General features: G+C 46.9%; 2 protein-coding genes and 1 pseudogene across 3 annotated transcripts; 2 read left to right on the top strand and 1 right to left on the bottom strand.

Moving 5' to 3' along the window:
* Positions 1-43,913: 43,913 nt before the first annotated feature.
* On the bottom strand, positions 43,914-204,342 carry Eogt (EGF-domain O-GlcNAc transferase). 2 transcript variants are annotated; one of them, XM_077641228.1, is made up of 16 exons: positions 204,159-204,342; positions 120,116-120,279; positions 115,891-115,988; positions 111,802-111,910; positions 107,236-107,336; positions 102,349-102,453; positions 100,728-100,834; positions 98,341-98,444; positions 92,169-92,255; positions 88,902-88,973; positions 85,580-85,663; positions 72,388-72,456; positions 57,739-57,825; positions 57,038-57,129; positions 47,224-47,326; positions 43,914-46,098 (listed from the first exon to the last, which is right to left on the bottom strand). In XM_077641228.1, exons 1-16 carry the CDS (start codon positions 204,172-204,174, stop codon positions 45,922-45,924), a joined length of 1,575 nt encoding a protein of 524 aa, XP_077497354.1. In that variant the 5' UTR covers positions 204,175-204,342; the 3' UTR covers positions 43,914-45,921. The 2 variants fall into 2 exon arrangements, with proteins under 2 accessions (XP_077497354.1, XP_077497353.1); XM_077641227.1 differs by lacking the exon at positions 204,159-204,342 and adding an exon at positions 121,027-121,156 and having other exon boundaries at positions 45,785-46,098.
* Positions 145,916-147,044, top strand: LOC144108011 (kelch domain-containing protein 3 pseudogene; annotated as a pseudogene).
* Positions 158,974-181,838, top strand: LOC144106877 (uncharacterized). The gene is made up of 2 exons (XM_077639819.1): positions 158,974-159,317; positions 180,458-181,838. The coding sequence occupies exons 1-2, from the start codon at positions 159,027-159,029 to the stop codon at positions 181,598-181,600; spliced, it is 1,434 nt and encodes a 477-aa protein (XP_077495945.1). The 5' UTR covers positions 158,974-159,026; the 3' UTR covers positions 181,601-181,838.
* Positions 204,343-224,290: the final 19,948 nt, after the last annotated feature.

The raw sequence follows: 224,290 nt of genomic DNA, 5'->3' as shown, positions 1-224,290 counted from the left end.
CTATATGATATATTGTCATGTAGTGGCGACAGCAATCCAGGCAGTAAGAAAGACAGAAATTAGAATGGGAGAGTAAAATAAATAAAAATAATATTGCTCAGCCCGCACCGGTTGTCCACCAGTTGTCGAGCTTGATCCAACTTATGGGACTCGCTTCTTCGGAAGTGGTCTGGCCCGGCCTACTCCGTGTATGGCCGGGAGGGGGGGGGGGGATTTCTTGGCGGACCGAAAAATTCTTCACACTTGCTGCGATGAATCAGCGATAAGTTGAGTCGTCAACAATGTTAAATCCGCCCCATGGGTTAGAAGCCCATTTGTGGCCATTTTTTCACAAGGTGGGGTCAAAGACCCATTTACCAAGTATTTCACTCTAGGAAGCCGAGCACCAGGAAGGGGAAAGCTTGTGCCCATTGTATCCCCGGTGGGTACCCGGCGACAGTTGGGATCGAACGCCGCACCTGCCCCATGAGAGGCGGATGCTCAAACCACTAGGCCACCGCTGCGGTTGTGAAAAGAGTGAAAGCTTTTTTTTTATAGAAAACTGCTTATTCGGCTGACCTGTGCCCACTATTAATTTCATTTACTTATTTGGAATGTCCTCAGGGTATCAATACATTATAGACAGAAAGGTCGAAAGGAAAAAAATCAAAGGCACAGAGTAATAACACCATATTGCAGCGAATATTTGCAGTGTGTTCGTTTTTCAAATCTGCCGCCACATCACTTTATCGCTTTGTTTGCTACGCAAGACGCGACTAGATTTATCTCGATTGATCGCAGCCAGGCAGAGCTGATTCTACGTTGTTCCGGAATGTTCTAGTAACTTTGCGCTCTTTATCTCGAAAGTTCTCTATCAGCTTTAAATTGAGCACGGCCGACAGCGGCCGGCATTCTGTTCGACGACCGCCGAGCACGCTTGTCGCTTCGCCGCCGCCGAGTGATTCAGTCCATTTTGGGTGAAAGTCAGCCCAATAAACAGTTTTCTTTTAGAAGACCCTTTCGTCCGTCTTCATCGCTGCTTCGACTGCCGTCACCACTACGTGACAATATATACATGCAATATGGCCGTAGCGGATGGAAAGGTGACACAACACCAAAAAGTGCGATTGACACTAACAGGAAAAAAACTCAAAAGAATAAAAAATGAAAGTGTATGGCTAAGAACAGCAAAGAAAACGAAAACGACAGTATTAAAAAAAAAGCTCAACATATTGGTTAGAGCAGTTTGAAGAGGACGGTGTCATTAATGTTTGCCAACGATACAGGCAATTTTTTTCATTCAGATGAAGTTTTGGGGAGAAATGAATTGGAGGTATTGGTGGTCATGTCGAACAGTGAAAAATGGCGCTACCTGAATCCAAAGTGACCGGAGTGACGCTTTATGACAATAGATTTTGTGAAAAAAACTGATGCGTGATACCTTCCTGCGGGTAGCGAGTGCTTGGATGTTTAGAGCGCCCTTCATTTGAGTGACACTTTAAGTGCGGTTATAGTTAGCTAAGATAAAACGGACTGACCGATTTTGTATTGCTTTAGTACTTGAGATAAGGTTGTGTGATGCGGATCCCATATTGACGAGGCATATCTAACTCTGGCCGAACAAAGGTTGTGTATAGCTGTAATTTCAGTGAGCATGGTGCAAGATAAAAGTTACGTTTCAGATAACCCAGAGTTCTATTCGCTTTGGATGTTATGAATTCTGTGTGTGATATCCAGGAGTGCGTGTTAGCTATCAGAACACCAAGGTAGCGATATGATGCGATGGATTCTGAAGGCTTGTTGTTTAGTATGTATGTGAGACGCAATGTGTTAGAATGGGAAAAAGCATATCGAGTTACATTTTTTTAACGTTAAGCTCCATTTGCCATGTACAGCACCACTTAATCACGTAATTCAGGTCGGATTGGAGGAAATAAACATCATTTTTCGGTATATAACACAGTCGTCAGCAAACAAGCACATCTTTGAGGAGCCTGCATTAGGTAAACCGTTAATATAAATGAGGAACAGGGCCAAGAACCGATCCTTGCGGTACCCCCCATTTGACAGATCCTAGTGGGGAGTCAGTGTTATTAGCAGTAACAAATTGTGCTCGGTTAGTAAGGAAAGCGTGAATCCAGTCAAGCACTGTTGGGTCAATGTTTAATGAGCAGAGTTATGGAGAAGAAGAGAGCGGTTAACTTTTTCAAATGCTTTTGAGAAGTCAAGAAAGATGCAATCAATTAGAAAACCTGAATCCAAATGCATGTGCATGCTGTGAGTAAATGAGAAAGGTTGTTTCACATGAGAATTATTTGCGAAAGCCACGTGGAAATGAGGAAAGAAAGTTCATATCTTCTAGAAAGTTAACAAGGTGGGTGAATATATATATTCCATTATTTTGCGCGGGACTGACGTAAGTGATACGGGTCTGTAGTAGAGCGTTCATGCTTTCACCAGATTTATAAATAGGAATTACCTTTCCGGTCTTCCGATCGTTGAGCTATGATGGCGAATTCAGAGACTGGGAGAAAATACGTTGAAGAATGATAGAACAGTACACACTGGTATATTTTAAAAACTTTGTATTCATTACATCCACTCTGCAGAAAGAACTCAGTTTTAGTTTGGCGATAACAGATTTGAGGCCAGCAATTTTGACTACAATGGAGTTCATTTCATAGTAATTAGGATGTGGTTTACAATAGGTAGACCACTTAATGAAGACAATGAAAACGATTGAATGAAAGCGGCATTGAGTAGAGAAGCGCATTGTTGCCTGGGAATTGCATCACCTGATGTTGACTTTAGTGATATTTGCGTCTCTTGCTTCTGTATTGAGTTCCAAAAGCCTTTGCGGTTAGTTTTTAACACATTTGGAACACTAGTATTGATAAAGAAAAGTTTAGAAGTTTTAAGAGCCGATGAATAGGAAGAGGAACCCGTCTTGTATGCTAACCAGCTTGTACGTTTTAAAGTGCGTTTGGCTGCTCAAAAAAGTCGGTTTTTTTTTCTTAGATATTCTATTGAGGTGTCTGGCATGCCACGGGGTATTATGGTTGTGAAAAACACGGCTAGTTGGAATGCATTTATTAGTTAGGCATGCAATTTTGTTTTTATTAAAGTTTCAGTTTTCATGCACTGATCCTTCATAAAAAGTTGGGATGTAAGCATCAACAAATGGTGCTATTTCTTTAATGATTTCCGTGAAGTTGCCTTTGCCTTAATTCCTAGTGGTTTTACAGTGGTTATGTGAAGAGAAACTTGGAAACATTAGGGTGTAATGTAAAACATCATGATCCCTCAGCCGAGGCAAATGCGTCACTGTTGATACATTCAGTGGTGATGCATAAAAACAAGATCTATAAGCCCTGTCACGGACGGATAGAGGCATAACGGTAAAGTGTCCGTGTTCCGTTTGATGTCAGTGCATGTTAAAGATCCTCAGGTGGTCGAAGTTATTCTGGAACCCTCCGCTACGGCACCTCTTTCTTCATTTTGTCTCTCAGCCCCGCCTTCATCCCTCCCCTTACGGTGCGGCTCAGGTGTCCGCCGATATGTGAGACAGATACTGCGCCGTCAGTGGTTATAGGGCGCTCGGCTGCTGATCCGAAGTTCCCGGGTTCGAACCCGACCGCAACGGCTGCGTTTTTATGGAGGCAAAACGCTAAGGCGCCCGTGTGCTGTGCGATGTCAGTGCACGTTAAAGATGCCCAGGTGGTCGGAATTATTCCGGAGCCCTCCACTACAGCACCTCTCTTTTTCTTTCTTTTTTCACTCCCTCCTTTATCCCTTCGCTTAAGGCGCGGTTCAGGTGTCCAACAATATGTGAGACCATTCTGCGCCATTTCCTTCCCCCAAAAACCAATTATTATTATTTCCTTTCCCCCGAACCAATTTGACTGCCCGATAAAGATCCCCGGGTGGCCGAAATTATTCCAGAGCCCTCCACTACGGCACCTCTTTCTTCATTCACTCCGTCCTTTATACCCTCCCCTACGGCGCGGTTCAGGTGTCCAACGATATGAGACAGATTCTGCGCCATATCCTTTCCCCGAAAAACCAATTATTATTATAACCAATTTAAGAGGGATGACGAATGATCCGTGTTGGTGATGTTACAATTTGGGACAGGCCAAAGTCTGCGCAGGTGTGGATGAAAAGATAGGACTCGCTTGATGATGAAGTGTTTCTAGATGGGTACGCATGGGACCAGGAAATACTAGGAAAGTTACTATCCCTCAACAGTAGTATTGGTGTCGAAGGAAAGTGGACAGTTACTTCATTCATAAATTCATGTAAATTGTTGCAAAAAGATACCTGGCATGATGGTGAGCGGTAGCAGACACCTATGATAACTTTTTCTAAATGTACGGTAAGGCAACACCACACTGATTGAATCTCGTCACTAACTGCCACAGAAACACGATCAGAACACTCATTTATGGCTAACAAGACAGCATCTCCTATTACGCTTTCACGATCGTTACGAAAATGTATTTTTTATTACAATGAAATGATTAATTGTTCGTTTTTTTGCGTGTTAACCATGCTTCAGTTAGTGCTATCGCATCAGCGTTACTATCAGTATATTAGCCTACACAGTTCGTCTCTCTTGGGTACAATTCTACGAATGTTAGTAAACATAACGGGAAGCATAGTCCCGGCATCTTTAGGCCCCCTTCCCCCCGTTATCCTCTATAGGCGAGTTGGGCGAGACCTCAGAGGTCGAGGAGAACTGGCTGTCTGCACGTGTGCTTGTCGAAGGACCAGTTTCGTAAACTTCGTTCGTAACTGTGTTGAGACCATAGCACTTCTCGTCCGTGAGAAGTTTGCTGTGCCGTAATTTAGATTTCATAGGAAGTCTATTTCCGCGCTCGGTAAGTTTTCTCCTAGCATGACGCGTTGCTGCACAGAAGTCCTCGCTCATTGCCACACCGCTATCTTTGAGCACGGGACGCTTAGGAAAGGTGACGAAATAAGAAGGCGCCGACCAAAAGAAAAGATAGGATGACGTTTCGGCTCCCCCACGGGAGCCTTGTTCACAATGAGGCATAACGTAGCTTCGTCCTTTATTTATACACGGCGCATGAGTGACCCCAGACACCTGGCGTAGATTGGGGGCAAGTTCCCGTCATTTCGATTGAGCGTGTGCGCTGTCGTCTGAATAATCAGTGATTCCAGATAGAGCCGTGACTTGCTGTCCTTTTCTTTTGCAATCACACGTGCCTCGGCCCAGTCTATGTTGTGTGCGGCGGAAACCGAGTGCTCGGCAAGCGCATTTTGACCTGCGCGCCGGTTTCTGACGTCACAGTGGTGATCCCGTATTCTTCGTTCAAAGTTTCCCGACTCGCCGATATACACAGATGGGCAGTCCGCACAGGGTATCGAATACACGACACCTGGGAACTTTTCTTTCTTTAGCTTGTCTTTGACGTGCACAAGCTGACTCCTCAGTTTTCGAGCTGGCACATGCGCGGTCTTAACCTCGTAGGACCGTAATATGCGCGCCAAAGGTTCGCTGATGCCAGGAACATAGGGAATCGCGGCTCGTTTCTGGGTAGCGGGACAAGCTTTCAGCCTAGGACGTTCCATTTGGCGCTGTACGGAGTCCATGACGTGTACAGGATAGCCACATGTGGACAAGTCACGCCGTACACGCACATCTTCAGCAATCTGGTCTTCTCCTCTGGAACACATTTCTTTTCGTCGGAGGAGCGATGACACCACAGAACGTTTCTGGCAATCAGAGTGAACGGACTTAAAATGTAGGTACCGGCCGGTGTGCGTGGGTTTTCTGTAAATGGTGAAATTTAGACGTGAGGACTGTCTGGAAACGAGTATATCTAAAAATGGGAGGCGGCCGCTGATTTCCTCTTCAACGGTGAACGGTATGCTAGGCTCCAAACTGTTGAGGTGAGTAGTAAAGTCATGCAATGCTTCTTTCTTCAGGATGCAAAAGCAGTCGTCCACGTATCTCAGGAATACTTTTGGGGCAGGCGTGAAGGACGCAAGAGCACGGCCTTCGATTTCTTCCATGGCCAAGTTCGCAACTGTCACAGAAATCGATGCACCCATGGCGGCTCCGTGAATCTGCCTGAACGGGACATCCTCAAAAGTGAAGTACGTGTTTGGCAGGCAAAATCTCAGAAGGCGGGTCAGGTCATGCACATCTATCGGGGTTCTTTCTGGCAGTGATGGGTCTGATTCAAGGGCAGCGGTGCATGCTTCCACGGCAAGGTCAATCGGCACACTTGTGAAGAGTGACTACGTCGAATGAAACCATGATTTCTCCGGCGTTGATTTCAAGGTTTTGAACCTTTTCGATGAAGTGCTGGGTGTTGCGCAGGTGCGTAGGGCTCCTGCCTACGAGAGGAGAGATAACTCTGTGCAGAAACTTGGACAGATTCTGAAGCGGCGAGCGTGTAAAATCCACTATAGGGCGCAGAGGGATGTCAGGTTTGTGAATCTTTTGTAGGCCATAGATCGCCGGGGCTGAACCATTGTGGCACAGTAGGTAGAAATACAGCGACCTGTGCTGCGGGGGCACCACTCGAAAAACGTTGGCCGGCAATTTTTGTAGTTCTCTCTGCACCTTGGCCGTCGGATCTCGAGCGAGACAAGAGTAAGTATTAGCGTCTTCCAAGAGGATCAGCATTTTCTCTTTGTAATCGCACTTATCTAAAAGTACAGTGGCATTCCCCTTGTCGGCCGGAAGTATCGCAATGTCTGGATTGGTGCGGAGGCTGGTAATAGCTTCTTTTTCTTGGCGCGTAAGGTGAGTTCCCTAGTTTTATACCTATTAAAATAGACTATTAACTGACGTGTTTTTCCTGCCGAGAAATGGCAGAGTCTATGCGCTCTTTCTATGCTTTCAGGCGCTATTTGAAGTGACAAGTCAGCTAGGGTATCCAGCAGATTTTCTTTTGAGTCTTGGTTGTTTTCGGAGGCATCATCTGTTATACCATAAAAAATGAGAACGGACTTCCGCATGATCAAACCATATGCGTAATACAGAGGTGTCTTCTTCAATGCGAGCGACCCCTTCATGAAGTTCGTTTATTTCACCGTGTCAGTTAGCGATGTGATCTCCAGCCTTTTCTAATCTTTCCTGAATATCAGGTACTGCCTCGAAAACCGACTGTTGTTCTGCTTTTGAGTCCGAAATAGTGCTAGACGTTGTATTCTGAACCTCTTCCACGCGTATAGAGAGCATTCAGATCTTTAAACATTTCGGCGAGAACATCCGAGGGTTGACTGTTCGCACGGCCAAGGTTGTTTTCAACATCCCCGCCCAAAAGGAGCAGGAAAGAACAGGAAGGCTTATGACGGCTTTTGGGCTCGGAAGCATGATCAGGAAAGCATTAATTGTCGTGATGCTGTTCTGACTAAGCATCGCGAGAATCGACCAAACTGCCGGTCAGCGCCTTATAACGGCGATAAGCGTGCAACGTGGCGAGAGTTCGCGCACGCGCACCAAGGGAGAACGTCGTCTGCTACACTGTTCCGATCACAAGGACACACGCCCTGCCGCAATACCTGTTCGCAAAAACCGGCGGGCAGACTAGCACAAGTGTATGACTAATGGTGACTTCCAATCGCAGAGTTGGAGCACTTCTGGAGCAACGTTTCCTGCTCTTTTCGGAGCAACTGTATTCCAAACGCAGATCTGAGGCACAGATCGAGTCTTCCAATCGTAGACAGGGAACGGTTGCCTAGCCGAGACTGCTCCGTGGAGCAGTCGGGACTGCTCTGCCGAAACCGGCGGATCCGACCGGAAGTTTGCGTGACGTTCTTTTTCAGCGGCGATAGCGGCGCCCTACATGCTCTGGCCAGAGCAAGTGTACTCCAATCGCAATTTCAGGTCGCGCGCTCTGCGCCGGATTCAGGCGCTCTGTCACAGAGCGTGCAGACCGCCCCGGGCCTGCGATTGCAATTCGCCGTAATATGCGACACTGACACGTGCTTTCCCTCTTTTTTTCGCTCTATTATTGGAGGCGGCGCTGGCGAAGCAGAGTTAAAATAAGAAAAAATAAAAGGAAGGAAATACAGCAGCACGTGGAAATCACTGTCTGGAATGCGAACGATCTGATTTCGATAAGCAGTTTTATTCCGTCCAGACGCTGAAAGACTGATTAAACTGGTGGTTGATGCACCTTTTATTGTGTTCCCACCTTTCAGAGGGCTTATCAAATCAGTGGGTTCGCATTCCAGGCATGCAGTTGTTTCCACGTGCTGCTTTATTTCCTTCCCGTTTTACTTTTTCTTAACTCTGCTTCACCAACGCGGCCTCCTGTAATAGGAAAAAAAGAGGGAAGCTCGTCTCAGTGTCACATCTTAGTCATGCACATGTGCTGTACTGCCCGCCTCTTCTTTGTGAACAGATATTGCGGCAGGGCGTGTATCCTCGTGATCGGAACAGCGTAGCAGACGAAGCCCTCCCTTTGTGCGCGTGCGCGAACTCTCGCCACGTTGCATGCTCATTGCCATCATAAGGCGCTGACCAGTAGTTTGGTCGACGCTCGCGCTATATTATTAAAAATCATGAAGGCTGTACGTGACTGCCTCATTCCGCCCGTGCCCCCGAGCCCACTGAAGACCCTTGGCGATGGGCACTCCTTTAAGTATCGTGTTGTCGATGCGTCTGATTGCGTAACGCCTGCGCAGTGGTGCGCAGGCCGCCAACATTCACCAGGGTGCCAGATCGGATGAACAGGTTCGCTGCGGACGAGGTGGGCGGTGCGTGAACATCGCCGCTGCTTGAAGTGTTGCTGAGGACGTGCGGCCGGAGGTCATCGAATGGCAAAGTGAAACGCATGTGGTCCGTTGAAGAAGGAGACGCCGGGACCATGGCGTCCCGACCGTAGGCGTCCGTTGTCCGAGCAGCACGGGAAGTGATTTGTAGGCCAGCAACCGGACAGTGGAGCCACCCATCGACCAAAGCGCCGAGAAGTTGTGAAAAGATGAAAAAGGTACGTGACTGCCTCATTACGTTCATTCGAAAGCAACAAGCGTGCTCGGCGGTCGTCGAACAGAATGTCTACACTTATTAGCCACGCTCATTTTAAAGCTGGCAAGGAACCTTCGAGATAAGTAAGCAACCACAACAATCTGGAAAAATGTGGAAGCCGTTGTCGGTTGCCATGAACATTTGAAATAAATCTGGTCGCATCTCGCGTCACAATCATAAAGCCGCCTACCTGCTGCATTCAGCATGAACGAACAAACTACAAATATGCGCGGCAATATCTGAGGGCCGAGCTCTGAAACAGTGTACAAAGTATGATGTAGGCGGCTTATCATTTACTGCGAGTGCTTCTGCTGTGAGCAGTTAGAACAGGAGGCTCATTGTACAAAATTATTTAGGCCACTCGATTACAGTAAAACCTAAAATCTCCCCGTTGAGGGGGGTTCGCGAGCCAAGGTGTCAGCCGGCCAGTGAAATACCACACGCAGCGGACAACAGCGTTTATTGCAGGCCAGCGAAAGAACACAGTAATAAACAAGCAAACTGGCGCACCCACACCGTGGTCAAAGCAAAGGGGAAGCGCCTACACAAGCGGACCTCGGCAGCGTCCGAGCTCAGCAACGGAGGGACGGTTCTAAAATCTGCGCACGGATTAAACAATAAGACCCTCCAACCACGCGGCGACAGCCCAGCCTCCACGCTACACAAATGACACGGCCGCCAGTGTCGCACGCACTCACGCTGCCGGCAGCACGCGGCGGAGGAGCCGGGAAGGACGCCGCTCCCGCCCAACGCGAACCGTGAACGTCTCGCCGGCGACTGATATCCGCGCCGCCGGGACCATGAAGTGTGCGCGCTATCTCCCCCAGTGCGCGGCTCGCTCCGCCTTGATCTAGCTGCTGGCCAGATCCCACGCATGCTCACCGCGCTGACGGCGAACAACTTGCCGGACATGCGCGGTGGTATAGAACTCGAGCGCACCCATTCGCACCCGAAAGACGCAGATTGGCGAGGGAGCTTGGCACGCACAATCTGTTGCGTCGAGCCATCGGGGACCGTAGGCCCCACGAACCTCACAGATATCTACAATAGTAAGTTACTGATGCGAAAGCATTACTACGCTTTATCGGCCCTAGAAGCGTCCGCAAAATGTGTCGCCGGATGAGACGTCATCAGTCATTATCTGAAGAGTGGTGTGGTGAAGTCTAAAGTCAATGATTAAACAATACATAGTCATAGCCATTAGGCATCAACATTAGTCATTAATTAACGGTCATGATTGTTAGCACTAATTACCTCATGTAATTTACTGGGCTAATTAATGAGGCGTCGAGAGGTAGCATGGGAGTGGGTATGTATATAGGTGTAGAAAGGCATCGACTATAGAGCCACCAACGTCGCGGAAAACGCTTTCGCATTTCTCCAATGCAGTCTCTGCAGTGATATCGAAGTTTTTGTTTGTTTTTTTAAACAGCACACGGCAACAAGAAAAAAATCACTCAGGTTCAATTCATATCGGACAGGAAGAGATTTTAGCGCCGGCGCAAAGAAGGAATCCGCAAACACAACCCGAGAAGTACGGAAACGGGTTCAGATTAAACGCGGTCTCAGCCTCGACAGGTCGACGGGTGCATCTATAGACACTGCAAGACTGTCAGAAATGGCTCAACATCCGCATTACGACTACCGTGCGCTACCGCTTAGCCCATTTTGACCAGCCGAAATAAACCTTTTTAATGTGCTTTGGCAATGTGCACGAAAGGGGTCCTGTGACGACCACACGGCAAATGTAGCAGCTAAGTGCCCCAAGAAACCAAGAGCAGCCTATCGTGGAAGGTGTAAATAAGCATCTACGTTCGAGCAAACAAATTTAAGTATGCGGCAAATGCAAATAGAACTAAATAAATATTGGAGAAGCGCAAAAAACAAAGCCGTACATTCAAGCTCAATGATACGTGGCTTGGCCCCTTTAATTGTAATCATACTGCACTATTTCAATTTTGGCTTTTCTGATGGACTGAAAAAACATGTCGACAAGAAATCTGTATTTTTTGCAGGATCAATTTCCGTGAAATGCAGACCTGCTGCGGTTACAACTGTTCTTACATATACCATACTTCTGGGGATGTCATCTTTTTGTCGGGTATTTGGATTCTTATATGACAGGAGTGTGCTAAGATATGAAACATTTAATGCCTGCATAATCCAGACACATAAGCTCATTACACAAATGAATAGATAAGTGTCTTTTGCAATAACAGATAAATGGAGAGACAGCAAGGAGGCCTATTTACGTGAGTGACAACCAGCGTTTATAGATGAACACTGTGCATGGATTAATGAAAAAGCTACAAAATAAAGGCGATTAAATGCACGTAGAAAGACTGGAGTCTGCTAGTTGGAATAACTGATGATTTAACCTATTTGAGAAATGAATGAGAATTTGCCGGTTTTAATTACAAACGATTGCATATGTACTGCTAACCTAGTTTGTTCTAGTCCCGTGTGCTTGGCTCCGAGAATTCCCGATACGAATCGCGTCGCCGATCTGAAATTGTTATTGCACGCTTGGAGATAGCCGAGCTTTCAACAGGGCACTCCTCAAATATTATGGGGCAAATATCTTAAACTGCATTGAAAACGGTTGCATATATGGGCGGTTTTTAGTGGAGAATAGCCGACTAGTGATCGAAAGAGAAGTTGTAAAAAAAAGGCATCGCGGTGTGATGTCTTTTTTCACTTTCTAGATTATAAATAGCGCCAACGTTAATCGTTTCCCGCGACGCTGTTTCAGATAAACCTCGCCTGCGGTGTTGCAAAGTTTGTTGCGACTTCATTCGCGGACGTCAGGGTCGGCCGCGCCGAGATCCGTGGCCGTATACACAGCCGATCGCGGTTTTACCTTCTATGAAAAATCTCACAGCTAAACGTGTCCCGAATGAGCCACAGTCAATGTGGGTATTCGTACCTTAAGATATCATGTTTTGCCACGGCACATGCCTGTGCCGCCACACGGGCGGCCGTGAAGGGCACGTCAATCAGAACGCTGGAGTCGTCCGATCTGTCGCATGCAGCAAACCTGATCGTACGCCTCATCCGCCCGTGCGCACAACCACAGGGACGCGTCCACATGCGACCAAAAAACGATCGTACAGCGGCCTTAAACATACCGACGAAAAATGCGTCAGCCGCCCATCTGTCGAACCCGCCGCGGTGGCTCAGTGGTTTGGGCGCTCGGCTACTGATCCGGAGTTCCCGGGTTCGAACACCACCGCGGCGGCTGCGCTTTTATGGAGGCAAAACGCTAAGGCTCCCGTGTGCTGTGTGATGTCAGTGCATGTTAAAGATCCCCAGGTGATCGAAATTATTCCGGAGCCCTCCGCTACGGCACCCCTTTCTTCTTTCACTCCCTCCTTTATCCCTTATCTTACGGCGCGGTTCAGTGCCCGCCGATATGTGAGACAGATACTACGCCATTTCCTTTCACACACACACAAAAAAAAAACAATGTTCATTTCCCATCTGTCGCATTAACCTGTTACGAAGTCGGTACCTTTTGTATCGGTATTGCCTTGATCATTTAGCTGCTTGCTTCTTTCTTCACTCACTCAAATGATGTCTTTTTCTTTCGAAATAAGAAATTAGCAACGTTCGGAAAAGGTCACGATCGAGCCTGAGCCAGTCCGCGTCATGATTTGCGAGTGGGCGGAAGCCGCTGCTTCCAGTGACGACTGCATTAGATACAAAAGCATGGCGGAATACCAGCAACTCCAGTGCGCATTATTCGAACTGACACTTCGCTCCAGTCGGCGCACAGCGCCAGGCTCCCGTTAGCAGGAACTGTGCTTTACTGAACAAGCTTTTCGTTTGTTTAGACTTCGGTCATTTCGAAATTTTACTGCACACAATTGAAGGAGCAGCTGCAATATTTTTCCCTTGCCGGCTGCTACTTCTCAGCTGCGGGAATACTGGGCTAAAAAAATTGTCTGTGGTTTAGCTCTGGTTAACCCAAGTAGAATTGCGAAAGCTTCGTTTCCTCGGCACGTCGTCTACGCAGCGTCTCTTTCCGACGCTCTCGAGAATTCAATGCGGTCTCTTCCGCAGTTGAAGAGTCACTAAGGGAGGTGTCACTTCTTCTAGCCGCATCTGCGTTACGACGCTTCTCGAGTCTTGTAGCGCGTTCTGCTGGCGTCTCTTGAGCGCGTTGTCTCTTGCTCGCTTCGTTCCGTCCTTGTTGCGTCTCTTTCACGCTCTCCATGACGACCACAATATGCACGCCGTTTAGCTAAACGTTGTACCCGCTCTTCATCCGTTTCTTCCGCACGCCGCCGCTTCTCAGCTGCAGCACATCGTTGCAGCTTCACCTTATACACAGCATCCGACATACCGTGGAGGATTCGCTGGGACGACTGCGACGAGCCGAGTTGGGGGCCGCTTTTCCACAGCTGGCATGACGTCACGTAGAGCGAGCGCCTCCCCCACGGCAGCGGCGCGTGGAGGATTCGCTGGGACGATCGCGACGAGCCGAGTTGGGGCCCTTTTCCACAGCTGGCATGACGTCACCAACAGCGAGCGCCCCTCGCGGCAGCGGCGCGCAGCTGCAGCACGGAGGATTCGCTGGGACGATCGCGACGAGCCGAGTTGGGGCCCCGCTTTTCCACAGCTGGTATGACGTCAGACATAGGTCACGCTAAAGGTCAATGGTGGATTCTCCGGGACGACGGCCAAGAGCGGAAACCTCGAGCAGTACTGCTTTCGCAATAAAAAGACAAGGCTCAAAGATTCACCCTCTCGAGATCTCGCGCAACGCCACGCACTGTCTCCGTTATTTCCGGCCGACAGCTGTTTGATGAAACATGAACCACCGCCACAAGCGCACTTGCCTTCGGTGGTCGTCGGCGTAAGAAGCCTTGTTTTCTTTTCTTGATAAACTTTTTTCGGCTGATCTCGAGGTTCAACCCTAGTTTTTCTTACGCGTCTTAGCTTACGGCAAAGTTCGTAGTTAGGTGAGACAATCGAATCAAACGTCCCAGCTCCCAACTTTTTTTTAACTCACCTAAGAAAGTAGTAGGAGTCAATTAACGCGTGGAGTGACTCTCAGCCAGTGGCCTTCGCTTTTATTCCGTTTATGTTTTCGCGAATAAATAGTCACAGACAACATAGCCGCAAATTAGGCCCACTGATATAAAAATACGGGTGGGCTCTTTGCTTTACGTATCCCTCCGCCGATGGCAGGGCGGCAAGCCGCCACAGGACAGAGAGGCACTCCACGCGATGGTTGACTTCCCCTACTTTCGTCGCAGAGCTGAATAAAAAAAAGAAAAGCCGGGATGTTTAATTCGACTGAATAGAGAAAGCGGCCACACAGGACAATAATTTGAGGTTTCTAAGAATGCTCGGAGCGTGTAGATCGAGTTCCCGCAGTAAAAAGACGAGCCCAGAATCCTTTTTAGTGCGCCTTTAAGAACAAGCGCTTTCTATCTCTCTACAGGAAACTTCTCGCTGAAAGTAGACAGGGGATGGGGTAGAGCCCAGTAATCCACCCTAAATAAAAATATATTGAAATACAACTCAGGTGTGACGCAAAAGCTTTTGAAAAAAATTAATTCTGAACAATTCGCGTAAAATAACCACCGCATTGCACCATCAACTTCACGATACTCGGTTTCTTTCGCGAGTAATACTGTTTTTAAATCTGGTTTTAATGCTAGCCTGATATGCAAATGATTACTTACTCCTTCACTAGGCCCTCTTTCCTATTTTCCCCTATGTTACCCTCCCCATGTGTAGGGTAGCCTACCGGGCATCGATTGGTTAACCTCCCTGCCTTTCCGTCCTGTTTCTTTCTCTCTTGACACCTTTGGACCATCATTTTTCCAGTTTTTCATTTCTTTAATTAATCAGTTAATTACAAAGATTTCATTAACTCGTCATCGCCTATGACACACCAATCAATCATCGATGACTATAACCACAAATTACCATGACACAATGTTTTCACGCAGCGGTTGGCATGACGTAATTTTTTTTTACTCGACCTCCGAATATTTCCGGCACGCGGTGCCGACTCTGCCGACGGCTTTTCGACCGAACGAGCTGTATGCGCTATAGCGCGTAAATGCCCTATACACGTGACATTGAATGTTCTAGCACTTACGCTTGAATCTAAATTAAAGTACTTATAGCGAAATTATCCAGCCCTCATTTCTGAGCCGTCTTTTCCCGCCCGCATACAGAAAGCGGCAGAAACGCGCATTACAGACGCGATACATTCTCAGTAACCTCATCCACACTGTATCGCTTCCTGCACCTCCTGGGTACGTGTGTAGTTAAGAGGTTGGTTTATTTCCTGTTGATGGATGAGGCGCGATAGATACGAAAGAGTCCTAAGTCTGAAATTTCTCAATGAAACTTCGTATACTCGCTTGATAAAATTTTATTGCTGATCTTCTTCTCACTGCATTGAACAATAGATCCACAGTGACCACGTAGGTTTTCTTCCTACTGCCATCCTGGTCTTGCCAAAATCTAATTAGGAGCTTGGCACATTTTTCAGAGCGGGCATGTGCCATTGGATGCATGGATATTAGAAGCTGCGTAAACTTAGTGGGCACCTCAAGTTCGCCGCTAGCTAGCCGGTTGAAAATGACGAAGAAATGTCGTTAAATCTTCGCTGCACGAAAGAGGCTCTGAAGACTGCACGCTTACCACCTAATCGCACCTTCTCGGCCCCTGTTTTAAACAGAGGGATGGCAGTCGGCCCCCTTCAGTTAAGCGATTGTTTTGTGATGCTTTAACTGCAGAAGGAATAGCCTTTTATGGGGCAAGACATATAGGGTTGTACACTACATATGCAGGAAAATAAAGGAATGGGTGCTACTGAGCTTCGCCTCCATCGAAATGGAGCTGCCGAAAGGACAGTCGGAACACACTACGTTGGAGTGCGGAGCCGAACGCAGCAGCCATTCAGCCACCACAGCGGGCTACCGCTAAATGGCGTCGTGCTGATGGTAACTGTGACGTCTCCATTGCAGGCAGCAAGGCGATGTGTTAGATCCTGCGTTCGTCACGAATGAGAACGTGAACTCACTTGGCTTCTACAACAGGCGCTTCGAAACTCTCCTCCTCCCACACCCACAAAAACACACAAAAAGAACAAAGCATGACTGTGAGCACTGCGGCGAGTCAGATTGTTTGTGCCGAATTAAAATATTACCTCACATCAAGACAGAACATTGTCATTAAGCTTTAATTAAAAGCTATAAACAAAACATATACGGGGTAGAAACATAGATAGTAACGAAAAGGGTTCAGCTTAAATTAAGGAAAACGCAGCGAGCCATGAGAAGGAAAGCGATAGGTGTGACGTTTTAAGACCAGAAGAGGGTAGGTGAATGAATGAGGTTAAGAGATTTGCAGGCGCAGGGTGGCCGCAGCTGGCACAGGACAGGGTTAATTGGAGACACATGGGAGAAGCCTTTTCCGTGCAGTGGGCGTAGTCAGGCTGATGATGAAGTCTCATATTTCGGCGAATTAAGAGCAGAAGCCAGAGACTGCTCTCGCGGGTTGTGAAGCGCAGAATCCAGGGGCGGGCTGCGCTAGCTTTTCATTCACTGTAGTGCATTGTAATCCCTGACGCATCACTCATTCGCACGAATGCGTTCGCGTACTGTTGAAGGTGTGGATCGGGGTCGCTGCTCTACGCAACCTCGGTCAAGACCCGCTCCAACCAGGACATGAGTGACGCTGAGTGAAGGGGTTCGTTAGAGAAGAAAAAAGACTTGGTTTTAATTACATATTCACAGGCGTCAAGAACAAAAGCGAGCAGCGACCCCGCCCACACCTTCAACTGGTTGGCAGCGGTGTGATGAACCGGGTGTCATGGTGCTGCATCTGCGGGTGAGTACTTGGTCTTTGCTTTGGATTCTCCAGGCTACAAATTCTTGGTTAACAATTGGAACTGCTGGTTGATCAGGTGTATGCCTGTAGCACAGGGGTAGTTGCTCAGAATCACCATGAGAGTAAAGCCAATAAAAACAAAACAAGTAATGCTGCCCATACGATGACACGATGACTTGCAAAACTTGATGATACGATGACTTGCAAAACTTTACACAACATACCAGCTCCAGCCACCAGACGGATGCGAATGCGACCAAGGCGCTAAAGGCAGCGACCGTGGTTCCGTCAGAGTGCGACTCCAAGCCCCACACATCAAACAGTATACACAGAGCACCGTTGGTTTGGCCTATTTCAGCTGTCACCTAGCACACGTTGTCTGATCGACCAAAAGGCGCTCCGCATCTGCTAGATATTGCGTTGCTGCTCGTGACCGGTCATTTGAAGCCTCATAAGGACCACCGAGGAAGGACCTTCACGCGATTTTTCGACAGAAAGCCGTCTGTTCAAAGATTGTCTTCGATTGGGTGCCTGTATACCTCCTCAAACCATGCCTCATCGCTGTGAGAAACGCCGTTGGCGAAGAGCATGTTGATTTAAGGCATTCATTCAATAATGAATAAAGTGGCACTTTTGCATTTTGCCTTCATTGAAACACCAGCAAGAGTTTAACGGGCGAAACCATGCCCATTAAAATGAAATGTCAAAGCTACGCACGGCTGGGAGGTCTTTCGTTTTAATATCTAGACATCAAGCGGCGTGCAAAATGACTGATTCAAAATCTAGATCCAACACAACTTCTCTACTCGTGTATGCTATCCTTTTTCTTCAGAGCTTCTTATAGACTGTCAACAAAGCCGAGCGGGCGTTCCCGCCTTATCTTCTTTCTTGGGCTTACACAAGCAATTTTTTCAAGCGCTATAGCGATTAGAGCGCCGTTGGTGGTCACTTTCCCAGTTGTTTCGAGTTTGCACGCAACGATTCACGTCTAGAGCTGATCCGGAAACGGGCCTCGCCCAGGACTGTGCCGGGCCTCGCAACAACCTTGGCTGGGCCTGTCCGGGATCAGTACAGTGATAATGTGGCGGGCCAAGGGCCGGACCAAAATTTAAGCCACGAGCCTTATTCGGGCTGAAGCCTCAGCAGTGGTCACAGCGATATCTTTTTCATATGTTGTCTTGTGATATCGCGAAACTCCGCCCACGCAAGCTACCGCAGCGTCTGTGAAAAAAAATATCCGGTCCACGTGCCCATTCCATGCCCCCCGCGGCGGTCGAATTTCTATGGAGGCGAAATTCTAGAAGTTCGTGTGCTGTGCGATGTCAGTGCACGTTAAAGAACCCCAGGTGGTCGAAATTTCTGGAGCCGTTCACTACGGCGTCTCTCATAGCGTGAGTCACTTTGGGACGTTAAACCCCCATAAACCAAACCAAACCATTCTGCAAAGCCCCAACTTGAGCATCACGGACAGAAATCAATGATCTGAGCGGCGGCGCCCTGGGATAAAAAGCGGCCTTGTGACATTTCGGGAACATATTGGCGGCGGCAGTGGTCACGGCGACATCTCTTTAACACGTTTTCCTATACTATCGCAGGTTGGCGCTCCCCCTATTATTTTTCTTCGCATGCCTAATTTTAGCGAGCTGTTTAACCGCTGCTGCTGCTGCCGAGTTTTTTGCAATGTCTGATGATGAAGACTGTTCGGAGTGTCAGTCAGTGGTGGAAGATCGAAATGACATGCCTTGCAGCGTATGCCACACTGTTGCATGTAGACAGATGTGCAGGCGAGTCTGAAGCAACACTGAAATCTAAAAAAAAAACTTTCGGAAAAATTGGAAGCGTCCTAAATGCAGAGGGCCAAAATCCAATACGCAGCTACCTGAGAAAGCAGAACTAAACTTAGAGCATGTGGCATATGCTGATAGCGATTGCCTAAAACTTAGAATGCCACTGAAACATACCGTTGATGATTTGGAAACAACTGTGCAATTCATATCTGATGAACTATAGAACTAGTTCAGTCGAACGACCGCAGCGGTGGCCTTGTGGTCTGAGCATCCGCATCGCAAGCGGGAGGTGCGGGGTTCGATCCCCATTGCCGCCGGGTACCCACCGGTGATACAATGGGTACAAGCTTTCCCCTCGTCTGGTGCTCGGTTTCTTTAGGGCGAAATGCTTGGGAAATGGTTCTTTAACCCCACTTTGAGAAATGGAAAATACCTTGTGCCATGGCGCTCTTTGGCCGTAGGTGCCCTTGAGCCATAAAAATCCATAATCATCATCATCAGCTTAGGCGAAGGTGTACAAGAAAGTAGAAAATAGTGGAAATCGGAAGGAGAATTGAAATACCAGAAGGAAGTGAACGTACTGAATTACTCATAGCCCAGCATGAATTGAAATGGCGGAATAGGCGAGCGAACCTAGAGTTTCATGATATATACCTCAATCTGAAAAAGAACACCTCTTGGAAAAAGTTAATGCAATCGCTGCTAATAAGATTCAGCTGCCGCAACCGTCCTGCGATGACGTGGACGTCATGCATCGGCTGTCTTTGAAACCGGGTAAAAATTTCCTGCTGTTATCTCCCGGTTCGCAAAATGAAAAACCCGGGATCTGAGGTGGGCATACTGAAAAAAAGATAGCGAATGAAGATTGCGAAATCCACGTTTGAGAATGTGACCAAAAGGAAGCGCGAACTGTTGAAAAAAAAAAGCAATGGGCAAAACAATTCGACTTCAAATATATGTCTGGCAAAGAAAGGGGAAGTATTAGTGAGGAAATCTGATAGCATGTCAGCGATAGTCGTTTCAAAAGAAAATGAACTTGTTGCACTGCTTCAGCGGCTAGGCACTTTCTAAGAAACGCATTTTCTCGCACACCTAATGAAACCGCCTACCCCCTTCTCAACCAAACTAAGTCTCTTCATGCTACCTGTCATCTGCCCTAAACACTGCGTCTGCTCAGAAAAACAGTGGCATGTCTTTTTTTTTTTCAGATCAACGCACAATCATTGCGCCACAAAGGTAACAAGCTCAAAACATTTGCTTCTGCACATGACTTCCGTTTCAGCATAATAATGAGTACTGAAACCTGGTACCAAATTAGCGATGAAGCTCTTTTAGAGGTGACAAACTGCAACACATATGCGCAAAATAGCATTGATAAACGATGTGGAAATGAGCGATAGAAAAAAAATTAATGCAGCTTTCTTGCCGGTTTCACTCACGTGCACTCATGATGACTATGAAATTCTCAACTGGCAAAGTGGTAGAAGCGCCTTTTCTGTATTCCACCGGCCTCGAAAAAGCAGCTTCTCGAATTTTGCCTCCTTCCTCGATGAATACCTCCAATGGGTCACGGAGAACAACCTAAACCTTTTTTAGAGGGTGACAAAATGTGATTTTTGTTCACGTTCAGATAATAAACTAGAGGCTGAATCGATACTAGAGATAAATGGGTTTATGAACGTCATAAATGTCCCCACACGATTACAAGCAGCGACAGCAGTCGACGTCCTTATTACTAACTCTTCAGCTAATCGTCTGCATTCTGATGTAATTAATAGCCACAAAAGTTACCATCTTCAATATGCCTGGTTGATGAAAGTGCCCCCTCTCCTCAAAATTGCATATTTCCAGGTACTACATACCGACGCATTAAAAATGGCACATAGAATTACTTTAGGGCAGCCCTATCAAATGTTGACCGGAATGTTGCGTAAAACAAAACGGACCCAGAAGATGCTTGCAATGCCTTTATTACCATATTTAAATCCATATGTAAACAAAGGCAAAACTTTTCTCTTGTAGCTTCCAAGAATCTACTAAAAGTTCGCAAACCGTGGATAACCACCGATTGTCCCAAAATGATCAAAATAAAAACATACGTTTACAACCACTTTATCCAATCCAGATCACCGGATGACCTTACATGATTTAAAACATGTCGGAACAAAGTTACGCCTCTTTGCCAGGCGAAGAAAGAGTACATGGAAAATCTGTTCAACCAAGATTTAGTAAAAAGGAGCGATCTTAATTGTGTGGCAAAGCGTCAACCGAATTTTAAATCGAGGTGCAGCTAGCACGCTTGGAATTTTAGTCGACAACGAAACAGTGAGAGAAGACTAGCAGATGATCTCAATATTTATTTAGTATCTCAAGCAGATGTGTCACGATATTATGAACGTGAAGTGTCTTGACTCGCGGGTTGTTTCCAGTGCTTTCTTGTTTCCAACCGATGCGATCGAAATCATAAATTGTCTCCACGCTTTGCATAGTAGCAAATCACCTGACATTGATGACCTCAAAATTTCTCCAGTAAAACACGTAGCTGGTGCAATTACTCCAGTGTTAGTTTATTTTAATAGCTGTATTGAACACGCCGTGTTCCCCAAGCGAATGCAGTTTGCCAAAGTCAGTTATTCATAAAGGTGCACACAAAAACAGTGTCAAATTGTCGTCCAGCGTCTATTCTACCCGTTTTTTTTTTCACAGTGTCTTGAAACGGTCTTGTTCAAACAGATGTACAGTTTTTGTGACAACTGTAACATAAGGCCTAATCAGCATGGTTTTAGAACGAGTTTTCCGTCCGAAACTGCGCTGCTAACACAAAAAGAGCTCATTTTAGAGTTCTTTCTATGAGCAAGAACTTCACTCCTGCTATATTCATTGACTTCTGAAAACCGTTTGACAGCATCCACCACAAAAAAAAGATAGCTAAGCTCAAGCACTACGGATTCTCTCGACAGTTGCTTGATATTGTCTTATTTCAGTTCTCGATCGCAACAAGTAAAAATAAGCAGTGATTCATGATATTAGGCACATCGTTTCAAGTGTTCCGAAAGGTAGTACCTTGGGACCATTGCTGTTTCTTAGTTTGAGTGAACGATATCGTCTGTATGAGTATTCTTCCAATTTCTGCTATTTACGCTGACGACACCATTTTATTCTTTAGAGCTCCACAGTCGGCTGACCTTGAGGAACACGCTACCAAATGTTTACAGTCACTCCCAGAATGCTATCAGAATAATTAATTAAACATAAACAGCAAAACGAGGAAGCCGCCGCGGTGGCTCAGTGGTTAGGGCGCTCGGCTACTGATCCGGAGTTCCCGGGTTCGAACCCTAAAGCGGCGGCTGCGTTTTTATGGAGGAAAAACGCTAAGGCGCCCGTGTGCTGTGCGATGTCAGTGGTGGTGGTAGTGGTTTTATTAAAATAATAGTAAAAAGGAAGCAAAAGATTTTTGCTAGCCCCGGCATCTGCCATCGATACTGAAGCACCTGAGCTGGGGCAGCAGAATTAAGGATAGCAGGCAGAATGGAAAAATTAAATGAAAGAGGTGAGGGGACAGGAAGAGAGGATAGGGGGAGAAGTAATATGTACAAACTATTTACACAATAAGAAATGTGTCCAGGTTGTGCGCGTGATTAGTTCATTTTAGAGGAATTAAATCACACACGCGCACAGCACTGTGTTGGCTACAACTGGAGTGGGGCGTCCAGTTATTAATCGTTCAAGGTAGAAATCTCGGAGCGTTCGGTCACTGCGTGTAACTACCTGATGGATAACAGACGGGACGTCAAGCCCGTGTGTTCGAGGAATGCACAGAGGCTCACCAAAGTTCGCTCACGAGTGCGCGCACTGCCCTGCGGCCACAATAGCGTCTTGATGGAGTCTAGTAGTATGCCCTGCGTCCTTTGTTGGTGTGCTGGTGTCCCGTGCGTCAGGGGGCTGGCCATGAGATGCCAGTGTACGTTAAAGATCCTCAGGTGGTCGAAATTATTCCGGAGCCCTCCACTACGGCACCTCTTTCTTCCTTTCTTCTTTCACTCCCTCCTTCATCCCTTCCCTTACGGCGTGGTTCAGGTGTCCAACGATATATGAGACAGCTACTGCGCCCTTTCCCTTCAACAAAAAAAACAATTATATTATAAAACGAGGACCGTGCTCTTCAGGCCTCGTGACAGGTTGACAAATTTGCCACCATGCACTGTTTAAGAATCGGTACGTCACTCATCCAAACGGTTCCTGCGCTAGAAAATTTAGGCACTATTTTAATGAGCAATTTGAGTTTGAATGATCGCGTCGAAATTAACAGACGGTAAAAGGTTGCCAGTATTTTGTGTCGACTCAGATATTTCATGTCGAAGCGTATTAAGGAAATGTTGCATAATGTACTGTTTTCTTCTGTTGTAAATAATGGCTTTTTTGTGAAGGGTACCACGTCTTTTACTAATCTAAACCACTTGTATCCCGCCTTCAAAATAAAGCTGTTCGATTACAGACACACCGAACCGATTTTCAATGAACTTCGAATCAACCGCTTTCCACAGTTGTACGAAGCTTTACTCTTACCGCGGCAAAAAGCCAGTGTTAATAAAAATTGCTGCTTGTTTAGATCTGGTTAACCCTGGTCAAAAGCGAAAGGCTGCATCTCCCTGGTCAAGGAACTGGTGGTTTCCATAGATAGCCATACTGACACACACACACACAGTAGTAGGCATTTTTTATTTGTTGAACGTTTTGCTTTCTTCGAAACGACATTAAAGGCGCTCACACAAGACTATATATTTAATGTAGCTTCGGTGATATTTACAACTGTATTATTGCTCGCTGCATGCGGAGGTATGGAACCAAATCCTGTTCCAAACGACGCCCAAACCCTGCAGATAATTTCAAGAAGCCAAATTGAAAAAAAAAATTGTTTTAGGGGAAAGGAAAAGGCGCAGTGTGAGACAGGCATTTCTTTTTCTTAAAACCAACTTTCATTTTCGAACCCGACCGCGGCGGCTGCGTTTTTGTGGAGGCGAGACGCCGAGGCGCCAGTGTGCTGTGCGATGTCAGCGCACTTTAAAAAATCCCTAATTAGCGATTCACGACCACGCCACGGCAAACTGCGGCTGCGGGGCGGTCGAAATTATTCCGGAGCCCCCCCCCCCCCCCCCCCTCCCCCTACGGCACCTTTCTCTTCCTTCTTTCACTCCCTCCTTTATCCCTTTCCTCACGGCGTGGTTCAGATGTCGAACGATATATGAGACAGATACTGTGCCATTTCCTTTTCCCAAAAACCAATAATTATTAAATTTTTTCCTTCCGTTAGGCGTCGTTCGTCCACCCAGATATGTGAGACAGGCGTCACTTCTTTTCCTTAAAACCAACTTTCATTTCACTTTCTTCCCTTACGGCGGGGTTCGGGTGTCCACCGAGATATGTGAGACAGGCGTAATTTGCTTTCCTTAAAACCAATTTTCATTTCATTTTTCTTCCCTTGCAGGCGCGGTTCGGGTGTCCACCTAGATATGTGAGACACGCGTCATTTGCTTGTTTGACCTCGGGCTGCATTCAAGGCCAAACTTGCGGCCCCGCAGACGGCTCGAAAAGCTGGCGTAGTGGAGCTCTTCGCTTCAAAACAATATCCCTATGGAAAACCTGTCAGGATTATAATGTAAGTAGCCAAAGTACGTAACCAACTACAAACAGTGGCGTAAATCGCTGGCGGAGGGGAGGGGGCGGGGGGTCCTGACCCCCGTTCGCTTATGGTCAGGGGACACATCATGCAAGCGTCCCCCCCCCCCCTCCCTGTGATTCATCCAAGGGCTACTCCCAGTCCCTTTACCGGCAATTGTACCTGATACCCAGATATGTTCCTTGCAAGTTGACTTCATTGTTTGCCCATTTGTTCCCCGATGTGTTAGCATACCTACTCCTCCTCCCTTTCTCTCCGTTGGTCCCTTCCCAGACGTAGCCATCAATAAACGGTGGGTCTTCTAGACCCCTGAGATGTCTCGCATAGCTTGTATACACCTACTTCTTCGTCCTTTAACTGCTGTTCTATTTCTAACCACTTCGCTCTCTACCGCCTTGCATGTTTATGTACCTGATCTTGGTGTTAAATTTCTTTTTTTGTAGTTTTCTTCCTGGACCTCCTAGTGGCAATTTTGTTGGGGTCAGACACCATTGTTACTTTTTCTACTTTGCTTCTACCTACCCCTACGCCCTGAGCCGCAGTGGACCCCCTAAAAAAGCTACTGCCCGGCCTGACAGGCGCCAGCCGATATCGGCTCCTAGCCTTCCATTAAAATGAATGCCATCTCGTGTAAAGCCTCCGCCAAAGCCTGCTCTATGCACTTCTCTGTTTATGTCTGCCACTTCAAACCCTTTCTCTTGGCCTAACTTCCTTATCTCTGGATTAACAGCCACAACGTACTTGGAAATTTCTCCGTTCCATCCTTGCACTTCCGGCACCACGGTCTGGAGTTGCTGCGCTATCGCCCTTAAAGGGGCCCCCGAAACACATTTTCAGTGCATCGGTTCAGGTGTCCAACGATATATGAGACAGATACTGCGCCATTTCCTTTCCACCAAAAACCAATTATTATTATTATTATTATTGTTTTGCCTGTTGGTTGCATAGAATGAGTTATAGTGATGCTATTATGATCGATCGCACCGCGTATACTGCGGTTTTTAATATTTTAATTAGCTCTCAGCTGCCGCGGTGGCTGAGTGGTTACGGCGCTCGGCTGCCGGCCCAAAATACGCGGGTTCGATCCCAGCCGCGGCGGTCGAATTTCGATGGAGGCGAAATTCTAGGGGCCCGTGTACTTTGCGATGTCAGTGCACATTAAAGAACCCCAGGTTCCGCCGCGGTGGCTCAGTGGTTAGGGCGCTCGACTACTGATCCGGAGTTCCCGGGTTCGAACCCAACCGCGGCGGCTGCGTTTTTATGGAGGAAAAACGCTAAGGCGCCCGTGTGCTGTGCGATTTCAGTGCACGTTAAAGATCCCCAGGTGGTCGAAATTATTCCGGAGCCCTCCACTACGGACCTATTTGTTCCTCTCTTCTTTCACTCCCTCCTTTATCCCTTCCCTTACGGCGCGGTTCAGGTGTCCAACGATATATGAGACAGATACTGCGCCATTTCCTTTCCACCAAAAGCCAATTATTAAAGAACCCCAGGTGGTCGAAATTTCCGGAGCACTTCACTACGGCGTCTCTCATAGCCCGAGTCGCTTTGGGACGTTAAACCCCCATAAACCAACCAATTAGCTCTCAAAAACAAATTCGTGGCGCTGATGATGTCACCATACAGTGGCGGTTTTTAGCAGCGGATATGAGATCACTTAGTGCGAGCTTGATGATTGGACAAAGAGTAAATATACTGCAAATTGTGTTAATAACTAGAGATACGCTTTGTCAAGTTTTTGTTTTATATAACATTAACAAAACCAACTTGTTTGCCCCAGATAAAAGCACTGTAAATAAAGTAAAACAAAAATGCACCACCAGAGGTTCTGGCTACTTTTTGCATCGAAGGACTTTGCGCCTCTCTGTAAACATCCTATACGACCTAGCACTCATCACTTACGGCTACTCTCTATGTATCCGAGAGCAGTTTTGCGGAATCGATCCGATCTAGCCATTGCACTCTATAAGCGTTCGTTTCGGTTCCAAGGAAGGATGCGTTCGTTTCACATTTAGCAAGCAGAGCGCATCGTCAGCTTGTGGAGGATTACCGGGCGGCGGCGCCCGTGCTATGCTAGATGTGTCTGATATTTTTCGCAGGCTGCCACACCGTCGCAGTATCTTGCGCTAGAGTTCGGATCCATAAGTAAGGGAATGTCACTTACCAGTGTTCCCTTCTGCGCTGTCGACGTGACGGTGAATCATCATTGGACGTTCACATGGTTGTTGTAACCATGCAAACGGCGCTGCCAGCCTTGGCATGAACGAGTTACAGAGAACAGGCAACCATGGAGTGGAAACTTGCGCCACGTGCTCAGATAGGCTGTTTTGATTGGTCGCATTAACTGTCGTCATTGGGAGAGTGAAATGGGATTGGGAAACTGCGCGAAAATCGAGTTGAGGGAAGCATTTTGTTTGCTTGTATTTTGAAATTTATTTATTGAATAACTCCCGTTCCTATGCCTCCATTCTCGTAATTCTTTTTGAGTCAGCATCTGTGTGACATAAAGAATCCATCTGAAGCGTAATCGGCATCCGTTCAAGTGGTGTTTCGCAGCCCTTTTAAATCGTCAACTCCCTCCGCCAATCTTTCCACTACTTTTGCGGCTTCACCATTCAGGACATCATTTAGCCCCGCCGCCACCAGTACCAAATTGCGCTCTGCAACATTCTCAGAAAGTTCGCTTTTTGTCTCTCTCAGTACTGCGTCCATTGTCCTGCCTGGGAATGCCTCGACTGCTACCCGCTTATCACCCTTTACACACTACATTATAGTTCTTTTGCACTTGCTCATATTTGAGTCACAACCGATAAGCACCAGGGTATTCTCTTCCTCCCTCCTAACTTCCGAATTATGCTGCCTCTTATCATTGACTGTGACCTCATTCCTTGGCGTTAGCTTGTTCCGCTCCTCTCCATCGCCTCCACGCTTCCTAGCTGCCACGTGTGCGTAGCTGTTCCTGTCTGATCGAGCCTGCCTGACCTACTTCCTTATCGCGGTCCATGCCAGCGCAGGCCCCATCCACGTGGCTGGCGCTGGTATGTCCGCCAATGTGGCTTCGCTTGGCGGTGTCAGCCATTTTCGCCTCAAACAATTGACTAGGCTGTGCTTTAAGTTTGCGCTTCTCTGCCCTCTCTACCTGTAGCTCTCTTTCTAGAACATCGGTACGTAACGCTAAGTTGGTGTTCGCTTCGTCAGCCCTGTCCAGGCGTGCACTTAATACGCGCCGACAGTGGCGACTGGTGTCGAGTAGTGTTCCTATATAATGCCGCGAATATTTGCAGTGTGTTCGTTTTTCAAATCTGCCGCCACATCACTTTATCGCTTTGTTTGCTCATTAAGGAAATCCATACCCAAGATCACTTCGCGGGAGCATTGCGGTAGCACAACAAAGGTCGCAGGATAGGTATGTCCTTTGACAGTCACTCGCGCTGTGCATCGTCCTGATGGCGTAATGAGGTGGCCCCCTGCGGTGCGAATTTGCGGGCCGTCCCAAGCCGTTGTGACTTTTCTCAGCTGCGCAGCGAATGTTCCATTCATCACCGAGTAATCGGCTCCTGTGTCGACTAGAGCGGTAACTTTCCGGCCGTCGATAGTCACTTCTATGTCAGAGGTCCTGGCTCTTGCATTGCACGTCGTTCTTGGCGTCGGGTCACGGCTTCGTCGCGTATGCGAGTCGCGGGTGGGGCGTGTGGTCGAAGCTCTTCTAGGTGCCGACGTCATTTTCAAGGCAGCCTGCGTCGTGGTCGGGGTTCTCATTGTGTGCGGCGTCGGTGCAGCGAGTGCCGGTTCTTCATGCAGCGTCTTCATGGGGCGTGGTCGGTGGAGGATCTTCGGCGTTTCCCTCTTGAGCAACCTCACCTCCAGAGGTTGCTGCCTTTAGTTTCCCCTACGGGGGCTGGGAGACCTTCTTCGTACCGCGGCTGCGAAGCTGCGGCGTGGTGACGCAAAGCGCGAGGTTGACGGCGATGGTGAGCGCGAAAAGCGGTTCGGCGTGTACAAGGTTCTTCGTCGGCTGGGTGAACTGGATTATGAAATCATCCCTGACGCAATGACTGCATCCCAGCGTTGTCCCAGAAGTTGTCCATGTAGTCCGTTTGAAGCCGTATTATGCGCGCTAAAGGCCGCTGCATTTCCATGCTCTGTTTTCGCAAGATCCGTTTTTTTTCCTTACTAGTCGCATTATTTGTTTTAATGCATCGGGTCGATGCTTATTTGAGAGGGGAGTAATGCCGCGAATATTTGCAGTGTGTTCGTTTTTCAAGTCTGCCGCCACATCACTTTATCGCATTGTTTGCTGCGCAAGACGCGACTAGATTTATCTCGATTGATCGCAGCCAGGCAGAGCTGATTCTACGTTGTTCCTGAATGTTCTAGTAACTTTGCGCTCTTTATCTCGAAAGTTCGCTATCAGCTTTAAATTGAGCACGGCCGACATCGGCCGGCATTCTGTTCGACGACCGCCGAGCACGCTTGTCGCTTCGCCGCCGCCGAGTGATTCAGTCCATTTTGGGCGCCCAATGAACAGTTCTCTTTAGAAGACCCTTTCGTCCGTCTTCATCGCTGCTTCGACTGCCGTCACCACTACGTGACAATATGTCCCTGCGGGAGCATATACAGGAACACTAGTGTCGAGAACAGGAGCGCGCCCACTGCCGGCGTGCGAGGGTAAAAGAATGTTTGTAAACAAATGTGGCGCTGCGGTCGGCAGCGACGCGGAGTATAGCACAGCGCCAAGCGACGCTGCCTTCAAAACCAACAGGTGTATGCGAATATTTCAAAGCGTGCGCGTCGCTTGTGGTTAGAAGCATTTTTGTTGATGCTCGGAGAGTAGTTCTGCGCTTTTTCAGCCTGCTCGCCAGAAGGAATTAGGCGGAGCTCTGTATGGGGTGCTTCTTCGCTCCTACGTGGCGACAAGTAAAAGCGCAGCGCTACGGCTGGTGAATGCGCGGGCTATGGGGAAGACTAATCGTCCACAGTTCTCACTTACGGGCCGATAAAGCATATCCTATTGCTAGTGCAAGATAGGACGACGTGATGCACGACGCGAATCAGCTTTCTCACACGAAGAACCTTGTAATATGGGCTTCCTATCTGCACCGAGCCGCTTAACTCTGGAGACCTTGGAAATTAATGAACTAAGGCAAATGCGATCCGAGAGCTTCACGAGCGCATGCATAGACGCTTTCCTCGATCTCCAAATGAAATTTAAGCTCACTCCGCTAAGCTATAAAATTTTGCTTCTGATTTTAGAATTTATCAATGTGTGCATACCGCTTGATCGGAGTGGCTTTTGGCGTGGAGTCGGCTGTGTTCGCCAGGTTGTGATCGGCCTACAATGTGAAAATTCAAATAATTTGGGAAATAACACTGCGCTACTTTGTCGAGATCCTAGCGTCGTTGGAACGGTGTTGAAACGACACACTTGTTGAAATTCGTGACAATGAAAACAGAGAAAAAACAGTCGTGCGTGCAACTACCCAAGTCCGGTGGTTCTTCAAGCGCGGCACGGTGGGAACGCTGAAAGGCGACTGGCGGCAACTTTTTGTCGTTTTTTTTTGCGCAAAGTGATGCTCGGGACGTTGTCGTACGGGTGATAAGCATCTGAAAATGGTCCCCTGTGTTCAACTTACGACTCCAAGCATACGGATATCGGCGCGCCTAAACTTCTGCTGAGAGCACGACAGATTGAGGAGTTGCTGGCATTGATTTTTGCGCACTTCACCACGCGACCGAATAGCAACGATGCAAAGTCAGAGACACGAACCAACTTAATAGATTTGAATGCAGAAACGCAATATAATAGCCCAACGGGCGAAACGAGCTCGGCGGTAATAAATAGCCGCAAAGCTGATCCGTCGCCGAACTTGTATTGCTCCTGGGCCCATGCCCGTCGCCTTTGCGCCTATCTGACTGCAATAAACTTGTGGAAACTTATGCCACTTCCTTTCTTCTACATTGCGGCTCAACCAACCGCGCCACAATTTGTCGGCACGCCGTGAATTGTGCCCAAAAACACGCAAACGTGGCACACCCAATGCGGAACTAAGGTCCCATTTTTGCCTACACAAGTGGATGGATGGATGGATATGGCTGAAACTTTTAAATCGGTCGGTGGCTCAAGCCACCTAGCCATGCTTTATGAAATTTTATTCTCTTGATTTTAGCCACCAATCAGATAACCTTCGCTCGGTTATTTCTACCCGCTTAAAATCTACTTTCCCTTCACTGTCCTTAAACCTCAATGCCTTGGATAAGTCTCTGCTGACGTTAGCGCCACCGCATCTTTTTGAAGTCACGGCCTGACGCTGGCCTATAAAAGGCGTCGAAGTAGGCACTGCTTTATTCCTCTCTTCTCCCGACTCCACTGGTTCCGAAGAATGGCTGCCTGCATGATGAAGTTGTTGTCCGTGTCTGATGAGAAACTCCGCCAGCTAGGTAACCCCCGGCGCAGCCTCGACCTACGTCGCCTCCTGATGGTCACGAATATGATCAGCAACATAGAGGAAGAGGTCAGGGCGCGGTTGCTTGCGCAGCAAGAAGGCTGTCCCCGAAGAAGACCCTGTCCCCGAAGGAGACCCTGACAACTGAAGCCCCGCCTGAAGCTCCGGCTGATTTTGTCAGCTTCTAACCAAGACAAAGACAAAGGCCCTTTTCAGGGCCAACCACGTGGTGCATTGGCAGAGCTTCGCAGTGCGTGCCGAGCCCCTATCATTCGGCAATGCGTCAGTTTCCGAAAAGTCTGAATAGTGCCTGCCATGTCCATGGGTGTGCTCAACACGTCGGATTTTTTTTTCTTTTTCAAGGACGTGATCACTTTGGTTAGGGAGAATGTTATTTCTCCGTCGAAGCCAGAGCACAGGGGTCGAAAACTCGCCCGCTTTTCGTGTTTACGCTGGGCACGCCGTTAGGGTTACTATTTTCCGCCAAGCCGATATTTCTCGAAGCTCTTTTTCTAACAATTTTCTGCCAAGCCTAATTCAGAGCTGAGGATTTGCTCTCAGAGCGAACCAAAATATTTCAAGTTCGTGGACGTAAGCATCGATGGGACATTTCGAAACTGGAGTGGAGACGTTGAAACGCGGTTAATGTCTCCGCGAAATATATTGGCCACGTCCCCGCAAAACCTACAGAAACTCTAAGCCTATCTGGTTCTCTTTGTCTCGACGCTGCCATGTCTAGTACTCGCAGGCAATGACAATGCTATGGACAAAGCTGCCTCCATACCAGGTGAAGGCCGGGCCAGAATTCGGAGGTGTATAGTTTTTCGCGATTCGTATGGATTTGCTTAGAATGGCGTGCGACATATGCATGTCGCGTTCCCATCCAAACAAACCGTGACGCGAGTTAACGTGATGAACGTTCCCCGCCAGTCCCAGATGAATGTGAAAAAAGATTGTAAAATCTTTGGCGTGCACTGATATTCCTTTAATCTCGGGTTATCTCGCTGCTGTGTAACGTACGCATTTAAGTGGTTAAAGATGGCTATCTTTGTTAAGTATAAGCGGATTGTGAAACATGTCTCCAAACAAAGTGAGATGAAAAAATTTGCGACGTGATGGAAGAGGCCATGCCATGCTGCTTTTGATGGCAGTAATACAGCATCAAATGAATTGTAGGACGTAAAACTCATGGCTCAGTTATGCATCATTCCAGATTTGTACCACAGAACTTACATATATGGATCCATACCATGCATGCATATGCTACAATAGAGTGGATACAACAGTTCTCTGACGTCCTGTGAACCAAGTTTGAAGCTTCTCTTCATATCGTTCAAAGAGCAACCAGCCTTCAGAGTTAAGCCATATAGCTTAATTCTGGAGGCTCATTACTCTAAATATCAGTTCCATGACAAGTATAAGCTAAATGCTAAAACAAAGCATTTTGCCCCGCTTACTTTGGAAATAATTTTGTTGTGTAAATAGTACTGCATATTTATCAGCATACTATTTCCGAGTATAGTGACTAAGCTTGCATTCAGACATGCTTAAATTTAAAAGCCAGGTGTGACACCAAATAAACTACTGATGAAGGTATATTGAAGTTCTAATCTGCCAGAACCACATACTTGGTGCAAGATGCTATCATCAGCATACAATCGAATTTTGTAAGTTATACTATGCCCAATGTCATTTATATATATCAGGAACAGTAGTGGGCCAAGCACTGACCTCTGGGACAGAAATGATAGTACAGAAATGTCTGCCGATTGCGAACCATTAATCAAGACCTCTTAAAAGCAGCTTGTTAATTTTGAATCCAGCAAAGTATGTAATACGGCAAGCTAAAAGAGAATAACTTGTGCAGAAAGGTGTGGGGAGCGGTATCGAATGCCTTTCAGAAATCTAATAATATGCAATCCATTTGTAGGCCCTGATCACAGAAAGAGAAAATGTCATGCAAAAATTTGGTTAAGTGCATAACACAAGACTGGCCAGAACAAAAACGAAGGAAGTAGTCTGCAAGAAAGTTATTATTATTATTATTGTGGTTGAATAGATTTGAGTAGATAGTACGTTCAAAGCTCTCTCAACAAAAACTAGCTGGAGGTGTTGGTCTAAAGTAAATCACCTGGTTCCAAAGCTCAACCTTAGAAACAGGTACAGAGGGACCAATATTCCAATCTTCCGGTAAATCACAAATACTAAGCGACATGCTGATTATGGCAAGATAAATATAGAAACCTGACCCACCCAATCCTAGAACATGGCTGCATTGCTTGGAGTCCCTACAAGCTTGTGGATGTGACCAAATTGGAATCAGTTGAAGAAAAGGCTGTTACTTATTTCACGAACACGACAGAAATTTTTCACTCTTCACACCTATCTGATCTTGGGCTCACTCCATTTTTCTCATGGCACAAGAGTGAATGTTTAAAGTTCTTACACACATTAACCCTCTGTGATTTGAGTCACACAGCAATTATTTCAATGTTTCTAGACCACCATCAATAAGAAGATGTTATAAAGTAAACATATCGCCTTGCCGACCTTATACTGGCTTGTTTAAGGTGAAAATTGCAGCGCTTGAAAGACATGGACATATACAAAGTAGACAACAGGTTGTCGTCCATGCGTTTTTTGTGCTGCAAATTTTCCTTTTTCTGTGGTGAACCAGCAAGCCCAAATTACCACTCTTCATCAGTTCAAGATGACACATGCTTACCTGTCGATAACAGAGCGCATGTGTTGTTTACTTCGTATCTTTTGTGTGTTTTTCAAGTGCTACAAGTTTCAACATGACAAGCCAATTCACCCGAACAGCCATCCTGACTTGTTCAGGTAGCCTTTTTACATGCACTATTAATGTGATAGTGTTAAGGGTCCCATTCAGCTGCAAACCCCAATGTTGTTGGCAAGCCCACCTGCCACTTATGTCATGAGACCTTCTGATGTCATCGCAACCTGCTCACTATGGCAGGTGGCAACCTGCCCGCAGGTTTGTAAGCAAACTGCCCACCACGGCAGGTGGCAGTTAATGACTGGTCACAAGAGGTTGCTCGAGGAGAAGAGCAACATGGGTCTAACAAGCACCGCCGGTGGCCGTGTTTGAAACAGTCACCTGCCAGGACATATATTAGGTTGGGGCAACCTAAAAAGATTGAAAAATAATAAGCCCCTGTCTGCACCACTGACATGCAACAGGTTTAATCCAATTTGAAAATAAAAGAAACGGCCCGAGGGCAATAGTAATTTTGCCACATGTAGGTGGGGAAAATGGAAAAAAATTAGGGGGGGGGGGGGGGGGGGGGGGGGGAAGCTACATAGCGACCCAAAGCCGGGGGGAACGGGCCCGGGGAGACTCCCCTGGGATGAAACGGAGAAGATGGGCAAAATGGATAGATTGTAAGGTTGTCGGGAAAGGGGTTATGGGCATGGGGACAGCGAGTTTTTGTAGCAAAATCTACATTGGCTACGAGCTCGCAGTTTCGCCAGGCTCGCATTCCCACCATGGTCACACCGCACCACATGACTAACCGCGTGACGAACCACGTGACAACTAGCCAGACAACCAGACTAACCTGGACTTGCAATCAAGATGAACGCTTAACCGCTGCATCACTGCGCCGGAAGTGACATGGGGACTCCCAGCAATCTATGAATACAAAATAGAGAATGGCCGATTCTGCATATATGGGCATGTAGGCAGAGCCTAGGTGGCAGAGAAGGAGTACTTGTGGGAAGGGATCTCTAATGCTATCGCATTCCACTCTTAAGGGTAAGTTGAGCGCTGCGTGATAGTGAAAGAAAGAACAGTGCCCATGTATGCGAAGTGATATTGCATCATCACTTCGCATACACTTCGCAACACTATTGCATCGTACCCTTGAGATGAAGCTACAAGTTTTTCAAAATTTGGAACTACCTTTCTGGCCCTACTTGTGCTTTGCCTTTGAAACAATTTCAGATTCTGCGATCTGTAGCTGACACGTTTTTACCATGTATATTCTAGCACTTTCATAGTATCTCATATGCTGCAGACTGTTACGATTTTTTTACGCATTTTTATCTCCTCCTGCTATAACCACATGCAAGAATGGTGAATGTGAAAATTATAACAATATGATACAGTAGTACTATGTAGCTTTAACCTTTTCTGTAACATGCCTGACCACATTATTCACTGTAATATATATTTTCACTGACAAACAGTTGATGTACACAGGACAGGTTTATTAGACGTGCTGGGATGTGCAAGACAGCCGGGAGCTCAATAGAGGAAGACGACAAACCTCTAGCCCCTAGATTGCCCAAGGCTTGCCAAGTGATACAGTTGGGCCATGGTCCGTATGGCACCACTGGAGGGGTTAGTACTGTGGCATTGCATCCCCTCTCTGAAGGGCATCGACTCGGTGCCACAGAAATGGGAAGCAAGACAAAAAGGGACGTTACATGTGTCGGACGTCTGGTGTAGACAAGCTTGAGGAGCTAGCCGGCATGGTACGGCTTAATCCAGGTGATGTATACAACTTCGAAAGTTCGGCCATCTAGAGGAGCAAACTGTTCAGTGAGGGAGAACTTCGTAGGTGACCTCACTGAGCTGGTGGAGCACCTCGTAGGGGCCAAAGTATCGGCGTAGAAGCTTTTCAGAGCGCCCTCGCATGCGGATTGGGCTCCAAACCCAGACTTATTTGCCAGGCTGGTAACTCACATCTCTGTGGCGGAGGTTATAGTGGCAAGCGTTGTGGGCTTGCTGGTGCCGGTTCTTGATTTCTGTATTCCCCCCCCCCCCCCCCCCCCCCCCCCCCCCCCCCCTTCAAAGCAATTGGCAGTGGCTAAACTCGTCTATGCCAGGATATACGTAGCGAAAGCTAAGGCATAGCTTGGTTAGCCTTGGTTTATCTTGATTGCAAGTCCAGGTTAGTATGGTTGTCTGGCTAGTTGTTGTCACGTGGTTCGTGACGCGGTTGGTCACGTGACCAGTCACGTGGTTGATCACGTGGTGCAGTGCGACCAAGGTGGGAATGTCAGCATGGCAAAACTGCGAGTTTCTGGCCAATAGTTCTTTCGCACTAAAAAATTCTTCCACAATTACCATCTAGGTACCCCACAAAACATTGATAAAAGGGCAAAATCTAATCGCTAAAATGCTCAACAGAAAAGTATAAACACTTTTCTGGCTGTTTGCACAGAGAAATGCTACAGCCAATGTATCCATCGTTACGAATTATTTCATTGCTGAGGCTCAGGTGAAAGTGCCTTTGCTGTTAACAGATGTGAAAAAAATTTCACCCAGCACGGACCGCTTACGGGAAGAACTCGGCAGCACCAGTGGCAGAAAAAGCAGCATGTACCATCCATGGTAAAACAACGCCGAAATACACGAGGACGGAACACATGTGCGTAATAAATCACCAGTTGAAAGTCAGCGCTCGTGTCGTCGTGTTTGTTCCATCCTCGTGTTTTTGCGCGCTGTTTTACCATGGATAGTAGTAACCAACTTGCCCAGCTTCCCGCACTTCTAAGCAGCATATACAAAGCAGCATATACATGGAGCGTCGAAGTGAGAATGGCCATTGCTCTCGGCTGCACGCAATTTACAGAAACTGGTGAACTTTCGAGACAATCTTGAATACAGGCAATGGTTTTGAATGATGTATAAATGACTGTGGGGGCTGATACCAATTCCATAGTACTCTGGCTCTGTCTCACGTGGCCAACAAAGTGAGAACAATGTCTGCCTGCTATGATACACAATGAACAAAGAAAAACAAACACAACAATGCTTTGTGGCACTATTTATCAAGACAAGGTAAAGTGCCAGTGGTGCAAAAAAGATGCAGCATGTGTGCTGGAAGACAATTCGCTGCAAAGCTTAATGCTAACGGCAATATGGTTAAAATTCCTATTCTACTGCTCTACTGGTAGGTAAATGAAGTTTTGCTTTAATAATTATTTTATTTATACAACAGTGCATATAGTAAACAGTCCATGCAATGGCAACCAGCACAAGCAGCAGCTCACTGTTTTTAGAAATATAACTTGCTGCATTTGCTACCCACCGTGAAAACGCACCCCCAATGCATCATGGAGAGCTAAATTCACATGAAATAAAGAAATCACTGCTGGCAGTAGCGCACTTGCCAAAAAAGCTGCACATGGCGAATGAAAAGGTTGACCAGAGGCACATTGAACACCTGGGATGTAGTTGACGAGCTAACAACATAGCTTTCTTTGACCTGTCGGCAATTGCATCAGCGTTAAGGCCTCCCCAGACAATGGAAGCTGCCTCTCTGAGGCAACATAACTGATGGTACGAATAGACCGATTTCACAAAGTCCGCTGCGAATGTGCGTGCTTACCAGAAGCAGCCAAGCCACCATCTTAGTTGCAGTCCTTCAAGACGTCGCTAGCACGATAGGCCTCTTTGCTTGGTACAATGATCGGAATTAGATCCACTTGCAGTAGCTTTCTGCAGTGGCATCTGTCAAAGATTTGCACCTGGCACTAGAAACCAAAGAGGAAGATGAGGGCGCGAGCGTGGCTTGTGAACAACACGTATGCCGCATTGGCAACCGGAATAAAGGCTTTTTTCAGACGCGGCTGGTATGCTTTCTTTCTACAATTGTGGTGCCAAAACCTGAGAGGTTAGCAGGAGGTCCACCACCGAATCCACCAGGAGAAGAGGAATGCTTTTTTGATGCAAGATGGACCGTACCAAAGGCAGGCAGACCGCCCAGTGCGCCTTGCACACCCGGCTGTGGAACAAAACTGGTCAACTCATCGAATCAGGTGCTGGCATTATGCCCACCTTGAAGCCAATTCATGAATGCTTTGGAGCTTGCAATGACAGCTTGCACTCTCTGACTGAACGGATGGAGGCATTTGTTTCTGACGAGGAGGTAGCTGGGGATTTTGCATCGAAGACTTCGCTGCAGAGACCTTGGCGCTACTCTGCCACTACACTGAAGTTCTTCAGGCAACCTTTCCTGCTGTGCATGTGCCTTAGCCATTCTGCTGATCAACTACCGAGCTCTCTGCTGCAGGTTGCCCACCTTCCGAGAGCACAACCGCTTGACGACCGGGCCACATGGGTTCACGGATTTGGCGACACTTGTAAAATCTACGGCATGAAAGGTACCTTTGCCCAGATCATGATATGACCTGTTAACCGTCAGTGGCAATGAGCACGTAAACCACAATTAATATTTTTAATTTGGATTTGCTTTGCATAGATGGCAACATGTCCCATAGGCTGGCCTTCTGGGACAAGTGCCATCACTGTCCACACATCGTTGTCCATACTAACTGAACCTGAGCACCACTGATTGGTTCTATTACTTAAAAGACTGCTCAGTGGACCGGCGGCAAAAGCTATAGAAGGTATTCAGTTCTTGGAAACATCATACAGCAATCTCATCGATGTCTTGAAGACACACTTTGGCAACCAGCAAGTCATTGTACAGCGTTACTTTGCTAACCTCCGGACGCTCAAGCCCATCAACTTGCCTAGCGAGGTTACTGTTTTATGCAGTCTCTCAGACTACGTGCACATCAACATCAGAGGGCTGCAGAAACTCATGTGCCAGAGCTGTTATACGCTGCGATGCTTGTACTGATCGTCAAACAAGGTTATACCAGCTGATATTATCAAAGATTACCACAAGTGGTGGAGCTTCCAGGCAAACGCTGCTGAACATCCGTCAGCAGAAATAGAGCTTGAATGGCTGTTGGTCCACTGTCAGACTGAGGTGGCAGCTCAAAAGATGACTGTTTGCTGCACGCACTGGTTGAAGCGGTCACCAGGAGCGACACGGCTGTTATGCCACAACTGCCCGTAGTGGGAAAGTCAAGGCACATTCTCGCTAGAGCTTCCAGCCTTTCACACCTGTTGTGCACAATGACACAGCCAAGCAAGGCAAATGTTTCTTCTGGCAGTCGTTTAAGCATGAGATTGCTGCATGTTTGACGTCAGCCTCGAGGACAAGTATGCCTAACACACTACGGCAGGCATTTCAAGTGCACAGCCAATGGTCATCGATCGAAAGGCTGCCACTGTAACGTGCACTGTTTGCAGCGTGAAGGCAGGCACACCCACTCCATGTGCAACATGACCTACAGTTTAAACCAAATATGTACCGAACAGAAGCTCAACAGCACCGCTGTCTCTATCGACAAGGTGCTGAAGAAAGCTGCTGAGATGGTGCCCAAAGAGCAACATATCGAAGAATCCTTGTTAGCCTGCCGTAATGAGTGCTGCCAACATCAAGCAACAGTCCACACGCTTGAAAGAAAGCTGGCAGTCCAAGAGGGTAAAGTATATATATATATACCACCACCTGCACGACTGCTGCCTCATCGAGTGGGTGCTCCCAATGTGCGGCCTCAAAGGCAGAGCTCAAACGCCTCGGCGAGGATCAAGCAAGGATTCAAATTGAAGTATGGTCTCAGCAGCAGCTTATTTCAGAGTTCTGGGAAACACAAGATAGTTTGATCCAGGAAATAAAAGTGAAACTGCAGAAAAGAAGCTTCACTTTGGGACAAAACAGTGCTCACTTTATGCACAAGACTGGAAGCGAGCACCTGAACATGAGCACCATGATCTCCTTCAAAAGGTGCGATAACTGCAGACGCAGACTGAAGACCTCACAGCTTCTGCAACACAACTGGAGTTGTCGCTTTCACTCAACAAGAATGAGGTCACCCTTGCTATGGTTACCCACGCATCAATGCGGGATATAGAAGGCAAGAGCATTTTAAAGGCTGGCGAGTGTAGTGAAATAAAATACAAAACTGAATCAAAGTGCCAAGGTGAAGTCCGCACGTGAAAAACGAACCTAATGGAGTTCGAAGAACAGAAGTGAATGGGAGTGGAAGTACCGGCAGGTTGGTTATTCAAGATAACACGGTCGCAGGGCAAAAACGTCATCACAAAAGGGAGATCAGAATACGCACAGCGCTATCAACTCACGAGTTTATCCAAGCAAATGGTGAATATATGCAGAAAGTAAGGCACCACAGGGAAAAAGAGATCATGTGACCAAAAAAGGGTAGATTTAAAACCTACGGGATAGGTATTCGATTTCTTTCATGGTTAACGAAACAGACGGGTCACTGACACATAGAGCATGGTGCGCCGCAATGTGATAAGCTTCTATAATCTCCCTTGTTAGCTGGGATCTGTCCTGGGCCAAAAATTTAACAGGGTCCGTATCTCGGCCAACATTTTTCCTTTGCGACAGGCTCGACAGTGGGCCGCCAGGTTTCCTGATACAAGGTAGATAACTGCCTTGTTTTTGTGTTCTAGTAGACGTACATTCAAGGATCTACCTGTCTAGCCGACATAAAAGCCACCACACGTGAAAGGCAAAGAATACGTGACTTGTTCTGAACATGATGGGACAAAAGGGCTTTAATGATTGGTGCGGCAAGCATTTCTATGAGCCTTCAGTGATCTTGCCAAATTTACAAGCCCAACCATTTTGACAAGTTTATTAGGAGCAGAAAATAAGACTCACTTGTGATCTTGCCAAATTTACAAGTCCAACAATTTTGGTAAGTTTATTAGGAGCAGAAAATAAGACTGACTTGTTACAGATTACCTATTTTCTTTAGCTAATGGGAAAAGTCGTGCAGATATGAAACCACCGTTGTCTTACTTTTGTTGCAAGCGTTTGGTGAAATGTTATCACCTAAGCTTTTAATTGCCATTTTTTTGCTGTTTTTTCCGCTACTGAAATCAAAACATGGTGAGAAAAGCCAGCTGTTGTCAGCTTTAGAAACCTTGCTTGTACACAGTGTCCGTAAGATTTCTGCATGGCGTTGAGCATAAATAAGTTTGCTACCGCCCTTGTAATACCACTCATCAAAACGGCTTCGTCGCTTGTTCAAAAGAAGTCATCTTTCTTTTCCCCTCATGTGTGGCGGCTTTTATGTTGGCTGGACGGGTAGGTGCTTGAATGTTTACTAGAACACAAGAGCAAGGTAGAAAGTATAGCCATATTTGGGGACCTAGCGGCCGACTGTCGAGCCTGCAGCGAAGAAAAATGTCAGCCTAGGTACGAAGCATGCCAAATTTTGGCCAAGGGCAGATTTCAGCTAACAAGGAAGATTATAGAAGCTTACCACATTGCACAGTACCATGCTCCATGTGTCAGTGACCCATCTGTTTCGTTAACCATGAAAGAAATCCAATACCTATGCCATTGGTTGTAAATTTACCCTTTTTAGTCACATGGTCTCTTTTTTCCTGGGGAATCTTGCTTTCTTTTCTGTATATATTAACCATTTCCTTGAACAAACTCGTTGGTTGATAGCCAGTGCTGTGTGTGTCCTGTTCTCCCTTTCGTCATGTCGTTTCCGCACTCTGACCATGTTACCTTGACTGTGCCCCATATGACCAATTACTGAAGACCGGAGACACAGTAATTGCTGACAAGGACAGTGTGCCTAATCTCTTTTGGATGACCATGTCACAAATGACTGCACCAAGTGCAAAGATGTGATAGCGCACACATGAAGAGTATGCTTACCCCTAGAACCAGGAACCTTCCAGGCGACTGCAACACCTGTATCCTTACAAGTTCTCACCTCAGGGCCTGCAGCATGTTGAAGATTCACATCTGGCATTAAAAATCAAGGAGGAAGAAGAGGGCGTGAGGTGAACAAAGCGCATGCCACATAGGCAGAAGAGATAAAGGCTGCCCGACGCGGCTGGTTTGCCTTCCTTCCTTTAAAGCATCCACTGAATTCAGCTAAAGGAACCAGAGGCTAATGGAGTTGCAGGCTATGCAAGTTGCACCAGATGCAACACCGCCATGCAGATGCAGTGCAGTTGGGGTGACCGCGGCTGAAACGTTAAACTTCTCACTTGAACCTTCATGCTTAAAATGCTCAAGCGACAATGAAAGCATGCCTATCAGTATCATGCATTTCGTCAGCCATATGTTTCTATGCCTATCCATATGCACGTCGATCACATTCCCAGACAATGTTTGCATGTCCTGCTACTTTATTTTCCCTCCTAATTTTCTGTGCCCAGCCAAGCATTCACCTGAATCAAAATGTTTGTAGTCTTTATTTCTTCATTGTCCTCTTTGTTTAAAAAAGGCACCAGCTTGTTTTTTGTTTCTTCTTACAGAAATAAATATATAAATATAGCCACTAAGTGTTTAGTGGCTCACCGGCAAGAATTCTCTGCCATATGAACGAGCTGTGACATTTTCAGAATATAAAGCTATGACAAACTAGTGCAAATTGTAATTTGGGGGGTTAACGTCCTGCAGCAGCACAGAGGGCTCTAAGGGATGCTGTAGTGGAGGGCTCCAGATTAATTTAGGCCGCCTAGGGTTCTTCAATGCGCGCTGATATCGCACAGCACACGGGCACCTTTTTGTGTTTGGCTTCGTTTGAAACTCGTCCATTCTTCAACCTGGGTCCTCCAGCTCAGTAATTGAGCACCCTAACCACTCACTTCACACATCGCAGCTCTTCAGTGTAAAATGCGAAAGAAGTGAATCAAGGAGGTCTTGAAAGCTCAATGTCCGGGATGAATGATTATTAGCTTTGGAACTCTTAAGGTGGTTTTTGAGTGGACTGCTGCAACACAGATTTTGTTTGTTCATTTCAGGATAATATAATTATAGTAGCCAAGGGGTCTAATGTGCCACTTGCTATTTTCTCAGTTCTAGCCTGAACTGATCGCTAAACATCGATGCTACTACAAGCCAACTTGCTGGCTTTGTTTCTTATCATTGTTGTAAATACACCCGGCAAGACTTAGGCAATCATCATCACCAGCCTGGCTGCACCTAATGCAGGATAAAGGCCTCTCAAATAACTCTCCAATTAACCCTGTCCTGTGCCAGCTATGGCCGCCCTATCCCTGCAAACCTCTTAATCTCCTCCACCTACCTAACTTTCTGCCGCCCCCTGCTTTGCTTGCCTTCTCTTGGAAGGACCAGCGGTTATGTTGCGTTCGCATTACATGCCCTGCCCAAGCCCATTTCTTCCTCTTGATTTCAGCTAGGATGTCATTAATCCGCATTTGTTCCATCACCCACTCTGCCCGCTTCCAGTCTCTTAACGTTACACCTATAATTTTTCTTTCTATAGCTCAGTGCGTTCTCAACTCAAGTCAAACCCTTTCGTTAGCCTCCACGTTTCTGCCCCATAGGTGAGTACCGGAAAGATGCAGCTGTTACATACTTTTTTCTTGAGGTATATTGGTAAACTGCCATTCGTGATCTGAGAGAACCTGGCATATGCGTTCCACCCCATTCTTATTCTTCTAGTTATTTCCCTCTCATGGTTCAGATCTGCAGTCACTACCTGCCCTAAGTAGACATATTCTCTAAACACTTCCAGTACTTCTCTGCCAATTCTGAACTGTTGCCCTCTTCAGTAGGCGATGATCCGATGTAAATGGCTCGTTGCTAACAGGTAAATATTACATATGATTACAGACCAATGTGCAATAAATTATCAGGAGGTATTCTATGTTTGCATGCCTTTGTAGCCATGCGCTTTCTTATTCCGCGAAGCAATAAAGGCACTGTCTATGACAGCATGAGGTATGAACAGTGAATGCACACATAGAGCACTCACGCACTGTAGAATCTTCAATATCACACTAAAATTTCGCACAGTTCTTCATACACAGCCTTAAATCATATAGAAATCATTATAAAGACGGCTTGACGAAGCAATGGAAAGGTAAAACTGACCAAGTCCTTGCTGGCAATTTGAGTGCCACCTGGAGAGCTTAACAGTGCATAAAAAGCATTTGTGGCACTTAGGATCTTGAGAAATTTACACACTGTACCCTGATTACAGGTAGAATATGGGTAAATACCCTGAATAGCTGTCTCAGCTGCCTCTCTAATGATCTTCTACACGCCATTTTTAGGACTTTTCTTCTTTTCGAGAAAATGCGAAATCCGGGGAACCCTCTGGTTGGTGCTGGTCTCTCCAGCCTATGGCGCAATTAAGTGAAGCCACCTGCCCCACAGACCCAGAATACATGAAGTGAAAAGCTGTGTGGTGATGCAGACAGGGCTGCTTCTCTCCCATACATCACTTGCCATGCCGACACGGCTGCCAGCCAGAGCACCACAACTTCCATGGTATATTGCAGAGGCAGCAGTTTAGCACAACTCCTTGTGAAATCGGTCTATTCCTCACTTGCACCCTTTGATGACTCTGATGACACACAAGCATCACTTTGACACACACAACATCCCTGATGACATACAAGCATCCGTTTGAGACGGGCTGGTGGCGGTAGCCACCAGCCTATGTATTTTTCAGAGTGAAAGCAATGCTAGTGTCGCCCCCTCTCCCCGATAATTGGTAATCCACCTTCACCTTCTTGAAGCCCCCACCCACCACCAACCCGCCTGCCTACACTCTCAAGAAGGACTAGGTCCAACAGAAACCCCTGCAGCAGCAAAACAAAAAAGCGGCGGCCAAATCGAATTCAAAGATGCAGGGGAAAGCCAGCTGCCCTTCAGAAGCACCACCCACAAGCCACCTCACTACTCCATGCCCCTAGCTGGAGGATTGCCCACTCACCGAGCACCAATCTCAACCCACCTTCGCCCACCAGATAAATCCCGTCATGCATGTGAAGCCTTGGCTTAGAGTAAAAGCATTCACCGAATAAAAAAAAAAGGCATCAAATTGTCCTGTAATTATTTTTCTTCTTAGCTCTAAAATCAATCACACAAAATTAAAAGCACTGTCTAGAAATTCACCCTTTTTAAACACAAACTGCATTAACTTTAATGGAACAATACGTCTCTATCACGGAGTAGTGCTTCCATCTGTAGGGTGCATGCTATGTTGTCAAAAATCTAGAGAGCATCTCCATACTGGGATAGTGCGACGTGGAAGCCACGAACACATTTCTCCATAGAAGCTGAGCCTCACTCTGTGCCTGGCACCCGTTCTTGTCTCAGCAGCCAAGCACTGGGCCCTCGTGGCGGATCTCTTCTTGGGCATGTCTTTTTCTTCCGCAGCCCCAAGTGGCTCATGCCACTGGTCTGGCCAAGTAGTGTTCCCCCTCTCGGATGTGATGGGAAAGCTGGAGATAACCGACCATGGTGCTGCAGCCTCAGCAAGCTGATGTGGTATGTTGATGAACAAGCTGATGAGGCAAGGAGGCTTCATCGCCGAGGCCCCATAGTGCACGGCACACAAACTGAAGCAAGGTGGAATCGAGGGCAAGCAATCGCCAAAGGAGTGACAAAGGCGTTTCAAAATTCCCCTATGGGATTACAAGTTCTCTCTCTGTGGCCTTCTGTGGTTCTGCAACAGGCTCATGGGATTAGCATTGGCTTGCCTGTCTATGCTGCAAAAGCCGCTTCTGAGAGCTGAACTCAGTGCATAGTCCAGTGGTGCACAAGGTGTCGCTTAATTTCATGTTACATTGCCGTAATGTGGCGAGAATTTTTGTCACCTTGCGCCAGTCCGCCTCCACAGTAGAACACATTAACGCTATTTTGGTAATGCAGCTGATAACGACTGCGCGAAACACATGTTCTCGCTTCAGCCTGAGCATGGCCCAATAAAGCTTGTCTGCAGAGTGAAATTAGGCATCGACAACAGCACCATGCAAGCTGTAGCCAGTTTGTAATGAGCTTAGCCAGAGAGCATACTAAGACTTAACATATCTCCACCCCAATATGCTCCCCACCCCTACCCTTTCTTTCCCCTACAGTCTGCGTGCCTTCCCTGCATGTCCCTATTGCTCTGAACCCTATGCCGATCTGGAACAACATTCCCTTTTCTCCTACTCCATTGCCATTCAATCCTCTCATTATCCACACCCCTTTACCTCAATGTGGCAGGCCTGGCTAGCCTTGGAGCTGACGGACCACTTGACTTTGGCGACACTCGCAGAGGATATCCTAGACGCTTACTCCTGGATTGGAGAAGTTCTCTCTCTCTCTCGCTCACTCAACTGGTTCCACCACCATGTATACTAAGGCTTTTGGAAGCACCGATAGGAAAGGCCCCATGTGTCACCACCACTGGGAACAGCCACAGAGCTGCAGTGGCTTGAGTCCTGCTCCTCACTAGCCAATTGTTATATAAATCGAATCATCAGTACGTCGAAGTAGTGTTTTGCTTGTAACTTCGGCTTCAGTACCCCTAAGTTCGACTGTATCACATTTCGTCATGAGTGTGCTCCTCCCTGCTGCTGCCACTGGGAGCTTCGCTGACAGCCAGTGGGCGCGCCTTCCTGACGTGGTTGATGGCCTTGCTCAGCAGGCGAATAAACTCGTCACTGTCGAAGTGATAGTTCGTGAACTTGGCGTGAGCTCCGAGGGTTGGGTGGTGTCCCTGGAAAAGCACCGAGAGAGAAAGGAAAAAGAATAAATCTTGCACATCCACGGCAAGTACTTTATTCCAGTGTGACTTGGAAAAGGGGAAGGCTGCAATGCAAGACCTGTATGCCTCACAGTAATGAAAGCCACCATGAGGCGACATATACTTCACATAAAAAAAAAAAAATGTCAGGTGTCCCACTTAAGTAAGGCCCCAGCTAAATGCAATCAGACATATGTACGTATGCCCAATTTCGGGCATGCGTACGTACGTCCCTAAAGCCTGCTTTGAGGAAGGCGGCTCCCACCTGCCCACTAGGTTGTGGGCACCCTGCCAGATGTGTACACCTGGCACGCTTTCACCTGGGTGAAGGATACACTTGGGTGAACGCCTTCAAGGTAAATGCCTTCAGCATAAAGGCCTTTAGGTCAAAGGATTTTATGCCAAATGCCTTTAGGGTAAAGACCTTATGGTAAAGGCTTTTAGGGTGAAGGGTCTTCATGGCAAACTTCTTTCTGGGTAAAGTCCTTTAGGTAGAAAGCCTTTATGGTGAAGTACTTTAGGTCAAAAGCTTTTATCACGTAAAGGCTTAAGTGCCCACCGTAACAAGTGTTACTGCACGATATTCCGCACTTAAGCCATGCTAAACCGCTTGCTAGTTTTTTGGAAAAAAACGAAGAGCCGTGGACGACTAAAACCCACTCATTGCTGTTCAAAGTCAAGTGGCTTAATCTTTAGTACTTATTCTATTCTGAGAAGTTAGCTCATTGGTTAAGACAAACTATCTAACTTCTTAAATATTGCCTCCAGGAAAAGTGTGAATTCCAAAGTTGTAGACTACATCAAAGACAGCCAACTGAAATGTCTACAAAAAGGTACTGTTTACATAGCTTTCTTTAACGGCCCTGAAAGAAAGTGTGCGAAATTCAAAATCTACCACCTTACAGCGGTGCTGCTTGTGTGTCCCAGATGCGGTTTGAGAGAGAAAAAACTCATTATCCCGCTCCAAATATAAATGCAAAGCCTTGTTAGAGACAGAATTCTGAAGATAAGCTTATTTTTTCCTCTGACAGCCAACCAGACAATAAGGAGCGACTTACTGGGCGAAGGCTTTCGGAAATGAATTCCAGCTGCACCCACCTCGTCTTCAGGTCGAAGTTTCGCGTCGTCCTCCCAAGTGATGTACTTGACCCCACGTAGTCGTGCCAGGTCCTTGTAGCACACCGGGTCCTCACAGTTGAAGCTGAAAGAACTTTTCACCTCAGAATGAACACTATCTTGGTCCTTTGAATTCCTCTTTCTTAGTACAACGCAAGAAAAGAAAATGTTAGGAACGCATGCGATTGTGATATTCTGCACATAAAAAAATATCAGTGATAAAAATGAGGGCATCAGGAACCTGTCACTACTCTTCTCTTCGAGCTATCATATACAGCACTACAGTGATAATAAAAAGAGGATAAATACCTGTCCTGGTGAATGCTGATTGATATACAGTCAAAACTCGATTTAACGAAACTCGATTTAACGAAAATCTCGATTTAACGAAGGTATCCTAATTCCCCCTCAGACGCCCATAGGGTTCAATGCTTTGACTAACCCGAAATAACGAAACCGATTCCGTGATCTGTCCCGATTTAACGAACCTTTTTTCGAGAAATAAAGGTGAAAAAGTGTTAATTTTTGGTCTATTTTGTAGACAGCACCCCAAAATTTATTGATTGTGAGTCAGCGGTAACAGCGCGCAGCATCTTCATCCCGTCGCTTTTTTCAAACTGCGCGGCGCAAAACGAGTTTTAATTTTGAGTCGAGCTCACGAGATGGCGCCAGCAGTAAAAGTTTCGTGCCACATTTCATAGATGGCGCTGTTGCAGTTCGCTGTTCGCTGTTGCAGAACAGTTAAGACAGGAGGAATTAATGGTATATGGTTTAGCGGAAACACATCTTAGAGACATGGAGCAACCACCCTGTAACCCAGACTACGCATGGGAATATTGCAATAGAACAGAGGGCAGCAGAAAGGGAGGTGGAATTGGGGCATTCATTCATAAAAGTATGAATTTTCAAAGGGTTAGACTGGGATGCAGGGAACATTTATGGCTAACAGGAACAGTGGCAGGCAAGCAAACACTCCTTGGCTTTGTATACCTGTGGACAGGGGTTAATGCCAAAGAGGAAAACAGGAAAATGTTAGAATGTATTGCAAGCGACATTGATGAGCTAGGAGGACAGGGCGAGATAATTATATTAGGCGACATGAATGCACACATAGAAGACCTGGATGGGTACACGGATTCGACAGAAAGCATGCTGCAGGACATGTGTGACAGGCATGATTTAGTTGTATGCAACAGCACCGAGAAGTGTGAAGGGCTCATAACATGGGAGGCGGGGAGTCTGCACTCGACGATAGATTATGCACTAATGTCACAGAGGACGTATAACAGATTAGGGGTAATGAGCATAGATGAAGATGGTTCCAGAAGTCTAGGTAGTGACCACAAGCGTATCAAGTTGAGCTTCAGAAGAAAAAGCAATGTAGGACTGAATCAAGATAAACAATCAGGGGGAAATTTTTACTCAGAAAAGCAATTGGAAGTAGCAGCCAAACAAATCGAGAAAGTAATTTTTGAGGATAGTGAAACAGAATGGACTTATACCAAATTAACTCGATTACTGGAGCTAGAGCTAGCCAAGGTGCGAGTAAAGCTAAAAGGGAAAAGATGCAAACCCAAGAGTTGGTGGGATGAGGAGGTCAAGAGGGCAATAGAAAAGTGCAAGGAAGCATCCAGGGAACACAGATATTCCAAGAAGAGGGGGGAACCAAAACCCGAAGTAGACAGAAAATGGGACACCTTCATAAAGTGTAGAAGGGACGCATCCTATTTGATTAATGAGAAAATTAGAAGAAAGGGTGCCCAATGGATGTCAAAAGTAAATAAAAAGGATAGAAAAGCAGCCCAAAAATTCTGGAAACATCTAAATGCAATGAGTAATAAAACTAGGCTAGAACAAAGGTTTATTGTTACAGATGAGGGTATTCGACTAGAAGGGGATGAAGCAATAAAACACATAGGAACAAGGATGACGGAAAAATTTTCAGCAAAGCACGTGGTACATAATTTATCGAAGGAGGATAGACCGGTTACAGCAATAGCTTCACTTGAGCAAGGAGAGTGGGAAAGGGCAGAGAAGAAGGTTCCTAGTGGCACATCAACAGGACCAGATGGTATCCCGATTATGTTGATAAAGAAGTTAGGACCAAAATCCAAGCAAACATTAATACAGGTAGTGAACAAAATGATAGTGGATGAGAAAGTTCCCGAAGAATGGCAATTAAGTAGAATGAACATGATATATAAGGGAAAGGGGGACAAAGCAGACGTAAGTAACTATCGCCCCATAACAGTGACATCTGTGGTTTACAGGGTGGTGATGCAAATTATAAAGGATAGACTGCAGGCTTGGGTGGAGAACGAGGGGGTGTTAGGGGAACTACAGAATGGGTTCCGGAAACAAAGGAGGTTGGAGGACAATCTATTTTCATTGACACGGTGTATAGAAATTGCGGAAAAGGAACATAGGCCCTTATTGCTAGCATTTCTGGATATTAGGGGAGCCTATGACAACGTTACTCAGGAGCATTTGTGGGACATATTGGGCACATTGGATGTGGAAAATGGAGTAATTAATCTTTTAAAAGATATATATAGAGGTAACAGACTGCTCATAAAATGGGAAAAAAATGTATCAGGGCCTGTAGAGATACAGCGGGGGCTTAGACAAGGATGTCCTCTGTCACCTTTGTTGTTCATGTTGTACCTGCAAGGTTTGGAGGCCAAGCTAGAGGGGAGCGGACTAGGTTTCAACCTATCTTTTTTCAAGCAAGGGGAATTGATTAAACAGACATTACCGGGACTAATATATGCGGACGATATAGTGATAATGGCTGACAACAAGGAAGACCTGCAGAAGTTGTTAGACATATGCAGTACAGAGGGAGATAGATTAGGCTTCAAGTATAGTAAGGAAAAATCTGCAGTCATGACATTTAATGAAGAGGGCGGCGAGCATAGAATACAGGAGTTCGTGCTAAAAGTAGTGAATGAGTACAAGTATCTTGGGGTGTGGATAAATAACAGTGTTGAGTATCTGACAGAGCATGAAAAATATGTAATGAATAAAGCTAGTAGGAATGCAGCTGTCATGAAAAATAGAGCACTGTGGAATTACAATAGGTATGAGGTGGTAAGAGGGATCTGGAAAGGGGTGATGGTCCCTAGCCTGACCTTCGGGAATGCGGTCCTGTGTATGAGGCCAGATGTTCAAGCAAGGCTGGAAATTAGGCAACGGGGAGTAGGGAGGTTAGCTTTGGGAGCACATGGCAATACACCAAATCAGGGGGTACAGGGTGATATGGGATGGGCGTCTTTCGAGAGCAGAGAGGCTAGCAGTAAGATAGCATTTGAGGAACGATTGAGAAGGATGGAGGAAAAGCGGTGGGCTAGGAAAGTTTTCAGATACCTGTATATAAAGAATGTCGACACGAAATGGAGAAAGTGAACTAGAAAATTGACAAGCAAATATCTGGACAGCAGTAAGGGGGCAAATCAGCAATTATCGGTTAAGAAAAAGGTTAAAGGAACAGAGAGAGCTTTGTGGAAAACAGGGATGCTGACGAAATCGGCACTAGAAACATACCGGACCTTTAAACAGGAAATTGTCAAAGAAAATATCTATGATAATTGTAGGGGAAGTTCTTTGTTGTTTGAGGCCAGGACTGGAGTTTTGCGGACTAAGACGTATAGAGTCAGGTACCAGGAGATAGACACTTTGTGCATTGCGTGCGGAGAGGAGGAGGAAACAGCTGAACACTTGATACTTTTCTGTAAAGGGCTTCACCCTACAGTGGAAGGCAGCGAGGCTGACTTACCCAAGGCATTGGGGTTTAGGGATAGTGAAGGGAAAGTGGATTTTAAGAGGTTAGAAGTAACCAAGCGAAGGTTATCTGATTGGTGGCTAAAAGCAAGACAGGAGTAAAATTTCACAAGACATGGCTAGGTGGCTTGAGCCACCGCCCGATGTAAACGGTTCAGCCGTATCCATCCACCCATCCATCCATCCATCCATCCATGTTTTTTTTGTGTGTGTGTTTGTGTGTTGCGCTCTGTGTTCGCTCTTGTGCGGATTTCCCCGTGCCTTTGAACGCACGTCTTTGTCAAGCTAAGCTTGTTAGGCCTCCATCAGTCTAGCCTTGCTATCGTGAACGCGGACGTGGTGTGTGCGAGCAAGCGCGCCGCTAACCCTCCTGACTAGCAGATGGAGCCCTGCAAGAAACGAAAAAGGCTTACCCTGGACGAGAAAGCGGACATAATTCGTGCTGTGACAAGTGGACAGAAGAAATGTGACATGGCTGCATCACATGGCATTCCAGCGAGGACTGCCGGTTTCGGTACACTAGGCCCTGAAACTGCCGAAGCTGGTCCGGACTGCGCGAGCGCCGTGCACGAGGATGAAGATGCCTGGGAACACCTTCGCTCAGTGGATGAAGTGCCCACAGGCATAAGTTTCTCAGACTATGTGAACACCGACGCAAACGCAGTCACAACGGAAGTTTTGACTGATGCCGATATGTTGCGGCTTGTAGGAAGCGTGGAGGGAGTGACGGCTGAAGACGCTGCCGACGACCCTGCAGGTGCCGAAGCTAGCTCCCGTGCCGACACCAGGTCAGGTGATGGATGCTCTCGATCTGCTGCGACATTTTGCCGGCGCACACGAGGGGACGGAAGACGCGCTGGACGCACTTCAGACCTACGAGAAATCGGTGCGGCCGTTGCTCACAAAGCGCACGCAGGCAAAGATCACCGACTTCTTTGGCGGAAAATAAATTTGTAGGCCCCTCGGGCCTTTCTTGTCGAGTAAGAATTTTTGTTGTTTCTTTTCATACGCGCTAGCGGCGCCGGTCATGGTGTTGGCGCTACCCACTCGAAAGTAGCGCGGGGGGTCATGACGATGACCATACGGACCCCCAAAGATTGCGCTAGTTGTACGATTACCAACTTTGGCGCCTATTTGTCATTAGCTGTGCGGCTTGCCGTCCCGTCGGCGGTATTTAGGGAAGATTGTTGCGCCGCTAGCCGAACCGTCCTTTGGGTCGGTGCTACCGGCGTGAATTCGTCACGCGCGAGTGTGACGAAAAGTGAAAATGGTACGTGCTAACCGATACGACCGCGATAAGCTGGTACGGTTTATGCGGATGCAAAATGCATTATGTTCAATGGGTGCTCAGTCGGGGACTTGACTTTACTACTTTTAAAACGAAAGTACTGTTTAAGCGGGTACGTTTTAACGAGGTTTTACTGTAATCGAATGTACTGAATTATGTGCCCAAGAAATGCCTCATTCAATTTAATGAAGTTCTCGAATTAACGAAATAATTCACGGCTCCCCTCAACTTCGTTAAATCGAGTTTTAACTGTATTCTGAAACCTTATAAGGCTCACTGCTGCGGAGCATTGGCCTCCGCCGTCACATGCAGCATACTTTTCGCTGTGTCTAACCTGCGCTGTGCTTCCTCCTGCATAGCACAGCCTCCGCTCCTCTTCGGCCACCTGCTATAAGTTGTCGTCGCCACGTGGTAGAGCGTCTACCATGGTAGGTGCTCTACCACGTGGCGACGTGGTAGAGCACCTACCAATTACGCATTCAGTACGCCACTAGTGACCGTACTAAATGGATAGACAGATGCTAGGAACGTTGCCTTTGGGATGACAGCAGATAATGCGATGCTCGGTACTTTTTACTTACTTTAAATTTTTTAAGCAATCCACTACACTTCAAGGTACTGCATAGAATCTCTACATTTTTTTAAAGTTCCATAGCCTTCCACACTATGCCAGTACTGAGTCCTGAACTTGCATATTCAGGTCACTGCCCTGATTTTAAACCATCAATACTTCAATCGTCTTTTACTAATGCCTACTGCAGATTAATTCATAATTCATGTGTTATCTATCAACCCTAAGGTCTTGGGGAGTTGTACAAAGAACTGTATGACTCAACGACGGCGAAACCAAGAAACGTGCTCTGTAGTCATCTGTGAACAGAATCTCCACTGCTTAAACTTGCACTCAATTCAGACCTGACCAAGAACTTTTGAGCTAAGGTGAGGAAATTGCCTAAGACAATTAAGAATAATGCAGAACCAAATGCGTGCGGTTACAAACATTCCAGATTAATCTGATAGCATCTATAGTTAGAAATCAAGTGATAAAGCCACGTGCTGTTGGCTTTGAGCATGAACAAGGATATGTTACAAAGCTTTGCAGCAATATGTTCAATTATTTCTACAGATTTTCCACAAACCAAATGTGTCATTATCTTGATTATATTAACTTATTTTTGTAGCTTTGCATTCTAAGACACCTTGACCTCTCTTTAAACAGGACACTGCCTCTTGAATTATCACAGAACAATTCCTTCCTGATTTGCCTTTTCTGTTTTTTATACAGGTGCAGAGTCTGCCTTTTTTCCACTGAATTAATCCAGTTCTCACCCTTTGCAATTTTGATCTGACCATTAAACTTTACACTTTGTCATTCTGGTTTCCTTTAAATTTCTAATTAGTTTCCTATCCCTTTTTCACAACTTCGAATCAATGCCCTTTCTGTACAAGTACTTAAATAGTTTAACTGCCCATCTCCTCTCCTCCAGTTTCCCCCTGCGTTTTTCATACAATATTTTACTTTGTGCTTCCTGCACTTCAAATGGTCCTCAGCCCATGTCCCCCTGCAGTGTCTCATTTGCGCATTTTACCGTGAGCACCTTGCCAATCAATCTTTGTACTATTTCTAGGCCAAACTCAACCTCTGCCCTTGGGCACAATAAAGCATTCCCAAAAGTGAGCACTAGAATTAATGCGAAAGCATTAGATGGCTTCACATGAAAAACGTGGTGTTGCATAAAAAGTGGCAGCACTACAGAAACTTGAGATTGGTCAAAATGGTGTGAAGTAATCAAAGGAAGGAAAATAGGAGAAGTTAACCAGTACTAGTCAGTACTAGCGTTCACAACTGCACCAACTACAAAGAAATAATATAAAATTAGTATAGCACTGAAATACAATTAGAAAAAAATTATAATAAAATTGGAATGGAATTGGAATAATGTAATGCTTTCACATTACTCACAAGTCAGTTGCTTAAGTGCTCCCTATAATATTTCCTTTCCAAATGTCTCCCAGAACTTCACACCTAGAGCACCCTTGTATTGCCCTATGCTTCATCATCGTGGCACCTTTTTTTTCATCTATTCTGTTCATGCCTTACCACCTATAGCTCGTTCACCCGTACCTCGAGATACTTGTATTCTGCCACCCTAATGGCTTTGTAATGGGGGCGCCTGTTCAGTGGTATCGTTGAATATCATCAAACTAGATTTATTTCACTAAAGTAAAGCCCACAGCATCTCCTTTGATCGTCTCTATAAATACTTGCAATGCACTATAAACCTCCTTGCTTATCAGCTTATAGAAAATACGGCAGCAGAGGTGCTCGCTCTCAACAAGAGTGTGAAACACCAATTTAAGAAAAAAAATAGAAAAGGTGTTGAAAAGTTATCTTTCACACTGACAGGAGACAAAGCCTGTTAGAATACTTATGTTCTGGAGGACCTTATATGGCACTGCCACATAAAAGCACATCACCTTTTTTATACATGGAAACAAGGTACATAACCTGCTAAGGCACTGAACACAGCTCACCATAAAGTAACATGTGCTTATTAATGTAAATGCATTGCATGGCTCATCGACATGCAAACCCAGCGTAGCCCAGAGTGTCACCGTTACAAAACTCGCGATTGGTCGGAACACTGCAGCGACATCAAAGGCGGGAAAATACGAAATGTTAACCAGTAAGAGCCAGTGCTACTAGTACTTATAACTGTACTAACTACAAAGGAATAGAACAAAATTAGAATAGGATTTGAATAGAATTAGAATACAATTAAAAATGGGATTGGAATAGAAATGGAATACTTATCCGTTACTCGCACGTAAGTTCTTAAGTGCACACGGGAAATTTTTGTTTACCAAAATTCGTTATCGTTTATCAGAATTCATTAGTACTCGTCATCAGAATTTTTATGCACCAGCCGCCGTGATGGCTGAGTGGCTATGGCGCCCGGCTGTTGGACTGAAAGACGCGGGTTCGACCCTGGCCACAGTGGTCGAATTTCGATGGAGGTGAAATTCTAGAGGACCGTGTGCTGTGCGATGTCAGTGCATGTTAAAGAACCCCAGGTTGTCGAAATTTCCGGAGCCCTTAACTGCGGCGTCCCTCATAGCCTGAGTCGCTTTGGGACGTTAAACCCCATAAACCAACCAATTTTTATGCACCACTCAGAAAGCAGGCAAAATAGTTCAACATGTAAATATTGCAGCAAAGTGTGCCAAACATGCAGAGCTTGACTGAATGAGTTGAACTTTTCCCTGTTACGAAAAAGGTAAAAATGTTCCAAGATTCTTCATCCGCCTTTGGTGTAGAGCAGTGACAACTGCACTGAAGGTGATAAGAAATATGTACCAAAATTACCTAACTCAAACGCACAACTAATTTTTCTTCATAAAACCAAGGAACTCAAAATTTGTGCATAAGTTTCAAAGACTAAAGACACCAAATTTTTGGCTGCGTGTTATTTTTTTGGAATGGTTCTCAAAACAGTAGTGTACATAAGTGACGCTGTGGAATTCACCGCCTACACCAACTCAATAATTTATAACTTAATTTTTTGTCATGATGTTCTGGTTTCAAAGACCAAACGACGGCTCCGACGTAACAGATGATTTGAGGTCACATGAGCCATGCAAAAACTGCGGTGTAATTGGTGCTTGTTCATTTTTTGTGATTCCAATTTTTGAGCAGGCTTGCGTAAGAGCTGGTGTGAATTAAACTGAAGAAAGCAGCAACCATACTGCAGTTTTTGTGCACCTCATGTGACCTCAAATCGTCTGTTACGTCACGGCTGTCGTTTGGCCATTGAAACCAAAACAGCATGAGAGAAAAAGTTCAATTATATATTATTTACCGCTTGCTGGTGCTATCAATGCACCTCTTCATGCTTTCTAATGTGCTGCGCATCACTGCAAAGACAGAACATGCACGTAAAATTTGGCATCTTTTCAGGTCCACATGCTGCAACGAATCATCCTCCATGTGGTGTATCGCATATGAACTGCAACCATTTTTGAATCCTCATTAAACATTGGGTGGTGCCTCACGCACTCACCAGCCATGCTGTCACCTCATTCATCAAAGTGCCCTTCAGCATGTTGGACGAGAAAAATTCATGAGAGACATCATTCAACCACTATCCATAGAGCACCCTCGTGCAACATTTGACTCGCTTGTCCAGGCAGCCATCCAGTGGCTGCAGTTTGGATGTCACGCACCCGGATACTACGACCAAGTTGGTGCTTACGTACAGGGAGTTCAGCTTTAATTAACGGTAGAGATGAACAGAGCTGTCATATCGGCTTGGGTGTACATCATACATGCTGTTTATTGGTTTTAGGGGAAAGAAAATGGCGCATTATCTGTCTCATATCTGGGCGGATACCTGAACCACGCCATAAGGGAAGGAATAAAGGAGGGAGTGAGAGAAGAAAGGAAGAAAGAGGTGCCGCAGTGGAAGGCTTTGGAATAATTTCAACCATCTGGGGACCTTTAACGTGCACTGTGCTGGCGCCTTAGCGTTTTGTCTCCATAAAAATGCAGCCGCCGCGGTTGGGTTCGAACTCGGGAACTCCGGATCAGTAGCCGAGCGCCCTAACCACTGAGCCACCGCGGTTTTTATGGTCAAAAAGTGGGTGATAGAGTAAGGCAAATATAGTGACCAATAGGCTCACTTGCGCACACGCACCCGCCCACTTATACGCATCACATGGATTACTCACATCTCAAAGAGTACGGCCCAGTCCGGCTGAAAGAGCACATGTGTCAGCCCAGCACCATGCATTCCGATGAGCACGTCAGTGTTTGCCATCACCTGCAGGTGGGAGGAAAGTGAGGGCAGGTTGCTGCAGTGCAAGAGGTAGCGGTGACTGAATTCACATGCCCCTTTCCTTTGTGCCTTTGGTACATGCTACAAACATCAAAGCAACTTAAGGGGGACGCAGCTTTTAGCAAAACTGTTATTTCTTGATGCATTTACGTCAAATTTTTCGAGCACATTAGAAATAACTTTATGACTACTCTCACCAAATTTCACTGTTCTAACTCCAAAAAATTGCTTTCTAATATATATCTTTTTTCCTGAATCTCATGAAAAAGCTATACAGTTACGAAAACATGGCAGAAGGTTGGTTCAACATTCAATGCTTTTCTACTGGCATGCTACAGGTCAAGACATTCTTAAATTTTTCTTTTGCAAAGCACAAATTTTCGTTTTGAATTTTTGCAATGCAGTGTCCACTGGCATATCTCGAGTGAGAAGAAATTTTCTAAGAAATTTAAAATTCGCAATTGAAAAACAAATAACCCCTTGACCTGCACTATGGTCCTGGGGGTGCAACAAATCAATTTTTTGGCCATTTTTTGGGGTTCCACAGCAGCACCCTCCCCAAATAAATACACATACACAACTCTGTGAACAAACCTCGATCTGGTGACGGAATTCGATTGCATGGTTGAACTGCACCCTCTGCACAGTCACCCCCGGGAGCTTCCTCGCTGCAGCAAGGAGCTGGATTTGTCAAGAGAGAAAAAGAGACACCCACTAGACTTTGTAGACACAAGATTTATTTTGGGGAGTGAAATCACTGTTGTCTCCTGAAAGCGCCCCTAACTTTGCCTGTCCTCACTACGAAGAACTGGAAACATCAAGCTAGCCTTGTAGCTGGCATTCATGTTCCAGTGTTAAAGTCACTTGGGACTGCGACAGCGGAGTACACTGCAGGACTCAATCCCCCCATGTTATCAGATATGTAAAATATTGACAGCCTTATTAGGTGCATCAGTGGTAACCTGCTGTTCAGTCTTGAATGATTTTGCACATCTACTTCACAAGCAGAACAGGGAGATAATATGCAGCATTTGTGAAACGCACAGCTGCAACAGCTACCCAAGGGGCTAGCACATAAACGGGGCGCTCAAACATTAAAGTTAAAAAAAACGTAAATGTAGTGGCAGACAGACCACAGACAGAGTCTTTGTCTATATTTCTCAACACCAATACATGACTGCATCATAAACTATAGGTTTGTGCGAATATTTGATAATTTAGAATATTCAGCCGAGCAATAAGGAATTCAGTACACAATACGATCCGAATTTTTGGTATTTAAAGTCTTGGAAGTACCGTATAGACATGTGTAAGGGCCTCACTCTTTAATGCGAAAGCATTTCTAGGCTATGTCAATGGGGTCTTGTCCGCAAAGCGTGTCATCAAAACGTGTTCGTAGCAGTTGTGATGTTTTCGAAGAGGTAGCGCCAAATGAGCGGTTGTAATCGAAAGAAGATGTGAGGATGATGCCCCCAAAAAGTTATGTCAAAAGGATGATTAGTTAATTATATAGAGCCAAAAATGTCGAATTAGCGCGGACAAGAAAACAGCAGTGGACTGTAAAATAGTAGAAAATTGTAAAAAAGAGCGAAATAAAAGTTTGAAATGAATTGAGACGTGTTTGAAAGAAATAAAATAAAAGGTTTGATGTGGAGTGATTAGGGAATTATAAGAAAAAATCAATGGACGTCTGAATAGGCTGGACGGATATATAGTAAGTGGGCGGGAATGAAAAGTGGCGCCAAGTTTGAAAACTAATGGTGGCGGCGCCAAATTTGAAAAATGAGTGATTGCAATGAAAAGAGGGTATAACCAGAGTAAAACTAGTTCATTAAGGTGAGTAATTACTGAAATGGGAAAAACAACCATGACGCCAAATTTGAAAGGCGACGAGTGTCAAGGAGGCATCAACGTTTTTGCATTCCTCCAGTGCGGGTAGCAGCAGTGACCTCTAATTTTCTTTTCAGATTAGAGCGCCAGTTTTCAGGGTGCAGCCCGTACACACTATTTGAGAAAAAAAAATTAAGCAAAAGCACACCAATCGTGTGCAATCAGGGAACGAGTGGCATTCATTCTACGTTCAATCGCCACCCATGAAGTCTTGCGACTGCGACCTGGTGCTGCACTCTGGTGCACGCTCATCCCAGAATAAGTAGCGCAGGCCGTCCGCGGTCAACGCATAGCCGTTGTCCCGCAGTTCCATCACATAGCAGGGCAGCATTTCTTGAAAAATTGTTTTTTTGGGGAAAGGAAGCAGTGCGGTATCTGTCTCACCTGAGCCACGCTATAAGAGACGGAATAAAGCAGGGTCAGAGAAGAAAGGAAGAAAGAGGTGCCGTAGTAGAGGGCTCTGGAATAATTTCGACCACCTGGGGAGCTTTAACCTTCACCAACATCGCACAGCACACGGGTGCCTTCATTTCATCTATAAACATTGGGCGCCTTAGCATTTCGCCTCTACTCAAACGCGGCCGCCGTGTTCGGGTTCGAACCCGGGTGCTCCGGATCAGTAGCAGAGTGCCCTAACCACTGAGCCACCACGGAGGGTGCAGCTCTTCTTCCAGCTCAGGAAACTTGCACGGCTTGCATCGGAAAGCGTGCTTTTTGCAGCTTGTGTTCCTCAATGCATCCTTTTGGTTGCACCATCGTCGGACGCACTTCTTGGCCAAAACAAATTTCCTGCCCGCCGCACGCTTGCCGTGTTCAACAGCAAACTCCCAGCCGTGTACATATTAAGGTGCTTGCCCATCGTGCTAAATTGCAATGCTCGGCGGCAGTACAAGAAAGCCATAACTACGGTAAAATAACCTGCCACCACAACTCCCGTGCCTTTGACAGCCACAATAGCTCACAACAGCCACAAAAAGCTGGAGCTGGTGATACTGAACCCGCCGCGATGGCTCAGTGGTTAAGACGCTCGTCTACCGAGTCTGAGCACCCGGGTTCGAACCCAACACCGGTGGCCGCGTCTCGTCTCGATGCAGGCGAAACGCAAAGGCGCCCATGTGCTGTAATATGTCAGTGCACGTTAAAGATCCCCAGGTGGTCGAAATTATTCTGGAGCCCTCCACTATGGCACTTCTTTCTTCCTTTCTTCTCTCAGTCCCTCCTTTATCCCTTCCCTTACAGCACCACTGAGGTGTCCGCCGAGATGTGAGACAGATACTGCACCATTTCCTTTCCCCAACAACCAATTTCAATTTCGATTTTGATTCACACTGATGCGGATACGGATAGCGGGAGCTCATGGCAGGGGAAAGAGATGATGATGATGATGATGAGCCGTGGCCTCGGGCGCCAACCGTGGCCGGCACGCAGAACCTCCTGTGCGTGTGCGCAGCCTCTGCGATCAAGCACACGACTGCTCGCACCTGGAGCTGATTGCAGAAGCCACGGCGCGAGCATTTCAATGGCTATTCACAGTGGGTCACAGAAAGTTCGGGTGGGGCCCTTACCAAGATCTTTTTTATTTTAATATTTCCTTCTGGAAAACAGGATGCGGCCCGTCATGGGTGCGGTACTTACACGCGTTTATATGGTATTCATCTCAAGTGAATAACATTTCTGGAACTCTCGCTTCGTGCGGTTTCGGTTCGAAGTGCTCCCTGTGGTATGGCCTCCTGGTGCGTGCAGAAGTAAAAGCAGCAGCTATATAAAGATGCGGTCGTGATTAAGACCAGCAGTCGGAGGCATATGGTGACCAGAGGCAATAAAATGGCGCAGCTTCCCTGCCTTCCACTTGTGTGTGGCCCAGTTGAGTAAGTAGCATGCCGAAATGCCACCCGTCTTGTAGTCTTGGACTCTGGCACAATACATGCTTTGGATGTTACCAGAAGGACCGGAAATTTGCCCTCGCGGTACCCTCGCAGTTCATTACCAAATGTGCATGAGCATTTCATTCAATAGCGCCGAAATGTCCTTCATGCAAGTGACGCGACAGTTCTCTGCAAAGGATCCTTGGCATTATCACTCTGCAACCTCATGGAAGAAATCAATCGGTGCAGGATAGTTCAGATGCGAATGGGGCAAGCTTCCCTTCAACTAAATTTCCTACTTCCAATGGCATCACCACTTTCATCAAGTGTGGGTCATTCAATGTAGCTGGACGCAACTGTTCCTTTAGTTTGTCGCCAACAAGGCAGGTTAGCCAACCCATGACATGAATGGCCACATCTTCTGTGTCCAGCTTGTCCGCGTGAACCCCTTGGACTCTGGACAAAGCATAGGTTTGGTCTGGTTTATCGGGTTGGGGCTGGGGTTTAACATTCCAAAGCGACTCAGGCTATGAGGGATGCCGTAGTGAAGGGCTCCGAAAATTTCGACCACCTGGGATTCTTTAACGTGCAGTGCCATCGAAGAATTTCGCCTCCATCAAAATTTGACCGCCGCCGCCGGGATCAAACCCGCATTTTTCAGGTCAGCAGCCGAATGCCATAACCACTGAGCCACCGCGGCGGCCGGACAAAGCATCGGCCAATACCAACTCCTTTCCCTCCTTTCCCTGGACATACTGAAAAATGACATCGAATGCACTGCATCAGCCTTGGGAAAAATCGCTGTAGTCTTGGAGGCATTTCACTCATACTCTTGTCTTCAACGACCACAAGTGGCTTGCAATCTTTGAATAATGACGCTGTAACAAAAAATAAACTCACAAAATTGTTCACATGCAAAAGCTGCAGCTGAAGCTTCCTTTTCAATCTGTTTACACTTAGGTTAAACAGTTGACAGTACTTGTGATTCACAAACCACAGGTCCTCAGTTTGGAACAGTGTGGCCACAGCAGAACTCGATGCGTCAGCCAACACCTTTATTGGTTTCCAAGGGCCCAAGATCCAGGGGCAGAGTCAGTGTTCAGACTAAGGCTTCCCATTCCTTGCTGTGCACTTTCCCCCATAAAGAAGGCCGCCGCCGTCTGGAAGACGTCGAAGTAACAAGAGTTAGCGCAGAGGCCGAGGCGCATGTCGACATTCGCACTTGATGAGAACGCACGAGTTCACTGTTCTTGGCCAAAGTTTTGGACGCCGGAGACGGAACCGCTGAGATCGCAGTGGGCGCGGCTCATTACGGATGGATGGAACATAAGAGCGTCCCTTTTGAAACGGGGTGGATTGCCACCATGCTCGGCTACGAATGCATGCACACCACCTAGCGGAGCGATCGACGCCTAGCTCCATCAGACAAATTATGATGCACATCTACCCGTTGCAGAGTTACACCCCCTCAAGGCACGTCCCAAACGGAACCTGCTTCGTTTGGAGGGTCAAGGTGGGCCTGGAATTCGGCTTGCGGTGCGATATGGTAGTGCTTCAATTAGTAATTGCATGTATACATTGTTTACCTATTATTTAATTGTGGTTTTATTCGCCTACCAAATTTGGTACACAACTGTCCCCAGATGGCTCCCCTTGTTGTCAGTGTATATAGTGTCATCATTGGCATGCGGCAGGTGGTTGTTTCTACAATGCTATTGTAGATAGCGCTACAAGTCTCAATCCGAGATGTTCTGTTTTCTAGTTGCTTCCACAGATGACGCTTTGATCTCAGGGTGGTAGCAGACCCCATGAAATCCCGAAACGTGATGAGCAAGAGCTAACACTCTTAAAATGCATTGTCCTGCTTTACCAAGGACCTGAGGGCTTCAGTTTTTCATGAAAGGTTGGTTAGATATGCACTTTCCGAAGTCGTTTACACACCAAGGAATCTCTGAACTTCTTGTCTACAAGATGGGCGAGGCATGCAAGATGTACTTAACAAGATCTGCATCTCGATGTATTCCATGCTTGAAGAGAGTCACTCAGAACTTAGAAACCGAACCTCTCCAGCCGAAAAAAATACACTTAGCTCTGTTCAAAGTCAAATCAGCATTGTGTGTTGCAGTTAGTGCAGCGCATAGGAACTCTGCGTGTTCTTCCTCCGATTTGCCCCAAACCAAGGACATCACCAATATAAACATTGTCAAGGCGTTTATTTGAAGCACAGGTCGGTTGGTCTTGGTTGACCGGCGACACGACGGGCACACTCACAGGCGTCGTTCGAAAAACCCAGCTGCACTTCGTCTGCTTCTTCGTTGTCCCGCTTGAACTCGTCCGCTTCTTCGCTGCGCTGCGCCTGTCGGTCCCATTACAATTACTCTCCCTCCGAAAAAGGAGCCATCCTGGCGACTTACGGAGAGGAGAGGATGGGCGGGTCATAGTAAGGCTTGAGGCGCTCAACGTGCACAGTTTCGCGCCCCCGGCGACGGTGGTCCGAAGAGGGAACGAGCGGCTCAACGATATAAGTCACCGGAGAAGTTTGGTGGACAACCCGGTAAGGTCCGTGAAAGCGAGACAGTAATTTCGTGGCGAGGCCGGGAGTGGAGGAAGGCACCCAGAGCCAAACGAGGGCGCCAGATGGGTATGACGCTGGAGGGTCCGGGGAATCCCGACGGTGCTTCTGATCCCATTGTTGCTGTATGGTGAAAGAGCGGGCAAGTTGCCGGCATTCTTCGGCATACAGGTGAGCTTCGGAGTGTAAGGTGGTCTCAAAAGGGTCAGGGTGATAAGGAAGGATGGTGTCCATGGTGGATGTAGGCTACCGGCCATATAAGAGGAAGAAAGGAGAGAACCCCGTTGTTGTCTGAGTAGCTGTGTTATACGCGTACGTGACAAACGGGAGCACTTGATCCCAGTTGGAGTGGGCGGTGTCAACGTACATGGCGAGCATGTCACTCAGAGTGCGGTTGAACCGCTCAGTCATGCCGTTGGTCTGGGGGTGATAGGCGCTGGTGTAGCGATGAACGATTTGGCATTGCTTGAGCAGGGCCTCGACGGCGTCCGAGAGAAAAACACGGCCGCGGTCACTTAGAAGTTCTTTCGGGGCGCCGTGACGAAGAACAAGACTGTGTAGAATGAAGTGAGCGACATCGTTTGCGGTAGCAGATTTGAGAGCCGACGTTTCGACGTAACGGGTGAGATGGTCAACGGCAACGATGATCCACCGATTATTAGCCGAAGTAGTTGGAAGCGGGCCATAAAGATCAATGCCGACGCGGTCAAAGGGACGGCCAGGGCAAGGTAACGGCTGCAAAGGAGCGGCGGCGGAGTGGGGAGGTTTCTTGCGACGTTGGCAGGCGGTGCATGACCGAATGTACTGACGTATGTAGCGGTACATACCTCGCCAGCAGAATCGCTGACGAAGGCGAGCATATGTTTTCAGTACACCGGCGTGGCCGCATTGTGGAGCGGCGTGAAAAGAGGCACAGATTGTAGCACGGAGGTGTCAAGGGATGACCAACAGCCACTTCCGGCCGTCGGGGAGGTAATTACGGCGGTATAAGAGGCCATCACGAACGGCGAAGTGGTGGGCTTGGCGGCGAAGGGTCCGGGTCGAATGATGCGGCGAGGGAGTGTTCAGGAAGTTTAGCAGCGAGGTGATCCAAGGATCCTTCAGTTGTTCGGAGAGCATATCAGGGATGTTGAACGAAGAGAATTCGTAGGCACAGACGAGGGCAGAGGTTGACTCGCATGGGAGTGGTGAACGAGAAAGGGCGTCGGCGTCCGAGTGCTTGCGGCCGGAGCGATAAATGACGTGTATATCAAACTCCTGGAGATGTAAAGCCCAGCGGGCGAGTCGGCCAGAAGGATCTTTGAGGGAGGATAGCCAGCATAGGGCGTGGTGGTCTGTGACGACATAGAAGGGCCGGCCGTAAATGTAAGGGCGGAACTTGGCAACTGCCCAAATGATGGCGAGACATTCTTTTTCTGTGACAGAATAGTTTGATTCCGCCTTGGTGAGGGCGCGGCTGGCGTAAGCGACGACGTATTCCGGATACCCAGGCTTTCGCTGGGCAAGAACTGCGCCCAAGCCCACACCGCTCGCATCAGTGTAAACTTCTGTCGGACAGGCGGGATCAAAATGGCGAAGGATGGGGGGAGAGACCAGCAGGCGGCGTAAAGTGCTGAACGCGGTATCGCAGGCGGGGGACCAAGACGAAAGGTTCGGGCTGCCGGCAAGAAGCTGCGTTAAAGGGGCGATGATACTGGCGAAATTTCGGAAGAAGCGGCGAAAATATGAGCATAAGCCTATAAAACTGCGAAGTTCTTTTAAGGTGGTTGGTTTGGGGAAGTCAGCGACGGCGCGAAGTTTGGCAGGGTCAGGAAGAACGCCGTCTTTGGAGATGACATGGCCTAATATTGTGAGTAAGGCTAGTGAGTACGCGCTGAAGGCGGTGCAGATGGGAAGGAAAATCTTTGGAAAAAACGACAATGTCATCTAGGTAACACAGACAAGTTTCCCATTTGAGGCCACTGAGAATAGTGTCCATCATCCTTTCGAATGTGGCTGGAGCATTGCAGAGGCCGAATGGCATCACATTGAACTCATACAAGCCGTCTGGGGTGACGAAAGCGGTTTTCGGCCTGTCGTTCGCTGCCATCGGGACCTGCCAGTAGCCGGAGCGTAAGTCGAGGGATGAAAAATACTCCGCTCCCTGCAAGCAATCCAGTACGTCGTCGATTCGGGGTAGAGGATAAACATCCTTGCGTGTGATCTTGTTGAGACGGCGGTAGTCCACACAGAACCTGATGGAGCCATCTTCTTTCGTCACCAAGACAACAGGAGAGGCCCAAGGGCTGTGAGAAGGCTGTATTATGCCGCGCCAAAGCATGTCGTCAACATTGTCATGGATGACGCGGCGCTCGCTCGGCGAGACTCGGTACGGTCGCTGACGCAAGGGAGCGTGGGTACCAGTGTCAATTGTGTGAGAGACGGCCAATGCGCGCCCCAAGGAGGGCTGGGAAAGGTCGAAAGAGTTGCGGAAGCGGCAGAGAAGTTCCAAGATTTGGTCACGGTAAGCGGACGGAAGGTCGGGAGCGATGTTATGACGAAAGACGTCGATGGAAATCGGATCGGGCGCTGTCGCACAACAGGCTAAGGCAGTAACTGGGGAACACGCACGGGTATCGGAGAACTCGGAAGCAAGAGCAGGGTCCAGTTCTTCAATAGAGCCGAGGCATTCGCCGCGAAGAACAAACGACGGGCAAGAAAATGGGTTGGTGACATAGATGGCGCAGTGGCCATCGGAAATCGAGACAACGGCGAATGGAATGAGGAGGCGCTGATGGCGAGTGGCTGCTGCGGTAGGTGTGAAAAGAACAGGGCCGCTGAGGAAAGAGTCGGGGCGGAGCGGAACGAGGGCTGAAGAGGAGGAAGGTATGTCGGTGTCGGCAGCTACAAGAAGCTTAGCGGAGCGCACAGGTAGGTCACACAACGAAACATCACACAGGGGAGAAAGCTCAAGTTCCGCACGGGCACAATCAATCACTGCACGGTGGGTCGAGAGGAAATCGCAGCCGAGGATGACATCGTGAGAGCAGGCGGTCAGCACAACAAACTCGATGGTATAGGCGACGTCGTTGATAGAAACGCGGACCGTGCAGGCTGCGATGGGGTGGATGCGCTGAGAGGTGGCCGTACGTAATGAAAAGTCAGACAGCGGCGTTGTCACCTTATGAAGTTTGCGGCGAAGAGCATCACTAATTACTGACACTGCAGCACCCGTGTCAACGAGCGCGAGAACGGGGACGCCTTCAACAGACACCTCAATCACGTTAGCAGGAGAACACGGAGGACTTAAAAAGTTGGCAAAACACGCAGTTCTTGCCTCCTGAACTGCGGCAGTCAGTTTTCCTCTGGGAGAGGGTCCGGGCGGCGGAGCATCGGAGAAATGGAACGTCGATGAGGGGAAGGCGAGCGGCGAGTAGGGTATTGGGAGCGATGTGTAGAGGAGGCAGAAGAGACATTAGGCAAGGGCGGCCCGGAATCGTAGCGGAAATTGCGCATGAAATTGCCAGAACGAGGAGATCGCTGACGGCAAAAGCGTGCGACATGGCCCGGAAGACCGCAGGAATAGCATATCGGTCGATTGTCCTCGGTACGCCAGGGGTTCGTAGGGTTTCGGCGGGGTCGACGAACCGGGACCTGCGGCGGGGGTATAGACAGCGGTGGAGCATAAAAGGCCGGGCTGCTAGGGTAGGCGGCAGAGGTAGGCGAGCGCCGTGTACCGGTGACTGCTTCAGCATAGGTGGGCGGCGCTGCCACAGGAGGAGGTGGGGGACTGGATGGCAGAACTGCAGCGACCTGCTCCTGAATAGCACGACGGATAGTGGGCGTGAGAGATGGCGCCAGGTCGTGAGGAGGGCAGACGGGGTCGGGAATGTGATGCAGCAGAGAAAGCTGGCGAGCGATCTCTTCGCGGATGAAGTCTTTAACCTGCTGCATGAACAGGGACTGCTCAGCAGACGAGCCACCAAGGGCCAAGCCAGCAAGACCCCCCGCAGGTGCGCCGGACTGCCGCGTAGATGCGCGTTGCTTGCGGAGTTCGTCGAAGCTTTGGCACAGCTGGATGACGGTAGCGACGGAGGTGGGGTTTTTCGCCAGCAGCATCTGGAAAGCGTCATCGGCTATGCCTTTAAGTATGTGGTTGACTTTATCCCCTTCGGACATGGAGGGGTTGACACGCTTGCACAGGTCAACGATGTCCTCGATGTAGCTTGTGAACGTCTCGGAAGGGAGCTGAGATCGAGCACGAAGACGTTGCTCGGCGCGAAGCTTCCGGACGGCGGGGCGGCCGAAAACGTCGGCGAAGCTCGTTTTAAAGGACGACCAGGTGGGAAGATCGGCCTCATGGTTGCGAAACCATAGGTTGGCAACGTCCGTGAGGTAGAAGAGGACGTTGATAAGTTTCACGGAATCGTCCCACCGATTGTAAGTGCTGATGCGCTCATAGGAGGCCAGCCAATCGTCGACGTCTTGGTCATCGGTGCCACTGAATGGAGAAGGGTCACGCTGGCGCTGCACCCCGTGACAGAGTACGGTGGCAGGGATGGGCTGCGATGGTTCACTTGGACCTTCCGGCATGGTGGCGGAGACGAGGAGCGTTCCACTTCAAAGTTCCAGGATGAGGACCGGGACGGGAACCCAGCACCTCCACCAAGTGTCAAGGCGTTTATTTGAAGCACAGGTCGGTTGGTCTTGGTTGACCAGCGACACGACGGGCACACTCACAGGCGTCGTTCGAAAAACCCAGCTGCACTTCGTCTGCTTCTTCGTTGTCCCGCTTGAACTCGTCCGCTTCTTCGCTGCGCTGCGCCTGTCGGTCCCATTACAACATGCATGCCTGGTAAACTGGGAAAATTTTCACCTACAGCCTTTTGAAAGACTTCGGGTGCTGAGGCAATTCCACAGAGCAGGCACAGAAATCCACACCTCCCAAATGAGGTGCTAAGGTACATATTCTGGAGGTTTTTTTCATCTAATGGTATCTAATGGATACCATACCAGCAACCTGCATCTAACCTGCTTCAATCCAACAGCTCCAGCTAATGCTGCTTCTATTTCTTCTCGGTGCAGATGTTTGTAGTGCTCTCTTTTCAAGCAGCAGTTAGCTTGTCTGGGATCCACGCAGACTCTCAATCGTTTTTCTTTTTGACAATTACTAGGAGATTACCCCTGTCCAATGCCTCAATCACTTTGATGACACCCTCTGACTGTATTCGGAATAGTTCCTTACATAGGGGCACTCAAAGTACATGAGGTACCTTTCTTGATGGCATAGCAACGGGCCGCTGTCATCCTTGCACATCATGCTGCAGTATTGACAAATGCAACCAGTTCCCCGAAAGAGCGCAGGAAATTCAGTAACAGCAACTTGCTCAGTGGCCCCAGAAGAAGAAATTTCGTGAACGCGAAAAATCACTCCAAATGACTCGCTTGATTCAATCCCAGCAAAACATGCCCCCCGTTTTTGACCATAAAGAACAGCCCTTTTGCTTCCTTGCTTCTGAGGCGCAGTGGCAGAATCATCCTACTGAGTGAGGTGCTGCATCCGGTTATCTTCGTTAGTTTGTTGGCATCGTTTTCGACGGAGCCAAGACAAGCCACACAGCCATTTTGCGGAAGTAGCTGAGGGGTAGCATGTTAGCCTATGCACTGCTGTCCACCTTTATCTCTGTCAAAAACCCTGCCAGTTTCCCGGTCATTGTACAATCCTGTTTCCTGGTAACGCTATTGATTTTCACTGCAAGAATCTGTCGTCAGAGTCTGCTGGAGGTTGTTCTATGCCACCTCCCTTTGTCACTCCTACTTCACTGACACTACTGCTTCTTCAACAGGCCACGAAGTGGTTCCTTCTTCTGCAGAAAGTGTAAGTCATGCCCCAAGCGGGGGGCACTGCCTCAGCTCGTGGCATCTCCCATAGCAGCCGCACTGCCGCTGTTGACCAAAGAACAACCATTGGCCAAAGTAAGCCATTTACACTGCAGCTTCAGGCTTTTTGTGCTTCATTCTCTAGAGTGTATGCCTGAGTTGCTGTAAACTCCACAGCCTCACAAAACTCGATGGCCTTGTTCAGCATGAGCTACTTGTCTCTTAGCAGCTTGTGCATAGCATAGCATGCTGCTCACAGTGTCAAACACAAGCTGGTCCCTGATCATTGGCTCACCATCTTGTTGCATTCAAGCCTGAAACACATAATGTTCCAGAGCTTCATTGCATTTCAGGCTGCAGTAATCTTCAAAAGCAGTGATGACAGAACCATAGTACTCACGTTAAACCTGGATCATCATAAACGTGTTGAACATGTCTTATGCATCTGGACACATGGGAAGCAAAATATGGCTGTCTTTTTCCACCCAGATTCGCGTGGGTTCCTGCTTGGCTGCCTTGAGGAAGAGCGCAATGTGGTGCTGCCGGAACTTTCTCCAGATGGTCTGAGGGCAGTAGCTGCGCCTCGCTTCCATGCTTCCAAATTCTCCTTTACGAAACAAGATCCAAGACTTCTGACATTGTTCAAGAGGACGCACACACCCGAGATGGATGAGCACACGAGTAGGCATTTTATGTTGGCTTGCCTTTTTAAAGGCAACGCCCCAAGAGTTGCCAGCCACCAAGCTTTAACGACAGGGCCCCTGGCGGTAGAGATAAAATGAATGGTCATTTACTACTTCCACAACCGCGAGCTCCACACCTGCCTATATGGGATGCCTGGCTCTTTATCTTATCTTTTTGCCCTTGTTTTGCCACTGAGATTACAGCATAGCTTATGGTCCCACCCACATGTCATACAAGGTTGCTATCAAAGAGAAGATGAGCCTGCCCACATCAAAAAGAAAAGTCATCTTTCCTCACCAATGATCATGATGATTTTTTACGCTGCAAGGGCATCTGTGACCAAAGTGCCATGGCACAAGGTTTGTATGTCCACCCAAGGAGGAGTCAAAGACCCATTTCCCAAGCATAGCACCCTAAAGAAGCCGAGCACCAGGACACGGGAAAGCTTTTATCTAGGGGTGTGCGAATATTGAAATTTTCGAATACGAATATGAAAAAAAAATGGCTTCGAATATCAAATATCTGTTCAGTACAAAAAAATTTCAGAAAATGATGAGCAAGCAAACGTTGTTGCCCTTATTTTTTTCAAAATAGTGTATGGTCTTTGCAACTAAAATAAACAAAACTAGACTGCCTCAGTACCATATAAAGAAACATGATGTGCACAGAAATGTATACTACTTGATTAGAGAGCATAACAGTATCCAAACTACAATGAGGCCATACAAAACAAAATCCATAAAATGACAAGACTGGCCACAAAAAAGTAACATGATGACTATTAAACCTCATTCATTTGGAGTTCAAGGGACCGGAAGAAATGCCCGGTTCATCCGAAGGCCCCTGTTAATAAAATTGCCCGTGGCCCCCGAAAAAAAAAAATGCTGCCGAAAATGCTGCAGATGCAGTAGGGCCTTATGAGGCGGCTCCATCACACTAACGCCACTAAGCCTGTGAAGAGCCACCCGTTTTGGAGTGCTGGAAGAACAACACAAATGCAAGCAAGGGGCCGGGGAGCACACACACTGGCGTCAGAGCAGCGAGGCAGTTTCTAAAAAGGAAAAATAAATAAGCTGCGCGGAGCTGGAATTACTCTATCGGCGAATGCGCAGGCTGACATTTGAAGTTGCCGCGGGGCAGCGGTGAAGCTCAGAAACCGAAACTACGCAGCCAGGCTATTTTTTTGTCCTAGCGACAGAGACCTTCCGATTGTTGCCACTCCTACCGTTACGCCCACTAAAGAGGTGTGCAGGTTAGAATGCACCATGCAATAGGGAAGATTTTATCAGGATCGCTTGCCCTATTGTGACTACTCGACGCGTCCCTTCAGGAGGCTCCCGCGGCATTCCGCAAGTAGGCTTTCCCGCATAGCGTAGTTTACAAAACGGGATGGCGGAAGTCACGCTTGGAGAGTTATGAAGGCGACAGGACGCATTCTTCGGATGTGGGCATTAAATATGTAACGTATTACCGAAGGATTAAAAAAAAAGCGCGATTTCGCGTTGCGATTGCTCGAAGCGGGCCGTCGGCCATCTTGTTCGCAGCACGGGTGATATGTGGGAAAGCCCACTTGGGAAAATTCTCACGAGGTGAAGCCTTGCGGCGTCGGGATGCGGTCGGTCCTCGTGATAAACGGCGGAGAAGGAAGCGGACAGGACCTCTGTATTGTTTTACTGGAATTTTTAACTCGATTATCGGCTAATTTGCCCAGATGCTGTGGTTTTTCCAAAGTCGAATTTATGAAAGTATGCGCAGTATACGATCGCTGGCGAGTATTCGGGAATTTTCGAATATACGGAAATTCACGAATATAAATTTTCGAACACAAATACGAATCGAATATCAAACATATTCGATCCGTATTCGAAATTTCGAGTATTCGCACCCCCCAATTTTTGTCCATTGTATTGCTGGTGTGTACAAGGTGGCATTCTGGATTGCACCCTGCACCTCTCACATGCAAGGTGGATGTTCAAGCCATTAGGCCACTGCTGTGGTAACTCTTCCTTTCATTTTTCGCATATAGATACCAGTGACATAAGATAGACTGGAACTTCAAGGAATGCATTTGGAAACAAGTGAATTCCAGTTAAATGAAAATGTGCTTTCAGAGCTCCGAGGCTTTCAGGAATGGCCAAGCACAGAAGGCAGAAATCTAACCTCAAAAAAGTTTACACAACAAAACCATCACATAAAAGAAAAAAAAAGAACACTTGGAAACTGGAAAATTAAAAAGAAAAACAGGAGAGATTTGTATAAAAGCAGCAATGCAAGAAAAGGGCTAAGAAGAAATACATTAAGTTACCCCTGGCTTTGTAAATTTGCAGCTCTCAATCAAGCATTGATGACTCGAAGCGCCCCATCTTTACTCACCTCTTCCTCGTTCAGAATGCGGCGATGCTTAGTTCCTCGGGACAGCAGTGTTACACGAACGTCGCCATCCTGCATTGGGAGAGGGGGTGTATAAGGGCAGGTGCACCACTCCAAGCTCATGAGAACCTGCTTCCTATCAAGTGGGGCACAGAAAACTAGCCTCATCATGACCCACACTTCACAGCAGCATAAGAGACCAAGTCTTTGGCTCCATGCTTTCTTTTAAAATGGTGTCTAACTCATTACTACTCACCAACAACCGTGTGGAATGTGCAAATGACTGGTAAAAAATTCATAATTCAATTCCCTCTCTCATGTTGTTCTGGCTTCAACAGTAGGATGATTACAGTATGTAGTTTGTTGTTAACGCGCTCCTCCCAAGTAGCCTGCCAGTTAATTCTCAATTTACTGTGTATTAATTTCAAGCAATCCCTGTGCGGTATGTTTTAGTGTTTTATTTGACCCAATCGTGTTTGTGCTGCGCATGTATCTACTCTTTCATTACCAACTATTCTGACATGGCTGGGGACCCTGCAGAATTTAATGTTATGTTTTTGTGTTGTGACTAACTATATAATGTATGATGTTTCCTACTATGGGTTCAGCAGCATTTCTAGAGTGCAGTGCTTTGAGCATACTAAGAGAGTCAGTGTAAATGATACTGTTTTTGATGATCTCTCTTACTATTTGTTCTACAGCTACAAAGATGGCATTACACTCGGCAGTAAAAACTGATGTGCACTCTGGCAGTCACATCATTTCTTCACTCTTTCGTTGAATTACCGCACTTACAACATGACTGTTTTTGAGCCCTCAGTGTAAAATTCAGTATAGGTGTCATATTCTTTTTGCAGTGCAAAGTATTCTTGTAGTATGTGCTCGCGTGGTGTTTGCGTTTTGTGTAAATGTGTCAGTGTGAAGTCACATACTGAAGAGAGGCTGTACCATGGTGGCAAATATTCATGTTTTTGTGCAATGTACGATAGAGCATCTAGTACTTCTAACTTTCCGCATTTAGCTTGAAAGCACAGTACTAAAAGCCTGTTGAAATGTGCTTTGTTGTTGAATAATCTTTTTGATGGGCACTTGGTAACAATGGGATGGCAGAGATCTTTCGAAAAAGAACGGGTTTTTAGGACATGTGCATGTAGGTGCGGCTCTACAATCCTCTAGAGCGAGCTCATTAGTTTCAACGTAAAGACTGTATCTGTATGCTCCAGATTATAGCCGCAGACCTAGGTTATGAACAGGGTCTAATCGTTTCAGGTAGGATGCTCTCGCCGAACCATATACTACGCACCCATAGTGCTGCTTAGAGCACAGCAGAGAGCAATAGATTTGTAATGGGCATGCTCTATCAGACCCCCACAGTTTTTGTGAGAGCACTTTTAGGACACTGAGGGCTTCAGAAGTTTTCTTTTTAAGGCCTTTAATGTATGGTAGGAATGTGAGTTTCTTGTCACAAATTGATATCTAAAAATTTGTGTTCTTGTTTAATTGGTAGTGTGGCTTGGTTTAAGTATAGATTAGGATTGACCTGTAGGCCCCATCTCAATGAGAACAGAACAGCTACTGTTTTTTGAGGAGGAAATTTAATCCATTTCTGTCTGCCGAAGCAGCCAGTTTATTTAATGTCATTTGTATTTCTCTCACAGGTAGATAAGCTGGAGGAAGTGCATGCTATCTGTAGGTCATCTACATAAACTGAATATCTTATGGACTGGGGTATTAATTTAGCTAAGGAGTTCATTTTTACAATGAACAGTGTCCTGCTGATAAGTGAAACACTGAATCTTTTGCTGAACGCCAAGCAGACATTTCCATTTTTTCTCAAGCTCTCTCCTTTGCTTTCCGAAGTATTTTCTTTGTTTGTTTTCCTGTTCTTGTGTTCATAATTTGTTTTCTTGCAGAACTTAAATTAGTTTTTTTTTCCACATGAGTGTCCCCTGGAGTATGCCATTCTCTTGGATGAAAGTCATGGAGAGAGTTGCTGCTAGGCAGACTCGGAATGTGTGGTTAGCCAGGAAGTCGTTCAAGCAATTAAGCATCCTGGTGCGGATGCCTAGATCCAGTTCAGTTCAGTTTTATTACTTAAAGGCACTCAATCAAGGGGGTGTTACATAAGGTGTGGGATTACGGATGAATATAGGAAAACAAACGACGATTATTTAGCATTGAAGATGACCAGTTACACAACATTTAAAAGTAGATGATGAAGAGATAGCGACGATGTAAGAGGGTAGGCCGTTGCAGTCTGTAGCTGCTCAAAAAAAAAAACACAACATAGGTCAGCTAGGTCACGGAGGATACCGAACTTCCACGTGGTATCGTAGGCCTTCTCCAGGTTGAAGAAGACCTTGATGCAGTGCTGCTTGTGAATAAATGCCTCCAGGATGGTGTTTTCTAGGCGGACAAGGTGATCAGTCGTCGATCATGCTTTTTTAAATCCTCATTGATGTATGTCAAATAGTTGCCGAGATTCGAGTATGAAGGTGAGCGTAATGTTTATTACACTTTCAAAAGATTTAGCAATGCAGCTGGTGATGGGTCTCAATCTCTAATTGCTTGGACTTGTTCGTGATTTTCAGTGTTTCAGAAAAGGTACTATGACTGCATTTTTCCACTCCCAGGGTATCTTCCCAGTTACCCATATTTTATTAAAGAATTTCAACAGTGCCTCTACGGCAGCCTCAGAGAGATGAGCAAGCATAGTGTAATGCACATTATCTGGGCCTGGTGCTCTTTTTACTGAAAGATAATACACCATCTAATTCCTGCAGTATGATAAGGTGGTTGCAGTCCTCATGCGTGACTGGTCCAGAGGGAAGTTTGTTCTTCTGCTATTGCTTTGTGCTCCTGGAATGTGTTTGTGTGATTGGACAAACGTGAGACTTTAGCAAAATTCTCGCCCAGTACGTTGGCCTGTTCTTCTATTGATGTTTATGTGCCGGGTGCTCTCAACAGCGGAAATGTAAAAGGAGTATGGTCACCAGTGAATTTACGAGCTTGCTCCCATATTTTCTTTAAGTAGTGAACTGCTTATAGAGGGCACATATTTCTGCCAGGAAGTTTTCTCTGCATTCCTTCGGATGTACCGCACTCTACCCTTAGCCCTCTGAAAGATAAAAAAAAAAAGTGGGGGTGTGCGATTATTGAAATTTTCGAATACGAATCGAATGTGTGTTCAGTACAAAAAAAGTTTCAGAAAATGATAAACAAAATGTTGCTGCCCCCCTTTTTTTTTTTCAAAATAGTGTATGGTCTTTACCACCAAAATAAGCAAAACTAGACTGCCTCAGCACAATATAAAAAACATGTGCACAGAAATGTATACTACTTAGACAGCATAACAGTATCCAAACTATAATGAGGTCATGCAAAACAAAGTCCATAAAATCACAAGACTGGCAACAAAAAATAACATGATGATTAGTAAAACGTCATTCATTCGGAGTTCAAGGGAACGGATGAAATGCCCGGTTCATCCAAAGGCCTCGATTTATAAAATTCCTCGCACCCCCACCCCCAAAGAAAAAATCCTGCCAAAAATGCAAAGGTACGCAGTACGGCCTTATGAGGCGGCTCCATCGCGCTAACACCTGTAAGCCGGTGACGAGTTGCTTGTTTTGGAGTGCTGGAAGAAAAACACAAATGCAAGCATGGGGCCGGGGAACACATACTGGGGTCGGAATGGTGAGACGGTTTCTAAAAAGGAACAAGAGATAACTTGCGACGCCCCAGTCGGCGTCCGAAAGCCGCGCTGAGCTGGGATTGGACCACCGGCGAATGCGCGGGCCGACAGTTGCAGTTGCCGCGGGGCAGCGGCGAAGCTTAGAAAACGAAACTATGCGGCCAGGCTTTTTTTTTGACCTAGCGACAGGGGCCTTCCGATCGTTGTCACACTTGCTGTTATGCCCACTAAAGAGGTGCGCGGGATACAATGCACCTTATAAGTAGGCGAGATTTTTACAGGATTGCTTGCCCTATTATGACAACTCGACGCACCGCTTCAGGAGGCTCCCGCGACATTCTGCAAGTAGGCTTTCCCGCATAGCCTAGTTTACAAAACTGGATGGCGGAGGTCACGCTCGGAGAGCTATGAAGGCGACAGGACGCATTCTTCGGATGTGGGCATTAAATTTGTAACGTATTGCGGAAGGATTAAAAAAAGATGATTACATGTGCGTCCACATGTAATCATCTCCGTTAAGCACTCCTGTTTAACAAGCCAATTGCTTGGCTGACAATCCTAGGAAGGGCTGACTAACGCGTCGAATTCCTTTCCTGGAAATATGAAACGCTCTGCAGCTTATCTTGCGCTGTAATCGTTGTGAAGAAACAGGACTTCAATGTAGCTGGTGCCCAAAAAGGCCGCCACTGTCTGGAAGACGTTGAAATAACGAGCGTTAGCTGTTCGGTTTACTAGACGAAGAAAGCGAAGAACGCGCCCGTTGTCCAGTTATACCCCCATCAAGATATGTCTCAAACGGGACTAGGTGGGCCTAGAATTAGGCTTTCGGCACGATATGGTAATGTTTCAATTAGCAATTGAATGTATAGAATGTTTACCTATTATTTAATTGCGGTTTTGTTTCTACACCACAACCCATAACGTTTTATTTGCCTACCAAATTCGATACACAACAGTCCCCGGATGGGTGCCCCTTGTTGCCGAGTATATATAGCAGAAGGAATGTATACACATATAGTGGTCCCATAACTGGGCAGTTTTCCTCCCGTTGTAGGATATTTTTGGGGGTTGACGGGGGAAAGGGATAGGAGCGCACAACGAATTTTAATGGCCACGATCTTGGAATTTTAATGCCTGCCATTTCGTCCCCTGACATCATACTCACATAGTTCCACCCCTATCCACCATATTGCACCGAGATGTCGTCATTGGCACCAGCAGGCGGTTGTTTCTAAAATGCTAATGTAGATGGCGCTACAAGCCTTTATGCGAGATATGCTGTTTTCTAGTTGTTGCCACAGATGGCGCTGTGATCTCAGGATGGTAGCAGACCCCACAAAATCTCAAAACGTGAACAGTAAGAGCTAACGCTCTTAAAAGCGCGATTCATCGCAGCGGGCCGTCGGCCATCTTGTTCGCAGCATGTGTGATATGTGGGAAAGCCCACTTGCAAAATTTCTCACGTGATCAACCCTAGCGGCATTGGAATGCGATCGATACGCGTGATAAACGACCGAGAAGAAAGACAAGAGGACCTCTGAATTGTTTTCCAGGAATTTTTAACGCGATCATTGGCTAATTTACCCAGATATTGTAGTTTCGCCACGGTCGAATTTATAAAAGTCTGCGTAGTATACAATCGCTGGTGAGTATTCGGGAATTTTCGAATATACGAAAATTCTCGAATATCAATTTCTCGAATACGAATATTAATTGAATATCAAACATATTCGACTCGTATTCGAAATTTCGAATATTCGCACACCCCTAAAAAAAAAGCTCTCTGCTGTGGGATACCGACGAAGAATGCCCCAGGCTTTGTTTTGGTGTTTTTTTTTTCTGCCAATGTGCATTCTTGTGTCTACCATAATATGTTTCCTCTGTACGAGTCCTCTTTTTTGTGGTATAGCTAGTGCTGCAGCCAATATCATGCATGTAGTAAAGCATTCGTCAATTTCGTCTAATCTGCACTATTCAGAAAATTCCTTTTCCAAAGTGGCGCTTGCTCTAAAAAATGACCAGTCGGCGAGGTGAACTTTCCAGCGCTGTGGTATTGTGGGGATGATAGGAGTATACGATGAGAGCCTGACGGCAGCAGATAAGTGATCGCTTCCCGGGGGTTCACTTAAAAAATCCCAAAAATCGTTACATACAGATGGTGACGCGAAGGCTACATTGAGGAAGGTCATTTTTCCAGAGCTTGAGCAACAACAGTATGTGGCCTTTTTCGTATTTAAAAGACATACATTATTTGCAAGAATAAAATACTTGGCCCCTAAAGTCGCAGCATTCGCTTTCCCAAAATGGGGAGTGAGCGCTAAAATCTCCTACTACGGCTCTGGCAGTTCATTGATCAGGTCTTCTATATCTTTGAACGCGAGATGGGGAGGAAGGGAGGGACATAGAACATATTGCAATTGTTTTGTAGCTGATGATGCTGACTGCAACTGCCTCAAGTTTTGTTTTATGTTTGATTTCGCATGTTGTGAACCAAGGTTGGTTTAACCCTTTGCGGTCCGAAACTTTTACCCACTTTCCGGCTGTCCTGGTCCGAAACTATTCTGCCAGTTTGTGGCGCCGCGAAGAAAAATACAAACTGTGGAAGAAAAACTCAAAGGATATTTATTTTTTCTATTGCATTTTGCTGGCAACTTCTCTACCGATATTTCGGAAGCGTGTGATAGCGCTCGAAACATTCGCCTGGGTGCAGGCCAGGGTTGTTACTGCAGGTTTTACAGAAAAACACAGTTTCCCTCCGGCCTCCGCTTGTTTTTCTATCACTACAAACTGCACAGTCCTTGCTGCTTCGGCCTGGCAGCTTGTATATGAAATGGCTCTTCCCATCTAGCCTTTCCTCGCACTCCTTCCGCGCAGACGGGCCGCGCTTTTTGGCTCTAGCCCTCACGTCACCCACCATCTGTTGGATGAGGTTGCAGCGGTACTGCAGGTGTCGCTGTTCTTTCTCACCACGATTCTGCAGCTGTGTGCGCCTCAAAATAAAGCTATTTACGGTGGAAACTTCCAAAAGCCAAAAAAAAAAGCTTTCGCCACCATTTCATTGTCTTTCGACAAAATGCATAGCTGGCGCAGTAATGGTCCGCACGGTCAACTGCACCCATGTGTTCTGTGTAGTCACATATGACCACTGGTTTCTTCAACGTCACTTTCTTTCCACCTGCTTGTGTCCTTGTCATTTCTTTGAGAGATACATTGTGGGCAGAACTGAGCATCGTCACTTCACGCTTGTCTCGCCACGAAAGCACCATGTAGGAGCGTCCTTTTCTGAAAGCTGCCACTTCGCCCCTTTTTCAGTTTTTTCTTGACCTGCTGTGGCATTTGCTTGCGATTTGGCATCACTGTACCAGTCAATTGTACTCTCTGTAGAAGTAACTCCTCGGCAAGCATTGGAGAAGTGTAAAATCTGTCTGTGTAGAGGTGGTAGCCACTCCCCGGCGTAGCTTGCTGCACTTTCTGGAGCAAGTGAAGAACAATCCTGCAGGTGAAGGGCAGCTCGGGACGGCCGAGACTGTCAGTTGTTGTGCTGCCGTAGTAGGGCTCGAATGCCGAAATGTACCCCGTTTGGCAGTCGGCAAGTGCGTAAACACGCATGCCCCATTTGGTTGGCTTCTGTGGATTGTAGCATTTGAACGAGACACGGCCCTTGAAGCCAACAGTGCTCTTATCGATGCAAATTTTGGGGCCGGCTCTGAAATGCTCTCTGCATTTCGCGTCGATGTAATGCACGACGTCCCTGATCTTGCTTCCACGTGTTGCCGGCCGACCTGAAGAGGCATCATGGCACGGGGCAACATGCAAAATCCAAAACATTTGCAGAAATCTTTTCCGGCAGAAAACGTGCGGGAAGAAAGGCATCTTGTTGACAATATCTTGGCTAAAATACTCCTTCAGTTCTGGTTTTGGATTCAAGGCCATGTTTATGATTACACCAAGAAAAGCCTTGAATTCTGTCAAGGTCACGTCTTCCCAGTCCTTCCAAATTGAGTCCTTTGGAAGCTCACCGGCACTCAAAATCTTTTCACGCGCATAGCGGTTTGTTTCGCGCACAATATTGTCCATCAGCTCGTCTGTAAAAACAGCTGAAAATATTCCAGCTCAGAGTTGAGATTACAAGTGCTTACTTGTGATCCTGGGTTCGTGACAGTGAAGGGAAATTGTGTGAAATCGGGCATATTATCCGCGTACACCTTCCAGTCTGCAGCACGTGGTCGCGCACTGTTCCCTTGTGTGTCAACAGAGGTGCTGTCTCCACCGCCGCCGTCGTCATCGTCACTCGCTTCAGTGGAAGAACTGTCATCACTGTCCGATGGAGGCACGTACTTCTCTTCCTCACTGAAGTCGTCTTCGCTTTCGCTAAATGCACCACCGTAAAACGCACGCGGTGAAAACGTTGCCATGCTTGTCAACGAACCGCGCCAACGTGCATTCCGTGCTCAAGTGAGAACGCTCTGGCGGCTCTAGTATCCAGAACATTGTGCTGCGCCCTAGTGCAAAAAAAAGTAAACTTCAAGAAACAAAGTTTACTTCTCCCTCAAGAGATGGCGCATTATGTACACAAAAATACGCACGATTCGTGGTGAGAAAAACCGCGAAATTTAACCGGTGAACACCCTTGTCCCGACAGCGGACCGCTACCGCCGTGTAGCGTTGTCGGGCCCTGCCCGACAACGGACCGCGAAGGGTTAATGAAGACATATAGCTACGGGCAACATTCAATTCTGTATACAGCTACTGACAATAAACACAGCTAAGACTAAGTATATCCACATGTAGACACAAGCGTATCAGGCCTGTTCAGTAACTTACCCCCTTGATAACAGTTTGGTTGAGTAGGTAGGATAGATACTTTGACAACACATTAAATATAGAGTTTATGTGGCTATTACATAGTTATAATTTACGCTTGGAACTTATTGTTACGTCTTACTCAGAAAAAGAAGGCTCTCTTTATTGTCATTCAACGCAGTGTTTCAAGAACGTACAAAACCAACACTTATCCTTTTTTTTTTTAAAGAAGTGGGCACTGTGCATAGTTCCATCCTCAAGTAAGTACAGTCAACTGCATGACAGTTCAGTGGTTTCCAGATTTTTCCTTTTTCTCTGTGATTTGAAATGACAACTGCACTTTGCACCAGTAGTAAACTATAACATTTAAAATAATGAGCCGTTTTCAATAAATCTATCTGTACTGACAACATATAATAGAAACATTAAAATGAAAGCGATTAATTTCACTTTCCGTGTCACCCGCAATGTCTAGACATCGCTTAATTCAGTACTGTTACAGAGGAGTTGCAGTGACAGAAAGGTGATAGATGCATGTATAACGTCTTGTTTAATTAGACACATTTAGCCTTCTCATGTTATATAAGCGTTTATTCAAAACAAATACAAAAAGGAAGGAAAGAATCTTGCTGGCTGAGGCATCTGCTATCGTTAGCCAGAAGCACCTGAGCTGCAGCCAGCGGAAATGAAAGAGACAGCAAGAAGATATGTAGAAGGAAATGAAGGGAAGAGAGAGGGAGAAAGGACAGGGTAGAGAGGATTATAAAATATTAGCACACCTGCGCACCACGCCCATTGCTAATATAAATACCATGGAAAGATTAACACTGCCGGCGGACATGGGCTGTTTGCATAGGCCCCGTGCGCATTGTAAATTACGCTTTGGATTGAAGCTCTGTCCATCGTGCACATTGTATTTGTCATTCGTGTTTCCTCAGGGACAGCCTTTTTTTGGCAGTGCAGCAGAGGCTAGTCAGGAAAGAAAAGGGGGTGGGCCTTTACACCCGTGCTGTGGGGGTCAGTCAGACTCCTTAGCACTAGCCACCCCCGCACTGTCTCTCTAACTTTTCCCCTTCACCTCACCGCACCCCTATCCCGGACAACGGACAATGATCTCCATGACATGGGGACAAAAGCCTGTCTCCTATCTTTTCCTGCCTAGCCTTTGCTGCTTTGGGAAAAGCGCTCTGCTCGAATATGTAAGCCCTGTTTACATGAACCCGATGTGAACACGAACGTGCCCTTCTAAAAACTCTAGCTCTGGTGTCGATAGCGACAGCGAGGGCGAGCTAACGCAGTCGTCACCCCTTTTGGCTATCAGGAAAGCTTCGATAACCTCCCTTTCAGTTTTGCTGCGTGCATAGGAGAGGAAAGCATTTTTTTCTAGGAAGGGAACGCAGTTGCGGCTGTAGTAGCGTACTTTTAAAGTGATGATGGTCTTCAATGCCGGCGATAAGTCCGGGAAGGTGGTTCCAATCCTGTGATGTGCGGGGAATAATCCTGTGGGAACAGGCATTAGTATGGCAAGAAATAATACCAACTTTGTGAGAGTGGTCAACACAGGCAGAATGATAGGACGGATTAGAGATTAGTTCATTGCGCAGGTGGGTGTTATGGAAGTATATTTTGTGAAAAAGACAAAGGCGAGAATTATAGCGGCGAGAGGCAAGTGACAGTAGACTTAAGGTTTGTTTCATAGTAGAGATACTCGCAGTCCGATTGTAGTTATGAAGAATGAATCGAGTAGAATTATTCTGAACAAGTTTGAGTGAGTTAGTTAGCTTAGCACAGCTCGAGTCCCATACAGAGGAGGCATACTCAAGTTTAGGGCGGACTAATGTTTTGTAAAGGAGCAATTTTAGTGATACTGGGGCAGAACAGAAGAAAAATTACATCGCAGATACCCGAGCATTCGATTGGCTTTAGATATTATATGGTTAATATGAAGGGACCATGTTAGATCTGATGTAATATGTACGCCAAGGTAGCGGTAAGATGTTACCGACTCAAGGATAGTGTTATTAAGAAGGTAAGCAGCTGGACTTGAATCTCTACGGGATACGCGCAAGACTACATTTATTGATAATAAGTGACATGAGCCAGTGATTGCACCAATAAAAAATAGCGTTGAGATCAGTTTGTAACGAGTTGACATCCTGGTCACTAGTAATTTCTCTGAGCACAACACAGTCGTCGGCAAATAGATACATGTTAGAAGTAACGTGCTGGGGTAAGTCATTAATGTAGATTAAGAAAAGAACGGGACCTAAAACCGAGCCTTGAGGCACTCGAGAAGATGAAGTATGAACGGTACAAGATAAAACTGAGAACGATGACAAAGGAAGTGTTCTAGCCACGTAATAATTTTGGAGTCAAGGCTAAGCGGCGCTAATTTTAAGAGTAGTAGTTTGTGGCAAACTTTGTCGAATGCCTTGGCAAAATCTAAGAAAATGCAATCGGCAAGGCAGCGTCGGTCAAGGATTAGGTGGAGCTTATGCGTAAAGATAATTAGTTGCGTTTCACAAGACAATGTTCTTTCGGAAGCCGTGTTGTGCGTGTGAAAAAAACGAATTTGAATCCAGAAATTGGAAAATTTCGGAGTAAAGTATGTGCTCGAAGATTTTGCATGGGATTTTGCAAGTGATACTGGGCGGCAATTATATGGGGAAGCGGTAATACCAGATTTATGAAGTGGAAACACCTTCTCAACTCGCCAGTCGTCAGGACATTCAACTGTATCAATGAACTGTTGAAAAATTAGTAACAAACACAGTGAAAAGTGAACTTTTGTACACTTCAGAAACTTGGCATAAATAAGGTCGGCACCTGGACTTGCAGACACCTTCAAAGACTCAATTATGGTCTCAATACCACAACTATTAATAACAATTGAATTCATAGGCAAATAATTGTAGCAGGGCGGATTCGGTAAAAATGATCCATCACAGGAGACAGAATTCTTGCAAAATATATTATTCAAAACTGTTGGACATTCAGACTCAGCGATAGAAGCTCCGCTAAAATCAGTCAGTGTTATTGAGGCCTTTGAAGAAGGATTACCAACGCGGCAGAATTTTTTAGGGTTATCGCTGAGCATGCGTGGTAGTGTCGTCTGCATGAAGTAAGTTTTTGCTTGTTTCAATGCCAGAATGTAAGTTCTGTTGGCTTCTTTATACACTGCCCAATGGTCATCGGAAGGAGCCAGTTTAGCCGCTCGATAAAAGCACTTCTTTCGGTTAGATAATCGGCGCAAGTAGGAGTTATACAAGGGTGTGTTAGCATCCGAAGTGATTACACGTGTCGGTATCGGTACGTGTTTCCAACGGTACGTGTTTCCAAATCAGTTCGTTGACTGTGGATTTAAAAATAGTCCAGTTAGTATTCACGCTTCGATCTGAAAAATGCGTCTTGAATAAATCTAGGAAAGTGGCCAAGTCATTGTTAATTTGTTCAAAGTTACCTCTGCTGTAATCGCAAATGGTTTTAGTGGTATTACTTGATTTAACTTTCGTGACTCCAATTTCAAATGCCAATACTACATGGTCACTTAAACCAGGCAGGTAGGATATTAGAGACACAAGGTCTGGACATGTGGTTAGAATAAGGTCCAAGGTGTTCGTGCTATGGTTGAGTGACCTGGTGGGTTTAGTAACGAGTTGACTTAAAGAAAAGGTGGAACAAAGATCTAAAAAATCATGATTCTGGGATGAAAAAGGGCTTAAGACAGGCACTTCAGACGACCACGAAATGCTGGGGAAGTTGAAGTCGCCTAAAAGAAATATCGGTGCAGTAGGATGCCGTGTTGATACTGTTGATACCACTGCCCACAACCCACAACACTGAGTTGAAAATTTTTTAATTACAAAGCAAATAAAAGAACTAGCAGGTAGGCTCACAAACGCAGCAACCGACCGATGCCACCAGGAGTTGCAGCGTGTCATATTGTCACATAAAATGCTGGCAGTTGTAGTTTTATAATGATAGCTACATTACGGTAGCATTTCGAGCCTTCAGCGAGGCGCGGAGCAGCTGCCGGCGGCGCAGTGCGGCGTCGTGGCTGATCACGTGCTTCGTCACGTGGTTGGTCACGTGACCAGCCACGGTGGTGCGGAGCAGCTGCTGCTGCTGGCGGCGCGGAGCGCCGGCGAAACCAACCTGCAGCAGCAGTGCGCATGCGCCGTGTCAAGTGGGACGAAGATGAAGAACGAACGCCCCAGAGAAAAAGAATGGAGAAAGACTGATTTTGCAATTCAACTGAGCAAGTTCCTCCCGGCCACCTGTAGCTATCGCGTCACTCCAGGTTTAACCAGAGCTAAACCACCGCCAATTTTTTTTTTTTTAGCCAATGCTAAACGGCAACTCTGCTCGGAAACGCAGACATCAAAGCGGCAAAAGGTGGAATAACCTGTAACACAATGTCTGTAACTATCAAGGCGTTCTCACGTAAGTTCTACATTTGAACAAAAGGGGTGGTGTAGTGACTTGCCCTCTCACTTAAGCACAGGAAGTGGCATATTCTATTGTCTTTTATACAACAAAGAGTGCACCAGGACCAATGGTGACAGCCAAACCCCCACCCGTTACAACCACAATGTGCTCACACATGCCACTTGCTACGGCCACATGCATTTATGTGCCATTGAGCTGATTAAAACTATAGGCATCACGGCTGCTGCAGACATCCAGAAGGCAACTCACCGGTGGTTGCACTTTGATGTCAAGTTTGTGCAGCACATGGCGGTTGAATGCCTTGAATACTCCACTTGCATGACAACCAGGAACCTGAGGAGGTGAAAGTGGGGGGAGGGGGGAATGCGAAGTAAAAAGCAGGATGCACTGGTGATAATAATAATAATAATTGTTTTTTGGGGGAAAGGAAATGGCACAGTATCTGTCTCATATATCCTTGGACACCTGAACCGCATCAGGGAAGGGTAAAGGAGGGAGTGAAAGAATAAAGGAAGAAAGAGGTGCTAGTGGAGGGCTCCGGAATAATTTTGACCACCTGGGGATCTTTAACCTGCACTGCACTGATCATGTCAGTCTTGCTTTTAGGCACACATGCATAGAGCTAAGGAACTTTTCAATATCACTAGTGGCCATTGTAAGGACAGATATGGGTCTTGCGATCACAAAAAAAATCGCGAAAAAGTCGATCTTTAGAAAAACACATTCGTATTTAAGGGAAGACGGAAGTCTCGTGGCTGCTGATTATCACGTGTTGCTTTTTGGCAGTAATGAAGATGCTGACTGTGAACAGCAAGATCTTTTAGATGACATACAAAGCAGTGAGTGTCAGCTAATTCGAAAGGTGAGAATTTGGATTCAGTCTGCAAGGTTGACATTTCAGACGTTGCTTCAGCGCAGGCTTCAAAAGTATATAGGTCACAAGGAAATATCCTTTTGAAGGATGCAGTTAGCTGTGTGCAAAAGCTCTGTACCATACTGTATCAAAAAGTGAGAAAGAATGTGTTACAACAGCAGGCAAGCTGATCTTGTTGAAAAGAATGTGAGAACTACGAAAAGGACATCACAACACTCGCCCAGACATGCACGAATCGCAAAACTGATTCTAACGTTATGGAAATATTTATCATGAGAAGCCCAGAGCAAAAGCTGCAAAAGCCATCAAGAGTGCAAAAAATGCAACATCTGAATTCACAAACTTAAGTGCTTCAAGGTTTTCCACGCACAATAATGTTTTACACACTCTAAATTCGCACACTTTGAGAGGCAAATAAAAGAAAAATTCCTAAGTTGCGACTTTTGAAACACAATTTATTACTCATTCTTTCCAGCAACCCAGGCCATGCTCAGCCTTAAAGAAGATGGCACAGAACAGCACGGGAATCACAGACAAAACGGCAAAAGCGAATGTTGCTCTTTAAGCACACTGACAGTTTTTGAACAGAATCAAGGTTGCCAGCAACATTCGGAAGGCACTGGGGAGATATATTCCCTATCGTCATCGTGACCACCTGACAGATCATGTTCATTGCAGGACACACGCTTCACTCAATTCTCTCAATTGTTCCCGTCTGATGCCCATCCCAGCAAATTGGCTAATTTTACTTCTCCACCTCCTTTTTTGGAGCTCCTGGCTATGGCTGCCTAAACTTGGAACCCCATGTCAAATTAAGGGGCCAATGGTTATCTGTTTTCTATATGACATGTCTTTCCCAAGTCCATTTCTTTCCTAACGACCTCCGGTAAGGATACCATTTACAATTTAACTACCAAATGTATTCGACATGTCCTTCCCAAGTCCATTTCTTTCCTAACGACCTCCGGTAAGGATACCATTTACAATTTAACTACCAAATGTATTCGACATGTCCTTCCCAAGTCCATTTCTTTCCTAACGACCTCCGGTAAGGATACCATTTACAATTTAACCACCAAATGTATTCGACATGTCCTTCCCAGGTCCATTTCTTTCCTAACGACCTCCGGTAAGGATACCATTTACAATTTAACTACCAAATGTATTCGACATGTCCTTCCCAAGTCCATTTCTTTCCTAACAACCTCCGGTAAGGATACCATTTACAATTTAACCACCAAATGTATTCGACATGTCCTTCCCAAGTCCATTTCTTTCCTAACGACCTCCGGTAAGGATACCATTTACAATTTAACCACCAAATGTATTCGACATGTCCTTCCCAGGTCCATTTCTTTCCTAACGACCTCCGGTAAGGATACCATTAACAATTTAACCACCAAATGTATTCGACATGTCCTTCCCAAGTCCATTTCTTTCCTAACGACCTCCGGTAAGGATACCATTTACAATTTAACCACCAAATGTATTCGACATGTCCTTCCCAGGTCCATTTCTTTCCTAACGACCTCCGGTAAGGATACCATTTACAATTTAACTACCAAATGTATTCCCAAGAAACATGCTACAAACACAAAATTTTTTGGCGATTTTTGGTGAAAATGACTGCTGTAAGGCTTACAATATGCGCTAAAGGTGCAAAACTAATTTCATAGACAACTACAGCTCTCTAGTGTTGAAAATTGCAACCATGCAATTGCCCACCATAACTCGTCTTTGGCAGTGGAAGCAACACAACATCGGGCCGGACGAGTGTGACTTGCCATTGGCAATATTGGCACAATCTCCCATGACGAGTACAGCTCGGGGTTGGTGGTTAAAGGGCTAACCTGAGTGTCTTGTGGCTGTCCTGCTTTGCAAGCGAAGAGCAGCTCTCGTAAAAAATGCATGAACTGACCACAAGAGGGCCAACTTCCAGCACCATGTGGAATATCAGGGCACACCTTTCTTTCATAGCCCTAAGTTCACACTCCCTTGAAAATTCACCGTCACTGCAGTGAAAAACCCAGGCCCTCTGTGTGCCAGCCAGGCATGCAACGCATATGCCACAAAGGGTCGTTGGTTCAAGCTTGTTAGAGAGGCACGAAGTGAACGCTTTGTGGTGTGTATGATGGTAAAGCGTGTTGGGAATGTGTGCTGATGTTAAACAATGACTTGCAAAAAAAAAGTATTGCTGACGTTCAAATGCAAGTGTTTTCACATTTCTCCACGGCAGTACATTGCAGTGCTCTACAATTTATTTATAGAACTTACCAAATGATCATTAGTGCAACTTAAATGTGATTTTTTTTGGGGGAGGGGGGGGGGGGAACCGCCTTGTGGGGGGCGGGGAGCTGTGACTTATACACAGGAGGAGCCATAGATTGGAAAACACAGTAGCAGTGTCATGTATGTCTGCTTGTTTCAAAGCTACACATATCAGTATTTTTAGATATTTCATAAGTATTTGCCCAGCATTATGACACATGATACAGTGTACTTGTTTTTTAACTTGTCTTTTAGTTTCAGGTATTTAACACTGTACTGCAAATTAAATTTTTTCTAGCGTCCTACAGATTTGAGACAGCCTCCCCTTTTGTACTTCCTATGCTCCTAAAATCTCTTATTACTACATAGAAAGAGACACATGAAATAAAACAATCACTCAACCCAGTTTCCGACAGCAACTTGACTCACCAGGGGCAGGTTGTAGTACATGCCGAAGATCATGCGTGGTAAGAAGGAAAAGAGCGCCTCTCGCAGGCACACCTGTAATGTACGCACAAACAGAGCACATGAAACTGGTGTTCAATTCAATTCAATCAAATAACTGCCACCAGACAATCCTGAAGAGAAGCCGCATTTTAAACACAGTTTCTGACACAGTACTGTGAGTGAGCGAAGGGCCCATAAGGCGATTGCAGCCCGCCAGGCCCTCTTCACCAGCTGGAACTCTGCCGGGGGGCTTGGGCGAGCCAGTACTGAACTCCCACTACTCGAGCCTTCTCTGATTTTCCTCAATATCTGAGTTTGTTCTGCTTTACCATATGCCCAGGCCGCATGGTAGAGGTTTACCCCGGACTAGGGAGAACCGCCCCCTTAAATTGAAAAAAATATATAAAATGTTTTTTCTCTCTCTCTCTCTAAACACATTAAAGCTCCACACCTGTCACTGATGTCCGTGCAACGAGCTACTTGCGCAGCTGCACTACTACCATTTACTGCTTCATCATTCTGATGTCAATATGAGATAGATGCATTTCACTGATGACATGAACCGCACTGCCTCAGCTTGTAGCATAGTTGTGTTCCACACTTTTGCCCTTTTACACGCTTATTTTGTTTTTCTACCCTGCTAAAATGACCCCAACAGAGGGACTGCAATACAGTCAAACCCGGATATATTGAACTCGAAGGAGATCACAAAATACTCAGGTATATTAATAATTCGATATATATAAAAATGGCAACAGATAAGCTTATTGATAACCTAGGAGAGAGAACACAATGCACCCGTGCTGGCAATGCATTTCTTGTGGTGACATGCCACTCGTCGACGTGCTGGCTGTGCACCGCTCAGTAAGTGCTGCTCGGTCAAACCTGCTTTGCATCGAAGCCGCTTCAGACAGTGAGAAATTAGAGCTAAAGTCTTTGTCAAAAGTAAATAGACCAGGGAACACACTTCTGAACTGTGTATGGTGCTATTGTGCTATCCCCAGAAGCCCCAGGTTTTAAAGGCAAAACGACAGGTGTACCTTTCACCTACAAGAATTGCAACACTGGCGATTCATAGCAAGCCAGACAGCGTGGAGTACAGCCAAACCCCTCGAGCTCTGTACTTTTGACAACGACCACACATAATTATAGACCTTTGTTATCAGGCTTACCTTTGTTATCAGGCTTTCATACATTTTTTTAGAATCTGCGACCTATACATTGGGCCCTATTTTTCGAGCTAAACATAGGATACTTGTTTTTCAAGAGCCCTTTCCGTAATTCAAGCTTTCTTGTATTACTTGTGTAAGCAATAATATCTAACTCTGAGTGCTCATTCTCTTGTGGGGTGTAAAAAATATGTCTGCTTCGGTTGTCATTCCCATGAGGAATGTCTTATTGCCAGGCTTCAGCCAAAAAGTGCTTACCAGATGCGGTGTTCTCTTTTTCTCATTTACAACAATTTCATCGCATAAAATACCATAATGGAGCAGCCCACATTTCACTCAGTCGCGCAGTTTGGACAATGCACAAAAGACAAATCAAGAACGTTTGGCAGTGCCTTGGTATAAGCATATGTGGTGAAGGCTACCGTATCTACTAGCATAATTTGCACCAGTGCGTAATTTGTACACCCCTAACTTTTTACCATGATTTTTGAGAAAAAAAGTTTTACTCGCATATTTTACGCTCTTTGCTGCGCCAGGCCTCCAGCATGAATGCGGGTGCGTGCAAGGCAGGCTTGGGACGATCAGTGCGGGTGCATTGCCGTGTGCAGTTGTGAAAGGCGTGCATGGTGAGGGCGCATACTGTGTGCCTTTTACGTGGCTCACTTGTGCTGGCGGTTGTTTTCCCGGACGAACAGTTGCACGCTCGCCCAAATCCAAAACTAACAAATTGTTTGCTGTTCAGCTTGCTGCTAGTCAGCTGGACAGCATATAAGGGCGCTGTTGCGTCGCCCATTTACTTTCTTGCCTCCCGCTGCTGGCTTCGTGATTGTGTCGCTGCGCGTTCATCGCTTTGAGCTGCACATGCACAATCATGCCATCATGCGGGGAACTACACAATGTGGGGCGGGGATGAGGGGCATACACCTTACATTTGGAGTCAACTTTTTTTTTTTGGCCAGCGAGCGGTCCGAGACAGGCGGCAATATACATACAGGCGGCAATATATATAGTATATATTGAGTGTTATGACCTCTGTAGCATTTTTTTGGGCGTGTTCAGGAAACTTTCACGTAATTTGCGCACCACCTTTCTGAAGCTTCAATTTTAAAAAAAAAGCACAAAAAACTATGCAAGTAAATACGGTATTTATAACAACTACAGTGACGTAGGCAGAGTTCTCTCTGTCATCCTTCATATTTTTTTTGGTGCCCTGTTGACAGTTCAGAAAGCTGCTGGGAGAGACGCAGTGTGACAGATGTTTAAGCCAGCAATGCCAAGAAGCTCTGTCAGAAGAGTGTTGCACAAATGGTCTTCTTAGATCAGCAACCAAGTGAAAACCTTGCCTGCACTGGTATGACAACTCCATCTGAGTAGCTGTTGATGTATAATATAAAAAAAATTAGTGCAAAAACAGACACAAAGGACAAGGAAAGGGACACATATGACAATTAACAAGCGCTACTACCAAATGTTTTATTGAGGTATAAAGCAGAAAATATAAAAGAAAACAAGAGCATGCTCAAAGACGACGGAAAAAGCAGGCACACACATCATTCAACTGCAGTTTGATATAGCAAAAAGAAGTTGAGGAAAGCACATTCAGGTATCATAGATCTGCAAAGAACTGTCACTCGTGCAGTGATCAGATAGCTTTTTGATATGGAAGGTCTCTAGAAGAAGCCGAGCCTTTACATTGACACTCCTGCCCAGAATCTTGGTGTTCACAAATCGACCCCTAGACATGCCTACCCGAGAAAAAAAATTCAGCACAAGGTTCGAGGTTTTGTTGTTATTTTCTACATTTTTTGCATGTTCCTGGAGCCAGTCACCAATGCAGCAATGATGCAGCATGCTACGGGAGCATGCAAAAAATGTAGAAAAGGTATTAACCCTCGTTATAAACTGCAGATGAATATTTGAGAAGACCAGCACCATTTTTATTATTCCTCCCGCATTTACCAGTGGTAACGGTGGGGAACAATGCTGTTAAGACTGTTTCATCCCTTGCTGCTAGGGGGCTGTGTATGAGGTCAATCATGCAAACTGCTGATTTGAGCACAGAGTGGTAGTGAAGACCAACCTTTTTCCCCTTGAATTCGGACAGACTCCTCAGTTGACCCTGGTGAAAGGCTGACCACATTGGCAGGAACGTGCCCCTGTATGGGACCTGAAACATGAATGCAGCTCATCAGACAAGCTTAAATTAGAAGATTAGTTTCAGTGTGATGTTTTGCTGTTTTACATGGCAGTGTGAAAACATGTCATGGGCTCCACCTGAAGACTCCTTGACAAAGGCTTTGACATAACACAGCACATAACTTACCATAAGAGACAGCAGCATCGTGTAAAGCACAAGCAAGCTTCGGTAATGATAAGGAAAACCTCATCACTATCTGTGCACAAATGCACTGAGCAACATGGGATGTTAGCCTGCTCCACCCAAAATAGGAAAACTGTCGCCTCAAAGTGTTAAACCATTTCAATGCTTCTTGTGCTCTCATGACATGTGTAAAAGCAAAGAAATACTAAAACTCAAGATTTAGAAGGTTTAGAAGAAGAAGCTTTCATACGAACTCCACCTAGTTTTCAATCTTCCCTATTTACTCAAACTGTCGCATCAAACACTATGGCTTATTGGACAATCACATCAAAATACAAGCTCATGTATGCTACTTGGAACACATATTACTGATGGAGCTGATGCATGTAATGCTCAAAGAAATTGAGAGGAATGCAGTAAAACCTCGATAATTCGAACTCGGTCAATTTGAAATCCCACAAAATTCGTAGAATTCAGTGGTCCCGTCTTTGTAATGCAAGGTTTACCCCATAATTCTTGCCAGCAACTTGCACCACCCCTGCTAATTTGAAGACCAAGGGCGCTATGCAGAAACAGCTGAGTTCGCTGCAAACTCCACAACGCCTGCGTCCAAATGGTAATGCAGCATCACACTGCTTCAAATCAGCATGCCAGCGTGCGGACACTGGCGGCACTCCAACTCTGCCCCCAGCATGGTGACATCACACCAGCCAAAGCGAGCCTCTGCAGCTCACCAGCGGCTCTACCTCGAGATGCACTCGGACCATGCCAGCGCCAACACACAGCGAAGTTTCTATTTCGTGCATGCCGCACACCGCGCTGAAATCGTCAATACTAAATACACCATTAGCATCTAAAAACTTTTGTAGCGAAAGCTATACTGGCCACGAACTCGCAGTTTAGTTGTGCTCGCAGTCCCACTGGGGTTGCATCGCACCACGTGACCAGTCACAGCGCCGTGCCGCCGGCAGCTGCTCCGCACCACGTGACCAACCACGTGGTCGGTGGCGGGAGCCACTGAAACACCCGCACATTCACTGAACAAAAAAAAACACTGTGTCGAGGCTGGGAATCAAACCAGGGCCTTTGGCGTTTGAGGCAGAGACGCTACCACTCCGCCACGACGGCTCAAGGTTTAATCATGAATAAAGGCGCATCTAGTGAATGCACAGGTTTTATATATTAGCTCTTCCGAACCAGATGACGCCGCGCTTTCGCTATGTATATTCTGGCCTAACAGAGCTAGGCCATCATTAATTTTTTTTAGCAGGTAATGGGAACCCCCGGACTGGTCCGATGGACCGCACACAGTCTTTATCAACCAGGAGCTGCCTAGTGCATATGTCTCAGAGCTACATCGAGCCACTAACCTGGCATATCTGACCTTGGCAACCACACTAGAGCATGTCGAGAACGTTGGACTATGTTCTGCGGATGTCGAAATTGGCGTTAGCGGATTTCGGGCTACTGGCAGTGACGCGTTGACCACGACAGTCCAAACGAGCTCCCTCTGTAGGAAGAATTAATTGTTAAACATCGACCAAAGTTTTGCTCACTGCAGAGGTAGCGACTGCCAAATGCTGCAAGGAGTTTTTGAACAATGTTGCATGCTTGCTTTTTTCGTTTTGCTTCAGTTTCGAATAATTTGAAAACACAATAAATCTGAATACTTCATACCGACCAACGGACTTTGCATTAACAAAGTCCAGCTGTAGCTGCTCCAGGGCACATACAAGCTGCATATAGCCCTATTTATTTTGGCTGTCAGGCCACACAAGAAAGGAGGAAAGTATGAGCAAAAAAATGTCACAGAAGCCCATGAGCCTTTAAATCACCATCACTTTTGTTACGCTTAGATTTCAAGTGGAGCATTTTGCTCAGCGCCGCCACCGGTAGACACAAGTTTTTGTTGGCAAAGACCCGCGATCAGGTGTGGGTCATTCGGCACCATCTGTACCTTCTCACAAACACATGCACTCGTTAGACTCAATATTCTGACTTCTGACTAATGTCTAAAGGCTTCCTGTGACGCAAATCAATCGTGGTTCTCACTGTTTTTATTCGTTGCACGGGGTATGGTGATTTTAACACCCATGAAACAAACCAAAACCATACTATTAAGTGCTGTAATCAGCTCCAGAAACGCTCGTTTCAGGCCAACGGTGTTAAAATACAGCAGCAGTATTTGGAAGGGCATACAAAATGACAAACAGATTGGCCACTGCCTTTTTGACTGGTTGGCTCGGCATCCAGTTCGAACTTAAATTCTTTTACTTGAGAAATGAATATAGAATATAAAGCCACCGAGTGACATAAGCTTTTCACACACAGAAATAGGAATGAAAAGAAGCATGTGAATCGAATAAAAGCTGAAAAGAATAAACACTAGGGGGCAGAACTTTTCGCTTTGGACTATCTCTCAAGTAAGCGCTGCTGCCAAAAGAGTTGAAGAAGAAAAAATAAAAGCACGCTGGCAGAGACTGTGCCAAAAGTGTGAAAAGAAGAGAGAGAAATGGGCGGGGAGCCGGGAGTTGTGCTTTGCACCTGAAGGTCAATGTGCTCCGTCAGCAATATGTGCAAACGCAGGGAAACAACAACTGCATGCAAGCTTCTTGCAGCAGCTTTAGCAGAAGAATTTGCGACCTAAAGTAGCAATTTCAGCTTTTGGTGCAGAAAAAATGAGAATTTGTAACAGACACTCCAGCTTTTGCAGCAAAAAACAGTTGTGTTCCGTAATGAAATTTTGCCTCTTGCAGCACATAGAAAAGAGAGTTGTGGCTAAATTTCGGCTTTTGGAGCCAACAAGCTCAAATTTTTATTGCGATCCCAGTAAAACAAAAAGTCATAAACCCTACATCCAAATTTTGTCACTATATAGTGTGCTGAAAAAAACAACTTAAATAAGCACATAAAAAAATATTTGCTGAACATTGTCATTTTTATTCAAGGTAAAAATGACTAGAAACGATATATGAAAATGACTGCATAGAGGCAAGGACTACAATGCGAGTGGCACCATGCTTTACACATTCCCTCACAATGCATGAAAAGCAGCATAGGCAGAGGAATTCCCGCCCAAATATTACTCTCTCCAAAAGACAGTGTGCTTGGTGCTCACGTTATCAGTTGCGCTACACTCAGCCCTGCGATAGACTCATAAACATTGCAGCATTTGAACTATAATCATCTAATTCAGCACCAATATTTTCTTCTCAGCAGCAGCAACAACTCTTTATTGATCTGAACGCTGAGTGCTGGCAATGAGCTAAATGTTCAGAACGAATACTTTTGTGATGCTTTAATTTGTTCACCAGAGTGGCGGTCATATCCAAAGCTGTCTGAAGCGTGCCTTTGCAAGAACACCTGATAGCTTGTTTCAGAAACCTTTACGAAATTTCCTAAAATGCTCTGCATTCTTACATGTGGTGTCAGTTTTATTCCTGGTGCTGCAGTTCCATCACTGCAGTGATGAAAGCACACACAACCAAACGCGTGAAAATGAAGCCATGACGCAAGAGAGAGCATGTGGGCTACGCTCTGCGTGATGCAGCTGCATGTTTTGGCTGCGAGGCTTCTGTTTTATACTTTCGCTTTTTCTTATCTCCCTTCGCCTACAGGACCACTCTGATAGATGACAACTGCGCAGGGTGAAAGTGGTCGCCGCAAACACTCCGCTGGAGTGCTCATATGCGACAGCTACTACGCCCGCTCATCTACGAGCCGTTTCCATCTGCGCTGCGCATCGTGGATTGAAAAGGGGAGGAGCACTGCAGCCTCTTCACAATCTTTGTTACCGCAGTCACTGTGTTCGTGGCCAACTGTCAGCTGCGTCATGGCACGACGCAATGAGGCACCACGTAGTACTGCACTTCTGTTTTCCAATCGACGAGCATGGACACAGAGCGGTCAAAACGGCACTCGCAATGGCTGCTAACGAATTTCCTTCATGCAATGCCTATATACCACAATCGTGCTAGTGAGCCCTCTTTAGAGAAGTAACAATTTCTGACCACAAGCTCTGGAGAGAAGTAACATCCGCAATTTTCAGATATTCGTTCAGTACTTTCAATGGAAACGAGCAGTACAACACAAATAAAAAAGTAGATTCTATCCACAAACTATTCGAAATTTCATATATTTTTGCACCACTACTTTCTCCGACAAAGTCCTGGAAGCAACGCACAACAAATATTTAAAAATGGAAGCTTTAGTCTGGCTCTCGCCAAAGTTTTTCAGTAACCTTTAAGTGCAGGTGGCACAGTCTGGTGCCAAAGTGAGCAAAAACTCAATTCTGTAGCAGCATCTGCTACTTGGCGTAGTTTGGCCCAATTGGCACAGCAGCTCCACCACCGTGACTGATAATGCCCGATCACACCACTGGGCAAGTGAAATAGTTGCATGAAATGCGATTTTGCCTGATTTGAGTTGTAGCTCTATTCCTGATATACTACAAACACAAAGAATGGCTGGCTCCATCAATTTCACCTTCAAGCTCAGCCAAGGTCAGGCCCTGCTTGCGCAAACGGTGCAAGAACAAGAACGAAGGAGCAAGAAAATTGTGTGGCCAATGTGTGGCCTTTCACGTCTTCCGGAGCAAACAGCACCTCTCGATAGATGGCGCTGGTGCCCACACAGCAGGCTCACGGAAACCAGCGCACCCACGCCAAGCGGCGTGAATGGCAGCGAGCTCAGCGACAGATACAACGATCAAGAGTCCACCTACGAAGAAAAACATTGCGCGCCTTCGGCACGAAAACGGACACCACCGAGCAGCGTCTGTGTGTTGCCTTGTGGTGCAATTGTAGATGCTGTAGTTGCAGCTACAAAAGCGGCTGCCTGGCTGCCACTTTGCCAGAGCCAGACAAGTCTCGTGGCTAAGTCTTGAACACGCAGTGGAACACTGCTATAGATCTGGTGATTGAGCACATAGGCACACGCTCATATGTTTGTGTAACAGGTGTGTCTGCCATAGTGAACTACTTCATCGACTACAAAACCATCTTCGTACGCATCCCCAAAGGACCAGTCGTCGGCTCCACCCACGAACACATGCAACATGATTAACTGTTTGCAAAACATTAGTCTTGTCCTTGCCTAAACCAAGCAAAACTCTTAGTTTGCCTGCATTCAACAACTGCTAATTTTTTATTACACGGTGATAATTTACATTATACACTCCCATTTCTACAATTCTTTTTGAACTGGCGTGTTTCACACGTGAGAAATCAATTAGAATAATCAGCAGTGAAAAAAAATGTTGCAAAAGAAGTATCTGAAAAGAGCCTCAGAGTAGCACGTGTACCTGGCTCAGTGGGTCGGTGGACACCTCAATCGCCCTGTGAGTAGACGGTAGCCTCTACCCACAAAGTGAGGCAGTTAGGTGCCTTTGTTTTTCTCAAAATCTCCATTGATTTTGAGGAAAGGAAAGGCACATAACTGGCTCCCTGGGTCAGTGGACACCCCAATCTGCTTGTGAGGTGTGGCGGTGGTGTCCACCATCAAAAAACCACCACCATCAAAAAACCATGTTTTCACACAAAATTTCGTGTTTAGCAATGTTAAACCATCAGCTATTTTTTTATGCTTTCGTGCTTAGCAATGTTAAACCACCATTCATTTTTTTTATGCATATGCCTTCCCTTTTTCTTGAATGTCATATTTCACAATATTGTCATTGGTTTTTGAGCCTTCAAACCAGGAAAAATGTCCATCACCAAAACGAACATAAGTGAAAAAAAAAAGATAATATACTTCCACTGCCTGGAAATCAGAACGCACAACTACCTCCAAGTCATCAGCTACAGTTGAGTTGAAAGCAGATGACACTGATCTAATAATAGCAGAGAGCCTCCTCAACTTCAGTTTTTGTGACAGCAAGTGACCACTGGTGATCATGTATAGTGTGCATCAAAGTTAGGCAAGCAAGCCTCACCGTGTCCCAGATGAGGATGTCGAAATCGCCGGCCAGGCTGTTGTTGAAGTGCAACGTCAGGTAGAGGTTGAGGAAGTCACAAAAGTGATGGTACATGTTGACAACTGTTGGGAACAAAACAAACATAACACAGAACTAAGAGCTAATTCACTGCATGAAAAAAAGTACATTTAGACCGTGCTATACAAAAATGGTGTATAGTATATAATGAAATTTTGGACATAATGAAGGGATTACTGTTCCCTTTTGAGGCTCTCATATAAGCCGAAGTAGGTGTGATATCTCATTTTATTGAAGTACAATTTCCTACAGTGGAATACAACGAACCCCCAATGAACCCACTGGACATTTCGTGCTGAGTATGTCAATTTGTAACGTTGCTCAACTCTTCTGTACCAATTCGATATAGCAGGCTGGGCACCATGCAAAACATGTAACAAACTTATCTCTCCTCAGGCGGAGGCCTCCATGGAGCATTTGTCCAGATAATTCATTGGCTTCGGTGCACGGTTTGACACTGGTGCTCCTTTCGGTGAACAATGCCAAGCTGCGCAGTGTGCAGGGTCTGGAATTACCCTGTTCTCTAACTTCCTCGCTGCACACGGCCCACTACGAGTACATTCTGCTTCTCTGGTTCCATGTGCAGTTTAGTTCCTAGAACCATAGTGTAGGTTAGACATTTATTTCGTAAATTTGTGAATTTGAAATTTCTTTTCACTCTAGATAAGTTAACAGACACTGCATTGCAAAATTCAAAACCAAAATTTGCACATTGTGAAAAAAAAATTCTAGGAGTGCCTTGACATCTCTTGAATGTCTTGACTAAGAATGTCTTGACTTGTGAAAAATATATATTAGGAAACGATTTTCTGAATACTGAACAGTGAAATTTTGTGACAGCCATAGAATTATTTCTAAATGCTAAAAGATTTAATGTAAAAACATCAAGAAATAAATTTTTTGCTGAAAGCCGCATCCTTTGTTAAGGGGAAGAGCGGCTTTCAGCAAAGTTTCTCAAAATAAATTTAAACAAATTCTTGAGCATATTAGAATAATATTATGACTACCATCATGAAATTTAATTCTTATATCTCAAGAAAATATTTTCTTACAATACATTTCTCCCTTGATTTTTGCAATAGAAGGCAGAAGGCTGGATCAACACTACCAAGCTGCAGCTCAAGTCATGTTTATACTTATTTTACACAAACACCAATTTTTAATTCTTTCAACACAGTAGCTGCAGACATGTCTAGACACAGAAGAAAATTTTATACAAGAAATAGCACGACAAAATTTCGTGACAGCATAGAAAACAAGTCATGATAACAGATACTTCCAACCAAATTTTTAGTCCTCTTTTACAATTTGAAAGCAAAGTCCCCACTTAAAGGGGCCCTGGACAGGCATCGCAACAAAAGAACAAAGTTCCTGCCTCCACGCCCAAGCAACTGGGCCAGAGAGAAGCTATGTGAAGTCGACACCCACCATGGTCACGTTATAACTGGCCATGCGGTTGTCGTGACTAAAGCAAGAAGCAGAGGCAAGCAGCACACTTGGGCAAAAAAATTTAAGTATGCTTGTCCGCTTGCTCTTTTTTTTTTTATCATAACTGCAACAAAGAAACAAGAGAAGAAACACACAACACACGGAAAGACACATTACAACAACGTTCATCCGTATGTTGTGTTTCTTCTCTATGTGACCACGTTTCATTGCTGCAGTTATGATACAAGAATGCAACCAACTAGCCCAAAAGCTTATTTTACTCAAGGCTCGGTTTATCCTGCGTACCAAGAAATGCATGCGGGCTGAATGCAGAAAAAAAGGAAAATGAAATGAATTCGATGAACACGAAAAGGTTCCTAGCCACTTCTAGTACCGGCTAAATTTGAACGGGCTTGCTGTGGCCCTAAAAAAAAAACCTCACTTCTGCATCCACTGGATGGACAGATAGACTACTGATGCACGGATCATTGCAGCTTCGAATAGTTGATGCAGTTCTCAAAACCACCCCCACAGTGATGGCCAAGTACCATTTAAATTCTCTCAGCATGAAAATGTAAGACAACAACAAGCAGGATGACAGTGGCCAGAAAGGGATTTAATAGCATTAAACCCTTTATGTACACAGCCGGCCATGATCAAGAGAAAAAAACTGTCTGCATGGCACTTGACTGTTCAGTTCAAACTCTTTTTAGAAAGATTTTTTTTTTTTCACAATTAAAACAGATTGACACGAAGCTCAGTGCATGTGTACCATGATCATCACCACGTGTTTTGAATTCTGCCATGTATCCTGTCTAGAAGTGTCTGGAAGTGTTGTTTGCAATGAACCACGTAGCCTCCCAAGGTAACCAAAAGCCCGGAATGACAAAAGCACTCACTGGCGTCCAGCTTCATCACAACAGTTGGCCTGTCCAGAATGACATCGCAGCCGTCTTCGTCAGCAACATTTTCCGAGAGTTGTTCAAAGTGCTCCAGCTCTGCAAACCTGTCAGGGAGTGCACCATTGCCAAGAGAAGCCACTGAGGGAGAGGGGAAAAGTGAGAGGCAGAAGAGGGAGAGCATTCCAGAGGCTCTTTCCTTCAGAAATCCATGTTTCAATGTGATGGAGTCCCTGATGAGTGACCTTTTTTGAGACTCTATCTTTTACTTGCTTTATGCCTCTGCAGAGACTAAAGCCGGCTATAATCAACAGATTAAAGCAGCGCGTAGGTCCGAGGGTGCGAGAAGAACACACACAACACAGGACGGGCGCTGTGTTGTTCCTCGGCACTAGTTTAATCAGTTTATAGCAATGAACCAACTAGCCCAGATCAAAATATTGACTCAGCTGATTATGGTACACAAGTATTTTCTACGGTACATCTACTGCCTTGGAATGTGACACGAAGTCCCACTAAACTCCCTTATTTATTTGCCACTGCTTGCCATCACCTATGCCCACCCCTCAACACACTCGATTTTAGCTTTCCCCCTTGCTCCGAACACGCCAAAGGTGCCCAACTGGGTAGCGATGTGTTTTGTAGACCATCAATCATACGAATCTCACGGGGTCACAAAAAACATTTGTGTCATCCGAAGTTCATATCATCAAAAATGAACAAAATTCGTGTGCAGAATTTACACATCTCTTTCCGGCTGATGGGGTTTATCTAAGGCCGCATGCAAATGGGGGACTCGTAACATTGGCGATGCACAGGGAAGCACTTGGTGCTTGAGGCTGCAGTCGTGGCTTCCGCATTCGTATCATCCACAGTGGGGTGGGGGTTGTTCACAACATCCAAATTTCTGCCCATTGCATACAGTGCACTCTGCCAGGGCATCTTATGAATTCGTATCATCCCGAAATTCGTATCAACTGGGATCATATCGTCAAGATTCTACTGTGCTGTCTTAGAACGGGAATAGTGCTAAATTGCGCAAAGGGCCAGGGCCAGAGCCTCCCTGTCCCGGACCCCCTGTCCCTTTGTGCAATTTAACTCTATTCCTGTTCTATGATGAAATGCCAACTAGTCACAGTCTTTGCTCTCTTATCTCACTCCTTCCAAAGCATGCCTGTTGCGAACTCCGCTAGCAGGTGCCCTCCACACTTTTCAGTATGCCAGAGGGGAGCGTGACTGAATTAACCAATGCCAGCCCCAGGGAGCCGAATAAACGAGCCTTCAATGCCACACACTGACATAGGCTGCTAAGAAAAGAAAAGAAAGGAAAAAGAAAATACAGACAGAAAAGAAGTTGGCTGTGGAACCACTTTACAGGTGGTTGCCATGGCAACGACTCCAGTTGCTCATTACCCCGCTCTCGCCATGCCCTCATCTTTTGATGGAGACCCTCCTCCTACTCCTTCCCCATGGTTACCAACCTTGAGCTACGCCAACTACAATGACGCCAAACCCGGAGAGCAGGCATTTAACAGCTGTTGCTGTAAATATGCAAGGAGTTGACCGCAAGGGCCCCTTTGAGTTCCACAGCCAAAGAAGGCATGGCAGTGCAGAAACCCACCATGACTGCAGGGGACTCCTGTGATCCCCTTCGAGGCGCAGGGAGTCCCTGTCCAGCTGGCAGTGGCCACCAACCAGGCCCCGGCCCAATATGTCTTCCCGGTACCTGCGACAAGAAAGGTAAAGGGGAGAATGCACAGGCACACTGCACAATGCTGGGCAAAAAAAAAAACAATATTCAGGTCAAGTCAAGCATATTTGTTTCCTTTTAGCAAGAAAAGGAGGGGCCAGGGTTGTAGCTGTGGCCGCAGCCACATGCCAGCCTGCGAGAAAATGGAAGCCTCCTACTCCCACCTGCTGGTGCCGCAAGGTCCCGTGACCTAGGTGGCCCAGCTGCCTCCTAGGTTGCTCTCTATAGGGACCACCTGCCAGAGCCATGTCCGTGATTTTTCGCTCACAAAGCCGACACCGACAACACCGACACTGGATTTTCAGGTGGACGAGGCCTTAACGTCATCGCGCTAAAGCAAGGTAAAGGCTGATTCACAGCAGCACACAGTCAGCATCTGGCATGTTTTGCACACAGAGACTATGCCCATGGTGACAACGACAATGATGGATTAAAAGGAACATAAGTATGGATGGAATGAAGCCCCTTATGTTAAAGGCACTAACACAGATTCCTTAACCGTGCTATAAACTAGTATTACACCAAGTACTCTCTTGGACGAGTAACCTACATGGCAGCTCGTATAAACCCATGGCCCCGTGGAAATCATGGACATATAGGAGTGTTTATCAGCACTTGTAGTTAAATAATGACGGAGGTGTCCATGCAGTCTACGCGTCCTCATGCTACTCACGCACCTTTTTTTTTTTTCAGGGAGGGGGCCTTATAGCCATGAAAGAAATGAAGGCTTGCGAGCGACTGAGGCTTGCCGACACCATTTGTCATCTGGTCTTATATGCTGCTCACATTCGATCTCCATACGGCACCTTTGAGCTGCGAGCAGTGATCCCCCCCCCCCCCTTTGTCTTTCTGAACTAAGGCACCCCCTTGATTCGTAACAAATTTTTGTCATCTTTCTCATGAGTGTTAGAGTCATAATTAAATGTTATGCGTCACATCAACGACACAAAAAAAAATGACTACCGCTTCTCCTCTGCCTTCAACACTCCCCCATCTCCCCTAATTTCCATTCCTTGGGAAAACCCTCGCCGCGGGAAATAGCCAAGTGGTGATGCAAACTTGCCACTCTGACCGAGCGAGCGAACGTGCAAGCAGTCGCAAAGGTGTCCATATTTGTACCAGCAGGTGGGAGTAGGAGATTTCCATTTTCACCCAGGCTGGCATGTGGCCGCGTCCACAGCCACAACGGGAGTGCCGGCCCCAAAAAACGCTAGCACTCCTTATAGCCTCTGGGCTGCATAGCATGCCACGTAGAAAATGACTTTGATAGCCTAAAAGCATCACCGTCAATGACAAATGTGTAGTACCGCATGTTCGATGAACTGCTGCTCAAAGTTGCATTCACACACAAGGCAGAGTGCAGTACCTACTTAGCCAGATGGCGGACAACCCACATTTTCTAAACAATATGGGACACCATGGCACAATAGCAATGAAAATTTAGGCCTCTTCCTTGACAGTTTTAAAGGTGGCTGTAAGGTTCTTTTTTTTTACTATAAAGCACTAGGTCTGTTGTGAACTGCATTGCGCTAGAGCTGATGGAAACAGAAGAAGATAAAGCAGCTGCTGTCTCTTACCTTAAGCGTTTCATTGCCAAATAATGAGTATCTGCTTCAGTGGTAGTGCCTAGAGATAGTCAACACAAAAAAGTATTGTTGTGAGCCAAAACTGAGGTGAGCGAAAAGCCAAATGCAACCGCGGTGAGTAGCAGAAGATCCACACGCAAGCACTGGGAAGGGAACAGCAGCGCCAGATTTGTTGTCACGAAGTACAGGCGTGTAGAACTACGCTTTGTCCCATGCCGGTCGGCCCACCTACTCATCTAGCCACCGTAAGCCTCTTGTGGCTGTCAAAGGCACGAGAGTTGTGGTAGTGTGTTAGTTCACCGTAGTTGTGGCTTTCATGTGCTGCCGCCGAGCATTGCAGTTTTGGCACGATGCGCAAACACCTTAATAGCTACACGGCTTGGAGTTTGCTGTCAAACACGTCAAGTGTGCGGCAGGCAGGAAAAGCATGCTTTCCGAGGCAAGCCGCGCAAGTTTCCCGAATTGGAAGAAGAGCTGCACTGCTAAGTGATGGAAGCGCAGAACAACGGCTGCGCGTTGACAGCGGACAGCACCAGCTCGCAGTCTGAATACTCTGCGAGTGATGATTGAACGTAGAATAAATGCCGCTCATTTCCTGATTGGTGTGTTTTTACTTGAAAAAAAATTATTTTCGCGTATATGGGCCGCATCCCAAAAACTAGCCCTCAAATCTGGAAAAAAAAAAGTGCGACCCCTACGCACGTTTATACAGTATTCTTCCAAAAAAAACTGTGACATTAGCTACCTTACTGTTACAACATTAAGATGCAAACATACAAAGACTCTAAATCAGGCCATTAGATCAAGAACTGCCTTAAATTTAAAAAGCAGTTTGCTTCATTGGGAATAACATCTTCTCCACATCATAAAATCAAATTTCAACTGTAAGTGAGGCCTTTTGCAAGACTTGCCACTTTGCAAAATGACTTATAATGCCTAAACCAAAGGCTATAATTGCAGCTGACGACATCCTCAAGACAATGCAATTTACCGTATTTTCCAGTCCATATGTCGCACCCCTTCCAACTCCAAATGGCATTTTTTCCGAAAAAAAATCATACATAAGTCACAGCAGTGAACAAAACACACCTGTTCATTTGGTAAGTGCAAGAAAAACGCACTGAGGATCTCTTCATCAACAAATGCAACAAAAATACACATTTGTGGCAGCTGCCGTGCTCAGACAATCCTTGAGCTCTAACAAGTGTGCCTTCTTTCCACAGTCTGCCTTTCTTGGTTCACTTCATCGAACAGTGCACTCTTGAAGGTCTGCACCAGTCAATCTTTTCATGTCCATCGAGCCGTCTCCCGGCTGCCCAGCTCCCGTTCTCCAGCGCATATTCGACAGCACGCGAACTGAACTTTGCATTGTGGCTTCTTTGCCTTGCAGGTAGTGTCACGTTAAGCAAGAACAACACGCATGCAAAGCCGCACAGATGCAACGCTGAAATCAAAACTTTCGAGAATACGGATGGACTGGATGTAATGGCTGCGTGCGCTTCGTGCCGGTGCGGCATTGTCCGGTTGTTGCGAGATTATATAATTCAATCTGTAGGATAATGTTTTAAGAATAGGCAAATTTAGCAGTGTCCGAACTGCGTTCCGCTACCATGAACCACTGTGCAAAAACAGTGAGGTCCCCACAGACGCGGATCACGGTAGCAGATCACGTTGCGCTAAGGCTCTGTAACAACTCAATTTTTTTTTCTTTTACAGATTGCTTTTATTTTTAAAGATAGCTACTAGAAACGGCAAAAGATGGCGCGCGGCGGCATGTCATTTTTTGCTTTACATAAGTTGTGCAATTATATAAGACGCACCAATGAAAAATCCAGAAAAAAAATTCGACTTACACAGAGGAAAATACGTATAACAACCAATCTTTAATTCCGACTACTTTAAATGCAACCAACTTCCTCTAAGATAAGCCTGACATGACCTAGTAAACCTGTCCAGTCTTTACTTCGGCAGAAGTTCAGTCTAAAAGAAGTGTCCCCAATATCAGATACATTAAGAACAATATTGTAGGCGTAAAGTAAGAAGTATAGTCAAATTACATTTTCTTTAATTCTGCCCAGAATGTGCAGTTGTGGGTTCAGCCGTTTTGAGAAACAATTTTTCTGGCACACCACAGGACACCTCTGCAAAGCTTCCCGAGGACTAACCGAGTCCCTGCGGTAACCTCCTCCCAACCACCAAAATCTTATGGCACTCTGAATAACGCACCCTTTCAATGCGAAGCCATCAACAACTTCTTACAGGTCTGCAGATAGAAATCTGCTTAACTGCGCCATGTGGTTCTCGTGGCATTCACCTCTGTTGAACTGTCTTTGACCACAAAATGGTACACAATGGTATTGTGGATATAAGAATTTCCGCATTATGTCTCGGATCACTAAGCTAATTAGAGAACTTGGCTCTACAGAGTTCACTCTAAAAAGGAGCCTATATACAACTGTCATTAGTACTTTGAATTTTGAGAGTAACAGACTGTGCCCCTAGCCCTATTTCGTATTACATGGGTTGGGAAATCCCCACTGGCTCTCAAATGATGCTGGAGAACCCTGTGTGTCTTTGCTTCAATGCCTCCCTGCCTGACATGCATGCAGATTAGACTACGCAGACACATGGCCCCTTAAATAATAGCCAAGTTCAATTTCCAGTGACTGGCTGCATAGTGAAAAAGTTGGCTATGAGCAATTAATGTACGACTAGTCCCGAAAGTAGTCTGCATGAAAGCAAAAGTTGGGCTTGAGGCATGCTGAGTTCTAGGTACTCGGTGAACACAGAAAACATTCCAACAAAACCAAGGCTGCTGCAGAACCAATCCCATTTGAGAAACTCTGCCCCACAACCCTTACCGCAAAAAGAAGAAAAAAAACAGTTCGAAAGAAAAGACTTGCAAGAGCCAGATTCAGTGCAGAAATGTAGAGAGACTGCTGCGGGAAAGAAAGCCAGACTCCGCAATATGCAATAAAAACAAAACAGCAACTGCTGAAGAGGGAGAAAATATTCATCATCTTGCCCTTTTCTTCAAACCTGTTACTGTGGTAAACATTGCATTGCATAACCTGCACGACGCTTAAAGCATATCCAAACCTTGACCAACTGCTCATTAAAGAGGGCTGACCAATCCAATTTCCATGCACCTCTGCCAGTTTGGGGGACTCACTTGACTGGTCCATTCATGTGAAGCAACCGCTGAAAGTCGAGACGGATGTTCTTGGCTCGACAGAGTTCCATGTGACGGACACATTCCAGCAGCGATGCTCCCTGCAACAGCAGGGATATCGTGCAACAGGAACTAAGGAATTACTCGCCTGTCTCGCTGCCAAGGCAAGGTGCAACCTTGAAGTTCATGCAAGTGGCACCTGCCAGAATGCAAAGAGAGACTTGTACGTATTACAACTGGCACACCTGTCACATGTTCCCATCACACCGTATCAAGCTCAACCACATCAAATTGCAAAAATTCCTAAACACCACCTGCTCAACCTGTGATGTTTACGAAAATCTTGAACGCATAACTGACGTCTTCACATAACAGTTACTGATTTTGTCGGACCCTGCAGCACCCGGAAAATGATCTGAATGATTAAACAGTCCACAAAATCTGCAAGAAAAAGTCCACTTGAAAAAAAAAAGAATAATTTTGCCCAGCGTCATGTTCTCTCTAGAAGTGATACTATTAGCATTAATTTGAGCCAAAGTAACACTTTCACCATACCCACACAACATGGCCGGTTGCTCATGACTTCAATATTCTGGATGAGCACAACGTGGTGACAGTTACTCTCGACTAATTCAGTCTGAATGTCCAAACTTCCTGGCTCTACAGCTTCACAAATATCGGTCTCACATATGCCCACATTCCGATAAGAAGCATGATGGTTCCTCAACAAAGCCCAAATATTATACAAGCCCAAATAACTGGAATCCACAAAATCAGTCAGCACTGCAGAACACTGAAGGCTGAGCCAGGTCTATGGAATGACTAGCTGAACACCATTTATTCCCAAAAAATTTAGAATGGCAGAACTGAATAAACACAGGAGTCATTTCATGGAGCTTGTCAAGAACATCTAGTCTCACTGTCTAAGATAAATCCTAAATGAAGCTTAAAGGGACACTGAGAAGAACACTATCAAATTTTTTTTGTTAGCAAAATCTGACCGTTCGGCATTTCATGGCTTTGTTGCCGCTTTTCCGGGAGCGAAAGATGCATTTATTTCAAAGAAATTTGGATTTGAAGTAGAAAAAGTTTTTCCCGCCGCTCCGATTCAAACTCGAGAACTCTTATGACGTCACGGAGAACTCTTATGATGTCACAGGACGGAGTGACGTGAAACGTGACGTAAACGGAGACTCCGTGATTTCTGGCGGCTAGCGGTGTGGTCTAGCAGCTGCCGAAATGAAATCTACCGCCGCCGCACGTTGAAGGCATCTATCGGGGGTCGCTACCGTCGCTTCGTTTACGTTTGCACCGGCGTCTTGCTAGCATTACGATGGATCCCGTTCCCGAACCGGACGACGTAGTTCTCGCAAAAACTCCGGCCTGCATTTCAGTGACCTCAGCCTCACAGAGCGTGCGATGCTTTTGAGGGAGCACAGTTAGGTTAGGCTCCGGCGGGTCGTTTCGCCCTTCCTCAGTGAGCAGCCGTTGAAAAATAAATATCATAACCACAGTGCGGGGAGTTGCGAGGGGCCAGGACAAGGTCGGCGTCTTGCGCCCATCGGAGGCTGACCGGGGCTTTGGGGCCAACAGATTGTGATTCCTTGAACGGCGCGGTTGCACAAAGCAGCAGGCGGCATCGAGATCTCCCATGGTTGCAAGAGCCAAGTTATTTATTTATTTTTTTGCCACAAAAAACGGATGGGTGCTCGAGGGCGGTCGCGTTTAAAGTTGCCGGCTTGAAACTAAAGCTGGCGCAGGACGCTTCAACAGCTTCCGCTAGATCCAAAGGGTCCACTGGATCAGGCTCTCTCGCCCACTTGCATGTACCTTCAGACATGTCGTGTGAGTGGATTAAGTTAGCCGAGCTCGAAAAGAACTCCTCCACCCAACTGCCGAAGGTATTGAATTGAACGCGCACCTCGCCGCGGAGCCGAATCAGTCTGGCCGGGCCGCGGCGGCTGGCGCACTCGGCGCGAAATAGAGACATGCTCCAAGTCTCCCCACCAGTGCGGTCAGAGTGCGCCGAAGCTGCCGAACGCGTCGGCGGTCAAGCACAGTCTGAGTATAGAGGGTCTCGCTTTGGCCAACGTGACGTCGCCGTGCAGCGCACGCGTTACGCCGGAGCATAAACGCCCCTGAACAGAGCCTGCGCTGAACTGCTAACCAACGTATTCGGTGGCGGCATCTATGGGAGCCACTGAAAGCCCCCCCCGCACACTCACTGAATAAAAAAAGAAATCCTGTGCTGAGGTTCGGAATCGAACCAGGGCCTTGGGCTTTTGAGGCGGAGACGCTACCACTCCGCCACGACGGCTCAAGTTGCAGCCATTAATAAAGGCGCATCTAGTGAATGCACTCTTCTGATGCAGAAATCTCCGCGCTTTCGCTAGGTATATCCTGGCCTAACAGAGCTAGGCCATCAGCAATTTTTCTTAACTGCATTGTACCTTGTCTCTTGTCCCTAATAAACGATTTCCGTTAAGTAGTTTGAAGTTGACTGGCACAGCTGGGAATGTTTCGCTGGGCGAGCATACGAATACACAAGTGCTACCTTGTACGATCACCGACCATCGTGCCAACATAGTTTTTCATCGACCGTGGCGATCATCTGACAAGCCTTAACAGGCTCCTTGAAGCGGCACTTGGAGCTCCTCTGCTGCTCGGCGCTTGTAAATCGAGGCGCATCAAAAACAAAACCACGGGGCACGCAAAGCTCATAGATGCGAAGCGCCATAAAAAATCGAAACTCTCCTGGCGGCCTGTGGCACCGCCAAGCATCGCTTTTCTTTGCTTCCAACATTCAGGTTGTCTTTTGTCGGCCTTCCTTCTGTGATAAAAGTGCACTATCGGTTTTAAAACAAAACTTACTTCAACATTGAACCGCGCAACCTTCCTTTGTCAGCCTCAGAGATTCGCGATTTCATGTAGGAAGGAAAATTCCTCCAAGGTGGCGTCTCTTGTCCTATGGCGTCACCAGGCTTGTACTTGCGAGATTGGCCTGTGGCGGCGATACCTGTATTTTGGTTCTTGCTATTTTCTACCTTACAAAAGCTTTGTTTTCAGTAAGAGTGGCGTTTTTGTGATCAGGAGCTGGTATTCTATCGATACAAGCCAACTTAAATTTCTCCTCAGTGTCCCTTTAAGTTTACCAAGAAATACAAGTGTTTCCCACAAGGAAAAAAATGAAAAATGGCAGTTGGCATGTCATTTTGCTATGGTGTAATTTATTTGGGGACGTCCACAATAAGCAGAATGTTTACATGTCATCTCCAATGCCTGGAGCTGCCTGGCTTTTGCCGGTATGTGTTTCAGCCTCTAGGCACCCCCAAGATGTTCTGTAGTACGTTAGCACTTAAGTTCACTGCTACATACGAGTGTTCTTTATAGGTTATTTTGCACAAAATTAAGAGAATACAAAACTAGCAGTGAGCGAGTAGTACCTTTTTCAAACTGAATCAAATATGAATAGTGTAACCTTGCTACCAAACTGAGTATAACAGTTTAGCTGAAAAACCAAATCGAATACAGATCGAATAGTGGTATAATCAAATTGAATACAAATTTAATATTTCGACAATAGTCACTAGTACTTGTGCAAATACTGAATGAGCAATCGTGAGGAACAGCGAAGTGCTACTTTCGCAGTTATAGCTATATTTGTTAAACGACACAATGCTGATCTCCACTTGGCGGGTAGCTACATGAAGTCAGAGTACTAACTTTATCATTGTCATGTTATGAGCATAGGAAAAGTACCTTTTGCTGCTGATAATGGAAGACAATAAACTAGCACCACATCTCAGTGCATGAGACGGGCGAGAACTTGCATACGAGGTATGGCCTCCGAGGACAGGCAAAAAGACCAAGTTTACTGAGCCTGCTTGGGCCCTGCCATGTCACCCATTCTCTGAGGCCATGTGTGAGGGTTACAAATGCAGCCACACAAATGGACCGCACCATGACGCTGAACCCTCCATTCCATGCATACCGATACTGGAAGCATGGTAATGTAGCATGTACGGTCCCCGTTTTCGGAATAGTGATAAAAGAAAAATACGGCAGGCCTTATTCGAACTTCGTGCCAATTATTCAAATGTATTCGATAAATTGAGGGCATATTCAATTTGTTTCGAATAATTTTGGGCATATGCTATTTGATTCGTCTGAGTAGTCAAATACGAGAATAGTTGATTCAGTATTCTAAATTTAAGAATATTCGCACACCACAATACAAAGCATGACACTTATTAAAGCCACATGCTGATATCACTACGGGAAGAAGCAGACCTAGATTAGAACTTGTTTCTACTTTTACCGCACTGATAGAATCTTCTTCAATGTAATTGACTTACCGATGCAATTAATCACTATGGATCAAAATGCTCACTGCAACAGCAAGACAAAAGTAATATTAGAACGGCTTCTTAATTTTTCAACACAGATCTCGCCTCTGAAGATGTCTCCACTCGTTAAAGTACCTCATACTCTCAGTAAAGCGCGTCCCTTTTATGTCGTGCTCGCCTGTGACTGCAGCAAGGAAGCAGGGGAGACGCAGCCGCTCACCGGAACGTGCGGTCGACACAGAATGCTGAGGGTCTTCTTCCGCTCACGGATGAAGCCGAAGTCGCCCTGGTTGAAGAATAGCTCCTCCTGCTGTTGCTTGTTTGAAGCCCTGAGAAAGAAAGACAATAAGGTCGCTGTTGGCACTGCTGCATGCTTTTGCTCCAATGACTCACACCGAAGCAGCATGGCGAAATCATCATTCCAAACCGCATCGCTTTTTTTATAGACGTAATCAGCTGCATCAGTGAAGCAGGGCTTCCAAAAAGAAACTGAACATGCACAAAGATCTCACCAATGTCAAAATGGAGTCTGGATTCACAATGTGCACCAAGTGTGATCAGACTACACCCCAATGTGACTTTTCTTCTGAAGTGACTACGCTGTATGAATCACAAAACGAGTTGCATTGGCTAAGTGACAGGAATAATCCTTTTAGTGCTATTGTGGATCGTTGAACAATAGAAATGGACTGTTAAAATGTCACTTAAGAAGTGTAACGAAATTGCATTAAACGTTTGTCTGAGTCCGATACTAAGCAGTCCCATGACATCAACTTGGCACAAGCTGGCATACAAAATAGCTCGCTCAAAATTCAAGGAATCAAACCCCATTGAAGATGCTCAAAGCCAGAAGCATCCTTCGTCACCAGCAAAGGGCTTTTGTTCCAGAACATAAGAATATGCAGTATATTTCAGGCAACTTGTGTATTTCTCAGTTCCCCAGCACACTGCATGGTAAGAGGGCAGAGGGGTGACATGGTGTTGGTTCTGTCAAGGTACAGTTGATGGTGACATTTGAAAAGAATTTTATTTTGGTGCAATGCATTTACTTTTGGCGTGCCAATGAGAATAAGCTCAAAGACATCAAAGGAGATGGCATGCAGAGACAGAGTTTGTGGTATATTTTCTGGGACAACACCAATGTTTTGTTGAGTACACACACTTCTCAATGTTAGTGAGAAAAGCAAAGATAGTTTGCCATGCTGATCCATAGAAAAAAAATTGAGCCTCAATGAGGAATTGACAACAAGCCACAATTCCCTTCAGATGCATAGTGCAGCACTCTTCTGGAACTTCTTGCAATTTAGCAGCTGACTTGAGTGCGTTAGACAAATAAAAGGAAACACCACAGGGAGAGAATGAAAACATGCAAGCAGTAGTATGCTAGTTCAGCAAAGGACGAACGTTCGCAGCGCATCAGCGCAGCACTGCGCATGAGGTTTTGTGGTGCTTGACTGTGCCGTGCGCGTTGCATAACTATTCCCTCTGTGCAATAGTCAAGAATAAGCAAATGCAGTACCTCCACAAGATGTAAACGAAATAAAAAACGTGATAACATAAAATAAGTCAACTGAAAATAAATAGTACATAAAGGGTCAATAAGTGCAGGATGGAAGGTATTACCGAGTGTTTTTTTCATAAGCCAACATAACACACTTTTTCATAAGCCAGAAGCCAGAGAGAACCCTCACAGCCATGACATCCTGAACAACTGATATAGTAAAGACCCTATAGAGTAAAGATTTCTGCTGGTCCGAGTGACTTAACTACAGAGGGTTCCACTGCAAATAGGTTCAACTGCATGCGGAATTGGTCATTCTCGGCTTTCCATTCACAGATCCCTGAGAGTCCGCATATCACTCCTGGTGCAGTGGTGTTGTGTTTAAGCAATACACCACTGACCTGTGATAGCAGGTGCTGCCACGAGTGGGGCTTGTGTGACCCAGGATGCTCTTCCCGAGCAATCTCTTGCGACCAATCATTTATTTAACCGCCATGGTGGTCAGTTTGCTCACAATGCAGCGAGCAAGTTGCGATGACACCACAAGGTCGCGTGACCTAATTGGCCCGCCTAAAGTTGCTTCTCCGGGGATTTTTTGCTCACAACTCTGAAGACGCTGACGACGATGACACTGGATTTTCTGCACTACACAAGCCTTAACGCTGTCGCGTTAAAACAGACGAAAAAAAAACTTAAGGGGACACTTAAGCTCTGCCTTGAGTGTACGACATGATAACGTTAGTGGCTCCCTTTAGCAGCCTGAAGTCCTCTTTTCCGTATTATTTCACAGACAAGGTCATTCCCTACTTAACATTCATAGATTGCGGGGAGTCCTCATAGCACTACTGGTGCAATGGCGCATTGGTTGAGTGATGCGCAACTGCCCCGGCCGGTGAGGCTTGTGAGATCCAGGTTGCTCTTCCTGAGCAATCTCTTGCGACTAATCATTAGTTTAACTGCCACCTGCCACGGTGGGCAGTTTGCTCACCATCTGCTGGGCAGGTTGCCACCTTCCATTGTGGGCAGGTTGTGATGATGTAACAAGGTCATGTAATCTAGGTGGCATGTAGGCCACCTGCTTTTTTTGTTCACAATGCTGACAATGCAGATACTGGATTTTCTGCCAAATGCAAGCCTTATTGCTCTAATGTTAAAACAGCCAAAAGTAAAAACCTGCTGCACAGAGGAAACGAAGACAAAACCAGAGACAAGACTAAAAGCGAAAGAAAACAAGATGTTAACTTTGGGGTTTAACATCCTAAAGCAATGCATGGGCCTTGAGGGACGCCGCAGTGGACGGCTCCGGACTAATGTAGACTACCTGGGCTTCCTCAACGTGCGCTGACACTACACAGAACACAGGCGTTATTGTTTAAAAAAACATTGTGCAGAATAACACAGGACGGGAGGGGGAAACACACACACACACAAGAGCTTGTGTGTGCGTGCATGTTTCTCCCTCCCGTCGTGTGTTATTCTGCACAAAGTTTTTTAAATTTGTCGCTACACCAACCGGCCCAACGTTCTACCCTATTGGGCGTTATTGTATTTCGCCTCCACTGAGATATGGCCAAAAGCTAAACTTTTGCAATTTAAAAATAAAGATATCGAAGGTGACTGCGGAAGCTTTACCACGCCATTGTCGCAACACAGTGTGCATCTGGAAATTGAAATGACAGCACAGGGCGCAGATTCTAGTGGTGCTGAGCAGACAGCAGAAGCCTCAGAGACAGATCAGCATCAGAGGTCACAAGAGATTGCCAGGGATAAAATATTCCAAGCACCAGTGCAGTGTTTCAGAGCCAGGCATACACCAGTGACCCGCTTGGAACCAGTGGAGGCAACTGAGCAAATTTGTGGGGTGTGGCTATAATATTTGCAGAAACAAAGGACACGAGAAACTAACTGAGGCCAGGAACAGGGTGGTATCACTCAAGCGCACAAAAATAAGGCCACTGAATTTTGCCCCGGTTAATTTGATCTGCCTCACCTATGAACTGCACGGTTGTGTTGCAATACCAGACCAGGCATTGCAAGAATTTTTTATTTATTTCAGGAATTTAGATCAAATTTTTTTAGCATATTAGAAAACATTTTGCGACTACTGTAAAAAAATTTGCCTGTTAGATGAGCAGAAAATTGCTTACTAATACATAATTTTCCTCTGAATCTTATGGAAAGGCTGCAGAGTTAAAAAATTGCGCCAGAAGGCTAATTCAACATTCATGGTGTTATACTGGAATGCTAAAGTTCAAGACATTCTTGTAATTTTTCTTTTAAAAGCACAAAATTTAGTACTGAGTTTTTTTGCAGTGCAGTGCCATTGGCATTTCTAGAGTGAGATGAAAATTTCATGCAATCAATTTAAAAATCATAAATTTCAAAAGCAAAGAATGTTTTGACCTGCATTATGGCTCCTGGAGTGCAACAAAACAGACGGAGTTAATATAGATCAAACAATTGCACAGAAATCTGCTCCGCAAGGTGAGTACCTTGTAATGAAACCGTAATGAAGTTCCCAGCAGTGCACAACCAACAAGGTTCACGAAACAAATTTTTTAGTGTACATCCCGGTCAATTTTAACAACGAAACTTCAAGACAACATAAAAAACAAGGCATACAAGTGGATACGACCACGATCAAAAAATAAACTCGCCCAATTTTTGTGGTTTCAAAGTCACGTAAGCATGCATTCAGCATTCGGTGAAGCACTCGGGCCCCTTTGGGGTAGCCACTGCTTTTAGTGCATTGAAGTGAGGACAATCACGGAGCCAAAAGAAAGACACAGCAATGTCAGACAAACTCACCAGCCAGCAGAGTCTTCGGGGCACTTGGTGGGGCTGTACCTGTCTCGCACCGAGCAGTCCACTTCGTACCCCCAGCAACTCGTGCCATTGATGCGGTGCTGCAGGAAATTTCAGAGCAAGGAAGGAAGCCTGAGCCGAATTCTCTTCCTGGTATGCCACCAGAAAAAACAGTGGACAGAAGCCAATCACGGCTGCCCTAAATGTCAAATCTTGAAAGAGTACCGAGCTCTGTGAACATGCTACCAATGAATACATTCTCCTGCACACAGTCCGGCTCAACTATACTTCATGACAACTTTATCTGGCAATGGGGTGGAAGTTATGGAGCTTAACGTGCCTTTTCTTTCTACGCAGTGGGATATAGTCCACAGTTGCAGTTCTTAGTTTTCTTTTAAGACATGATGTGCTGCGAATATTCATTATTTAAGGCATATTTAAAGCATAACTGCCAACTTTCAACAAAAAAAAAAATTCGCTGGCATTGCAGTTCGAACCCAGGCCCTCTGTAAGCCAGGCAGGCACACAACGCATGAACCACGAAAGGTCGTTGGTTCAAGCATATTAGACGAGCATGAAGTGAGCATGTGGTGCGTACGAAGGGAAAGTGTGTTGGAGATGTGTACTGATGTTAGACAACTGACAAAAAAGAAAGTTTGCAAAAAAGAAAGTTGTTGACGTTCAAATGCAAATGCCCTCGCATTTCCCCAATGCAGCAGACTACAGTGCTCCACAATTATTTATGAAAGGTTATGGAAAGACCATCACTCATCAACATTTGGCTTTGGATGCCTCCAGGCTGACATCAGTGGAACTATGATCCAGGCTGTTCTGGACAGAAAGACTGCTTTGCCAAAAAGCTCACAAGCCAAATCACAGGCGCTGACCCCTCAACTTTTTAATTCCTGACATTAGAAAAGGGCCAAGTTACAGTCTTTCTCGCAGTCAAGTTTTATCCTTCCAACATAGCAGAATGGGATCAAGGGCTTATTATGTCTGCTCAACAGTGCAATGAGCGTCTTGGTTCTGGCGGCAATAAGTAGCATAAAAAAAAACGTTTTGCATGGCTGCTGCCCTCCCCATTAGGTCATGTTCCGCGTGCACCTACAATACATCACACCATTTCACACCCACTGCTGCTATGGCTGGGCTGGCACTGGCTAGCCATTTCAAAGCTAGGTTCAATGTAATATGAATACATTCACAAGCAGAAGGGGAGAACACAGAAACCACTGGTCACGTATACTCCATCTCACAAGTTGTTTACAATGCGTTGAAGGCTGTAGCAATCTGAGACAATCAGAACGGCATGCACTGCAAAGCATGTCCGTCCATGCCTCTTACCAAACGACTAGTGACTCGATCACTGGGAAGGAAAATGCACCAGTCTCCACCTGCTGTATGCAAGAGACTCGGCTGACTCGGCAGACACCATGTTTACGAATGGTGGCACACCACTTTGCGGCAGGCCTCTGCAATTCTGTGTTTGTGCAGACTTTCTCTGCTAATTTAATCAGTGAATGAAATGTTCGGCGTACTTTCATAGCACCACAGTGAAGTGTTTTTTCAATTCCTGCAATAACTGTTCAAGAAATAGTCACAGCACTGCGAAAATACTTCAAGGAATACTTGCTGTCTTCCTTGGCCCTAATTCGAGAAGAGAGCTCTGCCTTCCACAGTACTGGAAACAACTTGTGAGATAAAGTATAATGAGCCCCAACACATGACATGCGAAGGTTGTGGGTTTGGATACCAACACAGGAATGTGAATGTCTTTTGTTCTACCCTCTATAAAGTTGTCATATCTAAATCACTATGCTACTATGCTAAATCACTATGCTACCCCTATGCTACCCCTACTATGCTAAATCACTATGCTACCCCACCCCAATCAACACTATACTAAACAACATGGGCCAGGATGCTTTATCTTTAGAAGTCCCCCCATACTAAAACAAGAATACACTAAACAAAGTCTACAATCCTGTGTACTCTTCTTGGTTTCAAAGGCTGCCAGCTTGTTTCCAACATACATCCACTTTAACAGCAATGGCCCTCATCTAGCCTGGAAAAGGAGTTACATATATAGTGCAAGAGTCATGCAGTGTGGAACTCTATAAGTTTAAAAAAAATCTAGCAAAAAACTGACATCCTTGATGTAAGGAATGTAGAGACATTGGCCGTGAGTGATTAAAAGACTGCATCAAGATCCTTTCTCGTAATGTACGTAAACAAGAAAAATCGTGCGGCAGAATGACGGTGTGTGATGCCCTTTCAACACTGCACTGAGTAATTACAGTGGCAAAGAGTTCTGAGTTAAGAGTGGCAAAGAGATCTGAGTTAAGGGGGATGCGATTTTGAAGTTCAAATAAAATGGCCAAAAATTTGGTTTTTGTGCTTGTATCCACTTATATGTTTCATTTTTACGCTGTCCTTAAATGTCACAGCTGAAATCAACCGGGAAGTAATCGTTAAATAAACTGTTTCGCAAACCTCAGCGACTGCGCATTGCAGGGAAATGCCCAAACAGTGGGCACTTTTCTCCATTACGCGTTTTTACGTAGATATTCGCCTTGTGGAGCAGATTTTTTCATGACTTTGTTACTTAGTTTCAGCCCATCTTTTCTGTTGTACTCCTAGGACCATCAGAGGAGGTCAAGGCATTCTTTGTTTTTAAAATTGCTGCTCTTCTCACATTAGATGAGCCAATGGACACTGCATCACAAAAATTCAAAACCACAATTTGTGCTTAGTAAAAAAAAAAATTCTAAGAATGCCTTAATCTGTATGTAACACACCAGTAGGAACGCAATAAATGTTCAACCAGCCTTCTGACACATTTTCTTAACTCTGGAGCCTTTGCACAAGATTCAGAGGAAAAATATATATTGAAAACAGGTTTCCACAGATAAAACAGTGAAAGTTTCAAAGAGTGGTGATAAAATTTTTTCTAATATGCCCCCAAAATTCTTGCAAATACATCAAGAAATTAACAAATTTTTGCTAAAAGCTACGTCCCCCTTAAGTCAAAAACTGTTCTTTGTGCCATTCCTCGTGAGATAACCATCAGAAACTGCAGTGGCTGTACAAGTTGCAACAAGGAGCATGGATAGACTTATCTTGAGAAGGTGAAGGACAGCACCAGTTGAGTGGAGCATCAACTTTTGAGAAATGGTAATGTTACAAGGGGCGGGGGTGCATGTACAGTCTCTGCCCAAAGTAATCAGGCAATGGGGCTTGTTCCTCAGCTGTTGAGTAGAGCCCTCATAGCACCCCTTCAGCTCTAATACCTGTGCCAGATGTACAATTTTAATGCCGTTAAGTGCTTGCTGCCTTAACTTTTGAGGGCATTCGGGCAGTGTCACACAAATAAATTTAATGGCATTAGCCCTACTGCCATTTGCGACCTATTGGGTTCGCCACAACACATTCGCCCAAGCAATGTGCACTGTCATGTCACGCCTATTCCACACGTAGAAAAGCATGCAGCTTTGTTGGTAACAATATTGAGTAGCAGAGTAGCAAGTAGTTTATTCACGACTTTCAGTCAGTTGAGGCATCTCTACTGCATCTTCAAAGAGAATGGCAGCATTTTTACCAGAACTTCTGATTGATACTTTCGGCTTGTGTACTGACACACGAGTTTGCGGCTACTTTTTCGACTTGTCAATCAGAAAAAGCAACATTTTCTGCAAAAATTTTTATATTCCATTTGAAGGACTTTACCAATATGTTGTGCCCCCGCATTAGCACTGTTTAAAATCAGGTGAAATTCTAGACTGCACTGCTGGTCTTATCGCCGTAGTGACTGCAGCACTAACTCCGAAAATAATGCAATCAGCAAACTTAAGGCCAGCATTTACTGCCATTTCTTGTGCACTTGCGACACGGTTAAGGTAAAGAGAACGCTTGCCCTCGCCTTTTCTGTTGGTCTTTAGGGATGCCATAAGGGTTTCACTGTTTAGTTGAGAAGCAAACTCCTTTGACCCGTTACTTTTGGCAAATGCATTACACCTGCATGAAAATAAAAAACTCGACAAATCTGTTTCCCCATGGCTAACGTCCTGGTCAAGAAATGGTGACAATACACTGAGCTCGAAGGAGGCTATCTTTAACAGCAATCCAGCTTTTTTTCATTCAATACACCTTTTATGCTTGAGCACTACACATATCTGTGCGATTTCTTTCTCCAAGCTGTGTCACTGACACCCTTCGCCCATTTGCACACCTTGTACGGACAAGAGGCGTCCTCTTGGCACCTCCGCGCAGCGTCCGGGTTGTTGCGGAAGAATGGTCCCATGTGCTCGTCGGGAAGCCTGGCGTCATGCAGCTTACGGCTGGACCCCGGAGATTCGGACGCCGCGATCGCGGCCACAGCGGCCACGAGAAAGCCTGCGCGGGGGGGCCATTAAGAACGTATAGGCACAAAGATCACTCGACGCAATATTATATAAATAAGACGATGCAAGACTACTTTTGCACACCGCATGAAAAAAAAGAGCGTAAACTTGTCGATCCGAAACACGGCAGGGACAGTGCACAATATACGAAAACGATGTGTGAGGTATGCGCATGCTGTCGTGTCTCAATAAGGAGTATTCGCTCCTATTCCCAAACGATCCTGAATGAAATCGGACTCGTTCTACTGCGCGCCCTACAACGATCGCATGAAGGAATCGGACGGTGAAACCTGTTCTATAAAAGCGCCTACACAATGTAAGCGGTGACAGAAAGCTGAAACAATACAAGGCACCACAAAGAGCTGCAATGAGGAAACAAAAATTTAAGAACAAACATGAGACAGGTCGCCACGGATCTTTTCGTTCACTGTCGCCGCAGCAGGCGCAGTATACTGACGCTTATCGCGATCTCTTTCGCATGAGTCAATGCACTGAACAGGTTTTTGGCTTGTCCAGTTAAAGTTCGTACGCCACTCTGGGAGAGAATGCATTGAATGTCGCCGATGTCAGCTGCAACAAAGTTAGCGCAAGCTTCTGCCTGTATTCAGGACCTAACATCTTGGGCAATATTCAACGAGTTCGAGCTGACGAAACAAGGAGCTAGAGGTAAGCTCTCCTCATGAACTGTCAACTCGAAGCCGACTTCTGCCAATCGACGAAACAAAGATCCAACACTCACGGTACACGCCATGCATGTTGCTCGGACAGTAACTCAGCTGATCTTGCTCATACACTTCATTTCGTGATAAGAAAAAGGGGCTCGACAATGAAAGGAACGTTTTTTTCCGCCGCCTGCACCTCACATGCCGGTCAATCCCAGGCATGCCCCATGCTTCCTTGTGCTCAGTGTGCTGTCTGCCAGTGCTGTGGCATGTTGCAAGTTGCGCGTCCGCGCCATAAGTGTCGCCACGGTCGGAACGATTGCAGCGATCCTGGTATCTGGCGGCTCATGTGTTCTAGGTTTCCATAATGGAATTTATTAATTTTGATTTTTAGAACGATTGTCACTGATATTGCAATGCCCAAGATGCCTAAAATCACTTTTGTACATCGATTGTCACTACTGATGTTTCCTTTAATAAACTGTTCTTTGGAGAAAACTATTTACGTTTTTGGTACTCGAGCGAGCGCCCTAAGCAGCTGCTAATCAGCCGCGCTGGCCGCGCCGCCAACTCCCAGGCACCGCCACCGTCGCATTTCAAAATCGTCCCCATTGGCTCTACGGGAATGTCACACCCTTGCTGTCTGCTTCTCCACTTGACAGGTACCTTGTTGCCAGACTGCAAATAATTCATGGCTATTTTGTTCGAAATGTGCGCCTCCTATCATGACCAAAACTAACTTTCTTAACAAAACAGACGTTACCATCGAAAATTGCAAATTGTTTTCGTACTCTGTGAGTAGATGTAGTATGCTTCTCTATGAGGCTGCAGCAGTAGAGAAAAATGTACGCAAAACACGCGCTCTTGGGGTTGTCTGCTAATCGTGATGATGACGGCGATGATGATCTGTGGCTGTACCCTTTTAAAGTTTCTTTAGAAACTCTATGAGATGCAGGACTGCGCCTGGCCCAAATAAAATTCAGAAATGAAACTAAACATCCGACCAAAGAGCGACGTATTCGTCTGCATACCTTCAATAGCGCTTCGTGACAGAGAAATTGATTATCTGCGTGCGATGTCTTAATATTTTACCACGTGTACATCTTGTGCGTTTTCCATGCTTTCTTCTTTTTCTTCTATTCGACGAACGTGCATTAAAAATATGGTTGTTATTCAGCGTCGTGTCCCACCTCTCTCTTTTTTATTTCGTGCTGCGCTGCTCCCGTCACAAGATCATGCACTAACCAGCCCAAACTTTCACCTTGTTAAAGCACATTTCATGTAAACAGGTAAGTCTGAATGGCTTAGCCAGCAAGCAATCACACGAGTGGACAGATGTATTACACCACCTGTAACGTAAGCATGTGCCTGAAATTTGGCACATATGTGCGCTTAGATGCCTGAAGTCTGCATGAAAAAGAAGAAATAATTTTATTGAGCCAGAGCCGAGAAATCTAGCATTAACCTTCTGGGGCCGTCCCTGGGACGCAACTTTTTGGACACGGCTAGTTGTCGGGGCGTTTTTTGGATGTCTTCGGGAAAAATGACCTCCTGGGGACATTCCAAATGTCCTGATGTGATATTTATGTGAGATTTTGAGGAGGTTTTGTGTTTGTTGGGTACAGATTAGGCGGAAAGGTCGTCAAGCAAACGCCGGCTTCCCTGTTTAGTGTATGTGTTCGATATTGTGCTAGCTACTAGCAGATATTCAGGAATATTTGCAAACTCTGGGAAATTGCTGGGGAGACGAAGGAGACACTCCAGGTTTCAGTTTTAGCGCCATTAAGTCAGGCCTGATGATTTCCAACAATACAACTCATCAGGTACGTGCTTACAATAGGCGAGATACCCACAGCAGCTGAATACAAATATCTAGGGGAGTGGGCAAATGAAGGACGGATCTACACGGAAAAACACGAGCAGTCTCTAGGAAAATTAAGGGATGAAGAGATACCTGAATGTTGACAAATGCGGCGTATTCGTATTTCCACCAGACACGCCTTTGCACATATTTCATTAGTCCATCGCTCTAACGTGATTCCACAAGTGGAATTCGTTAAATATCTACGTGTTACCTATCACCCAGCATTAGGTTAATTGGAGCCTTCATATAAAGAACATTGTGTTTAAAGGAGAGCGCGCTCTAGGCCAATAAAAAGTTTGGGATGCGCCGCGACAGATTATTGTTACTATACGGAGCCTATGTAAGACCTATACTTGAATTCGGGTCAGACATGATGCAATTCTCAAGAATCTTGAAGGTATGAATGTCGGGGCAAAAACCTTTGCCTACATAAGCAGCTTCCTCTCAGAGAGAAGGCTCAAGCTAAAATTCCTAGAGGCTGAATCTCCAATCATCAAGACAAAAGACAGAGGCACACCACAAGGATCGGTACTCTGCCCCTTGCTTTTCAACATAGCAATGATCAACATCCCGTCTCTGCTCAAAATAATCCCAGACATCAAGTTCAGCCTCTACGCCGATGACATTAACATCTGGCTAAAGGAAGGCTCGGACGCGGAAATACAAGAGAAACTATACAACACGCGGCCAAAACAGCTACAGAGTACGCAGCGAAAATAAAACTCAAGTGCTCGCCGCAAAAATCAGAACTACTAGTCTACACAAGTAAGAAGGAAAAATCAAGTTTCGACATCATAGTAGACAGCCAAAAAGTACCCATGGTGAGCCAGATCAGGATCCTCGTCCTCATTATTCAAGCCGACGGCAAAAACGGCTCCCTAATCCACAAACTAGTAGTAGTAGTAGTAGTAGTAGTAGTAGTATTTTTTATTTGGCCATATAATACAATATGCCCTCGAGGTGAGGCAAAAGGAGGAAGACGAGGCAAACCTCCTGACGAGGCCTACACCTCGAATAATACATCGAACAGTGGCCGCATGGCAAAAAACAAAAAAGACACTTTAAAAACAAGCGACAAAAGTTATATGATAGAAATAGCAAACACTGAAAAAGCGATGCAAAGATAATAAACAGCAATTGGCAGAAAACATTATATGCACACTCGGCAGTAAAAGAAGCAACGCAAAAGACAAAATATACAAAGTTAGCTGAATTTATACAGGAAAAAGAATCTTCAGTTTTTTCTTAAAACCAGATACACTATGACTTTCTACGGCAATTTTTATTAGAGACTGATAAGCATTGCACAATGTTACAATTTGGTTATCTATACTTTGTTTTCCATAGTTTGTTCAAGGTCTTTCAGTGGATAAGGCGACCGTACGTAAACCATACATAACATTTCTTGAATTATAAGCATTTTGGAAAGACCTGAAATTATGCTTTACTTTATAAAAAACGTGAACAGCCAAACTCAAATTGTAGGAATGAAAGAAATTGCAAACATGAAATGTTTCGAAAAGATTGTTTTCGACAACTGTGCTTGAACATATTGAGCGTAGCTTTTTTCTGAAGAGAAAGCAATTTATACGAATCGGTTTTGTTGCAGGTTCCCCACACCTGATTGCAGTATACAAGATGGGAATGAACAAGGGCAAAGTATAATTGTCTTCTAACCTGTAGTGGAAGTAGATGCCTAATACGATAGATAACACAAAAAGACCTGGTCATTTTTAGTCTAATGCAGTTTACATGATCTGTCCACCCCATATCACTGCGAAAATACACACCTAGAAAGCGGCAACTATAAACTTGCTCGATGTTCAAGTCATTAAAAGCTAGTTTGACGCGATGATCTAATGGTTTGTTTTTAGGATGAAAGAGCATAAACTTTGTTTTGCTGACATTTAACTTAAGTTGATTAACAGACAGCCAAACCGCTAACTCGTTAAGGCAGGCATTAGATTGTTGTTGAAGTACTTGGAGATTGGAGCCAGAAAAAAAAGGCATTAGTATCATCGGCATATATCATAATGTTAGGAGTTAATGGAATGTCAACAATGTCATTAATGTATAAAATGAATAAAAGTGGTCCTAAAATTGAACCCCGAGGGACACCGACATTTATCGCACCAAAAGTAGATTTTGCATCATGAATCTGAGTGTACTGGATAAGTGCGGTTAGGTAACTCTCCAAAAGTGCATTTGCAATTCCACGGATAACGTAAGTCTCTAATTTATGAAGTAGTATTGAATGCTTCTCATAATAGAAGGCTTTGCACAAATCAAGAAAAATTCGAACAGAAAAAAGCTTATTGTCAAAATTGTTAATTATAGAGTTTTTAATATCTAACAGAGCTGATTGGGTTGATTTACCGGCCTGAAAATCGTACTGTTGGGGACAGATTAGATGCTTAGTTTGTAAGAAGTTATTTATTCGCCTGAAGAGAACACGCTCAGCTAATTTTGAAAAAAGAGGCAATACCGAAATGGGACGATAATTGTTCGGGTCATTTTTATTGCCACCTTTGAATAGCACGGCCACACATGCGACTTTTAATTTGCTAGGGAATACACCAGAGAGCAGCATTCTATTACAAATATGCGTAAGGGGGCCAGCGATAATATTAACTGCACATTTGATAGGAAAAACAGCTACTTCGTCGTTTACAGGTGAGCACGTGTTTCTAAAGGCATTAATGATAGAAACAACTTCATCCGCTGAAGTGGGGGACAGAAATATAGAATCAGTGCTGCAGGAGGGCAAATAAGTGTCTACAGTTCAAGTCAAATGGCAGCTAACTGAAGGCTGGTATGCTCCGGCAGCTAAAAAATGTTTGTTGAGTTTATTTGCAAGTGACTTACCGGTATAATTCACCCCAATGATTTTTAGCTCAGATGGAAGATCATTTTCCTTGTTCTCTGTGATGGCGTTAATACCTTGCCAAAGTACTTTAGGGTTGTGCAGAATACACGAGAACTTATTAATATAGAAAAGAGATTTAGCCTTCTTTAAATCTCAATTTAATTTGTTACGAAACTTCTTAAACTTAATTAAATCATCCGTGCATCGTGTTTTCAAAAAATGAAAGAACATTTTATTCTTTTGCTTTATTTGTTTCAAAAGCGCGCCTGTCATCCACTCTTTTCTAGCCTTTCTGTGTTTTTTTTATAGTTTGGGTTGGGAACGCAGCGCCGTGTTACGTCTCGCCTACAACGCGCGGTATAGCCGGCGCGGATGCAACGGACGCCGCGGCTTCGTTCATCGCGGCCGCAACGCCTCCCGCCAAGCGTGTCCAGGCAGGTTTCAGTGCCACGTGTCGTCGTGCGTGCGTGTGTGTGTGTGTGTGCATGTTTTGCCCACGCTTGTCAAAGCGCGGCAGCCGGGGAGAGGAGCTCCCCAACTGGGAGGCGAGGAGGTCTGACCGGCGCCGGCCTGGCGGACGCGCCCGTCACGTCTGGACATGTCGAAGCGACGCCGTATCGGATGACTCTTCCCAACTCGTTCCCTCTTGCCCTCGACTCCGATGGTATAAAACGCCGCTGCCCCGGACGCCGAGAGGGTTGGTTCGGCGCGCGCGCCCCTGCGCGCGCGTTCTTCCTTCTTCTTCTGAAACCCTACCTATCCTTCTCTCTATCTGCACGCCGGCAGTGGTTGTGGTGTTTTAACACCAGTCACAGGCCCGTGCATTTTCCTTTCCTCTTCCCCTTTCATCCACTTACTACTACTACGCCGAGAGAGATTTCGATTCCTTCCTTCGAGTAACGTGGTCGCCCTGACCGGCTGCTCTTTTGAGATGCCAGAATAAACAAGTTGTTCTGTTGCCAGTCGACTCATCCTTTGCCGGGACCTTCGGATGTTTCCAGCTTTGCCCCAGGCCGCCAGGCCAACGCTACCCTTGGGGCTTGCAACCCAAATGCAACAACTGGTTGCCAGCGGTGGGATCCCGACAACGGAGGCCAGCAGCGAAGATATGCGTTCAACTGTATGCTGAGCAGCACAACGACCATCCGGGAGCAGTGCAACGAGCCCTGTGTGATGACTGGTTGCCTGCAGCGGAACGACTGCGCTGAATTCTTGGCTGCGAGGTTTGGTGAGTGCGGGACTTTCTTCTTCTGAGTTTTGCCAGGCTTTTGTTAGTGTCAGAAACAGAGCTGGTAATTGTGTTGTCGTTGCTGCCGGGTTAGTTTGCGGCAAGACAATAGTAGGCAGTAGAGAAAGCAGCATTCGGAGCAGCCATGGATTTGAAGTCGTTGCGCAAACCGAAATTGCTGGAGCTTGCAAGAGAGTTGGGTCTGGATGTCTCAGACAAACTCAGAAAACCAGAACTGCTAAGGGCTATTCTTGAGTTGGAGGCTGAGGATGACGAGCTGTCGGAATGCCTTGAGACGATTGAGGAGAGGGAACAAAAAGAAAAAGAGAAAAACGAGCGCGAACGTAAAGAACAAAAAGAGAAAGAGGAGCGCGAACGTAAAGAGCAAAAAGATAGAGAGAAAGAAGAGCGCGACCGTCAACACGCTTTGGAAATGAAGCGTCTCGAGGTAGAGATGGAACGCGCTCGTAATGGAAGTCAGGCACACGGTGCAGGAGAACGGGTATCGTTCAAAATGACTGACCTGATGCGGCCGTTTAAGCTTGGAGAGGACATTGGTTTGTTCCTGGTTAACTTTGAGCGAACGTGCGAGAAGCAGGGGTTCTCTCGGGAAACGTGGCCACAGCGCTTGCTCACTTTGTTACCCGGCGAAGCGGCCGACGTAGTCGCTCGCTTGAAGAGAGAGGAGGCAGAGGATTTCGACCAAGTGAAATCAAGTCTGCTAAAAAAGTACAGGCTGTCAGCGGAGGCGTTCCGTCGGAAGTTTCGGGAAAATGAAAAAGGCAGAAATGAGTCATATACAGAGTTTGCCTACAGGCTTATGTCAAACATGCAGGAGTGGCTCAAAGAAGAGAAAGCGTTTGGTGACCACGAGAAAATTCTGCAGTGTTTCGGGCTGGAACAGTTTTATAGTCGGTTACCTGAGAACGTGCGGTACTGGGTCTTGGATAGGCCAGACGTTAGTACAGTGGCTAAAGCCGCCGAGCTAGCCGAGGAGTTTGTGACGCGTCGGGCTCGCGGAGCTAAGGACGGTCAAAAGGGTGAATTTGGCTCCAAGTCTGAGAGGCCGAAGTTCACACCCATGAGAGCAAGGGGGGACACGCGTAGTGCGGATGCGAGTGAAAGCAGTCCGACCGAACGTAAGGAGACGGCGGCAGCCGAAGCCGAACGCAGAAAGCGGTTCGAGGCGAGGCAAGCGCGCGTGTGTTATACGTGCCAGAAGCCGGGTCACTTTTCGGCGCAGTGTCCAGAAACAAAAAGAGAAGTCGTGTGTTTGTCATTATGTAGCACTGACGAGAACATGAAGCTTCTCGAGCCTTACATGCGAGACTTCCTCGTGAACGGGAAAGAGTGCCGAGTGCTTCGTGATACCGCAGCTACAATGGATGTAGTTCACCGCTCTTACGTAGAACCCGATATGTTCACGGGGAGCGCGCATGGATCAAGCAAGCCGTGGAAGCTCATAGCGTGTGTCTGCCCGTAGCAAAAGTGCTTATTGAAGGACCTTTCGGAGCACTTGAGACGGAGGCCGTAGTGTCATCTAGGCTGCCCCCCCAGTACCCGTACCTATTTTCGAACCGGTCCGATCACCTCCTGCGCGAGAAGGGTCTTTTGTTTGGTGAGGCTAGCGTTCAGGCCTTAACCAGATCGAGAGTTCGGGAGCTCGCTGCAAAGGCGGTAGTTGCGGGGCCGACGTTGTCGAACAATGAGAAAGGGTCGGAGGCGCAGCAAGCTGATATTCAGAGCACGTCCGAACTGAATAAAATTGAGCCTGTAGCGCTTAAGGCACCAGGTACTGGAGAGGAAACGCCCGACACGGGAAAGTTAGAAGAGCTATCTGCAGATTTGCTCATCGCGCCTACGTCCGATGGACTTAATAGGTTGCTAAAAGTCAGCCGGTCGGCTTTGATAGCCGAGCAAAAAAAGGATGGCAGCCTAGAAAACATGCGCTGCAATGTCAAGGAAGGTATCGCCAAGAAAAATGTTCGTTTTGTGGAAAGAGGTGGTGTCTTGTACCGGAAGTATCTAGACCGCAGGGGAGTCGAGTTCGATCAGCTGATCGTGCCTCAGTGCTACCGTCAGGATCTGTTGCGCTTGTCGCATGGCGGTTCGTGGTCCGGTCACCTAGGAGTTAAGAAGACTAAGGACCGTCTCTTGCAAGAGTACTATTGGCCAGGGTGTTTTCGTGACGTAGAACACTTTGTGAGGACATGTGACACCTGTCAGCGGGTTGGCAAACCAGGGGACAAATCGAGGGCGCCGTTGAAGTTGGTACCTATCATTACGGAGCCTTTTAGACGGCTCGTTATTGATACAGTGGGACCTCTGCCGGTAACAGCCACGGGGTACAGACACATTTTGACTGTGATCTGCCCAGCGACAAAGTTCCCTGAAGCAGTGCCGCTTAAAGAACTCAGCTCAGTTGAGATAGTCAATGCACTATTGTCCATATTTGCGCGAGTTGGTTTTCCTGCGGAAATCCAGTCAGATCAGGGCACAGTGTTTACCAGCGCTTTGACGACAGCCTTTCTCGAAAGGTGTGGGGTAAAGCTGTTACACAGCTCAGTGTACCACCCACAGTCGAATTCCGTTGAGAAGCTCCACTCCGTCATGAAGCGCGTGTTGAGAGCATTGTGTTTTGAGCAACAAAGTGATTGGGAGCTGTGTCTGCCTGGGGTGATGTTTGCATTAAGGACCGCGCCGCATGCGGCTACGGGGTTTTCGCCAGCTGAGCTGGTGTACGGTCGCTCGCTGCGGTCTCCGCTTCGCATGCTTCGAGACTCGTGGGAAGGCAGGGGCGACGACCCAGTCGTGGTCGAGTACGTGCTTAGTCTCCTCGAACGCTTAAGAAGGGCACAGGAGTTGTCAGGTGAAGCAATGGCAAAGGCCCAGCAGAGGGCCAAGGTTTATTATGATCGGACAGCCAGGGCCCGTCGTTTTGAGGTGGGCGATGAGGTAATGGTATTGCGCACATCGCTAAAAAACAAACTCGACATGCAGTGGGAGGGCCCAGCACGGATTGTTCAAAAACTGTCGGATGTTAACTACGTGGTGAGTCTGCCAGGAAAGCGGAAAGCACAGCAAGTTTACCACTGTAATCTGCTCAAACCCTATAGACAACGGGAAGCAGTGGTGTGTATGATGGTAAACGTTCCCGAAGAGCTTCCGGTCGAGCTTCCGGGACTAGGCTCAGTGACGAACAGGGAAGACACTGATCAGGTCATTAGTGACTTACTCAGTAAAGCACCGCTGTCGCCTGAGCAGAAAACCGAACTACACCAACTCTTACAAGAGTTTCAAGGTCAGTTCTCTGAGAGGCCTGGTAGGACTTCTGTCCTTACTCATGATATAGAACTTACCTCCCCAGAGCCAGTACGATCCAAGGCGTACCGGGTGTCACCCCGCCAGCGCGATATTATGGAGGCTGAGGTAAAGAAAATGCTACAGCTCGGTGTTATTGAGGCGGGTGAGAGTGATTATACCTCCCCTTTGATTTTAGTTGAGGTACCGGGCAAGGAACCTCGTCCTTGCGTCGACTACCGCAGGCTTAATTCCATCACTAAGGATCAAATTTATCCGATCCCTAACATCGAGGAGCGCCTTGAGAAAGTTAGTAGCGCTCAGTTTATTTCCACCCTAGATCTTGTCAGGGGTTATTGGCAGGTTCCACTTACAGAAGAGGCTAGTAGGTATGCGGCGTTCATTTCACCAATGGGAACATTCCGTCCTAAAATTTTGAGTTTTGGTTTGAAGAACGCGCCATACTGCTTTTCAAGCCTCATGGACAAAGTGTTGCGAGGACAGGAAGAATTCGCTTTACCGTATTTAGACGACGTAGCGATATTCTCCGCATCCTGGTCTGAGCATATGGCACACTTACGGGCAGTGCTAACCCGCCTGCGCGAAGCGGGCTTGACAGTCAAGGCTCCCAAGTGCCAATTAGCACAGGCCGAGGTTGTCTACCTCGGTCACGTGATTGGACAGGGTCGTCGCCGCCCCTCTGAAATAAAGGTGGCCGCTGTGCGAGACTTCCCGCAACCGCGCACGAAGACCGATATTCGGTCGTTCTTAGGTGTCGCCGGCTACTATCAGAGGTACATCCCCAGGTACTCCGATATCGCGGCTCCCCTGACGGATGCTCTAAGAAAAACAGAGCCCCAAACAGTCGTCTGGAGCGAGACAAAGGAAAGAGCTTTTAGCGCCCTAAAGAGCGCCCTAACAAGCCAGCCTGTGCTACGATCGCCAGACTACACAAAAGGGTTCGTTGTTCAGCGCGATGCTAGTGAGCGAGGCATGGGCGTTGTACTGTGCCAAAGGGACAATGGAGAAGTGGAACACCCCGTCCTGTATGCTAGTCGTAAGCTGACCTGTCGTGAGCAGGCGTACAGCGCCACCGAGAAAGAGTGTGCGTGTCTCGTGTGGGCCGTTCAGAAATTGTCATGCTACCTAGCCGGCTCGAGGTTTATCATTGAGACGGATCACTGCCCTCTCCAATGGCTGCAGACCATATCTCCCAAAAATGGCCGCCTCCTGCGCTGGAGCCTCGCTTTGCAACAATATTCCTTTGAGGTGCGTTACAAAAAGGGGAGTCTCAACGGTAACGCCGATGGCTTAAGTCGAAGCCCCTAACGTAGGAATCCGCCTCAAAGTTGTTGGTTACTGATGTTTTCTTCCTGAGGCAGGATTTTTAACATATTGCTTTTGTTTAGTGTTTCAAAGTGATTATGTGCTTTCTAGTGCAATTTTCCAATTTGTGGACGCGTTCTGAGTGCTGCTTGACTACTGTAAGGAACTAGGCAGTAGTATAAAAGGGGAAAGAGCCTGGCAGAGCTTAGTGAGGGTTGTCTCGTGCTTGCTGACTGAGCGGTTGCGTTTCGGCGTAGTTCTAACGCTTGCTGGGAACGAGCACAAAAATGGCAACTCTCCCGAAGTGACTTTGCAGTGTCCTATGTGATCCTGAACCGAGAACGAGGCCTTCTCTGTGCGCTGCGCTCAAGCAACGTCGAGGGACGATCGGTTTCGATTACGAGCATCATCGAGCGACATCCCTCTGGACAGCGGATGCAGTCCCCTGACCATCGGGATCTCCTTCTCCCGGCGGGGCGGTCTGTTACGTCTCGCCTACAACGCGCGGTATAGCCGGCGCGGATGCAACGGACGCCGCGGCTTCGTTCATCGCGGCCGCAACGCCTCCCGCCAAGCGTGTCCAGGCAGGTTTCAGTGCCACGTGTCGTCGTGCGTGCGTGTGTGTGTGTGTGCATGTTTTGCCCACGCTTGTCAAAGCGCGGCAGCCGGGGAGAGGAGCTCCCCAACTGGGAGGCGAGGAGGTCTGACCGGCGCCGGCCTGGCGGACGCGCCCGTCACGTCTGGACATGTCGAAGCGACGCCGTATCGGATGACTCTTCCCAACTCGTTCCCTCTTGCCCTCGACTCCGATGGTATAAAACGCCGCTGCCCCGGACGCCGAGAGAGACTTCGATTCCTTCCTTCGAGTAACGTGGTCGCCCTGACCGGCTGCTCTTTTGAGATGCCAGAATAAACAAGTTGTTCTGTTGCCAGTCGACTCATCCTTTGCCGGGACCTTCGGATGTTTCCAGCTTTGCCCCAGGCCGCCAGGCCAACGCTACCCTTGGGGCTTGCAACCCAAATGCAACAGCCGTAACATTCAAGCAGTTTCTGAATAAATATATCATCGGCACGGGACAAGTCATCTTCACGATATACATCTACCCAATTAATTGAAGACATCAAGTGACAAAATCTGGAGATGTTCTTTTCATCATAAATTCTCCGCGCATGTACCGGAGCATTCGATTTCGCCTTCTCAGGAAAAAGTGAGAAGAAAGGCAAGTGATCACAAACCCCAGAAGAAAAAAAACACCTGATATGCAGCTGTTTGGTGGGAAATTAGTAAAACACAAATCAATTAATGTCTTAGTGTGTAATGATATACGAGTAGGCAATTCAATAACATTGTCACAACCATGCAACAACATAATTTCATTTAAACTGATCTTCAAAGGTTTGTCCTCCAAAAAGTTAATATTGAAGTCACCTAACACAATGACACGCAGCTTGATTATGTTTGCAAATTTCAGAAACGAATCAATGAACTGAAAAAAGTTGACTGAATTACCTTGAGGGGGGCGATACACAACAATTATAGTGACTCTTGGAGAAGCAATACAGACAGTTTCAAAGTCAGTACAAACTAGTGAATAATTTGACAATATATCAAAGGACAAACGATAACACCACCACCACGTTTTCCGTCTCGGAATACTGATATAGGTTTGTAACCAGCAAACTCTGTAGCATCTGCACATGAGCTAAACCAAGTTTTAGTGAAAGCAATAAAGTCAAAATTAAAGTTAAGTTTAAGTAATTCAGGTTCTACTTCCTCCGATTTATTTTTTAGGCTCTGACAGTTCAAGCGGTAAAGAGACAGTGTTTTGCGAGGATTATAAGCACCATTTTTTAGAATGTCAGTGAATGTCTCGGAAGTAAAATACGCCATTGTTGAGCAGCTGTACTGCGCAGCCTCGCAGCTACAGCACTTAATCTTATCAATGTCTTCGTCGCAAGCGATTCTTATTGCTCGGGCCCCTGGTTGCTTTCGAACATGAATCTTAATTCCCTTCCTTAGAGTATGCAGCACAAGTCACTGGCCTTATCAGAAGATTGTCCCTCAAAAACAGGGAATCAAAGAAAAGAGCTTACTAAGGCTAGTACAGGCATACATAGAGTGTATCTTGAAACCGCGCAAAAAAAGACAAGGAACGAGGAACAAACCAACAGGACAGAGCGCGCTCTGTCCTGTTGGTTTCTTCCTCGTCCCTTGTCTCTTTTTGCGCGGTTTCAAGATGCACTCTACTAATAGTCACCAACTAGCCCGTCTCTCTCTATCAGGCATACATAATCAGCAGAGTTTGCTATGCAACACCCTACCTGAACTTAACAGCAAGAGAAAGAGAACAAATCGATTCCGTAATAAGAAAAAGCGTAAAAAGCGCGCTCAGCCTCCCAAATTCAGTACATCTACAGCCAGATTAATGGGAATTGGAGTACACAACACGTGGGAGGAAGTGGCGGAAGCCACGCGAGTCGCACAAGTAGAAAGACTCAGCCAGTCCGAAACAGGGCGACAAATCCTCGAATGGGTCGGGCTCCAGCACGACAGAGGGCCAAATCCCAAAACCAGCCTAAGCCAAGGTTGCAGAGCGAACTTGCGCATCTCGCCATGCCAAGAAATATGAGTCCCACCCACAACGAAGAAAGAAGAAAAGACAGGGCCAAGGCCATCGAAAGAGAGATGAATGGACTAGAGCCAAACACTGTAGCATACACAGACGCAGCCACTGGCAAGTCAGGACCTGCAGTCGCGGCAATGGCAAACGGCAGTGGCACCCCCTTGATCACGGCATCGGTAAAGACAAGGGATGCAGACGTCGCTGAGGAAGTGGCGATCGCACTGGCCTGCGTCGGCACGAAGGCAAATATAATAATCAGTAATCGCAAAACGGCTATATGGAACCTAGCGAAAGAAAGAGCGAAGAAAATCCTCGAATCAAGAGAGATCACACGTAAGATCACAATCAAATGGGCCCCAGGCCACGAATCGGTGTCTGGAAACGAAGCCGCTCACCCGCTCGCATACTACAGCACGAACGCAGAAAAGCTCGACAACCCAGAACACGAGGTGACGCTAAACACATACATCGACATATGCGAATACAGCAGGAAAATATTCCCAACACCACACAAACAACAAAACAACGGAGAGGCCATAAGCCTTCGAAGGCTGCAGGCTGGAAAGTACCCCAACCCCGTATAACTACACCACCTCAAGATCGGTGACAGAGACTGCGATAAATGTAAACATTGTGGACAGAGAGGTACACTAGACCACATCATATGGGAATGCCCCTTTTCACCTGGGGCTATGGCCAACATCCTAGACGAAGAAGCTTGGGAGTCCCTGCTTCAAAGCGCAAACCCTGAAGACCAAAAAGAACCCATCCGCCTAGCGGCTGAGGCCGCGAATAATCAATGTATTCTCGCACGCTTTTAGTTGCGGAGTCCCGGCCCCCTGCTCGGGCCTGCGTACCTGAGTAGGAGAGCCTCGTATATTGGTGGAAACAAAGTTTTCAATCAATCAATCAATCAATCAATCAATCAATCAATCAATCAATCAATGGTTGCATTCTGTTCTCTGGTAGCGCAAACTACAAGATTCAACCCTTAAAGGGGCCCCGAAACACATTTTCAGTGCATTGTTTTGCCTGTTCGTTGCATAGAATGAGTTATAATGATTCATTTAGCATCTGTCGTACCGCATATACTGCGGTTTTTAATATTTTAATTAGCTCGCAAAAACAAATTATTGGCGCTGACGGTGTCAGCATACAGTGGTGGATTTTAGCAGCGGATATGTCATCACTTAGTGGGAGCGTGATGATTGGACAAAGAGTAAATATACTGCAAATTGTGTTAATAACTAGAGATACGTTTCGTCAAGTTTTTGTTTTATATTACATTAACAAACCAACTTGTTTGCCCTTGAGAAAAGCACTGTAAAGCAAGGAAAACAAAAATACACCACCAGAGGCTCTGGCTACATTTTGCATCGAAGGACTTTGCGCCTCCCTGTAAACATCGATCCTACGACCATGGCTGTGCCAGTCAGCTTCGAGCTACTTAACGGAAATCGTTTATTAGGGACGGGAGACAAGATACAAAGCAGTTAAGAAAAGATTTCCGATGGCCTAGCTCTGTTAGGCCAGGATATACGCAGCGAAAGCAGTGACAATTCTCCATCAGAAGAGTGCATTCACTAGACGCGCCTTTATTCATGGCTGAAATTTGAGCCGCCGTAGCGGAGTGGTAGCGTATCCGCCTCAAACGCCAAAGGACGTGGCTCGATCCCATGCCTCGGAACAGGCTTTTTTTTTCATTCAGTGAGTGTGCGGGGGGTTTAAGTGGCTCCCACAGATGCCGTCACCGAATACGTTGGTTAGCGGTTAAGCGCAGGCTCTGCTAAGGCACGTTTATTCTCCGGCGTAATGCGCACGCGCGCTGCGCGGCGACGTCACGTCGGCCAAAGCGAGACTCTCTATACTCCAACTGCGCTTGACCGCCGACGCGTTCGGCGGCTTTGGCGCACTCTGACCGTACGGGCGGAGACTTGGAGCACGTCAATATTTCGCGCCGAGTGCGCCAGCCGCTGCCGGCCCAGCCAGACAGGTTCGGCTCCGAGGCGAGGCGCGCGTTGTGACCTCATGTGAGGGCTGCGAAGTAAGGATGCGGTGCGGCTCGCCCATGCCTTCGTAACTATAGTCGAGTACTGTACTGGACTCCTTACATCCGCTTACGGAAACATGACGAAGATTGCTTGGAGATTGCACTCCTCAAAATTTTCAAGACAGCCCTCGAACTTCCGATCTCCACTTCCAACGCGCGACTGCTCGCGTTGGGGATGGTGAACATCTATCGCGAACTTCGCGAGGCGCATCTCGTTAACCAATACACGCGTCTCGCTCAGACCGTGTCCGATCGCCGCCTCTTGGACCGGTTACATATCAAACATGACCACCATACGATGGAACGGGTTCGAGGGCCCGAACTGTGGAGACGCCCCCTCTATGCTCGACCCCTTCCGACTAAGATGAACAAGGAGGACCATAATGGCCGGCGCCAGGCGCGTGCGGATGCCCTGCACCGCTACTATGGCTCAAAGAAACACGTCTTCCACGTAGACATTGCAGACCCCTACCACTACAGGGGGAAATGGTACACGGCAGTAGTCATACACGAGGGAAACAAGTGGAAGGCCTCTCGTTCAGAGCGCCCAGCTCAACTTATGCGGAGCAGGTAGCGATCGCCCTCGCAGCCTCTCATCCCGACTCTAAATTCATCCTCACAGACTTTCGCGGAGCCTGTCGTAACTGAGTTCGGTTGGATCACTCCACTTGCTCACCAAATTCTTCACCAGAGTACTCGTGACTGCGATCCAATTAACTCATCGCTCAATCATATGGGTACCCGGCCGCCAAGGCATGCCAGGTAACGAAGCCGCCCATGAGGCAGCCCGCGCAATCACTCACCGGGCACCAGGCGTTTCTTGGGAGGACCTTAACCCGGATCAAATCCCCCTTCTTTCTTTTAAAGATATCACAGAGCACTATCGTGCCGCACACCGGTGCTACCCGGTTCCTATGAAGGGACTGGGTAAAACCGGCGAACGAACTCTCCTTAGGCTCTTTACAAACACCCTGCTGTGCCCGGCGGTTCTCAAGCACTTTGACTCTTGACGGTCGCTGCTCATTCTGTGGGGAGGTAGCCGACACCTTTCACAGGTTTTGGGCATGCAGGCAAAATCCTCCCCCCATCACCCCTTCCCCTACTCAAAAGGACTTGGAGGCGGCTCTGCTCGGCTGCCAGGAACTATCGGCCCAACAGGGCCTGGTTCGGTGGACATGTGCAGCGGTAAGGATCAACGGGGTCCCGGAATGAGGGACTCCGCCTTCTATTGTAAGGGACGAGACCCACTAGGGGCTCTCCCCGAGCACCTCTCTGTACATATAAATTAATAAATGCTTTTCACCACCACCACCGCTCTCCTCCAACTCGTTTGTTTGCGGCTCCATTCAATAGCTTCGGCAGTTGGGCGAAGGTGCTCTCTTCAAGCTCTCGGATAATTTAATCCATTCACAGTACACATCTGAAGGTACATGCAAGTGGGCGAGAGAAACCGATCCAGTGGACCCCGTTCATCCGGAAACACGCGGAACCCGTGGAAGCGTCGTGCATCGGTTTTACGTTCAACCCGCCAACTTTAAACGCGAACGCCCTTGACCACCCATCTGTTCTTGTGGCAAAAAAAAAAAAACCTGGCCCTTGCAACCGTGAGAATCCTCCTCGGCGCCGCATGCTGCACCATGCAACAGCGCCTTTCACGGAATCAGAATCCATTGGTCCCAAAGCCCCGGCCAGCCTCCGATGGGCGCAACGCGCCGACCTTGTCCTGGCACCTCGCGACTCCCCGCACTGGGATTATGATATTTAGTTTGCAACGACTGCTCACTGAGGAAGGGGGAAACGACCCGCCGGTGCCTAACCTAACCGTGCTCCCTCAAAAGCATCGCACGCTCTGCGGGGCTGAGATCGCTGAAATGCAGGCCAGAGTTTTTGCGAGAACTACGTCGTCGGGTTCGGGAACGGGACCCATCGTAACGCTGGCAAGACGCCGGTGCAAACGTAAACGAAGCAACGGTAGCGACCCCCGATAGATGCCTTCAACGTGCGGCTGCAGTAGCTTTCATTTCGGCTGCTGCTAGACCGCACCGCTAGCGACCAGAAATCACGGAGTCTGCGTTGACATCACGTTTCACGTCACTCCGTCCTGTGACGTCATAAGAGTGGCCGAGTTTGAATCGGAAGCGGGAAAAACTTTTTCAAATTGGAATCCAAATTTCCTTGAAATAAATGCATCTTTCGATCCCGGACAAGCGGCAAAAGTCATGAAATGCCGAACTATCAAATTTTGCTAACAAAAAAAAAATTGATAGAGTTCTCCTCAATGTCCCTTTAAGCCCCAACTCGATGGGCACATCCTAGGCGTACGAGCGGAGTGCCTACGCGCACGAGCGTACGCTGAAGCCTGTCTGCGCATGCGCGAGGCGCGACGCACGAGCATGCGTGAGCGGGGCGCAGATATCTGTACGTCTGATATTTGCGCGTGCGCTCGGGCGCTTGCGCGCGCGTCAGATCGGGGTCCGGTTGGACCGCGGGGCTCTCGGGGACTTTTTTTTTCTTGGCTTGGAACTCTTTCAGGTTCCCCGCACTTTTCTTCGCGGTTTAACCTGTCCTTTCAGCGCCTCCCCAAACCCCTTTTGTTCACGCCTTGAAATTCTTTCTATCGGCTCGAGAGGGGGAATGCACAAGGAGCATGGAGGGGTATGCCCCTTTTCGACGCCCGTCGCTGCGCGGCGCAGGGCGCGCACGCGCTCCGCATATACGCGAGGAAGTGTCCATGGAGTTGCCGCTTTTCTTAACGCGTGGCCGAGCGTTAAGAGGTGCACTCTTGACGTTCAGCGCAAAACAACAAACGCGCACAAGCACAACACACCACGATAGAGGCACACGAAAGTAAACAAACACCGACGTCGACTCAACAAAGCCTCTTGTAGCGACGGCTGCCTATCACTGTGGCTAGACCAAAAGGAAAGATGCGTAAAAATTTGAGCCAGGCTAGCCAGGCTAGCCGTCTACTGAATGATTATGACAGCTCCAGTATAAGTTTAACTGCTTTCTATAGTATACAAAACAAGTTATCAGTACATCCACTGATGCGACAAACATTAATATATCTTTAGCCTCGTTACCATACCTCTTACTTCGGTGGGTAAGGGCGCTTTCCGTAAGGCTGCCGAAAAGTAGATTTCTGAAACACAGCTTGGCCTTTCCTTTACCTTTCACTTTCAGTGACATTTCTGAAAGTCGCCCTTCTCGTTAAAGTAAGGTAAAGGTAAGGCCAGTTTGAGGATACGGGGGGTTAGACTCGAATGAGCGTGGCTGTTCGGCGACCTCGATCGCCCGGCCAATAAACGGCTCTATTGTCCTTCATCTTGCTACGTTTGTCGGTGACATTTGGTGAAACCGTGCTGGGTACCATCCAACGTACGCTGACCACGACGATTTCCTTGACTCTGCTCCCCGACGAGCGGACGCCACACCCGTTCACAAAGCGAGCCGTCACATGCGAGGCCTGCAACCGGAGTTTGAGCCACTGACAACGTATGCGCGGGCCATGACGTCCACCACGGGCAGCCATACAGGTACGCACTCCGGCAATGTCCCGCCGTTCGTCCTTCTCGCATCTAGGACACCGCCTTCCTTCCACGGCGACAGGTTCAAGGATGTCGAAGATTGGTTTGCAGTTTTGACCATGTGGCCGCATTCAACCAATGGGACGACGAGCGGAAGTTGATGAACGCGTACTTCGCGCTGCAAGATTCGGCGAAGACATGGTTTGAGAACCATGAGGTGTCCGCTTCCAACAGGGAAGCTTTCAGCCGTGGGTTGCTCGCCACATTCGGCTCGAGCGAGGAAAAGGAACGCACTGAAATTGCCCTTCGCCCCATGTTACAGTATTCCAACGAGAGCGAGGCCATTTTTATAGAGGACATGACACGACTCTTGAAACGGGCCGACCCTGCCATGCCAGGCAAAGAAGGCACGGCACGAGCTCATGCGTGGGATGAATTAAGGAGCAGCTGCTCTCTGGCCTCATTCGCGACCCTCCAAGAAATGTCGCCGCCTTCGCCAAAGAAGCCACGAGCATGGAACGTTCATTGCAGGAACTGAGTGTACAATACGGCCGTCAGGCAAATGTAGCGGCCAGTCACTACTGCGCGTCCGTGCCAGCCCCAGGGGACGCGGCGCTGCGAGAGTTTGTGCGGAGCGTTGTCCGCGAAGAACTGCGAAACCTCCCCTTGGATGCTCCGGCTGTCGGCAAGCATTGCTTCTGCGGGGGACGTAGTCCGTGACGAAATCCGGCGAGCGGTGTAGCCACCACCAGCACCACTACCGGAGCTGTACGTCACGCCTTATAGCGATGCCCTACGCCTACCTGCCCCCGCGCCGCAAGGGTTCCGTCCGTCGCCGGACCACCTCACCGTGGCCTGCACCCCGCCGAGCGGCAGCAGGACCTGCGCCCTGCTGTCAGCAAGACGCACGTGTGGTGCACGTCCAACAAACGACCGCCCGTCTACCACTACGGGGGGCTCGGCCATATTCTTCAGAATTGTCCGTACCGGAGGATGAGTTTAAGAGGATTCCCATCGGACACGCCTAGACCCCGCTTTGGTGAAAGAGCGGTGCTGCCCCTGTCCTTGCAGCAACGCCAATCCCGATCACGATCCCCGAGGAGCTTTGCTTCGCCCAGTCGGTCCTCACCGGAGAAAACTGAAGACGGAGTCCTCCTGTGGTAGGACCACTACTGCAGAGCCAACAGCCTCCACCCGACGATTTGACGCGACGGCCTGAGCGGCGACGACCCGATCTAGCGACCTCACCGACGTGCTGCGAACGACTGGTCTCTGCTAATATTTTAGTAACCGCAGACAGTTGTGACGTGACGGCACTCGTCGATACCGGCGCTGAATTTTCTTTGATGAGCAGCCAGCTAGTCACGACTCTCCGTAAGGTTCTGACGCCTTGGTTTGGACCAACGTTTTTAGATTTGGACAGTTGGAAAACTTTCCCCCGGGAATCGGCCCCACTTTCGTTGCCGCTTTCATCTCAGAGACGCGAGCGCTTCTCTAGGGTTTTGACAGTACCACGTTAGTTTTCTTGGTTTTATCTTCGTCTGCGCTACGCCCATTGGCTGCGCTTTGTCACGTGGAGAGTTTACTGCATAACTGGTCTACGCTAGCTCGCGCCTCGCATCGTCTGGGCCGGGCACTGCCGCTTCAATCCGCGCTCGTCCACGTATTACAAAGTTTCGCGTGCGCTCCACACTTGCGGTACGAGAGGCCAGGATGCTCGGGGTTGAGCTTTGTCTGAAGATCTCGGCCGAAACTTAAAGCCCTTCTTTCCGCGGTCCCACGCGGCAAAATCGAAGAAACACGACGTGACGCTTACCGCCTCGTAGTTTGGGTTCCTCGCGTGTGTAATATGCGGTTGTGCAAAGCAGACTGTAAACTTTCCTCTATACATTAGATCACTAAAAATTGAGTGTCGGTAAATTAAATCTGGCCAAAGCTTACAAAGACACTAAATGCTTTTTCTTTTTTTTTGCGGCATAGGCACTTTAATTATTTTCTTCAGCCACTTTGCTTTAATGCGTCGAGATGAAAATATAATCGTCATAGTGGTTGGGGCATTTTATAAAAGTGATTGATACTCGGAGCACGGTAGCTTTACTTCTTGAATGGGTATCTTATACGCATGCGATAAGCCGTTTTCCAACGCGTCTTCAACGTGCCCAGCTACGGTTTTGGTTTTAAATGCTGCCAAACCGTCTTGTTTCATTATTACAAAAGAGACGAAGGCACAACTTATGTTTGTATTCGTTATCAATACGTTTCTGTACGCACGCGAGTCACCGTTGCTGACGCTCTTCAAGCTGGAAGTAGCAGACGATGCGCCATCCCAAAGCGACCGCAGCGCCACAGTCTAGGCGGCAATCGTTCAGGGTCCGCTCTTTCCAACTGCCTTATCTAAAAACGTTGCGCAACGTCTTTAGATAACGTTGGATAAAACGAACAAAATTAATGTGGAACTGTCAAAACCCTAGAGATGGCGCTCGCGTCTTTTTGGGATGAAAGCCTTATTCATACAGCGATTAGGAGCATGTAGAAGGGTAGAGGTAATATAAACGCTCTTCCTTGAATAAATCCCGTTGACAGTGCAGCGCTCGTCCTGTTCTCTTACTCGTCCGTGTTGCCATTTTGCGCTCTCGCCTTTCACGAATACGAACCAACAAGCCCAGCTGCAAGTACTTCTTAATAAACATATCCTTTTTATGTAACACAGCTTGCTTCAATTTTATCAAATTGAAGGGCATCTGCTCAGTCGCTAAGTTCAGATGCCATGCATGGAGCTGTAAGCTGTTCTGAGAGCCATACCTTATGGCAATGTTTTTTTTCCGTGTGTTTGTGGAGGGAGGGTGAGCGTTTGTTTGGAAGAAAAAAATTACAAATAGTAGTCAGATTCCTGGAAAACATTCGGCGCTAGGTGATATACCACACGGTTCAATTTTTGCCCGAAAATAATTTTCAAGTCCGCGTCATGAAACGAGCTATTAACACAAAGATATATGTGAACGCACAGCGGGATATCAATGCCCCGCAGAAAAAAAAATGTGCGGACTTTCAGGCAATATTAGGCGATAGTAAAAGACACTGAATAGCCAACATATACTCATAATCCGGAAACCGCTAACTTTCAGTTTTTAAACCTATTAACCGCGGACTGTGTACCGGAAATGACATCATACATCTATGCCAGCATTAAATCATGGGGCCAAAATCTTCAAAGGACGATTTCACGTAGCGCTGCAGTTACACAAGAACGAACGAGCGCGCAGCACCGTCCCTTCATGAAGAACGCGGACTCCGGCGCCCGTCGTAGTGTGATGACTTCACGGAGGAGCAGAGGCAACAACTTGGGGGAATCATATAAGCCCCTTCTGGGTATACATCACAATCTCCAAAAAGGAGAAAGACCAATATTGTATAACGTGCGGGGAGAGGGGCACTCTCGACCATGTCATATGGGAATGTGCTGGAAGCCCGGGCGCCGAGCAAAAGATAGAAGATAGAGAGGCCTGGGAGACCTTGCTGCGGAGCGAGGACCCCGCTAAGCAGCGACAAGCCATCCGCCTGGCGGCTGAGGCCGTGAAGCGACAATGTGTCTTCACCAGACCTTAGTTTGCGAGGCTCCTAAGTAGGGCTCCCTTAGGCCTGCGTGCCGGGGGGTCCAAAAAGGAGTTTTATTTCGGTGGAAATAAACGTTTTGATGATGATGATGATGCAACAACTTGCGCAGATTACAAGCAGGAAACTACATAAATCCGGTATGGGCATCACACGTCCTGAAAGACGAAGACATAGACGATAAATGTAAGGAATGCGGGGAGAGGGGCACAATCGACCACATAATCTGGCAATGCGCACACTCCCCAGGGGTCAATGAAGGAATAAATAATAGAGAAGCCTGGGAGACCCTTCTGCAAAGCGCGGACCCGCCATGCAGAGGAAAGCCATCCATCTGGCGGTAGAGGCCGCGAGGAGCCAGCAACTCTTTGCCTGCATCTAGTCGCGGAGGCCCCGGCCCCGGCCCCTAGGCCTGTGCGCCAGGGGTAGGGAGTAGGGGGTCTCCATTTCTGATGGAAATAAAAGTTTTTGGAATGGAATGGAATGGAATGGAGAGGCATTGCCTAGTCTACAGGGTGCTGCCTCTGTGCACCGATGCCGCCAGGAGGAATGTGGCGCTCTAGTAGCGGCGCGGTAAGCTCAGGCGCTCAGCCGCGTCCCGTAGCAGTTCAATTCCCGTCAGTTCAGTTCGTTTCGTCCCTGTATTGGACAGTATGCAGCAGCGTTTTCTATTCCGAGGGCGAGATGCCTTCAACAGCAAAAAAGAAGACGGAGCGTTGGTGCTTTGCGCCTGGGTGTGACACGGGATACAGAAAAACGTTAAAAAAATCGCTCTCTGTTCCGAGACCCTGCCTGCAAGGAAATATTTGCCAAGTGGTCTCGGGTGATCCCAAGTGCCGACAAGGCCTTCAGTATCAATTTACAATCTTGTCAACGTCCTTGAAAACGAACTCACACATGCGTTCAGCCGAACGCGCTTGCATGCCGAACCTGCGGCAGATATATTCTACAGTCATGTGGTGATATGTGCCAAAAATTAGTTGTTTTGAGCATTCGATGTGTTGCGCTGACAGCATTTTAGCTTTTATTACCTCATAAAGTTTTTTTTTTCCTTAAGGTTATAAATCAGGAGGATAGTGAGAAGAAACGAATAAACGGAAAACACTGAAACCTTGTGTGTTGCAGCTCAAATTCTGAAAACTTTTTCGCCTCGCTTGTAAATAAACGGTTTGACGGCCAGATGTGCTGCATCACTTTCTATAGAATCGTCGGACGTTGCCTACATGAGCGTCAAGATGGCTTACATGCTACAGCTTCGCAAGCGGCAACAAAAACCGGTTTGTGCGTTTGGGCGCCTTCAGCCTACCCGCCGCGGTGGCTACTTGTGGTTAGAGCGCTCGGCTACTGATCCGGAGTAGCCGGGTTCGAACCCGACCGTGGCGGCCGCGTTTCGATGGATGCGGAACACTAAGGCGCCCGTTAAAAATACCCAGGTGGTCAAAATTGTTCCGGAGCCCTCCACAACGGCACCTCTTTCTTCCTTTCTTCTCTTAGTCCCACCTTTATCCCTTCCCTCACGGCGTGGTGCAGGTGTCCGCCGATATGTGAGACAGATACTGCGATATTTCCTTTCCCCAGAAACCAGTTCTAAATTTAATTTTCGCCTTCAGCCAACGCGACTGCAATTTCGAGGTCCTACGGCACGCATTACAACATGCTCTTCTCGCCTTAGTGGCTGCGTTTCGATGGCGGCGCAACGCAGAGAGTCAGTGCACGTTAGAGAAACCCAGGTGGTTTAAATCATTGCGAAACCTTCCACTGCGGCATTAACAGCGTTCCTCACATCCTAGGCAGCGTCTCGAAATGTGCACGCACAAAACGTACTTCAGTCCAGCCATCCATTCCAAGCTCGGCTTGTGACGCAGCATATTTCACAGGAATAGTGATGCGAATTGACGAAAAGGTATTTTATGATAAAAATCAATTCTTTTTCACTCGCAACAAACGCGCCACAAGCAAAGCGGGCTGATTTTCGCTTCAGTGGTTAAAATTTAGCCTACGCGATGCGTTCATTTTGGCTGCGCGCCTTACCGCGCCTCTGCCATAAGCGCCGCCACACGGCATCGGCGCGCTGCGGGGGCATGCTTCCCTGGCCGCTTTTCACAACTCCCCATTCAAGCCACCTTACCGTCGTATAGGCGAGAGGGCTAAAGCCCTCCCCGTATTGGTTGGACAATCAAGTTATGCCATCTGTGCAATGCTCTTTCACGAGAGGTGAAGAAAGTGCCTTCGCGATGAGTTAGAAACTGTACCAAAATAGCAATCTTATTCGATGCACAGCATAAAAGTAAAACACTTCTTTTAAGTTTACCTGATCACGTAATAAATGTCCTCAGTGCAGCAAGAGGTTAAATATCTATCTGTCCTGAAGTCGATACTTGTTACGCTTCAACGATTTTACTAGGTCCGCGATTCAGTAAGATGATCAGTGTATCGGCGGTGCACGAATTGGCATCGTCATCAAGAGCTCGCGAAGAAAATTTAGAAGATCCGGGCGAGATCGAAAGCAGAGCCCGTACATCGTATTTATCAAGAAAAAGGACAGCCTTCCTGCAAACGGAAGCTTGGGATGTGGACTGTGCAGCTCGAGGGCGGGCCGCGGCGCGTGAACCACGCCGCCAGGGTCATCGGCGGAAAAATGTACTCTTTCGGCGGCTACTGCACGGGCGATGACTACGACTCCCCAAGCCCATCGATGTACACGTCCTCAACACGGTGACCCTACGGTGGACGCTGCTGCCGCTGACCCAGCCGCAAACCGACGACGTGCCCTTCCAGAAGTACGGCCACACGGTAGTTGCTTACGGTTACAGCGCCTACCTCTGGGGCGGTCGGGACAACCTTGGGGCCTGCAACGTCGTCTACCGCTTTGACACCAAATCCGCGTGGTGGAGCAGCCCGAGAGTGCACGGACTCTTTCCGGGCGCACACTGCGGTCACTCGGCGTGCGTCTTGGGGCAGCGGAAGTACGTCTTCGGCGGCTTCGAGGAGGACAGGTTCTCGCAGACCGTGCACTCTCTTGACCTGGAGACCATGCAGTGGCAGCAAGTCTCCACCACGGGCCAACCTCCGCAGTGGCGCTTCTTTCACTCGGCGTCAGCCATTGGGGACCGGATGTACGTGTGGGGTGGCCAGGGTGATAATGAAGGGCCTTACGGCACGCAAGGCAACGTCTTTAACAACCGCATCGCATTCCTGGACAAAGCCACATCTTGCTGGGAGCATCCGTTGGCCGACGGCACGCACCCTGTGGGTCGCCGAAGTCATTCAGCCTTCGAGTACAAAGGACAACAGTACATCTTCGGAGGTTACAACGAGCTTCTCGCGCGCATTTTTAGAGAAGTCCATATATATGATCCCATGACCTCGTGCTGGAGCCAGGTGAAGATCCAGAAGGAAGGCCCTTGCTCCAGGGGGCGCCAGTTTTGCTGCATTGTAGGGGACCGGTTGTTTGTCTTTGGCGGCAGAAGCCCGGAACAAGTTCAGAGCAATGGGCAGCATGTCGATGAGCCACCTACTGCCGAGGAGGCGTTTATCGATCACTCCTCCCTGCATTTTCTCCACTTTGCACCAACGTTGAAGACCCTCTGCCTTGTGGCCATCGTTGATGCCCGCCTGGACCTCAACAGCTTACCGTAAGATATCAGATCAGCGCCATGACGATCAACATCTCACGCCCATCGCTCACGACGGGATGAAGCAACCCTCCACGAAAATAGTGAAAAGCGTGCCTTCTATGTAATTGCTGGCTGACGGGGCTTTGTGCACGTATTTACCCGCATACTACCCTTCCAGAAAGCGCATAACATGTCTCTCTGCGCAAAGTTCTCGTGGGTGAGCAACCTATGACGAATGGCTCGCACTGTTCACAAATCTCTATTTAAAATTGATTAGTTCCAGCCTTTGCCTCAGCGGGTACAGGCCTAAAATAAAGGATTTCAGTCGGACAATGTCTGCTTAGTTCTCAATAAAAAGCAAAACAAGATAAATATGAGCCGATATCGAAAACGAAAATTTCACAAGACGATCACCCTAAGCGTGCTTTTTATTAAAGACTGCGGCAGCTGTGCCTGACATGGTTCCGAGAGATGCTGCTAATAATAAGACCCGCCGCGGTGGCTCAGTGGTTAGGGCGCTCGACTACTGATCCGGAGTTCCCGGGTTCGCACCCGACCGCGGCGGCTGCGTTTTTATGGAGGAAAAACGCTAAGGCGCCCGTGTGCTGTGCGATGTCAGTGCACGTTAAAGATCCCCAGGTGGTCGAAATTATTCCGGAGCCCTCCACTACGGCGCCTATTACTTCCTTTCTTCTTTCACTCCCTCCTTTATCCCTTTCCTTACGGCGCGGTTCAGGTGTCCAACGATATATGAGACAGATACTGCGCCATTTCCTTTCCCAAAAAAAATCAATTATTATTGCTAATAATAAGAATAATAATAATTTGTTTTAGAGAAAAGGGAATGACGCAGTATATCGTTGGACACCTGAACCGCGCGGTAAGGTAAGGGATAAAGGAGGTAGTGAAAGAAGAAAGGAAGAAGAGGTGCCGTAGTGGAGGGCTCCGGAATACCTCGACCACCGGGGGATCTTTGACGTGCTCTGTCGTCACAAGCACACGGGCGCCTTAGCGTTTTGCCTCCGTAAAAACGCAGCCGCCGCGGTTGGGTTCGAACCCGGGAACTCCGGATCAGTATCCGAGCGCCCTAACCACTGAGCCACCGCGGCGGCTGATAGTGCCCAGAGATGCTTTTGGAAGAGGCCGTTTAGAGATGTGCGTTTAAGAAAGGGTTTCTGTGGAATATTACAGGGATGATGCTGAGACGTGGTTGTGAGAAATTCTCCAATTAAGGGGATGTTTTGAGGAATGGCTGATGCTCTCTTTCGAAATATTCGTCTGCGTTGTTTGCCGCCAGGTCAGCTGTCGCCCATTCTGTGCCGCGCGTATTTCTCGTTGTTGGCGATTCTCGGATGGCTTGCAATCCTTCCGTGGCTTCGGGAATACTTAGCAGCTAGAGTTAGCGTGTAGGTACTCAGAGTTGCGCGTAGGCCGTCTGAGCAGCCGCAGAAAGCACCCAAGATATGCGGCAACGCCGCACTTCCCGTTTGCAGGAGATGTGTTACGGCGCAACTCGAACGGGGAATTGACCGAGCCATTGCCTTCGGCAATCCTATTCCGTTAGACTACTTATCCGGAGTTGCCGGGTGCGAACCCGACCACGGCGGCTGCGTTTCGATGGCTGCCGCTGCTGTTGCTGATAGGAAGAAAGAAAAAGAAGGTGCATGGGCCTGCCTACTGGCTCAAGCCGAACCATGCTCGCTGCCCCGTGCTGAAAGTAGGAGGGTTAAGGGATAGGAGAGCAAAGATAGAAAGAAAAGGCGCACGCTAATATGCCCTAGGCCTATCCCGGAAGTAGCGCAATACCGGGCCGACCCGTGCCAGAGTGCTTCATGCCAAGCACGGCGAAACGCAAAGGCGCACGTGTGATGTGCGACGTTAGTACACGTTAATGATGAAAAGTGAAAATTGGTTTTTGGGGAAAGGAACCCGACCGCGGCGGCTGCATTTTTATGGAGGAAAAACGCTAAGGCGCCCGTGTGCTGTGCGATGTCAGTGCACGTTAAAGATCACCAGGTGGTCGAAATTATTCCGGAACCCTCCTCTACGGCACCACTTCCTTTCTTATTTCACTTCCTCCTTTATCCCTTCCCTTACGGCGCGGTTCCGGTGTCCAACGATACACGAGACAGATACTGCGCCATTTCCTTTCCTCAAAAAGCCAATTATTATTATTATGATTAATATTATTATTAATATTAATAATAATAATATTATTATTAATATCATTGGGGAAATGAAATGGAACAGTATCTGTCTCGCATATCGGCAGACACCTGAACCGTGCCGTAAGGGAAGAGATAAAGGAGGAACTAAAAGAAGAAAGAAAGAAATAGGTGCCGTAGTGGAGGGCTCCGGAATAATTTCGATCGCCTGGGGATCTTTAATGTGCACACACATCACACGGTACACGGGCACGTTAGCGTTTCGGCTCCATAGAAACGCAGTCATCCCTATCGGGTCGGAAACCGGGTACTCCGGGAGGAAGAATTAAAAGGAAAATGCCCTTGCCGGCCTACTGCCTCAAGTTGAGCCACAATCGCTGCCGCGTGCAGACAGTAGGAGTGTTAGGAGGAGGACGTAAACTTTATTAAAGAAGAGGTCTTAAGCGCAGGTTGGGGTGACGTTCCCCCTCCCCGCGGTGGGCTCCTCTTCTAGGCCGGACGCCAGGTGGCCGACCGACAATGTCGTTTGGCGACCTCTTCGGCCCGCTCCCTTACTCGGAGTTGAACCTCCGGGTCCGAGCTGAGCAGCGCGGCCTCCCACTGCGGTTGGGTAGACAGCTGCAGACTGTTCAACGGCTTGTCGTGATTGCATGGGCATAGGATGTGTGGTTTGTCTGCCTTATGGTGTCACACAGAGAGAACAGACGGGGCTAAACTGCTCTGGGAACCATATGGAGTACACGTACGGATTAAAGAAAGTGTCTGTTTGGAGCTGCCGCCAACTTACTTGTGCTTTACTTAGAGATCCATGTGGTTCTTGGAAGATTTGTCTCTTTCTTGAAGAGGGTAGTAATTTCATTGCAGGTCATCACTCGCTACTTGGCCGACCTGAGCTCGGGGTAGCGCACCTCCCAGTTAACTACGAATCCTCGGGCAAATTGTGCGCCGCCTCGTTTCCAGGATGGCCCGAATGGGCGGGGACCAAGATCAATGTGATCTGGCGGGTATTGGAGACTTTTTGTATTATTTGATGGCTGAGGAGTGTGCCCTTCCTTTGGCAACATTTCAAATTGCAGTTTTAGAGTCGCTGATGATGCATTTGGCAGTGGTGGAGGTAATGGCTAAAGCTATGGCAGCTTCTTCAACCTCCTCCGGAAATTTTGTTTTATCGATTGTCTGGGTGTAGAAGTCGTTCGGTTATAACCGGACCTACACCCAGGCCTGCGACGGGGGTACGCAGAGCACCTGGGCCTATACAGGGGCATGAGATATAGGTACCCACCGCTACACAGGGCGCTAACAGAGGAGGAGGCGACCGGGTGGCGCAGGCTGCAGACGGGTGTTTTTCCCAATCTACACCTACTGAACAAGATGTTTCCAACACAGTGCAGAGCCACATGCCCTTGGTGCGGGGCGGTGCCGACACTCTACCACATCACGTGTGAGTGTGAGCGAAACATAACATTCCACCAACACGAACACCAGAGTGCGGAGCAATGGGAGAGACGGCTCGTGAGCAGCGAGCTCACAGTCCAAAGGACCCTGGTGCAGCACGCTTGTGAGGCAGCGCGGCTCAGCGGAGCCCTGGAATAGGGGCCCGACCTTGCAAGGACCGCCTGAGATGAGGACGACGCGGGTCCTGCAGCCGCGAATTTTTTGAAAGATCCAATAAAGTTTGCTTACCTTACCTTTATCGATTGTCGCCGATGCGAGGGGAGAACCTCGATGATCGACAACTTCCAGGGAAAAGGCGTGTCTGTCCGCATGTTCTGCCGCGTCCACATGCGCCGTGTCTTTCTGAACTGAGAATCTTCGTGAAGTTTTTCTGCCCTAGCCTTTCTTCTGTTCGTATCGTAGTGTGGATGCATGTTTTGGGGCAGAGGATGGACTATTAAGTGTTCGTGCACGTGTCTTGGAATTGGCAAGGTGTGTGCACAGATTCCTTCATATTGTATTGTTGCCTTCTTTTGGAGAAACCTCCAGTTTCAGTGCCTGATAGTGTTTCGTATTGTGCGATGAAATGTGTTTCCATCATTTCCGCTAAGGTGTTAAGAATTCCTAACTATAGTAGTTTTTCATTTTGGGTATGACGGGGGAGGTTGAGCGTAATTTTGTAGAATTGCCTAATTAGATCATCCAGGTCATTTCTTTCTCTGACTGTGAGGGTGACGTATGGTGTAGAGTAGATGACTATGCTAAGAACGAAGCCTTGGATTAGTTTCCTGGTCTCGGCTTCTTTAAGTCCTACTTGCCTATTCGCGATGCGTCTGATGAGGAGAGAGATTTGTTTGACTGTGATTATCAGTTTCTTAATTAGTGTGTCATTTTTTTGGTTTGACTGTACCAGCATTCCCAATACTCTGAGTGTTTCCACTTCTGGGATGGCTGCCCCTTCCACGCAGATCTTGATCACAGGCGCTTTATTCTTTTTTGAGGCTTCGGGAGTAGGACGAGGACTTCAGATTTTTAGGGGCACGATTTGGGGGGGGGGATACGAAAGTCCCTCGGCTTGTGCCTCCTCTACTACTACATCTGCCGCTTTTTGTAGCGTATCTTGTATCGTGCCGATACTCCCCTTGGTGGCCCAGAGGGTGATATCGTCAGCTCACAAACTGTGTTATAGGTCTGGGATTTTGGCGAGTTCGTGTGCCTTTTTGATGAGGGTTATATTGAATAAAAAGGGGGACAGGACAGATCCTTGCGGCGTGCCTCTGTCTCCTAAACTGAAGGTGTCGGAGTTGATTGTGCCGATTTGAATTTTAGCCATTCTATCAGAGAGAAAGTCCTTGATGTAGTTAAACGTTCTTTTGCCGACATTCAATGGTGAAAGCGAATCTAGGATTGCTTTGTGTTTCACGCTACCAAATGCTTTGGTTAAATCTAGAGCTAGAATTGCCGTTGTGCTGCTTTCTTGCTCCTGAGATAGGACTTCGTTTGCTAGTCTGAGCATCGTATCTTGTGCTGATAAATGTGATGTAAAGCCGACCACTGTGTTTGGATATAAATTTTCTCTGTGCATGTGGGACTGCAGTCTGTCTAGTATGACGTGCTTTATCAGTTTTCCTATGCAAGAAGTAAGGGAAATAGGTCTGAGGTTTTCGAGCGCGAGCTTCTTGCCCTGTTTTGGGATGAATTTAACGATGGTATGTTTCCAAGACGCTGGGAGTTTTTCCTCCCTCCAACCCTCGTTCGCAAAGTCCATGAGGGCTGTGCTAGAAGCGTCATCTGGGTTTCTGAGTGCCTTATTGTTAATGCCATCATCTCCTGGAGCGGATGTCGTGCATATCTTGAGGAGGGCTACTCTGATTTCCGCCATTGTTATGTCAGCATCCAGGATGGGTTAGTTTGTCCATTATAATCGGGAAGGGACTTCGTGTCTCGTGTTGCGCAGAAGTACTTCTGCTGTAGCGTGTTTATAATATCTTGATCCCTGCCTGGGTCTATGTTTAAAATTTTGGTGATTCCCTTTTGAGTCGTAGCTTTGTCCGATTCCGGATCAAGGAGATGCCGCAGAATATTCCACGTCTCTCTCGTGCCTAGGTTGTCATTTACATTTTCGCAGATATGGTTTCACCGCTGTCTCGCGAGTTCTGCGGAGTGGTGGTGAATTTCTTCCGTGAGTGTGACTATCCTGTTTCTGGGCTTTTTGTTGTATTTTTGCTTAAGCCATCTTTCTTCTAGGCTTGGTCTTGCCTCCCACATGTGTGTAAGTCGGCTGTCAATCGTATTTACGCCTAGGTCATGTACTAATTCTTTAGTGGCCTTTCCCACATCCGATATGAGGGTTTGTGTCCACTGTTCTAGGCCACTAATCGGTTCCTTATTTTGGTCGCGGATCGTCCTATGTTTGTCCCAGTCGGTGATTCTGTTTTTTGGGGTGGCTTAAGTTCGAGATTGCCAATGGCGATTTTAGACGTTATAATGCAATGATCACTTCCCAGGTTTTGTCTGGTGTTGCTTCAGCATAAGTCTGGGAGATTTCTGCCTATCGCGAGGTCTGGGCACGTGTCCCTGTTCACGCTGTTTCCTATCCTGGTAGGTTGAATTGGGTTAGCCCTCTTTGCTGGATAATAACCATTAGGGCCGTGCCTTTCCTGGATGTTGTTGCTTGCCCCCATTGCACGTGTTGAGCGTTAACAGTCGCCCACAATTAGGTTTGGGTTTTGGCCTGCGATTTTTAGGGCTTTGAGTATAGCAGCTTTCGCTGGTCCAGCCTGTGCCCTGGGGTGGCTCTATGCGTTCAGTATGAATAGAGAAGAGGAGTTTCTTTTGCTAGGTAGAATTTCGATTAATATACAATCGAGCTCTAAGTTTTCAATCTCGTGATTAACCACGGTAAGGTTTCTATGTACCATCGTAGTAGTTAAATGTTGTTCTGCGATGTGACCTGGCAGAACTGCCCGGTACCCTGGCATTCTTATTCGAGACATTCTGTGTTCTTGGATCGCTATTACGTCAGGTTTCTCGGATTGCGATTGAAGGTGTAACTGCAGATCTGCTTTTTTGTTGCGCGTAGACCTGCAGTTCCACTCAGTAGGAGTGTTAAAAGAGATATGATAGGAAAGATTGAAAGACGCGCGTCGCAACAACCGCGTTATTTGTAGGAACATCGGCTTAGCAAGATACACAGGGTGGCAAGCAGCCCTCGCATCAGTGGTGTGAGCTCCTAGATCCCACCACCGTAGGGCAAGGAAGCCACCTGCCAAAGCATGCAGCGCAGATCTGCCGCTACCACCACGTAGCTTAAAGCGGGACTGAGGTGTCCACTGTCCCACGGGGCCAGTTTTGGCTTTTCCTTTGCTTTCGAATCTCCCGCTCTTCATAGGTTTCCGCGCAGCTTGACGCGCCACGCGCTAAGGTCGCTAAAGTTCAATGCGACGGTGTCGGCGGAACTCGCGGAACATGCAGTAAAGCTTTCGCTTTAAAAAATGCTCCGGAGTTGACTTCTGTCGTATCCATGTAAATGATGCCGGAGGTAAGGGGTCCGATCACCAGTGCTGCCGGGTACCCACCGGTGATACAACGGGTACAAGCTTTCCCCTGCATGGTGCTCACCTCCTTTGGGGTGAAATGCTTGAAAATGCGTCTTTGACCTCACCTTGTGGAATGAAAATCACCTTGTGCCATGGCGCTCTTTGGCCAAAGCTGTCCTTGCGCCATAAAAAATTAATCGCCATCTATGTAAATGTGGATATATTGCGGGAAGGTTGTATAAACTTTTATTGATACAAGATTGACAGGGCGGGGCGTAATGGCACACTACGAGGACATCCGAGGACATCATTGCGCGAAGCTTCTAGTCGCGCACCTCCCTGCTTAGAAGTGTCGACACGCCGCGCTTTTTCGAGCGCGTTCATCTTTGGACAATGGAAAACTGCTTCTCCAAGGGCAGGCGTAACGCACGTTAATAACACAAAGAAAAACGAACGTAGCCGTAGATGAGGGGCGGCCTTTACAATGTACCCGCGGCGGTGGCTCAGTGGTTAGGGCTCTTGGCTACTGATCCGGAGTTGCCTGGTTCGAACCCGACCACGGCAGCTGCGTTTCGATGGAGGCGAAACGCTAAGGCGCCCGTGTGCTGTGCGATGTGAGTGCACTTTAAAGACCTCAGGTGGTCAGAATTATTCCGGAGCCCTCCACAACGGCACCTCTTTCTTCCTTTCTTGCTTCACTCGCTCATTTACCCCTTCCCTTACGGCGTGGTTCAGGTGACTGCCGACATGTGAGACAGATATTGTGTCATTTCCTTCCCCCCTCCAAAAAAAAAACAGTTTTCCTTTACAATGATTTTTTTGGGGGAAAGGAAATGACACTTATTATAACTGCTGCATGAACAGTAAAAAAATTGATAAAAAACTCAAAACATGAAGCGCAAAGAAGAAAATTAGATGTTTCTTCTTTTTTTCGAATAAAGCCAGCTTTCGATGCTCGTAAAACTTGAGCCTACCTTCGCGGCTTTGTGTTTACGGTCAAATAGAATGTCACTTTTGGCATGTCCTGGTACACTGACGGCATCAGAAATATGGCATTGGCATAATACGTAGTAAAATTCTTTCTAAATTAAACAAATTGTGATTTCCTAGGAGCAGAGTTTTGGATGCAAGTAAACCAACAGAAACTATCATAGATAGCCGTAAGGCTATTTCTCGAGATATATATGTGCAAAATCAAATAATGATACCTAATAAATTGTCCCTTCACTGATTAAGGTGTTTCACTGTTCCAAAAGTACCGTTTTGAAACATTTCAACGCCACTAAAATGTGCAGATAAGTATGCCTTCTAAGAACATTGTGAAGGCCATTTTTTTACACCGGATGCCACTACAAACTCTGGACTCCAGAAATTTTCAGCATCTGCAGTTTTGCAGCCCTTCAGGAATGCAGCTTCACACATAACTGTCAACAACATAAACTCTGTTGTTATATTCACCAAATATGATATAAACAGGTAGAGCACGCAAATACCCAAAAGTCACTGTAGAAAACATAGCAGACGTACCCTAAGTGTAAGCCCACCACGTTGACGTAATGTAAAAGCGACCCTTAAGCCCCAGACCTAAGACTATGACTTGAGAAATGTGCATAAGTTTTACCCTTAATAAACCGCAAATAGGTCACACAAACTTCTTGACATTTGCAGGATATGAACATGCACATACTGCTGTTACATTGGATGTAAAGTTATTGGGGTTGCTTGACTAACCAAAACATCTTGCGATGCTGACAAGTCACTCAACACGTCCCCAGTAATATAAACAAACACATCTGAAATGTCCATATCATCTGACACCATTTGAAGAGCTGCCTTTAAGGGTGCACACGAGAAGTGAATCTTCTCCACTGGAGGTGAGAGGTTTTTTTTAACAGCACTTCCATGTGAGAGAGATTGAACAAATTCAACATACTGTATCATCCTGAGGCGTTTGCATCTCTCGATGAAAGGTGCTCATGGCTTCTGCTGTCAAAGGGCTCAGTGATTTCTCGCAGAGAACGCTGGCAAAAAATAAAACCCAGTATCAAATATCTTTTCTTCTAGCCTAAAGGGGAATGTATTTTGTTGCTCAGTTTCAATGCGAGGAGTAAGGAAGCGGTTCTAATTTTCAGCGCCTGCCTAAGATTAGATGTACAACGCGTACGTTTGTCATCAAGAAAAGCCAATGGAAACGGTCACTTAATATTATATATTAAGGTCGCATTTTTCCTTCGTATTAAAAAAAATGCAGCTACAAATCAGCGGCTGTCTCTCAGCGTTACCACTGCAAAGAAAAGGATATAAACTCTTTTGCATCAGGTCATTGTTGAATGTAATTAATATAATTGCACCAAGTACACAGCAAAGTATATTTCCAGTCGTACAACAGAGAGGATGGCCTTTTTGTTTTATCTCGCGCATGAATAAGCCCGGTGTGTATATTCCAGGACCGATGCTCAAGCGCTAGTAAAGAACGGCATTTTTTGAAAAAGATAAGATACAAATGCTCTTCTTGTCGCGTTGCAAGAGCAATGGTTCCCGCTTTGAACCTCACTATATTACGCAGCTAGCTTGGTAATTTCGTTTCCGATGGCTGTTTGAGGCGTTATTTTCATATTTCACAGACTGGTTCATCTCTCTCTGAATAGAGGATAGATAGATAGATAGATAGATGAAGAGGAGGAGGGAAAGGCAAGGATGTTAACCAGAAAGGGGTTCCGGTTGGCTGCCCTGCACTGGGGAAGAGGATTTAGGGGACTAAAAGGAGGAAGAGAGAAGGGGAAAAAGGCATAACACACACACACAACGCTGTCACAATTTGTCACTCAATCCAGTCGCACTCAAATAGGCAAATAGTGCCTTGTATGCCTTGAGGGCAGTCGACTGCTGTGGCCACGGACCGAGGATATTTTTCTCTATTAATGGGCGAGGATCGAGGTGGTCCAGGGCACAACACAGTGTATGTCTTGCACTCACAAATCCAGGGCACTCACAGAGAAGATGAGCGATGGTCTCCTCACAACCACAGCTTTCACAGGCAGGACTGCTGGCCATCCCCACCTGGAAAGCATAATGGTTGGTAAAAGCAACACCGATCCATAAACGGCATAACAATGTTGCTTCGCGATGTGATAAGTTACGTGGAATACGAAGGCGCAGTCCGGGGTCCAGTGCCTTGAGGCGGAGGTTGCAAAACTCTCCCGTGTTCCACGCTGAAAGTGTGAGCTCCAGCGCCAAAGGGCAAAGTCCACACGCAGCGTCAGGTCTTAATATTGGGATCTTCACTGGAAGTCCGTCGTTGTGAGCAAAACGCGCAGCCGCATCGGCCTGGTGATTACCGTTAATGCCACAGTGTCCTGGCAGCTACTGAAAAATGATGTCACGACCTTTGGATACGGTGCCGTGGTACAGTAGACGGATCTCAGCAACAAGTTGTTCGTGCGACCCGCGGCGTAGCGCAGCTTGCAGGGCTTGAAGGGCTGCTTTAGATTCGGTGAAAACCGTCCAGTCATGTGGAGGTTCTTGACTGATGAACTCTATCGCAGCCCGTAAGGCTGCGAGTTCCGCACCAGTTGAAGATTTTGGATACGTCGTCTTCACTTTGAATAGAGGAACTCTCCAGCAGGCAAAGGCAAACAGCTAGTCCAGCAAAAAGCAGAGGACCGAGCGTATATACGTTCGCGCTCAGCCGAGGTGTGGAAACCTGAGACTGCGCGCACTTTTGCTCCCTCGAAAACCACCGCCATAAGAGCCAAACGTGACCTCGCACCGGAGCGGTGGTGCCGCTGAAGATACATATACGTAAAGCAACAAACATGCGCCGTACGTGCCCCCAGCTTTGACGTTGCCTAACGAAGCACTAGTTGCTGCAAATTTATGTGTGTGCATTTTGCTTATGTAAAGAATAAGTATTTCACTATTTGCTTGAAATATTCGTGGCCAACAGTGAAGAGGGAAACGATAACGTAGATTCCACAAACCTGTGAAATTGACGGCACGTCTCTTTGTTCGAGCCGACCTGAACCCATAAAATCTTCAGATTCGAAATGGATAGAGTAGACACAGCTTCATTTCGATGGCGTCCAAGATTTGTCGCGTTCTAGAGCTTCTATCCAAAGAGTTTTCAGTTTAGGATCTTTTGGAAACCTGTTGTGAAAGGTGCAAGCACATATCAAGATATGTGAAATTGACTCGCCATTTAAATTAAGTAATGTCATTATTGTCCTAAGTCACACTAAAAAAATTTTCGCATTACACATTACACAGGCATGCCCTAGTCGGAAAGTTTCGTTTCTCATGGAATGAGCAGAGCTTGCTTATTCGGCGATGGAACGAAACCCCAGGACGGCGTTCTTCCGCGCGGCTCCTGCATGCCGGCACGCAGCATTTCATTGCGCAGCTCAGACGACTCAGTCGCACTTCACGAAACACACGGGTGCACTGAGACGCTGGCTTCTTGGCACATATAAAGCTCCGAGATCCATGGCCTGTGTGCGCTTCTCAAATTTCAAGCGCAGCCTTGTCGGTCGCCTGACGCAACACAGCGAGAGAGCGAAACCGAAACCGAAATCCGGCTGCTGCCTTATCACGTGAGAGCCTATTTCCCTTGCTGCTCTGCATTACATTTTTTATGACTAGGCTTCAATATTACGACGTCACGCTCCCTCCTAGTGGTGTACAGCATGTAAGCCGTGGCGACTCCCTAGAAGGAGGATATGCCCAACGTTACTAGATAGGGTTGGATATGCCCTAGCCCCCTCTACTGCGCACGGTGTGGAGCGAGAAACGAAACGTGTTATGCGCATGCGCCATGAAGTGACGCAATCAGGCGTTGGATGGCGCGATCACGAGCGCTTCCGTCATTCATTTCGCCGTAGTGTTCGAGGCGGTAACTGGCGGTAACACTGGACGCGACGCGCGAAGCCATGTCCGATACTGACGGAAGTCTTCTGTATCTAACACGTGACTTTGCTGCAGGCCTGAACTGGAGACCTACGCGATTCGCCGAGAACGTGCCGACTTGGAGTGTGTGCGCGTTATGCCGAGTGGTCGCCAGGAGTTCGGTGCTGCTGCCTTGCTCGCACGTCCTTTGCGAGCTGTGCCGGAGGGGCAGCATCCAAGATGGTGAACCCGTTTGTCCCTTGGACGGCGAAGCCTTCCTGGAGGAGGAATGTCAGCAGGCTAAGCTGCCTGCCAGGAAAGCGGACGGCATGAAGGTGAGCGTCTGCTGCCTTTCTCTTGTTCCCCAAGTGCTAGGGAAGGCTGTGCATTACACCGCGTCGAGAATGCAGGAATTTTCATCCAGCTCCTATTGACTCGCAGTTGTTTCTCGGTGGAGCACAAGCTTCGATCGCAATGCGACGGCTGCTTGACTTCTGCACTTTGTTTCCGATCCCCTTGCTGAAGCGCAGTTTAAGTCGCCTTCGCTTGGTGTACCTCGCTTCCACTCCGCAGCGAGCAAATTTTAGATAGCTTTTGGCCGTCGATGCATAGCAGGCCGAAATTTTCCCAGTTGCGTCGCCTTTTAAGAACTTCTTATCGTATCTCTGCGGCTTTTGAACGCGATATCTTCAAAGGGCCCGCTCCAAGAAAATCTGATGTCGGAGTCGTCGGCGTTGTGAGCGAGGAAACTTAGAGGGGTTCAGCACTGCTTTTCTAACGGCAGCTTTTCTAAGTAATTCTATGACTCTTTTCTAGCTTTTGCCATTGAAAATAATTTTGTTCTAATTGCTGGTGGAGACTTCAATATTGATATGGGCTCTAATACCCAACATGCAAGAGATTTTAGTACAGTTATCACTTCCAATGGTTTCGTAAATGTAATCACTGAACCGACTAGAGTCACTACTGAATCAAGTTCTGTTTTGGATCTTTTTATTACAAACGCGCAAGTACACGCTGCAAAAGCTGGTGTAATATCGTATGACATCAGCGACCACCTGCCTGTTTTCCTCTGTCTCAACGGTAGTCGACTAGAGAGGAAAAAAAATGAGGAAATATACCACCAGATAATAACAGACGCTACGCTTGAGGGGTTCCGCGAGGAGGTGCAAAAATTTGACTGGACAAATGAATGCCAATTAAGTGATGCAAATGAAGCGTACAATTTATTTCTTGATCAATTTAAGAACTTGTATTCAGCTCATTTTCCGTTGAAGTCTCGTCGAAGAAGTCGTAAAATACGGAAGCCATGGATAACACAAGAATTAAAACATGAAATGAAAATTAGGGACCAACTGTATCAACGGTTTCTAAGTACACGAGCCCAAGTTGACTTGGTCACTTTTAAACAACACAGAAATAAATTGACCAAAAAACTGAGGTTCGCAAGAAAGGAATACCTCCTTTCTTATCTGAACGTTGATCGTGACAGACATGATTTACTTTGGTCTCGGCTAAACACGCTTCTACACCGTCGCAAGATTCATGCCGCACCCTCGGAACTACAAGTCAATGGTCAAGAGTTATCTGGAAACGATTTAGCCGATGCATTTAATACTTTCTTTTGTAGGACTGCCACGAGCAGCGGCTCGTCCGACGCTTTAGAGTACATGAGTACTCCGAACAGTGACTCTATATTTATGCAACCTTCAACTGACCAGGAAATAATATCTGTAATCCAGAACCTAAAAAATAGTACATCCCGAGATATCGATGACCTTCAGGTGCGGCCTGTGAAACACGTAGGCGACATCATTGCTCCAGGTCTTGCCAACATATTTAATACATGTTTAACAACAGCAGTCTTTCCGGCCAAAATGCAGATAGGGAAAGTAACTGTAATATATAAAAAAGGTGACCGAAATGATCTGAGCAACTATAGACCGGTGACCATATTACCTGTGTTTTCGAAGGTCTTTGAAAAACTTTTGCACATACGCTTATCCAAATTCATTGACAAATACAATCTTCTTACTTCACATCAGTATGGCTTTACTAAAAACAAATCAACCGAACTGGCACTTCTTGCACAAAAAGAATTTATTCTTGAACAGTTTGAACAAAACTTTCTGGCACTTGGTGTATTTTTCGATTTTTCAAAGGCCTTCGATTTGGTGGATTACAATATTCTGTTGCTAAAACTAGAGCGATATGGCATCCGCGGAACTGCCTTACAACTAATAAGGTCATATTTATCTCAGAGAAAGCAAGTGGTTCAGCTAAATAATGCCCGTTCTGCAATTAAATTTATCCACGCTGGTGTACCACAAGGTAGTATACTAGGACCACTGCTGTTTAATCTATACCTTAATGATATTATAAACATAAACCCTGAAGTAACATTTATTATGTACGCGGATGATGCGAGCATCTTTTTCTCCGGAAAAAATATCTCAGAAATAATATCCGCATGTAACGACACAATGATAGCGTTGGGAAAATGGGCAACAAATAATTCCATGCGTATAAATGAACAGAAAACCAAAGCAATCTTTTTTCGGCCAATAAACAAAATCATCCCGCCACATCATGCCATAGTACTAAACTTCCGTAACGTAGAAATTGTAGAGAGTTTCAAGTGTCTTGGAGCAATTTTCTCCTCCCATATGTCTTGGAATGATCACATAAACTATCTCATAACAAAGTTAGCTCAAATCACCGGCTTGGTAGGCAGTTTAAAATATCAGCTATCAACGAGAACCAAATTGCTTTTATATAACTCACTTTTTTACTCGCACCTTAACTATTGTCAATTTCGTATGGGGAACCGCAGCACCGTCTATTTTACAGCGCATACATCTTTTACAGAAAAAATACATACGTCATGTTTATAATACATCACACCGATCCCAAACTGCAGACCTTTTTCACAATGCCAAGGTAATTAGTATATACAACTTATATAAATACCGACTCAGCGCAAAGATCAAAACAGAATTAAGACACAATCTGAATGGCTTACAGGGTCTTGCAAACTTGCAAACGAATTTGCCACGATACCCCACTAGATATGCAGAACGGTGGTTAGTTCCTACTCCTCGTCTGAACACCGGGAAACAGCGCCTATCCTACACGTTACCCTCTCTTTTGAACACCTACAAATTAGATGGGTTTGATTTATTTTCATGTCCTTACAGAAATCTCCGCCTTATGTATAGTACATGATTTCGGATACTTTCATTTTCTGTGATTTCATGTTATTCTGTTGTTTGTACTGTGACTACTGTGCCAAATTGTGTACAGATTTGATGTATTGTTGTGCTTCTTCTGCCAAAGAAAAAAAAAAACAGGGGCTGTGGGCTGGTCAAGCTGCCTGCGAGCAGCTTTTTTCCCGCCGTCCTCCCATCCAAATGTACGATGGCAAAATAAAGATTATTATTATTAACTGAATTTCGAGCTCCGGAGGTATGTCACAAAACTGTTTCAATGTTTTATCATTGCCTTGCCCGGCCGGGAGCTTTGGCTGTGGGCGACAGGGCGTTGCATCGAGCAAAGCCAGCTTTGCGTTGAAAGCATGAAATTGCACTGGCGTTCTATGCAGAACCCTCATCTCATGCGCATGCGATGCCGGCAGACGCTTTCCCGCTCCACTCAGTCAAGGTGTGTGACGTCACGGAGGGAATACGCAACACACCTGGGATACCTCCTTTCCTCTTCTCCGCAATGCGGCGACGGCGATTAAGCGCACTTCTACTTGGTTGCATGGTTGGTTGGTGTTAGGGTGTGGTATTTGGCCTCCGTCTAAATGAAAGCAGTGAGGGGACAGAAGAGAGGATAGGAGAAGAGGTAATGTACACAAACTATTTATTGCGTAAATAGTTTGTACATATTACTTCTCCCCCTATCCTCTCTTCCCGTCCCCTCACCCCTTTCATTTCATTTCTCCATTCTTCCTGCTATCCTTTATTTCCGCTGCCCCAGCTCAGGTGCCTCAGTATCGATGGCAGATGCCGGGGCTAGCAAAAATCTTTTCATTCCTTTATATTATTTTTTTCTTAAAAACACTTACTACTACTACTACCACTACTACTACCACAGCACCCGGGAGAAGGGGTTGGGAATTGGCCAAGAGCACCTGGGATAAGGGTGAAGGCTGTGCATAGCGTAAAGCGCTGTGGACAGGCCCTTGATGTTGAGGAAATAACGCCCTGCAGGTACTGATGTGGACGCTTGTTAGCGTATAGCATTTGTGTCACTGTGTCAGTGTCCGTTGAGGAGACCGAGTCTCTCTCTCTGTGGTAGGTGGCTGCGGTGCAGGAGTCCGCCGATATGTGAGACAGATACTGTGCCATTTCCTTTCCCAAAAAACCAATTTTTGCGTTTTTATGGAGGAAAAACGCTAAGGCGCCCTTGTGCTGTGCGATGTCAGTGCACGTTAAAGATCCCCAGGTGGTCGAAATTATTCCAAGTTATTTATTTTATTGCCACAAAAAACGGATAGGTGCTCAAGGGCGGTCGCGTTTAAAGTGGGCGCCTTGAAACTAAAGCCGACGCACGACGCTTCAACGGCTTCCGCTAGATCCAACGGGTCCACTGGATCAGGATCTCTCGCCCACTTGCATGTACCCTCAGATGTGTACCGTGAAGAGAACAGCTCCGCCCAACTGCCGAAGTTATTGAACTGCGTCACAACGCGCACCTCGCCGCGGAGCCGAATCAGTCTGGCCGTGCCGGCGGCGGCTGGCGCACTCGGCGCGAAATAGAGACATGCTCCAAGTCTCCCCGCCAGTGCGGTCTGAGTGCGCCGAAGCCGCCGAAAGCGTCGGCGGTCAAGCGTAGTATAGAGGGTCTCGCTTTGGCCAACGTGACGTCGCCGTGCAGCGCGCGCGCGCGTGTTATGCCGGAGCATAAACGCGCCTTAACAGAGCCTGCGCTTAACCGCTAACCAACGTATTCGGTGGCGGCATCTATGGGAGCCACTGAAACGTACCCCCCGCCCACTCACTGAATAAAAAAAAATCCGTGGCTCGGAATCCAACCAGGGCTCGTTGGCCTTTGAGGCGGAGACGCTACCACACCGCCACGACGGCTAAAGTAGCAGCTATCAATAAAGGCACATCTAGTGAATGCACTCTTCCGATGCAGAATTCTCCGTGCTTTCGCTACTTATATCCTGGCCTAACAGAGCTAGGCCATCAGCAATTCTTCTGAACTGCCTTGTACCTTGTCTCCCGTCCCTAGTAAACGATTTCCGTTAAGTAGTTTGAAGTTGACCAGCACAGCCGGGAATGTTTCGCAGGGCGAGCGTGCGAAGACACAAGTGCTGCCTTGTACGATCACCGACCATCGTGCCATTATAGTTTTTCATCGACCGTGGCGATCATCTAACAAGCCTTCACAGACTCCTTCAAAGGTTAACTAGCACTTGAAGCGGCACTTGGAGTTCCTCTGCTGTTCGGCGCTTATAAATCGAGGCGCGTCAAAAACAAAACCACGGGGCACGCAAAGCTCATAGGCGCGATGCGCCTTAACAAATCGAAACTCTCCTGGCCGCCTGTGGTGCCGCCAAGCGTCGGTTTTCTTTGCTTCCAACATTCATGTAGCCTTTTGTCTGCCTTCTTTGTGCGATAAAAGGGCACTATCGGTTTTAAAACAAAACTTACTTCGATATTGAACCGCGCAATCTTCCTTTGTCAGCCTCAGAGATTCGCGCGCCACGTAGGAAGGAAAATTCCTCCAAGGTGGCGTCTCTTGTCCTACGACGTCATCACGCTTGTACTTGCGAGTTTGGCCGGTGGCGGCGATACCTGTATTTTGGTTCTTGTTTTTTTCTACCTTACAAGAGCTTTGTTATCAGTAAGAGCGGCGTTTTTGTGATCAGGACTTGGTATTATATCGATACAAACAACTTCAATTTCTCCTCAGTGTCCCTTTAAGGCATAACAGGGATTAGGATAGATTGCGTGGCCGGATTGGTATAATTCTGTGATTTGTCGAAAAGTGAGGGCCCGATTGGGTTCGGGATCGGTTTCGGAAAGATCTGGAGGCGTTTCCTGCAGAGCGAACACGTGGGCGGCGGCGTCTGTCGATTCATTGCCTTCGATGCCCATGTGGGCAGGAGCCCATACAATCGTTCGAGACGCGGGGGCCCCGAGGTAGTCGCCATTTCGAGGGATGCGGTACGCTAAGAGAGAATGTGCCCCTGTCCAATATTTCGCATGCCTCTTTCGAGTCGGTGATGATGACTCGCAACTCCTGGTTTGTGGCGGGTAGTGCAAGGGCGACCTCCTACGCGTTTTATGTTTTGAGCTTGGAACGTTAGGCTGTTCACCGCGACGTTTTGGTGGACAACTGCGGCCGTGTACCACCCACCCCCCATGATGCCCAGGGCCAGAGGCGTCTACGCAGAACTTTTCCGCGTTTGTTCCCGTAGTGGCGAGTCAATGCCTCCGTCCGTGCAACGCGCCTACCACTGTGGTCGTCACGTGCCATGTTGGCCGGAAGAGGGCGCAAGTGCAGGGCGTATTTCCAGCCTTCAGACATGCGTACGTGCTGTTCCGTCAGTGTTGGGTGGTGGATGTGCAGTCGGGCTGATAGGGGACACAACCTGGGCCAGGGGGGCGCTGCGGACGCCAGTGAACAGCGCCCTCTCCGAGCGATTCCTCCTACTTTATCGGGCAGGACGACGAGCTTCGCCACTGACTTGTGTGCGTTGCCTGGCCCGCACGTGAATTGAACGAGTTTCGCGCGCGCGCACTCGTTCTTTCTGGCTCGCGCTTCGGCGCCGATGTGAGAGAGGAGCTTGCTTCGCGCGCGCTATGCTCTCTGCGCTCGTGCATGGACGTCGTTGTGAAAGAGCTCGCCCGCTCGAGGGTTTTCCGCACGCTTTGACACTGCTACGAAAATTTCGCGCGCGCTTTCGTGGTTTAGGGAGGGAGCAGCTCGTGTGCGCGGCGTCAAGCAAACAGTCCAAAACGGCTCTGCTTTCGTCACACCCTAGTTTTGTGCCCAGAGCGCATAACCACGTGGTGTACGAAGTGAAAACTGAAATTTAGCCTACCTTCCAACGAAGCTGCGGCACGAATGCGTTTCGCGTTTTTTTTTCCTTCGTGTCTTCAAATAGTGCTAGCTCGGCTCGATCTGCTTACTTCCGCCGTGCGTGCTGGTGACATGTTTCTGCTACCTTTTTCTTTTCCCTTTGCGCGGTGTTTCAATGGGTTTGGCGCTATGCTGCTCACCCCAGTGTCACAGATCAAATCGCGCCGCGTTTAGATTTGTGCGAAATACGAAAGCGTATTTCGCAATATAGGTGCGCATTAATAAATCCCATTCGGTTGAGCTTTGAGAGTGTTAGCATGGGCTTGCGGCTTATGCGACCTATATGGTAACGCATTACCGTTCCTACCGGTGTCGCGCTTGCTTAGCCGCTTCTGCCATATGGTCGTATTTACAGCATATGGCGTATTTACCATGCGGATATCTAAAAATAATACCTCTTATTACGGAGCCCTTCAGAAACGGCTTTGTGCACAATCTACGTACAGAATTAGGACGTTAAACTCACAAACCGCTGGCACAACTCAGTTTTGATGCGCATCGACGGGGCACGTAACACTATTGCGCGGCCGCCCGAGGTCAAGCTCAGTGTTGTTGGCGTTACCGAAAAAAAGTAACTAAATACGTTACTGGTTACGTTAAAAAAACGAGCGCGTTAGCGCCCTACGTTACCTACAAAAAAGGTAGGGCGTAATCGTTACCGTTACTGAAAAAAAGTACCGTACGTTACTTTGCCGTTACTTCATGGCCATAAATGTTAAGTTTTCGTCACCTTAAGAACTTACGATAACAATTTTATAAAGCTCACATTTCCCAAATAACAATTAGCCGAAACAATGGTTTTACGCGATATCCTGATTTAACGAGAATACTTAGCACAAATGTTCAGGAGCTTAGCAATGTTACAGTAGCCTAAAGATGCCTGTAGAGTTACATGTGTTCGATTCTAACTGTGTATTACATGATGAAGCCATCTTATGAATGTGGCATTAAACACAAAATGACACTCCATCATCATTTCTAACCTCACAAAGAAAACATCGCGGAACTCTCAACAAATTTAGAGCAATTCTGAAAAATGTGATGTTCCAAAATGATCGGCATGCTTCCACTGTGTAGAAAGTTGTGTGTGTGTGATTGGTTTGAGAAGGGGAGGTCGGTGAAGGCAAGTGTGTGAATGCGGGTTCGTGCAGGTGTTTTGTGCTTTATGGCTATTCCGTCTATTTTTAGTATGGTGCGTTGTCAAGGGCAGCTGTTTTCTGGCATGCATGCGAACCCCAACACGGGTTGTCGGGAGCACCTGTGCATTTTGTTTATTTACATCACTTTAGGTGCTCTGCGCTTTTTTTTTCTAAAAAATGAGCGGAGTAGGTCACAACTGGAACAAAAAGTAACTAGTAACGTGGCGCCTCCCGTTACCGAAAAATGTTAACTTAAGTACGTTACCCGTTACAGTTCCGAATTTGTAACGACTACGTTACTAATTTACCGAAAAAAGTAGTGCGTTACCGGTAACGCCGTTACTTGTAACGCGTTACGGACAACAATGGTCTAGCTACAGTGTAATTTGCAGAGCCACATTGCTACTCGTGTGTACGATAGAGACACAAGGTTAGTTCACATGTGGAAGTGGAATCGTGTCTGCCATCTTCGCCTTCGCAGTTGTATGCGCTGCCACTTTAGATGGTGTCGGCCGAGTAAGTGCACATATACTAAGTGCCCGCCAGCGCTCTCTCCTGTTGCCGCCGGTGATGGATAAGTAGTACTATTTTTATCAATACTGCAACGCGCGATAATGCACCAGTACTTCGCATTGAACGATTCCTGCCACCTGGGTAATTTTTGTTGACAGCACACACGTCAGTAAGCAAATGCGTCATTCCATAGAAGCCCACAAATCAAGCAACACGCTTCCCCACCTTTATGCAACCACGGTGCCACTTCGATCACCGCGTAAAAACTGCCCAACGATGGACATAAACGGCGCACTGTGCAGTCGTCAGGCTGTGCTCGCATCCGCCGCGCCCGCGAGGAGACGGGCACGAGGAGCACGCGGAGGGAGAAAGCGCGCGCAGCACGCGAACACGGCCAGTCAGAGCGCCCCGGCGCCGTCGTGCCCGATCGACGCTTCAGAATTCCGCCGCTACGGGAGGAACACAGCGCTGTCGTCGCGCGGCAAACTTTAGGTTGGGGTCCCTATAGGCGACGTCCCGACGGCGTCTTTGAAAGCCTTGTGTCAGATGACGCGGTTGTTGCAATGCCTGTCCTTTCTTTTAATCTTTCTTCTCACATCTTCGGCATAGCAATGTCAGTGGTGTAGTGAATTAGAATACAGCTAAGACGTGCTTATAAGCAGGTTGGGTAACCAGTGTTGAATACTAAACTTTGCAACTATTACTGTTACGTTCCTAAAATATTGGGAGGCGTGTACCTTTGCAAGTAATATCCATGCCAGTGTTTGAAATTTTAAAGACGCTGCTACCCTCGGCGCAGTGGCCCATCATGTTTTGCCGACACCGCACCAAAAAAAAAATACATGACCGTTCAACGAGGTTGCAAGACAACGCAACTTCTCCAGTGCACGTAACTTGAATTTCTAAAAAACTGCCATGGATTAGGATCTGCTACACGCCTCTCAATAATTCAGGAGCCGAACAGCAACACTTAAAAAGTTTGCTACTAAATATTGAAGCGAAAAGCTTCCCTACGCTATAGGTAAAGCAGTGTTCGGGTAGGCAGCACAACGACCTTGAACGACCTTCAGCCCAACCAAGGATAGTCGTGTATGACCATATGTGGTACAGTTATGATGTCCGACCCTTGACCCCTGACCATTAGTTCACCATTGACTTTGGATGACATTTGGGTGGACCTTTGACCTTAGGAACATAAGACGGGGTGATGTGAAGCCACGTGATGAGTAACCATGTGTGCAGAAGATGTTCGCTGAATTCCAGGGTTAGCCAATTTAAGCCAATTGACAATTTTTTTAGTTAACCATCTTGCTAGTTATCACGCCTTAGCTGTATTGTGATGTACTACACTGCTGACAATGCTATGCTGAACACAGCACTCTTATAACTCAAAAAGCCTGTTTCTAAAAATTGTGTAAATTCTTAGGTGAAACAGGCTGCACATATAGGATGAACATAGGTTAGTGTTGGTGTATAGTGCTCGCGCATCAAGCTGCCGCCGGTGATTATTTCAATCAGTTATGTAACCACCTCGGTTACCGTGGCAACCTCTTGGGGACCGGCACGTTGGATTCTGTCCGTGGACTCAGCATAACTCGAAGGCTTCAAACGCGAGCAGCAGAGCTGACGCGCTAAGTGTTTCTCAACGTGGGTCGTTATGCACGCAGTACGCGAGGCATATTCTCGCAAGGACTCAATTTCGCGCCTTTCATTCGAGTGCTGCTTCGTAGTGGGCCCTCTCTTTGGAGCCGTCGTCGAAAACACTACGGCGTGCACTGTTCGAACTTTGGCACAAAGCCCGAAGACTTGAGAACGAATTTCATTCATCTTGAATAGTTTTGACTGTCACTACTTGACTCTTCGATCGAATCGAGTGCAAGAATACTCGATTTGATATTCAAAAAATCTTAGGGGTTACTTAAGTTCACCTTAAGAGCGTTACATTATAGCGGCAGAAACATTAATTGGTGCCACTAATTTGCAACACTAATCAACTACACGCTGCTGCCCTCTAATATACACAATGTTTGAGGCGAAGTGCTGGTACAAGGCCTCCGTTTATTCTCACTGAACTAACGTTCCTTGGTGATTTAGGGACAGCGTGCACACATGGGATCGAGGTTCGATTCCAGTGAGTGCCCAACCAATTTTCTCTTAAGTTGAGGTGGCTCTCACGTCCCGACCCTCTCGACCGGTAATGGTTCTCGAGTCGCAGACCCACGACGGGTTGTTTTTCGGCTGAACGGGACCCTTAATTCTATTGCGATAAATTATGGACATTTGCAAACCCCTAAGAAAAAGGGGAAATTCGCTGATTGCAACATCAATGCATAAAAGACGGAAGGAAATTAGCGCGGGGCCTTGACGGGGTTAGGCTGCATATTTTTTTTTCCCAGTGACATCTGGCACCTGAACTCTTGTTATTTTCTTAACAAAACTGTTTTTCCTGGCATTTCTTGTTTTTGTTATCCTCACTTGGCTCTAAGGCCGACAGAGGGCTTCCTCTCTCTTTGCTTAATGTTTTCTTTTCTTTTTTCAAATGATATGAGGGGACCACTAAAATGTTTCTAATCGTAGACCGAGAGTAAATTGTTCCGCAGCATGTCGTTCCTTTTGCTCCCCGCAAACCGGAACCTAGATCCTGGTCGTGTCCAGGATCGCGGAGCCACGACTGCGGGCGCGATAAAGGCGAGCTGCATTAGGCGAAGGCGATTATTGATTGTAAATATAACGCGTATTCTTGCATCGCTGCACGACTGTGCGCAGTTTCTTCAATTCACCTTGGAGAAAATCATGCAACACATGAGCTGGAGACGTCGCCGAAATTGCTCTTCCTGTCTGAAATGTCGTCAGCCATAGGTTAGGCTTTGAGTGGTGACCGACATGCTACCATCCCTTGTTTCTAGAAATGAAGTCTGGCTAAAGCCAAACAAGATGTAACCAATGCTCTGTCAGGGAAGCTTAATGGATTCCAAGTAAATGAAAGCCTAGGATTGGAGAGAGAAAGAGAATGATAAACGGAAAGACAGGAAAGTTAACTGGACTACGCCCCGTATGCTAACTTACACGTGGGAAGGGGAACGAAGGAGAGAGAGAAAAGGGATAGAAGGAGGGCAGATCACCTTTTCATGTGTGCGTAGTCCGTAACTAACAGGGTACTCTGGGCATACTCTGAAAGTTTACAATCTTGAACTCAATCCTAAGTCTTGCAAGAATTTTAAAAGCGCCTTCACAGCTGTCCTCTGCGATGAAGATTTACTCGAAGGACCTATAATCTTGGCTTCTGTAAGGGGATGAGGACCTGAGTGGCGGAGCATTGCAGCGAGGAGGTCACACTCACGTTCAAACCGAGGTCAGTCACAAAGTAGGTGCTTCAGTTTCTCATCTCATCAGCAGTTTTCCAACGCAGGAAAATCTGCCATTACGACTAAGTGGGACTTCGTAAACGCTACTCCCAGCCGCAGGCGACAAAGCAGCGTCGCAGCAGAAGGGACGGGACTGTGGGTTCAGTTGAACTAAAGGATCGAGGAGGGGTAAACGGCATGCCGAGTTTCCATGGGTAGACCATGGCGCTAAAGCCTTGTTTCGTGCAAGCATTCGCAGGTGTCTCGCTGCGTCATATCTTTCTTGTCAGTGGTATCCGGACAATGTTGGGACTGCCGTGCGCCGATCTAGCAGCAGCATCAGCTTCGTCGTTTCGAACAATGCCACTGTGCTGGTAGCCGCTTGAAGAGGATGTCGATACCCTCTCCAACACAGCAATGGAGGTAGACAGTATGATAATGATGATGGTGAATATTATGAACAGTTGCTCTAAGGAAATGATACGGTGTGTACAGATCATATGAAGGTTGTTGCATGCTTTTTGAGCTATCAAGATAACTTCTGAGGACTGCAGTGCTAGTGTTGGTGGACATCGAAAACAGGTGAAGAATGTTGCTAGTAAATTAGTTAAATATTTTTAATACAGAACTTTCAGACACAGTGTTGCAATTTGAGATACTGATAGCCATATAAATTTTTAGAATGTCGAATTATTGGTTACCTTCTGCGCTGTGGCTCAACAAATTTCGGAAAATGCGCTTCCTTGGCGAGCACGAACAATGCCCTCCGCTTCTTACGGCGCCTTTTCACGGCGTCAGCTGGTTTGAAGACCTTAAGTTTTCCCAGAAAAGTATTACGTAGTATCAATGCATTTTGAATTCCGTTGCCTTCATTGCCAGCCTGTATTTAACCGAAGTAATCGTAATCACTGTGAATGATTTTGTGTTCTTCCTAAGTCATTTCCTCTTGCAAATAATATTCATTCTACTGTGTCGCCAGCTATCCGAAATTTTCTTAATTTATAAGACTATTTCCTGTGTTTTTAACAACGCTTCATTGCTCTTGGACAAAGCTGGCGCAATGCCAGATGGTGGGAGAGCCGTCGCGCTGCCTGAGCGCGGCCTATTGTACAAAGAAAGAAAGAAAAAGAAAAGGAAAAGAACGAAAGAAAGGAAGAAAGAAATAAACTAACTTTCAGCGGAACAGAACTCTACAGGCCGCTACGCTTAGTAGTACTGCCTGGGCGCTGTCTCGAATTCCTGGTAAAATAGCACACAGTTTCGCTACCAAAAGGTCGTCGTAGGCGTGCGCTGTGGCAAGGAGTAAAGAAAGAAGCTGCCAAATAACGCCTGTCTTTTACAGCTTACACACTTAGCACAGCATATAACGCGGTAAAACCCTCTGGACGAAAATTTACGCAATTAGAACCGAAGCAAGGAACTGGTTTGGTTTTCGAATTTCTAAAGAGTGGTATTTCGTTTATCAACCGACTTGAGTTTCCCCTTCCGGTGGCGATGAGAGGGAACTACTTGATGATGAAATCGGGGTTTCTTGATGACCCGGTGGTTCTACTCGCAAACATTCACATTACTCAAGGAAAGGAGAAGGTTAACTATTTATTTACAACATAGGTAAAAAAAACGAGAAGAAACAAAGCAAGGAGAAAACTATTTACATGACTAAATCGTGGATCAGACGAATTCAGCCCCCGCTCAACCCAGAGCGCTTGGTTTTAAACCCTCTGTCTCCGCCCTTAGCGGGGACAGCAACCAATAAGATAACCAACGACCCATCTCGCCAATCAGTGGTTAGGGAAAGGAAAATAAGGTCCGCCCACTGATCAGAGATTGGGGAAAAAGGTCTGATTAAAACATTTGGGAAGGAGGTTTCAAATAACTACACAAACAACACAAATGCGACTTCCGTTCCCACGCCACCCACGGCACCACAGACGCTAGAAACATGTGCCGACGAGGCGATGACTCAGGTTGTTGACAGCAACAAAGAGAACACAGTCGTTAAGGGAAGTAGACAGTCGTTACAGGAATAGTGGGCTTCCGGTCACTCGGCTAATATCTCGTGCGCCCCCGAAACCTCGTCAACCCCTTAACAACCACATGTCGTTAGCTGTACTTGGTTCGCGTTTTTCCCGGCGGGTCATCCCCGTGACCGTGACGGCGCGGCGTAAACGAGGACGTCGGCCGCACAAAGGGGAGGTAGGGACGGGACGGGCTCCTTTTGTTGGGGACTTCCGACCCCACTGAAGCGGCTTTCCTTGCGAACACAAGATCAACGAGTTCGCGGAAAGGTCAGCGAACTCCACACCTCCCAACCAAGAATGTCACGCGGACACTTGCTGTCAGTGTGACATTAAAGTCCGGCCACAAGGTTCCAAGCAGCACTGCGCACACACATACACAGCCTCAATTCGTTCCGTGCACCCAAGGTTAGGACACCAATCTGCACATTCCGGAATCCACCATGTCAGATCGGTGCACCAAATTGGCAGAATGATTTCTAGCCACCTACATCTCGAAAAAGAAGATGTTTCCTTTTAGCTTTGTCCACAAGATTGGACCAAAATTCCAATTTATACGGCACGGCGCCGGTTGTGAAGGCTGCCGCCGCTATCGGATCTCCCTTGTCGCTTTTCTCAAAATTAATAGAGCTTACAGACTCCCCACGGGCCACGAAGGCTGCTGTTGGTATTGGGTCTGCATTCGCCCTTACTTTGAATTTTAGAATAGGGTTGGGCCTGTCATCGGCAACTTGACCTACACTTTGACATGCAGTTTCCGGCAGTGCTAGCTGTTTCCAGCGTTGACAGCCGGCGTTCTCCTCAAAGAAAAGCATGCGCTCATTCGTTATCGCTTTACGATCACCTTCGCCGCCTTGCTTCCACACTTCTGCTAATGGGGCAGGTTGCTCCATGTGGAAGCCTACAGGAATGGAGGCATTGCCCGCATCCACCAGTTTCCTATGTGCTGCGAAACTCTTTGCAGCTGCCCCTATCAGCTCCAAATCTGATGCAGAAACATTTGTAGCTTCCGTATTTGCCTGAAGTTCCACTGAAGCCTCGAGTCTGTCTCGAACAGATTCGTGCGAGATTCTGAAACGCTCATCGAAATCTGAGCTCTGATGTTCTTCATCTGGCTGGTCCCTTTCTGGCTGCTCTAGTAGCGAGTGTGTTTCCGATGTTACTAGCTGCCCTACACCTTCAGCTAGATCTGTCAGCGCGCACAGTGTCAGCACTGGCTGGCAAAACAACTTATCTTTGGCGGCTAGATTACTATCGACTGCAAAGAGCGTTCTCACAATCAGATCCGCCTTCTCCCCGTCCTCGACCCTTGATGCTGCGTCAGAGTTAACGCACACTGGCTGGGGCGCGATGCTGAACTCTTGTTCGCGAGCAATACACTGAAGTGTCTCCTGGGTCTGGTCTATATTGGGTTGATCTGACAGCATGTTCGTCACAGGAGTGACTAACACTGCTATGCCTATCTCTTCTGGCATGACACACAAGGTTAGGCCCTGCTGTCTAACCGCTTCCGCTTTCAAAGCTGTAGTCATCGGCACACACGACAGATCAGCGTCCGCTACCTGGAGAACCGCATCTTCCTGTTTCGTTTCTTCAGAGCACTCACCCCTAGAAAGTAACTGAATTTGGTCTCCTGTTAATTTTATTTCAGTCCTTGAATCCACACAGGCTTCAGAACTCTGATCGTCGGTGTGCAAGTCGCTGCATGCCGGCGCCAGTATCTCTACCTGAGCTACTAGCTCGCACGCATCTCCCCTCACCGCGGGAACATCTTGTTCTTGCTCTTTTGGACACTCAATCATCGAATGCCCAAATTTCATACAGACAAAACATTGAACTGATGCGAATAAGACCTTGCTATCGACTTTCGCCCCCTGTCTTAATTTCAACTGCATCCGTGCAAGTTTTTTCTTTTCTAGTTCAATTTGGAGTTTCAAATTTTCAATTTCAATCAGCTGTTCAGCCTCCTCCTGCTCAACCCGTCGCATCCTGCCCTCCTGATCATACCGTACGACAGCCATCTCCGTTTCCCGTGCTATCGTTTCTAACACTAAACACTACACCGACATGGTGAATTCGGAGAAAGCAGAAAGGTATCCCACCTTACTGGTTGCTCTCTGCCCCGGTGATCTCGTCGTCCTCAGTGATGACGACAGGCTCCTCGATGCGGATGACTTGAGCTCTGGATCTCTCAGCAGCTCGCTGACTTCTGCCTCGTTTGACTGGCTTTACTTGGTCGCCTGGTTACTTTTCAGCAGCTTGCTGACTCGAACCCGTTCGATGTGGACGCCTGGTTCTTTTCAGCAGCTCGCTGACTCGAACCCTCGATGGCTTGTTGTTGCCCGGCTCCTTCAGCTCCTAGCTGACTTGAGCCTCCGACGTCCTCTCGAACTCGACCCGTGATCCTGAAGCTCTCGACGTCGTCTTTCGACGCAGCTTCACGTTTTCTCCTTTAGGACAAACAGCTTGTCCACCGACTTGTTCTTCTCACCTTCCGTCCAATGCCTTGAGTAGAAAGAAGTTGCGATCCTGTGTCGACTGCGCCAGTTGAGTTTCCTATGTGCTGCGCCAGTTGCGATCCTGTCGACTGCGCCAGTTGAGTTTCCTATGTGCTGCGCCAGTTGAGATCCTGTGTCGACTGCGCCAGTTGCGATCCTGGCTCGACTGCGCCAGTTGTGTTTCAACTTCCGGTGGCGATGAGAGGGAACTACTTGATGAAATCGGGGTTTCTTGATGACCCGGTGGTTCTACTCGCAAACATTCACATTACTCAAGGAAAGGAGAAGGTTAACTATTTATTTACAACATAGGTAAAAAAAACGAGAAGAAACAAAGCAAGGAGAAAACTATTTACATGACTAAATCGTGGATCAGACGAATTCAGCCCCCGCTCAACCCAGAGCGCTTGGTTTTAAACCCTCTGTCTCCGCCCTTAGCGGGGACAGCAACCAATAAGATAACCAACGACCCATCTCGCCAATCAGTGGTTAGGGAAAGGAAAATAAGGTCCGCCCACTGATCAGAGATTGGGGAAAAAGGTCTGATTAAAACATTTGGGAAGGAGGTTTCAAATAACTACACAAACAACACAAATGCGACTTCCGTTCCCACGCCACCCACGGCACCACAGACGCTAGAAACATGTGCCGACGAGGCGATGACTCAGGTTGTTGACAGCAACAAAGAGAACACAGTCGTTAAGGGAAGTAGACAGTCGTTACAGGAATAGTGGGCTTCCGGTCACTCGGCTAATATCTCGTGCGCCCCCGAAACCTCGTCAACCCCTTAACAACCACATGTCGTTAGCTGTACTTGGTTCGCGTTTTTCCCGGCGGGTCATCCCCGTGACCGTGACGGCGCGCCGTAAACGAGGACGTCGGCCGCACAAAGGGGAGGTAGGGACGGGACGGGCTCCTTTTGTTGGGGACTTCCGACCCCGCTTAAGCGGCTTTCCTTGCGAACACAAGATCAACGAGTTCGCGGAAAGGTCAGCGAACTCCACACCTCCCAACCAAGAATGTCACGCGGACACTTGCTGTCAGTGTGACATTAAAGTCCGGCCACAAGGTTCCAAGCAGCACTGCGCACACACATACACAGCCTCAATTCGTTCCGTGCACCCAAGGTTAGGACACCAATCTGCACATTCCGGAATCCACCATGTCAGATCGGTGCACCAAATTGGCAGAATGATTTCTAGCCACCTACATCTCGAAAAAGAAGATGTTTCCTTTTAGCTTTGTCCACAAGATTGGACCAAAATTCCAATTTATACGGCACGGCGCCGGTTGTGAAGGCTGCCGCCGCTATCGGATCTCCCTTGTCGCTTTTCTCAAAATTAATAGAGCTTACAGACTCCCCACGGGCCACGAAGGCTGCTGTTGGTATTGGGTCTGCATTCGCCCTTACTTTGAATTTTAGAATAGGGTTGGGCCTGTCATCGGCAACTTGACCTACACTTTGACATGCAGTTTCCGGCAGTGCTAGCTGTTTCCAGCGTTGACAGCCGGCGTTCTCCTCAAAGAAAAGCATGCGCTCATTCGTTATCGCTTTACGATCACCTTCGCCGCCTTGCTTCCACACTTCTGCTAATGGGGCAGGTTGCTCCATGTGGAAGCCTACAGGAATGGAGGCATTGCCCGCATCCACCAGTTTCCTATGTGCTGCGAAACTCTTTGCAGCTGCCCCTATCAGCTCCAAATCTGATGCAGAAACATTTGTAGCTTCCGTATTTGCCTGAAGTTCCACTGAAGCCTCGAGTCTGTCTCGAACAGATTCGTGCGAGATTCTGAAACGCTCATCGAAATCTGAGCTCTGATGTTCTTCATCTGGCTGGTCCCTTTCTGGCTGCTCTAGTAGCGAGTGTGTTTCCGATGTTACTAGCTGCCCTACACCTTCAGCTAGATCTGTCAGCGCGCACAGTGTCAGCACTGGCTGGCAAAACAACTCATCTTTGGCGGCTAGATTACTATCGACTGCAAAGAGCGTTCTCACAATCAGATCCGCCTTCTCCCCGTCCTCGACCCTTGATGCTGCGTCAGAGTTAACGCACACTGGCTGGGGCGCGATGCTGAACTCTTGTTCGCGAGCAATACACTGAAGTGTCTCCTGGGTCTGGTCTATATTGGGTTGATCTGACAGCATGTTCGTCACAGGAGTGACTAACACTGCTATGCCTATCTCTTCTGGCATGACACACAAGGTTAGGCCCTGCTGTCTAACCGCTTCCGCTTTCAAAGCTGTAGTCATCGGCACACACGACAGATCAGCGTCCGCTACCTGGAGAACCGCATCTTCCTGTTTCGTTTCTTCAGAGCACTCACCCCTAGAAAGTAACTGAATTTGGTCTCCTGTTAATTTTATTTCAGTCCTTGAATCCACACAGGCTTCAGAACTCTGATCGTCGGTGTGCAAGTCGCTGCATGCCGGCGCCAGTATCTCTACCTGAGCTACTAGCTCGCACGCATCTCCCCTCACCGCGGGAACATCTTGTTCTTGCTCTTTTGGACACTCAATCATCGAATGCCCAAATTTCATACAGACAAAACATTGAACTGATGCGAATAAGACCTTGCTATCGACTTTCGCCCCCTGTCTTAATTTCAACTGCATCCGTGCAAGTTTTTTCTTTTCTAGTTCAATTTGGAGTTTCAAATTTTCAATTTCAATCAGCTGTTCAGCCTCCTCCTGCTCAACCCGTCGCATCCTGCCCTCCTGATCATACCGTACGACAGCCATCTCCGTTTCCCGTGCTATCGTTTCTAACACTAAACACTACACCGACATGGTGAATTCGGAGAAAGCAGAAAGGTATCCCACCTTACTGGTTGCTCTCTGCCCCGGTGATCTCGTCGTCCTCAGTGATGACGACAGGCTCCTCGATGCGGATGACTTGAGCTCTGGATCTCTCAGCAGCTCGCTGACTTCTGCCTCGTTTGACTGGCTTTACTTGGTCGCCTGGTTACTTTTCAGCAGCTTGCTGACTCGAACCCGTTCGATGTGGACGCCTGGTTCTTTTCAGCAGCTCGCTGACTCGAACCCTCGATGGCTTGTTGTTGCCCGGCTCCTTCAGCTCCTAGCTGACTTGAGCCTCCGACGTCCTCTCGAACTCGACCCGTGATCCTGAAGCTCTCGACGTCGTCTTTCGACGCAGCTTCACGTTTTCTCCTTTAGGACAAACAGCTTGTCCACCGACTTGTTCTTCTCACCTTCCGTCCAATGCCTTGAGTAGAAAGAAGTTGCGATCCTGTGTCGACTGCGCCAGTTGAGTTTCCTATGTGCTGCGCCAGTTGCGATCCTGTCGACTGCGCCAGTTGAGTTTCCTATGTGCTGCGCCAGTTGAGATCCTGTGTCGACTGCGCCAGTTGCGATCCTGGCTCGACTGCGCCAGTTGTGTTTCAACTTCCGGTGGCGATGAGAGGGAACTACTTGATGAAATCGGGGTTTCTTGATGACCCGGTGGTTCTACTCGCAAACATTCACATTACTCAAGGAAAGGAGAAGGTTAACTATTTATTTACAACATAGGTAAAAAAAACGAGAAGAAACAAAGCAAGGAGAAAACTATTTACATGACTAAATCGTGGATCAGACGAATTCAGCCCCCGCTCAACCCAGAGCGCTTGGTTTTAAACCCTCTGTCTCCGCCCTTAGCGGGGACAGCAACCAATAAGATAACCAACGACCCATCTCGCCAATCAGTGGTTAGGGAAAGGAAAATAAGGTCCGCCCACTGATCAGAGATTGGGGAAAAAGGTCTGATTAAAACATTTGGGAAGGAGGTTTCAAATAACTACACAAACAACACAAATGCGACTTCCGTTCCCACGCCACCCACGGCACCACAGACGCTAGAAACATGTGCCGACGAGGCGATGACTCAGGTTGTTGACAGCAACAAAGAGAACACAGTCGTTAAGGGAAGTAGACAGTCGTTACAGGAATAGTGGGCTTCCGGTCACTCGGCTAATATCTCGTGCGCCCCCGAAACCTCGTCAACCCCTTAACAACCACATGTCGTTAGCTGTACTTGGTTCGCGTTTTTCCCGGCGGGTCATCCCCGTGACCGTGACGGCGCGGCGTAAACGAGGACGTCGGCCGCACAAAGGGGAGGTAGGGACGGGACGGGCTCCTTTTGTTGGGGACTTCCGACCCCGCTGAAGCGGCTTTCCTTGCGAACACAAGATCAACGAGTTCGCGGAAAGGTCAGCGAACTCCACAAACCGCCTGCTACAAATCTTGCGATTGCTACGGGGCGCCTCAAAAATTGTTAAAAAAGGTAACCATTTGAAATTGCTTGAGGCGTTTTATGGCGAACAAGTCTCAGCTGTTTCCCCGATATCCGCCAATGCTGGTATGAAAACAGCGCAGATCACGTATCTGTATCTCAAAAAGCCCATTAAAACATTCACTTAATAATCGCGGTCACTTAATAACCGTTTCCTGATAGCCGCCGTGGTGCATCAGTGGTTATGGCGCTCGGCGGCTGACCCGAAAGATGCGGGTTCGATCCCGGCTGCGGTGGTCGAATTTTGATGGAGGCGAAATTCGAGAGGCCCGTGTTCTGTGCGATGTCAGTGCACGTAGGAACCCGAGATGGTCGAAATTTCCGGAGCTCTTCACTACGGTGTTCCTCATAGCCTGCTTCGCTTTGGGACATTCAACCCCCATTAACCATCAACAAAATTTCACACAGAATGTAACAATCGAATTTTACAAAAATAGAGGCAGTTAACGCAGCAGACAACTTCCTGCTACGTTTGTCGGTGACAATATTTTCGTGTTGCATAACGTGTTGCGTGTTTTTCTTGCATTAGCGAACGTGATAATCGCCGAACACGTTTCCTTTCTACTTTATTTTCAGGCGCACTGCTGGAACGAAGCCCACGGCTGTCACTTCGTGGGCACCCTGCCAGCCGTTCTCCGTCACTACGAGGACGAATGCAGCTTCCACGCAGTGCCGTGTCCACGGTGCGGCCAGAAGGTGCTGAGTACTTGCCTACCGACACACTGCTTGGGTGGATGTCTTGATGCTCCGCCTTCCTCAGCAGCGCAGAGAGAACCACAGCGAGATGGCGCTCGTGGTTTCAGTGACGAGCTGAGCGAAATCAAGGCGATCTTGAGGGACCAGGAGCAACTGCCTGCTCTTCAGACTCAGGTCAACGAGCTCACGGAACGCACCAGAGGACATGAAGCGAGGCTGCAGGAGATCACCGCCGCGCTCTCGGGGAATCTGGAGACGCTGAACGCCGAGCTGACGCGCGTTCTCGGCAAGTTCTCGGCGGCCTTCGACGAAGTGCTGTGTACGGAGAAACGGGTGCGCGCCTCCTCAGTGCCAGAGGCTTCCGGGGAGGGAGGAAGGGGAGCTTCTGGCGAGGCGGGGCCCAGCGAAACGGTGGCGTGGCGACAAGAGAAGAAGCACATCCTTCGGAAGTTGGATCTCATGGTCAGCGGCGCACTGGGCTGCCTGGAAGACATACGTCAGTGCGCAGTGGTTCGCATGGCTAACCCAACCGAGTCGATGCGCATCCCTTCAGCGAGGATGGAACAGAAGATTGAACGTCGTGCCGATTCGTACCCGCTAGACAAGACGGAGAACAAGGGATTGCACTATCTTTTGACTGTGATGAATGCCAGCGCTTTAACGAAGCACTGGGCGTTCGAGGGTAGCGGCAGCAGTCGGTTTACGGTTGTCACGGCGTGGCACGGTCTACACACGTACTTTGCAGTGCGCGTAGGCGTTTCCAAGGAGAGGGCTGACCGTTTGGACGTGACTTTCACCTGGAACCGGACGTGCGAAACCCACTGTTCTCTGCCAAAAGTCGTTCGAGTCAAGATGGGGTCGCCTAATTCAGCCGTATCATATCTCTTGAAGGAGAACCAAGCTGGATTAACTCCAGTTGCTTGCGAACACCGGCAGATGTTTTACGTCGACCCCGAATTGACCGCATGGTGGAACTACGCAGGCAACGGCAACCTGCTGTTCAAGATCGAAGTAGACCGTTAATTTCTGGTTCTTAACCCACGCAGCATCCAACCCACCGGTTCTGCAAACTTACCTAAACATTTTCGCATGTTTGTGCCTTTGCTTCCTCGTTATCTCTTTCTATTAACTGAAATTATGTTCAGATATATTCGTGCGTTCAGGTGAAAAGCTACTTCCACTGACAAATGTTGAACGAAAAATTCCCGGAGAAAATAAATCACGTGCCTTCACTTCGGGTCTACCCGTTGATTGAAACCAATTTCCTTTTTGTGTTATCATGGTATCAGGTTTCAAGCCTGCGTGCCGGAACTTCCAGTACGGTACTGATATTTCCCATGTGAGCAGAATGCTGATTCGTTTAGGATTATAGACGTCTGCACCTAGGGGCACAGTTATTTGACCAGCGCGGGAGCAGTTGGGCTAGCATGGTTTAGGCGTGTATTTTGCCTCGAAGCGCTCTTACACTAATATGGTGGTGGAAATATTTGTTGCAAATATTGCAGAAAAGGGGGGTGGAGCCCCCTACATTGCACTTAGGAGCCTTACCCGTTCAGGGAGGGGTGCAAAGCATAGAGAAAGCGCTAGTGACTTAGCTGTTTCAAGATCATTATAATGATCTTGCGCGGGTATCGCGTGCTTGCTAGAAAGTAGCTGTACATTCATACTTTATGAATCGACCTCTCTCAGTCGAGCAGTGATTAACTTGATCGATGCACCTCACTGCTCACCGTTTGCGCGCTGCAGGCGGCGCCGCCATAACTCACAATGCAGCAGCGAGTGCTCCCGCAGCAGTTCGAGGCTCCTTTCGAGCAAGGCTGCCTATTTTGCTCTTATGAAATGTTTCACGTGTTCTATTACCCTGTTCCTTGTCATTATCTTTGCACGCCGTCGTGCACTTCTAAGTGGCTAGGGCGCCTGACTGCTGTGACGGTGGACTCTGGCTCAGTCTCCTGCAGTGGTTCCGACTTTTCGATCGAAGCGCAACGCACAGGGTTCCTTTGTGCTGCGCGATGTCAGCGCACTTCAGACTTAAACACCAGGAGGTTTAAAATAATCTGGAGCCCTCCATTGCGGCGTCCCTCCAGCACGTGTGTCGCTTCGGGACGTTAAACCCCACAATTTCCCATGTGTTCTTCCTTTATTTCAAGTTCTTGGCTCCGTGCGGTATGTTATCATGATTATGACATTTCATTAATGCAGCGCTCCAAGCAGATTCCGTGCTTCTCTTTATTTGATATTTTGGTTTTTCTATTTTGAATAAAGGCTGCATGACGTCACAAAAGCACCGAAAGGGGCTAGTTGGCTTTCATACCTAAATTCCTCAATTCGCCGCCACAGGGGCGAATATATATATATATATATATATATATATATATATATATATATATATATATATATATATATATATATATATTGAGGGGGGTCAAGAAATCGGGTATGTTTCGGCTTCACCCAGTATCGTAAGTCATGATTCGGTGTTTTTGTGTGTTTGTATGCCTGGGGAATGAGGGGGTGTTTTAAAGCCTCTGAGAGCCGAGGTAGGTTCACATTCTGCTTCGTGATAAAACTGGGATGAAGGACGCACCTCTGTAACCATATTTAATTGTCACCTTCAACATGACTCCACGTAGGAGCAGTCCGTTGCGGTGCCGGGTGGTAACCGGTAGCCAGAGATGGGTTATCTTCGTTACGCTTTTACCAGTTTGACTGTAACCAATCTTGTACGGTAGCGCGGTGTAACATTGAGACCGGAAGCGGGCAGGGTGGGTGAGCGAACAAACGCGGGTTACTGACATGCTAGTCGAAATCAAAAATATGGGCTTGGGCAGCGCATGTAATGTGAAGGCAACATAACTGACGCTCCTTATCAGTAACGGAGTGGATTCCAAAAGAAGGCAAGCGTAGCAGGGGGCAGCAGAAAGTTAGGTGGGCGGATGATAAGAAGTTTGCGGGGATACGGTAGCCACATCTGGCAAAGGACAGGTTTAATTGGAGGGAAATGGGAGAGGCTTTTGCCATACAGGGGGTGTACTCTGGCTGATGATAATGACGGGTTCGACACTTTGGAGCATAATAACCGTTGTCGTATTTTGCGTCATAAAACTCAATAAAAACAAACAACAGGTGGTTTCGATTCCTACACCAATAGCTGCATTTCGATGAGGGCGAAGCAGGAAAGCACCCGCGGTCTGATTTTTCCCTTATGCCTTGTAAAATAAAAACGCCTTGCTGCTGCGATTATGAAATCGGAAGCATTACTACGCCAGCCAGCGATTTATTTCGGCTAATCGTGCCGTATACCACGTGTCGTGTGCCGTATGTCGGCTGCGGTGTCGCCTAGCAACGCCGCAGCTGCGCTCCAACAGATGGCGCCGCCGTCGACGCCGTCGCCGCTCGCTGCACCAGATGTGCTCCGCTGGGGTAGAGGGAGGGAGGTGTCACCTCGCGGGGTTTTTATATATATATGCGCTTCGCCTCAGTGTATTGTAGTCGTTATGGGGAGCGCGAAAGAGACACAACAACGCGCTCAAAAGACGCCAGAAGAATGCGCCGCACGGCTCGAGAAGTGTCGTAACGAAGATGCGGCTAGAAGTCGTGCCACGTCGCGGAGTGACTCTTCAACTGCGTAAGAGACCGGTTTGAGTTCTCGAGAGCGTCGGAATGAGACGCTGCGTAGACGACGTGTCGAGGAAACGACGCTTTCGTAATTCAACTAGGGTTAACAGAGCTAAACCCCAGCCAATTTTTATATCGATCAGTAGCGTAATAACAGTTAAAAGCCGAACATTCAAGAAAACGTGTAATGAGAGGAGACGATTGAGAATTTATACTTTAAATTTGGCATTGATATTCGCACAACGAGCCACTTTGCGTTGATACTCGCATTAATCGGTCTAGCCCACCGCATGACCACATTGCGGTAAAATATCACTTATTTTTTAAAGATATTTTTTCAGGATGTTCGTCATGATTTAATTTAGTTCCCACTCTCTTGGGTGGGCCCTTAGATGGAAAGCAATGCCATTTTAGCTTTTGTCAATAGATGGCGCCACACTGGAATTTCTTGGATGGAGCGGCAGCCTCGGCCTACTAAACTTTCGTTGACGATGCATAAATGACTGTGCTATAACAACTTTGGGTGCCGAACCTAAAATTGACGCTGGTCTATATTAAAATTATCTTATTACTGTCTTGCGGGTGAGAGTTAAAGTACTTTTTTGTACAGCACTCCTGCCGAAGTGCATTCATCGCGCTCTCTTACGATTTCCAGCATTGGGATAAAACTGGGGAAAAATGGGTGCTTTGACTGATTTAAAAATTTGTGGCCAAAATTTCTGTACAGTGTTTCAATAATATGTTTCCGGAATCCAGCTCCTCATACAGAAAGCCTTATTTTGAAAAAATAATTCATTGTTGTGTACCCCTTAACTGAAAGCAGCCCACCCTCTTCCCTTCAACCGGAGCTCCTGAAGACGCGATTAGTTACAATTAAAAGCTCCTCCTACAGACCCTCCAGTGGTGTTTACATCGAGCGCCCCTTTTTCACTTTCGGGCCCCTCATTGGTTGCACAACAGGGAAGCAGGGGTGTCATGCAAGTTTATGCAACAGGTGCTGCTGCGGACTCGTCTAATGACGCAGAAAGCTCCCATGTGTGCGATGTCAGTGCAAGTTAAAGATTCCCTATATTCATGACTTCATACTCGGCCATTTCCTCTACACTGTACCATACCTCCGACTCCGACAAAAAGAAATCGCAACCCTTGATGCTATGCTCCATAAAACTTACAAGGTGGCCCTAACACCCAGACAACTGAACGTTTATACGTTCGCCTCCACAGCACTGCCCACCAACTCATAGATCCCCACAGACAAGCACAATACAATCGCCTAGCTCAGTCTTTTACAGGACGTCGCATACTTTACAGCCTGCATATTGGGAATACCAGCAGCTGACCCAACATTAATACCAGCCCCCGCCCCATAAACGCACAGCTTGTAGTAAAATCTCTCCTTCGGAACGCCCACGGCACTCATCATTCGGCCCGCCGCATAGCCGGTGAAAAATTGCCTGTGGTTTAGATCTGGTTAACCCTAGTTGAATTGCGAAAGCTTCGTTCCCTCGGCATGTCGTCTACGCAGCGTCTCATTCCAATGCTCTGAAGAACTCAAACGGGTCTCTACCGCAGTGGAAGAGACACTCCCGCACGTGGAACGACTTCTAGCCGCATCTTCGTTATGACGCTTCTCGAGTCGTGCGGCGCGTTCTTCTGGCGTCTCTTGGGCGCGTTGTCTCTTCCTCGATTTGTTGTGTCGTTATTTCGGCTCTTTCCCGCTCTCCCACTACAATACACTGAGGCTGAGTGCATATATATATATATATATATATAGGGAAGGGATAAAGGAGGGAGTGAAAGAAGAAAGAAAGAAGTGCCGTAGTGGAGGGCTCCGGAATAATTTCGCTTCCTTAATATATTTGTCAGACGAGCCCCTCATTTAATTTGCACACACACACACACACACACACACACACACACACACACACACACACACACACACACACACACACACACACACACACACACACACACACACACACACACACACACACACACACACACACACACACACACACACACACACACACACACACACACACACACACACACACACACACACACACACACACACACACACACACACACACACACACACACACACACACACACACACACACACACACACACACACACACACACACACACACACATATATATATACCCCTCGAGGCGACACTTCCTCTCCTTTAACCCAACGGAGCACATGTTGCTGGAGCGAGCTGCGACGGCAGCGGCGTCGACGGCGGCGCTATCTGTTGGAGCTCGGCTGCGGTGTTGCCTAGCAACGCCGCAGCCGACCTGCGGCATACGACGCGACGGGCCGAAACGGCTCGCTGGCTGGCGTAGTAAAGCTTTCGCTTTAACAGCTCTCCACAAATACTACGGTTCGGAAGCCCACTCGGTATGAGTGGAAGCAGTCTGCACGGGCTAAGACGCGGCAATTGCAGTCGTTAACCACACACCTCAACCCTTCGCCACTCTGCACCATCCTGCCACATCCACCCCAGAATCCTCTGAAGAGGCGACAATCGCGCTTGCCCTTACACACACACACTAATGCCCGGTATGTACACACACACACACACACACACACTAATGCCCGGTATGTCCTTATGGACTCAAAAACTGCACTCAACTTTTGTGCCAAGGCGAGTCTACAATAATTATAATGGGTTTTTTGGGGAAAGAAAAAGGCGCAGTATCTGTGTCGTATATCGTTTTACACCTTAACCGCGCCCTAAGGGAAGGGATAAAGGAGGAAGTGAAAGAAGAAAGAAAGAAGTACCGTAGTGGAGGGCTCCGGAATAATTTCGACCACCTGGTGACCTTTTAAGTCCATGAGACCACTTTCCGCATCCTCAGCTCGCCACTCATAAACCCACCCTGCCATGTGGAGATGATGTGGGTGCCTGCGCACTCTGGGAACCCCGGCAACGAAGCCGCTAATGCCCACGGCCGAGGTCTTATCAATCGAGTGGCGGCGGACTGGAAGTCGAGCTCTTCCCTGGAGGGCATGCACTCTTTCAGCGAGCTGAGCCAGGCTTATTGCGCCGAGCGCCAGCCATACCTCCCACCCTACCAATTCCTTGACAGTTACCACCAAATATGACATTACTTTTCTACCCGAACCCTTCCCTCCCGCCATTTGCTCACCCGCATCAACCCGGAAGCATACAGCCCCTCTTGTACCCAGTGCACCGATCCTCACGCTACTGTGACCTACATTCTCATTGAATGGCGTGCAGACCGTCCCCCGTGGGGCCCGGAGCTCCTGAACACTTGGGAGGAATGGGAAACCACACTGCCCTCGACGAACTAGGCCAGGCAGAAGATTGCACTGACCGGGCAGCCCTTGTCATGGAACTTCATAAACTAATGAACGTATAGCGCTGTGGGCTCGTGCAGGGACTCGGGGACCTATATGTCCCAAATCCTTAATCACTTGATCATTGAAGTTATTTCTCTCACCCCAGGCGGTCGAAATTATTCCCGAAGGCCCTCAACTACGACCCCTCTCTTTCTTGTTTCACTCCCACTTTTGTCCCTTCTCTCACGAAGGGGTTAAGGTGTCGACCGAGTAGCGAGACAGCTACTCCCCCTTTCGTTTCCTAAAAACACAAATAAAAAAAATGACGCATGTCATATAAGATCGAAATCGTGACGGGCATGGCGGACAATGATAAAATTTTGGCATAGCTTGATGGCAGTAGGAAGAAAATGTACGGGGGAGCATGCTCACGTTGCTGGACCTAATGGTAATAAGTTATGTTGGATTCAGGGAGGAAAGACTAGGAATTAAATTTTGTCAACGGAGCCGATGAAATTGCGTCGTGAAATTGAAGAGCTACGGCGTTTTCTTCACCTCCCCCACGTCTTGTTCTTCCAGGCAAAATAAGGCAAACTTTTTTACCTAAGCTCCACACGTATCTAAAATGTAGGGGCAGCGGCACACAGAAATTTAGTTTAATAATTAATAATAATTGGTTTTTTTGGGGAAAGGAAATGGCGCAGTATCTGTCTCATATATCTTTGGACACCTGAACCGCGCCGTAAGGGAAGGGATAAAGGAGGGAGTGAAAGAAGAAAGGAAGAATAGGTGCCGTAGTGGAGGGCTCCGGAATAATTTCGACCACCTGGGGATCTTTAACGTGCACTGACATCGCACAGCACACGGGCGCCTTAGCGTTTTTCCTCCATAAAAACGCGGCCGCCGCGGTCGGGTTCGAACCCGGGAACTCCGGATCAGTAGTCGAGCGCCCTAACCACTGAGCCACCGTGGCGCGGCAGAAATTTTGTTTAAGAAATCGAAATTTGTTTTTGAGAAAAGGAAATGACGCAGTAACTATTTCACATATCTCGGTGGACACCATAATCGCGCCGTTAGGGAAGGGATAGAGGGGGGAGTGAAAGAGGAAAGGTAGAGGTGCCCTACTTGAGGTCTATGGAATAACTTCGACTTGGGCATCTTTAACGTGCACTAGATGACGACACACAGCACAGGGGTGCCCTTTGCGTTTCGCCCCGATCGAAACGTAGCGGTTGCAGTCGGGTTCCAACCCGGGTACTCCGGCTCAGTAGACGAGCGCCTTTACCACTGGGCCACCGTGGAGAATGAAAGAAGTTTAGTTTACCGAGAAAGTTTGCGTAGCTTGTAATACGCGCTTCACCCACTGTTTCCAAACAGTGGTCCTGCAAAGACTGCTTAGAAATGTGCTCTATAAGTTAACGTCATTGCAGTTATTTCAGTTCCGAAAGCAACTGTCAGTGCTTTGCATGAAGCTTTTTTAAATGTATATTTTAGGCGTAAAGTAAGAATAGTTAAATGATACTTTCTTTAATTATGCCCAGAATGTGCAGTTGTCCATGGGTTCAGCCTTTTTGAGAGAGACGATTTTTCTGGCACACCAGACATCTCTGCAAAGCTTCCCGAGGACTACCCGAATCCCTGATGTAACCACCTCCTAACAAGCAAATTCTTATGGCACTTAGAATAACGCACCTAATTACCCTTTGAATGCGAAGCCATCAACAACTTCTTACAGGTATGCAGACAGAAACCTGCTTAACTCTTCTATGTGGTTCTCGTGGCATGCACGTCCATTGAACTGTCTTTGACCAGAAAATGGTACACAGTGGAATTGTGGGATAAAAGAATTTCCGCATTCTTTCTCAGATCACTAAGCTCATCAGAGAACTCGGCTCTACAGAGTTCACTCTAAAAAGGAGCCTCTATACAACTGTCATTAGTACCTGGAATCCTGAGAGTAACAGACAGACTGTGCCCCTAGCCGTATTTCGCACCACATGGGTTTCCAAATCCCCACTGGCTCTCAAATGATGCTGGAGAACCCTGTGTGTTTTTGCTTCAATGTCTTCCTGCCTGACATGCTTGCAGATTAGACTATGCAGACACATGACCCCTAAAATAATAGCCAAGTTCAATTTCCAGTGACTGGTTGCACAGTGAAAAAGTTGCCTATGTGCAATTAATGTACGGCTAATCCCAAGGTAGTCTGGATGAAAGGAAAGGTTGGGGTTGAGGCATGCTCAGCTTTAGGTGCTCGGGAAACACAGAAAGCACCCCAACAAAGCCAAGGGTGCTGTAGAACCAACCCCATTTGAGAAACTCTGCCCTACAATCCTTATCGCAGAAAGAAAAACAGCTTGAAAGAAAAGACCCGCAAGAGCCAGGTTCGGTGCAGAAATGTACAGAGACTGCAGCAGGAAACAAAGCCAAACTCCGCAATATGCAATAAAAACAAAACATCAGCTGCTGAAGAGGCAGAAAATATTCATCATCTTGCCCTTTTCTTCAAACCTTTTACGGTGGTAAACATTGCATTGCATATTCACTCAACACCTAAAGCATATTCAAACGTTCACCTACTGCTCATTAAAGAGGGCTGGACAATCATATTTCTGTGCACCTCGGGGGACTCTCTTGACTGGTCCATTCATGTGAAGCAACCGCTGAAAGTCGAGACGGATGTTCTTGGCTCGACAGAGTTCCATGTGACGAACACGTCCTAGCAGTGATGCTCCCTGGAGCGGTGGGGAGATATGCAATAAGCAATGCTGCTTGCCGAACTGTAGTAATTCATTTTTTTGGGGATGAATTTGTATTGGGGGGCCGAGGCCCCGTCAGGCGTTGTTACGCCTTTAGCTTCGCCCCCCCCCCTTAGACATGTTCTAAGTAACAAATAAAGGAAAAAAAAACAAAAAACGAAAGATTTGCTCGCTTGTCTCGCTGCCAAGGCAAGGTGCAACCATGAAGTGCATGGAAGTGGAACCTACCAGAATGCAAAGAGAGACTTGTACGTATTACACCTGACACACCAGTAACATGTTCCCTTCACACTGTATCAAGCTCAACCGCAACAAATTGCCTGCTTCGGAAACACCACGTGCTCAACCTGTGGTGTTTATGAAAATCTTAAACGCGTAACTGACGTCTTCACATAACAATTACTGATTTTTTCGGACCCTGCAGCACCCGGAAAATGATCTTAATGATTAAACAGTCCATAAAGTTTGTGAGAAAAAGTCTACATGAAAAAAAAAATATGCGGTGGTTTAGCTTTGGTTAAACCTGGAGTGACCTGATAGCTACAGCTTGCCGTGTGGAACTTGGTCACGTGACGATCCACGCGATTAGCCACGGCGCCGCGCCGCCAGCAGCTGCTCCACGCCACGTGACCAACCACGTGACAGCGTTGCGGCGCCACCACGCTGAAGGCTCAAAATGCTACCGTAATGTAGCTATCGCTACAAAAAAAAAGAATAATTTTGACCAGCGTCATGTTCTCTCTGGAAGTGATAATATTAGCATTTATTTGAGCCAGAGTAACACTTTCACCATGCCCACACAACATGGCAGGGTGCTAACGACATCAATATTCTGGATGAGCACAACGTGGTGGCGGTTACTCTCGACTAATTAAGTCTGAATGTCCAAAATTACGGGTTCTACAGCTTCAGAAATATCGGTCTCACATAAGTACACATTCCCATAAGAAGCGTGATGGTTCCTCAACAGAACCGAAAATGTCAATCAAGTCAAAATGTCAATCAGCCACTGCAGAACACTGAAGACTAAGCCAGGTCTATGGAATGGTCTAGCTGAACACCATTCCGCAAACACTTAGAATGCCAAAACTGAATAAACACTAGAGTCGGTTCATGGAGCTTGTCAAGGACATCTAGTCTCACTGCCCAAGATAAAACCTAAACGAAGCCCAAATTTACCAAGAAATACAAGCATTTCCCCAAGGAAATAAATGAAAAGTGGCAGTTGGCATGTCATTCTGCTATGATGTAATTTATTTGGGGACGTCCACAATAAACAGAATGTTTACATGTCATCTCCGATGTCTGGAGCTGCCTGGCCTCTGCCAGAGTGTGTTTCAGCCGCTAGGCAGCCCCAAGATGTTCTGTATTACGTTAGCACTTCAGAAGTTCACTGCTGCATACGAGTTTTGTTTACAGGTTATACTGCACAAAATTAAGAGAACACAAAATTAGCGCGGCGGCTGCGTTTTTATGGAGGAAAAACGCTAAGGCGCCCGTGTGCTGTGCGATGTCAGTGCACGTTAAAGATCCCGAGGTGGTCGAAATTATTCCGGAGCCCTCCACTACGGCACCTCTTTCTTCATTTCTTATTTCACTCCCTCCCTTATCCCTTCCCTTACGGCGCAGTTCAGGTGTCCAACGATATATGAGACAGATACTGCGCCATTTCCTTTACCTCAAAATCAATTATTATTATTATTATTATTATTATTATTAATATTATTATTATTAAAACTAGCGGCGAGCGAGTAGTACCTTTTCCAAACTGAATAGAATACGAGTAGTGTAACCTTGCTACCAAATCGAGTATGAACAGTTTAGCTGAGAACCAAATCGAGTACAGATCAATTAGTGAGATAACTAAATTGAATACAGATTGAATATTTCGACAAATATTCACTACTTGTGCAACTACTGAATGACCAAAGTGAGGAACCGCGAAGCGCTATTTTCGCAGTTGTAGCTATATCTGTTAAAAGACACAATACTGATCTCCACTTGGCGGGTAGCATGAAGTCAGGGTATTAACTTTATCATTGTCATGTTATGAGCATAGGAAAAGTACCTGTTGCTGCTGATAACGGAAGATAATAAACTAGCACCACATCTCAGTGCATGAGACGGGCGAGAACTTACATACCAGGTATGGCCTCCGAGGGCAGGCTAAAAGAGCAAGTTTACTGAGCCTGCTTGGGACCTGCCATGTTACCCAATCTCTGAGGCCATATGTGAGGATTACGAATGCCGCCACACAAATGGACCGCACCATGGTGCTGAACCCTCCATTCCGTGCATACCGATACTGGCAGCATGGTAATGTGGCATGTACGGTTCCTGTTTATGGAATAGTGATAAAAGAAAAATACCGCACGCCTTGTTCGAATTTCGTGCCAATTATTCGAAAAGTATTCGATAAATTGAGGGCCCATTAAATTTGTTTCGAATAATTTTGGGCACATGCTATTTGATTCGTTTGAGTAGTCAAATACGGGGATATTCGATTCAGTATTCGAAGTTTAAGAATATTCACACACCGCTATACAAAACATGACACTTATTAAGGCCACATGCTGATATCACTACGAGAAGAAACAAACCTAGATCAGAACTTCTAATTTTACCGGACTGCTAGAGTCTTCTTCAATGTAATTGACTTAGCGACGCAATTAATCACTATGGATGAAATGCTCATTGCAACAGCAAGATAAAAGTAACATTAAATGGCTTCTTAATCTTTCCACATAGGTTTCGCCTCTGCAGATGCCTCCACTTATTAAAGTATCTCATACTTTCAATGAAGTGTGTCCAAGGGAGACGCAGCCTCTCACGGAACGTGCGGTCGGCACAGAATGCTGAGGGTCTTCTTGCGCTCACGAATGAAGCCGAAGTCGCCCTGGTTTAAGAACAGGTCCTCCTGCTGTTGCTTGTTTGAAACCCTGAGAGAGAAAGACAATAAGGTCGCTGTTGGAACTGCTGCATGCTTTTGCTCCACTGACCCACAGAGAAGAAACATTACGAAATCATCATTTCAAACCGCATCGCTTTTTTTATATAGGCGTAATCAGCTGCATCAGTGAAGCAGGGCTTCAAAAAAAAAACTGTACATGCACAAATATCTCACCAATGTCAAAATGGAGTCTTGGATTCACAGTGTGCACCAAGTGAGATCAAACTGCACCATAATGTGGCTTTTCTTCTGAAGTGACAACACTGTATGAACCACAAAACGAGTTGCATTGGCTAAGTGACAGAAATAATGCTTTTAGTGCTATATTGTGGCTCGTTGAACAATTGAAATGGACTATTAAAATGTAACTTAAGAAGTGCAACAATATTGTGTTAAACGTTTGTCGGAGTCCGGTACTTAGCAGTCCCATAACATCACCTTGGCACAAGCTGGCATACAAACATGCTCGCTCCAAATTCAAGCAATCAAACCCTATTGTAGATGCTCAAAGCTAGAAGCATCCTTCGTCACGAGCAAAGGGCTTTTGTACCAGAACATAAGAATATGTAGTATATTTCAGGCAACTTCTGCTTTTCTCTTTTCCCCAGCACACTGCACGGTAACGGCGGGGAGGGGAATGGCCAAGGGTGACACAGTGTTGGTTCGGTCAAGGTACCATTGGTGGTGACATTCGAAAACAATTTTATTTTGGTTCAGTGCACTTACTTATGGCGTGCAAATCAGAATAAGCTCAAAGACATCAAAGGAGGTGGCATGCAGAGACAGAACTTGTGGTGTATTTTCTGGGACAACACCAATGTTTTGTAGAGTGGACTTCTCAATATTAGTGAGAAAAGCGAACAAAGTTTGCCCTGCTGATCCATAGAAAAAAAATTGAGCCTGAATGAGGAATTGACAACAAGCCACTATTCCCTTCAGATGCATAGTGCAGCACTCATCTGGAATTTCTTGCAATTTAGCAGCTGACTTGAGTGCGTTAGACAAAAAAAAAGGAAACACCACAGGGAGAGAATGAAAACATGCAAGCAGTAGCATGCTAGTTCAACAAAAGACAAACGTTCGCAGTGCGTCAGTGCGGCACTGCGCAGGCGCTTTTGTGGCGCTTGACTGTGCCGTGCACGTTTCTTAGCTATTGCATCTGTGCAATAGTTGAGAATAAGCAAATGCAGTACCTCCACAAGATACGTGATAAGATAAAATGTGACAACTGAAAATAAATATCATATAAAGGGTCGATAAGTGCAGGATGGAAGGTATTTCCGAGTGTTTTTTTCCATAAGCCAACACTTTGTATTTAGTCAGTAGCCAGAGAGCACCCTCACAGCCATGCCATCACCAACAACTGATATAGTAAAGACCCTATATAGTAAAGATTTCTGCTGGTCCTAGTGACTTGACTACAGAGGGGTTCTAATGTAATGAGGTTCAACTGCATGCGGAATTGGTCATTCTCGGATTTACATTCATAGATCCCTGAGAGTCCGCATATCACTCCTGGTGCAGTGGTGTTGTCGTTAAGCAATACATCACTGACCTGTGATAGCAGGTGCTGCCACTAGTGGGGCTTGTGTGACCCAGGATGCTCTTCCCGAGCAATCTCTTGCGACCAGTCAGTTTGCTCACAATGCAGCGAGCAAGTTGTGATGACACCACAAGGTCGAGTGACCTAATTGGCCCGCTTAGGTTGCTTCTCCGTGGATTTTTCGCTGACAACTCTGAAGACTCTGACGGCAATGACAATTGATTTTCTGCACAACGCACGCTTAACGTTAAAAGAGACGAAAAAACTTAAGGGGACACCTAAGTTCTGCCTTGAGGGTACGACATAATAACGTTAGTGGCTCCCTTCAGCGCCCTGAGGTCCTCTTTTCCGTAATATTTCACAGACACGATCATTCCCTGCTTTACATTTGCCGATTGCGGGGAGTCCTCATAGCACTACTGGTGCAATGGCGCATTGGTTGAGTGATGCGCAACTTCCCCGGCCGGTGGGGCTTGTGAGATCCAGGTTGCTCTTCCTGAGCAATCTCTTGCAACTAATCAGTAGCCACCTGCCACGGTGGGCAGTTTTCTCACCATCTGCGGGGCAGGTTGTGGTGCTGTCACAAGGTCATGTAACATGCCACCTGCTTTTTTGTTCACAATGGTGACAATGCCGATACTGGATTTTCTGCCAAATGCAAGCCTTATTGCTCTAATGTTAAAACAGCCCCAAGTAAAAACCTGCTGCACAGAGGAAACAAAGACAAAACCAGAGACAAGACTAAAAGTGAAAGAAAACAAGATATTAACTTTGGGGTTTAACATCCCAAAGCAATGCATGGGCCTTGAGGGACGCCGCAGTGGACGGCTCCGGACTAATGTAGACTACCTGGGGTTCTTCAACGCCAAAAGAGCTAAAACTGGGGCTAGTTCAAAATGCATCCTTGAAGGTATTGGTGAGCGCTACCGTGCGCCGACACTACACAGAACACAGGCGTTATTCTTTTAAAAAAAAGCTTTGCGCAGAATAACACAGGACGGGAGGGAAAAACGCGCACACACTCACGAGCGCTCGTTTCGGTGTGCGTGTTTCTCCCTCACGTCCTATGTTATTCTGCGCACAGCTTTTTAAACATGTCGCTACACGAATTGGCCGAACGTTCTACCTTATTAGGCGTTATTGTATTTCGCCTCCACTGAAATATAGCCAAAAGCTAAACTTTTGTAATTTAAAAGTAAAAATATCGAACGTGACCGCGTAAGCCTTGCCACGTCATTGTCACAACACAGTGTGCATCTGGAAATTAAAATGGCAGCACAAGACGCAGATTCTAGTGGTGCTGAGCAGACCGCAGAAGCCTGAGACAGATCAGCATCAGAGGTCACAAGAGATTGTCAAGGATAAAATATTCCAAGCACTAGTGCAGTGCTTCAGAGCCAGGCATATACCAGTGACCCTCTGGGAACCAGTGGAGGCAACTGAGCAAATTTGTGGGGTGTGGCTATAATATTTGCAGAAACAAAGGACACGAGGAACTAACTGAGACTAGGAACAGGGTTGTCTCACTCGAGCACAGAAAAATAAGGCCACTTAATATTGCCCCAGTTAATTTGATCTACCTCACCTATGAAATGCACGGTTGTGTTGCAATACCAGACCTGGCATTGCAATACCACCTAGAATTTTTTATTTATTCGTGGTATTTAGATCAAATTTTTTGAGCATATTAGAAAACAGTTTACGACTAGTCTAAAAAATTTCCTGTTATATGAGTGGAAAATGGCTTACTAATACATAATTTTCCTCTGAATGTTATGGAAAGGCTGCAGAGTTAGGAAATTGTGCCAGAAAGCTGGTTAAACATTCGTCATTTTATTACTGGAGTGATAAAGTTCGAGACATTCTTGTAATTTTTATTTTAAAAGCACAAAATTTAGTTTTGAATTTTTTTTGCAGTGCTGTACCGTTGACATTTATAGAGTAGGAAGAAAATTTCATGCCATCAATTTAAAAATCATGAATTTTAAAAACAAAGCATTCCTGACCTGCATTATGGCCAGTGGAGTGCAACAAAACATACGGGGTTAAAATAGATCAAACAATCACACAGAAATCTGCTCCGCAAGTTGAGTACCTAGTAAGGAAACCACAATGGAGGAAAACACTCCGAGTGTTTTCCAGCAGCGCACAGCCAACAAGGTTCATGGAACAAATTTTTTAGAGTACATCACGATCAATGTCAACTATGAAACTTCAAGACAGCATAAAAAACAAGGCATACAAGCAGATACGACCACTATCAAAAAATAAGCTTTTGGCCAATTTTTGTCGTTTCAAAGTCGCGTAAGCATGCATTCAGCATTCGGTGAAGCCCTCGGGCACCCCCTTTGGGGTAGCCACTGCTTTTAGTGCATTGAAGTGAGGACCACAACCTAGCCGAAAGAAAGAAAGACAGAGCAATGTCAGACAAACTCACCAGCCAGCAGAATCTTCGGGGCACTTGGTGGAGCTGTACCTGTCTCGCACCGAGCAGTCCACTTCGTACCCCCAGCAACTCGTGCCATTGATGCGGTGCTGCAGGAAATTTCAGAGCAACGAAGCAAGCCTGAGCCGAATTCTCTACCTGGTATGCCACCAGCAAAAGCAGTGGACAGAAGCCAATCACGGCTGCCCTAAATGTCAAATCTTGAAAGAATACCGAGCTCTGTGAACATGCTACCAATGAATGCATTCTCCTGCACACAGTCCGGCTCAACTATACTCCATGACAACTTCATCTGGCAGTGGAGCGGAAGTTATGGAGCTGAACGTGCCTTTTCTTTCTGCGCAGTTGGATATAGTCCACAGTTGCAGTTCTTAATTTTCTTTTAAGACATGATGTGCTCCGAATATGCATTATTTGAGGCATATTTAAAGCATAACTGCCAACTTTCAACATTTAGAAGGTCAAGAAAAAAAATGGCTTTCTCAATTACAATGAATATGCTAGGCCAGACTTGCTACAAGAAGCTTCCATAGATGTTGCCAGCTGCACCAATGATGAACTGAAGGTGCCACGGAGAGAGCAAGGCACCACGGGGCCAGGTGCACCATCGTGCAGCAGAACTATCCGACGGAGTGACACAGCAACGGATGCTCCATCCCTGTAGCCTTCCCTGTATTGCCAGGAAAAGCTGTTGCACAGTATGCATTCAGCTACTTTTGGGGCACCCAAAGAGAAATGCTGGGAGACAGGTTAGATTTCCACTAACACGGATTCCAAGACACAAAAGCTCATTTGAATTTCTTTTTGAAAAGCTCATTTCTTATTTCTTGCCTCAAGGACCTTTCAGATGAGCACGTGGGCAGAGGACATCGGCAGAGCATGCCATCACAGAGCATCCGCACGAAAATTGCGATTCGAAAAATGAAATTTGCGGGAATTGCAGTTAGAACCTAGGCCCTCTGTGATCCAGGCACACAACGCATGCACCGCGAAGGGTCGTTGGTTCAAGCATGTTAGACGGGCATGAAGTTAACATGTGGTGCGTACGAAGGGAAAATGTGTTGGGGATGTGTAATGATGTTAGAAAAAGAATGTTGTTGATGTTCAAATGCAAATGCATTCGCATTTCCCTAATGCAGCAGACCATAGTGCTCTACAATTATTTACGAAAGGCAATGGAAAGACCATTACTAATCAACTTTTGGCTTTGGATGCCTCCAGGCTGACATGAGTGGAACTGTGGTCCAGGCTGTTCTTGACACAAAGACTGCCTTGGCGAAAAGCTCAGAAACCAAATCACAGGCTCTGACCCCTCAACTTTTTAATTCCTGACATTAGAAAGGGGCCAAGTTACAGTCTTTTTCACAGTCAAGCTTTATCCTTCCAACATAGAACAATGGGATCAAGGGCTTATTATGTCTGCTCAATAGTGCAATGAGCGTCTTGGTTTTGGCGGCCATAAGTAGCATAAAAAAAACCTTCTGCATGGCTGCTGCCCTCCCCATTAGGTCATGTTCCGCTTGACACATAAAATACATCACAACATTTCACACCCACTGCTGCTATGGCTGGGCTGGCAGTGGCTAACCATTTCAAAGCTAGGTTCCATGTAATATGAATGCAGTCACAAGCAGAAGGGGAGAACACAGCCACCACTGGTCACGTATACTCCATCTCACAAGTTGTTTACAATGCGTTGAAGGCTGTAGCAATCTGAGACAATCAGAACGGCATGCACTGCAAAGCATGTCCGTCCATGCCCCTCACCAAACGACTGGTGGCTCATCACTGGGAAGGAAAATGCACCAGTCTCCACCAGCTGTGTGCAAGAGACTCAGCTGACTCGGCAGACACCATGTTTACGAATGGTGGCATGCCACTTCCCGGCAGGCCTCTGCAATGCTGTGTTTGTGCAGACTTTATCTGCTAATTTAACCAGTGAATGAAACATTCGGTGTACTTTAAAAACACCATAGTGAAGTGACTTTTCAATTACTGCAATAATTTTCAAGGAATAGTCACAGCGCAGCGCAAATATTTCAAGGAATATTTGTTGCCTTCATTGGCCATTATTTGAGAAAAGAGCTCAGCTTTCCACAGCACTGGAAACAACTTGTGAGACGAAGTGTAATTGGCCCTAACACATGACATGCGAATGTGTTGGGTTTGGTTACCACCACTGTAATGTGAATGTCTTTTGTTCTACCCTCTCTGAAGTTCATATTTGAACAGCGCAATAAAACAACGGGACACAACGAAGAAAGGACACCACAAGCGCTGACTCGCAACTAGATTTTTAATTCACGTCCAAGCATCTTAAATACTAAGAACGCCAAACACAAACAAGAGGGAAAAACCAAACGAAAAACGACACAAAGCTGCTAATCATGCCCAAAAAGGTGACAATCAGCACGAGCGCGAGACTACACATATTGGCCGGATAAAAACATCATCTCTTTATCAGTTAGTGTGACAGAAGGATCACTAATGCAGCTATCAGGTTCCAAGCGGATGTGAAACGCCTCCAAAATTTCCCGCGTTAGGCTGTCATTATGTTTTCCTAGGATGACGGTGTTAGACAACAGAGGGGTGCAAGTACCTTCTCTCCAGTGGCGGGCAAGGTTACAAGAAGACCCATTATCTCGGGACCTGTGGTGCTCACTAAGACGAGCGTTGATGCAACGTCCTGTCTGGCCAATATAACTCAACCCGCAAGTGCACGGAATCCTGTAGACAACCCCCACATTACAGGGCACAAAAGGGCTCTTATGGTTGGTATGACAACCCCCAGTCTTTTTCTTCGCGGTTGTTGCCTTAGCCTTCTCTTCCACCTGCCTGCAAACACCTCTAAGTTTTTTAGGCGCTGAAAAGACCACATCAACATCGTATCTTGCCGCAACATTCTTCAAACCATGTCCCACACCATGCGGACATGGTTTGAAGAATGTTGCGGCGAGATACGATGTTGATGTGGTCTTTTCAGCGCCTAAAAAACTTAGAGGTGTTTGCAGGCAGGTGGAAGAGAAGGCTAAGGCAACAATCGCGAAGAAAGAGACTGGGGGTTGTCAGACCAACCATAAGAGCCCTTTTGTGCCCTGTAATGTGGGGGTTGTCTACAGGATTCCGTGCACTTGCAGGTTGAGTTATATTGGCCAGACAGGACGTTGCATCAACGCTCGTCTTAGTGAGCACCACAGGGCCCGAGATAATGGGACTTCTTGTAACCTTGCCCGCCACTGGAGAGAAGGTACTTGCACCCCTCTGTTGTCTAACACCGTCATCCTAGGAAAACATAATGACAGCCTAACGCGGGAAATTTTGGAGGCGTTTCACATCCGCTTGGAACCTGATAGCTGCATTAGTGATCCTTCTGTCACACTAACTGATAAAGAGATGATGTTTTTATCCGGCCAATATGTGTAGTCTCGCGCTCGTGCTGATTGTCACCTTTGTGGGCATGATTAGCAGCTTTGTGTCGTTTTTCGTTTGGTTTTTCCCTCTTGTTTGTGTTTGGCGTTCTTAGTATTTAAGATGCTTGGACGTGAATTAAAAATCTAGTTGCGAGTCAGCGCTTGTGGTGTCCTTTCTTCGTTGTGTCCCGTTGTTTTATTGCGCTGTTCAAATATAAATCAATACCAACTCGCCCAGTTCGCAGCCTCTCTGAAGTTGTTTTATATCTAAATCACTGTGCTACAAATACCCCACCCCAATCAACACTTTACTAAACAACATGGGATAGGCTGCGTTATATTTAAAAGTCCCATCATACTAAAACAAACACTAAACAATGTCTACAATCCTGTGCACTCTTCTTGGTTTCAATGGCTGCCAGCTTCTTTTCAACATACATGCAATCTAACAGTAATGGCCCTCGTCTAGCCTGGCAAACGAGGTACATAGATAGTGCAAGGGTCATTCAGTGTGGAACTCTAGAAGTTAAAAAAAAAATCTAGCATAAAACTGACATCTCTGATCTAAGGAAGGTAGAGGCCGTGGCCCTGAGTGATTAAAAGACTGCATCAAGATCCTTTCTCGTAATGTACGCAAACAATAAAAATTGTGTGGCAGGATGACGGTGTGTGATGCCCTTTCAACACTGCACTGAGCAATTACAATGGCAAAGAGTTCTGAGTTAAGAGTGGCAAAGAGATCTGACTTAAGGGGGATGCGATTTTGAAGTTTAAATAAAATGGCCAAAAATTTGGTTTGTCGTGCTTGTATCCACTTATATATTTCAATTTTACGCTGTACTTAAGTGTCACAGCTGAAATCAACCGGGAAGTATACTCAAAATAAACTGTTTCGCGAAACTCAGCAACTGTGCATTGCAGGGAAATGCACAAACAGCGGGCACTTTTCTCAATTACGCGTTTCTACGCCTTGTGGAGCAGATTTTTTTCATGACTTTGTTACCTAGTTTCAGCTCATCTTTACTGTTGCTCTCCTAGGACCATTGGTGGAGGTCAAGGCATTCTTTATTTTTAAAACTGCTGTTCTTCTAACTTTAGATTAGCCAATGGACACTGCATCGCAAAAATTCAAAACCATAATTTGTGCGTAGTGAAAAATATTCTAAGAATGCCTTGATTTTTATGTAACACACCAGTAGGAATGAAATAAATGCCGAACCAGCGTTCTTTCACGTTTTCTTAACTCTGCAGCCATTGCACAAGATTCAGAGGGAAAATGTATATTGAAAACAGGATTCCACAGTTAAAACAGTGAAAGTTTCTTGTTTTCTTTTATGCCCCCAAAATTCTTGCGTATACTTCAAGAAATTAAATTTTTGCTAAAAGCTACGTCCCCCCCGCCCCTTCCCCCCCAAGTCAAAACTGTTGAACTTTGTGCCATTCCTCGTCAGATGATCATCAGAAACTGCAGCGGCTGTACAAGTTGCAACAAGGAGCATGGATAGACTTCTCTTGAGAAGATGAAGGACAGCACCAGTTGAGTGGAGCATCAACTTTTAAGAAATGGTAATGTTACAAGGGGCGGGGGTGCATGTACAGTCTCTGCCCAAAGTAATCAGGCAATGGGGCTTGTTCCTCAGCTGTTGAGTAGAGCCCTCATAGCACCCTTCCAGCTCTAATATCTGCGGCACATGGACAAATTTAATGCCGTTAAGTACTTACTGCCTTAACTTTTGATGGCTTTTGCGCTGTGTCACACAAATAAATTTAATGGCATTAGCCTTACTACCATTTGCGACCTACTGAGTTCGCCACAACTCATTCGCCCAAGCAATGTGCACTGCCATGTCATGCTTATTCCACGCGTAGAAAAGCATGCAGCTTTGTTAGTAACAATTTCTGATAAAGTAGTAAGTGGTTTATTCATGACTTTCAGTCAATTAAGGCATCTCTACTGCATTTTTAATGAGAATGTCAGCATTTTAATAAGAAATTCTGATTGATACTCTCGGCTGTGCGCTGACACATGGGTTTGCGGCTATTTTTTCGACTTGTCAAGCAGAAGAAGCGGTATTTGCGGCAATTTTTATATTCCATTTGAAGGACTTTACGAAGTTGTTGTGCCCCCGCATTAGCACTGTATAAAATAGAGTTGAAATTTTAGACTGCACTGCCGGTGTTATCGCCGTAGTAAATTTTGGATAGTGGAACTAAATCTAGACGTGCAGCACTTACTCCGAAAAATAATGCAATTAGCAAACTTAAGGCGAGCATCTACTGCCATTTCTTGTGCACTTGTGGCACGGTTAAAGTAAGGACAATGCTTGCCCTCGCCTTTTCTGTTGGTCTTTAGAGATGCCATAAGGGCTTCACTGTTTAGTTGAGAAGGAAACCCCCTAGACCCTGTTACTTTTGGCATATGTCTTACACCTACATGAAAATAAAAAATTCGATGTATCTTTTTCCCCATGGCTTACGTCCTGGTCAACAAATGGTGCAAACGCACTGAGCTAGAAGGAGGCTATCTGGAACAGCAATCCAGCTTTTTCATTCAACGCACCTTTTATGCTTGAGCACTACACATATCTGTGCGATTTCTTTCTCCAAGCTGTGTCACTGACACCCTTCGCCCATTTGCACACCTTGTACGGACAAGAGGCGTCCTCTTGGCACCTACGCGCAGCGTCCGGTCTGTTGCGGAAGAATGGTCTCATGTGCTCGTCGGGAAGCCTGGCGTCGTGCAGCTTACGGCAGGACCCCGGTGATTCGGACGCCGCGATCGCGGCCACAGCGGCCACGAGAAAGCCTGCGCGGGGGGCCATGCAGTACGCATAGGCACAAAGATCACTCGACGCAATATTATATAAATACGATTATGCAAGACTACTTTTTCACATCGAATGAAAAAAAAAAGCGTAAAGTGGTCGAACGAATCACGGCAGGGACAGAGCACACAATACGACAACGATGTGTGAGGTATGCGCATGCTGTCGTGTCTCAATAAGTATTCTCTCCTATCCTCATACGATCCTGAATCAAATCGGACTCGTTCTACTGCGCGCGCACTACAACGATCGCATGCAGGAATCTGAAGGTGAACCCTGCTCTATAAAAGCGCCTACACAAGGTAAGCGGTGGCAGAAAGCTGAAACAATATGATGACAAGGCACCACAAAGAGTTGCAATGAGGAAACAAGAATTTAAGAACGAACATGAGACATTGCGCCACGGATCTTTTCGTTCACTGTAGCTGCAGCAGTCCAGTATACTGATGCTTATCGCGATCTCTTTCGCAGGAGTCAATGCACTGAACAGGTTTTTGGCTTTTCCATTTTAAGTTCGTACGCCACTCTGGGAGAAAATGCATTGAATGTCGCCGATGTCAGCTGCAATAAAGTTATCGCAAGCTTCAGCCTGTATGCAGGACCTAAAATCTTGAGCAATATTCAACGAGTTCGAGCTGACGAAACAAAGAGAGGTAAGGTCTCCTCGTGAACTGTCAACTCGAAGCCGACCTGTCAATCTACGAAACAGAGATCCAACACTCATGGTACACGGCATGCATGTTGCTCGGAGAGAAACTCAGCTGATCTTGCTCATACACTTCATTTCGTGATAAGAGAAAGGGGCTCCACAATGAAAGGAACTTTTTTTTCGGCCGCCTGCACCTCACATGCCGGTCAATTTGCCGGTGAATCCCACGCATGTTTCATGCTTCCTGTGCTGTCTGCTTCTCCACTTGACAGGTGCCCTGTTGACAGACTGCAAATCATTCATGGCTATTTTGTTCTAAATACTGCGCCTCCTATCATGACCAAAACTAACGTTCTTAACAAAACAGACGTTGCCATCAAAATTTGCAAATTGTTTTCGTGCTCTGTGAGTAGATATAGTATTCTTTTCTATGAGGTAGCACCAGGGAAAAATGTGCGCAAAACACGCGCTCTTGGCTTCGTGTGCTATTGGCGATGATGATGGCGATGATGACCGGTGGCTGTAAACTTGTAAAGTTTCATTAGAAACTCTATGAGGTGGAGGGCTGCGCCAGGGCCAGAAAAAAATAAGAAATGAAACGAAACACGAAGAAAAAAAAGGTAGGGTGCAGTGTTAACGGGGGCTAAGGCTGCTGTTAACGTTGGACAAGTGTCCACATGCGGAGCAAAGGTTTTGTAGTGGCAAAAGCGGCTCTCTCCCCTTCAGACTTTCAATGCGGTTGCCGCGGCGCGGTGAACACCTGTGGAACATACAGACTGAGTTATCGCCTATGAGATAATTGAATTTCTAAAGGAAATATGCCGAGATAATAAAGTTGAAATTACATGAGAATGAAAAAGAAGTACGACAACTGTCGATCGAGGTACTCGAAAGGACTACGACAAGATTGTCCTCTATTACCGCTGCTGTTCATGCTTTACATGATAAACATGGAAAGAAGGCTACAAGAAAGTAATCTAGGCTATAATCTGTCGTACAGATTAGGCGAAAAGGTCGGTGAGTAACGGATCCCTGGTTTAATGTATGTGGACGATATTGTGCTAGCTGGTAGCAGATATTCAGGAAGATTTGCAAACTCTAGTTAATTGTTGTGGAGACGAAGGAGAAACTCCAAGTTTCAGTTTTAGCGCATTAAGTCAGGCCTGATGATTTACAACAATACAATTCACCAGGTGCTTACAAGGCGAGATACCCACAGGAGCTGAATACAAATATCTAGGGGAGTGGGTAAACGAAAGACGGATCTACACGAAAAAACACGAGCTGTCTCTAGAAAAAAGAGACGAACAGATGCCTGAATGTTGACAAATGCGGCTTATTGGTATTTCCACCAGACACGCCTTTGCACATCTCATTAATACGTCCATCGGCCTAGCCAGATTCCACGAGTGGAATTCGTTAAATATCTACGTGTTACCTATCACCCAGCATTAGGTTAGAGCCTTCATATAAAGAACAATGTGTTTAAAGGAGAACATGTTCTAGGCCGCGTTCTAGGCCAATAAAAGGTTTGGGATGCGCCAAGACGCATTATTGTTACTATGCAGAGCCTATGTAAGACCTATACTTGAATGTGGTTGCATTGTGTTCTCTTGTAGTGCAAACTGCAAGATTCAACCCTTAATCTTACTGGAAAGGTGCATCCTACGTCTCTGTCCTGGTCTCCAAAAATCAGTTTTAAACTCCTTGCTTTACCTGGAAGCCCGTGTCCCTGATTGAAATTCCGGCTTTCACATAGAGTGCTAACTTTCCTCAGGCCGTTGGACCCGGTGACTGACGTCCGTGCTCCTATTTTAGTGTCTCAGCCGGCCTTATTCTTTTCCCCATCATCGGCCACGGTATCAAATTCCACATATTATGTTAACGCAGAACATTTAACACCGACTGGTGTTGACCTCAGTTCCTTGCACTGGGTTGATGACAGGCCGGCAGCAGTGGAATTCCATTTTGACCACATCTTCCCTTCTCATGCGAAACAAATACCCGCACACATTTTAAACGGTCTTCTTTATGATCATATAGACGAATACCCCCCTCATACGGTGCTTTCTACCGATGCCTCCGTCAGCTGCCAAAAAGCTGCAGTTGGCATCTTTTCGCAGGATCTGGCATGGAGCTATTCCGTCCGCATCTCAGATTACATTCCTATATTCTTTGCGGAATTTTTGGCTCTTGGAATGGCCCTGCACAAAATTGCATGTCATGTGTCACACGTTATCCTCGCTGATGGTTTGTCGGTTTTAGACTTCCTTGAAACTTCACAAAAATTTTTGTGAGCCATTTCCTGCGATTTTTTGTCCCACGCACTTTGAGGGAGGTTCGTTTTGTCTGGGTTACTGGCCACACAGGTATTCATTCAAATGAGCTGGTTTATTACTTAGCAAGGTCGGCTCTTGGCGGGTCAGTGACAAATCCCGTCCCGAATGTCAGTCTGCTGGCGATTTACAGGTTTCGTCGGTTCCGACACATATCAGCCAGGTTACGCGATCCCTTACTAAATACCACTGATTATCAGCACTTAGCATATAATTGCAACGTCCGTTCGTGTAAAACCAGGCTGTTTGAGGTATCAATTACGCGCTTGCGCTGCAGGATTCCCATTTTGAATTTATATCAATGCATGTGTGGGTGGACACCGACAAACCTGTGTGACTCATGCGGGGAAGTTGAATCTGTACACCATTTTCTGCCCCGCCGCGGTGGCTCAGTGGTTAGGGCGCTCTACTACTGATCCGGAGTTCCCTGGTTTGAACCCGACCGCGGCGGCTGCGCGTTTATGGAGGAAAAACGCTAAGGCGCCCGTGTGCTGTGCGATGTCAGTGCACGTTAAAAATCCCCAGGTGGTCGAAATTATACCGGAGGCCTGCAATACGGCACCTCTTTGTCCCTTTCTTCTTTCACTACCTCCTTTATCCCTTCCCTTACGGTGCGGTTCAGGTGTCCTCCGATAAATGAGACAGATACTGCGCCATGTCCTTTCCCCCCAAACCAATTATATTATTATTATTATTATTATTATTATTATTATTATTATTATTATTATTATTATTATTATTATTATTATTATTATTATTATTAGGTAATGGCACAGTACCTGTCTCATATATCGTTGGACACCTGAACCGTGCCGTAAGGGAAGGAATAAAGGAGGTAGTGAAAGAAGAAAGGGACAAAGAGGTGCCGTAGTGGAGGGCTCCGGAATATTTTCGACCACCTGGGGATCTTTAATGTGCACTGAAAAGCGCCTGAAAAGCGCCTTCAGGGAAGAGGTAAAGGTGGGAATGAAAGAAGATATGCACGCGACGGCGGTGATGCAAGGCTACGGCGCAGCTGCTGTCAAATGAAAGCTACACTACAAATATGGTCAAGATTCTCTATGAGGAGTCTCCCGACTCCTTATTGCGCCTTATAAACTACTCTATCAAACACGCTTGGATACCTCCTTAGTGGAAGCTGGCAAGGTGATCCCTTTACTTAAATATCAGGGTGGAGGCTATGAATTGGATAATATTAGGCGAATTTCTTTAAATTAAACGTGGCAAAATAATAGAAAGGGAGTTTCTAATTCCGGTGTCAGCCTTCGTGGACAGCAAAAATATACTCAGCACGTGTAAACTCGGATTCCGGGCCGAGGTGTTTGATATGGAATGCACATGCTGATCTTGAGAGCAGAATTCTCCTTGCTCGTCGTCAACTCCTGTACGCTGCTTTGGTTACGTTAGACGTCGCCAAAGCTTACGACAGTGTAGAACACTCTATCCTTATATATACGCTATAGTCTCTTCAGTGTCCAGATTATATCGTTGCTTGGATATCTGCATTTTTTTTATAACAGGGAATTTTTGCGTTCCATAATGGTGTTCATTCAGAGAGGTACAAACAAACGAGAGATGTACCGCAAGGAGCTGTTCTTTCTCCTGTGGACTTTAATATTCTGTTGAGCTCAATTCCTCTCCATCGCCATGTACGCACTTACGCCTATGCGGACGACATTGCGTATTTTGTGGCTGCGCCGGATATACATTCCCTGTATTGTCTGTTGCGGTCATATCTGAGTACACTTAAGCACTGGCTGAGCAGCTTGCACCTGAAGGTAAATGTCAGCAAGTGCGCCATCCTTGTTTTCCCTCTACAGAAACCTGTAGTGGTCTCTCTCACTTGCCAGTTACAACCAATACCGCAGGTTAAATCCCTAAAATACCTATGGGTCATTTATGACGACAAACTCACCTGGCGACCACACATTGACTATGTCACGGTGAAAGGGGCTCGTGCCGTGGGCATGTTACACAGACTGTGTAGTCGCCGGTACGGCATGCGAAGAGATGCGCTGTTAATGATTTACAAAATGTATGTCAGGCCAATTTTAGAATTTGGATCTGTGTTGTTTTCAGGCTCGGCTACATACAAACTTCGTCCTCTCGTTCTTTTGGGGAGAGAAGCACTTAGGATGTGCCTCGGCCTCCAAAAATTTGTGGCTACCTATGTGCTGTACCTTGAAGCCCGCATTCCCCGCTCTGATCTCGACTTTAATTTTTAACTGTGCAGATTTACCTAAGAATCTACAAATTTCATTTCCACCGTTCACAAAGCATTTTCTGTTGCCAGCTGACCTCCTTTTTTTAGTACCGCCTGGTCTCGTTTTCATACCCCACATGTAGTATTTGGGCAAAGATTACTGAGCCTTTACATAGGAAAATTTATGACATCCTTCCTGCGCTATGCATAGGGCCCACTGTTCACATTGTTTTTGACGATATTTTCCTCCAAAATTCACAACTTTTACCACCCCGTATTCTAAATGGTCTACAAGAAGATCATTTAAGGGCCCTACCAACAAATATTGCAATAGCAACTGACACCTTGCAATGCAAAGAAAAAGCAGGTGTGGGAATATTCTGTTCGCTTTTAGACTGGTCCTTTTCACTGGGCCTTCTGGATATAACCCCTTTTTGTCAAGCACACTTTCTGGCAGTAGTACTTGCTCTACGCAAGCTAGACCCCTCTGTTGCCGCAGTGGGAGTCATTACCGATTCCTTATCTTTGTGTTCGTCCCTCGTCGCGCATGTTCACGGTCCCATTTTAAACACATTCTTATCCCTGCTTCCTTCGCATTCGAGCCTTGTTCATTTAATATAGGTTCTCGGTCACAGCAGTGTGACAGTAAATGGATCGCTGATAACCTCGCAAAGGCTTCCGTAAGCGGCCCCGTGTTGCCTATCCTCCGGCTACAGCCTATATCACAGCATCTAGGTTTCGGCCAGGTGCGTTATTAAGCGTGCAAGATACAGCACTTTTAACATCGGTGAATTGTCAGCACCTGAGATATCCTTGGAGCAGGAAAGTTTGTCGATCTCGCAGGCTTTAAGTATCTCTGACGATGCTGCGTTGCCGTATCCCTTCTCAATTTTTTTTCTACACAGGTCTGGTTTGGGGCTATCTCACCTCTGTGCATTTTGTCGTGAGCCTGAATCGGTCATTTTTGGCCCTATTGTCGCCGTTTTACCTCTTTGAGAACAAGGTTGCTGGAGAAGCCCTAGCAGCATCTTGGCCTTAGTTTGAGCAGCCCGCTCTTGCTATCATTTGGCGCCACCACTCTTGGGTTCAGCCACAAATCTGTTTTTACCGCTGTTGAAAATTTCTTGCTAGAATCACATCGACCGCATTGCTATGTGTTCCAATATTTTCCTTGCTATGCATTGTTATATTTTGACTTCATTATTATTATTTTTAATCGCTCTATTTTTTAAATTTAAACTCTTATTCCTTTTCAGTACGTGCCCTTCTTGAGGTAGAATTCACGGGTGTTGCTTTCCTGCGTGAGGATGTGAGGATGCCTTTCAAATTGTGCAACGCCGCACAGACTTTCCAGCGCACGAGGTTACGCGGGGACTCGACTTTGTGCTCGCTTACATCGATGACCTACTCGTCGCCAGCTCATCCGGTTCTGAGCATGAAGCTCACCTGAGCGTCCTCTTCCACCGACTTCATGAATATGAGCTCGAAATCAACCCGAAAAAGTGCCTCTTTGGCGTCGCCATACAATATAATTCCTAGGCCATTTTGTTACTCCACTAGGTGTTCGGCCTCTCGACTGCAAAGTCAAGGCAATTCGAGATTTTCCACCACCCCCTACGGCACTTAAAAAACTAAGAGAATTATTGTGCCTTCTGAACTTTCGGCGCCGCTTTCTCCAGAAGTGCGCCAATTTCCTGAACTCTCTGACGGTACTTCGGCTACCAAAAAAGATCCTGGTGCGCCACTTGAGTGGACTGATGACGCTGCATCTGCATCGCTGCTGCCAAGAAAGAGCTCGCAGACGCCGCCTTGCTCATAGACCCAGTTCCTGACGACCCAATTTGCCTCATCATCGATGCATCGAGCATTGCCGTCGGAGCAATTTTCGAGCAGAACATCTCTAGTTGGCAGCCTCTCGGTTTTTCTCACAAAAGGTGAATCAACCTGAGGCTAAATACAGCACCTTCGGTCGAGCACTCTTCGCGGTGTACATCGCTATCAAGGATTTCGCCACTTCCTGGAGGGCCGGGAATTTCACGTCGTCACAGACCATGAACCCTTTACGTTTGCCTTCCAACGGAATCACGAGAGAGAGAGAGAGAGAGAGAGGGTTTATTGTCTGGAAAGGAAGACAGGTTCGACGGAAAAATAAATATCTGGACTGCTACTTGGCACTGGGGAACGGGAGGAGGAGGAAAAAGAGGGTCACGATGGGGGATGATGATGACGGGAGGAGGCAGATGAAGAAAGACAAAAAAACAACAAAGAACACTTTCTAAAATCACAAACGCGAGGCAAGGCCCGTGTCGCTAAAAAAGCGTGAGAGCGCTCGCGTTGCCTGTACAGTTTTCGAACTACCTGGCCAAGCGTTGAGGATCGAATCCTCCGAGAGGGGCCTGGTGTCAAAAGACTTCAAAGCAGGTGCTAGCATGAGTCTTTCTCGAGCATATGCTGGGCACGGAATGAACGATTGCAACGGAATCACAGCTCCAAATCACAGCTCGTGATTCCAACGAAATCACGATTCCAACGGAATTGCAGCTCCTACAGTGCACGCGAGATCTGGGAACTGTTTTTATCACCAAGTCCAGTGGATCTTCGTCACATGCATGGCTGGAAAGTGCTGCTGATGCACTTTCCCGTGTCAGTGCCATGGCGTCCGAATCACTAGTGGATATGGAGGAGCTATAGCGGCTGCACAGCGCAACGACCCGGAGTTGCATTGCCTTCGCTCCTCATCCATGTTCCTGTCCTTCGCTGAATGTCCGCTGCTGTTTTCCTCCAACTTCATTACGTGTGAAGCATCCATAAGTGTCTCGTGCCCTTACGTACCTTTGACTTTTCGTCATGTCATTTTCGAAAAAACTGCGCCACGTGTGACGCAGAAGCTCGCCACATCTCACTTTTCTTTCACCAAGAATCGATGCCGACGTCCGTCGCTGGGCACGAACTTGCCTTAAATGCCAGCACTTCAAAGTTCACCGGCATGCCGTCACGCCTGCCTGCGCTTTTCGGCCTTCCGACGCGAGATTTTCCCGTGTCCACACAGACCTTGTTGACCTGCTCCTGTCATCACGTGGGGCCTCTTACCTGCTCACATGTGTAGATTGTTTCACCCGCTGGCCTGAGGAGTTGCCCATTGGTCACACTATGTCAGAGACAGCTGCTTCGGCCTTCTTGGCCTTCTGGGTGCCTCGTTTCGGCTGCCCGTCTGTCGTCACCACCAACCGTGGCCGGCAGTTTCAATCAGCCCTGTTCACCGCCCTTGCCAACATACTGGGCGTCCGCCACAACCCTAGAACCGCCTACCATCCTTCGGCAAATGACATGGTAGAACGTCTTCATTGCCAACTGAAGGCGGCTTACCAGTTATTAGCCAAAGGAACGTTGGTCTGACCACCTTCCCCTCGTCCTCTTGGGCATTCGCTCAGCCCTGTAGGCTTACCTGCGCTGCTCTTCTGTTGAGCTAGTCTATGGTGTTCCCCTGCGTCTCCCTGGGGAATTCTCGCATTCTTTCCCTCCGTTCATCCGTGATGCTTCCATGTGTACCTCCGAGACCTGGGCGTGACCTGGGCAACACATCTTGCCACATTACTCCTGTCATCCGTGCCGCCCGTCACCCTCTCTTCCTGTTTGTGAGCCAGGATCTGGACAACTGCAGGCATGTCTTCGTCCGCCGTGACCACGTCCGTCCACCCCTAATGATGGCCTACGATGGACCGTTCCGCGTGCTCCATCTTTCGAAGACCTTCACGCTTGACATCAACGGCCGTGAAGACGTCGTGTCTATTGACAGACTAAAACCAGTCTACATTGCCGCTCCTCCGCCCGTGGTCCCTCCAGTGGAAGCCTCACGGTGTTAGGTGGGGTAGACTTGCCCCAGAGCACACCAGGACCTCTCAACAAAGGACCCGAGTAAAGACTTCCACTGTCTGTACCGATTCAAAAGCAGGCAGTACTCAACCGCCGCATAGCAAAGAAAGCGCCAGCAGAGCAACGGGAGAGATGCCTGCTTGAAGATGTCGGCTACCTTTTGAAAACAGCTTTTTTTTTTCTAATGATAGGCATGTGGGCTCGTCCTTGCGGAAGGTGGTGGCGTACTTTGAACCGAATGAGCTCTCGCTTTTACAGGACGACAAAAATGGAAGGTTTGTAGTTTTACCGAAAGGCCTTTTCCGTGAGAAAGCCCTTCACGCTGTGCAGAAAAACTTCACCCTTTAAAAAAGCCATTCCGCAATTGCAAGACAAAAAGTTGCCAACTTTCACAATTATGTAGGAAATGACAAGTCGTCCAAGCAAATAACCGGTTGTAAAGGCAATAGAGTGTTTCTTAGTGCCAAGAGGCATGAATCAGATGTACCGTTTTGGACTATTGTTTAAGTGAGAATGGCATACGGCATTTGCTTGAAGTCGGTTCCTGCAAAGAACTTTGCAACATCTGACCATTAATGACCCTTTTCTTACACAGAATTCTAAAGAAATTGTTGATTTACTGATGACCAACCACAACTTTGTCTTTGGGTTCTCAGTGGGTGTAGAAGATTTTTCCTGTTCCATACCTCACCAAGAGCTGTTCGCGTCACTGAAACAGTGCATTGACAAAAGTGGCGCCATGGCTTTCCAGAATTAAACTGGTATGTCCGTTGACAATTTTTAACCCCTTTAGAATTTTACTTCGAAGGAACTTTTATCGCACTATTTGCAAACCAAAGGAATATGTGTTGGGTGCGGCAGTGCTCTCATTTTAAGCGATATTGTTTTAGCCAGCGTTGAGAAGATTTTAGCCGCGGTTTTTCTCCCGGACAAGTCACAAAAGTGTATCGATATGTTGATGGTTCTTTGATCTTGTTGGACAAGCAAAGCCCTTTAGACTACTGTATAATAGATCTCTAGACGATTTTAAACGGCATAAAAAGAGATTGACCCTCACTTGCGAAATGCCAAATCAGAAATTAATCATCTTCAGTTTTTAGATATATGCCCCAAGCTTTGTGGGTACTATGTGTGTGTTTTGGTAGCGCACTGCAAAATAATTAAAAAAGCATAGTGAACTTGTGCCATCAATTACCACGTGAGAAATTTGGCGACCATAAAATGCAGGACAGCTGTGATAATCAATTGGTAAGAATTTTGAATTCAGGCTATCCTCGGTCGATCGTGACGGCTGTTGCCGAGACTCTCCTGAATTTGGTAAAGAGCTATGACCCTGAAGACGAGGAAAGTTGAGCGGACCATGCGACCGGAAATTTCCCCCTACCTGCACAAAGTTTCGCATAAATTGAGAAAAGTAGCGAACTGGCATGGGGTGCCGCTTGTTTTTTCGGCTCCGGTAAAGCTCGGCCAACTATGCCCTCGCATCTCCGGCAAGGAGACCACCAAAGCTGGATACGGAAAAAAACATGCCAAGCCCTATGTGCAGTGCCCGTCTGGAGTGGTGTATGAGATTGCACTGTCGTCCGGAAAAGCCTATGTCGGCCAAACAGGCAGATACGTCAACGACTGGTTTAGGGAGCACGGACGACCATTTGAGAATAACGAAGAGGTGAGCTTGGATGAAATTGCAGGTCTTGCAACGAATGTTCGCCGCATTTTGATGGTGCAAGGATTCTAGGCAAAAGCAAAGATCAGACTGCACTTGAACTACTGGAAGAATACCATAAAAATAAAATTTGTGATCCTCCTGTATCCGTTCCCTTACGGCGCGGTTCAGGTTTCCGCCGATATATGAGACAGATACTGCGCCACTTTTTCCCCCCAGAAACCAATTTTCAATTTTTTAACTGCGTAAGCGTTATTTCAATTCAATTGTACAGATCGGAATAAGACCTCTCCTCTGCCAAAAGATAAGATATACCACACGCTGTAAAATATTCTTCGTTGCCATTGACACGTATCTTTCTTTCTTTTTTTTCTGTATTTTGTACGCATGAGCGGGGGAGCATTTATATTTACCATGGATTGGCGAGAAAAATCGGTTGTGAGTGCAGCGTTTGTCCGTGTCTTGAGTGTTCTCTTCCCTATGCGATTGTCTTTTTTTTCGTGTTGCATCTATGTCCAAGCTGTCTACCTACTTGCAGTGCCTATAACGCTTCATGGCGAAGTTCTGCGTCCGTGTCCCGACGACCTTTCTTCGAACCACCTCTGGTTTTCGCGCACGTTGGCGCCGATGCACCAAAAGTACTATTCGCCCGGGCTTGCTGCGGTTGTCCAACGCTACGTACTAATCTGCCGTTGAGTGCCAGTGCCGGAAGACACCGGCGACTAAACCAGCCGGGCTCCAGCAGGCAATCGATCCCCCGCTACTCCCATTTCAACAGGTCGGCATTGACCTACTCGGCTCATTTCCGGCGTCCTCCTTGGGTAACCGGTATATTGCGGTTGTCACTGAATATATGAGCCACTACTGTGAGACCAAGACCCTTCCCGTTGTACCGCAGCCGAAGTTGCATATTTCTTCATTTACAACATTGTGCTTCGTCACGGTGCCCCAACAGTCGTATTAACTGACAGGGGAACCGCGTTTGCGTCGGCACTTACGAGCGAGGTACTTCGACTCTGTGGCACAAGCCACCAACAGACTACAGCTTACTATGTGCAAACAAATAACTGACTGAGCGGCTTAACAAGACCATTGCCGATATGATTTCGATGTATGTCGACGATGACCATGAGCACTGGGATTGGATACTTCCTTAAATTCACGTTCGTGTAGAACGCTGCGCTCCACGAAACGTTTCATTTGGTGCATGGTTGCGAAGCCTTGACCGTGGTGGGTCAAATGCTGCTTCCGGATCTTGCTCCCTCTTCCGTCACGGGCGCTGACTAATCTGTTCATGACGCAGAAGCCGCTCGCCATCTTGCTACGACGCCCATAGCCACAACCTCCGCCACAGGGAGGTGATTTACACGCCCGGCGACCAATTCTGGATGTGAAGCCCGATCCGCTCGCGAGGGCGCTCTGAGAAGCTTCTTCGCCGTTACTTTGCCCCTTACGAGGCGCTCCGCCGCCTCAGCGAGGCAAAATATGAGGTGCTTCCACAAGGAACTGTCTGTTCCTCTGGACAGCCGTCGTCCGAAGCAGACCATGTGGCGAGACGGAAACCATATTACACCCGTTAGTCCCTTTCCAGGATCCACCTCCGTTGAATAAGACACGCACGCCGTTAAATTGCCGCTCTTACCCATTGCTTTCCCCGCACGTGCGGCATCGAGTCGACACCTCTTGGAAGGGAGGGGCAATGCCGCATTGCTGACACTGTGGTGTCACCATGTGGCCGAACCTTATATCTTAGCACGTGGCCGAGCATCGTCTCCGTCCCGAATCAGTGCTGGTGCTCGGCAACCTCGATCACCCGAGTAAACGGCTGTGTTCTCCTGCGTCGCGCTCCGTTCATCGGTGGCAATATGATCACGTGGTAATAATACCATCACCATCATCTTAACCAGCCTTACTACGCCCACTCCCCCATGTCTCTCCAATTAACCCTGTCTGTTGCCAACTGCGCCCACCGTACGCCCGCGAACTTCTTGATGCCATCCGCCCACCTAACTTTCGGTCGCCCCCTGCTGCGCTTTGCCTTCTCTTGGAATCCACGCAGTTAAGTTCGGTTTGAGATTGGGAGGCATTGCATATCAATATCTCATCCACATCGAAATCGGAAGTTGTACCACGAGGAGCAGAGTTCTCGCTGCAAAAAATATTGTATGAAGAACGCCCGAGGAAAATGGACGCTAACAGACGGGCAACAAAGTAATGGATTACTTATACAGAAAGAGCGTTGACTCACAATGGCGGTAAAGGACCAGGAAGCTAACCCGTAAGTATGCAGGACATGAGGACGGAGAAGTAAAGAGCTTCGAACAACAGATAAAAAACGTAGAAGGAAAAGCTGGATGAGTTCAATGGAAAAGAAGCATACTGTAGAACTGCTATATCGATACTGGAAAAGGAAGATCAGGAATTGTGAATCATTCTGTGATAGCACAAGAGGCAATTCCCTACTCTTTCAACTTAAAACAGGGAGTCTTAAAACGAACAGCTACAAAATGATATATAACAAAGAACATCACGCATGTGCAGTGTGGGGTAAATCTATAGAACGATTGAATACATCATACTCAAATGTGGTGGTATCCATATCGGATGTCTATGCAGGCATAGTCGCTCTCTGAGGCGCAAGGTTTTAGAGATAACAATGGCCATTTAAACGTATCTGCGGTGGAAGTTAGCAAAAAGCGATTGGAAGATAGGTGGATCAAAAGCGGAGAGGTGACGTAATGTTAGAAGTTTAGGATTAAAAACGTATTGAAACAAAATGGCGAATTTATATACAGATTTATAGCAAACACTCTTAGAAAATATAATAAAAAATGAAAGCAATAAAGCCGAGCATAGTGGCAATTGCTGTCACCATCCCGTTTCAAACTTAAGGGTATGCTCTTACCTTCCATCCATCCATCCACCCGGAGCAGAAGCCAAGGCGCTGTCGGCATAAGCAGCGCGGGGCCACAAGGGGCCGACCGGGCAATCGCCCTCTTTGTTGTGCCGTTATCACAAAAGTATTCCATTTCTTTAATGGATTATCACTTCGCTGGCAATTAAGATTCATAAAACGAATAGATCCTTCCTTTCTGAGGGATATCAGTAGCTGCCTGTTTAAATGGGCGCCAAAGGGAGGATAGCGGCCATCACCCCGAAGCTTTTGACAGTCATGTCTCTCTGTCCCAGAGGAGGACTTTATTTTGTTTGCTCACAAGCACCTTAATCTTCTTAGTCTTTGCATTAGGTTATGACAAGCGAATATATCGCGCTCCCGTTGCCCAATTTGTTCTTTTTATTTCATCTTGAAGAGGGGCAATTAATACTTGCCCAAAAATTAACTTCCCTTCGAAATACGCCATCCCTGCAAAAGCATTCTAGAGTAGGCGTTAGTATCGTAAAACAATGACCGACAACTTTTGCTGCAAGTTGGTTCCAAATCTGAAAAAAAGACAAATTCTGCTTTTCCCGAGAGTATTTTTTTTTTCGTGAAGACCAGTCGAACAACTTCCTGACGAAGCAGACATTGCTGGAACTATTTGAACTATGGGCCCGCAGGTGCAATATATTGCTTCTATTACAGAACGTTGAATTCAGGATTTTTTTCTGTGAAATATTTATTATTGTAATAATAATTAAGCAGTGTTCTGATTCTAGTTTTATTAATGATTTGCATTATTTTAATGAATATTAACGCGTTCGAAGTGTTTTTTATAACACTTCTAGCTCCCTTTCCATTTGTTGGACGTCTAATGGCTGGTGAAACGTCCACCATACATTCTCCAAACGAAGGCTTCATTGTTGCACATCGCCCCATTGTGCGCCATATACTTGCTGTTCACTCACTGCTAATTCGGACCTTATGATTATTTCCATGTCTCCTGCGTGGCCTTGCTGAATTTAGCGACCACTGTTTTAAGAATTCCAGCTTAACATTAACGCACCCACTAGGAGAAGTAAAAACAATTTATAATTATAATCTGCTAATTTTGAGCCAATTAACAATGAACATTCACTTTTAGTAGATTCCTTTCTGGCTTCGTCGCCTGTTCTATTCCAGATGGGTCACAATAATTAATAAAACATCAGCTCTTATGATCACATGTGCAGAAAATTGTCCCCAGTTTCCACATTGTACACAGTGCTATACGTGCAATGGAAAGAGTACTTAACGGGTGGCCGACCCTTTAGGTGCTCACTGCAAGAATTGCGACTGCCTGTCGTTCTTTGAAAACTGCTCCATGATCTCGAAGTGGCGACCGCCTTACTAGATATGGTCACCTAGTGGTGACGGCAGTCGAAGCAGCGATGAAGACGGACGAAAGGGTCTTCTAAAAGAAAACTGTTTATTGGGCTGAATTGCACCCAAAATGGACTGAATCACTCGGCGGCGGCGAAGCGATAAGCGTGCTCGGCGGTCGTCGAACAGAATGCCCGCCGCTGTCGGCCGTGCTCAATTTAAAACTGATAGCGAACTCTCGAGATAAAGCGTGCAAAGTTGCTAGAACTTTCCGGAACAACGTAGAATCAGCTCTGCCTGGCTGCGATCAATCGAGATAAATCTTGTCGCGTCTTGCGTCGCTAACAAAGCGATGAAGTAGTGTGGTGGCAGATTTGAAAAAAAGAACAAACACTGCAAATATTCGCGGCAATATAAACCTTTAAATTACTTAATTCTGCCAGAGACTACTGCGCCAGCGCTCATTTTTACAGAAACTTATAAATGTTTCTTATTTCCGCAAACCTCGACGGTCAGACGTAGGTCATAAATGCAAGCTACTCGTCGTTTCCCATAATTTTATTTCTTCTCTTTCTTGCTTAATGACCAGTGACGTTATTGTATGACTTTTTTTTTGCGGCTTCCTCAGCCTACCTGTTCCCACTCGCTTGTTCCTTTTGCTCTTCTTCCCCACCCGTTCTGTCTTGCGTTACCGCTGCTTTACTCTCTTGCTGAGCGGTTTCACAATAACGATCCCCTTTCATTCTTCGTTCCCCTCCTTTCGACCTTCACTGCTTGTCGCTTGTAATTGCTCTTCGACTGTGCCCGCATTCACTGGCTGTCTACTTGCTCGGCAGTGCACTTCCCTTTGGTTGGTTGGTAACGACTTTATTAAAAATGTCCTGCAGAGCTTTCGCCGAGGGGGCCTTAGGTCTCCCACGTGGGGACGTCGAGGTGTTGCCTCGCCGTCGCCTCGCGGGCCTGCTGGACGGCCCAGAGTTGGTCACCGAGACTGGGGCTGCGCAAGGCAGCGGCCCACCGCGGCGGGCGGGCTACGGAGTTAGCACCGTCAGGGTTTTTGCTACAGTCCCAGAGCAGGCGGGGCAAAGTTGCTGTAGCAGTGTGGCAGAGCTTGCATATATTTGTCGCGCATGTTCCTGGGTAGAGCCTGTGGTATTGTGCCGGGTTGGGGTACGTGAGCGTCTGCAGTTTTCTGACGGCCACCGCGTGCGCCCTGTCCAGCTTGTCGTTGGTCGGAGGGAAGGTTCGGTGGGCCAGGCCGCCGATGGTTTTTCGCTCTGTGCATTTGGCTGGCGATGCGTCTTCAGGGTGTCACGCTGAGGTGACGTGTTCACGGCCGGCTGCTGTGGGAGGTGCTCGCCCCACGGTTTGTTGTGTTTTTGTATGTTTTATGTCCCCCGAGACGCTCTCTCACTTGCTTCTCTTAACGAAACTACCCCAACAAGCCTAAAACCACGGCCGCGCGCGGCCGTTTGCTTTATTTTCTCATTCAACCCCTCTCATAGATAGTGTACGGTAGGACATCCCTGGTACATAGTCGAGGATACTTCATGTAGCTTATATAGCTGCTTCGTACATTCCTTTTGAGGCGTACTAGTAAGCTGCTATGGATGAGCTGAAAGTGCCCGCAAAATGCTGCCCACCCATTACTATTCCTGTAGTCATCTCTTTCTTATAGACACGATGTGCGGTCACTACTTGCCCGAACACTTCCAACGCTGAATCGTAAACTTGTGCTTCTAGCGGGACAATTTATCCGTACTTAAGTTCTTTTTGCATTTATTTTAGTCCAAACTCATTCGCCACATTGGACAGTACGAGAGCAGACACCCTTCGCACTCACTTTGCATTTTTCAGCCTCGCGTTGCTTATAGCGCTCACGTTACGCATGCCAATGTTTTGGTCTACAGCGGCTCAACGTAGTTGTCTTTCCGCAGAGTATCCGCGCGCCTCCACAGCACATTTTTGCTGCCTTTGCCCACCACGATATTACAGTGAATGAGATAGTGTGCACAGTCCATAATTTTCCGTCCAAATTATCAGTGAGATTCGATGGAATCGCCTCCTTTGTGCTAAAGAAATGCATAGATGCATAGATATCTTATGCGTTCCGCTCGAAAAAATGTACAGCCTCACCTTCTATTCCGCTACCTATCCGGACTTAAGTTAGCTAGAATAGTGCCGGTACACAAGAATGGTGGGGCGAGAGCGAACTGATCAGTGACTCGAAGTGATCAATAACCCTGAACATTTGACCAACACTGTTCCCACATCGAGTCACTGATCTATTTGCTCTCGCCCTACCATAAGCTTGCCGTCCCGGTGAGCTCATTTGGTAGAGCGACAGCCCGGGTGAGGCCGTGGTCACAAATTCGAGCCTCGGACCAGGACAAATTTTTCTTTAATGGCTAAGTTACCGTGGAAGCCGTTCTGCTTTCGTATGTAGCCGTATGGCTGCGTTTGGGTGAAAAAAACAACAAAGAACGAAACGCAGATGTCGGCGTCCCCAGCTCGTTCCGCAAGTGAACTGCGTGCGCACGCCCAGAATCTGACGCGCGCATCCCGGAGGCTATGCTATTCCGGCATTCACTAGAGAACGGTGGCGAGCAGAAGTCTTCCTTGGTGTAGACGTCACGAGTTTGAATAGAGCGGCGGGACAACTTTTAAAACATATTGTCCCAGCTATAATTGCATCTTATGCAGCCGAAAATTTTTAACACAGCCAGAAAGAGCCAGAAAATTAATTTTTTACTGAGAACAATTATTAGACGTAGTTCTCCTCAGCGTACATTTAAGTTGGTCCCTTTGGTTACCTTCACGTTTCTGCTCCATAGGTTAGTACCGGCAACGTGATGGAGTTATATGAATTCCTCTTCAGTACTGGCAAACTTATATTATTCACCTGAGATTGCTCACTAAATGTACTCCACCCTATGCTTATTCTCTAAGTTATTTGACTATCATGATCCGGTTCTGCACCCACTACCTGCACTTAGCAGACTGCTTCTCTTAATTATCTTAAATAATTAATAATTAATAGCTCTTACCGCTTCCAATAATTCGCTGGCCGTCGTAAACTGTTGCTTGCTTCCGACACAGGCGATTATTACTTTAGATTTCTTCACAATAATTTTCAGACCCGTCGGTCAGCTTTTCCTGTCCAGGTCCTTAACAAAACATTCAAATTCAACCCCTGAGTTACTTACTAAAGTGATGTCATTTAAAAAAGACGGAGTGCTAACGTGCTGTCTCAATTAGCGTTTATCTTTAACTGTGCCCAATTCAGTTCTTTAAATACTTGGTGTAAAAAACCGATCATTAATATTTGGGAGATTTTGTCTCCACCTGACACTTGTACTGACCTCTACATAATCACTTCACCTGTGGAGGACTTTCATGGTTGTGCATCCACAACAGATATTTTCCACCACCTTTTCGTATGCTTCTTCTGCACTCTGGTTACACAACTGCAAGGCTATTCAAGTTTCGACTGAGTCAAATGCCGTCTCATTATATCTATAAAGGCTATATAGGAAAGTTAGTTATACTATTCGTATCAAACGACTCGTGATGTCTATGCGCTCAATGCAGGGTAGCGTTTAAGAAAGCCAGCCGAGGCTTTTGGTTCTGAAGTCTAAGAGAGCTGAAATTCTGTTAGCCATTACCTCACTGAATACCTTGTAAACAACGTACATTGAGCTCAGAGGTCTCCAATTTTTCATGTCCTTGGCATCCTCTTTGTTGTGGGCTCAGATGAATTTGTCATTCCCCCAAGGTTTCAAGGGTCTAGACGTCTGGAATTACTCATGCAGGGCGGAAAGTTTTAGTGGCATAGTGTTCCGCCCTCCCAGTCATTAGCAAGTCTGTAGTCACCTGGTCGCCACATCCTGCTCTTTCCCTTTGAATTGCTTGCAAACCGTTCTTTATTACCCCTTTGGTTACCTGTCGGTTGTCGAATGCATCCATACCGTCGGCTTCATCATCAGCGTTTTGGTTATTTAATTTTTGCAAATGTGGATTACAGCATCCCGCTTCGAAAACATGCTTTTTGAATTTTTCTTGCTGTGGTTTTCGAAGCTCGATTTCTTTTTGTGAACAGCTTTTAGTGTTAATGCATCGATATTTGTGTGTTTTTTATAGACTCAAACACTGTTTTCTTTCCCCATCCGCTATGGTGCGCCTGGCCAGCGACGCACGCATAGGATAACAGGTTAGTTTTGGTGCGGCATGGTATGACCGTTTTGGAATGTGTCCGATATAAATTGGTTCCGCCCTTTTCTTTTTTTTTCAGTTTATTCGTTAATAGCACAATAGGGATGCTTTTCTAATATGGTATGTTGCTTGTATTGCTTTTTATCTTTTTCAGCGTGACGAATTTGGAAATATTTTGGCAATTGCAACACATTTCCGTCCTGCTTTGCTTCGTTGCAGTGACCGCGAGGTGCTCGAATGCGTCTGTATCTCGATACTTGTCGGTATTACGGAGCAGGCTTCAAATCTGGTACACTTCCGATACCCTACAGTTGGGAGGTACTAGAAGGTTCTGTTAATGCGGACCATAAAGAGAACTGAGAGTCGCTGGGCTGGCGTACATAACTGTGGCGCGGGAACACACAGACTCTAATGGCCAGATGCTTCGTATGCTAGATGGTGCAATCCCGGATTATAGTATGTGGCGTAGTTGCAACGGCTGACGACAGCACGGTTCTGCCACCAGCCCGTTTCAAAGCGGACGCTGATACTTTCCCCTTATGCACGCATGCTCCACATCAGTGTTGCCAAAACTCCCACTCATCCCGATTATCCCCAAACATCACCAGGTGAAGACGCTGACACTACCTACCGCACAACGGGAAGCAACAAAGCATCTAAAAAAAATGTACGTTATATTCGTAGCAGCCATGTTGAGTTAGGTGACGTCACAAACAGTGAAAATGACTGAGCCCCCTTCGTGGGCATAGCCGACTACGAACTAGGGGACACAAATCCGTCATAAAGACAAAGCGACAAACCTTCGCTGCACAGTTGGCGGCAGAAGCTGACAAAACTGCTCGCTTTTGGTCGAGAATAATGACGCTTACAAAATGAGGCGGTGGAAGAGAAGTAGGCAGCAAATACAGGTGAAAAGGACACAACACGCCACTGTAAGTTTCTGAGTTACAGGTCTGTTTCGCTTTTTTTTTTCTGTAGTCACGATGGGTCCAGAATCCTAGCAATGCTCGTTCCCAAGTGCAGAATAATATTGTATTACACTGGTCATTTCGCCATTAAGGATACATAAAACGCCTTTAAACGCCGTTTTAAGTGGGCTGTCTTCTGTAATTCAAAATATATTTTTTTTTGTGTCCGGGATACTTGGTTCGCATTAAAGAGGAAAGCACAAAATCGGTAACCGCCAAAAAATAATAAAATGCCCTAGCTGCGGCCCACCTCTGGTGAGCCTACTAGCACGTCATACCGAGCAGGCGGGTCGGTCGGCAGCGAGAACAACGCTAGATGCTGAAATATCTCCGCTTAGGTGGAATGATGCCGTCGCTCGCTAATTCTCGAAGCGCTTTAGGTCCACCAGCACTCTAGAAAGAAGGAAGAAGCGGCGAGAGACAGTTTGCAGAGCTGACTGTTTTAGAACACGCCTGTCGAGACAATTGTCAGGCGCCGACCACTGCGGGTTCAACAACCAACGCCCCGTAAGCGCAAGCAGCCGCGAAGTCTCGAAAGGCGAAGGAATATACCTCGGAGGAGAGCGAGAGAGAACCCGAGCTGGGCTGCCCGGACGAGCTGTCAAGAACGTTTTAATTGAGGTCGCGTGCGGCGCTCCTCCGCGGAGCTGCGGTCGACGCGTCCGCTCCTTATTCCGCTTCCCGGGCGTGAAGGCGTCACGGCGG

The sequence above is a fragment of the Amblyomma americanum genome, chromosome 10 (assembly GCF_052857255.1).
Source record: "Amblyomma americanum isolate KBUSLIRL-KWMA chromosome 10, ASM5285725v1, whole genome shotgun sequence".
In the NCBI taxonomy this organism is placed as follows: Eukaryota; Metazoa; Arthropoda; class Arachnida; order Ixodida; family Ixodidae; genus Amblyomma; species Amblyomma americanum.
The sequence above is the reverse complement of the archived record's forward strand: the minus strand, read 5'-3'. Positions and strand labels throughout refer to the sequence as shown.

What these genes read in the sequence shown, in the direction of transcription:
- LOC144106877 (XM_077639819.1), top strand. Translation starts at nt 159,027, where the DNA reads ATGTCCGATACTGACGGAAGTCTTCTGTATCTAACACGTGACTTTGCT. An exon ending in GGAAAGCGGACGGCATGAAG is followed by an intron (nt 159,318 to 180,457) that starts GTGAGCGTCTGC and finishes CTTTATTTTCAG; the next exon opens with GCGCACTGCTGGAACGAAGC.
- Eogt (XM_077641228.1), bottom strand. An exon ending in CCCGAAGACTCTGCTGGCTG is followed by an intron (nt 111,911 to 115,890) that starts GTGAGTTTGTCT and finishes TTTCTTTCTCAG; the next exon opens with GGCTTCAAACAAGCAACAGC. An exon ending in AACTTCGACCTGAAGACGAG is followed by an intron (nt 46,099 to 47,223) that starts GTGGGTGCAGCT and finishes GTGCTTTTCCAG; the next exon opens with GGACACCACCCAACCCTCGG.